The sequence below is a fragment of the Natrix helvetica genome, assembly GCF_964273705.1.
Source record: "Natrix helvetica genome assembly, chromosome: 2".
Taxonomy (NCBI): Eukaryota; Metazoa; Chordata; class Lepidosauria; order Squamata; family Natricidae; genus Natrix; species Natrix helvetica.
The window spans coordinates 278,546,463-278,834,820 of NC_138552.1; the positions used below are offsets into that span (position 1 = coordinate 278,546,463).

The 288,358-nt window shown below is 44.3% G+C and overlaps 2 protein-coding genes across 9 annotated transcripts; one reads left to right on the forward strand and one right to left on the reverse strand.

Moving 5' to 3' along the window:
- Window positions 1-39,617: 39,617 nt before the first annotated feature.
- COL26A1 (collagen type XXVI alpha 1 chain) lies at window positions 39,618-220,421 on the forward strand. Of its 8 annotated transcripts, none has more exons than XM_081942436.1 (15): window positions 39,618-39,640; window positions 67,644-67,766; window positions 79,728-79,831; window positions 167,947-168,008; window positions 175,535-175,688; window positions 179,543-179,632; window positions 180,696-180,848; window positions 189,447-189,539; window positions 200,590-200,651; window positions 203,800-203,862; window positions 207,686-207,730; window positions 211,956-212,000; window positions 214,092-214,176; window positions 215,085-215,249; window positions 219,191-220,421. In XM_081942436.1, the coding sequence occupies exons 1-14, from the start codon at window positions 39,633-39,635 to the stop codon at window positions 215,240-215,242; spliced, it is 1,245 nt and encodes a 414-aa protein (XP_081798562.1). In that variant the 5' UTR covers window positions 39,618-39,632; the 3' UTR covers window positions 215,243-215,249; window positions 219,191-220,421. The 8 variants fall into 8 exon arrangements, with proteins under 8 accessions (XP_081798562.1, XP_081798564.1, XP_081798563.1 ...); XM_081942438.1 differs by having other exon boundaries at window positions 215,109-215,249; XM_081942437.1 differs by having other exon boundaries at window positions 79,734-79,831.
- On the reverse strand, window positions 108,990-110,220 carry PFN4 (profilin family member 4; the record flags this gene model as incomplete). Its single annotated transcript, XM_081942444.1, has 1 exon — window positions 108,990-110,220. One exon carries the CDS (start codon window positions 110,218-110,220, stop codon window positions 109,834-109,836), a length of 387 nt encoding a protein of 128 aa, XP_081798570.1. The 3' UTR covers window positions 108,990-109,833.
- Window positions 220,422-288,358: the final 67,937 nt, after the last annotated feature.

A 288,358-nucleotide genomic window follows, 5' to 3' on the forward strand; every position in this document is an offset into this window, starting at 1 on the left:
AGTTGCCTCTTGAAAAAGCACCTTTGGGAGAGCTTCAGAATGTCACCAGCCAAGCTGTATTTTAGCTGAAAGATATAAAAGAGGGAGGAGAGATTCTGGCATCTGACTTCATTTGCTCAGAGAATTCTCTGGGGTTCAGTCATGATACCACTCAGACTGGTGAGGAGAATGAATCAAATTGATTTGGACAAAGCTTATGAAAACAAGACAAGACCCTCCGTTGAGAATAACAAGTATGAGAAAGAAACAGAAAAGCAAAGGGTGGTGAGGGTGGAAGGACTGATCTGGCAAAGCTGCTTCGATCTCCATGTGAAGGGAGTTACTGGAGGGGGACCCTGAGAATCTAGCCAAGCTGGATGCCTGAAATGAAGTGATGGCAGATGGGCAGGGAATGGAGTGGAAGAGGCCCGAGCTGGAATAGCAAGCGAGACAGCAGCAGCAGCAGCTGAAGAAAGCAATTTATAAGCCACCCATAGTTGCTTGACAATGAGGTGGACAACATACAAATTTAACAAATAAATAAATAATATAAAAACCTGGATTTATGGTTGCCCGTCTCTCAGATGTGACTCAACAATATTTTAAAACAACGCAAAAAAAAAAAAAAAGCTATCAAGCATAAAAAGATAACAATGGCCACCTGGAACAGGAGTGTCGGCCTGTGTGGTGCTTAGATCTGGCCTGCGGGGCTGCCCTGGAAACAGCGAAGGACCAATCCGTGGTGCCTCTGCCAGTGAAAATGGATCCCTCCCAAGCTCCGTTTTCAGCTGCAACGACCTCCTGCAGTCCTCTGCCAGCAAAAATGGAGCTTGGGAGGGCTATGTGTGGTTTTCCCAAGCTCTGTTTTCACTCACAGAGCGCTCGGGCCACCACAGGTGCTCCCAACATAAGTGATGTTAAGCTGGCCATGCCCCTCCTGGCCACTTCCCCCCAGTCCCCCCCCCAGGTCAAACACAATCCTGATGCGGCCCTCAATGAAATCGAGTTTGACACCCCTGACCTAGAACAAACCCAATAAGCACTCAGAAGAACAGTAGCATCTCAAGGGTCATCTAACCATCATCTAAAATATGCTAAATGAAATAGACTCCTTAGTCCTTGGAGCACATCCGGATCTTTAGTGCTCTGCAAACAGCTGGCAGAATCAACTACAATCTAATTTGGTGGGGTGTGGTCTTCTGGAAGGCAGACCTGCAAGAGAAAAAGAGCAGAAATTTCTTCTGTCTACATTTTTTTTTAAAAAAAATCTGCCTATAGGCAGAATTGTGTTATTCGTTGGAGTTTCAAATATTTTCTTTTTTTAACTTTTTAAAACTAATTTGCACAACATTTTACTCATTTAAAAAGTGCTTTTTAAAATGTAATTTAAAAAATATTTATTCATAGTACTAATTTAATTTAGCACCGATTTACTACTTTTTACTAATTTAAGCCTTTAACTTCCTTCCTTCCTACCTACCTTCTTTCCTTCCTTCCTTTGCTACTTATGGGCTTATAACTGTCAGCCACTCTAAGTCAGCCAGCTCTCAGCTCCCCAATGCACAGTTGAGATGAATACCAATACAAATCTAATTTAAAAATAAAACCATATATTATAATAACATAAAAATGAGAGACATACTCAGGAGAATAAAATCCATTCATCTGCAGAAAGGGTATAATACACTTACGCTCAAAACAGGAAGCACGGAGGGAAGGCTGCGAAGAGAGGATAGGCACCATATAGCTGCAGATCCAACTATCCCTGAAGTAAGCCATGTTTTAAGTGTTGCAAGCCATTAAACCAAAGACAAATGAATCACGTTTTGGCTCAGCATGGTACGTGAATCCAGACACAGAAAGCAGCGGGAGCTACTTTACCTTTCCCCCCCCCAAAAAATAATTTTTTATTTTTTATTATTCTCTTACATACCATTTTAAGTATACATTCACATAATTGTTATTCTTCTTTACATTTATCATTCTTATACATTTATTATTTCATTTAATAAGTTATAATGTACAGTTGGGGTTGCTTTATTTACCATCCCTTCAGTGGTGGGTTCCGGATCCCGTGGAAACTGAAACGGTGCAACGGGGCCCGGTGGCCACCACATGAACGCAGGCAGCCCTCGCGCATATGTGTCCTTACCTCCTGCAATGCTTCGTGACGCCTCCAGGGCACTCCAGCTGCTCAGCGGAACATTGCACAGGCTCCATACACTGTGCGCATGTGCACAGTTGGCCCGTTTCCTTCAAATACAGGTAAGGAACGAGGGCGGGCAGGTAGGTGGGCCCTCCGGAGCACTGTATCGGAACGGTGTGTACCACCTGCAACCCGCCACTGCATCCCTTCCTCCTTTTGTAACACCTCCTTGTTTTCCCTTTATTTTCATCCATGAAAAGGTTGTCTGATTGGCTGCTATGTAGCAAGTATTTAATCAGTACACTTAAACATATTTATTTATTATTTATTTACTCTTCGTCCAAGATGACTCTTCAAATTAGTAGTTAAAACTGTTCCTTTTGTTACCGTTACTTTATTAGCAGTGACGTGCGGTGAGGTTTATGACTGGTGAGGCACTGACACAGTGCTGAGTTTCAAATATTTTTAGACTTGTGGACTTCAACTCCCAGAATTCCACAGCCAGGCATGCTCAGTTCCAATTTAAAGCGACAGCATTTGTTTTTCTCCTTTGCTCCTTCTTTCTTTTTCTTTTTCTTCTCCTTCCCCTCCTTCCTCCCTCTCTCCCTTCCTCCCCCTCTCTCAAACACACACACACACACACACACACACACACACACACACGTTGGATTGGACTATCTCTCCTACCCCTTCCCTCTCTCACTCACTCTCAAACAAACCCCCACACACACAAAAGTTGGATTGGATATCTTTTCCAGTGGCTTGAAAGCAGCTCCTCTGCCATCCCCCCCCATTCCCCTGCTGCCTTTCCCAAACACCTCCACCATTGCAAATGCAGCTTGCTGTCTGGGTGGGAAATGTCTGGAACACAATAAAGCCCACCCACCACCTCCTGCTGGCAGGCTGGGGTGAGAGGAGAGGCAGAGAAGCCGGAGGGGAGCCGAGCTGAGCCTTCCAAAAGAAAGAGGCTGGGGGGAAGTGTGTGTACTACAGCATGGCTCTTTGCCTGGCTTCCTGCCTCCTCCTGTGGTCTCCTCAGTGCTCGCTTGTGCTCTCCCTCCCCAAGTGTAGTTTGATTGCAGGTGGAGCCACGTTGCCTTTTCAAACTTGTAATCAGTGAAGCTGGGCTAGATTTTTATATAGTTTTATCCAGCTGTGTGTGTGAGAGAGAGAAATGAATGGGGGCCTGGGGAGGAAGTCACTACACTTGGGGAGGGAGAGCACCAGTGAGGTTAAGCAGAGTCATCCACGGTGAGGCAGCAACTAGCTCAGCTTTTTCCTTTTACTTTTTTTTTCATGATGAGAGTGGTGAGGCTGTGCCTCACTTGCCTCACCTGACTGCACGTCACTGCTTATTAGTATACCGGGCTTTTTACGGATTGGCCTGTTCATATTTCTAGGTTGCTCTTCTTTAAACACAGAAAAGAAACCTCCCTGATAAATGGTATGACTGGGTATTATTGTTGGCTGCTTCTGCTTCCAAACTGTGCTGCTTCCAATTTATCAGCATCGTTTTGAGAAATGGTTCCGATAGACAGTTTTGAAAGACACCTTAGGGGGAAAGAGAGAATCCATTTATTACTCCTAATGTAAGTCATTATATGACATAATCTCTAAAAGACTAAAGAATGTGTGTCATCTTCAATTTGCCACTTCTGAAAGAATCATGCTGCTTTCTCTCTCTTTTCCAAAACTAACCCATGTTAACTTGAAAAACAGATAAGTTGCACTTAACTAGATTTTCTTCAAGAGAAGGTTTTTTTTTTAAAAAAAAAAATCTATTTACTGTCATCATTTTCTTAGCCCGTTATCTTACTTCTCATACTGGGCAGCATATCAGGATCTATATTCTATATCAGTGATGGCTAACCTTTTCTGGACCGAGTGCCCAAAGAGCGTGAACCCCCAAAATGCAACACCCCCCCATGCATATGCCCCCTGCCCCCCCCCCCCCCGTCGCATGTGCACACAACCTCCCCCATTTTAATTAAACTTGGCAAATGATGCAAGGGAATAGAGCTAAATATGCTCCTCATTGCTTTGCTCCTATCCCAGCCTTCTGCAAAAAGCCATTTCCCTGTCAGGTGCAAGCAACCAGAGCCACTCATGAATACTAAAAGTCAGTAACTTTATTATATACCACATATGTTACAAGAATCTCACCAGACTGCTTGTCTTCCCCTGGGAACAACCAGATAAGGCTTCATGGATCATGGGGGACATTAAGTTTATCCTGCTTGTATCTGTGTGAAGATTCCAAGCTTGACCCTCTTTCCACCTGGCTGACAGTTTCCCAATATCTCCAAACCTATTGAGCACAACTCTTATAATTCCCATTGCCCATCCTGCCTAGAAATTGCATTCGGAACATAAATGTGATCTTCAGTGCCATTCAATTGAGATGACCAAGGATAAGCAGTTAAAGAAAAAAAATGGGACTTTGTTTCTATATGCGATAATTGCAGCAAGATTTTGGTATGCTCAGAGATGGAAAGACTCCCACAATGGAAGAATGGATGGGGAAGACAATGCAACTGATTGAGATGGCAAAATTTACTACTTTTTTTTTTTAAACTGCTTTTTTACTTTTTGCTCAAAATGGAAATGCTACATTAATTTTAAGATTGACAAATAGAAGTGTTTATGATTATAGAAATACAGATATTACTGAATTTTAGATCAAAAGTTCAATGCATGATATATTTATAACGATCTTGAAAGTTGAATTCTTTATTTCTTTTTGTTTTATTTTATTTCTTTGCACCTTCCCTTACCCTATCTTTTTCCTTCTTAACATTTTGTTTGTTTGCATTTTATATTTTAGCTTTTGTGAAATTTTTAATAAAGTATATAAAAAAGAAAAAAAATGGGCTGACCAGTGGTAAACATAAGAAACCAGGATCTTTCAAGCTGATGAGGTTCCTTGAGACATCACGGGGAAATAAAGACTTCAGATGTGAACAGTCAAATTTCTATTACTAGAACTTTGCCAGCTGATCAAGATTTAAGAGATATTTTAAAATTAAAATTAAAACTCCTGTTATTGACCAACGTGTGGCATCTCAGCCTGGCTCAAATTTAATCTGTAAATCTCCAAAGACAATTTGTTGATTTCCCTTATCCCATTCACCATTATTTTCTGTGGTCTTCCCCTTTTTGTATTTCCCCAATTTGACAACGTATATTAAAGTCCATCATCCACCTACAACAATCACATAATTAGCTAGTTCTTCTAATCCCTGATACTTCAGTACATACTGTAACTAACTTTAAATCTATAATTCAGAAGCTTTTATTTTCTTTCTCTTGTACCTTTTCAATAGCCAGCTTTCATCCAGCTGCCTATCACCACTGGGAAAAAAACATTTTCTTTAACAATTCTATCTTTGTCACATAAATGTTCTTCATGATCTTGCCCAAGTTTGTAATTGGATTCTTCCTCTGGATTGACCTCTTTGCTTCTCCGTTATATAGTCCACCTTTATCTATTCTTGAGTCTAAGAAAACAAAAACTACGTATACCCTAATATTTTCCCCATTAACTGGGAATGAACTAAGTCTGCAGGTTTATACATTCCCTTTGTTATCTTCTTAATTTTTAACATTAACAAAGATTTGTTATTTTCATAATAAGCTTTTCTCTGTCTTTGCTATCATTCATTAAAGTGGTGTCATGTATGTTTCTCAAACTTACTTAATGATTTAGGTCAGTGATGGTGAACCCTTTCAGCACCAAGTGCCAAAAAGGGAGCGTGTGCGCGTGAATTGCAGCCCAGAAGCCGAGCTGTCCAGGGAGCATGTGCATACCGGAAAATGAACTTCCAGTTTCCCGCATGCCAGCTAGTCTTCCGGTTACTGGCACACATGTGTGCAAGATGATCAGCTGGCCAGCGCACTTGCTCATGCCAGAAAACTGAAAATCAACTCTTCCAGTTTCCAGCACAGCTGCATGCACAAAAGCCAACTGATTGTCACGTGTGCATGCATACCAGAAACCTGGAAGAGGAATGGGCAATGCCATGCATGCCAGGCGACATGGCCACTTCGGGCATGTGTGCCACAGGTTCGCCATCACGGATCTAGGTGAAACCAGAAACGTGCTTACTATCTTACTTCAGCTTTCCTGACACACTAAACAAGGACTATCTGTATTCTTTTAACTGGATAAATTAAACAGATGTAGGGGCATCATTTATTTTCCTTTCCTTGTTATTTTCCACTATTTGTTGACTTTCCTGAGATACTTTCCTTGCCTGTTTCTTTCTTTGATTGATGTTAAAAGTCTTGAGTCATTTTATGTTCTTTTTAGCCAGGACTTTCATCTTTCATTGTATGAATGAATTTTCTTGACATTTTCAGAACTTTCTCCTACTTTTTCACAGTGCTTAACTCTTCCCATTGTGTGCTTCAGATTCTTTTATGTATCAGTACTGAATCTCTCCCATTCCCTTCCCTTCCTATACCACTCAGCTCCCAAGAATCCAGGTATATCCTCCAGATGTAATCTTCCTGGCAAATCTACTCTTTAATTCTCTAATCTTATCCTTTACATATGAAACAATAATTCATGGTCTGTTCCAAACCTTGCACCTAGAAATGTTTTGGCTGACTAGAATGCAGTCTCTTCTGTTTTGTATTATGTACTTAAATTTACTCCAAAGTCTGCTGGTAATTTATGATGCTTGAAGCAACTATTGGTAATGAACAATGAACTCCTTTTACAATACTCTATGAACCCAGGCTATTTCCCCCCCTGAATTATAGCTCTTATATTTGAATCAGCTGAGTAGACAGAGCATACTAAATTCTAAGACAGGTTAAGAAAACAAGATTGGTGCCTACACCCTCCAAAAATAAAACACTACAGTATAAGTAATATTGCTGAAATAATGCTCTACCTTACACAAAATAGTAAGGTAGTAAATAGTTTACCTTACACATTTTAAAATAGTCGCTGGTTTCCTATATCTATCTAAAGTACCCATATACATATAACCCTATTTTAGCCTTTAGCATGTTATGTGACCTCAACCATCCTTTCACACATAAAATAAATGTATGATATTCTGTTTTGTTGCCTATCTCACTTTCCAAGCTGTCTGGCTATCAGTATTGTTAAATCACCTGTTATATACCCATAATGATATGGGTATATAACAGTGATGGGTTGCAGGCAGTTACGCCTCGGTACGGGCATACCGGAGCCTGCCTGGAGCACGGGGTACCGTTCCGCTACAGTGCTCCGGAGGGCCCACCCGCCCGCCCGAGCTTGTTACCTGTCCTTTAAAGCCTTCTGCGCTTCTGCGCATGGCGCATACAGTGCCTGCGCAATGCTCTGCTGAGCAGCTGGAGTGTTGCGGAGTGTTGCGGAGGCTTGCGGAAGCGTCGCTGGCAGCTACAACGCATGCGTGCGTCCTGCGTGCGTCCATGTGGGTGACACAGGGCCCGTTCCAACTGTACTGGTTGGAACGGGATCCGGAACCCACCACTGGTATATAAATAGATCCTTATTGAGTTTCCATGTATCCTTGGCAATCAAATTGGAATAAGGGACTCAAGTATATCAGATATACTGTATAATAATAATAATAATAATAATAATAATAATAATAATAATAATAATAATAATAATAATAATAAAAAATAAATATTTATTTCTTAGCCGCACCCTCTCCCGAAGGACTCGGGGCGGCGTACAATAAAACATATGAAATAAATATATAGACAAGACATACATATTACAAAAACATATACCAAGACATGTACAAGGAGGAGGTCGGCTAATGAATAAAAACAATAAAATACAATGTTTAGAAACCCCTAAGTAATTGAATGCAGTTAAAATACCCAAATAAAAACCCGTCAGGAGCGATATAGTTAGATCAAAGTTGAGCCAGGCCAGCTACTTGGAATAGGTGGGTCTTGAGCTTTATACGAAAGGAGCGGAGGTCAGAGGTATTCCTAATATCCGGAGGGAGGTCATTCCACAGGGCTGGGCCCGCCACAGAGAAGGCTCTACTCCTAGGCGCCGCCCCTCGACACTGTCTGGTGGACGGCACCTGGAGGAGGCCCTCTCTGTGCGAGCGGATTGGTCGCAGGGATGTATGGGGCAGAATACGATCCCGCAAGTAACTAGGTCCTGAGCCATGGAGCGCTTTAAAGATTGTTATCAAAACCTTGAAACGCACCCGATGGACCACAGGAAGCCAGTGCAGCTCGCGCAGGAACGGTGTAACATGGGAGTACCTAGTACTCCCCATAATTACCCGCGCGGCTGCGTTCTGGACCAACTGTAGTCTCCGGGTGCATTTCAAGGGAAGCCCCATGTAGAGAGCATTACAGTAGTCCAAGCGAGACGTCACCAGCGCATGAGTGACTGTGCGTAAGGCGTCCCGGTCCAGTAGGGGGCGCAATTGGCGCACCAGGCGAACCTGGTGGAACGCCCCCCTTGCCACGGCTGTCACATGGTCATCCATGGACAGCCGGGCATCCAGGAGGACGCCCAAATTGCGCGCCCGCTCCACGGGGGCAAGTTGAATGCCCCCGATGGCCAATGATGGAATTAATTGGCTGAACCGGGGAGCCGGTACCCACAGCCACTCCGTCTTGGAGGGGTTGAGTTTGAGTCGGTTGTCATCCATCCAGATCCGTACGGCTTCCACACACCGGGACATCACTTCGATGGCCTCGTTGGGGTGGTTCGGGGTGGAAAAGTACAGCTGAGTATCATCAGCGTACAGATGGTATCCCACCCCGAAACCACGGATGATCTCACCCAGCGGCTTCATATATGTGTTGAACAGGAGTGGCGAGAGGACTGACCCCTGTGGTACCCCACAAGTAAGGGGGCGTAGGGTCGACCTCTCCTCCCCTGCCAACACACGCTGCGTCCGGCCAGAAAGGTAGGAGCCGAACCACCGCAAAACGGTGCCCCGGACCCCCAACCCCTCCAGCCGGCGCAGCAGGATACCATGGTCGATGGTATCAAAAGCCGCCGAGAGGTCTAATAGGACCAGGATAGAGGAACAACCTCTATCTCTGGCCCTCCAGAGATCATCCACCAACGCGACCAAGGCCGTCTCCGTGCTGTGACCGGGGCGGAAGCCAGACTGGCGCGGGTCTAGATAATCATTTTCCTCCAGATGCCGTGGAAACTGGTGGGCCACCATACTCTCTACAACCTTCGCCAAAAAGGGAACGTTGGAGACAGGACGATAATTGGCCAGCTCCAAAGGATCCAGGGAATGCTTCTTGAGCAAGGGTCTCACCACCGCCTCTTTCAAGGCGGCCGGGAGAGACCCCTTGCTCAGCGAAGCGTTCACTAGGTCCAGGAGCCAGTCTCGTGTAACCTCCCAGGATGCCAGTACAAGCCAGGAGGGGCACGGGTCCAATAAACATGTGGTGGGTCGCAGTCGTCCACGCATTCTGTCCAAATCCTCTATGGCAACCAAGTCAAACTCCTCCCAGGTCGATTCCTCAAGACTCGCCACGGACGTCTCCATTGGACCATTAACAGGGACCCAATCCTTCCGGATTTGAGCGATTTTATCCTGCAGATATTTCCCAAATTCCTCTGCTCTGCCCTGTAGAGGGGCCTCCCGCGGCCTCTGAAACAAGAGGGAGCGGGACACCCGAAACAGGGCGGCAGGGCGGTTCTCTGCGGATGCAATGAGAGTGGCACAATATTGGCGTTTGGCCACTCTCAATGCCACAAGGTACGTCCTTAAATGGGCTCGTGCCTGTGTTCGATCAAGTTCGGAACGAGAGGATCTCCAATGACTCTCTAGACGTCTCTTGCGGCATTTCATCACCCTCAGCTCCTCGGTAAACCAAGGGGCCAGGGTGGATCGTTGCCGCCGGAGAGGCCGCAAAGGCGCCACCCGGTTCAAGGCCCCGGTAGTCGCATTATTCCACGCGACCACCAGGTCCTCTACCCGGGGGCGGGTCAAGGTTACAGGAGGTGGCCCAAGCTCCGTCTGGAACCTATCTGGTTCCATCAGGCGCCTGGGGCGGAACCATCTAGTGCTTTCCGGTTCCGCCTCCCCGCAGCGGGAGGTAGCACCAGGGAAGTCAAGACGAAGTGAGTGATCTGACCATGACAGGGGAGTGATGGTTAAGTCCCCTCCTCCCATATCACTCAACCACTGGCCAGAGACAAAAACGAGGTCCAGAGTGTGTCCTCCCTCGTGTGTCGGGCCCTGAATCATTTGAGTCAGGTCCATGGCTGTCATGGAAGCCATGAACTCCCGAACCCCCTCTGATGCTTCTCCCATCGATGGCAGGTTAAAATCCACCATCACTAAAAGTTTGGGGGTCTCGACCGCCACCGATGCGATCAGCTCGAGGAGTTCCGGCAGGGCCGCTGATGTATAGCGAGGAGCCAGGTATACTATCAGCAGGCCCAACTGTCTCCCAGGGCCCCATTTCACAACAAGGGATTCACATCCGGACGTCTGTGGCACAGTAGACTCCCTCGGCTCTAAGTCCTCCCGAATAATTGCTGCCACCCCACCGCCCCTTCCCTGGGCCCGGGGCTGGTGAAATGCTCGGTAGCCTGGTGGGCACATTTCCACGAGGGGAAGACCTCCCTCGTGGCCCAACCAGGTCTCCGTTATTCCCGCGAGGTCCGGCTCCCCCTCTAAAATTAGATCGTGAATGAGGGGGGCCTTGTTAACAACAGACCTCGCATTGCATAACAACAGCCTCAGGCCCTGGGTCTGTAACTCTTGACCACCTAGACCGCGGGGGTTGGTACAAGCGACCGGGTGTAACCAGCAACCACGGTCTCCCAACCGACTGTAAGTTCTTAATCTGTCCTCGTATCTGCCCCTCCCTGCGACCGTTGGAATTAAAGAGCCCTGTATAGGAATGATATCCTCCCCCTCCTCCTCCCTTCCGCTCCTTCTGCTCGCGACCACACCTGGAGGCCCGGCTCTCACATCGCTCCTGATCTGACCCACCCGCCCCCGCCCCCCCACCCTGGAGCCCCCTAAAAAGGATAAAAAACATTTCATTAAAAACCCCCTTAGTTTGCGCTTCCTCCACCTCTCTGGGTTCACAAACCCGTCATCAAGGTGGGCCCCGGAGGGGGCAAAGGGCCATGCCTGTGAGAGGGGGGACTCCCGCAGCTGGAGCAAGTCCGACCTCGAATACGTAATGGTAAAAAGCTATGACAAAGTCAGGGTGCTGTTGATGTTAAAATCAATAAGCCAGGATCTAATGGGAGGAAAGAAATGGATTGAGATGTATATGCAATGAGTTCCTCAAGCATTTCTGAATATCTCGATTTGTAAAACGGACTGTACTATATGAATCAAATTTATACTTCTCTTCACCACAGGTCCCCATCAAAATAAAAAATGAGCATTGGTGCGTCAGATCAAAATTGCACTTAGGACTTTTTCCCCTATAGCAGGTAAGAGACAGAAAGAACAGAGCTTCTCCAATGATGCTCTTTAACAGGGGTGTCAAATTCAAGGCCCGAGGGCCGGATCCCGCCCATGGGGTGCTTAGATCTGGCCCGTGGGGCCACCCTGGAAACAGCAAAGGACCGGCCTGCAGTGCCTCTGCCAGCAAAATTGGACCTTTGTGTTTGCTGAGGATTACAGGAGGCCGTTGCAGCTGAAAACACAGCTTGTGCAGGCTCCCGAGCTCTGCTTTTGCTGGTAGAGGTTTGCAGGAAGCCATCGCAGTCCAAAATGGAGCTCGGGAGCCCGTTTTTGCTGGAAGAAGGCTCAGGCCACCACAGGCATCCCCAACACAAGTGATGTCGAGCTGGCCATGCCCACCCAGACCACGGCCACCCCAGCTGCCTGAGGTCAAACACAACCCTCACGTGGCCCTCAATGAAATCGAGTTTGACACCCCTGCTCTATAGCAACTATTACTAAGGACACCTTTTACCTCTGAACACGAAGGTTCCATATTAATCAATTTTAGCAGAATCAATTAGTTCTATCAGAACTAATTACCTTTATTGTAAAGCATTTGGGAATATCCACTTGCATATTATTCTCAAAGCGAAAAGAATAAACTCACTGTCAAAAAGGATGTCATATTTCATATTTAACTTGTGGTCAACAAAGACAAGAGCCAATTTGGTATAGTAGTTAAGGTACCAGGCTACAAACAGGGGAAACCATGAGCTCTAGTCCCACTTTAAGCACAAAGGTGACCTCGGGCCAGTCATTCTCTCTAAGCCCTAGAAAGCAAACAGTGGCAACACACACACACACACACACACACACACACACACACACACACACACACACCACCTTTCATACATATTATTGCCAGTGCTGGTCTCTCTCATTCTATACTTGTGTCTTTAGTTTTTCTTTCTCGGATGAAGAACATTACGTTTTTCCCAGTTAAATTCCACCATCTTTATTTCAATCCAGTGTTCAAATTCTGTTTAGACGTTTTGAATCTTCCCTCTTTGATCTAAGGCATTAGCCACAGAGGACAGCTTTGTGTCATTTACAAAGTTGATAAGCATCCCCTCAGCACCTTTGTCCACGTTATGGATTAAAAATGTTCAACAACAGAGAGCCCAGGAAAGAGTTCTGTGACATTTCCCTCGAACCTTTCTGCAAGCTGGAGCCATTATGAAGCATTTTTGTGGTATGGTTATTCAGCCAGCTGTGAGTTCATCTAACACAGTATCATTTAGCCCATATTTATCATTTTATGAAAGGAGAATATCATGAAGCATTCCGTAAAAAATGTTAATACACTCTGTCTAGATGATTCCTTTGATCTACAGAACTACAAACTTTATTGAAGGAGTTGAGGTTATGACGGTGGGTTGTCCCATTCCATATGATGATCTGCACAATTCATTTGCGACAAATCTATGCTGGGCCTATTTATTGATCTATCCAAATCTTCAGAAACATCATCAGTAAAGCAACCAGCAGTCAAAAAAGATGCCACAAATTAGCTCTTGGTAGAATAGCAACTAAGACCTTTGAAAGATTTTTAGATGCTGTGATGTGTGACACCTACGAAGTTCAGAATTATGCAGGCAATGGCTTTCCTTAAGATCCTCTGTGGCAGGAAACTCCTGTGATCACCATTGATAGTCTGGAAAATGAATATATGGATCCTAGAACAAAACGAACTGGTTTTCCCAGTTGCAATGTATGGCTGTGAAAGTTGGACCATAAGAAAGGCTGAGCGCCAAAGAATTGAGGCCTTTGAACTATGGTGCTGGAGAAGACTCCTGCGAGTCCCTTGGACTGCAAGGCCATCAAACCGGTCAGTCCTAGAGGAGATCAACCCTGACTGCTCTTTAGAAGGCCAGATCCTGAAGATGAAACTCAAGTACTTTGGCCACCTAATGAGAAGGAAGGACTCACTGGAGAAGAGCCTGATGCTGGGAAAGATTGAAAGTAAAAGAAGAAGGGGACAACCGAGAATGAAGTGGCTGGGTGGAGTCACTGAAGCAGTTGGCATAAGCTTAAATGGACGCTGGGGGATGGTAGAGGACAGGAAGGCCTGGAGGAACATTGTCCATGGCGTCACAATGGGTCATACACGCTTAGCAACTAACAACAAGAAGAACAAATCAATATAGAGTGTTCACTTGAGGCACAAAACACCAGGTTAAAATTATCCTACTTTGGTACATTATGGAAAGATCCAGATCTCTGGAGAAAATTCAAAGGCTGGAAAAGATGGAAAGGAGGAGGAGGAGGAGGAGGAGGAGGAGGAGGAGGAGGAGGAGGAGGAGGAGGAGGAGGAGGAGGAGGAGGAGGAGGAGGAGGAGGAGGAGAGGCAAGATGGGTGGACCCAAATACAGTGTAACTGAGTGCACTATTAGAAGAACTGAAGGGCCAGTTTGGAGTCCACTTTTTGAACACCACAATTTGAGAAGAGAATTTCCATTGCTAGGCAAGGTATTTGTTAAGTGAATTGCACTCGATTTTAGAATCTTTTTTTGCAACGGTTGTTAAGTGAATCACTGCAATTAACTGAATTGTATGGTTATAATTGTCGTAAGTATGACAACTGGATGCAAGTACCTTTTCATTTTTTGCAACAGTTGTTAAGTGAATCACCGCAGGTAAGCAAATCATGTAGTCATAATGGTCGTAAAAATGACAACCGGTCCTAAGTGATCTTTTTCAGGGCCATTATAACTTCGAATGATTGCTAAACAAATGGTTGCCAGTTCAGAACCCCCTATACTTTGTCACTAAGTTACCAGTACCTATCCAAGGTAAACGTGTGATCAGAATTTAAATGTGTGTTCGAAATAGCTCTTTTTTATTTTTAATGTTGCCTGGCTCAACTGATGAGGAGGACAGCCTGTGGCTTAGTGGCTAAGACTCCTGCCTAAGATATAATACAGCCCAGGTTCAAATCCCAGTAAGGGTATGGCTAGCTGATGAGAGCTAATTAGCTCGAAATAGATCTATACTACTCTCCCTTTATTTATTTATCAGTACAAATACAACACAAATATAAAAAGGCAACATTAAAAATAAAAATATGGTTTTCTGCCTGCATGGTCTTCTGTGATGAGCCGAAGGACAGAAAGAGGGAGTAGTGAGCTTCCTCCCATATTTAGGCATACCAGGGGTTGTAACAAAATACATATATATATGTATGTATGTATGTATGTATGTATGTATGTATGATGTACGTACGTACATACATACATACATACATACATATTCGATTCCCAGTAAGGGTATGGCTAGCTGATGAGACCTAAATAGGTTGAAATAGATCTATACTAGTCTCTCTTTACTTATTTATCAGCACAAACGCAACACACACACACACACACACATACACACACACACACACACTTACCTGCTTGCCATCTTCCTTTTACTTTTCCCACTCCGGTTGTGCAGACTTCCTGCTTATTGTGCACTTCTAGACAGCTACATCTGTAGAGTCCTTGGTGCTCTGTAAGTTTGGTCGTTTCCTTGCAAGATGTTTCATTACTTTAAACGTTAACGTTAACAGATTAACAGAGTTGGAAGAGGCCTTGTAGGACATCTAGTCCAACCCCCCTGCCCAAGCAGGAGACCCTACATCATTTCTGACAAATGGCAGTCCAATCTCTTCTTGAAAGCATCCATGGGTTGATTGTTCTCGCTGTCAGCAAATTTCTCCTTATTTTCAGATTGAATCTCTCCTTGTTCAGTTTCCATCCCTTATTCTTCGTCTGGCCTTCAGGTGCTTTGAAGAATAGCTTCGTCCCCTCTTCTTTGTGGCAGCCCCTCAGGTATTGGAACACTGCTATCATGTCTCCCCTGGTCCTTCCCTTCACTAGAGTAGCCCATGCCCGTTACCTTTACCATGCCCGTTGGGTAATGAAATGTCTGCAGGCAATGGAAACTGATCAAGGAGTGATTCAACCTGGAAACATTTTTTGACAAGAGAACAATCAACCAATGGAACAGAAGTTGTGGGAGCTTCATCACTGGAAGCTCTCAAGAAGAGACTGGACTTTCATGTGTCAGAAATGGTGTAGGGCAGGGGTCAGCAACCTTAAACACTCCAAGAGCCACAAAGGTCCTAACCAGAAACTCCACATTCAATTCTGAAGCCGAGTGGAAGTCTGGTTCCGCCACCATAGAGTCTCCTCCTAGCGCGCGGCATCCCTTTTTCTCCACCTGTCCTAACTGAAAGCCCCATCCATTGTGGAGCCGACCGGCGAAAGGGAGCCGCAGCAGAGGGATGAAAGAGCCACATGTGGCTCCAAAGCCTCAGGTTGCTGACTCCTTGTGTAGGGTCTCCTGCTTGAGCAGGGGTGGGTGGGTGAGTTGGAGCAGATGACCTATAACCGTGATGGCGAACCTATGGCAGAGGTGGCATGCAGAGCCCTCTTTGTGGGCATGGTGCGGTCGCCAGCTGCTTTTCTGGTTTGCAGCGCTGGCCAGCTGGTTTTTGCAGGAGCACCGGAAAATGGCCTGAAAACAGCCAAAAACCAGGCCGTTTTTCAGGCCTTTTCTGAGCCATTTTTGGGCCAAAAATGGCTTGAAATCATCCCCCAAAAACCCAGCCTGAAAATGGCCCGGAAAACAACCTGAAAAACAGGCATGCCTGTGCCAGTCAGTTTTCCGGTGCTCCAGCGCACGCACACACATTCCACTTTGGGCACTCGGTTCGGAAAAGGTTCACCATCACTGACCTATAAGGTCCCTTCCAAGTCTGTGAATCTGTTCTGTTTAAACAAACCAATCCTGAGTTGAACTGAATCGAACGCTCTCCATCCTGAGAGTGACCCGCACTCTCTTCTATGGGAACAATGACATCTGCACCACCACCACCAGCAGCAGCAGCCTCGCTCCTGAAGGGTTAAACCGGCGCCCCCCACCCACCTCCCGCCCCCTTTTGCAGAATGCTGCTGAACCAACCTCGCTTGAAAAAGCCCCTCCAAGCACTTGTGCGCCCACAGCGCACGTACCTCTCCTTAAAGGCGGTGTGGCTTTAAACCCCAGCTTTTCTTCAGCTTCTTTAACAAAAATAACAATAATCCAGCATTAATTCCCCCCCGCTCCCTTCTCCCTGCATTTGGCCTTAGCCCCCGACGCCGGAGCCCTCCGGAGCCTGGGAGGATGAGCCTCTAAGTCTCTCCCGGGGGTCCTTCCCGCGTCTCCTCCGCGTCCTGTCCGTTGCACTCCGAAGCGCCAGCCCAGACTTTGCTCTCCCCCCCCAAGATGCATCTGCTTTTCTTTTGGTGCTCCTGCTGCCTTTGGGGATCTTCCTCCGGGACCGGATTTCTCTATCAGTTCCCGGCATCGACGCTGCAACACAATTACCCCGAGCAGAGCTCCGGCGGACCGGCGGGCAATGCCTTCGCCAATCGTCGGTGAGTAAGCCAGATGACCCCCTCCGTCGTTGGGAACGGCCCGGCGCCTCTGAAGAACGAACGGCTACCTACTTAGAGATAGCGGGACCAACAACCAAGTTGGGGCGGGAGGGGTGTGTGTGCTCCGTTTCGGGGGTGGGGGGGGGGGTGGGGAAATAGAAGCGGAGTTTTAATTCTTGCCTGCATGTTTCTTGGGTCGAGCGGCGAAAGTGGTTGCCCTCCACGCCTCCCTCCTCCTCCTCTTCCAGTCAGTAATGGGATTTTTGGGTTGTGGTTATCCTGGACTGATCCATCCAATATATAAATTGCATACATGGACTGTTGCTTCCCTCTCCCCCCCTTTTTGCTCCTTAATTTTTGTCTCCTTTTTATTGTGCCTAGTTTGTATTCATCTTCTTTCTTAAAAAGGAAAAGGTGTGAGGAACTATTGGGAGACATGATAGCAGTGCTCCAATATCTCAGGGGCTGCGACAAAGAAGAGGGAGTCAAACTATTCTCCAAGGCACCTGAGGGTAGAACAAGAAGCAATGGGTGGAAACTGATCAAGGAGAGAAGCAACTTAGAACTGAGGGGAAATTTCCTGACAGTTAGAACAATTAATCAGTGGAACAGCTTGCCTCCAGAAGTTTTAAATGCTCCAACACTGGAAGTTTTTAAGAAGAGTTTAGATAACCATTTGTCTGAAATAGTGTAGGGTTTGTGGTTATCCTGGACTGATCCATCCAATATATGTTGCATACATGGACTGTTGCAGATTTCCTTCCCCCCCCTTTTTTTTGCTCCTTAATTTTTGTCTCCTTTTTATTGTGTCTACTTTGTATTCATCTTCTTTCTTAAAAAGGAAAAGGTGTGAGGGACTATTGGGAGATAGCTACGGTAGTTAGACTTCACCGAAGGAGATGTGATGTGCCAGAGAGCGGAGCCAAATTGTTCTTTTTTCAAGTTTCTTTTGTACAGCTTTTCTCTCATTGAATGTGTGAATGCATCTACAATGGAGTTCTAAGGTTTTCATGTAGTGCGCTTCACTAACCCAGTTAAAGTCCCACTGGTTGTTGTATATGCATAAGCATAGAATGGAATAGAATAACAGAGTTGGAAGGGACCTTGGAGGTCTTCTAGTCCAACTCCCTGCTTAGGCAGCCCGGAAACCCTATACTACTTCAGACAAATGGTTATCTAATCTCTTCTTAAAAACTTCCAGTGTTGGAGCATTTAAAACTTCTGGAGGCAAATTGTTCCACTGATTAATTGTTCTAACTGTCAGGAAATTTCTCCTTAGTTCTAAGTTGCTTCTCTCCTTGATTAGTTTCCACCCATTGCTTCTTGTTCTGCCCTCAGGTGCCTTGGAGAATAGTTTTACTTCTTCTTCTTTGTGGCAACCCCTGAGATATTGGAACACTGCTATCATGTCTCCCCTAGTCCGTCTTTTCATTAAACTAGACATACTTAGTTCCTGCAACCGTTCTTCATATGTTTTATCCTTGAGTCCCCTAAGCTTGCACAAAGCTTGCATAATATGCAAGCTTTCTTAATTCATAGAGTTCATAGAATAATTTAAACCTTGTTTTTTGGCTTTCATTTTGTATTTTAATTTTAATAATGTTGCTTAGGGTGTTCTGTTTGATTTAGTTAGTGGTTCAGTGTGGACCAGAAAGAATTAGCCTAGTTAAACTAATTTAGTATTTCAAGCATCAATATTTGCCTGCCAGCTTCAGAGGTTTGGGTCATTTTTTTAGAACTCAAATGATCGGAGCTCATTGTGAACCTGCCCTGGAAATTTGCTTCAGGTGTTCTACATTTCATACATCACCAGCAGTGGAAGAGAAAGAGAGTTTATAAGGTGTTTGCCTATGGATCATAGGTTTTTGCTTTTCTACCATCATCCTATATAGTCCCAAAGGTGCTTTTTCAGGAGGTAACTGGACTTTCTTGTTTTTTTCTTTTCGCTTCTCATCCAAGAAGCTTCTTCAGCTCTGACAGGATAGTGGGGAAATGGAAGGATTTATATTCCTTGCAGACAGTTGGTCATTTGCATCCTTTTAGGGGGTCGTTGAGGCTACTTGGAAGTTGATCTGTGTCCTCAGGGACACCTGAGTAGTGCTCTTGGCTCCTGTACTCTGCAATTTTATCCCCTCTAGAAATCCATTCCTACTCCCACACCATTCAAAGGTTGTTCATCGCAAATTGTATAGTTAAAAAGCTGTACAATTGCAGACTACAGGAACCAATAGCACTACTCAGGTGATCCTGAGGACACAGATAAACCTCCAAGGGCTTCAAGGACCTTCTAAAAGGATGCAAATGACCAGCAGTCTGCAAGGAACATAAATCCTTCCATTCCATGCTGTCCTGTCAGAGCTGAAGAAGCTTCTTGGATGAGAAGCGAAATGTCTTCAAAAGAAAAACCAAGGAAGTCCAGTTGTTTCCTGAAAAAGCACCTTTGGGACAACCATGACCTGGATGACTGAGAATCTCTACAGACTATCATCCTATATACTTGGCTGCATACATGATCAGGTTAGTCCTCCTGTGAAGTTTAAAATCTAAAAGCAGACAACAAGGACCTTGAGGGAGAAGTAGAAGAACTACGTTCTGCAAAGGTTGGTTGCAACTGAGGTGCAGTCATTCCACGCTAGTGACTGATAATGTCTTCATAGCATCATCCAGCCATCTTTGAAGTCTGACCACTTTGCTATTCCTCTGGGAGAGTGGTGGTTGGATGACACCAGAAAAGATTGTGAATTGCTAGCCATATAAAAAAAGAAGCATTTTGAGAAGGGACTTGAAGTAGCCGAAATGGAGATAGATAGCCTATGCATGTCAAAGGGCAATCCCAGGGAATTTGCTGTAACCTGGGCCCCCACCATGGCACTCAGAGGTGGGTTCCTACAGGTTTGCCCGGATTCGGTCGAGTAGATAGTAACTCGGCCTGCCACGCCCCCGAACTGGTTCACTGGGTGGCGCCTACAGTGCCACCATCTTGTTTTTTGCTTCTGTGCATGCGCAGAGCAATTGTTTTAGTACTGGGCATGCATGATAATAATAATAATAATAATAATAATAATAATAATAATAATAATAATACTTAGATTTATAGACCGCACCCTTTCCTAAACAGGACTCGGGGCGGTGTACAGTCATATTAAAAACAATGTGGATACAAAAATATAGATATACATAGATACATAGATAGACGGAGGAGGTAGGATATGCACTGTACAATAATAAATTAAAATTCGAATAAAAATTAAAAATTACCCTTAAAAACTACCCAAAATAAGATGTTTGCCAGGAGGTTGAAAGTGGGACTATAAATCAGCTAAGCCAACTATTTGGAACAGGTGGGTCTTAAGTTTCTGTCGGAAGGAGCGGAGGTCGGTAGTAGTTCTAATATCGGGGGGGAGGTCATTCCAGAGGGCTGGGCCCATCACAGAGAAGGCTCTACTCCTGGGCACCGCCCGTTGACACTGCTTAGTGGACGGCACCCGGAGGAGTCCCTCCCTGTGGGAGCGGATTGGTCGCAGGGATGTATGAGGTGAGATGCGATCCCGCAGGTAACTAGGTCCCGTGCCATGGAGCGCTTTGAAGATAGTAACCAACACCTTGAAACGCATGAGTGCATAGTGCCCATCATGCGCACACAGCACGCCCCTGAGCAAACTGGCAGTAGCAGCAGCCAGAACCCACCCCTGAAGGCACTCATGGTTGCCCACCTTGGAAACCATTAGGCTACTACATGCTTCACATGCTTTCATTTCATTATTTTTAGATTATTGGAATTAAAAACAATATGGGATTTACCCAGTGAAACAGCAGAGGATTGGTTACAGGCCAGGGGTGGGTTCCTGCCAGTTCTAACCTCTTCTATAGCAGTGGTTCCACAAATCTACAATGCTGTTTAGAACCGGTTCCAGCTCCCTCCCCACACCCGTCCACCCATCATCAAGATGAAGAACGACAGGAGGAATTCTGGGAGTTGAAGTCCACAAGTCTTAAAGCTGTCAAGTTTGAACACCCCTGGGGTTTTTTTTGTTATAAAGGATTGGTGGTTCAAGGATCTTGTAACTTAACAGCTTTATGACTTGCACACTTCAATGCCAGAGTTCCTGAGCCAACATGACTGGAGGAGGAATTCTGGGAGTTGAAGTCCACAAGTCTTAAAGCTGTCAAATTTGAACACCCCTGGGTTTTTTCCCCCTAAAGGGGTGCAAGGGTCTTGTAACTTGACAGCTTTAAGACTTGTGTGCTTCAAATGCCAGAGTTTCTGAGCCAACATTTTGGTTGCTAAGCAAGAGTGTTGTTAAGTGAGTTTCACCACATTTTACAAGTTGGCTATGCCCACCCAGGCACATGACTGCCAAGCCACACCCACTCAGTCACATGGCCGGCAAGCCACTCCCACCCAGTCACATGGCTGACAAGCCACACCCACCCCGGTCACATGGCTGGCAAGCCACTCCCACAAAGCAGGCCACACCTACAGAAGAGGTTCTAAAAATTTTTGAAACCCACCACTGTTACAGGCATACCATTTTCTGGAATTCTTTGGAGTTTGCATATACTTCAGAGATATTCCTAGAGAACCAGACTTGTAAGAGGTTGCAGTCTAATGTTTTGTATGAATGTGTGCCCATTAACTAAAAAAAAAAAGATCCAGAGATGCACATATTAATTATTTATCTATGGAAATTGTCAACGGTGGCTCCCTGGGCCGAGAAACAGAGATGAGCACCGTGCCCTAGAGTCAGACATGACTGACAGGGGAAAAAAAAACCTTTTTTGTTTATTAAACACATGTATATACTCTCCCAATTCACATATGGTAACTTCAAGGTACATTGAAGTATCTTCCAGAAAAGCTACAGTAAGCAAGGAGGGACCAACCTCACCCATTTGCCTTCTGGAAAAATGACTGGATTGGCGATCTGGCAGTTGTTTTGTGAGAGACCCACAGCTTGCTTTTAAATTCTGAATGTATCTGCTAGCCTAAAAGGATAAGGAACTTTAACACTGTAAGCCACCCGGGGTCACCTTGTGGTTGAGGTGGGCGGCAGATAAATGAAATAAACAAACTGCTCTGTGCCATTCTTCTAGATTTGTCCCTGCTGAGATCAACTTGCCACTTGCAGCATTGTAGTGTTCAAGATGCAGAAACTTAATTTAACAGAATAACAGAGCTTGAAGGGACCTTAGAGATCTTCTAGTCCAACCCCCTGCTGAAGCATAAAACCCTATACCAGCGAGCCTTTTCCGCACCAAGTGTCCAAACCGGAACGTTTGTGCATGCATGCACTGGAGTGTCAGAAACCCGAAGACCAGCTGGCCAGCACGGGCATGCCTGTTTTGGGGGCTGTTTTCAGGCCCCTTTCCAACCATTTTCGGGCCAAAAATGGTTCAGAAAATGGCCTGTTTTATGGGCATTTTGGGGGCTCTTTTCAGGCCATTTTCTGGTGCTCCGTGCCCACGAAGACCAGCTGGCCATCGCACATGTTAGCACCAGAAACCAGAAGAGCAGCTGGTGATGGCACATGTACCCACAGAGAGGGCTCTGTGTGCCTCCTCTGGCACCCGTGCCATAGGTTCGCCATCACGGCCCTATACCATTTCAGAAAAGTAGCTGTCCAGTCTCTGTCCAGAGCTGTGGTGGTGCAGTGGTTAGAATGCAATACGGCAGGCTACTTCTGCTGACTGCTGGTTGCCTGCAATTTGGCAGTTCAAATCTCACCAGGCTCAAGGTTGACTCAGCCTTCCATCCTTCCGAGGTAGGTAAAATGAGGGGCCAGATTGTTGGGGGCAACAGGCTGACTCTGTAAACCCCTTTAGAGAGGGCTGTAAAGCACTATGAAACGGTACATAAGTCTAAGTGCCATTGCTAAGTATTTCAATCTGATATTGAGGATTTGGTTTTTGGAATAAACCAAATAGAAGAGGATCCATGGCTCTTACTAAGTGCAACATCTCTGTTTCTGAGTTCCTTTTCATTATTGAATTGAATGATGCTCTAGAGAAGATTTTTGTGTGGTCGTGGGGAGACGCAAAGATCCAGAACTTCCTGTCATCCATAGAAGCAACTGAAAATGAATAAATAATGTCCATAGCATCCACTTAGAGAATTATACCCCATTAAAGCAGAAAGCAAATGTAGATGTACCCAATTCTAATCAATTTCAGATGAAAGGTAATATAATGTTTATTATTTTAAAGCTGCTACAGCTTTTCTAACTTGATGTCCTCCAAAATTAGAGAACTTCAAGTAGTTTTGACAGTGTTGCCGGAGGTTATAGAACCACATGTGCCAGAGGCGGCACACAGAGCCCTCTCTGTGGGCACGCACGCCATTGCCAGCTACCCTTCTGGTTTCTGGCACGCACGTGTGTGCTGGCCAGCTAGTCTTCATGGGCCCCAGAGTGCTGGAAAATGGCGTGAAAAATGCCCCAAAACCAGTTTGTTTTTCGGGCCGTCTCCAGGCTGTTTTTCCAGCCGTTTTTGGCCTGAAAACAGCAGAAAAATGGCTTGAAAATGGCCAAAAAAACCCAGGCATACATGCAACGGCCGGCTGGTTTTTGGGTTTCCGCTGCTCTGCCATGCACACAAGCGTGCATGCAAGTCAGTGGTGGGTTTCAAAAAATTTTAGAACCTCTTCTGTAGGTGTGGCCTGCTTTGTGGGAGTGGCTTGCCAGCCATGTGACTGGGTGAGAGTGGCTTGTGGCCATGTGACCGAGTGGGAGTGGCTTGTCAACTATGTGACCAAGTGGGAGTGGCTTGGCAGTCATGTGACTGGGTGGGCATGGCCAACTTGTAAAATGTGGTGAAACTCACTTAACAACGCTCTTGCTTAGCAACCAAAATGTTGGCTCAGAAGCACGCAAGTCTTAATGCTGTCAAGTTACAAGACCCTTGCATCCCTAACCCTTTAGAAAAAAAACCCCATGGGTGTTCAAACTTGACAGCCTTAAGACTTGTGAACTTCAACTCCCAGAATTCCTCCTCTCGCTCTTCATCTTGATGATGTGCGGACGGGAGGGGGGAGGAGCTGGAACCGGTTCTAAATGGCCCTGTAGATTTGTGGAACCTCTTCTATAGAAGAGGTTAGAACTGGCAGGAACCCACCCCTTATGCAAGTGCACTCTGGTTTGGGCACTTGGTGCTGAAAAGTTTCACCATCACTGTTATAGAAGATGAGTTCCAATATATGTAAAAGACAAGCAATTGAGAAATGATCATTTCCAAGAGACAGGGCCTTTCAGAAAAAGTAGGCTTTCAACAAAGCTTGGAGTACCGTGTTTCCCCGAAAATAAGACACGGTCTTATTTTCTTTTGCCCCACGAAATATGGCCTTGGGCTTATTATAGGGGAGGGCTTATTATTTTCTGGGGCAGGTGAGAAGCAAGGTGCACCTTTTACCTTTTCAGCTCCGTTGCGTTCCTCGCCATTGTGCTCAGGGAAGCAGTTGGTAAAAAAAAAACCCTTCTCCCGAGTTCAATCAAACTTCTTGAAATCGCGAGAAGGTTTTTTTTTTTTACCAGGGCCTTCCCTGAACACAATGGCAAGGAACGCGACAGAGCTGGAAAGGTAAGAGGCACGCCTCACAGCCCAACATCGCCCACCTTGCCCCAATGGTAAAGGCAGCCTGCCTGGTTCCCTTCCGCGCCGTCCCTTTAGCGAGGGGTGGCAGGTGGAGGGGGGGGAGAAGTGAGGTGCGCCTCTTACCGAGAGAGGGGCGGTCTAGAAATTGAATAAAGTTAAGTTAAGTTACCTTTCCAGGTCCGTTGCATTCCTCGCCCTTTCATCATTGAATCCCCTTGTAAAAAAAACCCTAATGAGTTCAAGTCGCGAGTTTTTTTTTACAAGGGGGATTCAATGGGCAAAAAGGTGAGGAACACAGCGGAGCTGTCAATCTCTGGTAGTGGTAGGACGCGCATCTCGCTTCTCCCCCCCCCACCTGCCACCCCTCACTAAAGGGACGGCGGGGAAGGGAACCAGGCAGGCTGCCTTTACCATTGGGGTGGGTGGTGTTTTTTTTGCGCGAGAAGGAACAGGCGGGAGGGGGTGATCGCATTGCTGGCCTGCCACTGTTTTTGCATGGGCTCTTTTTGTGTGGGAGGGAAGGGCGGGAGGTAGAACCACTTTGCTTCGCCTGGCGCTGTTTTTGCGGCGAGCCCTCTTTTTGCCCCGCAAGCTGTACTGGTAGGTGGTACAGTGGTAATGGCGGGGACCGGTTGCGCATGTGCTTAAATAGTTGGGGTGGGCTTATTTTCAGGGGCGGGCTTATTATGGCACATGCTCTGAAAAACCCGATTGGGCTTATTAGCAGGGCATGTCTTATTTTCGGGGAAACCCGGTAGTTAAGAGGGGTAGACATGACAGCTGATAGTAGCAGAGATGGAAAAGCAAAGTCCCTGATGGAGATATAACAAATACATAATATTGTGTCATGGATATGACAATTATAAGTCTGTATTTCTATTGCACAGGGTCCAACTTACATGGCTTATTTGTTTACCACTTATATGCTACTCCACTCAACAATGATTCCAAATGGCTGAGATTCCCCATTAAAGTAATAAGGTCAAATTAAAGTTAAATCAATATTATTGCAACCAAATGGCAGAGGCAGCAACTCTCATTTCTACATAGCCATACCTGTCAAATCACAACAATCACTTAGGGTTATTTTCTGTAGGAGCCACTTAATATACCTCCCTTCCCAGGAAGTTCTTAATTGCATTAAAGAAACAAAAATATATCTTGGATGGGGTTGACTTCATCCTTGAGGATGGTTCAAGAGGAGAGCTCTTCCCAGTCCTTCAAGGTACTGTGGTCCAGACAGGAAGCACATGTTTTTCTTTGATATCAAACACATTAAACATTACATACGGATGCAATGGAAAAATGATGTCAAATCAAGTCTGGCTTCAGAAAAGGCAGAAGGACACACGATCAGAGAGAGACAGTATCATGCAAGGCCATGATGGCAAACCTATGGCACACCTTACTGTGGGCACGGGGGCTGTCGCCAGCTGCTCTTTCGGTTTCCAGTTTGTGCATGCGTGCCGGCAAGCTGATCTTTGCATGTGTCGGAGCCCCGGAAACCTGAAGACCAGCTGGCTGATGCACATGCACACACTGGCCACCTGGTCTTCAGGTTTCTGGCACTCCAGCATGCGTGACGACCAACTGGCCAGCATACATGTTCACACCGGAAACCAGGAGACCAGGTGGCTGGTGCGTGCATGCACACTGGCCAGCTGGTCTTTGAGTTTTCGGGGCTCCAGGGCACATACGTCCACTCCAGTGCTGGGTTTCAAAATTTTTTAGAATCTCTTCTGTAGGTGTGGCCTGCTTTGTGGGAGTGGCTTGCCAGCCATGTGACTGGGTGGGCGTGGCCAAGTTGTAAAATGTGGTGAAACTCACTTAACAACGCTCGTGCTTAGCAACCAAAATGTGGGCTCAGAAACTCTTGCATTTGAAGCACGCAAGTCTTAAAGCTGTCAAGTTACAAGACCCTTGCACCCCTAACCCTTTAGAAAACAAGACCCCAGGGGTGTTCAAACTTGGCAGCTTTAAGACTTGTGGACTTCAACTCCCAGAATTCCTCCTCTCGCTCTTCATCTTGATGATGTGCGGATGGGCGGGGGGAGGGAGCTGGAACCGGTTCTAAACGGCACTGTAGGTTTGTGGAATCTCTTCCATAGAAGAGGTTAGAACTGGCAGGAACCCACCCCTGGTTCACCCACACACACGTTTCAGTTTGGGCACTGGGTTCGCTATCACTGATGTAAGGAGTAATGGAGAAGAAAGAGAATGCGAGAAGGTTTACTTTTGCTTTTTTGCCTATCGCAGGTGTTTGTTTTGTTTTTTGATTCTGCCAGAACATGGAACACATTAAAGCTAAGGGGAATGCCAAAACTTGTGATAATTCATCTCAGGAACCATTACTATGAATAAGTAACTACTGCAAAAGGACTAAGTTTGGAGAAGCAGAGGGATTCGGAATAGAGAAGAAGTAAGATGAGGATGAAGTAGGATGAAGTAAGAGAATGAAGAAGTAAGATGAGGGATGCGGTGGCTAAGACGCCGAGCTCATTGATCAGAAAGGTTGGCAGTTTGGCGGTTTGAATCCCTAGCACTTGTAATGGAATGAGGTCCCGTTACTTGTCCCAGCTTCTGCCAACATAGCACGTAAAAATGCAAGTAGAAAAATAGGAACAACATTTGGTGGGAAGGGAACAGCGTTCCGTGCACCTTCAGCATTTAATCATGCCGGCCACATGACCACGGAGACGTCTTCGGACAGCACTGGCTCTTTGGCTTTGAAAAAGAGATGAGCACTGCCCCCTAGAGTCGGGAATGACTAGCACGTATGTGCGGGGGAAACCTTTACCTTTAAGACAAGGATGTGTATGGTTACAATTCTATTTAACTTAAGCAGAGAATTATGTTATAAGAATGGCAAGCTGTAAATAAAAAAGGGAGGTCAAAATGCTAATAATTTTGAGATGGTCCCATGGTTCCACTTGGATAGATGAAAGTAAAGAAGGCTTAGAAGGGCTCCTTGTGAAAGTAAAAATAGAAAGTGAAAAGTCTCGGTTAATGTTAAATGTTAAGAAGATAAAACATACCATCCACCAGCACATTTAGTTTACCCACTATTGATGCCAAAGACCTGATGGGATGGGTGGGATGGAAAGGGATAATAATTTTGTTTGCTGAAGTTCAAGAATAGATAAAGATGGATACTAGAGGCCTTTGTGCGATGAGAAAATGTTTCGTTTTCCAACTAGAGCAGCAATGGCGAACCTTTTTTGGCTCATGTGCCACAAGTGGGGGGAGCGCGGGTGGGTCGTGTGCAGGCGTGCCGCACCCATAATGCAACGCGCAATCCCCAGTGCGCATGCGCGCACAAAGCGCCCCCCATTTTTACATGCTTTTTTCGCCCTCCCCAGGCTCCAGAGGCTTTATAGGAGCCTGGGGAGGGCGAAAAGAGCCCCCCGCCTCCCCGAGGCCCTCCAGAGGCTTCAGGGACCGTCCGGAGGCTTCCCTGAAGCCTTCGGAACGCTTAAAACCACCCTCTGAGCAAACCTGAAGTGACTTCCAGGTTGCTCGGAGGGTCGTTTTAAGCGTTCCGAAGGCTTCAGGGACCGTCCGGAGGCTTCCCTGACGCGTTCGGAGCGCTTAAAACCACCCTCCGAGCAAACCGGAAGTGACTTACGGGTTCCTCAGAGGGTCATTTTAAGTGCTCCGAAGGCGTCAGAGAAGCCTCCGGACAGTCCCTGAAGCCTCCAGGGGGGGCAGGGGAGCCTATTTCCGCCCTCCTCAGGCTCCTATAAAGCCTCTGGAGCCTGGGGAAGGCAAAAAATAGCTTTTAAAAAGGTGAACTTAGCTGGCCAGCGCGCGCATGCGCGCTGGCCAGCTGACAGGGCAGCGCCTCGCGTGCCCTGACAAATGGCTCCATGTGCCACTTGTGGCACGCGTGCCATAGGTTCGCCATCACTGAACTAGAGCAAACCTTCAGGTTTCAAGTTCTGTACTGTATTTCAAGACAATAATTTCAAGAGACATTTTTGGCCAGGCATAGTTTGGCATCACTGAAACATTGATTGTTCCTGGTTTCAAACAAAATCTAGAAGAGTGAGTGGGCAAGACTGACGATGATCAGGTCTTCTCTTCCACCCCCTCAATATTTGTTTGTCTGTCAGTTTATAAGGTTTGCAGGGCTGCCCATCTTGGAGTTCAACTATGGGCACTCACCACAACAATAAAACCACAAAACAATAAAACCATAAAAACTACAAAAGCCAAGACTAAAAACCCTACATCTCCAACATCCTCCTGGGATGTCCCATCAACCACCTGGCACAAGTGATGTTGAGCTGGCCATGCCCACCCTGGCCACCCCCATCCCCGAGGTCAAACACAACCCTGATGTGGCCCTCAATGAAATTGAGTTTGACACCCTTGCAGTAGTCCAACCAAGAAGTAAATAGGGCACGAAAGTCCACTGCCCCTGATTTTCTCAACACCTTCCTTCCCTCCTCTTAATTGCTGCCAATGAAAAAAGCAACGTTGAGTCACAAGTGTTACCCTTTGAGTTGAGTGTGTAATGAAGGAGGAATATGGAAAAGAGTTGGGGGCTTGAATCACAATAATGCAGTGCTGCTTTCATCAGACTGATCAGTTTAACACACACACACACACACACACACACACACACACACACACCACCACCACCACCACCACCACCACACAGCTGGAGTTAAGGCTAGTTCACTGGGAATAGTTAACAAAATGATTGTGTTGGAAGAAATCTGGGTCCATCTGGGTTCAGTTCCTTTTTTTAAGGAAAAAAAAAACTTTATTAAGAATTTAAAACATTAGATACAAATACCTTTAAAAATTGTTTTATCTAAGTTACAATCCTTTTTGACAATACTAACATAACCATTTACTATTCAAATACATTTGTATACAATCCCAATTATTCCTATATCTATACATCTATGTTTCTAAGCTGTACATTTCATGTTCCTATTATTTATCCATTGATACCAGTTTTCCCAAACTATATAATATTCTGAGTCTTCCTTGTCCCTTAACTCCAAGGTGAGTTTATCCATTTCTGTGCAATCAAGAATCTTTTGGATTATCAAACTGTCTGTGGGCATGGTATCACTTTTCCAACATTGTGTGAGTGCTATTCTCGCTGCTGTAATTATGTGTTCAGTTCCAAGTGGGGAGAAAGACAATGGAAACATGGTGGCTGTTTGGAAAGATGGTTTTAATGGTGGACAGGATCATATGGCTTGATATGCTGGGTGAAGAAAAAAAAGGGGCAAGATGCTGAGAGTGCCTGTGTACCCTATCTGGGCTTTTGAATTTGAGCTTGTATTCTGATTGGTTGTCAGACTCCCATGGGGCCATTCAGGGGCAACTCTGTAGGCTGTCCTGAGTCCCAAGCCTGGTTGAGCCTTGCTGGGTGATGATATAATGAAAGGACTTTTGGATTCCTATTATGGCTCTGCCTGAAGGAGGTATATCTTTGTTATGTAGAATAGACTGGCTCAGGTCTTAATGGCCCATTGACAAAGGGGCGGGGGCTGAGTTTCTGTCTCCTTTTTATGGGAAATATCCTGGATTAGGATGCTCTGTGCACAGTCACTCATGCCCTCGTCCTTTCTCGCCTGGACTACTGCAACGCTCTCTACATGGGGCTGCCCTTGAAGAGCACCTGGAGGCTTCAGCTGGTCCAGAATGCGGCCGTGCGGGTTGTCATGGGGGTACCTAGGTGCTCCCATGTTACACCCCTTTTAGGCGGCCTGCACTGGTTACCGGTTGTCTTCCGGGTGCGATTCAAGGTACTAATTATGACCTTTAAAGCGCTCCATGGCTTAGGCCCAGGGTACCTGCGAGACCACCTACTGCCACCAGTAGCCTCCCACCGTCCAGTACAATCCCACAGAGTTGGCCTCATCAGGGTGCCGTCGGCCAGACAGTGTCGGCTGGTGACCCCCAGGGGGAGAGCCTTCTCTGTGGGAGCGCCTTCCCTCTGAAATGAGCTGCCCCCGGAGCTTCGCATAATCCCTGACCTTCGGTCCTTCCGACGCGCCCTAAAAAGTTGGCTTTTCCAGCAAGCCGGCCTGGCCTGTTAATTTTATTTAATTTTTAAAATGTGAGTGTTATATAAATTGGATTTGTTTTTTGGACTGTTTCTAATTTCTTTTTAACTTTTGTACTATGTGTTTTTTAATGCTGTACGCCGCCCTGAGTCCTTGGGAGAAGGGCGGCATATAAATCTAATAAATCCAATCCAATCCAATCCTTTTAATATTTCCTAAAATATTTCATTTTTCTAGGAGAGGGGTGGGTGCTAACTTCCTACAATCAGATTCACACATCACACTAAACCAGTGATTCCCAAACCTTTTCAGTCCACCGCCCCTTTGGTGCTACAAACTGATCCCCAGTGCCCCCCACCCAATTTAAAAATCTTTTAAGTTAATTCAACAAAATTGTTGAACATGATCCAGTGATACCAGGTTTTCAAAGTCTGATAGTCATTTATCAAGAACCTTAGTAACTAGTAACTTAGTAAACTCAGTAAAATTTAGTAACTACTTCACTGTTCTTAGTAGATGATAATTCCTGAGTAGATATTGAAAGAAGTAATCTCAGTAAGGTATTATCACAAAGCACAAAATGCAAAATATCACAAACTTACACAAAAAGATCTTCTTGCAAGAAACCCAAAATTGATAATAAACACTTTTGTCTTTTATCTAAAGTTTTTCATCTTTAGATCAATAACCTTAATTATTCTTTCTCTCCCTCACAAACACACACGTATACCAGTGGTGGGTTTCAAAATTTTTAGAACCTATTCTGTAGGTGTGGCCTATTTTGTGGGCATGGCTTGGCAGTCATGTGACCGGGTGGGAGTGGCCAACTTTTAAAATGTGGTGAAACTCGTTTAACAATGCTCTTGCTTAGCAACCAAAATGTCGGGCTCAATTGTGATCATAAGTTCTCTTTCTTTTTCTTTCTTTCTTTCTTTCTTTCTTTCTTTCTTTCTTTCTTTCTTTCTTTCTTTCTTTTTTATATCTCTCTTTCCCTCTTTCTTTCCTTTCTTTTCCTTCCTTCCTTCCATTCTTTCTTCCTTGTCTTTCTCTCTGTTTCTTTCTTTTCTTCCCTTGTCTTCCTTCCTTTGTTCCTTCTTTCTTTCTTGTCTCTCTTTCCCCCACTTACTTTCTCTTTCCTTCTTTCTCTTTCTCTTTCTCTTTCTCCCTTTCTCTCTCTCTCTTTTTCTCCCTCCCTCTTCCTTCCTTTTATTCTCTCTCTCTCTCTCTCTCTCTCTCTCTCTCTCTCTCTCTCTCTTTCTCTCTCACACACACACACCTTCCAGTTCGTGAAAATTTCTGTTTGGCCAGCTGGGAAGCTGGCAAAGAAGCCTCGTTTTCCCTGCCACCTGCAGCTCTTGAAGGAAGGAGAAAGGGAAGTGAGCCCTGGGCCTCATCTCTGCCTCCTTCCTCGAGAGCTGGCTTCGGGGACGGCCAGCCTCTCCCATCATTGCACCCTTCACTCGCCTTTCACCCAGAGGATATGCCAGTGGGGTGCCTGCTATTTCATCTCCCGAGAGAAGCTCAGGAGAGACACGCAAACGGCCGCAACTCGAGGCTCCTGAGCAGGATGCTGGACACCAGGGGTAGCAGTGGTGCCCGCTGCTGCTGCTGCTCCTGGTAATGCAGGTTTCTTGGAGAGCATTAAGTTGCAGGCGCACCGATTCCAGCAGCTGCGTTTTCCCTTGAAATTTGCTGTCCTGGCAATCCGAAGGGGACATTCTCCCAGTGGCATCTCAGGCGCTCCCACCCTTAGCTGCGAGGGAGTGAGGATGGCTGGGTGCAGTTTGGCACCTCCCGGATCCCCTCAGATCATCGAGGGGCCTCCAGCGCCTGCTCGCTCACATGGCCTGCATGCTTCCAGTGGAAATGGGAAGCGCGGGGATCTTAATGTAGTGGGTCGGGGGAGGATGAAGCGGGAGGTTAAATAAACAAATTTGGCTTTGCTTCCTTGCGCAGCAAGAGAGAAAGGTGCCTGAGACACCGCTGGGAGAATGTCCCCTTCCGGTTGTCCCCTTAGCGTCCCCCTGCCGCCCCCCTTGCCTCTTAGCAGTGGTGGGTTCCTGCCGGATCGCACCGGATCGCGCGCTCCCGTTCGGCGATGAACCCGGAAGTACGTTCTTGCCCCACCCCTGGCGAAGGGACGACGCTTGCCTGCGCTCCACCAGTTCGGCTGGGACCGGAGACGTTTCCTCAGCGGAGCGGAGCTCCTGAAAGGGATGCAGGCTCAGCCTGCCAGGCTGCCACCGCTCCACTGAAGACATTTCTGAGCAGAGAAACGTCTCCGGTCCCAGCCGAGCTGGTGGAGCGCAGGAAAGCGTCGTCCCATCGCCAGGGGCGGGGCAAGAACGTACTTCCAGGTTCATCGCCGAACGGGAGCGCACGATTCGGTGCGATCCGGCAGGAACCCACCACTGCCTCTTAGCGCCCCCTAAGTCATTCTACCGCCCCCCCCCCCAGAGGGTGGTACCGCTCACTTTGGGAACCACTGCACTAAACCAAACTGCAGTTTGTTTGCCATGAGCTTACCATGTTGCATGAACCCCAGGGTTTTGGTTTGCAAACTGTAGTCATATGGGAACTCAGCTAAATGTCGGTTGTTTATCAAAGCAAGATTAAAGAAATCGTGATGCAGCGTAATAGGTCGCTGTGTACTATTGTGTAATTTGCTTTTCTCCTAATTGCTATGCTGCCTCTTGTGCAGTCCTGTGCATGTATTTGGGAGTAAGTCTCATTGAATGCAGTGCGCCTTTCTCTTTTAGGTCCATTTTTGTTTCTCTTTTCTCCGCTTGACTTTATGGTGAGAATCCTGTCTTACAGAAAGCAACGCAAACTGCCGGCTAGTTCAGTTAAAGAAAAGGTAAAGAAATACAACTTGCCAAACGTAGAAAGAAATGGATTTTGGCAAGTCTTCAGAAGGTCATCAGGGTTAAATGTAAATTTCTTGCAAAGAGAATTCTCTGAATTAAATAATTCTGGGAACGGTTCATCCTGCCTAGTGGCATCATTAAAACTCAAAAAATAAAGGGATTTGGACAAAAGCAGCCGAGGAAGGAGAATTCCTTGGGATAAGAGAAATTGGAAGGATGCCATTCTTCCTTTGAAATGCAACAGGGTGTAATCTCATCTTGCAGACTATCAACTCTGTCTGGCAAACGCAAGGCAGAACTCTAGGCACCCAGATACTCCTGGAAGTTTGCAGGGAGTAGATGGAGTAGAATGGAAAAGAGGGAGTTTGTAATGGTTCAAATACTTCCATTTCTTTGACTGGTTTCTATGCGCAGGAGTCTGTTGCTGGCTTGCCTTCACCTTCCTTCCTTCTCTCGCTCCCTCCCTTCCTTCTGCCAGATATTTGGAAGGCTTCTCTGTGCGTTACTTGGATGGCCTTTCTTTCATTTGATGTCACTATTGCTCATGACCTTCCATTGTGCTTTGGAATCTTTCATTAGGGCTTTCATTCACCTCCTGCAGTGACTGCAGGGCAGAGTTCACATTGGCAAGCTGCTGACATTGGCAAGAGTCAACATTGGCAAGATGGCAAAGATGGACAGGGCATCGCTGTGCAAGACCCACTCCAATTGTGCACCTGCTGCATGGATGTTCAGGGCCTTCAGAGCAAAGCTTTGAGGCCAAGCTATTTGAAGGTTTGCTTCTCTCCCATTGCATCTACCCATCCGATTAGGATGGGAAGGCAGGGCACATTGCAGGCACGTTACATCCATTTATTGGAGATGGACATCTGATTGGACCACCTAACAGAGTTGGAAGGTACCTTGGAAGTCTTCTAGTCCAACCCCCTGCTTAGGCAGGAAACCCTACACCACTTCAGACGAATGATATCCAACATCTTCTTTAAAATGTCCAGTGTTGGAGCATTCACAACTTCTGGAGGAAAGTTGTTCCATTGATTAATTGTTCTAACTGGCAGGACATTTCTCCTCAGTTCTAAGTTGCTTTTCTCCTTGATTAGTTTTCATCCAATGCTTCTTGTTCTACCCTCAGGTGCTTTGGAGAATAGCTTGACTCCCTCTTCTTTGTGGCAGCCCCTGAGATATTGGAAGACTGCTATCATGTCTCCCCTTGTCCTTCTTTTCATTAAACTAGACATACCCAGTTCCTGCAACCGTTCTTCATATGTTTTAGCCTCCAGTCCCCTAATCTCTTTATTGATCTCCTCTGTACTCTTTCTAGAGTCTCAACATCTTTTTTACACTGTGACGACCAAAAATGAATGCAGTATTCCAAGTGTGGCCTTACCAAGGCATTATAAAGTGGTATTAACACTTCACGTGATCTTGATTCTATCCCTCTGTTGATGCAGCCTAGAACTGTGTTGGCTTCTTTGGCAGCTCCTGCACACTGCTGGCTCATATTTAAATGGTTGTCCACTAGGGCAAAAAGGGCCTTCTCAGTGGTGGCCCCTGTCCTATGGAATATCATTCTCAATGAGATACAATTGGCCCCCACCTTGTTGCTTTTCCAAAGGCCCCTGTAGATAATAATTTCATCAGTGGGCCTGGAGATCCCAAATGGAGACAGAGCTGATGAAGTGATTGGCCTGATTGTGTTACTTCTGTCAAGGGGGTGTGGGTGGAACATTATGGTTTTTAATGTTCTGAATAATAAATGTTGTAAGCTGCCAGGCATATCCTGAGTGTGAGTTTGGCGGCCATGTACATTTGTTTAATAAATAAAAGGTACACCTGCCATTTTGCCAATGTTGACCCCTTCCTGCAGACACCACTGTTCCCCCTCTGGTCTTTGGCCCCCATAGTCAAAAAGGAGGTTTATGAAATCTGAATCTTTTGCCCCAAGGAGCGTTCCTGATAATTCCAGTGTGTAAGATGTAAAGTTTAAAAGAAGGAACAAGGTGAGTGCGTTTCAGACAAGGAACTTGTTTTCAGTATCGGAAGTGAGATTATGGTGATTATTGTACTGGAGTGGTTACTTTTTATTTCATAAAGCAAAACAATCTCTAGGCTAAAAACTTGCTAGTGCATGAAATTTACTTGAGCATGGATTCTGCAGAATGCCAAAGCAACGGAAATGTGGGATCATATTTTAAAGGGGAAAAAAAGTTGTCTTTTTAAAACAGCTTTCCCTAACTTAGCATACTCCAGATGTGCTGAAATCCCACAATTCCCAAGCAAGATGACAGTCCTGGAAAGGAATTTTGGGAGTTACAGACTTGACATATCTGGAGGGCAGCAAGTTAAGAGAGACTGTTCTAGTTTATGTTAACATAAAGACCCCCTCCCATCTTTCTTTGAGATGACTGCTGTTCAGACTGTTGTAAAATGAATGAATGAAACGGAGCGGAACGGAATGGAATGAGGAGATAAGATAAAGCAAGATAAGATAAATAGAGCCATTAGAAATAGCTGGCTGATCAGAGATTTGGGATGCTTGCTCAAGAAAGGAATTCCACCATATGCCCTTTTTCATCTGTGAAATATTAATGGGTGGGTTTACATATAGTCACACAGAAAAGCCTCTGGAGATCCCATTACTCGGTGGTGGAAGAGGGCAGCTTTGCTTCTTTTAAATGAAATCCCTGCATCTCTTGCTAGCCTAGTAGGAGGTCTGGGAAAGAGCCCCAAAGAGCCACTGGGGTCTGTTTTAAAATAAACAGTAATGGACTCAGTGACCTGGAGGCTTCACTTCATATAAGGCAGTTTCCTACGGTGTTGAATAAATAAATGATGGCTTATCAGCAAAAAATAAAAATAAAAATTGCACATAACCACTTCAGTATAAGGAAGGAAGCTGGTTTGAGTGGAACAGCACCCTGGCTTTAGTTCAACATCCGGGGGGGGGGGGGGGGTTATGTTTTTTTTTTTGCCACCAAGGTCTGCCAGAGGCTTTTGGGATGCCCACAGGTAGTTAGAGTGGCTCAGGTGCACTCCCTGAAAGAGGGGAATGGCATAGTACAAAGGAGAAGCCAGAGATTTGTATAACGGCTGTACTTGTTCCTGTATTAGTTCAGGGGTGTCCAAACTTGGCAACTTTAAGACTTGTGGACTTCAACTCCCCAGAATTCCCCAGCCAGCAGAGCTGGGGAATTCTGGGAGTTGAAGTCCACAAGTCTTAAAGTTGCCAAGTTTGGACACCCCTGCATTAGTTTGATTCAGTCCTGTTGATTAATACACTGAGGCAGAGGTGGGGTTTCAAAAATTTCGGCAACGGGTTCTCTGGGATGGACATGGCCAAGGTGGGCATGGCCTCGTTGGCCTCCTGCACCACGACCCGGGTGGGTGGGTGTTGCTTTCCTCAAGCCTCTGGGAGAGCGAAAACTGCCTTCCCTGGGCTTCCGCAACTCCCGGGAGGCCTGTTTTCCCCCTCCCCAAGCCTCCACGCAGGCCCTGCACTTATCTTGCATCCAAAACGGGCCGCATGGAGACTCCTGGGAATGGGGGGGGGGGGGGCAGCCAGGGGTGAGATTTGGAGGCTCTCCAAACTGGCCATAACATTAGCTACGGGTTTCTCCTGAACCCGGGCCAACCCATAGCAACCCACCCCTGCATGGAAGGCAATTAAAAGTCATCATAAGAGAAACACAGCATATCGTGCTATAATGGGAAAAGGTACAGTCACCATACATTATGCAGTTGTTAATTCCATTTGATTAATGGAACGAGCGTCTTTCTCCCTTGTTTCCTAAATCTGATTGGGCAGAATTTCAGATAGAAATAAATGTTTCAAGAAGGACTCAACAGCCGCTCAGTTCAAGGACACATCCGTGTAATTTTCTTGGCAGCAATACAGAAGTGGTTTGCTGCTAACTGCCTTCTTCTAGAAATGTTTGCCCAACTTCCTAGTCTGGCTTATAAACTGGGATTCCCTGGAGTGCTAACTAGGCTTGACCTTGTTTAGCTTGTGAGCCTAGATAAGCTGGGCCAGGATTTCCCACCTGCTTCAAATATTGTAGAAAATCCCTTCAGACAGAGGTTAAAGGAAAGTAGAGCACATTGCTAATTGGGACTAGAACTCTCTCATAGCTGCTATTCGTTGCTGAATTTGGAGATTCTAGTTAGTTATCCCTCAGAATCATTAGCTTGGCTCTTAATTTATTATGATGAGATATGATATCTTCCTTTGCCCACACCTTTAATCCTTTCAAGACAGAACTCAGCCAAGAGTTGCAGTTGTAATCTCTGCAACTGACCATGGCTTTCTTGTTTAAGCCAAAAAGTTACAACCATCAACCTGGGAGCAAACCAAGATCTGAAACTACCTTCAAACCATAATTTGGTCCCCAGTAGCCAAATGGCCGGTAAAGTTCAAAAGGAGGAATAAGGTGAGTGCATTTCAGACTAGGAATTTGTTTTCAGTAGCAGAAGTTTCAGACCTAAGAAATGGAAATATGATAAGGTTTTCCCACACACCAACATTATTCAGTATCTGGGCCCAATAGCACTAGCTGTATTGAAAGAACTAGATGCTCTACACCAGGGATCCCCAACGCCCAGGTTGAGGACTGGTACTGGCCACCTAGTGAGAAGGAAGGACTCACTGGAGAAGAGTCTAATACTGGGAAAGATTGACGGAAAAAGAAGAGGACGACAGTGAATGAGGTGGCTGGATGGAGTCACCAAAGCAGTAGGTGCGAGCTTAAATGGACTGTGGGGGATGGTAGAGGACAGGAAGGTCTTGAGGGATGTTGACCATGGGGTCGCAATGGCTCGGACATGACTTTGCAACTAACAACAACTGGTATAAAGCCCACGAGGAACCGGCCATGCAAACAAGCGAAGCTTCATCTGTGCATGCATAGGATCTAGGTTGTGTATGAAACCATCCCCTGGTCCATTTTTGGGGGGAAATTGTTTTCCACCGAACCAGTCCCTGTTGCCCAAAAGTTAGGGGACCACTGCTCTACAGCAGTGGTGTCAAACTCGATTTCATTGAGGGCTGCATCAGGGTTGTGTTTGACCTCGAGGGGCTGGGCTGGGCATGGGCAGCGTGGCCATGGCCAGTTTGACATCACTTATGTCCGGGGCACCTGTGGTAGCCTGAGCGCCCGTCCAGTGAAAACGGGCACCCAATCTCCATTTTCGGCTGGGACGGCTTCCTGCAACCCTCTACCAGTTAACTCCGTTTTCATTGGCAGAGGGTTGCAGGAGTCTGTCCCAGCCGAAAATGGAGATTGGGAGCCCGTTTTCATGGCAGAGGCACCACGGGCCGGTCCTCTGCTGTTTCCAGAACAGCCACGCGTGCCAGATCTAAGCACCCCGCAGGCTGGACCTGGCCCATGGGTCTTGAGTTTGACACCCCTGCTCTACAGGGTGTGTTCTCCTGCTCATCGCTTGGCCGTTCCACCTTTTCTGAGCCTAGCTGCACAGAGCCATGGGAGCCTTCCAGCTTCAGGAATAACACTGTCTTACTACTAATGCCACAGGGAAAAAGCAGATTTTAGGCTTGCAACATGTTCAGGAACGTGCCTGAGATGCACCAGCTAGACCCCAATGCCGAAAAGTTGCTCAGAAAGACAAAGTGTGTAATTGTAGACCAGGCTATCTTCAAGCAGATGCACAGCTCAGCAGGGATTTATTTTCATTCCAGAACTAGAGCCTGTACACACACACACATATTTCCATCCATGAATCTGTTTCTGCTTTCTCCCACAATTTCTTAGGCATCCTAATTTAAAGAGAATGAAGCAAGGTTATTTACTGTTGCTACTAAACGACTGGGAGTGGAAAATGCATGCTAATCTTCCGCAAAGTATCTTGAGATTTACCCTCCTCTGCCGTACAGGACCGAAAAGACCTCCTTGGTCCTTGACTCAGAAAACTTAGGTGATTTTATTGCGTCTTGTTTTATTCCAGTGTGGAGTACAATTAACATGTGTAGTGCATTAACTCAGAGGGAACCAGATGTTTCAAAACCAGAGTTTCAAGTTTAGCTAAGAGATCACTCAACTTTGGATAGGGAAGGATTAAAGGCACACATGTGTAATTTTTTAAAGACTTGTTGGTTCTTCTAACGGTGAATGTGATTTTAATTATGCCCTTTTTCATTCTTTCAGCAGAGGCCACCATTTGCAAAGTGATAAATCACAATGAGCAGGTACTTCATTTATGCCCCAAATTACAAACACTCCTACGCTGATTTTCTAATATGTAGGAGCTCCAGTCCTACTTTGCTGTAAGCCAAAAAAGGGTTTGCTTCTATGTACTTTAGCTCGTTGCACAAACCCAGCCGTTGTTTGAAACCACAATTTTCAGCACAGTGCAATTCTGTGAGCTCCACTGTTTGAGGTCTATACTGTACATGATAAAGAACCACGACAAGGCAATGCATAAAGTCAACCATTATTTAAAATCAGAGTTCATAGCATTGTTGGAAGAAATATCCATCTGGTTCAGTTCCAAGCTGGGAGAAAGACAATGGAAACATGGAGGCTGATTGGAAAGATGGTTTAATGGTGAAGCAGAACCACTTGGGTGGTTCTGGTGCAGCTGACCACATGGAGTTGAGAATGGGTGGCTTTTATACCTTCTCGATACCTTGAACTTCCTATTCCTGTGCAAAAACATGTATTCGATTGGCTGTTGTAGGGGTCATAGGTGGCTCTGTAGGTTGTCTGAGCTAGGTTTGGTTGAAGTTTGGAGGGTGATGCAATATCCCTAGGAGATTGTGCAATGTGGTGAGCTCTGCTGCTAGATGCTAGATGGGTTAATCCTATTATGTCTTGTAGGAAGTTAAAACCCACCCTCTCCTAGAAAAATGAAATATCCTGGGAAATATTGAAAAGGATAATATGGATAAGAAACTGAGAAACATGTTTTTAGGCAGGAAACAGACTCCCTCTTAATAGCCCCCACCTTTGTCAATGGGCCATTAAAAGGCCTGAACCAGTCTATTCTACATAACAAAGATATCTCCCTTCAGCTCCAGGGTAATAGGATTAAGGCATGATAGTATTAGCCCTTTACCCATCTCATCACAGGGCACCTGGAAAGAAGCAATGCTCAACCAAACTTTGCCTCAAAGCACAGCCTAGAGAGTTGCCCCTGCGTGGTCCCATGGGAATCTGACAACCAATCAGAATGCAAGCTCAAGTTCAAAGCCCAGAGAGGGTATAAAACCAGGGACTTTCAGCATGTCTGCCTCTTTTCTTCTTCACCAAACATCTGGAAGCATGTGGTCCCTCTTTTCTGTTCAGGAGCTCGAGCCATGTGGTCCTGTCCACCATTAAAACCATCTTTCCAAGCAGCTTCCATGTTTCCAGTGTCTTTTTCCTCACTTGGAACTGAACCCAGAAGGACATTTCTTCCAACAGTCCTGGAGGGTCATGTCTTAATCCCATCCCCCTGGAGCTGAAGGTCTTTTGTTTTGTAGGAAGTCTGGCCCAATTTTTCTCAATGGGCACAAAATATCTGCATGGGGTATTAAGAAAGGTGGGGGTTGCTTTGGGGGTTGCTTTCCAAGAGCATGTTTCTCCCTTCCTCCTTTAGGGAAATATAATATTCTGCCTTTTTAATATTTCCTAAAACATTTCATTCTTTTAGGAGAGGAGTAGGTGCTAACTTTCTGCAGCATGTTGTATACATACAGCCACTTTTAATTTATTCAACAAATCACGATTGTTAGGGATGTAACCCTAGTCTTGGCTTGGCAATGTATATAAGCCATGATTGTAACAAATGTATCTGTTACTTTAAATGCTAGAGAGCTGTAATTGGTTGCTGTTACCACAAGCAGCCATAAGAGGGAGCCAGAATGACTGTTAGCTCTCTGTTTGTTAGATGCTGATCAGATACTGTATTGTGAGTTACTGAGTCTTGCTACTGTTAGCTGTTTTGTGTGTTAAACTGAGACGTTGATAACTGACTGACTGAACCGTGTATGACTTGGATTGTAAATTGGACTCTGAATACCTCTATATTTCCACATAGTAAACTACTATTGTATTGTATTGTATTGATACGGAAAGGATTCCTAGAAGCAGGAAAATTCAGACTCTTAAAACTGTATAACTGCATTAATACAATACAATAGTAGAGTTGGAAGGGACCTTGGAGGTCTTCTAGTCCAACCCCCTGCCTAGGCAGGAAACCCTACACCGTTCCAGACAAATGGCTATCCAACATCTTCTTAAAGACTTCCAGTGTTGGGGCATTCACAACTTCTGGAGGCAAGCTGTTCCACTGATTAATTGTTCTCACTGTCAGGAAGTTTCTCCTCAGTTCTAAGTTGCTTCTCTCCTTGAATAGTTTCCACCCATTGCTTCTTGTTCTGTCCTCAGGTGCCTTGGAGAATAGTTTGACTCCCTCTTCTTTGTGGCAACCCCTGAGATATTGGAAGACTGCTATCATGTCTCCCCTAGTCCTTCTGTCTATTAAACTAGACATACCCAGTTCCTGCAACCGTTCTTCATATGTTTTAGTCTCCAGTCCCCTAATCCTCTTTGTTGCTCTTCTCTGCACTCTTTCTAGAGTCTCCACATCTTTTTTACATCGTGGCGACCAGAACTGAATGCAGTATTCCAAGTGTGGCCTTAGAATTAAATTAAATTAATTTAAATCCTGTTCCTGCCAGTAGAGGGAGCATGTCTCTTCTTAGAAACAAATGTTCCCAAAATCGAGGAGGGAAAATTGAGTTCTCAGTTTTTAATTTCACCAATTTAACACTTTACCACCTAATTTGTTTCAAAGACATCAAGACTTAGCACTTTGGAAGTAAAATATATTGATCTGAATTAAACTAGCCTAAGCCCATGTAATTATGAAATGAAAAGGGAAGGAAACCAAACAAAAGAACAGTTAGTTACGCAAAAAATGATAAAGAAAATTATGGTGCTTACAAAAAGTGGAAGTATGAGAGGGCAGAAAACAAAGTGTGTTCAACTATAGTTAATAGGAGTTCGATCATTTCTAATACAAATATAGAGTCCTATCAACAATGTTCAAATAATAATCTCCAAGGGGAAGATGATCCAACAACACATGTAGCACAATGATGGGATTAAGCAGATAAAACACCTTTGGACTGCTATTGGAAGAGTTAGTTTTGGGTGTTCACCACTTAGAGCAGGGGTGTCAAACTCGATTTCATTGAGGGCACTGCATCCAAAACTGGCCGCGTGGGGACTCTTGGGAGGGGTGGGTGGGGACAGCCAGGAATGGGATTTGGGGGTTCTCCCAACTGCAAAGAATCTTAGCTAGAGGTTCTCCCGAACCCCTGCGAACCCCCAGCAGCCCACCCGTGCCTCTATGGCTTGGGTCTAGGACAGGGGTCAGCAAACTGTGGCTCTGGAGCCGCATGTGGCTCTTTCCTCCCTCTGCTGCGGCTCCGTCACCGGTTGGCGCCACAATTTTGAGAGGAGCTTCCAGTGTGTGAGGGGTGGGGGGAGGAGAGAAACACAGTGTGCCAGGAGAAGACTCTAGGGCAAGGGGAGGGTTTTCCAGTTGTCTCCACAATTGATAGGGCTTTCGATTATGATAGGTAGAGGAAAAAGTACGCCGCACTAGGAGGTGACTCTATGGTGGGGGAACTGAACTTCCGGTCAGCTCCAGAATTGAACAGGGGGCTTCCGGTTAGGACCTTTGTGGCTCCTGGTGTTTTCTTTTCTGTGGGAAACGGGTCCAAATGGCTCTTTGGGTGTTTAAGTTTGCCGACCCCTGGTCTAGGATATTTGTGGAACTGTCTTCCCCCAATGGGATTGGCCCGCCCCACTGGCAGAAGGGGCCTACTGCAGATCCCCTCAGCCAAGGAATTTTGACTGGTGGGATCCAGGATAAGAGACCTTTCTGTCAAGGCCACTGCCCTTTGGAACATCTTGCCACTGGATTGAGATCCGCCCCCTCTCTTTTAGACTTCAGGAAAAGCCTTAACACTTGGCTATGCCGGTTGTTTTGGAGTCTGGAAGAAGCTGTTGCTTAAAAGGTGGTTGGTGCAGCAGTAGAGAACACATCGGCACCTTTCCGCACTAACATTTATTTGATTATTTTGCAATTTTAACCCGTGGAAAAGCTTGCCTTCAGAAATTGTGGGTGCCTCATCACCGAAGACTTTCAAGAAGAAACTGGACAGCCACCTGTCAGAAATTGTATCAGGTCTCCTGTTTGATCAGCGGGTTGGACTAGATGACCCACAAGGTCCCTTTTTCTGTCATTCGAATTCTCCATTTGGGTAGCAATATGGCCAATTGCAAGACAACAATATCAATGAAGGAAAAGGATGCATTAAGTAAGCTGCTTTGAGGCAAAACGTTCCCATTTCAGTCACTGAAAATCCGGACTCTCCTGAAACCTTGTCTTTGCTAATTAGATTTAAAATAATCGTCCCTCTTTGGTTTAATAGCACATCCGTTGTGTAAACTTTGTCAGGAAAGGGGGTGTCCTTACTTTATGAAATACGTGTTATGTCGTCCTGAAGACACCCATCTATTTGGAACTTTTGTTGTTGTTCAGTCGCTAACTCTGACTCTTCACAACCTCATGGACAGAGCACACCAGGTCCCTTGTCCCCCCCTGTCTCCCTGAGTGTGCCCAAACTATGCCCACTACATCGATCTAACCATCTCACCCGCCTGCTTTTGCCTTCTGTCTTTCCCAACCATCAGGGCCCTTTCTAACAAGACTGGGACTATTTCTCCTTTTCCTTAGGACACCTTTTTAAAAATGACACAAGCTTAAAATTGTCCCTTGCCTTGAGGCAAGACTGTTTAAGGCAAAGAGAACTAGAAGCTTGTGTTTGTGTATGTATTTGTGTACATGTGCCTGTTTGCGAAAGTTAGAATATTTTGGACATGCGATGCGACACCCAGAAAAATATGGCATACTTCACTTAAATCATTTGCCTTCAATCTTTTCAGGGAAAGATTGAAGGCAAATGAGGTCCAGGCAGAAGAAGAACATCAGAATATAGCAGAAGAAGAATATTTCAGGGGCTGCCACAGAGAGGAAGGGGTCAAGCTATTTTCCAAAGCACCTGAAGCCCAGACAAGGAATAATGGAGGGAAACTGACTAAGGAGAGATTCAACCTGGAAATAAGGAGGAATTTTCTGACAGAGCAATCAACCAATGGAGCAGAAGTTGCCTTCAGAAGTTGTGGGAACTTCACCACTGGAAGTTTTCAAGAAGAGACTGGACTGCCATTTGTCAGAAATGGTGTAGGGTCTCCTGCTTGAGCTGGAAGTTGGACTAGATGACCTACAAGGTTCCTTCCAACTCTGTTAATCTGTTAACAATCATGGCTTCAAAACCTAAGGGACTGGTTTGGACGAAACTCAGCAGCACTTTTTCATACGTCTGTTGACAAAAATAGGATTGCCAACATGATTGTCAACATCCAATGACGGATATGGCAGAAGGAGGAGGAGGAGGAGGAGGAGGAGGAGAAGAAGATGAAGAAGAAGAAGTAGTGCCTGTTGAATTAATAAGTGTTTGCGTGGGTGGAAGACCCCTACCTAATTCAAAGCCTTTTGAGTATTTTACTGGCATATAAGATTGTGTTGGCTTACTCTCAAGTCTAGCTCCAGAATAAATAAATGTAAGGCCATCCTTATTTCCATCTGTGCAGATTTGAAGTCTGTCTCTCTCTCTCTCTCTGTGTGTGTGTGTGTGTGTGTGTGTGTGTGTAAAATGGAACCGGCTTCTTCTCTTTTTCTTTTCTTTCTTTTCCTTTTAATTCCTTGATGTGGTTTATCCTCCTGGGGGTTAGTCTGTCTATTTGACCTTTCCGCAGAAGGCTTAAGTTAGGAGGTCAGGTTGAGCCTGTCAGAAGAGGGAGAAGGAAGTTGGGGAGGGGGGGTAGAGTGGAGAAAGTCTGGAGCTTCTGCCTGGAGGTATAACAGCAAGCCACGTTCAAGCCAGGCGAGCTCCTTCTGGGACTCAATAGCTTTTTTGTCTGGACCTGGAATCTGCACTCGTTTCCTCTGTCCCTGAGGCTTTCTTTGGTCATGCTTGATAGTGAGTCTAAGTGGAAGTTGGACCCTTCATTTCCTCGTTAGCTATGAATAACAACAGCAACAAAGTCTCATTGGCAGGCCTGAAGGCCCAATGCAAAAGATGGCTTCCAGACATCTTAGCCAGTCTCTTCAGCGGCTTGACCTGGGACTCAGTTTCCACTTGATGGCTTTCTAGATGAGTGATGGCTAAGCTTTTTGTTGTTGGGTGCCAAAAATGCGAGCGTGCACAACCAATAGCGCACATGCCTGCCGACACCCTTAATGCAAGGCGCCCCCCCCACAAGCACATGCACACGTAACTCCCCCATGCTCCCTCCCATGCTGCCGCACTGCTCGCCTCCAAGCTGAACTTGGCATTTCCTCTAGGAGGCCAGGGGAGGCCGACTTTGCCCTCCCCAGGCTCCAGGAAAGCCTCCGGAGCCTGTGGAGGGCAAAAAATAGCCCCAACGGACCTACCGGAAGTTTGGAAACAAACTCCCCCAGCCCTCCAGAAGACCAAAAATCAGCTGGCCAGCATGCACATGCGCACTGAAGCTGTCAACTTGTGTTCCAGCAGATATGACTTCATGTGCCACCTGTGGCACGGATGCCACAGGTTCCCTGTCATGGTTCTAGATGATATTCAGCTAGCTTTCGCATTTTATAGACAAGTGAGGGCGCTTCTATGTAGAAGACAGTAGAGTAGCAACATTACTCAGAGGATGGATGTATTTCACACAGTCCAAGCTAAAGATGCTGATGAACAGGTACATAAGCAGACATGATGCCATCCCTCCCAATTGTTGTCATAAGTTGAGGACTACCTGTATAACATACTTGGTAAACCCAAACCAACTCTCTTTGGACATGGTGCGATGTTTGAATAGAGATGGTGCTGAATTACATTTTCTGATTGTTTTCTCCAATTAAACTTTCATGGACATAATGTTAGAGAGAAAGCAAAAGTAATTATGTACACTGAAAGCAGACAGAACGAAGCCAACATAGAATAATAGAGTTGGAAGGGACCTTGGAGGTCGTCTAGTCCAACCCCACTGCGTAGGCAGGAAACCCTACACCACTTCAGACAAATGGTTATCCAACCTCTTCTTAAAAACTTCCAGTGTTGGAGCATTCACAACTCCTGTATCTTGTTTAAACTAGTATTTGGACTTTCCAGTTTGAAGAAATGGAAGACTGATTTGCTTTCTCATCTACCTTTCGTAAGTGAGCCATTTCAATTGAGCATGGGTTTTTTGAAAGCAATTCCATGCATTTTTGTCTGCGTGTGTTAACACCCAGGCTGTTGGAGAAGGTGCAATATTTCTTCAAACAGTCACTCCATTTTTTCTCTCTTTTTGGCCACGTTTCTGCATCTATTGTCCAGCGCGCATTCAGCACTATCTAATAAATACATTTTTGTGAAAGAAATTTCTGTCCGCCCCTTTAAATTTAAGAGTACTTATATCTTAACAGCAGTCAAAACTAGCTTATCTGTGCAAATGGAAGTTAAAGGCGCTGGCTTGTGTATGCCAAGTTCAAATAAAGAATTTCCTCTTTCTCTCTTTAAAAAAAAAGGAGTTATGAGGTGTTTTGATTCACAAGCTCATAGCAACTTTGAGGTTAAGTGCTTTTGGAGTTCCTTTTTTAAAAGTTTTGTTTAAATTAACTTCAGTATTTAAAAGAATAAGTACCTTATGTTTAAAATAAGTCCAGTATTTACCAGAAGTACCTTAGAAGTGGCAAAGGACAATAGCAATACTTTGTACTAATGCAATAGTTTTGAGTGCTCGTTGCTGGCTTGAGTGGAAACATTTTGATTTGGAGAGTCTTCCTGCTTAGCTCAGAATTATTACTGCATATTTGGTGGCAAAGGCAGTTAGGTATACCATATCAGAGCTGAGAAACAGTCAGACTATAAGTAAATGGCAATAGTGGGTACAGTGGCCTAGCGATTAATCTGCTGGGCTTGTCAAACAGAAGGTTGGCAGTTTGAGACCCAAGCACTGCATGACGGGTTGAGCTCCTATTTTTGCTCCAGATCCTTCCAACCTAGTAGTTTGAAAGCAAACAAATACCATATTTTTCAGAGTATAAGACGCACCAAGATTTTGAAGAGGCAAATTAAAAAAAAAAAGTTTTTGCACTCTGCAGACCTCCCAAAAATGGCCTGTTTTTCGCAAAAATGGGCCCATATTTTGTCAAAAAAGGGCATGCATATCCTTTAGGAGGCTTGTAGAGTGCTCCTGAGGGTTGGAGGGGGAAAACGAGCAAAAAACAGGCCATTTTTTTTGCAAAAACAGGGCCATTTTTGTCACAAAAACAGGGCCATTTTTGTCACAAAAAAGGGCATGCATAGCCTTTAGGAGGCTTATAGAGTGCTCCTGGGGGCGGGGGGGGGGGACTCTGGAAGCCTCCTAAAGGCTGTGCACGGCCATTTTTGCAAAGTGGGCAGGGTTTCAGGGGCCCAAAAATGCTGCATTCAGTGTATAAGACGCACCCAGATTTTCAACCTCTTTTTTGAGGGAAAAAGGTGTGTCTTATACTCCGAAAAATATGGTAGATATCACTTCAATGGAAAGATAACAATGTTCCATGAACCTGGGTGTAAAGTCATGCTGGCCACATGACCACAGAAGCGTCTTTGGACAATGTTGGCTCCCTGGCTAGGAAAGAGAGAGAGCACCACTCCCTAGAATAGGATACAACTTGACAAGGGGAAATCCGTACCTTTATAAGTAAATGGAAGCCAAGCGTTAGACTTCTTTGGATCTCTTTGCTTGTAAGCTAGTGGCAATTTGGGTTCTTGCAGCCCAGATAAAAAACCCAATTAAAAAGTGCGATATGAACCAAGAATTTTGAAGCCTGAAGTCTGTCTCCATCAGGCCATTTTTGGATAGAGGATGGACATGATTGAAAGTGACAAATAATGGTCATTCTGGATTCTGGAAGATTGGAAGACTAGGCAAAGAGAAGATTTCGGGATAAGAAGCGAAACACCTTCCAAGAAAAACCAGAAGGTCCAGTAACCTCTTGGAAAAAGCACTTTGGGGACATTGTTCTAATTACTACACCACATTGGACATCAAAGAAAGTTGGACTGAGTCTGTCCAATACAGATAATCCTCAACTGATAACCACAACTGTGCCCAAATGTTCTGTTGTTAAGCGAGACCGTTGTTAAATGAGTTTTGCCCCATTTTATGACCTTTCTTGTCACCGTTGTTAAGCGAATACACTGCAGTTGCTAAGTTAATAACAGGGATGTTAAGGGAAACTGGCTTCCCCATTGACTTTGCCTGTCAGAAGGTTGCAAAATGACCTGCAACCATCATAAATATGAACCAGTTGCCGAGCGGGTGAATTTTGATCACATGACCAAGGGAATACTGTAAGTGTGAAAAGCAGTTATAAGTCACTTTTTCTCCCGGTGCCATTGTAACTTCAAATGGTCACTAAACAAACTGTTGTAAGTTGAGGACTACTTGTAATGAACCTAATAGTGCTCTCCCCCTTTTCAAACGAGGATGAGATTTGTCTTTTTTAAATTGCAGAATACATGTCTTTTGTTAATTCCTAAAGCATTTTTACACCTACCATTTATCCCTTTGCAAGGCTGTTTATTAACTGAGCATTGATTTTTTTAAAATCTAAAAAATTCCCAATCGCAAGGAAGGTATATGTATATGTATTTATTAGTTTGTCAAACATGTAGAAGGTAGCAGGTATAAATATGAACATGGACATGAACAAAGGAAATGAATACAAGTAAGTGGAGACAGCAGGATAGGGATGGTAGGTATGCTTGTGCGCTTATGCACGACCCCTTTAAGGACCTCTTAGGAATGGGGTGAGGTCTACAGTAGACATATTAAGATTGAAGCTGTGGGGGTTTGAGGATGTAGCTACGGAGTCAGGTAGAGCATTCCAGGTGTTGACCACTCTGTGGTTGAAGTAGTAATTTCTGCAATCGAGTTTGGAGTTGGGGTTTGGGCAGGGGTGGGTTCCTGCCAGTTCTAACCTCTTCTATAGAAGAGGTTCCACAAATCTACAATGCCGTTTAGAACCGATTCCAGCTCCCTCCCCCTGCCCATCCGGACATCATCAAGATGAAGAGCGAGAGGAGGAATTCTGGGAGTTGAAGTCCACAAGTCTTAAAGCTGTCAAGTTTGAACACCCCTGGGTTTTTCTTTTCTAGAGGGTTAGGGGTGCAAGGGTTTTGTAACTTGACAGTTTTAAGACTTGCGTTCTTCAAATGCCAGAGTTTCTGAGCCAACATTTTGGTTGCTAAGCAAGAGCGTTGTTAAGTGAGTCTCACCACATTTTACAAGTTGGCCACGCCCACCCAGTCACATGGCTGGCAAGCCACTCCCACCTGGTCATATGGCCGGCAAGCTACTCCCACAAAGCAGGCCACACCTACAGAAGAAGTTCTAAAAAATTTTGAAACCCACCACTGAGTGTGGGGTGTATGTGGCGTGCTGCTGTGGCTTGCTGATTTCCGGTACTTTTCGGATACGGAGGATCCTTTCTGAAAAGTGGCAGGTTTCTCTCTTTTTGCTTTCTAGCACCTGATATTTGAAATAAAACACTTGCTTTCCTTAGGATTGCTGCGTTCCCTGGTGCGTCTCAGATATTGCAAGGAATAATTGTGTTTCCCATTTTCTGCAGCACCTTCCACCCAGTCCCTCCTTGGCGAGCATTGCTGCACTTTGGCCAAATGCCTCGCTATTATATTTCTCTGCAGGGGAGGCCGGAGTTATGCAGCAGCAGAGGGAAGCCTTTCCATTCAATGCCATTCCCGCTTGGTACATTGTGCGGATGGCAGCCATCCCTTATAATGAGCATTTAGAAAAGGATTGACTCGCTTGGCCATCTCGGCCGGATTTGGAGGAGTGGAGCGGGGGGGGGGGGACACAACAGCTTGGATGCAAGGCTGGCTCTCGCTTGAGGCAGGATGAGTCTCTTACTTCAAACGGTGGGTCTGGGCTGGACCCCGGCCTATTGCAGCATCTGCTGCAGCTCTCCCACCTTGCACTGCCTCAGAGACAAATCTTGCTTCCAAACTTTCCACTTATTACTACCTGCCCGGCCCGACAACTCTTTTCTACTGAGATTTTTGCCATGATGGGAACGGAGGCACACGAAGCTGCCCAAAGGGTCCAGTTTACTCTATATAGCTGTGATGGGGAACCTATGGCACGTGTGCCACAGGTGGCATGCAGAGCCATATCGATGGGCACGTGAGCTCAGCTCCGGCCAGCCAGCTGATTTTGGGGCCTTCTGGCTATTTTCGGCCTCCAGTGGGCTTCCGGGGGGTTGGGGTGGGGAAGGATGTTTTCGCCTTCCCCAAGCTCTTACAAAACCTTTGGGGCCTGGGGAGAGCGAAAAACAGGCCTACCGGGCCCACCAGAAGACGGCAAACAGGTTGTTTCTGGCCTCCGGAGGGCTTCGGTGGGTGGGCGGGCGGGGAAGGCCATTTTCGCCCTTCCCAGGCTCCTAGAAAGGCTCTGGAGCCTGAGGAGAGTGAAAAACGGGCCTTCCGGTATGACCGGAAGTTGGCAAGCAGGCTGTTTTTGGCCTCCAGAGGAGCTCCAGGTGGGGGGAAGCCTTTTTCACCCTCCCCGGGCTCCTAGAAAGGATCTGGAACCTGGGGAGGGTGAAAAACAGGACCACCATGTCATTGTGTGCCAAACATAGGGGGGGGGGAGTGCGGGAGGATTGCATGCATGCACGGGGGGAGGGCTTATAGAATTATGGGTGTGGGCACATGCATGCACGACCCTTCCATGTTCCCCCCGCTTTTGGCATAAAATGGCAAAAAGGTTAGCCATCACTGCTATATAGAATAGAATAGAATAGAATAGAATAGAATAGAATAGAATAATAACTTTATTGTCATTTTGAATGTACACTAATCGGCATATATTAAAGTGAAATTTCATAGCATACAGCTCTCAAAGGGTCACTACCTCCAATATACACTATAGAATATAACAGAATAAATAAATAAATACAGACAAATACAGAATTCTGCATATACCCACATATATATCACAGAGAAACAACACAGTCTAGTTCAGATGTATATCTGTAGATGGCAAGAGAAACAAATCTTGCGAGTTTACCAGACGGATGTTACAGGGAACAAAGCTGTTACAGAGGCTGGTAGTCCTGATAGAAATATTTTGAAACCTCCTCCCAGAGGGGAGCAACAAAAACAGACCATGAATTGGGTTTGTGTGTGGGGGGGTGTCTCTAACGATGCTTTGAGCTCTAAGCACATAGCACTTATAAGTAGCATCCCATATACCAGAAAGTGAGTTTCCTATGATCTTCTCAGCTGTCCTTACCACTCTCTGTATGGACTTTCTATCTGACATGCTGCCACCACCAAACCAAACAGTGATGCAGTTTGTTAAAAAGCTCTCAATTGTGCCTCTGTAAAGAGTGGCTAGAACAGAAGGAGAAAGATGTACTCTCCTCATCCGACCCAGGAACGGCAGACGCTGGTTTGCATGCTTCACTAAGGATGACCTGTGGAGAGACCAATTCAGATTGTCTCTGTGTCTGAGAAAGGACTCATTTGGAGCAAACTGACACAAAGTCTATCCTTTGCTGCAGTTCACATGGCATGCCAAGTCAAAAGCAAACACATTGAACTATGCTTTAGCACAGCGTTTTTCTAAACTTGGCAACTTTAAGAGGTATGGAATTTAATTCCCAGAATTCCCCAACCAGCTTTAGCATAATGTGAAGTTCCTTCTAGCATTTCCTTTTTCCTTATTTAGAAATTCTTGATAGGGTGCATCTTGTAATCATAGCAATGCAATGGCAGTGCAAGAAATAGCTAGGGTCAATATTCACACTGGAGATGTTCTTCCTCCTAGTAAGTTATTGGTAGCTAACATTGCTGGCTTACTATTATCAATACAATGGCCATATCACCTTAAACAAAGAAAAGAGGGGAAAGCAGCTAGTCCTCATTTAGCAAACTGCCATATTTAATGACTGTTCATACTAACGTCTGTTATGAAAAAGTAACTTTGTGACCAATCCTTACGCTTCCACATTTCTACAAGTACCACCATCTTCACAATCCACTCCTCTTGTTGTGGGTATTTTAGTATTTTTTTCCATCTTTGTGCATAAAATAGTCTTGCTGCAGTTATTATATACAAAATCATTTTTCCTTCAGTCTTATCCAAAAAGTTCTGTATTCATCTGAATATTGATCTTCAAAACTTTGTCATTGTTTGTATTTGAATCTGATTTTCATTTGGCTTTTTGCAAGTCTACTATGCATAATAAAGTGCCTCTTCATATTTTTCACATTTCCAGCATTGATTAGAAGTAATTTTATACATGTTTGATCGTTTCTCTGGAGTCTTATACTGATGATGCATCATTTTATAAACGTTCTCTTTTAAGTTGGAACACAATGTGAATTTCTGTCCTTTTTTCTACATTCTCTCCAGTTGGTCCATCTGTATGTTATAACCAAAATTCTTTGCCTATTTTATCATGCACTCTTTAACATGTTCCTCTTCTGTTTCAAATCTCAATAAAAGTGTATATATTTTAGCAATAACATGTTCATCATTTGTACATAATCCAGTTTCAAACTTTTTTCCCTTCCCTTTGGCTCTCCCCCAAAGTCTTGCGTCTGTCTTTTTTTTCAAATGTGGGTTTTGATTATTGGGCAAAATCTAAAATGGTTGTGCCCAACATTTCTGTTGCTAAGCAAGACAGTTGTTAAGTGAATTTTGCCCCTTTATGACTTTTCTTGCCACATTTGTTAAGTGAATCACTGCAGTTGTTAAGTTAGTCACATGGTTGTTAAGTGAACCTGGCTTCTCCATTGCCAGAAGGTCGCAAAAGGGGATCATGTGACCAAAGACACTGCAACCATCATAAAGGTGAACCAGTTGCCAAGCATCCGAATTTTGATTATGTGATTGTGGGGAAGCTGCAATGCTCATAAGTGTGCCAAACAGTCATTATAAGTCACTTTTTTCAGTGACATCAAACGGTCGCTAAATGAACTGCTGTAAGTCGAGGACTATCTCTAATAGCAATCCTCACAAGTTAGTGAGCAGTTTGATAAGAGGTGGTATTCTCCCGGTTTGAACTGGTTCGCCCAAACTGGTAACTGAAATTGCAGGTGGCCCTGCCCCCGCGCTCCTCTATGGCATCCCATTTAGGCCAACTTTTTTCGCCAACAGCGTATGCGCGGACACGCTCATGCTCGGATTTGCGAACTGGTAGGGAAGGTAAGTGAATGCCACCCCTGAGTTTGATATATGAAACAAATGACCCCCCACACCCTTTTTTAATTTTAAAATTCTTAATGATTTTATTGATCATCCCCTTTCCCATTCTGAGTCCATGACCTTTGAGTTTTTATTGAAATTCCAGTCGTCCCTTAGAGAGAAACAAGATATTTCTGCAACAAAACACCAGGGAGTAACTCTGGAGGGAATAGAAGACAGACCCAGGCCTTAGCAAAATGCGCCTACCATTTTTTTCTGTTCTCAAATATTGCTCTCGGTTGGGTATTGTACAGAGAACTTTTATCTTTAGGTAAACAAGAAGATAATTTAATGCAGTAGTTTGTGCTGATAACATGCTTTTAAAACACCCTGCTATTAAATTTACAGAGCGAAGGATCCATCTATTCCTGGATTCCTAAATGCCAGGGTCATGATCATTTATTTATATAAAGTACTTTCATCTGCATCTAGATCTGAAAAAACTCCCTGGGCGGCATACTTAAAATCACTAGCAAATAAGACGTACAGACCTGATGGAACCTGGATCAGATTTTTGAATACAGTTAGTCCTTGACTTACAACTTTGGTGACAGTTCGAAGTTACAACAGCATTAAAAAAAAGTGACCTATGACCGTTTTTCACACTTATGAGCATTGCAGTATCCCCATTGTCACATGATCAGAATTTGGACACTTGGCCATTGACTCATATTTTTGATGGTTGCAGTGTTCCAGAGTCATACGATCCCCGTCTTGTGACTTCTTCTGACAAGCAAAGTCAATACAATACAATAGTAGAGTTGGAAGGGACCTTGGAGGTCTTCTAGTCCAACCCCCTGCCTAGGCAGGAAACCCTATACCGTTTCAGACAGTGGGGAAGCCAGATTCATTTAACAACTGTAGTAACTAACTTAGCAACTGCAGGGATTCCCTTAACAACTGTGGGGGCAGCTGCTGTGTCAAAGAAGGCACACTTCCTAAGTCCCATCAGATAATGTTATTTAATGGAGAGAACCTAGAGCTAGGGAGTAGAGTAGAGTAGAGTAGAGTAGAGTGCAGTGCAGTGCAGTGCAGTTGTAAAGGATCTTCTAGTCCGGGTGTCTCCAAACTTGGTAAGACTTGTGGACTCCAACTCACAAAATTCCCCATTTCACAAATCTTAATGTTACTAAGTTTGGGTACTCCTATTCTACTTCAACCCCCCTGCTCAAGCAGGAGGTTCTATACCATTCCAGATAAATGACTGTCCAATCTCTTCTTAAAAACCTCCAGTGGTGGAGTACCTGTAACTTCTGAAGGCAAGCAGAGGTATTGAAGGTTTTACATGATCCAGGTGAGATATGTTTATATCTGTAGAAGCCAGACCAAGGATGAGTATATTTGCAATTCTGAGAGCCCGCTATGGACACTCTTACAAATCGCTGCAACAGATTGTGAATACAGGTAGCCCTCGGTTTACAATTAGTCACAACTATTCAAAGTGCTGACAGAACTCCCTGGGGGTACTTACCCCCTGGTTCTGAAGTTACGACACCCCTCCATGGTCATGTGACCTCATTTCAGGCATTTGGCAACTGGCCTGCACTTATGGCTGTTTGCAGCATCCTGGGGTCACATGACTGCATTTTACATTGTTTTTGCTAAAAACCTGAATTTACTTTAGATTTTCAGTCAGACTGACCCCAAACAAACAATAGTTCACTTAACAAGCATTTTGTTTGCTTACTGACCACTGCAAAAAAAAAGTCATAAAATTAGATCAGTCATGTGATGGTCTTGCTTTACAATTGTCATGAGTGACAACAGAAATGGGCAGGCTCCCTTATGGTCATAAGTGAAGAACTACTTATATGTTTAGACAAAAATAATTCAACGTAGCAGATTTAACCGATTAACAGAGTTGGAAGGGACCTTATACAGTTCCTCTAGTCCAACTCTCCAGCTCAAGCAGGGGACCCTACACCATTTCTGACAAATGGCAGTCCAATCTCTTCTTGAAAGTGTCATGTGGTGAAGCCCCCACAACTTCTGAAGGCAACTTCTGTTCCATTGGTTGGTTGTTCTCACTGTCAGAAAGTTCCTCCTTATTACAGAAGACCGCTAATAAGATTGCTCCCCACCATCCCTTCCAGTTTTCCAGAATGTTCTCTGCTTCCGTAATGTAGCCCCTAATTTTAATTCTCTAAGGATGCCAGTAGGGATTATTGGAGGCTTGGAAGTAGGCTTGAAATAAATGATCTGGAGACTGGCCCTGTGTTTCATATCCTGTCAGATTCCCCAAGAAGGTGTTGGCAGGCAACATAGTAATCTTGGAGATGTGGACTTTTTTTTGTGGTGGTGCTAAATAATGGGAAAAGCCTTCTCAAGTTGCCCCAAATCCTCCTCACTCTTGTTTTAGATGTTTGGCAAAGAAAGCCTGAAGAAATTTAGAACTAATTATTTTTTTTTATTTGCTCTATCTGCTTTTAAAAAATCTGGATTTCATTTTCTGGCTGCGTTGTTTCATTTGCTCTTCTCATTTTATTGTTCTGATTTTAAAACCTTAGGGCAGGGGTGTCCAAACTTGGGAACTTTAAGACTTGTGGACTTCAACTCCCAAAATTCCCCAGCCTGCCTTAGGGTGACAATCCAAAAAAGGGCTTTTGTAAAATTCTGTGTACTCACTGAAGTATATCCATTGTATGATCACTTATCTCTTTTGCAACCGCTGGTTTTAGCTGGATGCACTTGACTGACTTTGCACTCAGAAATTAAGCAGGGCTGGCCTGATGAGTATGTGAATGTGAAATTGTTAGGAAATTCCAAGGGTATCGTCTAGACTGGGAAGTCAAAAAAGCATTATGAAAGAAGACAGTGGCCAACCATTTGCTTGCTTTCACTGAGAAATTGCATGGGCAAGTCAAGAGGCATCTAATTCAACATAAAGAAGACCTGAAATCAAGAGACTGTGAGTCTCCCCTGGAGGAGGCAGAAGTGGTTAATTGTGTTATGGTAACTTCTAATTTTAATTCTCTTTTCCAGAAACTGTTTCCCTTTTGAAGAGAGGCCGCCTGTCAGGCCTGCAGCGGTTCCTTTAAGAATCCTGCCTGCCACACTCTCTCTTCTAGCTTCATCTTTAGTGTGCATATTCATTAAGGGGGGGAATAGCAAGGGGTAGAATGTGTTGTTTTCAAAATAAAAGGCTAAGCCACCATTCACTGTTAGGATGTCCTTGTTGTTGTTGAACCACAGGTCTGTCCGGAGTGCCGCTTTCAGCTCGGTCGTCAGCTTATCTTGGCTTTGAGTGGTGACTTGAGCTGCCTTTTGGTGAGAGGGAGATATGATGGGGTGGATAACTTCTTCCATCTTCACTGAAATTTCGTACTGCCCAGGGTTGGGTCAGAACTGGGAGTCAGTACCCCTATAAAAGTAATTTTAAGGGAGAATTGGGATAATGTCAGCATTCCAAGTAGCAGCATTCTGCCGCGGGCATGAAAAACCTACTGGGTGACTTTGGGCCAACCAATGTCTTTCAGCCCAACTCACATCACAGGTTTGTTGCTGTGGAGAAAACAGGAGATAGAATTACTCGGTATGTTCACCACACTGAGTTATTAAAAAAAAACAATAAAAGGTGGGATATAAATAATAAATAAATAAAAATAAATAAATAAATGATACCTGGAATGTTGAAATACTTTTCTCCCACAATTTCTATGACAGGCAGGTTGCTTACTTCATTCTAGCTGCTATGTCGGAGTGCCAAACTCGATTTCAATTAGGGCCGCATCAGGGTTGTGTTTGACCTCGGGGCAGGGGTGGCCGTGGCCGGGGTGGGTGTGGCCAGGTTGATGTCACTTGTGTTGGGGCGCCTGTGGTGGCGCAAGCTTTCTGCCAGTGAAAACAGGCTCCCCAGCTCCGTTTTTGGCTGGTAGGGCCTCCTGCAACCCTCTTGCCAGCGAAAATGGAGCTGGGGGGGGGCCCCCGCATACAACTATTCCGAGCTTTGTTTTCACTGGAAGAAGCACCATAGGGTGGTCCTTCGCTGTTTCCAGGGCAGCCCCTTGAGCCAGATCTAAGCACCCCATGGACTGGTTTTGGCCCTAGGCCTTGTGCTATGTAAAAAATCATGACAGGTGATTCTTAACCTCTCACTGCTTGCTCTGAGTTACGATTGACCTCCTCAAGGCTACTTATGACCCAATTCAAATTATGACAATGTATGCCCCCCCCCAGTCACTTGATCACAATTTTTTTCACCCAGCCAGGATTTACATTTGCAGCATCCCACAGCCACGTGACCTTTATTTATTTATTTATTTATTTTGCTGGAGACCAGCATTTATTTCCAGCTTTTAGCAAAAAAAAAAAAAAACCCCACCCATTGTGGACAATGGATTATCTTAAGGACTGTGCCGCTTGTTTAATGATCACTGCACAAATGGCCATACGATTGGGCTCAGTCATATGATCTGCTTAAGACGGGCAGATTGCGACCATAATTCTGGGCTCAAATATGTTTGTAAGTTGAGGACAACTTACGGGAAGTCTTCCTGCAATAGCGCCAAAAGAACAATGTTTTTGAATATTTTTCTCAACAGTCAAAAACCTATTTTGACCAATTTTTTTTTGAAATTTCATATTTTGTGCAGTCGGCTTCACCAGCCCAGGTTGGGAACCCTCCAGATCTGTGAATTCCCAGAATTCTCACAAGTGACCATGCTGTTCATGGGAAATTGGGGAGCCCATATGTCCATATAGCAATAGCACTCAGACTTATATACCACTTTACAGTCCTCTCTAAGTGGTTTACAGAATTAGCATATTGACCCCAACAATTTGGGTCCTCATTTTACTCAGAAGGAAGGATGGAAGGATGGAAGGCTGAGTCAACCTTGAGCCTGGTGAGTTTTGAACTGCCAAATTGCAGGCAGCCGGCAGTCAGCAGAAGTAGCCTGCAGTACTGCACTCTAACCACTGTGCCACTGTGGCTCATATCTACTATAGAAGGTGCCAAGATTAGGCAAAACTATTCTACAGCCATTCATGAGGTGCCAACGTATTGCAGTAGTTATTACGACATTTATGATATCTCTCCAATATACCAAACCATTGCTATGCAGAAAGCGGTGTGTTCCTAGGGCTGGGGGAAGAAAAGCTGGGCATTTCAATGACTATAAGATAAGAAAGAATCACTCTACTGAGTTAACCTATGGTGTAAGAGGTCATTGAGAAATTAAACTTGATCTGCTCAGCACAGGTGGAACTCTATATTTTTAAGACAGTTGCTGAACCTTTTTCAGGCTCACATGGTTTCGAAAAGACAAGCAGCTATGACTGGTGGGTTTCAAAAAATTTCGCTATCAGTTTGGTAGGTGTGGCTAAGGGGGTCATGTGACTGAGTGGGCATGGCCAACGTGATGTCACTCACACCCATGCCCACTCAGTCACATGACTCACAACTAAGCCACGCCCACAGGAAAAGGTAGGAAATTTTTTAGGATTTCTCCATATCTATCCCTGCACTCCCTTTGCCAGTCACACCTGTTTCCCCTCCTTTAGCGGCCCTGGCTTCCAGAACATGGCTGTTGCTGCTGCAGATTTTTCGCTGACCGGAGGACTTTTCTGCGGCCAGCCTCCTCCTTTTTGAGAGCCGGTATGCAAAGCATCGGGGCGAGCAACCGGGCGGGCAGGGTGAGCAACCTGCAACAGGGGGATCGGTTCAGGGGCATGGCCAGCTGGCCATCGCTACTGGTTCACCGAACTGGGCAAAATTTCTACTACCGGTTCGGGCAAACCGGTGAGAACCAGCTGAATACCACCTCTGAGCTATGAGCACTAGAGAGTTAAAGCATGAATCAGTACATTTTTCTCCACATGGAGAAACATTGCTATATCTATTGGTATATTCTGGGTTTGTGCCAACTGCATTTTTAACGATGTCTTGCACTGGGCCATCTATATGTAATGCTGGTGGTCGGACATTTGTAAAGTCTGGAATTTAAGACGGTGGTATTTTATTGCCTTTTGGTGAAAAGCTTTGGAATCTCATAAGAACAGTTAAGATATTCGTTTACAGAAAGGATAACAAATACTTTTGTTGCTTTTAATGCATATGGATAGGCTAGCTTGTATGTAGGGTGTACGCTTGCATTTTGTCAAATAAGATAATACATTGGTATGCGAATGCTGTGCAGATCTGCTCTCTTTGAATCCTTTTCGCTTAGCGTGCAGAATCCTATAGTACTTGTTATACTCCCCAAAATATATGTGTGGAAATAACATCTGCCAAAATAAAGAACCTTAATATATTTAGTACTATTGGGGAAGTCCATCTCCAGTAGTTAAAGCGAAGAAAAAGCCTGGAAGAAATATTGGGTGGGTATTCCTATATTAGAGACGTGGTGGCTCAGTGGCTGAGCTTGACGATCAGAAAGGTCGGCAATTCAGCGACTCAAATCCCTAGCGCTGTGTAACTGAGTGAGCTCCCGTTACTTGTCCCAGCTTCTGCCAAACTAGCAGTTCGAAAGCATGTAAAAATGCAAGTAGAAAAATAGGGACCACCTTTGGTGGGAAGTGTTCTGTGCGCCTTTGGCATTTAGTCATGCCAGCCACATGATCACGGAGACATCTTCAGACAGCGCTGGCTCTTCGGCTTTGAAACGGAAATGAGAACCACCCCTTAGAGTTGGGAATGAGTAGCACATATGTGCGAGGAGAACCTTTACCATTACCTATTCCTACACTCCTTGTTTTCAGAATAATTGAAATTACAGGTAGTTCTTGACTTACAACAGTTCATTTAGTAACCATTCAAAGTTACAACAGCACTGAAAAAAGTGACATGACCATTTTTCATACTTATGACTGGTGCAGCATCCCCACTGTCACGTGATCAAAATTGACTCATGGTTGTAGTGTACTGGGATCATGTGATCATCTTTTGCGACCTTCTAACAAGCAAAGTTAATGGGTAAACCAGATCCACTTAACAACCATGTTACTAACTTAACAACCGCAGTGATTCACTTAGCAACTGTGGCAAGAATGGTTTTAAAATGGGGCAAAAGTCAGTTAACAAATGTCTTGCTTAGCAACAGAAATTTTGGGCTTAATTATGGCCGTAGGTTGAGAACTACCAATACTTGTTACACTTCCAAATACAGACTTGGAAATAATAGCTTCCAAAATGAAGAATCCTAATATGTTTAGTAAGGGACACGGTGGCTCAGTGGCTAAGATGCTGAGCTTGTCGATCAGAAAGGTCAGCAGTTTGGCGGTGCGAATCCCTAGCGCCGTGTAACGGAGTGAGCTCCTGTTACTTGTCCCAGCTTCTGCCAACCTAGCAGTTTGAAAGCATGTAAAAATGAAAGTAGAAAAATAGGAACCACCTTTGGTGGGAAGGTAACAGCGTTCCATGCGCCTTCGACCAGCCACATGATCACGGAGACGTCTTTGGACAGCGCTGGCTCTTCAGCTTTGAAATGGAGATGAGCACTGTCCCCTAGAGTCAGGAATTACTAGCACATATGTACGAGGGGAACCTTTACCTTAATATATTTAGTACTATTGGGGAAATTCATGTCCAGTAGCTGGAATGTTAAGAGTACAGGAAAATTGGGTGGGTATTTTTATACTCCTTTTTTGCTTTCATAATGATTGATACCGTATTACCTCCTTATATTTTTGTTTTAAAATGGCATGTTAAAATGTTTAAGAAGTGTGCTAATATTTTATTAGTGTTTAATTCCCAATTTTATTTCCAAAAACTGTGGAATAGGAGGTTTATATAAGAATAATCACGCAGTCAAATCTTTACAAGTCCCGCATGCAGAGGACAAGTTAAATAATACAGTTCTCAGGGGCAACAAAATACAACTCTTTCTCCAAAGAAACATAGCATTCATTTTCACAAGAGGAGGGTTTGGTTTCTTAGCTCATGGCCTTGCTTGCTTTTGTTAACTTTTGATATAGAACAGTCTTTCCCAACCACAGTAACTTCCAGATGTGTGGCTTTTAGCCCCCAGAATTCTCCGCAACGCCCAAACTGGCTAGGGAATTCTGGGAGTTGAAGTTACACATCTGGAAGTTCTCCTGGTTGGGAAACACATATGTAGTGGTAGGTCAAGATGTTCCTGTCTTACACTGAATCTCAAGGCACTGAGAAATGGGATAGGCCTTGGCAGTAGCATCCATTTATTTAGAACTGTAAAGCAGTGTTTCTCAACCTTAGCAACTCGAGGACGCATGGAATTCTGGGAATTATAGTCCATTTATCTTCAAGTTACTACGGTTGAGAAGCCGTGCCTGCTGGCTGGGGGATTCTGGAAGCTGAAATCCACGCATCTTAAAGCTGCTAGGATTGAGAATTATTGCTATAAGGGTACTTTAAAAAATAAGGACAGTATTGCATAGATTTTATTTAGTCCCGTTGTTTTCAAGAAAAATACAGTGATACCTTGGTACTCATCCTTAATTGGTTCCCGGAGGTGCGATGGGTACCAAAAACAATGAGTACCAAACAATTTTTTTCCTGTAATGAACAATGTAATGAATCACAAGGCAGCTGATACCGATATGTTCTAGTGTGCAGGGGTGGGATTCAGGTGGTTCAGACCTGTTCGGGCGAACTGGTTGTTATGATTTTGAGCACTTTGGAGAACCGGTTAGGATGACAACTGGATAGCCCCGCCCACCCTACCCTATATATTATCTTCCCTTCACCACACAGTCCAGACCAACCTTAATCTCCGTGCCTCAGCTGCTCTGCTCACCAAAGGCAAGAAGGCCACCCGCTTGGCTTTTGCCTCAAATCAGGGGTCAGAGACATGCCATTCCCTGGCTCTGGCCTTGCCCTGGAGCCACCGACCACTTGCCACCCACCTTGGCCGGGTCGGGGAATGTGCCATTACCCAGCTCCAACCTTGCCCCGGGCCTCCACCCACATGCCGCTGCCCCCCTCTGGCCTCAAACTACTGGACGGTTCTTCTTACCTAAAGCACTGCAGTGGAGATCTTGCAGACGTCCCTTGCCGAGGCTCGGTTACTCGCGGAGACGCTCCATGTGGTCTCCAGGTCAGCAGCTGCTTCTCTCCACTGCTGGGAGGGAGAGCATCTCTTGTGCAATTTAGCACCTGTGAGCCGCCGCTTTCCTCTAAGTCCCATCTGGAAAATGCATTGCCAGGTAACCAGCATTCAACATGGCTGCTGCTTCTCTGGGCTGCATGCTTTCCGGATGGGACTTAGAGGAAAGCGACAGCTCACAGCTGCTAATTGCACCAGAGACGCTGTTTCTTCCAGCAAGAGCAGCTGCTGCTCCGGAATGCAGAGATTGAGTGGAGCAGGCCCCGAAAGGCTGCTCGGTCGACCCTCACTGCGTGGCCGAAGGCACGCATGCGTGGAAGTCATGTGCTAGTGGTGGGTTCCGGGTGGTATGGCCCGGTATGGGCATATCGGTGGTAGCTGGGAGCAGCGGCCATCATACCGGAATGGTGGCTTGTTTGGCCCATCCGCCCGCCCACGTCCTTTACCGCTTTTTGATGCAAATGGGCCAATGGTGCATGCGCACGCAGCGCACATGCCCAATGAGGACGCCGGGCCCTGTCGCAGCGTACCGGTTGCGACGGGATCCTGAACCCACTAGTGCCGTGCGCGCACACCTGCATAGAAGCCGTGCACGCCAGAGGTGGGTTCCTACCTGTTTGAACTGGTTCGGCCAAGTAAGTAGTAACCTCTGAACTGGTTCTGTCGCCATCTTGCTTTTTGCTTCTGCGCATGCGCAAAAGCAATTTTTCACTACTGTGCATGCGCGTGTAGCATGTGCCCAAGCGCATCCCGGAGCGAACCGGCAGTAACAGAAGCCGGAATCCACCCCTGGTGTACACAAACATGCACGAGCACTCACATTTTTAGGCGAACTGGTTATTAAGTGGGTTGAATCTCACCACTGAGCTGGTACATTGAATTCCAAAACAAACAATGAGTACTGGGACAAAACGTCAAAATATGTTAAATATTAAAATTGATGAATTTCAAAACAGTTGTGTACCAAGGGACCAATGTAAGAGGATTTTCCCCTTACTCCTGCAATTTTACATTTTTATTTAGTAACGTGTGAGTCTATCCGAATGTTTTCTAGAGACTATAATTTCTAATGGTTTAAAAAGGAAAATATTGGCATCCTTTTTTATGTTTTGTTAATGGTTTTTCTCTCTTTAGACATCATTTAAACAGTTACCTTAGGTGTAACTTTTGAGGAAACTTTTCGTGTCCCATCATAAATTTTCCTCATTCACTTTATATAAAGCAGAAGAAACACCCTACCTGTCCCCACGAGAAAAAGAACTGGGCCTATCATTTTTTAGCATTTAACTATGATACAACCTTTTTCTACATTTAGCTGTGTTTGGAATGGTGAAATTATTGCTTCCGTTCTTCATTTTTGCTTGTTCTTTTTTAAGGTGATATTTAATAGATTAATAATTTTCTTTCACCATTATCTATTCTTAGATGTCTCTGTGAAGCATGGAATAATACATTTTTAAATTTCCTTTCGTATTTTAAAAAAAACTTTAATGTCACGGCAGTCAGTCCATTTAGGGTAAATTTAGAATCTAACTATTAGTGCTATATATATATTTTTAAAAAGGTGTTTCCAACTAGAGAAGGTTGAAGTGAACTGGGCATTTTTGCCTTGGATGTTGCAGATTGTTTTTTTTCCTGCAAAAGTCCTCATTCACGTGAAATATTTTTTTTTTAAAAAAAATCTCTTCCTTTGTCATAAAATTACAGCCCCATGAGGTCAAAGCCATGAGTCATTCCCATAAAGATGAGAGGATACATCCAAGGGACCGAGAAAGAAGCTTTTAATTATCTTGCTTGTTTTATTGCTAGGAAATCCTTAATCCCGGGATGCACAATTTTAACTGCATTGGGTAATGTAAACACAGCTAGGTTCTCCCTCCTCAGAGTCAAATCTTTGTAAAGTTTAATCCTCCTTTAGTACATTTTCTACTTCATCTTCCTATCTCGGCGTTTCCTGGCAAGGAAAACATGGCCAGCTTGTCAGCCTCACATCTGAGCCAGCGATATTGAAGGCTTCCGGTAATGCCATGCATTTACTAAATGTAGCTCAGGGATGGCCGACATTACATTTATCTGGATATATGTTTTAAGTTGACAAGAGCATAAGAAAGGTTAGCAGAGAAAGGTTAGCAGATCAACCACCAGCTACAGGTAACCCTCAATTTCTGTTGCTGGGTAAGGCAGATGTTAAATGAGTTAAGCCCAATTTTACAACATTGTTGCCATAGTTGTTAAGCAAATCATGGCAGCTTTTTCAGGGAATCAATACAATACAATAGCAGAGTTGGAAGGGACCTTGGAGGTCTTCTAGTCCAACCCCCTGCCTAGGCAGGAAACCCTATACCGTCCCAGACAAATGGCTATCCAACATCTTCTTAAAGACTTCTAGTGTTGGGGCATTCACAACTTCTGGAGGCAAGTTGTTTCACTGATTAATTGTTCTAGCTGTCAGGAAATTTCTCCTCAGTTCTAAGTTGCTTCTCTCCTTGATTAGTTTCCACCCATTGTTCTTGTTCTACCCTCAGGTGCCTTGGATAATAGTTTGACTCCCTTTTCTTTGTGGCAGCCCCTGAGATATTGGAACACTGCTATCATGTGTCCCCTAGTCCGTCTTTTCATTAAACTAGAAATACCCAGTTCCTGCAACCGTTCTTCATATGTTTTAGTCTCCAGTCCCCTAATCATCTTTGTTGCTCTTCTCTGCACTCTTTCTAGAGTCTCCACATCTTTTCTACTTCGTGGTGACCAAAACTGAATGCAGTATTCCAAGTGTGGCCTTACCAAGGCATTATAAAGTGGTATTAACACTTCACGTGATCTTGATTCTATCCCTCTGTTGATACAGCCTAGAACTGTGTTGGCTTTTTTGGCAGCTGCTGCACACTGCTGGCTCATATTTAAATGGTTGTCCACTAGGACTCCAAGATCCCTTTCACAGTTACTACTACTGAGCAAGGAATCACCTATACTGTACCTGTGCATTTCTTTTTTGTTGCCTAAATGTAGAACCTTACTCTTTTCAGCATTGAATTTCATTTTATTAGATAGTGCCCAATGTTCAAGTTTGTCAAGATCCTTCTGTATCTTTAATCATGCAGTCATTAAGTGAATTCAGCTTCCTGTGTTGACCTTACTTGTTGGAGCCAGCTGGAAAGGCTGCAGATGACGATTACATCATCCTGGGGATGCTACAACAGTTGTAAATGTGAGGGCTGGTCATGACCCACGTTTTTCAGTGCTATTGTAGCTTTGAATGGTTGCTAAATGAACAGTTATAAGTTGAGGTCCCAAAGGTGCTTTTCCTAAAGGTAACCGGACTCTTTTGGTCCCATCCCCCCCCCCCCGAAAACGTTTTACAAGTTCTGCAGAAGTTTCTTGGATGAGAAGCAAAACATTTTCAAGGGGGAAAAAAATCAAGAAAGTCTAGTTGCCTTTTGGAAAAGCACCCTTGGGATAACCATGACCTGTATGATTGAGAATCTCCCCTATTGAATATCTGCATGAAGCTGCTGGCTGAGGTCATTCAAACTTTGGGGTTATATCTCTATCCCAGACTGCCTGAGTAGTACTATTGAAGTTCAGAGCGTGGAGCCTGTGGGGGCCAGGTAGAATATAACCAGCTCATCCCGAGCAAGACTTAATGGCTCTGGGTTTTTGGACCTTCTGGTTTCAGGCACCTTTCGTCTTTGGTTGGGCTGCCACTGTCCCAGGCTTACGTGATGCTCAATCTGGGAGTCCAGGAGGTTCTTTACAGAGCGCAGGGATTTGGGCCAGTTCACTCATTCCTGAACCAGAGAGCCCTGTTTACAATCATTCATGTGCTTGCGTCCTCCCGCTAGGACTGCTACAAGATGCTTCACATGGAACTGTCCTTGAGGAATATTCTAAAGTTTGAACTGATGCAAAATGCGGTGACTTGGGCATACTGGTGCCGAAGTGCGTTTCTGTGTGCAACCTTTAAAAGTCTTTTGTAGTTTAGGATTCAGTCATTTATGGGGCCGTTTCTCTCTATCCTATCCAATCTGGCAGGAAGGGCATGCTCTGGGAAACATCCAATAGGGCAGGGGTATCAAACTTGATTTCATTGAGGGCCAGATCAACATTGTGGTTGTCCTCCCGGGGCTTGGGTGGGTGTGGCCAGGTTGGGTGTTGCCAGCTTGATGTCACTTGCGTTGGGGCCCAAGCTCTCTGCCAGCGAAAACAGGCTCCTGAGCTCCATTTTCAGCTGGGATGGCCTCCTGCAATCCTCTGCCAGCGAAAACGGAGCTTGGGAGGTCAGCTGACTGGGCATGGCCAGCTTGACATTGCTTGTGTGAGAGGCTCCTGTGGGGACTGGGTGAGGTTGGGGAGGGAATTAGGGGTCTCCGGTAGGTGAGACGGCATCTAAGGCTGGCTGCGGTCCAGCCCAGATGGACACCATCAGGTTGCAGATCAATGCCTGGTCGGCCTGGGCCAGTCCTTTGCTGTTTCTTGGGCAGTCCTGCGGGCCAGATCTAGCCACCTTGTGGGCCACATCTGGCCCGCGGGCCTTGAGTTTGACATCCCTGCAATAGGGAATGTTGGCTGGCACGGCCCCGAAGTCAGCCTTTTCTGACTTCAATAGCCCCTTGGACTGTTATCACTATCACCTCCCCAAGATTATATTGTCCCCACTCCTGATGGTCTTTAGTAAGGACTCGTAAACCTGACTTTGTGCTCAAGCTTGGGACCCTGGGCATGCATTCAGTCTTAGTCTGGTAATTTGTACTTGTTGGCTTGTCTTTGGAATTTGGAGTGAACTACAGCTAAAACAAGTAATTAAACGTGAATAACAGAATTTGCCTTGTGTTCTATTCCACAGTCATTGGTGCCACTACACGGTCACCCGGACGGTTTCCTGTCAAGTGCAGAATGGCTCGGAGACAGTAATCCAAAGGGTTTATCAGAGCTGCCGGTGGCCGGGACCTTGTGCCAACTTAGTGAGGTAATGGACTATGTTTTAGACCTTTTTTTGATCCAGGCCACAGAGAAATAGCGGTGGATAAATACTCTACACTGTTGACGGAAGCCAAAGGTTGGCAAGAAGGCTTCAATCCATTTGAAGGATCTGCTGAAATCTGTACAATTGTTTGGAAACTGTATCGTTCTTTGACATCTTCTACACTTCCGTTTACAGAGACATCTGTAAACATGTGAATTGAGTTCTACCTGAAAAAGAGAGCAATTCTTGGGTTATTACCTGGTCAGTTTGAATTGCAGTAGTCCCCACCTTTTTGGGTTTGGCCAGTGCGGGGGGGGTCCTGTGTGAGCGGAGGCAGGTGCACAGGTCCATTTGCATGAGCGCCTACCCCTTACAGAGCTAGAGCTGTGGGTGAGCCTGAGTGCCTGCCACTCGTGCAAATGAAGCTGCCCGTTCGCCTGTGTTCACTCACTGCTTGGGGACCCCTGGTATATGTTATAACAGTGTTTCTCAACCTTGGCGACTTTTAGTCCTGTGGACTTCAACTCCCAGAATTCCCCAGCCAGCTGGCTGGGGGATTCTGGGAGTTGAAGTCCACAGGACTTAAAGTCGCCAAGGTTGAGAAACACTGTGTTATAATGTTGCTAGTTTTTTCTAATTCATTCCTAAAGGTATACTATAGTGAAAGTGATTACCTTCTGAAGGTGATCCAGGAGATCTGAAATGGGTGTTGTGTTGGTTCTTAAAAACCACAAAGTTCAGAAGTCTTTCATACTCCACAACTCTCAAAATATTATCTTTCTTTTTTACATTAAACATCAGTGCAGATGCTGCAGATGTAAAAGAGTCAATACATATATTTCAGAGCCACAGCAAAAGTATACATTGAGATCCTCCTTTGTTTGAGGAGAGAAGAGCAACAAGGATGATTAGGGGACTGGAGGCTAAAACATATAAAGAACTGTTGCTGGAATTGGGTATGTCTAGTTTAATGAAAAGAAGGACCAGGGGAGACATGATAGCAGCGTTCCAATATCTCAGGGGTTGCCACAAAGAAGAGGGTGTCCAACTATTCTCCAAGGCACCTGAGGGTAGAACAAGAAGCAATGGGTGGAAACTAATCAAGGAGAGAAGCAATCTAGAACAAAGGAGAGTGACAGTTGGAATAATTAATCAGTGGAACAACTTGCCTCCAGAAGTTGTGAATGCTCCAATACTAGAAGTTTTTAAGAAGAGATTGGATAACCATTTGTCTGAAGTGGTGTAGGTTTTCCTGCCTAGGCAGGTGGTTGGACTAGAAGAACTCCAAGGTCCCTTCCAAATCTGTTATTCTGTTATCTTATTTGACTGCCCCTTATTTTAGCAGGCTAGGAAGAGAGGCCACCTTGGACCAATCTGTAGGCAATTCCACTGGTTGGCCTGTCAGAAACAATTCCCACTGCATAATGATATTCAGGAATTGATCGTGAGCTCGATTGAGTGGCTGTACAACTTCTTGTGTGGTTGCTCCAGTCTTTGGAGTACCCTATAGCCGTATTTCAGTAGATGAAGGTAAGAAACCAGAATGGCAGAGTTTCTAGGAATGGTCTTTATAGTTGTAGGGCAGAATAACACAATTTGCCTATCAATAAACAGAGGGCTAGGCAGGGGTTGGACTAGAAGACCTCCAAGGTCCCTTCCAACTCTGTTATTCTATTCTATTCTATTCTATTCTATTCTATTCTATTCTATTCTACTCTACTCTACTCTACTCTATTCTATTCTATTCTATTCTATTCTATGCAATATTCCTCTCTTCCACTTCTTATTCCAAACATATTCAGGGCAGGGTTATTTTGAGGTTCTTTCACCACATTTGCCTCTTTTACTGGAATTATTTTTTGAATGTCTCCCTTCAATGGCTTGCTTCTCTCTTCTATGAAAGAAAGTCCACTTGAGTTCTGTTTTGTAGTTTGAGGTGGTACAACTAATGTGTTAGGCCACATCAAAAGGAAAAAAAAATAAAAGGTGTTGAGTTCTGACAAAACGTCCTTATTCTGACGAGTGGCCTTGCAAGTTTCATGGATTGGGACATGAAAATATCCAGGGCCAGAAAAAGTTGCTGTTCTTTTCCGATAAGTGAAAAAAACATTCATACTGACAGCTATATACCCTCCTGAGTATAAATAAAAAAATAGCGAAAAAGGAGATTAGGTTGCAAAGTTAATGCAGTTATACGGCTAAAGATTAAATACACACACACTGTGCTTTTATTTATTTTTAACTGTTTCCGGAGAGTTAGTTGTTTCATTCTCTTGCAGCAAAAAGAAAGAGACAAATCTACATGTTTAAAAAAATTGGCTAATGTTTTTTATTCTATGAAAAATTATAGAACATTATGCCACAAGTTTGTTGCATAATGAATGTACTGTATTTTTTGGAGTATAAGATGCACCCAAGTATAAGACGCACCTTAGTTTTTGGTTGAGGAAAATAGGGGGGGGGGGAATCTGCCTACCAGGTATTCAGCCGGCTAGTGCCCTTAGTCTGGTCAGCTTCAGCACATAGGTTTGCTGGTTTGAGCAGGTGCACACATGCTTTTTATCCCCTGATTGGGGATAAAAAAATAGCTGATCGTTGGAGAGAGAAGCAATGAGAAAAGCAGGGAAAGCCGAAGATCGCTTCACTCATTAGCGCCTCATTAGGGCTGAAAAAAAGCTTTGAAAAAGCTACATTCGGAGTATGAGACACACCCAAATTTTCAGCCTCTTTTGTGTGTGTGTGGGGAGTGCATCTTACACTCTGAAAAATATGGTAATTGTGACATTTTGTGGCCATGTACCATTGATAATGCAAGCTAGGCTTCTCACCTAGTGATGCACGGGCCTTTTGGTAATTTATCCTGAGCAGTGGAGCTCAAAAACAGCCCTGTGTGTGACTGTATATCATTTAATAGATTTCTAAAAAAAGGTAAAGTGCAGGGAAAATCCATTTGAGAGCATCAGCATAAGAAAACCATGAGGATGACCAGAAATACCCAGGAGGCTTCATTTAGACATTGAACTTGAAACAAGTACTGTAGTGCTTGACTTAACATCCATTCATTCAGTGAGTGTTTGAAATTACTATGGTGCTGAATGAAGGGATGTATAACCAGGGATGGGCTTCAAAAATTTCAGCAATGGGTTCTTTGCCTGGTTGCTAGGTGGGTGTGGCCATGGTGGGTGTGGCCTAGTCAGCCTCCTGCACCATGGGGGTGGGGGGCGTTTTCACCTTCCCCAGGCTCCAGAGATTTTCCTTGAGCTCTGGGAGGGCGAAAACTGCTTCTCCTGGGCTCCGGAGACCAGAAACGGGCCTCTTTTCCCCCCTCCCCAAGCCTCCGGCAGGCCCTGCACTTTGTTCGCATAGCGCTATCTACAGGCAATTGTTGGTATGCCTGCTCCATGTTCAATTTAGCGAAAAATTTTCCGGGGCCTAATGAATGAAGGAGGTGCTGTACAATGGGTACAGGGTAGGCGCTTTGTTGTAGCACTTTATTTATTGTGCACTTGTAGTCTGCGCAGATGCGGACACACCCATCAGATTTGACAGGTGTCACTATAGGGATCTCCCAGTGTGTGTGATCGACTGGCTCTAGGATTCCCTGGCTTATGAGCTTGTCAATTTCCCTGTCAATTTTGGGGCGGAGAGCAAAAGGTACTCTCCTGGGTTTTAGCCTTATTGTGGCTACGTTGGGGTCAAAACTAAAGGAAATTGGAGTCCCCACATACCCAGACCGGTGCCGAAGACATCCTCGAACTCCTTAAAGATGGCTTCAGTGCCGTCATCTTTCAAGGCATTGATATCGGTCACCTCTAGGCCCAGGGCTTGGAACCAATCTAGCCCTAGGAGGCTCTGCAGGTTGCCACTGACCACTGTCACTGGGAGGTTCCTGCTGAACTGCTTGAACTTCACCTGGAAGGTGCCTTGGCCCACGATGGGGACCCAGTTTCCCAGGTAATGGCGTAGGCGGATGTCAGAGGTGCGAAGATGCTGCTTCTTTAGGCTAGGGATAGCCTGCTTTAGGATAGACCACGCTATGATGGTCAGTGATGACCCGGTGTCGATCTCCATCTCACATGGAGAGTCCTCGATGAGGACTGTGACCTTCAGCCTGGTGCGGACTTGGCCGATTGACGTGTGGTAGGTGACTTTATTGTCGCCCTCTGAGCGCCGTGGTGGCTTCTGCCAGGCCACTTGGTTGGGCCTCTGTTGGCGGTTTGGTGCACTTCTAGGCTGCCAGGCAGTGGCAGGGAATTTGCTCCGGCACACCTTGGCGATGTGCCCCTTTCGCTCGCAGCGCTGGCAGGTTGCATTACGGAAACGGCAAGCCGATCTGGCATGGTCTCCTCCGCAGCTAGCGCAAGGCGGGAGACGTGGTTTGAATTTGCGCGCCGGCTGGGCACGGCTACTGCGCATGCGGCAGCTGTCATTTTCTTCACCTTCTGAGCTCTCGGGCTCTGCAGTCTCACGATGTACGGGTTTACTCTTTCGCGCGTCTTGTGGAGTGCTTTGGCGCTGCAGAGTCTCAGTAGATTTGACGGCTGATTTGGACGCCCTGGCTTCGTCCAAGGCGATCTGCAGAGTGAGGTTAATGTCCCGTACGCCGCAAATTATGCAGTCCAGAATCAGTTCGTCTAGGTCTCGGAATTCGCAGTACATTGCGGCCTTGCGGAGCGCCGCAACATACTTGTTAATTGACTCACCCTCCTTCTGGTTTCTGATGTTAAATTCATGCTGGCAAACGTGCTTGGACGGCTTGGGCACATAGTGGGTCCTCAGTGTCTGCTGAATCACGGATCAGGCAACTGATTGTAGCGGTGTCAGCTCAGAGAGGTCTTTCGTCATCTCAAACACTTCCCGGCTGCAGTACCCGAGGAACATGTTCTTCTTGTGGCCTTCAGAAGGGCCCATGAGGTCATTTGTCTCGAGGAAGCAGTCAAACCATAGCATGTATGAGTCCCAGTGCTCAGTGACTGGGTCATACGGAGTTGGTGGGGCGTGCATGGCCATTTTGTGTTCAGAGGGCGTTTTGAGTTTGCCGCTCAAAAATGGCTGCTCGAAGCCACGTGATGTACTTGCTGGATTGCTACGCTCTTCGGTTTGCCTAGTTGCCTTCCATCCTACCCTCATCGCCAGTGTTAGATTGGGTAATGGATAGGCACACACAGGCTTAACGGTAACAACATCTGTTTATTAAGTATAACAAGTGAGAACAATCCAGTGAAAGTTGAGTCTGACAGCAACCCTTTTATAGGGAGCTGTCAGACCCTTCGACCAATAGGATTAAACCTCTGTTACCACCGGAACAGAGGACCTTGGTGGAAACTACTGTAGTTAGAGCAAGTATCTAACACCAATGAATTGTCACTGGTCCCAAAATGGGGTCCGCCTCCAGGCTGGTGCCATGCAGCTTCCATGTAGGAAAGCCATGTGGTGGATTATCAGCTGCTTCTAGAAAGAGACCTATGGAAAAGGTCAGTAGTAGACCAAGCTGTGACAGGTGGGGAGGAGGCTGTGGGATGAAGCGGGGCTGGAAGCAGGCCCAAATCCTGGGAGACTCATGTGGCAGGAAGTGGAGCATGGGTTGCCTCAGGGAGTCATGGGGGAGGGCACTGGGAGGCCCAGGACAGACATATACAGTGTGGGCCTGGGCCTGTGCTAAGCTTCCCAGGATATCTCCCACCCAAAGCACCCTATGCTCTGCTTAATGACCTTTGAGGTCACTTAATAACTGCAATGGGGAGAGCAGGATTTTTGGTTATTAAATGAGGTAATCACATTGGCACCTCACTTAATGACTGCTATGACTTATGACCGTAATGGAGCCTGCCCTCTCATAAGCTGTGAACTACTTGTTGTTAGTATCCTTATATGTATTTTCCATCATGCCTAACTCCAAATGCTTATATGCAACTCTCACCATCTCTGATTCTCACCAGTCAAGTTGATACTGACTCTTAGTAGCTATATAGACAGACCTTATCCAGAGCGACTGCTCAGGAAGATGAGCAGTTGATGCTGGAGGAAACATCACAGGTGCTACTAGATAAGAAATCTGATTTGATGTATTGTCTCAACAGCCCTTTTCTTTCCTTTTTTTACATTTCCTCTCTAATGGCCCATTTGGGTTATCTAATAAGCCCCTTATGTACTATATTGAGATGTGATTTTTACACATGCTTAAAAAGTATATTTTGAGAAGCTTAAGGAGAATATAGTGTTGCTCTCAAGTCCTTAGGACAGGGGTGTCCAAACTTGGCAACTTTAAGACTTGTGGACTTCAACTCCCAGAATTCCCCAGCCAGCAGAGGGTTGGGGAATTTTGGGAGTTGAAGTCCACAAGTCTTAAAGTTGCCAAGTTTGGACACCCCTGCCTTAGGAAATACTGTGTGAGCTGTACCAGACACATTTGTTATGGTTACCTAGTGTAACACTCACTCTAGCCTTCCCAGTTTGATATCCTCCATATGTGTCAGCCTGAAATTTCCAAATTTCCCAGCTAGCATATGTAGGCCAGACATATTTGGATCCACGTTTTCCTTGGCAACATTTTTCTAGCACAATAGTCAACGTGCAAAATTGCCACAATTTGAAATTGTAGGCGTGGGATTTCATCTCTCTGCTGAGGATGGGGCTCACTGCAAACATAAAACAGAAGCCCTGATTCCTTCAAATAGCAAGGAAAATAAGAAAGTTCCTGGTATATACTTAAATTTCAATTAGTCCCTAAACTTATCATTTGGGTAAAGCTTGAGAAACCTCCCACGTGCAATAGAAACTTTATGTGTGTCAGAGTGATGGTGTGAATATGTATGCTGAGAGCGATATTTGCTTGAGGAATTTGTCAATAGTGAATGAAGCCAGAGTTAACAATGGAAGAACTATTTTGTTTCTAGGATCTTCTTCGTCTGTCTCTCTTTCCCTTCTTTCCACATACATGAATGCGCACATACATACATATCAGGGGTGGGTTGCTGCCAGTTTTACTATCAATTCACAACCTGCGCTGCACGCATGTGTGCTTTTCAATGTAAATTGTTCTTCATGCTTGTACAGAACAATTTACAGTGAACTGCACACGTACAGTCACTAAAACCCAAAATGGTGGCGGCCTGGCGGCACTGAGGAAACCAGTTTGGGGGCGTGGCAGGCCTGGGTCGCTGCCGTTCTGCGACCTTGGCCTGAATTCCACTACTGGTTCAGCCGAACCAGGCCAAACCGGGAGCAACCCACCTCTGATACATATGTAATCAGATTTAGAAAGCATCAATCTCCCTAACAGAGTAATAAGTCTCCTTTCCTTTTCCTTTTCCTTTCCTTTCCTTTTTCCTTTCTTTTTCCTTTCCTTTTCCTTTCCTTTTTGCTTTCCTTTTGCTTTTTCCTTTTTCCTTTCCTTTCCTTTTTCCTTTCTTTTTCCTTTCCTTTTCCTTTCCTTTTTGCTTTCCTTTTGCTTTTTCCTTTTTCCTTTCCTTTCCTTTTCCTTTTCTTTTTCCTTTCCTTTCCTTTCCTTTTCCTTTCCTTTCTTTTTTCCTTTTCCTTTTCCTTTCCTTTTTGCTTTCTTTTTGCTTTTTCCTTTTTCCTTTCCTTTCCTTTTCCTTTTCTTTTTCCTTTCCTTTCCTTTTGCTTTTCCTTTCCTTTCCTTTCCTTTCCTTTTCCTTTCCTTTCTTTTTTCCTTTTCCTTTTCCTTTCCTTTCCTTTTTCCTTTCCTTTCCTTTTCCTTTCCTTTTTCCTTTCCTTTTGCTTTTCCTTTCCTTTCCTTTCCTTTTCCTTTCCTTTCTTTTTTCCTTTTCCCTTTCCTTTCCTTTCCTTTTTCCTTTCCTTTCCTTTTCCTTTTCTTTTTCCTTTTCCTTTTCCCTTTGTTTACTTTTATTTATTTTATTTATTTATTTATTTAAACTTATTAGTCGCCCCCTCTCCCCACAGGGACTCGGGGTGACGTACACAAGCAACAGTTAGCACAGTGTCAGAGGAGGTAAAAAATAAATAAATAATTACAATAAATAACATTAATAGTTTAAAAACTAAAATTGACAATTAAAAATGACCTAGGGGTGGAAAAGTTGTCGAGTTATGCCAGGCCGGCTAGCCGAAACAGGTGGGTCTTCAGTTTACTGCGGAAGGAGCGGAGATCGGTTGTTGTCCTAATGTCTGGGGGGAGGTCGTTCCAAAGGGTAGGGCCCGCCACAGAGAAAGACCTACTCCTGGGCACCGCCCTCTGACAATCTCTAGAGGACGGCACCCGGAGGAGAGCCTCTCTGTGTGAGCGAATGGGTCGCAGGGATGTATGGGGCAGGACACGATCCCGCAGGTAACTAGGCCCTATGCCATGGAGCGCTTTGAAGATGGTAACTAACACCTTGAAGCGCACCCGGTAGGCCACAGGAAGCCAGTGCAGCTCGCGCAGGAGCGGTGTTATATGGGAGAACCTCGATCTCCCCATAATTACCCGCGCGGCTGCATTCTGGACCAACTGCAGTCTCCGGGTGCACCTCAAGGGGAGCCCCATGTAGAGAGCATTACAGTAGTCCAGGCGAGACATCACCAGCGCGTGAGTGACTGTGTGCAGGGCCTCCCGGTCCAAAAGGGGTCGCAATTGGCGCACCAGGCGAACCTGGTGGAACGCCCCCCTCGCCACGGCTGCCACATGATCTTCCATAGCCAGCCGGGCACCAAGGAGGACGCCCAAATTGCGTGCCCGTTCCACCGGGGCTAATTGTTCATCCCCGATGGCCAGCGATGGAATGTGCTGGTTGTACCGGGGTGCCGGAAGCCACAGCCACTCTGTCTTGGAGGGGTTGAGCTTGAGCCTGTTGTCACCCATCCAGACCCGCACGGCTTCCAGACAACGGGACATCACTTCAACAGCCTCGTTGGGGTGGTTTGGGGTGGAAAAATACAGCTGAGTATCATCAGCGTACAGATGATATCTCACCCCAAAACCACGGATGATCTCGCCCAGCGGTTTCATATATGTGTTGAACAGGAGAGGCGAGAGGATCGACCCCTGTGGGACCCCACAAGTGAGGGGCCTCGGGGTCGACCTCTGCTCCCCTGTCAACACACATTGCGTCCGGCCAGAGAGGTAGGAGCGGAACCACCGCAATACGGTGCCCCTGATCCCCAACCCCTCCAGACGGCGCAATAGGATACCATGGTCGATGGTATCGAAAGCCGCCGAGAGGTCTAATAGGACAAGGATGGAGGAACAACCCCCATCCTTTGCCCTCCAGAGATCATCCACCAACGCGACCAAGGCCGTCTCCGTGCTGTGACCGGGTCGGAAGCCGGACTGGCGCGGGTCTAGATAACCATCTTCCTCCAGGTGACGCGGGAACTGCTGAGCCACCACACTCTCAACAACCTTCGCTAAAAAAGGAAGGTTGGAGACAGGACGATAATTTGCTAGCTCCATTGGGTCCAGAGAAGGCTTCTTGAGCAGGGGTCTCACCACCGCCTCTTTCAAGGCGGTTGGTAAAAGGCCCTCACCCAACGAAGCGTTCACCAGTCCCAGTAGCCAGCCACGTGAACCCTCCCAGGAAGCCAGTACCAACCAGGAGGGGCACGGGTCCAATAAACATGTGGTGGCTCGCAGTCGCCCGCGCAACCTGTCCAAATCTTCGGTGACAACAGGGTCAAACTCCTCCCAGCGTGGAATCTCAAGACTAGCCTCGGACGTCCCCCCTGGAGCACTGGAGTGGGTCCACCCCCTCCGGATCTGATCAATTTTATCCTGCAGGTATTCCCCAAACTCCTCTGCCCTGCCCTGCAAAGGGGGGTCCCGTTGTCCCTGCGACAGCAGGGAGCGGGTCACCCGAAACAGGGCTGCAGGGCGGTTCTCTGCGGACGCTATAAGGGTGGCACAATATTGACGTTTGGCCACCCTTATTGCCACAAGGTAGGTCCTTAAGTAGGCTCTTACCTGTGTTCGATCGGATTCGGAGCGGGAGGATCTCCACTTGTTCTCTAGGCGTCTCCTGTGGCGTTTCATCGCCCTTAGCTCCCCGTTAAACCAGGGAGCCCGAGTCGATCGTTGCCATCGGAGAGGCCGCAAAGGCGCAACCCGGTCCAAGGCCCCGGCGGCCGCACTGTTCCACGCGGCCACCAGGTCCTCTGCCCGGGAGCGGGACAGGTCTGCAGGAGGTGGCCCAAGCTCCGCCTGGAACCTATCTGGTTCCATCAGACGCCTGGGGCGGAACCATTTTCTTTTCCTTTCCTTTCCATTTCCTTTTCCTTTTCGTTTCCCTTTTCCTTTTCCTTTCCTTTCCCTTTCCCTTCCTTTTTCCTTTTCCCTTTTTCCCTTTTCCCTTTTCCTTTCCTTTTTCCTTTCCTATGGCTTTTCCTTTCCTTTTTCCTTTTTCCTTTTTCCTTTTTCCTTTTTCCTTTCCTTTTTCCTTTCCTTTCCTTTCCTTTCCGCAAACTGCATACAAAACCTTACCAAAAAAGATAACATCTTGACCAGACGTGGGTTTCTGCCGATTTGCCCCGGATTGGGCAAACTGGTACTGGTGGTGGCAGGAGGCTCTGCCCACCCATCCGGACACTTCTGTGCATGTGCAAAAGCATCATGTGAGCATGCGCACGGGCATGTGCACAAACACACTTGTAGTAATATAAATTGAAACCCACCTATAGATTCTGTGATTGGAAAAATCCCACAAATGCATAGAATTCCTTTGTTGGTATAATATCTTTATGGAATTAAGAAAAACAAACAAGAGGAGCTGGGATATGGCTTACTTGTACTTAGAACTAGAGTGTGAGTCCATAGATTAGCTGCTCAAATTCCTTTGCTTTAAATGAAATATTTAGCATTTTTTGAATTACAGCAATTATTTCTAAGTTTTTATATCAAAACGTTTTGTTCATTTCCTTGTCCATTTTTGGTGACATTGCTGCTCTTCATAACATTTTAACACACTTCAAATAGAACTAGTCCAGTCTTTTCAATATATATAACGTAGAGTGCAATTTTTTTGCCACTTACCTGGGAATAATCCCATTGAACTCTATCTGCACAGACGTATATTGAACTGGGCTGCTTAAAACTGTACAGGTAGTCCTTGATTTACAACTATTCATTTAGTGGACATTCAGAGTTGCAACTTACCGTATATTTCGGTGTATAAGACACAATTCTCCCCCCAAAGTGGGTGGAAATATCTGTGTGTCTTATAGAGCAAATGTTGCTGAAATCCCACCCACCCACCAGCCCCCACCCACCGGCCTCTGCCTCCAGGCAATTTACCTCCTTGCAGCAAACAGCAAATGGCCCGTTCCAGGTGGCGGGGTTAGGCGGCGGTGGCGGCGATCCCCACTGCCTGGAACAGGCTGAAAATGGAGCACATGAAGGCCGAAAATGGGATGTGCGGGGCCCGAAAACGCAGTGCGCAGAAGCAGCAATAGGTGGCAGCCATGATGGGCGATCCCTGCAGCCTGGAATAGCTGATAGGCAGTATTCTGGGAGGCAGATCCAACCGCCAATCAGCTACTCGTGCTAAATCAGGCTATGCTGCAGCTGATCAGGCTGTTTGCTGTTTGCTGCGAGGAGGCAAATTGCTGGAAGGCAGAGGCAGATTTTTTCCCTCCCCTTTTTTATTTTCACGCAATGGTTGCAGCCTCTCCATGATCATGTGATCAGAATTTGGAAGCTTGGCAACTGGCATGTATTTGTGATCACTTTTTGCTACTTTCTGACAAGCAAAGTCTATGGGGAAGGCAGATTCACTTCACAAAAGTGTCACTAATTTAACAACCACAGTGATTCACTTAATGACCATGGGAGGGGGAAAGGTCATAAAATGGGGCAAAGCTCACTTAGCAACTGTCTTGATGAGCAATGGAAATGTTGGGCTCAATTGTGATCGTAAATCAAGGACCACCTGTATTGAACCTTGTTGCTATGAGCAGCTACTGATGTTGGCAGGTTTGGGCTGAACATTGTGGATGACGTGTTGCTTGTGTTAGTTACAGGACCCTCATCCGACCCACGTACAAGATAGCTTACCGAACAGTGACTGCTCTTGAATGGCGATGCTGCCCTGGTTTCACTGGAAGCAACTGTGAGGAAGGTAAGACTCCTGCATGCTTGACTGCCCATCAAGAGGGTGTGTCTATGAAGCTGTGAGTATATCATCCAGCCTTCTCCCATTTGGTGTCCTCTAGTTGTATTGGATTCTTACAATTCTAGTCAGCATGAATCTCAGCATGAAGACCATGGATGTAGGTCGGTGGTGCGTTCCGGATCCCAACGCAACTGGTACATTGCGATGGGGCCGGGTGCCCACCGTGGGCACGCACGCTGTGCGCGCATACGCACCCATTGCTCTGCGATGCTCCAGCTGCTCGGCGGAGGTTGCGCAGGTGCCATACGCTGCACGTGCATGCACAAATGGCCTGGTTGGCTTAAATACGGGTAAGGAGCGAGGGCGGGCAGGCCCTCCAAAGCACCATTCTGGTACGGTGGCCGCTGCTCCCAGCAGCCACCGATACTCACCACTGATGTAGGTCCACTTTCTATGGAGCATGGGAGGCCGGAATATGTTAGTTAGAAATGGGAGGATTTACTGGTTTAGATTAGAAATACTGGACTGTGATCCTATCAAAGTTTCATCTGTGTTTACCCTTAAGCAAGAGTTAAATTTCTGAGGATTTCATAAAGATGTGCTTTTATGGCTTGCAAGCCACACTGATTTTAAGTGATTTATCATTATGTGCTATTTAGACAGATAACAGATTTCTTTTCTCCCACGTTGCATTGTTTTTAGTCTACAACTTATTACTAAATTTTAGTACATGGCATTAAAATTGGACTACCCTTATTTTAATTCCCATGGCAATAGGCAGGAGCACTATGTATCTCATGTTCTATTATTTCACAATTCGCTTTTATCCATCTGCAGTGTATCAGCCAGCAATTCTACCATGAGTTTAGATAAATCTTCTTCCTTTGTCTCTATTATATTTTGAAACCTCAGGTAGAATGCGGATCTTTCCATGTATCTCATGTTCTATACACATTTCCACCATGTTAGTCTCTGTTATACTGTATGATCAAACATGTTACAAGATGGCTCCTAGCAACTCACATGTGGTCAATCGGATAGTAGATGCTTGCCACAAAACACCCCGACCAACCAATGACATATAATAATTACTGAATATGTATTTTACATTTCTGTATTCTATAAATCTACATGCCTGTTTTCTTAACATGTACATCCATTGTTTCAAATGTTTATGAAGATTCTCAGTTATCCAGATCATAGTTGTGTCAAAAGTGGTTTTTATATTGAAAAGGCAACTGGACTGATTTTTTGAGGAAAAAACAAGATTTTTTTGCTTCCTATTCTGGAAGCTTCATCAGTTGTATTGGATGCTGTGGGAGATGGAAAGACAATTATTGAGAATTATTGAGATTAGTTGGTGGGAGAGGAAATGATAGGTTCTGACAGGATGGTGGTGGTGGTGGGGAAGTGGAAATGGAAAGATTGTGTTTTCTTTGCAACTAGTCTTAACTGTCAATAACTATCCTTCCATCTCCCACAACATCCAATTCAACTAATGAGGCTTCCACGATAGGAAGCGAAACATCTTGTTTTTTCCCTCAAAAAATCAGGCCAGTTGCCTGTTCAAAATAAAAACCACTTTTGATAGCATCTATTATTACAATTATAATTGCATAATTATTAAAATACACAAGAGGAAAGCCCACTGTTTTTCAGTAAAGGTTGCTTTGCTAGGAATTTTAAGGGCGAGACTTGCAATAAAACTCATTGATTTGCTATTTCTCAATCCCCTTCTCTCTTCTGTTGCTGTTTCCCCCCGCCCCCCTGTCAACCCTCTTCTTGGTTCTTGGTTTTTCCATTGTTAGTTCATTTGTTTATTAGTTTCTAAATGGCTGCAATCATGCCACTTTTGGCAGGGTATGAAAATAATTACAAAATGTCTAATCATAAAAATAGTACAATACAAAAATTAAAAACAGCAACTTAGAGCAATATAAACACACATGTTGTGTTCCCTCATTACATCAAATTTAAAAAAGGCTTTCAGAAGAGGTTTTGTTTTATCTTGTTTCCAGAAAGGCAATAATGTCAAGGCTTGTCTAGTTTCTTGAGTGAAGCTGTTTCATAGTGTAAGACCATTATATTACAATAGCTGCCCAGAGTTAGTGATTGAGATGGAGAGCCATAGAAATTGAACAAACAAATAAAAATGCATTATTGTACTGAGAAACAGCTTCTCCTGGCCTCGGACCAACCACCCATTTCATAGACATGGGGAAACACAACTAATTTTTTCTGAGTTGTCTTTAGGTTGATGGGTTCTAGTTGAAAAAAATAGTCCTGAAGGTGCCTCAGCATCAAACCATAGAAGACTTTATAAATTAAATTCGATACTTTAAATTGAATCGAAAAACCTATTGACAACCAGTGAAAGGCCCCTAACACAGAGGGATGTGATCATGTGTCCAGAACCCAGAAGTGATATTCAGCCTGTTCTCTCTGATTTGGGCGAACCGATAGCAGCGGCTGCGGGAGATTCCGCCCACCTGCCCCAACATCATGTGCTCACATTTGCATACCGGTAGGGAAGGGAAGGGAATCCCACCGCTGCCAGAACCCATTAATATGTGAGCTGTTCTGTTTCGGATGAAATGCAATTTGTGAGTGGTAGAGTCTAGTTATGCAATATCAGTTACTGTTGCAAAATCCTCTTGCTCCAAGTAGGGCCACAGCTGATGAATCAGTCAAAGCTAGATAAGGGCCCTCCTAGCTTTAGGGGACTGGAGACTAAAACATATGAAGAACGGTTGCAGGAACTGGGTATGTCTAGTTTAATAGAAAGAAGGACTAGGGGAGACATGATAGCAGTGTTCCAATATCTCAGGGGTTGCCACAAAGAAGAGGGAGTCAAACTATTCTCCAGGGCACCTGAGGGTAGAACAAGAAGCAATGGGTGGAAACTAATCAAGGAGAGAAGCAACTTAGAACTGAGGAGAAACTTCCTGACAGTTAAAACAATTAATCAGTGGAACAACTTGCCTCCAGAAGTTGTGAATGCCCCAACACTGGAAGTCTTTAAGAAGATGTTGGATAGCCATTTGTCTGAAACGGTATAGGGTTTCCTGCCTAGGCAGGGGGTTGGACTAGAAGACCTCCAAGGACCAACTCTGCTATTGTATTGTATAGCTAGATTTTCACCCAACCATCTGACAATTGCTTTTAGTTCAGAAGGACCTACAATTCATGCAACTACTCCAGTGGTGGTTTCCAGATCCCGTTCCAACCGTACCAGTTGGAACGGGCCCAGCGGCATCCACATGGACGTGCACAGCGTGCGCATGCATCTTAGTGCCTCTGCGAGACTCCGGGATGCTCCAGCTGCTCAGCGGAGCATCGCACAGGTGCTGTACGCACCATGCACATTTGCAGAAGCCCCAAAGATTTAAAAGACCAGTAAGGAGCTCGGGCGGGTGGGTGTGCCCTCTGGAGCACTGTACTGGAACGGTGTCTGGTGCTACGGGCAGGCTCCAGTACGCCGGTACTGGGGTGTACCGCCTGCAACCCACCACTGAACTGCTCCCTCAAGATCAATATTTGAAGGATAATACTGGAGTTGACAGAGAACCTTGCTGAATAAACTCACCTTACTTAGCCTCCTGTCAACAAGGCAGTGGTGGATTCCTACCGGTTCGGGTGAACCGATAGTGGTTTGGTGGCTGAAATTGGCAGCGACCCAGGCCTGCCACGCCCTTGTACCGGTTCCCCGGTTGGTGCTGTTGGCCCAGCTATCTTGTTTTTCAGTTCTCGCCATGCGCAGAACAATTTTAATTGCACTGTGCATGCGTGTGCAGCATGCACACGAGTGAACCAGCAGTAGTGCTGGCCGGAACCCACCCCTGCAGCAAGGGCAAGGTCAAAGGCAACTCAGTGTGGCCAACTTGCTGTGGGACAACTCACGATGGCCAACATGCCATGGCCAACACACCACTGTACAACTTGCTGCAGGACAAGAGTTCCATCACTATTGAAGAAATAGTGGAATAGAATCATTAAAGCAAGTATGCCAAAGAAGGGACAAAATGAAACACGAATGACAAAAAATAAAATAATTTTTAAAATAATTAAAAATACTTAAACTGAATTATTCAGTTCTTCCACAGTGAGTTGGCTGTGGTGAGTTGGCCTCACCAAGTTGTCCCATTCTGACAAGGGCATGCCTCTAGTTCCTTCCCTCTTTTGGCTTCTGTTAAGTCCCATGCAGCACATCAAAACATAATGAGATTTCGGTAAAGTATATTAGGTGAATACATAATATTGGAAACTATAAGAAGAATTTCTCATCTTCTTTTATAGTGAGTTAATTGAAGTACTGTAGAGACTTTTTGAGTACAGTAATTTAAATGTTCCTTCCAAAGTACCTTAGCATCTAGGCTAGCTTGTCGTTTATGAGATAAGCTGCCTGGGGATTTTCATTCTCTCTCTTGAATGTTTATGTCTGCTCTCCCTTCCATCCTTTTCCCAGCCTCTTCACAATCTTTCCCAATTTCCCCACAAGGCAGAGATGTTGTTCTCTCCCATGTTCGGTTCCCCTGGCACCACCACCATCACTATTCATTTCTTGACCTAACAGGCTTCCTATAGGAGGGGTCCCCAACCTTGGCAACTTTAAGACTTGTGGGCTTCAACTCCCAGAATTGGTCGGAGACCCCTGCCCTATAGGACATCACATTGAATGGATTCTCAAAGTTCTGTATTATGAAGCGGTTATGGCTGCTCATGCAGATGCCAAATGCAGATATCTCACATTATGTCACACAAAGAGCAACTTCACAAAAAGGTAAGTTGTACTAGAGAGTTGCAGGTTTCAAGTGCAATGAAGTAGTTGCACATATTTGTTCGAATAGAAGGCTGCTGCTATTTCACAAGGATTGGTAAAAGCATATTGACTAATGTAGGCTGAGCATAATCAGAAAAGTTTTAAAGTCACGCTGTGGAGATTAAAAATGAAACCCCTAATATAAGGTTTTCTGATAAAAATACATGAATGTTGTTAACATGGGACAAAGAAAGCGATTTAAAAAAAGAGGAGTCTGAACTTTTAATACTGGAAGGCAGATATGATTTGATATTCATGTCTTTGGAATGATTCCCATGATTGAAATATAGCAAGCAAGGAATAGAATTTGTTTAGAAGGAATAGAAACAATTGAAAGGGAGAAAGAATTGCATTATATAGCACAGCACAGAATTATTAATTGGCCAAGTGTGATTGGAGACACAAGGAATTTGTCTTCAGTGCATAAGCTCTCATTACTATATATGTGCTCACAGGCTATAAGTGATAAATCACATATGTCAAAAGTATTAGCAAAGGTTTACTGTGTGCAACTCTAGGGCATGGTACTCATCTCCGTTTTTTGGCTGAGCCAGCATTGTCCAAAGATAATTTTCATGGTTATATGGCTATACAGCAACGGCACATGGAATGTTGTTACCCTCCCACCGAAGTGATACCTATTGATCTACTTGCATTCTTCATGCTTTTGAGCAGGAATGAACTCTTGGCACTATTGAGGTGATCTTTGTGAATATAAAGGAATAAGAAGGAGCAAATAAAAACAATACACTGATTGATTGCTAATATTACCATCCCAATCTGGAGGAGATACAATACAATACAATAGCAGAGTTGGAAGGGACCTTGGAGGTCTTCTAGTCCAACCCCCTGCCTAGGCAGGGAACCGTATACCATTTCAGACAAATGGCTATCCAACATCTTCTTAAAGACTTTCAGTGTTGGGGCATTCACAACTTCTGGAGGCAAGCTGTTCCACTGATTAATTGTTCTAACTGTCAGGAAATTTCTCCTCAGTTCTAAGTTGCTTCTCTCCTTGATTAGTTTCCACCCATTGCTTCTTGTTCTACCTTCAGGTGCCTTGGAGAATAGTTTGATTCCCTCTTCTTTGTGGCAACCCCTGAGATATTGGAACACTGCTATCATGTCTCCCCTAGACGACCAAGCTGAGCCTGAGGGAGGGGTGTGTGTGTCAAGCACGTCATCAGTCTTGAGTCCCTTCATGCCCACAAGAGACCTAAGTCTAACCCACCTTGGATTCCAATGGCTCTTAATCTACCACCACTTTGCTTTGACTGTTAGTAATTCAGATTTTATTCAGCAATAAACCTGTATTCATTTGAATCGTCTTGCCTCCTGATTTCCTGCACTTGACACAAATAAGGAAAACACGCAAGTGATGCTTTCCAAAAGTAAACTCTGGATATTTAAAAAAAACACATTGCATTGAGGGACTCAAATTAATGGAATTTCTGTTGGAATATAAAATCTGCCAAGCACAATCTTTCCAGTGATTTCATGAAAAACAAAATGCTCCATAGAATAGCAGATGAAATCTAAATACAAGATTCCATTGCATGAATGTTAATTGGAAAATAATTTGGTGGAAGATCCTCAAAATGGAAATACTGAAAACACAATTGCAAACACCTAGTGAGACCCAGAAGATGGGCCTTCTCCTCTCTCCTCTCTGGAACATCATTCTCCCAGAGATTAGAATGGCCCCCACTCATAACACTCTTCCGAAAGGCCCTGAAACCTGGTCCTGCCAGTGGGCCTGGGGAACCCAGAGCGGGATGGAGCCCATTAAATGGCTCGTGTGATCTGCTGTCGCCGGGGCAGGAGGTGGGGGTGGATTTTATTATATTATATTTATTTATTTGATTCTTTTTATTTGTTTCATTGTTTTAAATGAGGTTTTATACTCTGTAAGCCGCCTTGAGTCACGATGGGCGAATAGGCAGCAATATAAATTAATTAATTAAATAAGTAAATAAATAAATAAAATAAAATAAAACAATTCTACAGATGATAAAAAAGAATAACAGAAAAAGCCAATATGGCTTCACAAAATATTAGTGGCGATTTGAAAGCCAAAAAGATACATAAAGATTTGTCTGAAGTGGTGTAGGGTTTCCTGCCTAGGCAGGGGGTTGGACTAGAAGACCTCCAAGACTTCTATTCTATTCTATTCTATTCTATTCTATTCTATTCTATTCTAAGATGGTAGAAAGAGGGATAGATCACTTAATATAAGAGATTATAGCAGTGGGTCTCAACCTTCCTAATGCCGTGACCCTTTAATACTGTGAAAGAGTCATTCGACCCCCCAAAGGGGTCCCGACCCACAGGTTGAGAATCACTGGATTATAGGGAAGCTGAGAAAGAAATGGAAGGGAAAGCAGATCTAATGAAAAGATAAAAGGTGAAGCCATTGGCAGTTTATCTTACAAATGGCAACTCAGCCCAGATGCCAGAAAATTCAAACTCTCTTTAGAGTCAGACATTTCAGACTCTAAAACTAGCATAATTAATTTTTCACATTTGGTAACTTCAAGCTGTGTGGACGTAAAACTCCTAGAATTCCCCAGCCAACCTAAAGGAGGGTTGGAAATCCCTCTTGTGGTTTCAAGATTGTGTTTATCCCAAGGCTACCATTAAAGATACTTTACTGAAATTGATGTAGATTTCTTGAACTTGCCCAGGTGTGTGAGAATTGACTAAGCATACTGCAAGCATATGGGTGGATGAAAACTAGAAATGGTATAAGGAATGTGAGAATGAGCAAAACTTGACAAAGGATGCTAAAAAGAATTAAAAGGCTTTTATAGAGGTTTTTAATATTAGAGTTGCTTAAACCATTGTAAGTGTGAAAGCTTTTGAGCTTGACAGTTGTTTCAAGTTTAAAATGGGCTGTTTCATCTTGACAACCTTCCTGGAAATGTTCTGAGCTTGAAATGGCTCCGATAAATATTTTGAGTTCGGAATAACCAATCCCGATCTTGAAACAGCTGTTTTGAATTCAAGAAGTTTGCACTCAGCTATCTAAAATAAAAAAGAGAAAAGAATCAATAAGTCAACAACTTAGTGAAGACATAAAAGTGTTAACAGGGAAAGCCAGAACTCTTGTTTTGATTCTGTTCTCTCCAATATAAGAGGCTACGTGTTTCACGAGGTAATTTTGAAGAGCGAGATGAAAGAGCAGAAGTATTTTGGGACTACTGGAAATATGATTGGGGAATACCTAAATCTCCAGCGGAACTGAAATGAAGGAACCAGCTAATGGTTTACCTTTTTGTTTTCATTCATTCATTCATTCGATTTGTATCTCACTTGCATTACCCTGTTTCAGAGGTGAGTTGCTGCCGAACCGGTAGTGGAATTCAGGCCTGAGTCGCAGAACCAGCAGCGACCCAGGCCTGCCACGCCCCTGAACTGGTTCCCTTGCCGCTGCTGGGCTGCCGCCATTTTGTTTTTTAGTGACTGCGCATGCGCAGTTCACTGTAAATTGTTCTGCGCATGCGTGGAGAACAATTTACATTGAACAGCTCGCACGTTGTGCATACGTTGCAAACCGATAGTAAAACCTGCAGCAACCCGCCTCTGCCCTGTTTCCTGCAGCAACCTGCCTCTGCCCTGTTTCCCTGAAAATAAGATCTCCCTAATTGGGCTTTTGAGCGCATGCACTAAAATAAGCCCTTCCCCTAAAATAAGCCCTCCCCTAAAATATTTAAACACGTGCGCAGTTGGTCTGTGCCATTTCCTGGGGGGACGGAGGGACATGCCCCATGTGCCCCACCTGGACCTGCCATCCACGTGGAATGGCCATGTGGAGGCTGCTCCGGCAAACCCCTAGCTACTGCACCCCTTCTCTTAGTGGCGGCCACAAAAAGAACGGCAGGCCCAGCGACGCCAGGGCTGGCAAGAGTGTGCCGGAAACAGAGACAGAACTTCCGTCCCTCTCTGGATCAGCTGATCCGCCGTGGTTAAGGGGCCTCCTGCACTCCAAAATAATAAGACCTCCCTGAAAATAAGGCCAAGTGTTGGGGTCAAAACCCTGTTCTTATTTTCAGGGAAACACGATGTCAGGCCTGCAATCATATTCTGCATGATATTTGGAACACTGACACACAGTAGCTTTGAGAAATTATTGAGAACTGATGAAGGGTCAGGCAACTGGAGGAATATTGTCTCTTCCTCTCAGAAAGGAGGAGAAAAGGGGTGGGGGAAGAAAAAGACAATCATTGGAACTAGATCAGCCAGCTTCCATCCTTCTGAGGTGGGTAAAATGAGGACCCAGATTGTTGGGGGCAACAGGCTGACTCTGTAAACCACTTAGAGAGGGCTGTAAACCACTGAGAAATGGTATCTAAGTCTTAAGTGCTGTTGCTATTTAGATGAGGATTTTACTTCAATATATACTTTTATAGCTATCTTTATATTGAATTATGTACTTTTAAAAAAAATTGCTATATATTTGTAGTCAAAGTGCTTCACAGAAGTCGGAGAAAGACCACTATGTTCCACATATAAGATGTGTAACAAGTCAGTGTGAATTAAAGTTTGTTTAATTGATTTCTCAATTTACTTTCTTAAGCTTCCCTAGTTTGATTTATTTTCTGAAGCTCCTTATCATAGTTTGCATGGGTATACATAATTTTTTAGGCTACCTTTAAAATGGGGTCGGATTGTTTTCAGTTTGGTATGTTGTGAAAACCTAGCTATTTTCTTAGTCTATTGTGTGAACTAAAGTATTATGTAACTCCAGGCTTATGTTTGGTGTAATGTATTGTATGAGTGCAGCAATTGAATTTTTTTAAGCTTAAGTTTAGTGTGAGCACCAAATAAGTCCAATGTCATGTCCCTTTCTTTACCTTTTCAAGACTTATTATTGTCAATCAAACAGCAGGTTCAGCAGGTTCTGACCAGTTCTGGAGAACCAGTAGCAGAAATTTTGAGTAGTTCGGAGAACCGGTAAATACCACCTCTGACTGGCCCCGCTCCCATCTCTTCTCTGCCGCCCGAGTCCCAGCTAATCGGGATGAAATGGAGATTTTGCAGTAATCTTCCCCTGAAGTGGGGAGGGAATGGAGATTTCACAGTATCCTCCCCTGCCATGCCCACCAAGCCATGCCCACCAAGCCATGTCACGCCCTCCAAGCCATGCCCACAGAACTGGTAGTAAAGAAAATTGAATCCTACCACTGCAATCAACCAATGGAAGAGTTTGCCTTTGGAATTTGTGGGAACTTCATCACTGGAGGCTTTCAAGAAGATATTGGACTGCCATTTGTCAGAAATGGTGCAGGGTCTCCTGCTTGGGCGGGGGGGGGGTTGGACTAGATGACCTACAAGGTCCCTTCCAACTCTGTTAATCTGTTAATCTGTCATTGGATGAATCCTAACAATAAGGAACTCAAAATAAGAATTGGGAATCAGCTACATAATTTTAGTTTATAGCCTATCCCGTTCTAGTGAGTTGTAATAGAATGTGGGAATAACTTTGGGGGAAGAGAGGAAGAGATATTGCTTAGGAACCAATCAGATAAAAGATGCAGGAGCTCCCAGTGGCTTAAAAATCAGAAAAAGAAACTTAGAAAGGACCCTCCCTAATGGATCAAGCAGTTAAAAGTGGTAACAGGAAGTTTTGTATTTTCAGATTTGCAAATTTCTGTCTATGTATCTTACATTGAAGTAAAATTACCTCATCTAATTGTGTTTCCTGTCTGGTTTAACCAGGAAGCCTGTGATAAGCAGGAAGAGATAAACTGCCCAAACTCACTTAGGTGAGATGAATGGTGTAGAAATATGATAGACAACCCACGTGCTTTAAAGTAGGGTATTACAGAATTAATGGACATTTGCTCCCCTGTTTAGGGCCCAGTTCTGGTGCAATTCAGCTAAGAACAAAAGCAAAAGAAGGATCAGCCCATAGTTTAGAAGAAAAAGTAATAATGACTCCTAGAGTGGGATTTCAGAAAATAGCGCTGGGAAATTGCCCTGTGTCAACACAGACATGACATATTCCATAGGAAGGAGAACATCTCATGAATATAGAGGGACTCTTTCCCTAAAGAGGAAAAAGTGATGATTTAAAGCTCACATATGACATAGAGTTGAGTGAACTGCCAGAAAGATTTCTTCACAGGCTGGAGTTCTTTTCTTTCTTTCTTTCTTTCTTTCTTTCTTTCTTTCTTTCTTTCTTTCTTTCTTTCTTTCTTTCTGTCTGTCTGTCTGTCTGTCTGTCTGTCTGTCTGTCTGTCTGTCTGTCTGTCTGTCTGTCTGTCTGTCTTTCTTTCTTTCTTTCTTTCTTTCTTTCTTTCTTTCTTTCTTTCTTTCTTTTTTGTCAGCTGCCTGGTTAAGAATTAAATTCCTGAGATAATTATAATCTAAACAATCTGTAGCCTTTAGCATTAAGGAGGTGCCCACCAGCTGGTGATGGTTAAGTGGTTACTTTTCTCAAAACCTGAATCTATTAACAAAGGGTCAAGACTTTCGTTTTTAACTCTAAAATGAGATTCAACAATGTTCAACTCTGCAAAGCAAAAAAAAAAAAGTTGCTGGAATGGGGAGAAACGGATTTTTTTTTCAACAACAAAAAATAGGATAAAGAAAAGGAGTGCCAGAGAATTCAGTCCATGGGAACGCGATCCATATGAAGTAGACAAATAAATACATTCAGGCAATAGGCGTGGGGTCTGGTTATTTGAGGAACTGCCTATCTTTCATCATTTTTGCCCAACTGATAAGATTCAGTCCCAGTTGGGTGAATGTTGTGCCAAGTGTGCATTACAAACTTGTACCTGCAATCATCTGCAAGAAATTACCTGTGAGGCTTGTGTTGGAGGGGCGATAGCTATGCACAATTAAACTAATTTTAGATAACAGAAGGATAGATTCTTTTTCATCTTTCCAGGTTTCAGACACATCCTACGCACACAAATTACAGATTGGCTGTAGTTTGTCTCTTGGCCTTAACTCCTGAAAAGGTTTTAGGGCATAGTGGCAGAAAAAGTCATTAGCATAGCAGCTACAAGACTGATTTGCAAATAAAATAAGATTGATGCATATTCTCCATTTTGCATTAGGTAGCTTCATACAAGCGAATCAGAAGAGGTATTTAGCCGGTTCAGACTGGTTCATCCGAACCGGTAGTAGAAATCGCGGGTGGGCCCGTCCACCCGCTCCAGCTTTATGCCATCCTATTTAGGCATGTTTTTGAGGCCGGGTGTATGCGTGGAAGGCGCATACGATATCAAAGCGCATGCACAGAAGGCCAAGCACATCCATGGACACTAGTGGTGGGTTACGACCGGTACTCCCTGGTACAGGCATACCGGTGCTTGCCGGGAGCATCGGATACCATTCCAGTACCGTGCTCCGGAGGGCCCGCTCGCCCACCATCCTTACCTGTATTTGAGCTCTTTGTGGCTTCTGCGCCACAGCTCTTTGTGGCTTCTGCATACAGCACCAGCGCAACGCTCCGCCGAGCAGCTGTAGCGTTGCAGAGGCGTCACGGAGCATCGCAGGATGTAAGGACACATGCGCGTGTTGCGCGCGTTCATGTGGAGGACGCCGGGCCCCGTTGCAACGTACCGGTTGCACCGGGATCCGGAACCCACCACTGGTGGACACACATGCTCACGTTTGCGAACCGGTAGGGAAAGTAAGTGAATACCATACCTGAAGCGAATCCTTCTCAGCATGCAAATCTAACTAATTTAAGTTTAATTTTCTTTGCAGGGTTATGGCTAGATAGTCAAATACCATCCAAATATGAAGCAGAAACTTTATAAATGGAAGAGGTTTTGAAGAAAGAAGAGATGTTGTTTGTTTTGACATAGCTTCCTGTCCCTAGTGAAATTTTATTTTGAGTTCATTTGGAACTTAAAAGGATATATACTTTAAACATTCAATTGATTTGATTTTTCATTCACTTATGTTTGTTTCGGTTCCCTTTATTTTTCTTTTCTTTTTGACATCAATTTTAACAGAAAACTAAGCCAGAATTTTGGAACTTTTTAACTTTGATGTTTTTCACTTATAGTATGCAAATGATTTTGGGGTTACTAATGTAATATCTTCCAGCATAATAAAAGGAAGGGGCCAATCTTTCTCATTTTGGTGCCTTCCAGCTATCCTAGACGATGTCTCCCAGTATCCTGCTCCAATAAGAGCATTCGTATACACATTGTCGGGGAAGGCTGCCATAGGCATGAAGAAAGATACGCAAAATGTAAAATTTATCTGCTTCCCTCCCCCCCCAAAAAACCTTGAAAGTAGTATTTTTTTTCCTTATGCTCAGCAAAGCTCTTGAGATAGTAGAAAGACCTTGGGATCAAAAGAAGAGAGAGCTTTACTGATTTTGTCTCGTGTCAGAAATGCAGGAACTAGAAAGGGGGAAAATATTAATTACATTAAAAAACATTAACAGCTTTAATAAAAGCATAATTTATACAGTTCTAGCCCAGTGCTGGCTACATTGATGGCAAGAATATTTGCGACCAGCAAATATATGTATGTTGATCCCAGGGGGCACTGTAAAAGATGGATAGTTGTTTGAATCTGTGACATTTACTGCAGTGGTGGGATCCTACTGGTTGAACAACCGGTTCGGTGATTGCTTGTGTGCACGGTTTTGAGAAGAAGTACCTTCCGCATTAGCACTGGGGAGTAAAACAGCTGAGGCATGGCTGCCGGTTGTTTCCCAGGTTACCCGCAGCAGTTGGAGGGGCGTGATTTCTACAACCCGGGAAAGTGCTCCATTGGAGAATGTGATTTATGACACATCCTGGAGGGAAGAGGGAAACAGGATCGTAATTGGGTCATACATTACGTGGGGTCAGAGTTGGCTTCAATTGGACAACATGCTGACAAGTTGCTCCAAATAAATAACTGGATTTCTTTTGAAGCTTGGCTTGAGACTCATGGTTTAATTAAGGCATCCATCGGAACCCTGACATGAGCCATCTCTGCCATGGCATTTGCCTTAGGTGGAACAATCTCTTGTTTGAAGTGGGAACAGTTCCACCCTTTCTTATTTTTGAGAAGTCCCTCAAGACCTGGCTTTGTCATCAGCCCTAAGGGTTTCGGGACCAGTCAGATCTTGAGGTGGCTCCATTGCTGATCAAATCTCTTGTTAGCGTGTGTTTAATATAACAGCAGTTGACATGTTCATCCTTTTTTTTTTTGCTATTTTGTTGCCCGCTGTCACTTCTTGTGAGATGGGTGGCCATATAAATTTGCTAAGTAAAGAAGTAAATAAAGCTATTAAGCAGTGAAACAGCCTCCTTGTTGGATTTACAGTAACTCTGTCAATAGTTTTAAACAAAGGCTAGAGAGCCAATTCCCTGGGATGAGGATTCCTAACTTGGGCAAAGAGTTGGACTAGATCAGGGGTGTCATACTCAAGGCCCGTGGGCTGGATTCAGCCTGCAGAGTGCTCAGTGGCGTAGCGTGGGTTGTCAGCACCCGGGGCAAGTAATTTGCGCCCCCTAACCCGAGGGCGGCCCGACTGCAGCTGCCCCTTGGTCGGCATCAGTCAAGTGAGGCTCTCCATGCTGGCCTCCTGCCTTCCTCCCGAGGAGGAGCTCGACAGGGCAGCGGGAAAAGGCTCGACTGAAGGGAAGCAGGTGCCGCGGGGGTGGGAGGCGCACCAGGGGCTTCGGGAAGGCGCCGGCTCCCCGGGGCGCTCCAGGCGGAGCGGGAGGACGCGGTGGCGTTGCAGTCGCGGGCAGACGGAGCGCAGCGCTGCTCTCCTTCGGCTCCCGCGGGGGCGGTGCGGCGGGTCTTGCCGGCTCCGCTGGGAGGTAGGCGGTGCGCAGGAGGGGCCTGGGAGCTTAGTTCGCGGGCCAAGCCGGGCGCGGAAAGAGGCGGCCACAGTCCGGCAAAGGGCGGCGCGGGGCGAGTCAGGGCGCCCCCCCAGATGTTGCGCCCGGTGCGGCCGGCACCCCCTGCACCCCCCACGCTACGCCACTGAGAGTGCTTAAATCTGATCCGCGGGGCCAATCTGGAAATATCAAAGGGCAAGCCTACGGTGCCTCTGGCAGCTAAAACGGGCCTTGTGTCCCCACCGTACACCTTGTTTTCAACTGGAGGTTGGGGAGGGCAAAAACAAGGTTCAGGGGAGCTGCGCATGGACCCTCTGCACCCCATTTTGGCCAGCAGGGTGCTGCAGGAGGGATCCATCCCATTTCCGTGCCTCCCCCCCCTTCCCGGCCTGTGGAAAACTACAATGCTGATCCGGCCCACAAAGAAATCCAGTTTGATAGCCCTGAATTAGATGATCTCTATGATCCCTTCCAGTTCTGATTCTATGATATTCAGTATTTCTGACCAGAAATCTTATAAATAATCTGTTAAAAATAGTTTGTTCATGAGGACTAAGGACTGAAGGCCAAATTTGAATAAATCAATCTTTACTTAGCAAACTCTTTGCTATTGTATAAATTTCAGCCATACTAATTACCAACTTTTTAAATTACTACTGATCCAAGAAGAATTGCTCTTTCTAACAATTATTATAATAAAACAGGCAGCTAGGAGCAACAAATAAAAGTTTGCGTGGGCAATTTATTGTTGGAAGAAATGTCCTTCTGGGTTCGCCCCCAAGTGGGGAAAAATACACTGGAGGCATGGAGGCTGCTTACAAAGATGGGTTAATGTTTTAATGGAGGACAGGACCGAATGGCTGGAGGTCCTGGGGAAAAAGGTGATCACATGCTTCCAGGTGTTGGGTGATGAAGAAGAAAAGGGAAGAAGGGCCGAAGAAGGGCTTGCAGGGCTTTTTATAACCTGTTCGGTCTCACTTCTCTGTTTCCTGTTCCTGTGTAAGAAATGTATTCTGATTGGTTTCAGACTCACATGGGCCCATGCAAGGGCAACTCTCTAGGCTGAGTTTTGAATCCAGGTTTGGTTGAGTTCAGATGCCATGTGGTCAGTTGAGTAAAGGCTTATATTATCATGCCTTCATTCCCATCCCCTGGAGCTGAAGGGGAGAACTCTTTTATTATGTAAAGGGACTGGCTCAGGCTTCAATGGCTCATGGGGGCAGAAAGCTGCAGGGAGAGTTACCTTGTCTTTTTGAAACATGTTTCTTTTCACATCCAGAGAAATATTCTGCCTTTTCAATATTTCAATATTTCATTTTTCTGGGAGAGGGCTGGGTGATACAGTATAATGGGACAATTCACCCTGGCCAGCTAGCCCCAGTCAACCCACTCCAATTGTCTCCTTGCAGCCAATTCACTGTGGGACATCTCTCTGCGCACAGTTCATTTGTCTCTGTCTTGAGTTATCCTGCTGGCCGGTTGATTTTTGGGTCTCTGCCTCGCACGTGCGGGGGGAGGGATGGGGTGCATGTGGGAGACGTGCGTGCATGCGGGATGGGGGTACGGGGCGGCGCAGCCTGATTTTGCTCCCGGGAGGCTACAGGGAAGCCTACTAGGCCCAAAACGGCTTGCGGGGGCACGCATGTGCAGGGGGCAGGGGTGACGTGCTCATGCGCAGGGGGTCAGGAATGTGGGAGTGGGGGTGTCAGGCGCACATTGCATTATGGATGCAGGCGCACGCGGGTGCAGTCACGCACACGTACTTTCGGCACATGACAACTAAAAGGCTTGCCATCAGTGTCCTAGACCCTGAGTAATGAGGAGGCAGTGGGTGATATGAGAGTAAGGTGCAGTTCTTAATTAGTCTGTCAAGTGCCTTTTTTAAGTTGACCGCGGATGGGATAGAAAACTTTGTACTTTCTTCAATTAGATTACCAATCTAACCAATTTCTTTATGTGGAAGGAGACTACTATTTATCTTTCACTTCCGACAGCAAAATACCTGGAGAGTTTCTTTGCTACTTAAAGGAATTATTTGATTCCAGCTGTCTCAATCCTAGATTCAATATTTCTATCATCCTTCTATTTTTTTGATCATGGAAGATGCTGCAAATTAATCTGGGTGATGAAACATGTGAGGCACACTAGCCTTGGGGACTCATCAGTATTTATTTGTTTATTCCTTTTGCTTGTATCCAGTTAGGCTGGTAAGATAATGAAGAACTTAGCGGGAATTGTTTTTTTGGCTTTGAAGGCCTTTATTCAAACAATTCTGCTGTATAATAAGCTTGACTTTATTTCTCTCTCTCTTTCTCTCTCTCTCTCTCTCTCGCTCTGTTTGGAGCAAAAGGAGTTTTTAGCTAGAACAGGAAATGAGCCTATTCAGCCACCCAGACTGTTAAATCCTGATATAAAGACCATATGGAAGGGGGCAGCCCAGAGGTGATGTGCACTAATTATTGCAACATGCATCAACTTGATTGATTTGAATCCAAGATAATGCTGACACCTCAACCTAGTCTGTTTCCCTTCACCCATGTGCTTAGAAGTTCAAAGACGAGGCTCTTCTCTGGGGAGGCTAAATGTCCCCCATCAACTTGGAATCTTGGCACCAATATGATGCAGCCAGCTAATGACAACTGTTTTACGTTTGCTCATATAAATGTCAACCCTGTCTTCTGTCCTTTTTAGATACAGATTTTTTAAATGTTTTAAAGGAATAGCAGCAATTCACCAAGGGCGACAATTGCTGTACCTGGTTATTCTGGGAAGAGTAGTTTGCAGGCTGTGACTTTGTGGTAGTTCAGGATATATATGGGGTCAAACGTACTTCCGTTAGCATATTTTTTTTTCTAGAATGAAGCATCTAGCTTTTATGAAGGTATTGCTGTGGTCTACCAGTGGCCTGTGGAGAAGAGATCACAGCAGAGTTGGACAGCGAGGAGGTTGGGGAGGAACATGGGCCAGTCCTGGAGTCTGGGAAAGGCTCTGACGAGGGCTCTGCGTTGGAGGCAAAGAGGAGGGCAGGCCCATCTGGGAGTTATATGCTGCCTCTGGGGCCTCCAGAGTCGGACAGCAACGAGGCAGAGGAACAGGCTCCCCCTGTTCCCTGTGCGCAGAGCTGCCAGAAGGCAAGAACAGTTAAAAAGAAGGGACGACTTGGGAGTAAGATTTGGAGGTGATTGGCCCTTCCCATAGGACAGTGACGGCGAACCTTTTTTGGCTCGTGTGCCACAAGTGGGGGGAGCGCAGGGGGGTCGTGTGCGGGTGTGCCGCACCCATAATGCAATGTGCGACCCCCCAGTGTGCATGTGCGCACAACGCGTGACCCCCCCAGTTTTACATGCTTTTTTCGCCCTCCCCAGGCTCCAGAGGCTTTATCGGAGCCTGGGGAGGGTCTTTTTGCCCTCCCCTGCCCCCCTGGAGGCCCTTTGAAGGCTTCAGGGACCGTCTGGAGGCTTCCCTGAAGCTTCGGAGCGCTCAAAAGGATCCTCCGAGCAAACCGGAAGTGACTTCCGGGTCGCTCGGAGGGTCATTTTAAGCGCTTCGAAGACCTCAGGAAAGCCTCCGGATGGTCCCTGAAGCCTTCGGAACGCTTAAAACCACCCTCCGAGCAAACTGGAAGTCACTTTCGGTTTGCTCGGAGGGTCGTTTAAAACACTCCGAAGGCTTCAGGGAAGCCTCCGGACGGTCCCTGAAGCCTCTGGAGGCCCTCTGGGAGGGCGAGGGAGGCTCTTTTCGCCCTCCCCAGGCGAAAAATGGCTTTTAAAAAGGTGAACTCAGCTGGCCAGCATGCGCATGCGCGCTGCCCAGCTGACAGGGCAGCGCCTCGCGTGCCCTGACAAATGGCTCCGCGTGCCACCTGTAGCATGCGTGCCATAGGTTCGCCATCACTGCCATAGGACATAAAGGAGGAGCAAAGGCACATGAGCCTTTGTAGGAAGCCACTTGGCTCATGCTGGTCAGTTTACCTTCTGAAAATCCGTTTGGACTCTTTGCTCCATGTGGCCTTGCCAAGCTAATTGCCAATTAAGGCTTTGGCAGCGTTTTCAAAGAAAATAAAGGTGGGTGCTTATCAGCCTTAACCCGAAGGACTTTGACAACCTGCTGTAGAACTCTTTACTACTATTTGGAACTCATTACGGGCTGTGAATGAATATAATTCATAGCCTTTGAAATAAAAAGAGGATTTTTGGACTTAATTGTGTGCATTTTACTGTATCAGGAAGCCTAGATCAGAACATGTATGCTTAAAGGTACGCCCATACTACCTGCAGTTTAATGTAATGTGAAAAACTTCTAGAGAACTGATTTAAACAGTTCTGCTAAGGATGTTCCTGTTTCCACTATTTGCATTTTTTCATAGAAACTGATCTTCATAGCTACTCTTCATTTGACCATAGCAGGGTCTCTAACAATGTACAAAAGGTTTAGGGACATCTGGTCAAACTGTCTTTTTCATTGACTACCTAAGCCAGGGGTGTCAGACTAAAGGCCCATAGGCTGGAGCCGGCCCATGGGGTGCTTAGATCTGGCCCATGGGGCTGCGTTGGAAACAGCGAAGGACTGGCCCACGTTGTCTCTGCCAGTGAAAACAGAGTTTGAGAGGGCCGCGTCCTCCCGAGCTCCGTTTTTACTGGCAGAGCACTCAGGCCACCCCAGGTGCCCCCAACACGAGTGACGTTGAGCTGGCCACGCCCACCCTGATCAAACCCGCCCCTGCCCCCCCCCCCCCGATAAAACACAACCCTGATGTGGCCCTCAATGAAATCGAGTTTAACACCTCTGACCTAAGCAAACAAAACTTGCACAACTTCAGTGTGGTTGAAAGTTAAGCCTTTGCCTGCAAAGTTGAGTGCACATTTGTATGCAGTTAATTACAGATTCAAATTAAACACGAATATAGCATAATTTTGGATGCCCTTCCCTTTCTTTGGCACACTTTCTTTGGAAACAATAACACTTGTAGATATGTCTTGTAGTCCGCTAGGCTAAATTCTTGCTTTTGGAGTTTTTCCTCACTCTTTCTTGCCCAATTTTTCTTGCCCAGAATTATTGTCAAGTTTCTTTGCATGCAGTGCATTTTTGAGATACATTATGGAGATTTCCCATTATGCTCGATTCTGGGTAGTGTAAATGCCATTCCAAAAACCTTTACCTTTCTCCTCTCTAATTAAAGAATTTCAGACATTTCAGACATATTTATATTTAGCAGAATGCATTCTGTCTTCTATCTGTAGAATGTTTCTTCTGCCACTGGTTACTACAACATAATCTCAAAGGATAATAAAACCACCTCTATTCTTAATGCTTAAGTGCAAGGAGAAGTGAAAAAATTCCGAAAGCAAGCATATAAGGCAGTGATGGCGAACCTATGGCACGTGTGACACAAGTGGCACACGGAGCCATTTGTCAGTGCACGCGAGGCGCTGCCCTGTCAGCTAGCCAGCGCGCATGCGCGCGCTGGTCAACTGAGTTCACCTTTTTAAAAGCTATTTTTCGCCTTCCCCAGGCTCCAGAGGCTTTATAGGAGCCTGGGGAGGGTGAAAAGAGCCTCCCCCGCCCCCCCGGAGGCTTCAGGGACCGTCCCTGAAGCCTTCGGAACGCTTAAAACCACCCTCCGAACAAACCGGAAGTGACTTCCGGGTTGCTCGGAGGGTCGTTTTAAGTGTTCTGAAGGCTTCAGGGACCGTCCGGAGGCTTCCCTGATGCCTTCGGAGCGCTTAAAACCACCCTCCGAGCAAACCGGAAGTGACTTCCGGTTTGCTCGGAGGGTCGTTTTAAGCGTTCCGAAGGTTCAGGGACTGTCCGAGGCTTCCCTGATGCCTTCGAAGTGCTTAAAATGACCCTCCGAGCAACCCGGAAGTGCTCGGAGGGTGGTTTTAAGCGGTCCGAAGGCTTCAGGGACCGTCCGAGGCTTCCCTGATGCCTTCGGAGCGCTTAAAACCACCCTCTGAGCAACCTGGAAGTCACTTCCGGTTTGCTCAGAGGGTGGTTTTAAGCGCTCGGAAGGCTTCAGGGACGGTCCCTGAAGCTTCCGGGGGGTCGGGGGAGGCTCTTTTCGCCCTCCTCAGGCTCCTATAAAGTCCCTGGAGCCTGGGGAGGGCGAAAAAAGCATGTAAAATGGGGGGGGGGGGTCGCGCGTTGTGTGCGCATGCGCACTGGGGGGTCGCGCCTTATGGGTGCGGCACACCCGCACTCAACCCCCCTGTGCTCCCCCCACTTGTGGCACGCGAGCCAAAAAAGGTTCGCCATCACTGATATAAGGGGTTCATTAACATATACTTTGATCAGCATTTATAAGCCTGTTTCCACAACTGTAGCTTTTATAGCTATTTTTTTCTAGATCAAACCTGTGTGAATATATCTTAGTTCCTTCTAAGAAACCAGAAATGTTGAAAATATATATTTTTGAATATATTAATAGTATACATATTTGAAATTGGATGGAATTTTAGTGTCACTGTTGCCATCTTTGTCCTGCTTGTGATTATATATGCATTTATTTACTGCACTTTATGCTGTTCATTCATATATTTATGGAATGTATGTATCTCACTTTCAAGAACTTTAGGCAGTATAGAAGCACAAGGTAACATAGTCAATAAAATAACACAATAATACAATAAACCCAAAAGATAACCATATGTAATTACAGTAATGCTTGTATTTCTTGCCAGCAAATATACAACAGCAAATTCCAAAGATCTTTCAGAACAGCTAAATTTATATAGACTCCCAGAATGCTATGGGTGTGTGTGACTTAAGCCTTTGGGGGTGAGTCATTTCAGGAAAAGTGGGGGGGGGGGGCTGCCACACAGGATGTCTGTTTTTAGGCCCCCTCCTTCTGTACCTATCAGCAAGTGTTCTCTGGCTGAGAGTCTTGGTACACTCAGTTTTCTATTTTGGACAATATTGTAGAGCAGGGAGATAAAAACTGCCTGGAATACCAGGATGCATCAGTCCCTGGATGCATCCAATTTAGTAACTTATATTTTGCAGAGCTCAGCTATATCATCTGTTCTGGCACAGCATGTTAACTATCAGTGGGTTAAACTGACCTTGCTTAGTTGATATTTTGATTTAGGTATTTCCTCCATTATGTTTGTAAAAAGAAACAAAGATTTTTTAAAAAACATTATTTATTTTGGAATCTTCAGTGGTGGGATTCAACATTTTTTTACTACCGTTTCTGTGGGTGTGGCTTGATGGGAGTGGCAGGGGAAGGATACTGTAAAATCTCCATTCCCTCTCCACTCCAGGGGAAGGTTACTACAAAATCCCCATTCCCTCCTGATCAGCTGGGACTCCGGAGGCAGAGAATAGATGGGGGCAGGACCAGTCAGAGGTGGTATTTACTGGTTCTCCAAACTACTCAAAATTTCCGCTACCGGTTCTCCAGAACTGGTCAGAACCTGCTGCATACCACCTCTGGGAATCTTACTGTATGGGCTTTTACCTATGTCTCCATTTTGGTCAACATTTGATTGTGTTCCTTGCCTACTAGATATTCCCAGTTTTCTTATCATGCAAATTTTCATTTAGCATTTTCCTATTTTCAACCGCCAATGTGGAAAGAAGAGCTTTCGTATGGCTGGGTGTCCAAATTGTAGTTCCTTTGCTTTTTCAGCTTCACTACTTCGCCTGCATTACAAATTACAATAGCTATCAGGCTCTCAAAAAAGGATTTTACAAGAAAGAGGAAAGAGATCTGGAATTCATTTCCAAGTGCTTGACACAAAGTTGGAGCATTTGGCACGACAGATGTTTGATTCAACTAGCATGGGCAGTGGTCTTGAATGCTCTGGCTTGTAGTTCTATAAATATTTAAAGGCCGTATCCTCTTCAGCCTTGGCTTACAAAAGTGGCCATGATACCTTGCCATTCTCAGGAGCAATATTTCAACTTTGGATTCGGTTAACTGTACATCATGCTTTGTTCATTTTATGGAGAGGCGTCACGAATGTCAATTATACTTTATGACCATTCCCAGCACAGTACGTGTAATGAAACTTCCTCCCATCTATTATACACAATCTAAGGTTTATTTATTGATTCATTATATGTATATGAAGAACAGTGTGCACATGCTCTTGGCAGAGATAATTGTTGGAAAGTCAGCTACACATAATTCTCATAGTGACATATAATGGGTAACTTCATAGGAACAAGCTTATTTAGTGGGGGTCCCCAACCTTGGAATGCCCTCCTGTAGAGAGATAGCCTTAGACCTTATTTTATTATCTTTTCAGCATTGGAGAAAGGCATTTTTATTCTTCCATGACTTCTAACTCTAATGCTTTAATATTCATGCAGCAGTGGAGTTTTTAGATTTTTCTTTCTGCTGTTGAGAGCCAATATCATGTAATAGTTAAGGTGCTGGATTAGGAATGGGTCGAACTTCAGCCATGGGTGCCAGCTGGATGATTTTGAGCCAATCAACTCTACTCTGGGGAGTAAAAATCATCTATCTACCCCAGTGGTGAAATTCATTTTTTTTTACTACCAGTTCTGTGGGCGGGGCTTGGTGGGCGTGGCAGAGGAAGGATACTGCAAAATCCCCATTCCCTCCCCACTCCTGGGTGAAGGATATTGCAAAATCTCCATTCTCACCCCACTCTGGGGCCAGCCAGTGGTGGTATTTGCCGATTCTCCAAACTACTCAAAATTTCCGCTACCAGTTCTCCAGAACCTGTCAGAACCTGCTGAATTTCACCCCTGAATTTCACCCCTATTTCCCTGAAAATAAGACTTCCCTGAAAATATTGCAACACAGCAGCAGCCATGAGGTGACTACGCTCAGCACCTCCTGCACCTCAAAAATAATAAGACCTCCCTGAAAATAAGGCCAAGTGCTTATTTCAGAGGTCAAAAGAAAATAAGACTCTGTCTTATTTTCAGGGAAAAATGGAACTAACTTGTCCTGGATCAATATGATAGCTTACTCTTCAAAACCATTAATGAAGTATATAGGGTTAGGGTCAGAGTCTTTATAAGCCACTTTAAGAAAGCTATATTATGAAGTACAGTGTGTACATTTTTCAAATCAATAATGCAGAATGCTAGAAAATTACAGTGGAAGAAAAAAAAAAGGAAAACCAAGGAAGGGGGATAGGTTTGAGACTCTTGAAAGAGAATATGACTGGCTGACAGAAATCTTGCATAATGTACAGTGGGGCAAAAAAGTATTTAGTCAGCCACCAATTGTGCAAGTTCTCGCACTTAAAAAGATGAGAGAGGCCTGTAATTGGCATCATAGGTAGACCTCAACTATGAGAGACAAAATGAGAAAACAAATCCAGACAATCACATTGGCTGATTTGGAAAGAATTTATTTGCAAATTATGGTGGAAAATAAGTATTTGGTCAATATCAAAAGTTAATCTCAATACTTTGTTATATATCCTTTGTTGGCAATGACAGGGGTCAAACGTTTCCTGTAAGTCTTCACAAGGTTGGCACACACTGTTGCTGGTATGTTGGCCCATTCCTCCATGCAGATCTCCTCTAGAGCAGTGATGTTTTGGGGCTGTCGCTGGGCAACATGGACTTTCAACTTCCTCCAAAGGTTTTCTATGGGGTTGAGATCTGGAGACTGGCTAGGCCACTCCACGACCTTGAAATGCTTCTTACGAAGCCACTCCTTTGTTGCCCGGGCGGTATGTTTAGGATCATTGTCATGTTGAAAGACCCAGCCACGTTTCATCTTCAATGCCCTTGTTAATGGAAGGAGGTTTGCACTCAAAATCTCATGATACATGGCCCCATTCATTCTGCCCTGTACACGGATCAGTTGTCCTGGTCCCTTTGCAGAGAAACAGCCACAAAGCACGATGTTGCCACCCCCATGCTTCACAGTAGGTATGGTGTTCTTTGGATGCAACTCAGCATTCTCTCTCCTCCAAACACGACGAGTTGTGTTTCTACCAAATAGTTCTATTTTGGTTTCATCTGACCATATGACATTCTGCCAATCCTCTTCTGGATCATCCAAATGCTCTTTAGCAAACTTCAGACTGGCCCAGACATGTACTGGCTTAAGCAGGGGGACACATCTGGCACTGCAGGATCTGAGTCCCTGGCGGCGTAGTGTGTTACTGATGGTAGCCTTTGTTACGTTGGTCCCAGCTCTCTGCAGGTCATTCACTAGATCCTCCCGTGTGGTCCTGGGAGTTTTGCTCACCATTCTTGTGATCATTTTGACCCCACGGGGTGAGATCTTGCATTGAGCCCCAGATCGAGGGAGATTATCAGTGCTCTTGTATGTCTTCCATTTTCTAATTATTGCTCCCACAATTGATTTGCTCACACCAAGCTGCTTGCCTATTGCAGATTCAGTCTTCCCAGCCTGGTGCAGGTCTACAATTTTGTTTCTGGTGTCCTTCGACAGCTCTTTGGTCTTCACCATAGTGGAGTTTGGAGTGTGACTGTTTGAGGTTGTGGACAGGTGTCTTTTATACTGATAACAAGTTCAAACAGGTGCCATTGATACAGGTAATGAGTGCAGGACAGAGGAGCCTCTTAAAGAAGAAGGTACAGGTCTGTGAGAGCCAGAAATCTTGCTTGTTTGTAGGTGACCAAATACTTATTTTCCACCATAATTTGCAAATAAATTCTTTCCAAATCAGCCAATGTGATTGTCTGGATTTGTTTCCTTATTTTGTCTCTCATAGTTGAGGTCTACCTATGATGCCAATTACAGGCTTCTCTCATCTTTTTAAGTGGGAGAACTTGCACAATTGGTGGCTGACTAAATACTTTTTTGCCCCACTGTATTAGATTAAAAGTCCCATTTTTTAACTGCATTACCTAGGTTTTTCTCCTTCCCCTACCCTGAATTAAGGGATTACAGAGTCATTAAAGCTTGATCACAGAATATCAGAGGTAAATGAATCTCTCTCTCTCTCTGTGTATGTCTGTGTGATATGTAGGGAAGAAGCAGGACTGAAGATCAATTAAGTATTTTTATGGAATTTGCCACAAATTCTAACCGTTTCAAACAGTCACTAAACAAATGGTTATAAATTGAGGACTGCTTGTATCTTCATCGCACAATCCTTGGCATACTAGGAAATACTGTAGCAGGGATACCTGATGGAATCAGAATGCTCATAGAAGCTTCTGTGTCAGCCTCTGTTTCGCTATTTGCTTTCGGCTGCCATTGAAATGGGGAGGGGGGGGGCTGGTATTTGTGAGGGGAAGTTTAAGTACAGGAGAGATTGTAAAAAGGGAGTTTTGGTCTCACCGTCTACTGCGCATGCTGGAGATTAGTGCTTGGTGTCAGTCAAGGCCAACCGTCCTGCATACCAACCTGATGATGCTCCTTGAAGATGGAACTCACATGACACCTAAGGGATTTGCAGATTGGACACTGGGATGAGGGTTACCAGGGGGAGGGGGTTTGGTCACATATTGATATGTATGATTTCGCGCGCTTTTGCCTCAGATCTTGCTTTGCTTAGCTGCTATCTTTTCATAACCAGTAAAAGTAGTCTTAATTCTGCAAAATGGAGTTAAGTGGTTTCTTTCTTGGTTGCTGATTTGCAATTTGAACCATGCTAAAGCAGAAATCTGCTTCCAACTTTCCCTCTTAGAGAATACAGGTTGACCTCAGATTACAACCATATATTCAGCGGCTGTCCAAAGTTACAACAGAGTGCTGAATGAAGGAGATTTACGACCAATCTATTAAGTTGCGACTGTTAACAACATCCCTGCGGTCATGTGATTGCAATTTTAGCACTTGACTTCCAGCTTACAATTTCTATAGTTGCAGCATCTTGCAGTGATACCAATGCCATTTACTACCTTTCGTTCTGTCTTTGCCTAAGCAACTGGGAAACTGGCAGAAGATGGATCTTGCTGCTTTTTTTGCCTGCCTATCAATGCTCTATAGTGCCTGCCTGCAGCACCTGCCCACCCACCCACTTCATAGCACCTATGGCACTTGCCCCTCTGCCCACCCATGCCTCTGTTTGTCTGTGTTTATAGCACCCATTCACAGCCCTCACTCCACTGCCTGGTGGTTTGTTTGCCTGGGAATTCCACTTCTTCCCACATTGTTATGTTGAGGTCCTTGTTTAACAACCTACATATTTCTGAGGCTTTGACAGCAATTGAGATTGTTGTTGCTAAGCAATTCAGTCACATGACATCAAGCTTTACAACCACTTCCCAATTGCCTTTGTAACTTGCAGACTGCTTGTAAGGATGGACACTGAAACTAAGTGGATGGAGAGTATTTTTATGTGGGCATCCTCTCCTCTTCCTCATGATTATTGTTGATGTTATTTGTGAATTTATATGACCATCTATTTGAAATGACTTTTAGCCTATTGGAATCTGCGGTATCTAAGTTGTACCTCTTTGATAAGTATTTTGGAACGAAGGCCTGAAATACTTGAGCTTTGAACAAGAAACTCAGCCTGGTGATCTGGGATGGTTTTTTCTCTCTCTTCCTCCCTGTTTGTAAGCTGTCTGTCTGTCTTTTTTACAGCTGTTGTATGAATGAAGGAACGTGGTGGCTTAGTGGCTAAGACGCTGAACTTGTCGATCAGAAAGGTTGACAGTTCGGTGGTACTAATCCCTAGTGCGGCGTAATGGAGTGAGCTCCCATGACTTGTCCCAGCTTCTGCCAACCTAGCATTTCGAAAGCACAAAAAAAATGCAAGTAGAAAAATAGGGACCACCTTTGGTGGGAAGGTAACAATGTTCTGTGCGCTTTCGGCGTTTAGTCATGCTGGCCACATGACCGCGGAGATGTCTTTGGACAGCGCTGGCTCTTCGGCTTTGAAACGGAGATTAGCACTGCCCCCTAGAGTCAGGAACGACCAGCATATATGTGCGAAGGGAACCTTTACCTATGAATAAAGTGGAAATTAGGGGGTGGGGAATCCATGTGTTTCCCGAAGTCCTTGGAGAAACAGTCAAATCAAAATTTCTTTAGTAAAATTATTAAATAATGTAGGATTGGATTAAAGCTCCTACATTGCAGCTCCTGGGGGGTTTTCTTAGATGAGATCTGGATTTCTTAACTATGCTAGTGAGAATTAAAAACAGAATTATTTTTAATTGTAACATAGTCAAGAGATCCAGATCTCATCCAGACAATTAAAAATAGAATTATTTTTAATTGTCTGGAATGAAACTATGTACAGAAACTTATATAGCAGATGGAAGAAAACATATTGACAACCATTCTAAATGCTGTATTGCTTGCTTTTCTCCTCTTGTGTTATTTTGCGTTCCGGTATGGGTAAAGAAGATTCTGCCAGGTGAGAAACCCAGCTTTGGAAACTCGGATGTTAAAATGGTCTAATTGGATTAGGTATGTCTAGCTTAAGAGAAAGAAGGACTAGGGGAGACATGATAGCAGTGTTCCAATATCTCAGGGGTTGCCACAAAGAAGAGGGAGTCAAACTATTCTCCAAGGCACCTGTGGACAGAACAAGAAGCAATGGGTGGAAACTAATCAAGGAGAGAAGCAACTTAGAACTGAGGAGAAACTTCCTGACAGTGAGAACAATTAATCAGTGGAACAGCTTGCCTCCAGAGGTTGTGAATGCCCCAACACTGGAAGTCTTTAAGAAGGTGTTGGATAGCCATTTGTCTGAAATGGTATAGGGTTTCCTGCCTAGGCAGGGGGTTGGACTAGAAGACCTCCAAGGTCCCTTCCAACTCTGCTATTGTATTGTATTGTAATTCTATTGACATTGTATTGTTCTAAGTTGCATCCCAGGCTTTCCCTCCCAAGTCTCCATACCTGAGGTAATAAACCTGCAGTCCTTGGCCTAACTTTGTCATCCTTGGGGGCGGGGGGGAGTTAAGATTTATAACAAAAGAAATTTGTCTCTTTTCCAGCAAACTGTAGGGATGAAAGGGAAAAAAAAGTATTGGTAAAACAAAAGTGGTGAATGGATGAGGATGAGAAAGAGAAAAAAGTGGAAAATGAGAATAAAAAATGTTATTTATTCCTCTGTATATAAGAGATGACCACTTTTATGCCCCAGGGCCACATATGGACTTAGAAAGCCTTGTGTGTGGCCCCCTGTACAAGCATACCTCATTTTATTGCATTATGCTTTATTGTGCTTTGCAGATACTCTCTCTCTCTCTCTCTGTGTGTGTGTGTGTGTGTATGTGTGTGTGTGTGTGTGTGTGTGTGTTTTACGAGACCCTCCACCAACAAAATAATTATGGCTTGTTTTGAAGGCCCAGATGATGATTAGCGCTTTTTAGCAATAAAGTCTTTTTTTAATTAAGGTGTCTACATTGTTTTTTTTTAAAAAAAAGACATAATGCTATTGTGCGCTTAATAGTCTGCAGTTTATTGTAAACATAATTTTTATATGCCCTTGGAAACCCAAAAAATTTCTGTGACTCACTTTATTGCGATGTTTGCTTTATTGCAGTGGTCTGGAATCAAACCCACAATATCCCCAAAGGTATGCTTGTACTTCTTCAAAAGTCACCCTCCCCAACGATAATGCTTAAAGGAAGAGAAGAGGAAAATAATTCAGACAGGGAGTACCATTAACCATGTTTATTGAACATTTACAAATGAACATTAACTCTAATTTAAAACCATTCCTTGCTCACCCATTCCTTTGTGTTGGACCTGTCTGCTTTCAAAGTGGCACAACCCTGGCGTGCCAGTCTGTGGCCGGTTACAAGCTTCAGCTTGAAAAAAGGCTGCCCTGTTTATTACTGGGCATGGCAAAGGCGATGTGCACCCCAGATTTGATGGAAAGCATTATGTCTGGCAGGAAATGCAGCTCTTTCTAGCATCCAAGTTCAGGTGCAGGGGACCAGAGGCAATCCAAGTTGTAACTGAGGCAAAAGCAAAAATCCCAGAATGGCCTCTTCTTGAGAATAAAACCAAGAAAACAATGGTTTGCTGCCTTTTCAACCTGTTGCCTTACTCTGTCCAACGGTAGAGCTGGCTCTGACAGGAAATTCCCCATGGAGGCCCAGTGGTCCATTGCCTTGGCAACCTGGTGGTCCTTTCCCTCAACAAGGGAAGCTGAGCCTTATCACCTGTGGTTGCCGTGGTAACAGCTCTGCCAACCTCAGACGATTTCCTTTCATTGCAGGTTAATAGCAAGGAGATGGTCCCCATCTTCGCCCATGCTTACCTGCTATATCCTTCTCTGGAAATAGGCTTATAGTAATTCAAGTCTACATCAAGATGCTTGTCTACACAAGTGTTTAATGATGATGCTGGGTATCCTCCTGTGTGCGTCCAAAGGGCATATCCATTGAGACTGACCTGCAGGGAACTCAATGTGTTGTTCAAAAAGGGACATTTCTTTTCCTGGTTGTGCCAAGCAAGAATTTTGGGTAGAAAGTTCTCTTGCTCTTTTCCTTCTTCCTTCCTTTCTTCAGTTCCCCTTCGCTCTCATGTAGTCTGCTAGTTTCTCCACTGCCTCGACGCAGACACTGGGGTACATGCCTTGGCAATATGTTCCAACCAGGATAAAGCTTCCTGTTTTAACGATGATCACTCCCTCTTCTTTTACTTTAAGGTAGATGGAGTTGCCGTCTGCTCGGTAGCATTTATAAAACCGCTCATTAAAGTACTGCCCTTCCTTCCGTATTTGGGTCTGGTTGTTGAGGAAGGCTTGGACAAAGATTGAGGCCCAGTTTTGAATATTGAAGCCTGGAGTTGCTGCCATCACATTCATGTCGGATATTCTGATGAGGGCAGCTTTGTCTACATGCTTTGTCTTGATGAGACCATCAAGCAGCAGAGTTTGTGCCTGGTTCATCTTCCTCTGCGTTAGGTAACTAAGGCTTTGGCTTCTCCCTTGAGAATGTAAACAGTTTAGTTGCCCTGGTTTCTCCCAAGGGATTCTGGGAATTGTAGTTTATGAAGAATGCTGAGCTCACACGCACAGCCATAGACTAGGTAAGGAACAGAGTTCAGCCCAGCCTCTTCTATGAAATTGCAAACTTTGTTTTGTTTTTACATCTCTTTTCCTTTTTAAAGATAGAGACCCAGAGCAGTGTGGAAGGAGAATTTTTTCTAACAGATTTGAAAGGAGAGCGGAAAATCGCCCTATGTTCTAATCTCTGTCTCTTAACCTCGTATGGACTGCACTGATACTTGAATATAACTCCTACACTCCTTCTGATCCTGACTTAAATATCAATTTGCACCTCAAAGAAAAATGACATTGAAGATGTCAAACAAAAAAAGTAGACCACAGGAATTTGTTACTTTCCTCATTTGGATTTTTAGCAAAAGTAAAATGACTTATAAATTTAATTTTGGGGAGGGCATAGTTTTCCTTTCACAAAGATATGAAGTTAGAAATAAAGAATTAAGAATGATACCTCTATTAATCTTGGATCTTTTATACTGCTTCAAAAATCTGCAGAATTTATTTGATTAAAGATAAAAATGAAATACAATAAAATTGTTCTGATTTTCTTAAATACTTACATTATTGGTCCTTAGAAGCGCCATCCACCAAATAGACATTTCACAGTGTTTGTTCTTAGATAAAGCCACTGAAATTCCTAAGCAATTTTTCTGAAACCTGCAAATAGACCAGTTGAGAAGTGTTTATTAAACAACATCAGATTGGTTTCCACGCAGGTTCTGAAATCATTAAGTAGACAAAGGTGCTTTTTCAAGAGGCAACTGGACTTTCTGGCTTTTCTTTAAAATAAGTTTCTTCAGTTCTGGAGAGCTCTGGAGAGCTGTAGAAGCTTCTTGGATGAGAAGTGAAATAACTTCAAAGAAAAACCAGAAAGTCCAGTTGCCTCTTGAAAGAGCACCTTTGGGACAACCATGACATGGATGACTGAGGATCTCCATAGACATTAGGTAGACAGATTCCGCAGATGAGTCTGCTTCTGCCTGTGCAACTTTCCAAAATAGTTTTTCCTTTTATATTTGAGAAAGATCTAGTTTCTTGCACTCAATATATTGCTTTGTCCAAAATATGTAATTGCTGCCTCTTTGGGAGGGTAGTAGTTTTCTGTCTTGGAATATAAAATGTTCAACAAGGAAAAGGGAGAAAATAAAAATCAGAAATGAAAAATATAAAATAAAAATTTAAATAGTAATATCTTATAACATCTCAGTAGTTGATGACAGTGACTATTTCATGCTAAATTTATTTAATGAATTAATGGCAATAAAATTTAAAAAGCTGTAGTATATCTTTCTTTTAAAAAAGGAGATATACTGTATGAGGGAAAGTTTGTAGTCTAACATTTTCCTTGACACACAGCTTTTCTGCCTAGTACAAAGTTCATTCAAAGGAAGGAATTGTTTTACTTGATTCTGCTTTCGTTAGGCTCCTTCATGTGCTCCTTTCTGGGTATCATGCTTTAGTAAGACTTTTAAAAATAGAAGATTCAGATAAGACCAGAAAGGATTATCAGTAGATTTGAGTCCAGAGGTGTCTGCAGTAGATGGGAGGGGCAAGATGGCAGGTGCTATCACATACATGCTATGATGCACTGGTATTTATTTATTTATTTATTTATTTATTTATTTATTATTTATTCATTTATTTATTTATTTATTTATTTATTTGTTTATTTATTTATTTATTTATTTATTTATTTATTTATTTATTTATTAATTAGATGTATATGCTGGCTATCTCGCTATCCAAAGTGATTTTAACCACCAGCTCTGTTAGTTCCATGACTGCCATCATGCCATGCTGCTGACTGCCACTCAGCTGATTGGCACATTAGGCATTGCAGCTCAGCTATGCTCTCAAATAGCTTGCAGAATTCCAGAATACTTCACAATCCGTTCTCATAAGTAGGTACAACCTGCTCCAGACACTATTGTATCATCATCTTCTTCTTCTTCTTCTTCTTCTTCTTCTTCTTCTTCTTCTTCTTCTTCTTCTTCTTCTTCTTCTTCTTCTTCTTCTTCTTCTTCTTCTTCTTCTTCTTCTTCTTCTTCTTCTTCCTCCTCCTCCTCCTCCTCCTCCTCCTCCTCCTCCTCCTCCTCCTTATCCCACTTTTTTTTAAATACTTGGTCAACTCAAGGCAGTGAACGTACCTTATTGAATAAACATAATACAATACAAATACCTTGACCAGCTCTAGCTTTTTGCCGTTTATGTATAACTTGGATTTGTTCGCTTTCTCCCCCTCAAATACAGCCACCTTCATCTTCACTATATTAATATTCAGATCTGCGCTCCTTCCTGCAACATATGACATGACTGACATTTGCTGCAAATCATTTGAGCTGTCAGCCAAAATGAGGACTTCTTCTGGGTACAAAAATGCACACCCATTCCTGTCACCAGCGACTGCACCTCTAACGTCACAGCAAATATTTCTTATATGTTTGTCCATCAACACCTTAAACACCTAGAAGGGGGTGAGGGCTTTATACAACCTTGCCTTACTCCCTGATCAAAGGCAAATACTCCAAAAGATCATATTTTATAAATACGTTCAGGATCTTTTCCTTGCAGTGTCAGTCTGTCGACACCCATAAACATGGATATTCTACATTAACCACAACTGGCTCTCTTTCGTGACTTTAATGTAAACCATCCACAAGAAACTACTTATGAATTGGAGATTATCTGTGGTATTTGTCGTCCCTTCTTACTGCAAGGAATACTGATTCAACGGGGATTCTTAACATTTGTGGCCTGCCTCCTTGAGAGGGAACAACAGTCTTTAAAAGCCATTCCCTAAAACAGCTGTTATGCGGTTTTTTATTTTTCTCCTCCACTCCTTAACCCACTAATCACCCCTTTTACTGACCTGAATGAATGCAATTATACATCCTGGTTATTGTAAATAGACCACAAAGCATCAGGCATATCTTACAATGATGTCATGTCTAGACACACCATTCAGGTATAAATTATTGAAAAAGTAGCTTGTTTAGCGGTTGAGACTATAAAAAATTAACAAGATAGTTTTGCATCTGTCTTGTAAGAAGACTTTCATATGCAGGCTTGTGCTTGAAAGAATTTTCACTGACCTCCTGATTTGGGAGGAAGAGTTGGTTTTGGGATCTGGAATTCTCATCTCCCTTCTTTCCACAGCTGTTTCATTTCATATTTAGTGCAGTATTTCTCAAATGGAGATAAGGGAAGTATGAAAAACTCATACAGGTAGTCCTTGAATTACAGTCATCCATTTAGTGACTGTTCAGAGTTACAGTGGCACTGAAAATGTGACTTACAGCCAGTCCTCGCACTTAAGACTACAGCATCCCCAGGTGACATGATCAAAATTCGATTGCTTGACATATTGTATGTATTTACAATGGTTGCAGCATCCTGGGGTCATGCGATCATCATTTATGATCTGAGCTGGCTTCTGACAGGCTAAGTCAGGGGTGTCCAAACTTGGCAACTTTAAGACTTGTGGACTTCAACTCCCAGAATTCCCCAGCCTGGGAGTTGAAGTCCACAAGTCTTAAAGTTGCCAAGTTTGGACACCCCTGGGCTAAGTCAATGGAAGAGCTGGATTTGCTTGATGATTTTATTATCTATTTAACATCTACAATTATTCCCTTAACAACCATTGCAAAAAAGGTTGTAAAAATGGGTGTGACTCACTTAACAACTGCTTTGCTTAACAACATAAATTCTAGTCTCAATTGTGGTCGTAAGTTGAGAACTATGTATAGAGTTTGTATTGCTGTCGATCAGGGATGGGTTGCTGCTGGCATTATTGCCGGTTTGATGCGCATGCAATTTTGCTCCGTGTGTGTGTGTGCACACTTGCCCATAAATGGAACATTAAAAACGGGGGGGAAAACATGCTGTGCCAACCGGGGAACTGGTTCGGAGGCGTGGCAGGCCTGGGTTGCTGCCGGTTCCGGCAATGCAGGCTGGCAAATAGCTACCGGTTCGGCCGAACCAGTCCAAACCAGTAGGAACCCACCTCTGCCGTGGATGAAAAAGCATGAAAAACAAAAATATTGATTTTCCAAATGGGAATCCGTGTCAAGGGAGGATAGGAATGTGATTCCCAGCTACTGACTTATTTTCCTCTGGTAGGACAGAGAAGTAGGGGCCATGCGTTCTCCAACTGAAGCTGCAGGAGACTCTTGTCCTACTGGAGAATATTTTTGAAACAGTAAGCTATGAGTCAGTCTGGATTCTTGGCCATTGCCTGAATTACAGTAATCTCTATAATTTACTTGGCAACATTTTCAGAAGTGGCTTCCCAGAATGACAGAGTTGGAAGGAACCTTGGAGGTCTTCTAGTCCAACCCCCTGCTCAAGCAGGAAACTCTAGTCTATACCATTTCAGACAAATGGTTGTCCAATCTCTTAAAACCTGGAGCACTCACAACTTCTGGAAGGAAGCCATTCCATTGGTTAATTATTAACTATAATAATAGAATCGTGCAAGTCTGATTGTGTTGTATTTCCTCACCCTTCACATGTTCCATGGAACTAGAGAGGTGTCTGCCTGTGTCATTTCTAGGGTTTAAAAACGCTTTTATTTAAGTTAGGGTTCTTGTATATTTCTATATGGAGAGTTAGTTTGGGGTAGTGATGAAGGCACCAGACTAGAAATCAGGAGTTCTATGAGTTCTAGTCCTGCCTTTGACACAAAGCCAACTAGGAGATCTTGGCCTAGTCACTTTCTCTCCAGCCCTAGGAAGGAGGCCATGACAAACCACTTCTGAAAAACCTTGCTAAGAAAACTATTAAGCCTTCTCCACGCAGTCCCAGATTGAATGGAAAAAAAATATTCTATCAAGGTTATCTTCCTAAATTGTTGCAGAAAATGACAGGCTTAGACTTCTCAGGATACAGGAAAAGTTTATTTGGCAGCCAGGTTCAGAAAGCAAGCACATAGCTAGCATTGGAAATTCTGAACAATCTTTATTATCGAAGCACGCATTCTTATACATTCTCAAAGACAGTGTAACACGGAAACACTTAACTCATTTCTTATTGGTTACCTTGAGGAAAAAACCTTATAAGGAGATGGGGGTCTTACTTCTCCTTTTGTTACAGGTAAGGGCTACGTGCCATTAACGAACTTTATTTGAACCTTGTGGTTTTGGACTTTTGACATAGGGACTTTTACTGGAACATATTGTGGTTGAGGGCTGATGACATTTCCCTGTCCCTTTAAGCAAGTTTCCAACTGTCCCTTTTATGCCACGTCTTCATTCTTATATTTTTAATCCATATTTTATTCCACTTTAAAATCTCTATACCAAAAGTCTGGATAATCTTAAGATTTGCTCATGTAACACTTCTGCTCCAAGAGTTGCACTCTGTCAATCAGTTTCTGTATACAATTTAAAGTACTAGTGATCACTTTGTAAAATCTGGACGGTTCGGGGCATGTCGGGACTTCAAGGTAGTCCAGAACAGGAATCCAAAACCAAGAATACTACTGTATCTTTATTGTTAGGTTGAAGTAATAGAATCTTGCAAGTCTGAAAGCATTTCCCATCTCCTGTTTCTTTACATACCAGAAAACTAGAGAGGGTCTCTTACTCCATCCCCTTTCCTGTTTTGGAATCAGATCATTGTCTAGGCCAGGGGTGTCAAACTCAAGGCCTGTGGGTTCCTACTGATTTGGCCGAACTGGTAGTAGTTTGGCGGCCTGGGTCACTGGAACCGGCAGAGACCCAGGCCTGCCATGCCCCCAAACCGGTTCTCCGGGAGGTACTATAGGTGTCGCCATCTTGTTTTTTGCTTCTGCACATGAGCTGAACATTTTTTATTGTACTGTGCGTGCACGCGCACGGCATGGCCCTGAGCAAACTGGCAGTAGTGACTGCCGGAGCCCACCCCTGGCCTGCAGGGCTGGAACCGGCCTGTGGGGTGCTTACATCTGGCCCACAGGGTCACCCTGGAAATAACGAAGGATCAGCCTGTAGTGCCTCTGCCAGCAAAAATGGGCTCCCGAGCTCCATTTCTGGCTATGACAGCCTCCTGCAACCCTCTGCCAGTGAAAACGGAGCTCGGGAGCCTTGGCAGAGGGTTGCAGGAGGCCGTTGCAGCCAAAAATGGAGTTTGAGAGCCCGCTGTTTGCTGGCAGAGTGCTCCGGCCACCACAGGCACCCCTGACACGAGTGATGTTGAGCTGGCTATGCCCCCCCCCCCAAGGTCAAACACAACCCTGATGCGGCCCTCTATGAAATCAAGTTTGACATCTCTGGTCGAGGCTGTGGCTCTCCCACCTTTCACTCAAGGTTGTTCTTGCAGCCTATTGTAAGTCCTGGCTATTTTCATATCACATGTTTCAAAGTGAATCTGCAAGCCCTGTGTGTTCTTGGAAACCTACTCGGCTGAGGCTCCCATTTGAAGAAATTCTCTCTATAGGGGGCTAAGAGCAGGGTCTTTTCAATGGTAGCACCCATCTGGTAGAATAACCTGCGACCACATGTAAGAATTGCCTCCTCTCTTCCTGAGTTTCCAATATGAGATAAAAACCTTATTTTTAAGGTGACCAACTTTTTTACAATGAAAAGGAGGACAAATAAATTGGAAAAAATATATCGTAAATAAAAGAAATATTTTATTCATTGCAACAATAATACACTAAAATATGATATATGCATAATAAAAACATTTGCAACATTTTATATTGTAATTATGCTTACATGCCTGTTAATTATTATTTAAATGAGTACTTTTCCATTGAATTAATATTTTTTGTCAATGTATCATCTTCTAACAATATATTGGAAATATTTAAACAAGAAATATCCCTCATATTGAATTTTACGGCAAGTGCTGCAGCTAGAGTATCAACATTCAATCTCGATTTCTCATTTGTCGAAAAATCATTGGCAATTGAAAAAAACTCTTTCAACTGCTGCATTAGTTCCAGGGCAGCACAACGTAAATTGAACAAGTATAAATAAATGTTCACATGGAATATGTTCATTTTTGAAATGGCTGAAAATATCCACCCATCTTTTATCAATTTCAACATGTTGATTTTCCCATTGTATTAATTTTTCAGAATTTAAATATACATTCAGTCTTCTAATTTCTTCAAAGAGACAATTGTCGTCTATTTTAATGTCTAGCATTTCTTTAGATAAAAATTCAACACAAGATTCAATATCTGTTCAATATACTTGCCATGAAGTAAAAAAAACACCCATTAAAAACTGTTTAATAAAATACGTCACATAACGCGCAACAGATTAGCCTTCAAATATCAAAAAGGAGGACATGTAGGAGGACACTTTTCGAGGGAGGACAGAACTTACAAAAGAAGGACTGTCCTCCCTAAAGGAGGACGGTTGGTCACCTTATTACTTTGGAAGAGAGCGTTTGGGGAATGTTAAATTTCCTTTTATGATATGAAATATCTCCATTACTTAGTGCTATGATAACACATAGCTTGTCGCTGTTTGATGTCTTTATCCTTTCTTTTCTGTGGTACGCTGTTCAGAGTCATTTTGAAATATAGCCTCACAGAAATCCTAGTAATAAATATGTAAATAGATAAATAGAGTTGTTCTCTCTGTACCTCTTCATCCTTCTTTCCCTCTCCCAAGTTCTTTTTTTATTGTCTGTCTGCAAGTAATTCTGTGGGACAGCTGTGAGGAAAAAGCAGGAAATGGGAGAAAAAGGAATTGTATTGCAACATGGACCAATAGCCCCTAAGATGAAATGTGATACTTCCTGCAATATGTTTTCAAAAATAACTATTGGACTCTAGGGACAAGTACCTTGGTTCCTAGATAGGCATAGTTTTGTTTTAATTGGTTTTATCTGAAATTGATTACCTGCCCTGGAAAACGGAAAGCACAATAATAATTTGCGTAGTGTATACATATATAACTTTTCTTGGAATACAGTGTACAGTCAGGAATCCGTGATTTGCTCTGAATGCCCCATCTCTGAAAAGTTTTACTTGGTTTTATCTAAAAGGATAAACTGTACACAGTATTCCATTCAGGTGTATAGGTATACCTGAATGGAGTTATAGAAATCAATGAAGGAAAAACCTTTCAAGAGTAGAAAAGTAATTATTTTTCTTTAGAAATATCAGAGGAATTCTTGCTCATCTTAAACTTAGGTTTGAAACAGGAGGCACCTTTATCTTCCTTGGATTTTCAGGGAGGCTTTTAACTACAGTATAAAATTTAACAAACTTTACTTATCATCCTAACTTCTACCTTATCACTTATTATAAAGCCTATGTATTATATTATCCTGTACAGATAGTCCTCGTTTAACAACCCTAATTGGGACACCAATAAGTGGTTTAAATGGGAAATCACATGGCCATGACTGTACTTTCTGACTGGAAAGAGACAAAACTAATCAGTTTCACACCTTCAGCTTTTCTTTGCCTCCAGTGCCTGCTTACTTGTCTTGTACACATCAAAAGCAATGTGATCGTGCTGGAGCTGAGAGTAATTGGCACGCCATATAAACAGCTTACTCTCTTGCAATCTCTCTGTTTCCAATCTCTCTGTTTTATGAGGAAGACAGGGGGAAAAACCCAAGTGATTTCTGTGGACAATCTTCCTTTGCCTGAACTTTCCCTCTGCTGAGGAGCAGAGAGATTGGAGAGAAAGGATGTGCAAGAGGAGGGTATGTTATTTTTTCTTCTACCAATCAAAAGCAATGTGATCATGCTGGCAGCCTGGGGTTGGGACCACGAGGGTGTTATGTCAGTAGCTTACTCTCTTGCAAGCCCTTCCTCTCTATTCTCCAAAGATGAGAGAGAAAGCAATATATTTATATGGGCAATCTCTGTCTGACCTTTTTTTGTTTCTGGTGCAATTGCATTTTTTTTCAATGTATAGAAGAGCAAATAACTTACTCTCTTGAAATTGCTTCCTCTCCAATCTCTCTGCTCTATAAAGGGAGGGAGGGGCCAGGGAAAGCAGAGCTTTCCTACAGAAATCTCTTCCTAAGTTCTCTCCAGACCTGCACAAAGCCTCCCCCATCCCTCCTAAGACACCCCCCCCCATTCCCCATGCACCTCTGTGGTGCCCCCATGTTTCTTACCTCGGATTACAACCTCTTTCTGCTTAATGACCTGCAAATCTTGGGGTTACAATAGCAACTGCAAGGATTGGATTCCTAACTGATGTGGTCACGAGGCCACATTTTATGATCACATCAATAGCAATGGTATCCCAGTCCTAACTGCTGTCACAACTGAAAGACTACCTATATGTAGAATCACAATCACATCCCCTGACAATTAGATCAATGCCACTGGAGGGTGTTGGCTGTGGGAGACAGAGTCTAACACTTTTAACTGTAATCATTGACCATCCTGTATAGGTTGTATCCATTGAGCATCTTACACTGAACACCTACAGAATCAAGTGAATACATGTGCACAATCAAGTTTAGTTGAATAATCTTGTACTTGGTTGTGTTTGTTTGGTTTTAGTGATTTAGTATGTTGACTCAATCCAGGCTATTTGGTTGGTTTATAATTCAGCAAACTGGGTAAATTCCAAGTTAAGTGAGTTAGATCAGGGGTGTCAAACTGGCGGCCTGAGGGTCGGATGTGTCACGCGCAGGCCACGCCCACCCCAGCTCCGTGAAGGGAAAAATTGTCACAATACGTCATACGATGGCAACGTGATGCCGCGGGTTTGACACCCAGGAGTTAGATGAATAAAGTTAGTGACCTTCTAAGAAGGCCCCAGCTGTTAATTACAAATGTCTTCTTGGCTTTACTATTAACTGGGTTGATATTATAGTTAGTTGGGCTGGACATCTTAATGTAACCTCTTGTAGGGGAATTCTGGCTGCAGTAGTCCTAATGTATCTGGAAGGCACCAGGCTCTGATAGTCTAAACTGGGAGAATTATCTATGAAATGTCATCCTGCTCATAATACTTTAGGGTCCAAGAATGATTTTAGAAGTAAGATTTATATGGACTGGACACCTAGTTAATCTACTTTATTGCCATTATTCATATTCCAAGATAAAAAGATTAAATAGTATCACTGTAAAAAAAACAAGGATCAGGATGTTATGTAAATCTTAATGTAAATAAAACAGGGTGGGAGGAAGTTTGGATACTTTGGCTCTAAACTACCTACGGCTGTTTTCACTTACATCTTGTTTATTGATTTTTCATTGGGACATCGGATTGGCCACTATGAAAAGAAGATGCTTCAAAAGATGGACTTACGGTTTGACCCAGCATTTATTGTTATATGTTCTCAAACCATTACAGTAAATATGAAGTAGCATTTCTGTTTATTCTTTCATATAAAAACCAAACAAAGACCAAAAAAATAAAATAAAATGATATGCATTGCAATTTTGAACTAAATCACTTAGAATTGTTCCAATTTTCCCAATGTGAGTGTGTGTGTGTGTGTGTGTGTGTGTGTGTGTATGGAATCCATTATATCTTGCTCTGTTTGATGGGAGGAAACATGGTCTATACAGCGAAACAAAAGACATCCTGGAATCTATTATGCTCTCTGAGAAAAAGACAAAAGGAACATGAGGAAGGACATTATAGCATCAACGGATCTAATAAATGATGTGTTGGCATTTCTCTTCCACCAAGTTATGAATTAACAACATATGTTTTACACTTAGGGCTGAAGGATACATTAAGTTAAAACAGCCTTCTTCAATTTGGCAATTTTCTGATGTTCTGGGACTGCAAATCCCAGAATTCCCAACCAGAGTGGTCTTGAGCCATGCTGGCTGGCAATTCTAGTAGCTGCTTTCCAACACATCTGGAAAACACCAAATTGAGGGAGACTGATTTAAAACATTCTTGCTGTTAAAGACAGGAATTCTATAGGTGCAAATACCCACCTCTTGAATCTATGTCTAGAATATGCTGCTAAACTCAAGAAATACAGCACAAGATTTTTCTCTTAAGCAAAAAAGCAACAAAAAACTTGTTCATGAGAGAAGTATGGTTTCCCTGTGAGGCTTCTTACCTTGTGTAACAAGAAGTTACATTTCCCTGACTATGGCATAACCATATGGCATGGTTATGTGCACATTGCATTATGGGTGTGAGTATGCACATGTGTTCTTTCGGCACGTGAGGACAAAAAGGTTAGCCATCATTGAGCTAGTCGTATTTATATGATGCCTTCCTGTTGGTTGATTGGTGTGTTGATGGTAGTGATTGGCTATTGTTTCCTTGTACTGCCAACTAGCCCTTGGCTCCTAAGTACCTGATAAACTGATGGTAAATCAACATTTCTGTTGATAGACAAGGGGCCCGTTTTCCCAGGCTTCCGTCATTTCCCAGGCTGTCTTAATACCTCCACAGCCAACAAACTTAGTAGCTGCAAATTCAGCAAGCTCAGAGATCACCAAGGACCCCTCATTTCAACCCTGAGCTGCCTATATTCTCTTCTATTGGTATCCAAACAAGAGTTTTGGAAAAATACAATACTCATTGAAACATTTTAAAGATACTATACCTACATTTAAAGCATGTAAAATGTAAACACAACTCTCTTGCTTCAATTCCTCTTTACTCCCTCCCACCCTCCCTGTCTGGGAGCTGTTTCACTTTTATCTTAAAAAGAGTTGCAGCTGGGAATGTAACTTAATTTATCTCATAGTTTCCTTTCCATCTTCACCTGAATTGTGAGATATCAAGGAAACAAGGCCAGATGGGAAAATAGTGCTGAAAAAGCACGCCCCCCCCTTCTATTTTCTTTTGGGTTCTACTTATTGCTTCATCAATGTTTGAAATTTCAAACACAGACTCCATTAACTCCTCTTCTTTGAAGCTGCAACTTCAGCTAAGAACCCCAAAACTTCAACATTTGATCTCTTGATGGAGTTCATGAACTGGTTGCTAATGGTTACTAGGATGTTAGACATCTGGGAATAACTCTAATCAAATAAACTGCTGACTCAGCCTGGATAAACCCAGACTAGTGAATTATTAGGTTTGACATAATGTTATATTTATTTTTTCCTTGTGTTTGGCTGTCTCCAACGAAATGGCTATGTCTGACAGAGGAGTATGTGTTTCTTAATGCAGGCAGATAACAGACCCATATTGCTGACATAGAAGACTTTCGCTCAAGGAACTGCCTAGAGATGCACTGGGACTTTGTGCCCATGTAGTTGTTGCAACATGTATAGGTGCAGCAGTGACCACACACATACTAACAAGGTGCTTGCTGCTGTATATACATGCCAAACCCTTAATAACATGAGATATGACCTCAGATGTCCCCATGCTCAAGACAAGATAAATGCCCACTACTGATATATTTGTGCTTGTTTATGGTGATGCCATCATTCTGTGGAGATGTTTCTCCTCCAGAATGTGTCTCATTGGTGATGACCCTCTTCCATAAGGATTTGGCGCATGAATTTTCATGGTAACTCAGATTTCCCATGAATTCTGTGATGTGCAATTCCTTCTGCATGCCCTATCTAGGTTACTAAAAGAGCCTCAAGAAGCAGATTAGAGAGCGGTGTGACTCATTATCTTGGCATGACCTAGTTGCTTTGCTTAATAGGTTGGAAGTGATTTAATCTTGGAGCCTAATTGAATCGAAAGTGTCATTTCAAAAAGATAACAGTCAGAGTGCACTGCATTAGCTTGATTAAAGACTTGGCACTGTTGTGTAGAAGCAGAAATATTTATTTGAGGGACGGTGCAAGTGTTTGAATAAGAAATCAAGTAGTAGCATAATTAGATCACCAGGTTAGTTTAATTTTCTAAACATATGTTGTGAAATCAGTTGTGCCTGCTAATTGCATTTCTGAGGAATCAAAGGGATGGAAGGGGCAACTTTGCATTTCAGATTCACCCCTTTCTCAGTATAGGAATCCAAACGAAAGTGTCTGAAACAGATGGTCATCCAACCTGCAAAGGGGAGTTCACTGCTCCACTATCAAACTGCTGCCTCCTATAACTTAAACCAGGGTTGTCAAACTCAAGGCCGCGGGCCCAGGGTGCTTAAATCTGGCCTGCAGGCCCATCCTGGAAACAGTGAAGGACCGGCACACGGTGCCTCTGCCACTGAAAACAGAACTCAGGAGGGCTGCGCGCGGCTCTCCCAGACTCCGTTTTCGGCCACGATGGCCTCCTGCAGCCCTCTGCCAGTGAAAATGGAGCCCGGGTGGGCCACACCCAGCCTCCCTGAGCTCTGTTTTCACTGGCAGAGAGTTGCAGGAGATTGTTGTGGCTAAATACGGAGCTTTGATGAGTGACATTGAGCCCGCCATGCCCACCCTGGCTATGTCCCACCCTGGCCACGCCCTTCCGGGCCCAATGAGAAATCAAGTTTGACACCCTTGACTTAAACTATCGTTTTGATTCCTGTGCTTTGGGACAGTTCAGAAGAGATCTAGATCTTCTTCTAGGTGACACTCCTTTAGGTCCTGGAAGAATGCTATCATATTCTTCTACCTCCCCCCCCCCCCCGCATTACTGTTGTTTTTTCAAGGCTAAACATACTCAGCTTGCACTATTTCCTGATTTCCCTTTTTTGAATTTATCCAAGATCAATACAGTTCACATGCAGAAGAATCCTATTTCAATCCCTGAAGCATACGGACTAATGGTTTATGTCATTTGTTGGAAAAGCACTGCTGAAACTTCATGCCCACTTGCTATCTCGGATGCATTTTAAGCTCAGTGGGGATTATTTTTTTTTTTTTGCATTCCTTCGTCAGTAGTTACATCTGGCTGCACTTCACTGCTCTTTACCTTGGTTTGCCAGTTGCCTGTGCAGACTTGCAGAGGATGTAGTACTACAATCGGAATTGCCTGAATGCCAGCAATTCCTCACCTGCTCTGACCAAAGTTGCTCCTCAGTGGTGTGGAGAAGGACAGCCAATTCCTTCTCTTTGGACATCTTTTGTCTGGTCTTCTTGGAGTTGCTGTTCTTTGGTTTCTGTCCTTTCTCCTTCTCTTTGGATTAGCTTTGGAAACCGGTGCCAGTTCAAAACACAGGGAATTCATCCCTATTCTTCATTTATCTCCATTTAGTAGGCAAACCGTATCTTTCCAGCATCTCTGCAGCAAACACAAGCAGTCATTGCAATTCCTCTTGTGAAGATAATGTTGGCCTGGGAAGCAGGGGTCTTGTTGGATCCTTCTCCCTTGTATCTTTTTTGCAGGGGTATGAGGTGTTCAGGGAGGGGTCGCACCTCTGGTGTAGGGGCATATCATGTAGGGCATGCCATGTCCTTTTAGGGCAGCTCATCTTAGGACAGCTTTTGGGGCAGCTCATCCACCTTTGGTCCCCACCTGTCACTCAGCTCTCACCTGTGGCTCCTAGTAGCTGTAGCATGTGCAACGGCCACACCCCAGGGAAGAGCTTCGACAGGCTGGCCAAAGCAGGTTGAGAGTTGGGTCATTGACCTTCGGTGAGATAGGGACTTGTCTATCCCAAGCATGTGAAGACAGATTCTGGTGGATTGAGCAGACAAAACCTACTAGAATACGACAACGGTCATGAAGGCGGTCTGTGCAAGCAATGTGGTGCGCTAAGAGCATGGCAAGACACAAAAGACGCCCTGGTCAACCACTGCGCCCAGACCATCTCCAATTATCTTGACTCTTGTCCTGCCATTGGCACAAGATGGAATCTGGGAAGAGAGAGTGAGGCTGACACTGCCCACCTCTCCCTCATTTTAATCCAATTCACGCACAAGTCTTGACACAATTAGATGTCAAGGTCCTATTCAAATACGATGGATGAACATCATCATCATATTTATTGCAGGGGTGGGAAAATTGTGTCATCATGGTGGCGTCATGTGACAGATCGCAACTTTCTCCCCTCCTTCGCTAAACGCCTCTGTGCCACGAGTTTGACAGCCCTGCTACAATGGAAGTGGGATGGAAGGGCAAGCAATCACAGATGTCATCAATATTTATTACATTTGTTTGCTGCCATCTCACCACAAGGGGACTCTGGGTAGCTTACAGCATTAAAAACAATAAAACCATACACATTTTCTGATATTAAAAATATGAGCTATAATTACATGATAATTAAAAGATGGGGATGGATAGAGGAGGATGTGCAGTTGACCACTTCTAGCGTAATACTCTCCCTTTGGGGCCTCAAGCCCACTGGAGGAGCCAGGTCTTCAGGCTCTGATGTGTTGGAAGAAATATCCATCGGGTTCAGTTCCAAGCTGGGAGAAAGACATTGGAAACATGGAGGCTGATTGGAAAGACGGTCCATCTACTGATGAAGCAGAACCCCCAAGCACATGGTTCTGGGTAGCTGACCACATGGAGTTGTGAGCGAGGGCTATTTATATCTTCTCTTGGGCTTTGAACTTAAGCTTCCTGCCCCTGGGGAAGAACATTATTCTATTGGCTGCTGTCAGACTCCTATGGATCATAGCTGAGGTTGTCTGAGCTCCCAGGTTTGGTTGAAGCTTGCTGGGTGATGCAATGTCCTTAGGAGGTTTTGCTATGTGGTGCTTGACGGGTTAATCCTATTTTGTCATGGAGGGTCATGTCTTAATCCCATCACCCTGGAGCTGAAGGTATTTTGTCTTGTAGATAGGCTGGCCCAGTCCTGCTTGAGGCTATTAAGAAAGCTGGGGGCTGCTTTCCAACAGCATGTTTCTCCTTTAGGGAAATATTCTGCCTTTTTAATATTTCTCAAAATATTTCATTCTTCTAGGAGAGGGGTGGGTGCAGTGGTGGGATACGACCGGTACGCCCCGGTGCCTGCTGAGAGCACCAGGTACTGTTCTGGTACAGTGCTCCAGAGAGCCCGCCTGCCTGCCTGTGCTCCTTACCGGTATTTGAGCCGAACGGGGCTTTCGCGCATGGAGCGTACAGCACCTGCGCGATGTTCCGCCGAGCAGCTGGAGTGTTGAGCCATCGCGGAGCTGCGTGCGTGCATGTGGTAGACATGCGGCCCCATTGCACCATACCAGTTGCAACAGGATCAGGAACCCACCACTGGGTGGGTGCTAACCTTGCACATATGGATGGTCAGGAGGGTGGGACCAACATGTCCCAAAAGGCAGGAGCCACAGCAGAAAAGGCTCTTCTCCTCTACCTTGCCAGCTGGAATTCCTTGGCTGACGGGATCTGCAGCATGCCTCCCCTGCCAGAAAAGCGGGGTGGCCCGTACTGCTACCCATCTGAAGAAAGTGGCAGCAGCAGTTGGACAGCCCCTTACAATCAAGAAGGGGGAAAGAAAGGCTATTGCTGCCTCCCTTTTCCAAGGCAGAGACTGCGTGAAAGAAAAAAATGATAACCCGTCTGGCCAGCGGTGGGTTTCACATTTCGTTACCGCCAGTCCGCTCTGTGCCCACGCTCGCTTTGCATGCACACACCTGCTTCACAGGCACACACGCTCCTTCCGCGCATGCGCACGGCCTCAAAATGTGCCTAAATAGGACAGCATAGAGCCAGGGCAGGTAGGCAAGCCTGCCTGCAATTTCTGCTACCAGTTCGGGTGAGCCGGTCCGAACCGGTTGAATACCAGAGGTGGGTTCATATTGGTTTGGACCGGTTCAGCCGAGTAGGTAGTAATGCGGCCTGCCAATCCCCCAAACCGGTTCTCTTGGCGGCACCATTTTGTTTTGGCTTCTGCGCATATGCAGAAGCATTTTTTAGTAATGCACATGTGTGCATAGCGCACATCAAGCATGCATGTACAAGCGCATCCCTGAGTGAACTGGCAGTAGCAGCAGCCGGAACCCACCCCTGCTGCATACCGCCACTCCATCTGGCCAATTTCAGAACGAAAGGATGGACAGCAAATAAAGACCCAGTATATGCACCAACAAGACAGTGTTATAGGCACACATGTTCTAACCATCCTGTAGACCCTTCATACATTTCCAATGATGTCATTTATCTTTCTTCAACTGCACCTAGAGAAGCCACCTCTTCCACAAAGCCTTTGGCACGTTCCCCAGTCTTAAAGTGGCGGCTGTGGATTTACAGTAATCAGCGTTCTTATATTTCTTCACTGCCCTTACAAAGTCTGTTTGATTCAGACTGTAGCCACATGAATTTCATCACTGTTTATTCTGGCACATCTCTCTGTTCTATAGAAAGGGAGTGAACTTTCTAGTAGTCTTTTAAGTGGGGATACCGTAGCTTGGCCTGGAGAGCTCAGGCATGCCAAACACCTCTTCACCAGCTGCTATGACTTTAGCTTAAAAGAGGTAGACCAGAAGTTATGTTTGAACTTGTAGTTCTGATGTTTCTCAAATAAGCCAATTATATGGAAATGTATTAAATCTTGATTTATAGAATCTGGGTTTATAGTTTTGTGTTTTTTTTTAAAGAGAGCAATAAATAAGGATCCCAGGCGGAGATGACACGCTAAATAAATAATGTTTTGGCAGACTATACAGTCAGGAAGAACCACAAAGGAGCCAACATGTCCTGGATTGTTCCATGGGAATGTATTCCAATGTAAGCCTTGCAATGTATACATTAGGGTACCTTATGAGGGGTCCTTGGTGCTTTCTGAGCTTGGTTGTTATCTTGCAGACATTTCATTACTCAAACTAGGCAACAACATCGGAGTACTGATGATGTTCCCCCTTTGGGTAATGAAACATCTGGAAGAAAACCATCATGCTCACAGAGCACCAAGGACTTCTCATATGGCACTCTGAGCTACAAACATTTTTCTTTAAGGGTACCCTATGTTGATTGCAACAGGGATGCATTGGCTCAGTGGCTAAGACGCTGAGCTTGTCAATCAGAAAGGTTGGCAGTTCGGTGGTTCGAATCCCTAGCGCTGCGTAATGGAGTGAGCTCCCAGTACTTGTCCCAGCTTCTGCCAAACTAGCAGTTCGAAAGCATGTAAAAATGCAGGTAGAAAAATAGGAACCACCTTTGGTGGGAAGGTAACAGCGTTCCGTGTGTCTTTGGCGTTTAGTCATGCCGGCCACATGACCACAGTGACGTCTTTCCTAGAGTCGGGAATGACTAGCACATATGTGTGAGGAGAACCTTTACCTTTACCTTATGTTGATTGCAACTGTCCAAATATCACTAGACAGAAGTATAGATTCTTCTGCATCTGTGTTCATCCATCTATAGATTCATCTGGATTTTTGCAGCCCAGATCTAGTAGTCTTGGTGCAAATAGGATTGCTAACAGCCAACAGCACAGCAGTACAGCTAGATAAATGAATTTAAAATATTTTTGACGATTAAAAGAATTATTGGACTAATGACTCAGGAATGAGTTTAAAAAACAATTATGTTGAAATACATATCAAAATGCTGTGTTTCAAGTTAAAACAGGTTGTCCTTGCCGTTCTGGACATGTTGCTCTAACCATTCTGAGTTCTAAAAGTTTTAGTTTTGATAGTACTAAGCTGGAGGCAATGACTAACATAAAGGAGATAATCCCTGCTGTTTTGTTTAGAAAGGCTGCTTTTTTCATGTTTTGTTTATTTTGCTGTCTTTCATACAGCTCCTTTAGATTGGAGTTCAAAATGATTTAACTTGGGATATGTTCCCAAAGTGTAAACCGGGCATTAGCAACTCTCTACTCTTCCCTTTTTCAATTTTCAGATATTATACCAACACTTCTTCAGGATGCTTTGTGGCGGACTTTATTTCTTTTAGTTATTTATTTATTATCTTTATTGCATCTATTTATTGATTGGCACTGATCTTTCAATTCAGAGGCAGCCAGGAATATATTACTATCACATTTATCCTTGTTTTAAACATTCAGTGTTTATCCAGTTACAGTAACAGGGGGAAAGTAAGAATGTAAATGGAATTTAATAAAATCAGCAGCAAACCTACAGTGCTCCAATACTGGAATTGTATTTATGTCTTTATTTGATTTTTATCATGCCTTTATAGGTAGTCCTCAATTTACAACAGTTCATTTAGTGACTGTTCAAAGTTAGAATGGCACTGAAAAAATGACTTACACTATCACCGTTTTTCACACTTACGACCATTACAGCATCCCCATGGTCACGAGATCAAAATTGGGATGCTTGGCAACTGGTTCATATTTATGATGCTTGCAGTGTCCTGTGGTCCATATGATCCCCTTTTGCGACCTTCTGACAAGCAAAGTCTCCAAACAGTATCTCAGGGGGTTGCCACAAAGAAGAGAGAGTCAAGCTATTCTCCAAAGCACCTGACGGCAGGACAAGAAGCAATGGGTGGAAACTAATCAAGGAGAGAAGCAACGTAGAACTAAGGAGAAATTTCCTGACAGTTAGAACAATTAATCAGTGGAACAATTTGGGAAGCGGGGCTAGAAAATGGCCATTTTCAGCGAAGTAGTAAACTGTCAGCTGTCAAATGTTGCTGTTTGCCGGGTCGAGGTTTGCCTTACATTTTGTCATGTTATACTGTTAATAAACGTTGTGTTAGCTTCCACCTGCCTTGCCTCAGTTCCTGTCTGCCTCGGTCTCCCTACAGAACAGAAGGATTCGGCTGCTGAGGCTGAACTTGCCAGCCCGACACTGGCCACGATGCAAGTGGTAATTTTCGGGGCTTACAAATGGCGGCTTCCACGTGCGTGCCTCCAAAATGGCTGCCCCCACGTGCGCGCAGCCAAAATGGCCATTGGAAGGCTCTGCCCACTGCAAATGGCTTTTTTTCTTCAGCCATGGCTTGAAAAGGCTTGCCGCGGCTCGTTGCGACCAGGCGCGGCTTGCAGAACTGAATTAATAGCCCGCAGCCTGATCGTAGCCTCTGGCCAGCAGCCCTTCCCGCGGAGCTGCGCAAAGGAGAGCCTGACACCCCCACAGTCCCAGGGATCGGTCAGAGCTCCCGAAGACCACAGGAGGAAAGCAGAGCCAATTTGCTCTCCCCCCGGCTTGCTGCGAGACGGAGGACCCTGTCCCTGCAAGTGGCAGCTCAGACAATTTGGAATTTAGAATAGCCAATATATGTATCTAATCAATTAAATTTTTTACTCACTCTGGGAACTCAATGCTTGGACCAAAGACTGAGAGGAATTGGGAACTACAGGGAAAGAAGGAGGTTAAAAGAGATTTCCCTCAGTCTTCTGGACCAATCAGGCTGTGAGAATATCCCAGGAGTCACCCCTCCCTCGAGTCTACTGGAAAACATCAGGGAATATTTCCGTAGGCGATGAAAATGGGAAATGCAATTAATCTGTTTACTACTTTGCTGAAAATGGCCATTTTCTAGCCCCGCTTCCCAAAGGAGAATTTCAAAAGAACATGTGCTTTCATCCTTATTCTCGGCATATAATCAACTTTTACTGGCCTAATCACAATTTCCTGGATTAGTTTGGTTTGCAGACATGCACTGTAAGATAAAAATGATGGTGATGATACATGCCCACACAGAATAGCAAATTGCTTTTTCTGAAAAAAGAAAGAAAGCCAGACTTCCAAGAATGTTTGGCTCGGTTCTAAAGCTTGACTCAAAAGAGTATCTTCTCCCAAGTCAACAGGTGGCTTCTTCCCTATCCATCTATGAAGACAGAGAAAATCTCTTGTGTAATCTGTGATATGAATCATGGATCTCTTTGGAAATAAAAGTATAATCCAATGTCAATATAATGCTCAATGAGCCAAAACCATTCGGGGGTAGAGTTTAAGGTTACAGTATTTATTTCCTTGATGTATTTGCATACTGCCATTATTATGAATTTGCAAAGCTTAATATGAACAATTAAAATAAGACAATAGAGCATTCCAGAATAATAGTGCCAAAACCAAGAAGGCTTACTGATGAATCATTGCAAGATGATATTCTGTAGTTTTTAGTACACATAGGAGGACCTTCCTTTCCAGACTATTTTAGCAGTTGATCTCAGATGGTAATCATAGCGATAGTCTGCCAAGAATCTTAGTCCCAAATTATTTAGAGCTGTCTCAGAAGCTAATTGGCAGCTGGTCTAGTTACTTCAGTAATAATGTAATGCGCACAGCCATATTGGCTGATTCATAGGGTATTCCCCTTTCACCAGCAGCTTGTGCATTGCCTCAAACAAAATGTAAGAAGTACGGTATCTACCTATGACTTTGCTGATTCAGGAGATGTGTGTTCGGACCGAGGCTTCTCAAGAGCATTAAGCAACTCCTTGTCCTGACAAAAAACCCCTTTATTAATTTACTGTGACTTCTGCTCATTCACATCCAGCAAAGTCTTTCAAGGAAGGATTTAAAGTCACAGACCTTATCTGGCTTGGAGAGCTGCCAGGCCGATATCTGCAAAACTTGGCAAGGAGTCTCGGAGAGTCACGAACCAATTAAGTAAACTAATTGTCTCCTGCAAACTCCACTCCCCCTTTGCTCCTCTTTTATTCCCTATGGGAGGGGCCATTCACCGTCCACCTGTGGCCTTACTCCCAAGTTGACCCATTTTCTTTAGTTGTTCCCTTCATCTGGCAACTCTGTGCATGTGCACACTGGGAACAGGCTCCAGCTGTTCATCTGCCTCACTGATGTCTGACTCTGAAGGCAGCTGATAACTGGCATACAGCTCTGACCCACTCTCTGCCTCTGACACAAAGCCCACATCAGAGCCTTCCCCAGACTCTAGGACTGGCCCATGTTCCTCCCCAACCTCCTCACTGTCCGAATCTGCTGCCAGCCCTGCTGGCTGCTGACGGGCCACAATAATGTGAGATAAAAGGATGTTTTAGTTTAGTTTTTCAAAACTTTTCTAACTTATATCACCTCATCAGTTTCAAATTCTTTGCACCCGGTCTACTTTATTCTTTATAAATTTCCATAATGTCTTTACCATTTACTATTCTGAGCATGGTATTTGCAGTCCAGCACATCTAGAGGACAGCAATGTGGAGAACATGGGGAAGGCCAGTCTACAAATCTGTTGGAGTAATTCATATAAAAATTAGGTCAACTAAAGCTGTTTCCTTGTTTTTATGTTCAGATTACAAAATGCTGGGCCAAGCTTACATTCCTCTTCATTTTCCTTGTCCTCTTCCTTTTGGATATCTGTTATCATTAGAAGACTAAATTACTATATTATATACTTACAGTAAAATTCCTATATATATCGTTCTTGCTCAATTGGACTTAATTCCTTCATGCTTCGTGGACCAAGTACCCAGGCTGACCCTGTAAATAGATCTCCTTTTTTGCTCTCGCGTTTTTGAGTGAAATGGGTGCAATGTACCTTTGGAATCTGGAAGTATGCAGATATATTGCAAACATGGTCTTGGCATGGGGAAATGTTGAAAAAAAAATCTCAACCATGCATAACAATAAACCTAATACTAAAAACCACATTAAAATGAAGGGGTGAAATAGATTTGCCTGCCCCGTGAGCACCGTACCGGTAGTGATGGGGAGAGGAATCCACTACTGCATAAGCATCATCATTGTGACCAACCTGAGTAGGTGACAAGTATGAGGCCTGAACGCTAAAAGAAGATCCCATAGTGGTTCATAAATGTTGTAAGCTCAGATCACACAACCCCACACACTCAGCCTTCCAGGGGTTCTGCTTGTTGCTTTTCTCCATTAGTGGTAGGTGGTATTAGGTCCCTCCTGTGTTGCTGTGAAAGGACTCATGGATGGAAAGGGGCTCTGATGAAGCTTTCCTCTGGAAGATCTTCAGAACCTCTGAAAGAATCATCGATCCTAGAATTCAGCTCTGGTTTCTGCTGCAGTTTCAGGTTTGATGTTAAATATACTTGGACTTCTTCCAGAAATCTCTTCCTGCTGTTCCTCATGCAGTGTTGGTTTAATTGAGGGCTTTCTTTCAATTCCCTCAATCTCTGCTCTTATTTTATGAAGCTGCTTTCTTCCTCCTCTGGAGTGCTCTTGAACAGGCCTCCAGATTGTGGAGTGCTGGATCCAGGTGTCTGGAATGAATGCAGACTTTGTATAAGTCAAATGTGTGTGTGTGTGTGTTACACTTCTACTGTTTTTTTTCTTCTTTTAATGCTTTCAAGACAAGAAGTTCCCAAAGAGATGTCTGGACAATATATCATTCCAGGTTCACATCTCACGTTGACTCAGCATGTTTTTTGATGAATCCATGGCTTTTGTCTGCTTTCAGAAGGGAGAAATAATACCTTTCAATCACAGGTGTTTGGGGGAAGGGGTGTCCTGTGAATGGGCATCCCAGCTGTATGTGACAATGTGTTGGTGCCAACATGTCTCCTTTACAAACTGCCCATTCCTCTTTTCTCCAATTCTCTGTAATTGGATTTAACTATTTCATTTCTTCTGATCAATGCACATGTTCCAGCTGTCCACAGTTACCAGCAAAGCTGCAAATATTCAAAGCTCTTAAAACTCTGCTTAGTTAAATGTCTATGGAGATTCTCAGTCATCCAAGTCATGGTTGTCCCAAAGATGGCTTTTTCCCCCCAAAGGGCAACTGGACTTTCTGGTTTTTCTTTGAAGATATCTCCCTTCTCATTCAAAAAGCTTTTTTAGCTCATGATGATGAGAAGCGAAACGTCTTCTCATTCTTGGATGACGTCTTCTCATTCTTGGATGAGAAGCGAAACGTCTTCAAAGAAAAACCAGAAAGTCCAGTGGCTTCTTGAAAAAGCACCTTTGCGACTCTGCTTAGTTTTCTTAAGTACCTCAAAACAGAGTTAACGCAAGCTTTTTGGAATGCATTAGCCCAATCTCAATCATGTACATTTATATACCGATAGTCCTCAACTTATTATCATAATTGGGGCCAGAACTTCCATTGCTAAACAACATGGTTACGTGAGTTAAGTGTTAAGTGAGTTGCACCAGGGGTGAAATCAACTTACCTTCGCTACTGGTTCACAAATTTGAGTGCTCATGTACCACCTCCACCCATGTGCAGAACCTTCTGCGCATGCACAGAGCATAAAAAACAGATGTGATGACATCCGGGCGAGTGGGCAGAGCCTGCTACCGAGTGCTCCTGCAAAGGTAAGTAGAACAGCGGGGGGTGGGGTGGGAATCTGCTGTGCCACACGATTTAGATTAGCTAGAAAGCAGGAAATATAAATCATGTGTCACAGTTGGAAATACTGGTTTGCCCAAACCGGTAGCATTTTTTACTACCGGTTTGGGCAAACTGGTCTGAACTGGTAGCATTTCACCCCTGAGTTGCACCCAATTTTACAACATTTTCAGTCATGGTTGTTTAGTAAATCACTGCAGTTGTTAAGTGCTAGTTGTCTTCTTTCCCCCTTTCAATGACATCACAGAGAAGGAAGAGTTGTATGGTTAGTAGCTTAGGCAGAGATCAGACTTCATTTCAAGGACAGGAAGGATTTTACCTCATGGCATGTTTTTATTATATTCTTGATTGAACAAGAGATCTGGTTAACATTGCTCAAGATGTCTGCCATTTCCACTACCACCATTTTCATGTACATTGAATTTGGAACATGACTGGGATAAAAGATGAGGGGGCAAGCATAGTCACTGAAAGAAAACAGATACCACCAGATAGTTCACAAGGTCTAATTTATTATGTTCCATGACATAAACATCTGCTTAAAATAACGTTCTACCATGGAGAGAATTAAAACAAGGGGGATTAAAATTTGACTTTGTCTGCAATAGCTATATGTTTGTCAGCTGGAAATTTGATACACCAGGCAAATATTATCCCTTGTAATTGCTGGCTGGGATATGATTTTGAGGGTCCAGTGGGAAGAAAAGCAATTGCTATAGTTTTTGTTTCCAGATTTTGAAGCATGGTTAGCATTTTGAAAGTTTACACTCCATTGATTTCAATGGGATATGTTGGTGTAAAGTTACTCAATGGGAATATTGTTGGCTTCACTCAGAACCTGAAAACAGTGGTTTAGTTTTCCATATGCTTATAAAACTCTTGGTGAGATGAAATGGAGGAATTTAAGCTATAGTTTTTATATATATATTTAAAAATGCAAAATTTTGTCTGTGACTTACAACTATCCACTTAGTGGACCATTCGAAATTACAATGGCACTGGAAAATGTGACTTATGACCATATTTCACTCTTTTTTAAAAAACAACAACAAAGTTTTATTGGTTTTTTGATATTTTACAAAGGGAAAAGGTAAGGGAAAGATTACAAATTTTGGCAGCTGCGAAATGCGGTAGGTGCACCCCCCCTCCAAACTCATAGTGTACATTTGCATAAAATTCAATATTAAGTAGTAACATATGGTCGATGTGGTAAATTCAATTGGTAATTTCGATCAGTTTATATCAGGTGACTTTTCTTACTCATTTTTGTGATCTGAGCTTTCTTAATGTCGCCCCCTCTCCCCCCACTGGCAGAGCTCCGGCCCCTCCCGTGTCTTGTATGTCTGTTAAAGAGTCTTCTGGTTTTTCTAGGAGTACTTTGTTTTTCTCCATAAAGGCCTGCGCCTCTATGGGTGTATTAATTCTAACTCTTGTCTCCTCCCAGAATATTAACATACCTTCAGGCATCAACCATCTAAACCACACCCCCTTCTGGTATAATTTATTCGCCAATTGTGAATAATTTTTTCTTTTTTCCCTCACTTTCTTGGGGATCTGTTTCAGAATGGTTATCTCCTTATCTTTGTATGTCAAGGCTTGCCCCCTTTGTGCACTCAAAATTTCATCTCTTGTGCACAAGCATATTTCACTCTTAACGCCTCTTGCTCCATTGAGAAGCCAAGTCAATGGGGAAGCCAGATTCACTTAGCAACCGTGTTACTAGCTTAACAACTGCAGTGATTCACTTAGCTGTTGTGGCAAGCAACATTGTAGAAGGGAGCAAAACGAACGTAATAGCTGTCTTGCTTAGCAACTGAATTGTGATAATTGTGGATTACCTTGACTGTTGCCACCCCAGGAAGCTTTTTCATTTACAGCTATACAACAAATATCCAGGAGGAACATTAAATTTCTTACATTGCCCTAGAACTATGTCAACAGCAGGAGAAGCTATTAACACTCTCATTTATATTCCCATGAAGGAAATAAACTTAACTCCAAATAATGCTACTTCCTCTCTCCTTGCCATTGGCTTGGTTATGGTGTTTGCACAACACATGAGCATCCTTATCCCTTGACCCAGTGAAGGTTGTCATGTGAACAGGATACGTATATTAGTTCAGACTGATCTGGATGTCTATAAAGTTCTCAATACTGTGATCCAAATTTAACTCTTCGTTTCTTGTATCACTAAACACCCTTTTTAAATCCCTATATCCCTTAATTTAGAGTAGAGTCAAGACAAGTGGATGGAGCTCAGCGTTTATTGTCCGGATGCCTTCCTGATGCCATACAGAGATTGCAGCAGATATTTTTTTTCTTTGCGCCCTAGGAGAGAAACATCTGCCATTACCTAGGATTGAACTTTCAACCTTCCAAGTGGGAGGCGAGAGTCTTCACCACTAGTCCACCACGCGGCTCATTTGTTGCATCACTAAAACTTTGATAAATGACAACGCTGATAGATTTAGCTGTAGTAGCTAATGCATCCGCTAACGGGACAAAATAAACTCTCCAAAGAATTTTCAAACTGGGCAAATGACGTTATTAAAAAATAAATATACATTTTTATTATACATCCTGCATATGGAGGAGGGATCCTGAACTAGAGATGAGTGGCCAAGAAAAGTGATGAAATGGTGTTACGTGGTTCATTAAAATGGCCAAAGTTGAGAAACAATGGTCTAAAAGGGTTAAATAATAATAGTCTTTGGAAAGGTAGAGCCTTTGTGCTCTGAATTATTTTATTCTTGAAATGAGTATTTGGTCCCACAAAGCAGAGGTTCCTTTATATGTTTGTATGAAAATGCCCAATTCCCTTTTCAAGCTATCTAAATTAATGACCAACTATTGGCAATTGTGGCACTGGGTTTTTGTGTTTGTAAAGGTTGAGACATTTTCCCTAAATTGCCAGGGATTATTTTTGTTATGGGAAAAGAGGGCTAATGTATCTATCTATATAAAAATGGCTGTGTGTGTGTTTGTGTGTATGTTCCAGCATAACTCTGGAATGACTCGAGCAATTTCAACCAAAATTGGTACAAAGATGATTTACTCTCTGGAAAAAAAATACTGTGGGGGTAAGATACCCCTAACACCCCTTGGTGTGTATGTGTTCTGTTGCGATATAGCCTGTTGTGCCTTAAAATGGCTTCTACTGTACTGCCATAAAATGGCTTCCACTGTACAGCACAGTGGAGTTGCCATGATAATGGCTTCACAGTACTCCACAAGGGGGTTCCCTCTGGTAAGGGGGAAAATCCAACATTAGAAATTACGTTTGGTCCGGACATTTTCCCCCTATAAATAAATACCTGGACAACGCCAGGTTATCAGCTAGTTACAAATAAAAATAAATCTCTTGGCCACACACTAATCTACAGGTGTGCACAACTTTCCCTGAGTTGAAGAATGCCTTTGTTTTGCTAATAAGCTTACCATATTTAGGTTTGCAATATCCAGACTAGAAATATGAGCTACTAGAGATACAGAGATATTGGCCCTCTGTACTTTTCCATTAAACATGACACTCAAAAACATAATGGCTTTGGTCAGTCAAAAGCAAAAAAATGACTTTTATTTCATTTATGTTGAAATGTAATCAAAGTTAAATACATTTAATGTGACTGTTTGCAAGCCATGTCTTCAATAATTTCCCCTTTCTGTAATGATTGCTTTTATGATTTGGTGACCACATTGGGAGGTCTCTAAAGATGACAGCTATAGCTTTTGAGCTGCATGTATCCCGGGGATCTCAAAATTGTAAACCGAGAATATTCCAGCGCATTGTAACATTGGGAAAAGTAGACTATTTTTCTGATTATGATGCCATTGAAATAGGCAGCAGCAGCAGCATGTGGGATATCTGCTCCTTCCCTTGTCTGATTCTGGAAAGGACATCGTAATAAAACCGTGGCATTTCTCTACATTGTTCAAAATGCATTGCTTATTTGTTTGTTAATCTACTTCAATGAGAAGAGACATTTGCAGATGTAATCTTCCCTGGATGACCTGATATTTTTTTAAAAGCAGAAAACAATCTCTTTTGGAAGGTGATGAAGGAGAGAGTTCTACTTCAGCAGCTGTTTGAAAGTTTGGTCCAAAGAAAAACCATTACAATTTGCTCCAGTTTAAGAGATTATCAAACTTCCAGGGATGGCCTCTGGGAATCCTCAAGGATTCTTCTTTCAGATGCAACAGAAGGTCAAAGGGACAAGGGAGATTAATTTAAACTTTGCATGTATTTTGTCTTTGGAAGATTGGGTTACTTTAGCTACTCCTATGCGCCTGCTCATTTTCCTCTCCAAAGTTTAGTTAATCTTCAGCTATCATTCGATGCAACACTGTTCCCATCAGGGCTCAGTCAAAGTTACTGATTGACTGTGTTCATGTATTTTATCTTAAATTAATTAATACATTATCTGGTCTATATAACAGAGTGAATAATCAATGAACAAAAACAGTCCAACTTTACTCCATGCAACAAGCCATAAAAATCTAATATAGGTAACCCCAAACTCAGACGAACATTTTGTTAACATTTATATTTTTATCTTTTTTTTAATGTACGTACTCTCTTCTGAGGACTTTTCCTGCTATGTGACTTCTCAGATTTTTGGTACATAGCGTAAGTTTTCATACTGCCCATTCTCAAATGATTCAAGAGTCAATTGTTGAGATGGGCTGCCATACAAATTGAATGAATGGATGGTCGGACGGACGGACGGACGGACTGACTGACTGTGATGGGTTAACAATATGTCAAAGCCTGATTCAGTTAACTGTGCATCATTCACTGTGCAATCACAAGACAGCTAGGTTAATTCCTCGTGACTCAGATTGGATTGGTTTTTTAGTTGACTTAAAATGCCTTTGACAATTTCATTGTGTCATCAGATTTACACACACATTCCATAGTAGAATTATATGGTATATTATAGACTCCTGGTTTTGTTGAATCATTGTAACTTTTTTTTTGCAGCAAAACAAGACGGGGTCTTTTAATGCCCTGAACAACTAAGACATTTATTATTAATGTTGTTTCATGGCTTCTATTCTAGGTCAGGGGTGTCAAATTCAAGGCCTGAAGGCCAGATCTGACCCGCAAGGTGCTTAGAGCTGCCCTGGAAACAGTAAAGGCCCATTGCTTCTGCCAGCAAAAACAGGCTCACGAGTTCTGTTTTTGGCTGGGACAGCCTCCCGCAACCCTCTGTCAGTGAAAACGGAGATTGGGAGGACTGCCCTTTTCACTGGCAGAGGGTTGCAGGAGGCCGTCACAGCCAAAAATGAAGCTTGGGAGCCTGTTTTCGCTGGCAAAGCACTTGGGTCACCATAGGTGCCAACACAAGTGAGATTGAACTGGCCACACACTTAGCCATGCCCCCCCCCCCCCCCCCAAGATCAAACACAACTCTGGCTTCATAGAATCCTAGAGATCCAATTTTAAGTGTCCTGGGCAAATTTTCAAGCCTCCATTGAACATAATGAAGAGGAGCCAATCATCTCAACTGGGCACACTGTCAAAAAGCTCTTGTTGTTATAAATGTTATTAAAGTTAATATTATAAATCATTGTCAGACCAGAGTGCTTCAATACTAGTTTTAATCGTGTTTTAGTGGTGGTGGGAAACTCATGTGACGAATCCACCTGTTACCAGAAATGATGCAAAATCTGCTGTGTTGAGAACACGAAGGACCAACAGCAAAGCAGAACTTTAAACTGTGAACAGTCATTCCAAATGTCTGGATGAGTGTTTATTTCGGTCACCACGATATAAAAAGTATGTTAAGACTCTAGAAAGAATGCAGAGAAGAGCAATAAAGATGATTAGGAGACTGAAGGCTAAAACATATGAAGAACGGTTGCAGGAATTGGGTATGTCTAGTTTAATGAAAAGAAGAACTAAGAGTGGCATGATAGCAGTGTTCCAATATCTAAGGGGCTACCACAAGAAAGAGGGTGTCAACCTATTTTCCAAAGCACCTGAAGGCAGGACGAGAAGCAATGAATGTAAACTAATCAAGGAGAGAAGCAACCTAGGAGAAATTTCCTGACAGTCAGGACAATAAACCAGTGGAATGACTTGCTTTTAGAAGTTCTCCATCACTGGAGGTTTTCAAGAAGAAATTGAACAGTTATTTGTCCATAATAATATGATTTCCTGCCTGAGCAGGAAATTGGACTAGGAGAGGTCCCTTCCAACTCTGTTAGTCTGTTTCTTACACATATACTTGCTTTCTCACATAGGGACTGAAAAGTGAAATGGGCAATATTTTGGAAGCTCAATTCCTTTCTATTTTCAAAAGAAAACAGGCATATTCTATGTATGAGGACTAAGAATGACCCTTCCTTTGCTTTTTGATGGCTAAAATAAAATGCACTGAAAAAATTAGTAAGGATTTGTATTCCAGAAAGCAATTTGCACATCAAATATCTGAAAAAATATATATACTTCTGATATGTAATATTTAGACAGCTATGTAAACACAACTCTATCTGTTTATTTCTGCCTAATTTCTTTTAACATTACATTAGTTGTGATTGGGACAGGGGATCTATCAGGATTGATGTAATGCTGGCTTCAACTTTGTACCTTATACTAAGCCACACCACTGATCCATCTAGGGCAGGGGTGTCAAACTCAAGGACTGTGGGTCAGATCTGACCCACAGGGTGATTAGATCTGGCCCACGGGGCCACCCTGGAAACAGCAATGGACCGACCTGTGGTGCCTCTGCCAGCGAAAATGGAGCTCAGGAGGGCTGCTCACAGCTCCATTTTAACTGGCAGAGAGCTGCAGGAGGATTCCCCCAAGCTCCCCCCCCCAGGCCACCACAGGTGCCCCCTGACATGATGATGTCAAGCTGGCCATGCCCATCCTGGTCACGGCCATCAGGTCCCCCAAGGTCAAACACAACCCTGATGCGGCCCTCAATGAAATAGAGTATGACACCCTTGATCTAGGGGTTACAGTGTATGAACTAATCTATCTTGTGTGGTTGGCTAGAATTATCAGGTTGAGCAAGGCAAAGATGAGTAGCATCTTTAGCACCTTTGGTAGATTTTTCCGCTCTTTAGCAGGAACCATGAGATTGAACTTGAGCTTTCTGTACACAAAAAGTCTGGGTTTTCTTGATATACTAGGCTTGGTTAAAATGAGGTTGCATAGTTTGTAGTTAATGTAGTGGAAATCCATCAATTATCATAGCATGTTGTGTGAACTAGGACTATCGTATTTAGCCATGATGCTGTTTATTTGTTTCAGGGTATAATATATTAAGGAAACAGAGTAGTTATAATTTATTAATTTGGGTTTAGGATGTATTGTGTTTAGCAACCCAGCTAATAGTTCCTCTGTCATTGAATGTGTAGCTCCTCCTTTATTAATACTACCATGTTTTCCCGAAAATAAAAGCCAGTCTTATTTATGTTTGGGGCCCGAAATAAGCGCTGGGGCTTATTTTCAAAGACGTCCTAATTTCAGGGTGGTTGTGGAGCTGCCTGATGCACACACCTCATGGCTCCACGCCCCAACAACTGCCTAGTGGCGGCAGCGCCAACAACCATGTGCAATAGGACCCCATGTGGCTGCTGGCTCACTTCTTCCCGCACTAATGCGGCACTGGAGCAGGAGGCCAAGCGATACAGTCAGGCAAAACACTCCGTTCCCAAGTGACTCATTGGTGCCCAAATACTTTTCACCTGGATGGAAAAATGAGGGAGATCCAAAGCTTTATCTGCTTGTATTTGGGATGCTTTGAAACTGAGTATCCCATTTGCAAGCAGATGAAGCTTCATCTCCCTCTGAGCGAAAAGTGCATGACGGAGTCCACCTCTGTCTCTGCACTTGGACTTACAAGTATCTGCATTGCGCCAAGGGCCCAGCAGGCCACACCCATTTCCCTGGGCTTATTTTTGGGGTAGGGTTTATATTAGGCCCACCCCCCCAAAACATCAGGCTAGGGCTTGTTTTCAGGGCGGGTCTTATTTTTGGGAAAACATTGCAATATTTTCAATATTAACTGGTTGTAGTTAATCTCCAACAAGATTCTGGAAGGGAGTTTTTCCTGGCTCTACCTGAAAGTATGCGAGCAAGGTTAAAGCTGAAGGTCTGTTGCATGTATACCAGGTCATACACTGCTGTACTTCATCATATATTGCAAGCAGTTTCTTTCACTTTGGTGGGAGAGGGAAGAAGGGAGTGTTTCATTAGAGAAAATGGTGGAAATACAAACACTGGAATATTTGTAGTGAAAGGGAAGAGATAGAATCCAGAGCAAATTATAACGTGTGTCTTATAAGAGTTGTTCTTTCACTGGGTTCACTGATTTCAGAGTTTCCTGTTTGAAAGTTGAGCAATAACACCAGGATTGTAATTTATCTTAGTCACTCGGTTCCGCGCCCCTGCTCCCACCTCAACCCCCATTTGCCAAAATCTGCTCTACAACTGTTTTCCACTTGGATATACTTCTCCCCTTCTTGAGAAGGGTGCGTTCTGTCTGTACTTTGAAGTAATTGTTAATCATTGCAAGACGTTCTCCTTCACATAGATAAGCACGAAGCACTGAAGTAAGACTCATTCAACCATTAAAAAGGCAAAAAAATAAATAAAAAAAAATGACCCCACAGAAAAGGAAAATTGCTGGCTGAGAAATCAGCAGAACTTTAAATCAAGCCACAGATGGTTTGTCCTGTGCACTGCTTTCTTTCTATCCCTCTAAAATGGACTCTGCTCCTACTTTTTTGGGGGGTGGGGGAACGAATTGACCATTCTGTTTTTAACTTGCTGTCTGCTTCATAGGTATTAAGTAGCTTAAGCTGCCTGCTTTTCTTTATTTGTACATCACTTTAAGCCCCCCCCATGTGCTCTAACAAAGAATATTTATTTATTTGTTTGTTTGTTTTATTCATCCATTCATCCATTCATCCATTCTGTCATAGTTATATAGTGTGTATTGGAGGTGATGACCCTTTGATAGGTGTATGCAGTGAAATTCATTTTAATGTATGCCGATTAGTGTACATTCAAAGTGGCAATAAAGTTTATTCTGTTCTGTTCTATTCCTATTCCTATTCCTATTCTATTCTATTCTATTCTATTCTATTCTATTCTATTCTATTCTATTCTATTCTATTCTATTCTATTCTATTCTATTCCATTCTATTCCATTCTGAATAAACTGAGCACTGTGTTAGAAGATAAACTACAGTAACCCGAAAGAGAGTCTAGATTCAGGAATATGGCCAGACAGGTTTTGTAAGGTAATAATTGATTTTGAATAAATCTTTGTTACTATAAAACTTAAAGGTAATCTTTACATACAGTATCATTATCACCAAAGTTAGTTAGAAACTAGTGGAGTGGATGCAGTCACTCACATGTTCAATGTGATTAATGTCTTCCTTTTTTTCCCTAGGTGTTTAGTACAAGCCACAATAATGTCACATGTGTTATGACATCATTGTGCAAATGACACAATTCCCATCAGTTGTGTATTGGCGTCATTATATAAATGTTGTTCTTGCCTTCTCATCTCCTTCTCCATGAATTCCTATAGTTGGTTTGTTTTCCTGTTTAATATGATGTACCCTTGTTTGATTAGTTATGATTCAGTATATTGTGCTGACTGAAAATGAGTAAAAGAAATAAACAGGTTAAATATAGTATGCTAACACAGCCAAACACTGCCAAGTATTATAAGAGCCAAAGTGGCACAGTGGTTAGAATGCAATACTGCAGGATACTTCAACTGACTGCTAGCTGCAGTTCGGCAGTTCAAATCTCACCAGCTCAAGGTTGACTCAGCCTTCCATCCTTCCGAGGTGGGTAAAATGAGGACCCAGATTGTTGGGGGGCAAGAGGCTGACTCTGTAAACTGCTTACAGAGGGCATATAAGTACTATGAAGCGGCATATAAATCTACGTGCTATTGCTATTTGTTTAAGTACTTACAACAGTTAAGGATGAGAGAAAAGTCAATCATGAACTCCTTTTACATGGAAATCCAATTATTTTACAAATTTTTAAAAACACATAAAAAGGGACAACAGGATTTTTTTTAAAATGGCTATTCCATCCTTGAGTCAGCTTCTACGTTGTCAAAGCCCTTTGATAAGTTGACAGGCAGCCATGGCAAAATGAGGCCATCAAAGACTTAGAAGGCAGAGATTGTTGGGGGCAATAGGCGGACTCTGTAAAACCGCTTAGAGAGGCTGTAAAAGCACTATGAAGCAGTATATAAGTCTTAAGTGCTATTTCTATCTCCCTTGGGTACAGTTTTAAAAATACAAAACCCCAACCCTCTACTTTTCAGGAGGAAGAATGAGTTAGGTTCACACATTGCTCTAAGCCAGTGATGGCGAACCTTTTTGTAAAGGTGTGCGTGCGATAGCTCGTGCATATGTGCCCACACCCACAATGCAATGTGCTCTGCTCACCTGCGCATGCATGTGTGACACCCCCCCATGTGGGGGGGGGAGTTTTCACCCTCCCCAGGCTTCGGAGGCTTTCCCGAAGTCTGAGCAGGGCGAAAACAGCCTCCCCCAGCCCCCCGGAGGTCCTCCAGAAACGGATCATTTCTGAACTTCCGGTTGGCCCGTTGTGCCTGTTTTTCGCCCTCCCCAGGCTCCGTAGGCTTTCCAGAAGCCAGGGGAGGGCGAAAACAGCTTCTGCCGGCTCTCCGGAAGGCCAAAAATCAATTGGCCAGCACACACATGCATGCTGGAGCTGACGGTTTACATGCCAACAAATATGGCTCTGGGTGCCACCTGTGGCACGCATGCCATAGGTTTGCCATCATGGCTCTAAGCTAATAAGGTGATCTATATAGTTTTGGCTTAGTAAGTATGTAGTTTGTAAATCATGGTTTATTGCTTACTTTATTGTGCAAATCAGCCTAAAACTATAGAAGTTTGGCAGCCCTCCCTCCTTCTCTCCCTTCCTTGCATTCTAATCTACAGAAACATTGAAAGTACAGTTTTTCCTATGCATCTTCTATGAAAACCTGCAGGAGGAACTCATTCTATGTGATCTCTGTTCTACATGGTTTTTTTTTAGAATAGTGGAGGATGTGGGCTTGGCAATAGGCTATGTTTCTCTTGTAACACGAACATGGGGAAAGGTTCTATTTTGATCCCCGGGAAACACTCTGTGGGAGTGAGCAAGTACCCTCATCCATATTCAGTCAACCACGAGAGGGCAGCCAACGTTAGGCTTTTCAGGATCTCCTTCTTGCTCCCTAGTGGTCCTTCAGGTTTTTGCAGCCGAGTTTGCATACTTCTCACCTGTACCAATTTTCCTGTTCTTTCTTATACAATATACAGGTAGCCCTTGATTTACAATCCTAGTAGCTACTATTATTGTCATAAGTTAGAACGGTTGTAAATTGAGTCATCTACATGACTGATGCAATTTTACAACTGTTTTTGCGGCGGTCCTTAAGCAAATGCCTTGATCATTATGTCATGATCATTAAATGAACCAATAATTCACTATAATCGGGTTCGAAGTAGATGCCAGGTTTTTGGCAAAACTGTTGCAAAATGTGGTCAGATGTCCGCGGGTCACTAAGAATGGCCATAAATGCAGACCAGTTTCTGAGTGCCCAAAGTGCAGTCATGTGACCCCAGTGAGGGGCAGCCTTTACTACCTGTAATGCTTTTGACTCATTTGTTTAATTGGCTTGTCTATATCTAGTTTTAAGACTTGTGCAGAAAACTGATCATGGTTTAAGTTATATTTATGCAGAAATATTGAAAATCCAAAATGGTTCACAAACCTTTAAGCATCACTGTATGTGTTTTAATGCAGATTGATTGGAGTACCCAATCTAAAGTTTTATATGAAACTCAGACTGGTAATATTAATTTGCTCAAATAACCTCTTGTTAGACTTCCCCAGAGTGGTGCTTTCGAAGTATGTTATGGCTACAACTCCCTATCTTTCCAATCATGAATGACCAGGCAGGTTGAAAATTTGTCTCCCTAGCATACTTGGAAAAATACTGACCTACATCAACCTTTTTTCTTACCCGCCCAAAGGTGACTTTTTCTCCTCCAACCATTCACATTTTACACTTTTGTAATTTTCTGCTTATATGTTTTGGCTTTAGACCAGAACTTGAAACTGGGTATTCATATGGTTTCGATAAAATTCCCCGAACACAGACAATACATCTTCTTAAGTACGTCTTCCTGTAAGATTGGAGGGTGATATCAAATAACTAATATTTTATTGGTGGTAGATACTGTAGGTATCTGGAAAAGATATGGCTGTGAATCTCCATAAGGTAGAAAGGAATTGTAGGCACAACAATTTACAGAACAAGCCTGCAAATGCTTCAAATCAGGGAAATAAAATAGAAACAAAGGAAAAACAAAGAAAATCCATTCGCCTTTTGAAAAAGCTCCTTTGAGACAAACATGACCTGGATAACTGAGCATCTCCAGAGACATTTGAAATTTTAGGTTGAGAAGGTCCAGGTTTTTTACTAATTAAGAGAACACCTAACATATTTAGATTCAAGATACAAGAAAGAGATCAAGCAATGAAAGACGGAACCTTTTAACATCCACGGGGAACAGGTGTGTGGATATTTTCCCCTTATTTGAAACTCTTATTGAAAAACCAACAAGTTCCAGACAGCATTTGGCTGAAACCTGTATGTCTTAAGTTTGCAGAAATATTAGCCTGGTGGGAGAGGTCCAGGGATCTGAACTGACAGCAGTGTGAAAGCAAGACAGGAAATAAATCAGTTGCCGGAGAGATGGAAGGCCTCTCTAGGTTATTAAACAAAGAAAAATAAGAATGAGAAAAATGAAGGATTCTTCTTTGTTCAAACTTATGCTAGTGTTGATACAGGAGTAGTAGCATGATTTTTTTTTTGTACTTTAATATAATTGGTCATGGGAAAGGAACAGGATAAAATAAGGATTGTTTTGCCGGATTGATTCATATTGCTTTTTTCATCTAAATTTCCAGTTGAGCCTCGTATTCTGTTTCTACAAGTGGGCGAGATAATCTTTCAGTTTGAAAAAATTCATCTTGTTTGTTTAATAAAACCTTCCTGACCTCTGCCCTCCAGATGTCTGGGACTCCAGTCATTAGGTTTCTCAGCCAATAAGACAGACTTTTTTTTTAAACATCTTTCTTTTTCTTAAAAATAACACAACACAAAGCACAGTACACTGACAAGCTGTAGCACAATGAAAACAACAATACTAACCTCAGATTAGTTTTAATACTCGCAGTCCAACGCCAAAGAACTTGGTGATTAGAGGAATGTCAAAGGTTAAGCTGTAGTAGTTCTGTGTAGCTAAGTACAACATGGAGCCAAGGCAAAGTTGCTGCTTTCTCAAAAGTTGCAGTTTGATCAGGAATAGCAAAGAATAAAAAGATAGAGACAAACAAGTCTTCTCTGGGAAGGACAGTCTATAGCACTGATGGCGAACCTTTTTTTGCCTCGGGTGCAAAAAGCATACATGCGCACACTATCGCACGCACTCGCATGCCCACCCCCATAATTTAATACCCCCTGTGCCGTGCCTCCTGTGCATGCATGCATGCATGACACCCCTCCCTGGATGCCTGACACATGTATGCAGGGCTTTCTTGGAGCCTGGGAAGGGCAAAAACGGCCTCCCTCACCCCGCTGGAGGCCCTCCGGAGGCCAGAAACAGCCCATTTTCTGACTTCTGGTGGGCCTGGTAGGTCCATTTTTGGCACTCCCCAGGCTCAAGAAGCTTTCTAGGAGCCTGGGGAGAGTGAAAAATGACCCAACATGCAAACCGGAAGTTCGGGAACTGACTTCCGGGTTGCCCATTGGGCCATTTTTCTCCCTCCGGAAGTTTTAGGAGGCTTTTCTGCAGCCTCCGGAGGACGAAAAACAATCCAACGGGCAAACTGGAAGTCCGTCCCTGAACTTCCAGTTTGTGTGTTGGGCGGTTTTTCGCCCTCCGGAGGCTTCAGGGAAGCCTCTGGAGGGCGAAAAAAGGGAAAAAATCATCTGGCCAGCATGTGTATGCGCACTGCAGCTGACAGGGCAATGCCTCGCGTGTCCTCAGAAATGGTTATGCATGCCACCTGTGGCACGCGTGCCATAGGTTTTCTATCACGGGTCTATGGTGTCAACTGAAGTGGTGTCTAGTCTAGAGAAAAGAAGGACTTGGGTTGACATGATAGCAGGGGGGCTGCCACAAAGAAGAGGGAGTCAACTTATTTTCCAAAGCACCAGAAGGCAAGACAAGAAACAATGGATGGAAACTAATCAAGGTGAGAAGCAACCTGGAATAGTGGATACACTTCCTAACAGTGACGACATCTAACCATTGGAACAGCTTGCCTTCAGAAGTGGTGGGTGCTCTTATCACTGGAGGTTTTTAAGAAGAGACTGGACAGCCAGTTGTCTGAAATGGTATAGAGCAGGGGTGTCCAAACTTGAGAACTTTAAGACTTGTGGACTTCAATTCCCAGAATTCCCCAGCCAGCATGGCTGGCTGGGGAATTCTGGGAGTTGAAGTCCACAAGTCTTAAAGTTCCCAAGTTTGGACACCCCTGGTATAGAGTCTCCTGCTTGAGCAGAGCGTTGGAGTAGAAGACCTTCAATGTCCCTTCCAGCTCTTATCACATTGAAGTTTAGTGGGTCAATGGGATTTAATCAGTTTGAAGATTAAAAGTCTGTTCATTGGATTTTTAGAAATCTGAGATGCTTACTGATCCTGTAAGAAGCAGGACGCTGTACTCAGTGGTGGGATTCAAAAATATTTTTTTTACCAGTTCTGAGGGCATGACTTGGTGGGCATGGCGGGAATGGCAGCTGAAGGATACCGCAAAATCCCCATTCCCTCCCCACCTCACTTAATTACTTTCTAGCTCCATTCTCCTGTGCAGGGCAACAGAAGAAGATACAGCCGATCAGCGGGGACTCTGATCAGCTGGGACTTGGAAGCAAAGAATAGATGAGGGCGGGGCCAACCAGAGGTGGTATTTGCTGATTCCGGTACTGGTTCTCCAGAACCTGCTGAATGCCATCTCTGAAGGGTGGGGATAGAAATATAGGAAATGTATACAATAATAATACAATACAATAGTAGAGTTGGAAGGGACCTTGGAGGTCTTCTAGTCCAACCCCCTGCCTAGGCAGGAAACCCTATACCGTTTCAGACAAATAGCTATCCAACATCTTCTTAAAGACTTCCAGTGTTGGGGCATTCACAACTTCTGGAGGCAAGCTGTTCCACTGATTAATTGTTCTCACTGTCAGGAAATTCCTCCTCAGTTCTAAATTGCTTCTCTCCTTGATTAGTTTCCACCCATTGCTTCTTGTTCTACCCTCAGGTGCTTTGGAGAATAGTTTGACTCCCTCTTCTTTGTGGCAACCCCTGAGATATTGGAACACTGCTATCATGTCTCCCCTAGTCCTTCTTTCTCTTAAGCTAAACATACCCAGTTCCTGCAACCGTTCTTCATATGTTTTAGTCTCCAGTCCCCTAATCATCTTTGTTGCTCTTCTCTGCACTCTTTCTAGAGTCTCCACATCTTTTTTACATCGTGGCGACCAAAACTGGATGCAGTATCCCAAGTGTGGCCTTACCAAGGCATTATAAAGTGGTATTAACACTTCACGTGATCTTGATTCATCTTTTAGCCTTCTTCACTCTTTTTTCCTTACCCTGAAACATGCTTGATTCAATCCTTCACAAGTCACTCATTTTCACTTAAAGGAAGTTGCATTCCTTGCCGTTAATGTATGTCAAGGATTAAAATAGTAGTTGTCCTGAGCAGGTGGAATTCAGTTCTCAAGTCAAACCTTACTACTTTGGCATTTGTTCCACAGCATTCTTTCATAATCCAGGATTCCTATTTCTTTTAAGGAAATATTACTGAAACATAATACTCTCTTTCTAGCCAGTTTATATATTTTGCCAAGTGTGTATTGTATAGGATGTACTTTTTTTTTTTTTTTGCTATCACTGTCCAGGATACAGTTCTTTCCTGATCTATACAATCCAGTGCGGGAAAATGTTTTAGCTATAAAAATATATTTATAAACTCCTTTGTAGCCAATTAAGAGTTTTCAAGGGGATATTTAAAATAAAAAATAGAACACATTAAGCTGGAAACCACGTTGAAGTCTTCAGATTAATTGAAGTCTCTATTAATAGAGAATTGGAAACCTGTCATCTTAAATTGAAAACTAAGCAGAATCAAAACTGTTTATTTGTCTGCTTGATGCTAAAGAAAGTAGATGCTTGTAAAGCCAGCATTAGAAAGGAATTCCAGACAAAGAATGCTATACCAGAAACTTAACCACTCTTGTTTTGTGGGAACAATCTACCAGTATTTTATTTATCCTTTTATCTTTGTAAGCTGCCTGGAGTGATTGTGAGTTGGGCAGCCATAGAAATGTTCGTTTATTCATTCATTCATTCATTCATTCATTCATTCATTCATTCATTCATTCATTCATAAATATATGCATCTATACATAGGTAAAGGTTCCCCTCACACATATGTGCTAGTCATTCCTGACTCTAGGGGGCGGTGCTCATCTCCGTTTCAAAGCCGAAGAGCCAGCGCTGTCCGAAGACGTCTCCGTGGTCATGTGGCTAGCATGACTAAACGCCAAAGGTGCAGGGAACACAGTTACCTTCCCACCAAAGGTGGTTCCTATTTTTCTACTTGGGTTTTTACATGCTTTCGAACTGCTAGGTTGGCAGAAGCTGGGGCAAGTAACGGGAGCTCACTCCGTTATGCTGCACTAGGGATTCGAACCGCTGGCAAGCTATGTGTCTTAGCCACTGAGTAATAACAATTTTAAAAACCCCAAACCCAGAGTTCTGTAATGTCTACTTCAAATCCAACTTGTAAAAACTGGTGATTTTTCAAAGTCTCTGAACCATCAAAAAGCATATCCTGCAAATGCTATTATTCACAACCAGGAGAGTACTTAAGAAATGCCGGTTTTTCTTGTTATTCACACTTGTTAGGTATGATACAGAAGTGTTTTATAACAACCCTGCAGAAAAGTTCAGCATTATCAGCCAGTCAGGGGTGGGTTCCTGTCAGCATTACTGCCAATTCGGTGCTCAAAAAAAAATTGTACATGTGCTTTGCATGCATGCGCACTTGCAACTAAAAAGGTCTGGGCATGCGCATGGCACAGGGCCTAGTTACCTGCGGGATCGCGTCCTGCCCCATACATCCCTGCGACCCGTCCACTCACACAGAGAGGGACTACTCCGGGTGCCGTCCTCCAGAGAGTGCCAGAGGGCAGCGCCCAGAAGTAGGGCCTTCTCTGTAGTGGGCCCCACCCTTTGGAATGACCTCCCCCCAGACATCAGAACTACAACCGACCTTCGCTCCTTCCGTATGAAGCTGAAAACCTACCTGTTTCGACTAGCTGACCTGGCATAACTCTACAACCTCCCCAGCCCAGGGCATTTTTAATTGTAATTTTAGTTTTTAAGGGTTAATTTCACTGGGGTTTTAACTTTTTAAGTATTGTAACTTATTTATTTATTCTTACCTCCTCTATACGCTATATAATACCTTTGTACGTCGCCCCGAGTCCCTGTGGGGAGAGGGGGCGACTAATAAGTTCAAATAATAAATAAATAAATAAATAAATAAATGTTAGAAAAGGCAAAAAAAATTGCAATGAAGATTGTTCTGCGCATGTGCAGAACTGAAATCAAGATGGTGCTGCTGCCGATAGAACCAGTTCGGGTGTGCGGCAGGCCAAGTTATTACCTACTCAGCCGAACCAGTCCGAATTGTTAGGAACCCACCTCTGCAGCCAGTACATTTCTTAAAAAAAAAGGTAAGTTAGATTTATTACAGTCAAAAAGACCACCATGATACTTCTGTCATTCAATCTCTGACTTCTAAGTCTTTGATGGCCTCATTTTGCCATGGCTTCCTGTCAACTTATCAAAGGGCTTTGAGAAGTAGAAGCTGACTCAAGGATGGAATAGCCATTTAAAAAAAACCCTGTTGTCCCTTTTTATCTGTTTTTAAAAACTTGTAAAATAATTGGATTTCCATGTAAAAGGAGTTCATGATTGACTTTTCTCACATCCTTAACTGTTGTAAGTACTTAAACAAATAGCAATAGCACTTAGATTTATATGCCGCTTCTTAGTACTTATATGCCCTCTGTAAGCAGTTTACAGAGTCAGCATATAGCCTCCAACAATCTAGGTCCTCATTTTACCCACCTCGGAAGGATGGAAGGCTGAGTCAACCTTGAGCTGGTCAGAATCGAAGTCCTGGCAGTGAGCAGTGAGTTAACTGCAATGCTGCATTCTAACCACTGCGCCAACATGGCTCCTGTGGATGGACACCCATCCCTGTCTAAGCTTTCAATTCTTTTTTCTCATTTTGTTTGTCCCTCTCATCTCTTCTTTTTTTTATTAGGGTTGGGAGTGAGCATTACCCTGTCTTCCCAGCACAAAGGTTGAACACTACTAACCCCAACAGAAACCAACCATTCTTTTGTGAAGCTGTGCAGTTGTTAAGTGTAAGGTCCCATGACCCAGCTGACTTACTCCATCAGTTCTCTTGGTTGTGGCTATGGTTGTTAAACATGACTGTGACTTGAGTCTTCCTGGCATCTTCTTTAATCAACTTTGCTTGTCATAAGCCAGCTGTGAAGGTTACAACTGGCAATCAAGTGACCAAATGGATGTTGTGATGGCTGCAAATTTGAGATCCTGTCATGCGTCTTGTTGTCAATATCTCTGAAACTTTGAATGGTTGCTGAATGTGTGGACAGTAAGCAAGGACTAAGCTGGAAACTTGGGCTTCCAGGGGCTCGTTTGGCAGATTCTCTGTAAATTTTGCAAAAGACTCCCTTAGAGAGTCTTTAAATTATTTATTTCATTTTTAACTGTGATCCACAGGTAGAAAATTGACCAGTCCGGAGAATATATCTGGCTATGAAGTTAGCTGCATTGCCATCTTTTAAACATTTGAGAAGAACTAGGGTGATGTAATAGTAGCCTTCCAATGTTTGAGGGGCTGCCACAGAGAAGAGGAGGTTGAACCATTCTCCAAGCACCCGAAGGCAGGACAAGAAGTAATGGATGAAAAATTATCAAAGAGAGATCCAACTAGAATTAAGGAAAAATATCCTGACAGTGAAAACAATTAATCAGTGGAATGGCTTATCTTCAGAAGTTGTGGGAGTTCCATCATTGAAGGTTTTGTCCAGAATGGCATAGGGCCGTGATGGCGAACCTATGGCACATGTTGCACGTGGAACCATCTCTCCAGGCATGTGAGCTGTCACCTGTTGCTCTTCTGGGTTCCAGTGTGCCGGCCAGCTGGTCTTCATGCGCATGGGAGTGCCGGAAATGGAAAAAGTGGCTCCCCAGTGCTCATGTGCATGCCAGAAAGATGATCATCTGGTTTCTGGTGCATGCATGTACTCTGGCCAGCTGGTCTTCATGTGTGCATGCACACCAGAAACCGGAAGATAATCTTCCCAGCGTGCATGCACACCCAGCGACTGTTCTTCCGGTTTCCAGCACATGCGTGCGTGCCCCAGTGGTGGGTTCCGGATCCCGGTGCAACTGGTACGGCGTACCTACTGCCTGAGACGCTCTGCGACACCTCCGTGATGCTCCAGCTGCTTGGCGGAGCATCGTGCAGGCGCCATACGCTCCGTGCATGTGGGCAGAAACCCTGGAAACCTCAAATACTGGTAAGGAGCGTGGGCGGGCGAGTAGACCCTCCTGAGCACCGTACTGGAACGGTACCTGGTGCTCCTGGCAGGCATCGGTACGCCTGTACTGGGGCATACCGGTTGTAATCCACTACTGCCCCCCCCCCCCGCCCCATTTTGGCACTTGGCGCCAAACACTGGCATAGGGTTCCCTGCTCGAGCAGGGGGTTGGACTAGAAGACCCTCAAGATCCCTTCTCTGTATTCTATTCCAAATCTAGATTCTTGGCCTATCCTTGAATATGCTATGCTGCCACTAAGCAGACGACAGCTGTCTGTGGGCAGGGGGCGTCCTTTTGTAAGATCTGAAAGTTGTGGACTTTCAATCTCTCCCTGGATAGGCTGTTCTAAAGTATCAAAGAGAGATATTGCATTACTTGCAGACTGAACTTTCTTGTTGTAATATATTGATCAACTTTCAGCTGTTTCGGGGGGTCTGGATGTAGCCTGCCTTCCCCCACCCCCCCATTTCTTCAACCCCGTGTTGACAGCATTCCTTTTCTCCAATCTGATCACTCAGTGTGCCAGAAGGTTCAGGCAAGCAGTGTGGAGTTTTAAAAATTAAGATTTTAGCATAGTAAAAAAAAATAAGTAAAATAGAAGAGTATAAAATGAAATGAAATAAGATGTAAGAAGATAAATAGAAGCAACCTCTCTGAGAGGCGTTTCCTTGTCACCACCTGTCAAGTTCCCAAAACCAAGAAAGGCATCACCGAAACAGTTTCTTTTCTGTTCCTCACCTAGACAGAAATCTCCAAATTAAAGCAACTACCGTATTTTTCGGAGTATAAGACACCCCTTTTTCCTTCAAAAAAGAGGCTGAATATCCGGGTGCGTCTTATACACTGAATACAGCCATATTTTTTTTGCCTCCCGAAACCCCGCCCCCTTCACCCAAATGGCCGTGCATAGCCTTTAGGAGGCTTATAGAGTGTTCCTGGGGACTGGGGAGAGTGAAAAATGGGTTGTGCTGCTTATAGGCATTGGTTCCTTCTTTTAAAAAGCCAGGTTGTGCCACAGTTAGCCAGCTGGGGTTGTTGTTACACCAGTCAAATAGCTGGGATACCGGTGTGGATGGGCGAATGAGTGTGTGGTGATCAGTCTCTCTCTCTCAACAAGCTGGGAGGGAATTGAGCACTTCCTCTCTCAGGTTTCCAAGCTTGTAAATGTTTATGTCCCTGTGGGAAAGGAGATGAGCTGAGTGTTGCCTTGAGAAAAGACGGGGAGGAGGGCACTTCAGTCAGCTTTTCCAGAGCAGTTTTTTTCTTAGCACAGAGAGCAATTTTAACCCCTTTTCCTCACACTGACATATACAGTACACATCCTAAAGAAATCAATTTCTGGTTAATTTTATTTTCTTAGATCCTCTCAGGCAAGGGATTACTGTTTCTTGAAGGGAAGAAACCCAGTTTAACTATACCTGTGAGAGGGTAGGTAAGGTAAAGGTTTCCCTCGCACATATGTGCTTCTCTAGAGGGTAGTGCTCATCTCCGTTTCAAAGCCGAAGAGCCAGTGCTGTCCGAAGATATCTCCATGCACCTTCGCCGTTTAGTCATACCAGCCACATGACAGTAATGTGGGAATTAGTATGGTATGAGGGGGAAAACTGTCTTTGTGTTCAGTTGTTTTGGCATGAAATGCCCTGTAGCAGCATCTTGAGGGGAGGGATTGAAACAGTTTCTGTCCAGTGAGGGATCTGCAGCAGAGTTGGGTACCTACCAGTTCAGACCGATTCGGCCGAGTAGGTAGTAACTCGGCCGGCCACGCCCCCGAAATGGTTCTATCAGCGGCACCATAGGCACCGCCATCTTGTTTTTTACTTCTGTGCAAAAGCATTTTTTACCTACTGCACATGTGCCCATAGCGCACATCAAGTGAGTGCAAAGAGCATGCGTGCTCAAAGCACATTCCTGAGCGAACCGGCAGTAGAAGAAGCAAGAATCTCAGCCCTCCTTCTGACCTGTGCAATATACAGGTCCTCAATAGAAGGCAGGCTGGTTGCAACTGCTGACTGCAGCCCTAACTATCCATTGTTGGGTTAAATTAGAATAAAAATCATTCATATTTTTATGAAGCAAAGGTAAAGCAGGAAGCAATGCCTGGATAAGTTACAAGGTAACAAGACGGCTGACAGTCAACTGCCAAGACCTCAAGCCATAGTAAGCAGCCCATCTTGGTTTGATCCCTGCATAGAGCTTGGAAATTCTCACCCAAGATACTTTTTGGTATTCAAGAGAAGAGCATGGAACATGGCTTGGAGCTTTTGCATCCCCAACGAATGCAAAAACTTGTGGAAGGAGGCAAGGACCATATGTCACTTTAAAACCTTTAAAACTTTTAATTATTTTAAAACTTACTTATGTGGCTAAGCCAACTTGTAAGTGCTACAAGAGTAGAGTTAACCTATACCTTTCCCCATATATGTGTAAAAACTAATACATTTTTTTGAAAAAAATAAAAAAATTTAAAAAAAGAGTAGAGTTAACCTTGTTCTAGCCAAGGCATTAACCTATTGCTGGGTATGTATGTGCTAAATAAAGCACAAGTAATCTTTGGCATATGACTATAAAGGAGACAGCCTGATTTTATTACCTTTTTTTGCAGCAGTTGTAAAGTCTCTGTGGTGGTCATTAAGCAAACTGCAGTTGTTAAGTGAACCAGTGATTAGCTATGGGTGCAGTTTTGACTGAAACATTTTTTCCGAACACTGGAAGTGTGGGTTTTTGGCAAAACGATTGTGAAATGTGATCATGTGACTGTGGGATGCTACAAACAGCCATAGCCGAAGAGCCAGCCCTGTCTGAAGACATATCCGTGGTCATGTGGCCGGCATGACTAAATGCCGAAGATGCACGGAACGCTGTTACCTTCCCACCAAAGGTGTTTCTTATTTTTTCCACTTGCATTTTTACGTGCTTTCGAACTGCTAGGTTGGCAGAAGCTGGGACAAGGAACGGGACCTCACTCAGTTACGCGGTGCTAAGGATTCGAACCGCTGAACTGCCAACCTTCTGATTGACAAGCTCAGCGTCTTAGCCACTGAGCCACCGTATCTCTCTTACAAAAGTCGATAATTGTAATTACTTGATTTGTCCTGTAACTCATTGTCTGGAAGTGCTAGAAGTTGTGGAAGAGATCAGGGATCTTCTGGTTGAGGTGACTGATTCTACTTCCCTTGGAAGGAGCTTTTACCCAGATGCAGAAAGGAGAGGAAGCCAATGTCAGATTTTAAGGAGGGATCACCAGAATGACAATGATGAATAAAAATCAGACCCTGATTAAAATCAGGTAAATCTGCCAAAGGACCAGATATGCTTGTTTTTGCGGTCATCTCCCCTTTTCTATCTGAAGCCAGATGGGCCATTTCTACTCCAGGGAGCCAGCTGGTCAAATTCTTTTTCTGAAAATAATTCTTTTTCTCTTTGAGAGAAAGGTTACGTTCTTCTCTAAGCAAAAATCCAACTACTTTCTTTCCATCTATATGCAGAAGCCCAATGTTATATTTAGCTGTACATAGACAAAGGAATAGAAGAATATTGAAATGTTAAAAAGGGAAGGTTGGAACTGACATTTTGCAGTATATGTGTGGTGGTTGGTCTCTTTTAAAATCTAAAGAAAGTCATGCACTAATTTAATATTCTGGCAAATTAAAGTTGGTCACACCCCCACCCCCCACCCTCAGTGTATCACGCCACACTGTGGGCAATTTATATTACCATTCACAGTCAACCTGAAAAGAACAGTGCAGTGCCCAATAGTATACAGAAGAAAATTAGGACTCTGCATGTTTCAAAAACAATTTGAAAGATGTGTTTCAGATCTCCTAACTGTAACACCTTTCTGCTTTTCATTAAAAAGCTTCTTTCTGCCCCACTCCCCTCCCTCAAAGGTCTTCCAAGGGATCCTGGAAAAAGATGCTGCTGTTTTTAGAAGTCATGTAAATGAGTCGGCTGATTAAAACGGTTGCATCTTTTTCGGAGAAGACAGAGGCATTGTGCTTCAATGTATGCAGGGTGCACAGTATTTCTTGTTAATCACCTTTGAACTGCATACAGGTAATGCTCGCTTAATGCCTGCCTTGTTTAACGGCTGATGATGAAAAAGTAACTTCGCGACCAATCATTGCATCCACCACAACCTTCCAAAATTCCACATATAAAATCACAGTCTAAAATAGTTTCAAATAGAACTGAATTCTACATCAGATTTATTTTCTAAGTACAAAGTTATACCAGACATTGAAGCATATTCCCATGGCTTGCTTAGCCATTCTTCTTCCATGGAGGGAATCAAAGTTGTTTTCCAATAAAAAGCATATAAAATCCATGTAGTCATTAATATATGCAATGCCAATTCAGTATATTTTAAAGGAGTATATGATTTCCTGAAATGTAATAAAAATATCTCAGGATGGAATGGGAGTAGATCTTTCTGAATTGTTCCATTCTACAGGATGGAATGGGAGTAGATCTTTCTGAATTGTTCCATTCTATGGTGGACTGTTTTCTAGTGTTGTTGAGCTTTATAACATTGCCATCACATATGGAAAAAGGATCCAATCTGTTAAGTATATTTCCAGCATTTCACTGTTGGATAATTTCATGATGCCATGAAATGATAACAAAAAGTAGAATATTTATAGTAACTCCCCCCTGCCCACTCATCCAAATCTGAAAAGCATTCCAGATTTTCTTTGTGCAGGGAAGTAGCAATATTGGTAAAAACATTTTGGTTTAATATTTTAAATCAGTTTGTTGCCTCTTTAGGTCAGACCATCACAGAGCCAATCAATGCACAATGATGATATTTCTATTTTCATGATATTGTAAGCTGCTATATGAGGCAATGCTAGGCCCTAGCATTGCCTCGGACAGCGAGATGGGTGGTAAATTTAAGCTTCCTGTTTGGAGTTTTCTTAAATAAACTTCTAGTTTAGCTGTAATAAGGACATCCTACTTTCAAGGACTGCTTGCCAGAAAGTCACAGAATAGGTTGAAAATGCATATTTCTTAATATAACAATATAAAAAACCTATAATATTGAGCTTAGTTTGGTTGAATCCAAGCAGTTTCCATGGCAGTGATGGAGAACTGGTTTGCCTTTGGCTGCTCCAGAATGTTTTACTGACTTCTCTGTGTATAATAGTCCTCCACTTACGATTACAATCGGAACCAGAATTTCTGTTGCTAATCAAGGTGGTTGTTAAGTGAGTTGCGCCTGACTTTACAATTTGTTTGGCCACAGTTGTTAAGCAAATGACTGCAGGAGCTAAGTCAGGGGTGTCCAAACTTGGGAACTTTAAGACTTGTGGACTTCAACTCCCAGAATTCTGGGAGTTGAAGTCCACAAGTCTTAAAGTTCCCAAGTTTGGACACCCCTGAGCTAAGTAAATCACATGTGTGGAAAGTTAGTCCCCACCCCACCCCTAGAAGAATAAAATATTTTGAGAAATATTTAAAAAGGCAGGATAAAATATTTCCCCTAAAAGAGAAATAAAAATCTTAAGAGAGACAGAAACTCGGCTCCCTGCCCCCAAGCAGATACTAAACTGAGGCCAGTTTTTAGAAATGCAGATTTGGTAATCCATTACTCCGTGCAGCAAGGTCTGAACAAAGCTAGGGTTAGCCCACAGCCACAATAGGACTTGCCCAACAAGCCTTTTTCATTGCAGCACCCTCCAAACTCCAACCAAACTTAGCTCAGACAACCTATAGAGCCAGCTAGGACCCCTACAACAGCCAATAGAATACACGTTCTTGCACAGGAACAGGTAGTTCAAGTGCAAAGCCCAAGAGAAGGTATAAATACCCCCCTTTCTCAACTCCATGTGGTCAGTTGCACCAGAACCACCCATGTGGTTCTGCTTCATCATTAAACCATCTTTCCAATCGGCCTCCATGTTTCCAGTGTCTTTCTCCCAGATGGATATTTCTTCCAACACATGGTGGTTTAAACAAATCTGCCCCCCCCCCCATTGACTTTGCTTTTCCAAAAGCCAGTTGGAAAGGTCACAAATAATTATCTCATGGCCCTGGGGTGCTTCAACTATCATAAATTCATGCCAAGTGTCTGCATTTTGAATATGTGATCATGGGGATGCGACAATGATCGTAAGAGGGAGGACCGGTCATAAGTCACTTTTTAAAGCGCCTGTTGCAATTCTGAATGGTTGCTAAATGTATCATTATAAGTCAGTGATGGCGAACCTATGGCACGCGTGCCACAAGTGGCACGCGGAGCCATTTGTCAGGGCATGCAAGGCCAGCTGAGTTCACCTTTTTAAAAGCTATTTTTCGCCTTCCCCAAGATCCAGAGGCTTTATAGGAGCCTGGGGAGGGCGAAAATAGCCTCCCCCGCCCCCCCTGGAGGCTTCAGGGACCGTCCGGAGGCTTCCCTGAAGCCTTCGGAACGCTTAAAACCACCCTCCGAGCAAACCGGAAGTGACTTCCGGGTTGCTCGGAGGGTCGTTTTGAGCGCTCCGAAGGCTTCAGGGACCGTCCGGAGGCTTCCCTGATCCCTTCGGAGTGCTTAAAACGACCCTCCAAGCAACCGGTTTGCTCGGAGGGTGGTTTAAAGCGCTCCGAACGCGTCAGGGAAGCCTCCGGACGGTCCCTGAAGCCTTCGGAGTGCTTAAAACGACCCTCCGAGCAACTTTGCTCGGAGGGTGGTTTTAAGCGCTCCGAAGGCTTCAAGGAAGCTCCGGACAGTCCCTGAAGCCTCCGGAGGGCCTCGTGGGGGGGGGAGGCTCTTTTTGTCCTCCCCAGGCTCCTATAAAGCCTCTGGAGCCTGGGGAGGGCAAAAAAAGCATGTAAAAATGGGGGGGGGGTTGTGCGCGCATGCGCACTGGGGGATTGCGCGTTGCATTATGGGTGCGGCACGCTTGTACACGACACCCCCGCGCTCCCCCCACTTGTGGCACACGAGCCAAAAAAGGTTCACCATCGCTGTTATAAGTCTATCTGTACAGTGCAGCTCAGTGGGCTTCAACAAGCCTCTTTGTGCATAAAAGAAATCTGAGTCTGTAAACTGGCTCCTTGCGGCATACATTCTGTCTTTCCTAAGCTAACAATTCCTAAGTTCAACAACTTTTATAACTTGTTCTGTGATCGCCTGCTTTGAGCGCGTGCACAGTTTTAACAAAGGCTTACCTTCCATGTTGCTTCTGAAGAGTAACACAGCTGAGGTGTGACAATCTGCCCTGCTGCGCGAATCAGCTGAGAGGATATAGATAAGTAAAGCGCAGGCGGGCCCACCTGATCATTGGAGTGAACCGGTTCACTTCCTAGCTGATCGTCGGAGCTACTGGTTCGCCTGAACCGGTCTGATCCGGCTGAATCCCAACCCTAACCTTAGGTTGAAAGCACTCATCATCGTCATGTTGTTGTGTCCCTAACTTAGAACTGAAAATAGATTTCAGGATCCCAGCAGGAGCTGATCAGAGAGCCTAGTACAGTGATGGCGAACATTTTTTGGCTTACATGCCAAAAGGGGAGCGCAGGGGGATCGTGCCACACCCATAATGCAATGCGCAACCCCAGTGCGCATGTGCGCATGACCAGCACTCCCCCCCATTTTTGCATGCATTTTTTGCCCTCCCCAGGCTCCAGAGGCTTTATAGGAGTCTGGGGAGGGCAAAAACAGCCTCCCCCGCCCCAAGGCCCTCCGGAGGCTTCAGGAGCTTCTTTGAAGCCTCTGGAGTGCAAAAAACCAGCAAACCAGCCCTACGGGCAAACCGGAAGTTTAGGAATGGACCTTCCGGGACCTTCAGGAGGCTTTCCAAAGCCTCTGGAGGGCTTAAACCGACCCTATGAGAAAACCAGAAGTGATTTCTGGTTTGCTCGTAGGGTCGTTTTTTTGCCCTCCGGAGCCTTCATTGAAGCCTCCAGAAGGCCCCTGAAGGCTCCAGAGGGCTAAAACCGCCCTCTGAGCAAACTGGAAGTCTGTCCCCGAACTTCCGGTTTGCCCATAGGGCCGGTTCTTTTTGCGCTCTGGATGCTTCAGGGAAGCTCCTGATGCCCCAAGAGAGCCTTCCGGGGGGGACGGACTGTTTTCACCCTCCCCAGGCTCCTATAAAGCCTCTGGAGCCTGGTGAGGGCGAAAAATGGCCTCAAAAAAAGGGCTGGTCTGCTGGCCAGCGTGCGCATGCGCACTGGCCAGCTGACAGGGCAACGCCTCGTGTGCCCTGACAAATGGCTGTGTGTGCCACCTGTGGCCCACGTGCCATAGGTTCGCCATCCCGGGCCTAGTAAAATGTTGTTTAGGAAGGGTGTGTACCTCAGTGAACATCTGTAGATTTGTTCTAGGGGAAGATCTTAGGAGTCATAGAAGCGGCACATCTGCTAAGCAGATGAGCTGCCCAAAACCACAGAGGGGTTTTGTGAAGGAAGCAATGGCACATCTGGGGATAAAAGGGCTCAGGCCTAGATGTCTATCTTTTGCCACCCTGGCAAAAACCAGCAGGCTCAGCGGAAACCCAATGCCGGCTGCAGCAGAAACCTGAGTCATTTGCTCCAGAGTAGAACCTCTGACAAGGACAGGACGTTGTTTTAGCAAAACGGAGGTGCAAAAAAGCCAGGTCTCTGGAGATGAATTTGGGGGCTGCTGAGAAGAGATTGATCTTCCTGTCTCTTCGAGGGGTACCCTTTCAACTGCTTTCCTGAAAATTGGGGGGTGGGGTGGGGTACTTGCAGAAATGGCAATGGTTGTCATCATTGATAATGGATGCCTGGGCAGAAAGGAATCAGAAGTTGCAGATTCTATAATTTATGGATGCACTTCCTTAGTTCCTGGTGTCTGAGGCTTTCTATTAAGATGACAAAGGGAAATCGGAACTTTCTCTGGGACTCCGCTGGGCAGTTTTCCATTCTAAAAGATGTTTAGACCAAGGACAAAGCAGCTGAGAAGGCCAGATTGCTGTCTGGGGAAACCTCATTTGAATACAGGCCAACATTTTAAAAAAGAACTCCCAAGTAGAAAACCAGCTGAGTAGGCAAAGGGTGGATTAAATCTTTTCTTGAATTCCTTGTTTTTCTACTAGTGAGAGGCCATGTTTTCATATCATTCAGTCAGGGAGCTTATTACATAGGCTTCAAATGAGATAGTAATGGTTAATGCAGCCCTATCCCTAATCTGATTTATTTTTAAATTCTTTTTTAATTAAATTAATTGGGATACTGACTTTTCCTTGATTTATCTCAGTTATATCCAGCATTTCCCTTTTTTGGGGAACAGTCTTACTATAGCAGGGGTGTCCAAACTTGGGAACTTTAAGACTTGTGGACTTCAACTCCCAGAATTCCCCAGCCAAGTCTTAAAAGTTCCCACGTTTGGACACCCCTGCACTATAGGATTGTAAAGTTATTTTATGTATAGTTGCCATCAGTTCTCCGCCTTCCCTTTCTTTTCTGTATGGAAGATCTCTCATTCATACATGATACTTTGAAGGATCATTTTCACAATATTTATCCAAATCTATGAAAAGACCTAGGAGCTGCTCCACTCTAAAATTAACCCTAAGGTAGATTAATGCTAACTTTAGTTGGGGTAGGAGTATTTGATTGTTTCTATTTTTCAGCCTTACTGTAAATTATGAACTGAGAAAATGGATTAATTCAGGAACTGGATTGAGTGCACAATGTGAACAGACTCAACATTTAATAGAGGGGGTGGGATTGCTGGCCCCTTCAGGTGGAGAGGCCAGCCCATAACACTCTAGCTCTTCGCCATCTGTTTTCTTTCAAACATGAGCCATTTTCTGAGTTTCTAATAAATTGCCATTTCCTGAATTCAGCGGTATGTCATTCATTCGTATCAACGGGAACGGCAATATTTTTTCGTAAAACATTTTATAAGCTTGTCGTGTGCAAAAGGAAAAAAAAAAAGAATATCCTACCTTCTTCTTAAAAGTTTTATTTACTTGAAAACCTCCAGCAATGGAGCATCCACAAGTCCAGGGGGCAAATTATTCCACTGCTTAGTAGTTCTTATTGTCAAACAAGTGAGCAATTTTGCAGTGGGCATTTACTTATTGGGATCTTGTATTGTGAGTTAACACTAAACACATTAGGGGCATTTTTTCCATAGTAAAATTCATTTGTACTATCAACCCTGAAGCGAACCTGGCTGAGGCCATCTTTGAGGCTTCAGGGTTGCCACAAGGAGGAAGAGGGGACAGGGAGGGGGGAAATAGATAGCTGGGGTTTTGTAATCCAAGCAAAAAGTTTTCCTGTGGGAACCAAGGACTTTCCAACAGGTGGCCGAGGAGAGGAGGAGTGGAGTAACTAAGCAACCAGCCAGCACCTCTATTAGACAATATGACTGATGACTTGGTGGGAAAGAGGAAATGTTTACTTTTATTTAGGTGAAAACCGCAGGAACGTTCAGAGTTGGTTTTCACCAGTTGTGCCAATATGATTCATCCAATAAATTGATCTTTGAGGAATCTACCTGCCTCGGAGTTCTGCTTTCTATGGGTGATTGCTTGGAACACTGACACATTCATTCATTCATTCATTCATTCATTCATTCATTCATTCACTCACTCACTCACTCACTCACTCACTCACTCATTCATTCATTCATTCATTCATTCATTCATTCATCTTTCAACAAGTAGATCTGTTGGTTGGTGTGTATGACAAGTCCTTTCCATTGCAAGCTATTTTACTCTAATGAGACAAGATCCGTCTGTCCCTCACCATTCCTTTTTTTTCTTTTCTCCTCCTTTTCCTAGTTTCCTTCCAAGATGTTGCTTTGTCGGTACTGCCACCTAGTGTCTTCTTTTAGTTTATAGATTTTAAAATTGATTGTACATATTGATTATTTACTCTGGGACAAAAGCTGTTTAAGATGCATTGAAAAATTATGTATCAGGTTCAGCAACGTTTTTCCAACAGCAGGCAGATCAGACTACAAACAGGGCATCATTCCTATGACTTTTTATTGGTTTTCATGTCTGTAGCAACTGGTCCATATTAAAAACAACAACAACACTGTCTACGTAGCTGGAAGGACTGTACCTAATAGGAAAGTTGATGGCTTCCTACCAGCAATCTTGGAATCTAAATGGATCCACTGCAAATGCAAGATGAGTCAGATCATGCTTAGAAATGCTTGCAAAAGGGTGAAAAAGATAATGTATATAGTACGGAGACTACCCCAGTAGAGATTTTGCAAGCTCTTTCTTTAATTTCTTCCAGTCTGAAAGGTTCGGGTACTGTAGGTCGCTCAGTAGTTTCATAGACCAGTGGTCACCAACTGGTGGTCCATGAGAAAGTTTTGGTGGTCCGCAGAAAAATTATTTGCATTTTTTATATTGCACTAAATCAGGGGTCCTCAAACTATGGTTCCTGGGCCGGATATATGCCATGAACGCTTGTGTTGCTGCAGAGAGTCTCCCCTTTTGGGGTCTTTATATACGGGTCAGAAGTGGGCAGAAATTCTGACTTAGGGTCTTCTTCAGCCTGCAGGTACAGGGCTTTGGGCGAAGGCTGGAAGGAAGCACCGCTGGTAGCAAAGAGCTGGAGGACCTTGTTCCATTGGGACTGTATCATGGTCTGGAGCTGGCTTATCATCTCAGCCTGCTGAGCCTTCAGGGGCCAGAACCTGGCCTTGCACTCCAGCAGGTCTTCCCTCTGCTTGGAAACCCTATGTTTGCAGTCCTCAGTGAGGTGTTTCTGCTGAGCCTCCTTCTCGGTCAGATCCAATTTGAACTGAGTCAGCTGTTTTGCCAACTCTTTCTTGTGGTGGCTGCTTAGTTCCAACAACTGCTTCTTGTTGGGGCCCTAAGGAGCCCAGGCGGAGAGGCGAAGAATGGCTGGGAGTGGAGGGGTGAGGAGAGGGCGGAGAGGTGCCCCTTGATGTGAGTGACATCAAGTTGGCCACGCCCACCCAGTCACATGACCACTTTGGCATGCCCACCCACCCAGTCGTTAGGCAGATCATATTAGTGGTCCACGGGATTTAAAATTATGAATTTAGTGGTCCCTGAGGTTGGGGACCCCTGAAATAGAAAGATTAAAGGAAGGCAGGATTTGACTCCAGTGGGATTTGATGGTCCCAGACGGTGAGATATAAAAACACAAGAGCGAATTGATTTAGCTGTTACGGTGCTGAATTAGAAAGTGAGACATTGTGAGTTTTAGTCTTCCCCTAGGCATGAGTGACTCGGGGCCAATCACACTATGCCAACCCAAGCCACCTCACAGAATGGTTGTTATGAGAAAAATGGAGCATTAGGCGCCATGGTGGCGCAGTGGTTAGAATGCAGTGTTGCAGGCTAACTCTGCTCCCTGTCAGGAGTTCGATTTTGACAGGCTCAAGGTTGACTCACCCTTCCATCCTTCCGAGGTCAGTAATTTAGGACCCAGATTGTTGGTGGCAACATGCTGACATTTGTAAACCTCTCAGAGAGTGCTGTCAGGCACTATGAAGCAGTATATAAGTCTAAGTGCTATTGCTATTGTTTCACAAAAGAAAATGCACCTCCTATAGCCAGTGCTAGTTAATGGGTTGGATAGAGTTCCAGAAACTATGTTCTGAATGCTTTCTTATGTTGCTGACATCTCTCTGGCATCTCTCTTTGGAGCATCCAATGACTGGGTTCTAGGTGATGGGGTTTCCATCCAACTACTACAGGTAGTCCTTGATATATATCTCTAAGTGCTATTGCTATTGCTATTATATTTGCAGCCTTGAATTGTACAAAATAAAGTCAGGATATAAATCTAATAAACAAATATGCATTTCACAACAATTGTGTAAAAATGTTATGGGCCTTTCAAATTCAGAAAAGACTTAACATCTAAAACAGGGCACGATGGATGTCATAGTAGCTGAAGCTTTACATATAGATGTGGCACTAGCAAGCAAAGAGTAGCTCAAAAGCAAGCGGAAAGGATTGTAAATATTGGCACTGAATACTGAGATGACAGAGTAAACTGGAAAGGTTCTTCTCCATAGATTTTGGCACATTAGGAGCTTTGACAGTAGAATCCTCAAAAGAGCTCAAAAATCATATTTATCCTCAAAACGTTCAGCTTGAATAAAATATAGTGTTGTTTGGAATTGCTTCTTAAAGCACCCAAGCAACTAAACACAACATGATAAGAGAACAGAGACACATCTCAGAGATGGGACACATTACTTTGTTTCTCCTTAAGGAGCCATGGTGGCACAGTGGTTAGAATGCGTATTGCAGGCTGACTCTGCCCACTGCCAGAGGTTCGATCCTGATGGGCTCAAGGTTGACTCAGCCTTCCATCCTTCCGAGGTCAGTAAGATGAGGACCCAGATTGTTGGGGGCAATATGCTGTAAACTTTTTAGAGAGGGTTATATAAGCAATATGAAGTGGTGTATAAATCTAAGTGCTAAATCTAAGGGCGAACTGGGTGCGAACCGGCTGAATACCACCTCTGGAGTGGCCATCAGAACTTCAAAACCAAGTTGTGAGAGCTTTGTTGTAACTTGACAATTGCTAAATCGCTGGTTGAGGACTATCTGTAGTTCCATCCAAAAATCTTCGCCGAGGATCCTTGTTCATTGGCCTCTTATGTTTGGTGCTAATGGGAACCGTAGTCCAAATCATCTACCACCCTGTTGCCTAATCCTTGTTCTCCAGCAAGTTAAATTGGGTTGAAACATTTCTGATTGATTTCTCATTATTGTTTCCAGGCCAGCTTGATTTATAGACTCCTCTTTAAATGTTATAAGGCTCATCCATCTGCTTCTTTTATGAAACCAATCATCTACGTATTTATTTGCATTCAACATAGGAATGTGTACTGTTTTTGAAATGTTATTGTGTTAATAAATCATTACAATTCCCTCCCCCGCCCAGGGATTTAAAAAAAAAATTGAAAAGCTAAGCACAAACAGTACATTGCAGTAATTAAAATAAAATTAAAACATGATCAATATGAGTTGCTCAATTTATTTTAACCATATGTTGTAACAGACTCAAATGTTTTTCTTTCTTCTAGAATGTATGAATTGCACAAAGCTCACAGATATGACTGAAAGGCTGAATATCTTGGAAGCCAAAGTAAGTAAATTATTTGGGAAACCATTTGGATGGCTGAGAATTCTCCTTGCCTTGGGCCTTCATCTACCTGACTTCAGCTGTTCTAAAATATCCCATCCCATATTTCTGGAGCATCTCCCCAGAGCCTCAATTGAAAGACTTCAACCATTCCCCTTTAATGTATGAGTAGAAAAATGCTCAGAATCATAGAACTGGTCAAGATTTCAGAAGGCATCTAGTTCAGTCCACTGCTTAATGTAGGATCTGAGAAAACATTTTAATCAAATCCAGTGTCTATCTCAGGGGTGTCAAACTCAATTTCATTGAGAGCCACATCAGAGTTGTGTTTGACCTTGGGGAGGCCAGGGGGGAGCATGCCCAGACTGGGCATGGCCAGCTCAATGTCACTCATGTCAAGGGCCCTTGTGGCGGCCTGTGCGCTTGCGGCCCTCCCGAGGTACATTTTCACTGGCAGAGGTATTGCGGGCCAGTCCTTCGCTGTTTCTAGGGTAGTCTTGCAGGCCAGATCTAAGCACCACGTGGGCCAGCTCCGGCTCCCCCTCCCAGATCCTGAGTTTGACACCCCTGGTCTATCTGAAGATGATCACTGAGCGAAAGGAATAGGGCACTTTATCATTGAAGATGTGAATTGAATGGCATTGAGTCTTTAGTGCCTCTTGGCCTACTGATCTCAAATTGGCAGTGGGGTATAGATAGCATTAAGGATTGATTGTCCATCCTCTTTTTATCTGTCAGGTCCCCAATTTGTGGACACCTCCTTTTGCTTTGCTTCCAAAATACAGATGCACAGTACATGTGTTCATTGTTTCTCCTCCTGGTAAAATATCGTTAGCTAGGTGCTAGCTGTCAACTCATAAAGTTGCCATGGTGAGGAAAGGGTGGGAGCACATTCCACACATACCTTCAGCTAGAGTCGGATCTCAGATTACTACAGCAGGCTTGGAAGGGGTGCACCTCATTGGAGAATGTGATTTATGACACAGACTGAGGGGAGGAAAGGAACAGGGGTAAAGCTCAGCTATAATTCAAATGAGGCTTAGATCTGACTGCAATAGGGTATTGCCAAAATGGTGCTCCTAATAAATGACTGGTTTTCTTTCGAAACTTGGCTTGAGGTTCATGAATCAATTAGGACCTCTTTCGGAAACCTGACATTAATTTTGTCTATTCCCATAACCTGCCTCCTATTATATCCTGCTTCACTAATAATAGTTCAGGTTAGAGTTCTCTCAAGAATGTTCACACATGAGCATAGAATGTTTTAATTTCCAACAATCATGAATAAATCTCTTACCAGCAAGAAATTTCCTCCTAATATCTCATCTGAATCATCTACTATGAAGGGGACTGGAGACTAAAACATATGAAGAACAGTTGCAGGAACTGGGTATGTTTAGCTTAAGAGAAAGAAGGACTAGGGGAGACATGATAGCAGTGTTCCAATATCTCAGGGGTTGCCACAAAGAAGAGGGAGTCAAGGCACCTGAGGGTAGAACAAGAAGCAATGGGTGGAAACTAATCAAGGAGAGAAGCAACTTAGAACTGAGGAGAAATTTCCTGACAGTTAGAACAATTAATCAGTGGAACAGCTTGCCTCCAGAAGTTGTGAATGCCCCAACACTGGAAGTCTTTAAGAAGATGTTGGATAGCCATTTGCCTGAAATGGTATAGGGTTTCCTGCCTAGGCAGGGGGTTGGACCAGAAGACCTCCAAGGTCCCTTCCAACTCTACTATTGTATTATTGTAAGTTTCAACCCATCAGTACTGGTCTTGTATGATGCTGGCTTCCTTTCTTAAAATCATAACACTGCATGTTATCAAGATTACTGTGGGCTGGGCAGAAGGAAACCAGGATTTATTTGTACCACAAGCTACAGACCTTTTTCACAAAGGGGGAGATGAATGTATATATTAGCCCTAGATTTTGGCAGAGGTGGGAAAAACAACATTTTTAAGGAAACAGATGGAATCTGAAAAGTTGAGAAGCAACATTTTCTTCACATCTGTCACTAACTAAAATCCATTCAACGAAGACCTGAGAAATAGGCCTTATCTTCAAGTTGACAAGGAATTCCTGAAATCTCAGTCACAGGTTTGTGGGTAGGTATTCATAGGAGGCATCTGGGTTCACCGTCCATTCCCATGAACTTGTTCGCAACCAATTTGCTCTGAGAAATTAAGCTGCTTCCTTTATTTCTCCCCCATTATCATAGTGTCCAGATGCTGCTAGATTGATTATCCCCACCCAAATATGGAAGGATTTAAAAAAAATGTTAGGTTGGTTAATGCAACTTTCAGGTTATTCTCTTCCTCATGGACAACTCTTGTCTTCACCTTTTTAGGAGTTGTCCTCAACAGTTCCTGCCTAGTATTATCCCTTTGATTCTTTATGGCACAGTAAGCAGTGTTAATAGCTTGGCTTTCCCAGCTACACTACATTTCCCATTAAACCTACGGTAGATGCTAGAGGCAGTGGCTAACTGGCTGAGGATAGGTTGATTGAGAATTTTCTTTTATACGAGATTTCCTAAACCCGTGATGGCGAACCTATGGCACGCGTGGGCACACGTGCCATCGCCCGCTGCTCTTCTGGTTTTCGGCGCTCATGTCTGCTGGTCTTTGCCAGAGTGCTAGGAAATGGCCCCAAAACTAGCCAAAAACCACTTTTCTGGGCCTTTTTCTGTGCCGTTTTTAGGCTGTTTTTTGGGGCGTTTTTGGCCTGGAAAATGGCCTGTAAATGGCATGAAAAACAGCCTTGAAAACAGGCACGTGTGTACCGGCTAGCAGCTGGTCTTTGGGTTTCTAGTGCTCCAGTGCATGCACACATGTTCCAGTTTGGGCACTCAGTTCACCATCACTGTCCTGGACCAATTCAGTTGAGCTGATCCCACCACATAACGTGGGCACTGTCCCAAGTGAGATGTCACCCAAAGAGATAAGGCTGTTACTGCCTTAGGCCAGGAGATTCGGTCTTTCCCAGTTTCAACTTCAGAGAAGTGGAAGAAGTAGGAAGAATATATTATGTGCATAGATTTTTAAGGTTTTCTTTTTTCCTCCCATTAAGCTAGACATATCCAATTCCTGCAACCATTCTTCACATGTCTTAGCCTCAGTCCAGCATGGTGATGGCGAACTTTCTTGGCACTGAGTGCCTAAACTGGAATGCGCATGCATGCAGATGCATGGGCGTGCACCAGAGTGCCAGACACCCAAAAACCAGCTGGCCAGTGTGCATGTGTGCACTGGCCAGCTGGTTTTTGGGTTTCCGCTATGTGCATGTGTGCTGGCCAGTTGGTCTTTGCACACACCAGAGGACTGGAAACCTGAAGACCAGCTGGCTGGTGGGTGCATGCCTGTTTTTTGCCCTGTTTTTTTGCCTATTTTCCAGGCCATTTCCCGGGTTGTTTTCAGGCTGTTTTCCAGGCTGTTTTCTGGCCATTTTGGGGGTCAAAACCAGCCCAAAAATGTCCTGAAAATGGTCTCCAAAAGGCCAAAAGCAGCCTGGAAAATGGCCCCTGTGAAGATCAGATGCATGGCGGGTCTAGCCCCTTAATCATCTTTGTTGTTCTTCTCTTCTTTTTGGTTATTGTGGATCTTTGTTTCCAAGGCCACCAACACTTGACCAGCCACCAAGCCTTGCATGTACGTGGCTGCCTATAGTGCATACATTATAAAACTATAAGTATTAGATTTCACAATATATAATCTGTCCAGGACCGTATGTATGTATGTATGTATGTATGTATGTATGTATGTATGTATGTATGTATGTATGTTGTATTTGTGCTGATAAATAAATAAAGGGAGACTAGTATGGATCCATTTCAAGCTATTTAGCTCTCATCAGCTAGCCATACCCTTACTGGGATTTGAACCTGGGATGTGTTACATATTAGGCAGACTTGCTAGCCACTACACCACCGGTTCTCCTCCTTTATCAGCTAAGCCAGGGAAATAGGTATGTATTTGTGTTACAACCCCTGGTATGCCCAAATATGGGAGGGAGCTCTCAGGAATGGGTCACTCTCAGGAGCTCAGTGCATTCCAGCCTGGAACTGTGATAGGATGCCACCTGTGCAATAAATCCAGTCGTGACATTTCCTCGCTCCTAAATATTCCACAGTCAACTGTCAGCTGTATTATAAGAACGTGGAAGTGTTTGGGAACGACAGCAACTCAGCCACGAAGTGGTAGGCCAGGTAAACTCGTCCAACATCAGTGTGTGACCTCACAAATGCGCTCGAAAATTCCCATAAACACACTCCTAAACCTTGTGGACAGCCTTCCCAGAAGAGTTGAAGCTGTTATAGCTGCAAAGGGTGGACCGACATCATATTGAACCCTATGGATTAGGAATGGGATGTCACTTACAGTCAGTTCATATGCAAGTAAAGGCAGGTGAGCAAATACTTTTAGCAATATAGTGTATATTTGCCAGGTTCTCTGGAGCCTAGATTTTTTGTTTTTTGCTTTGTCCTATCTGCCAACGTCTTTTAGCAAAATCCATGGTGGATTATATGAATAGCCTGTTGGAAATCTAACATTTGGATCGCTCCTTGAAAACTTGCAGTCATCTGATCTGATCTGATATCCTGCATCCCAGTGGAGGGCATAAGCTATGGTGTCTTGGATGGGAAGACATAAGATTACACAAATGCTAGTTATGATTGATTCCGTGTGTGATAGCTGAAGTACCACATAGTTTTTGCATGATCACTATTTTTCGTAATATAATTATCTTTCTCTGCCAGGCTCCAAATTAGAACTTTTTCCCCATATCATTAAAAGGCTTGTGCTTATTTGTTTAAAGGAAAATAGAGTTTTTGTTCCACACATTTAATTTAAACACATTTTTCTTAATAACTGTTAACAGCTATATGAGATGAAATGCAGTCTTATCCACCTCTAATCTGAAATAAGTCCCAGTGAATTAAATCATGCTTTCTCATAGATAAATGTGCCTACAAATTCAGACTTAATTTAATAAGGAGTCTGGAGGCTAAACCCCATGATGAATGGTTGAGGGAGCCAGATATGTCTAGTCTATAGAAGAGAAGGACTGGGGGGGACATGATAACTGTCATCCAGTACTTGAGAGGCTGTCACAAAGAAGAGGACATTGACTTATTCTCTAAGGCACTAGAGGGCAGGACAAGAAGTTATGGGTGAAAGCTTGTTAAAGAATCCTAGAAGTAAGGATACATTTTCTAACAGTGAGAACAATTAATCAATGGAGTAACTTGTCTCTAAGAGTTGTGGTTGCTCCATCACTGGAAGTTCTCAAAAATAGACTGGACAGCCATTTGACTGGAATGGTATAACATCTCCTGCCTTGATCAGGGAGTTGGATTAGAAGACCTCTATGGTCCCTATGATTCTATGCTCTGTGTTCTAGAAACTACCAAACAAAGATAGCAAGTTGCATATAAAAAATTTGCAGCTGCCTAAGCTGTGGTTAGGTGTGGTGGATCAGTGGCTAAGACGCTGAGCTTGTGGATCAGAAAGGTCGGCAGTTCGACGGTTCAAATCCCTAGCGCCACATAACGGAGCGAGCTCCCGTTAGTTGTCCCAGCTTCTGCCATCCTAGCAGTTCGAAAGCATGTAAAAATGCAATAAAAATAGGAGCCACCTTTGGTAAGAAGGTAACAGTGTTCCAGTGTTAAATGCCTTTGGCGTTTAGTCATGCTGACCGCATGACCATGGAGATGTCTTCGGGCAGCGCTGGCTCTTCGGCTTCGAAACGGAGATGAGCACCGCTCCCTAGTGTCGGGAACGACTGGCACATATGTGCGAGGGGAACCTTTACGTTTACCTTTAAGCTCTGGTAAATTCTAGGAGTACATGGGCACTCCCAAAGTTCCTGCCACTTCCATTTCCTTGATCACTTACTCCTTGTTATTACCATAGACATTAAGTCCAGTATAACTGATTCTCTAGTTCCTTCCTCCATTGCAGTCATCTGCAAGGTATGCCAAGAACCTACTGCAGGATATGATTTCCAATGATGTCAGGGTAGTTGAAATCCTCCATTTTCACAATAGTGTTTCCTGGATATCTTGGTCATCCAGTTTGCAAAAATCTCACCTATATTTTCTGCTTCGTTGAGTTGCCTGTAGTACATGCCCACAACAATGTCGTGTGTGTGTGTGTGTGTGTGTGTGTGTGTGTCTGTCTGTCTGTCTGTCTGTCTGTCTGTCTGTCTGTCTGTCTTAATATTTACTCAGGCACTTTCAGCAGGATTTTTCTCCCTGTTGCGTTGTTGTTGTTATTAAATTTATTTGCTGCAAACTCCCAGTGACTTATGAATTTCTGTATAGATGTGTCTTGATATATATAATGAGACTTCTCTCCTTTTGTCGAATTTGTCAGATCTGTTTCCTCTGAACAAATTACATCTTTCTTGCACAGTATTCCAATCATGATATCCATCCCAGCAAGTGTCTGTCATACTTTCAATGTCATATCAACTCTCCTCTACTAGGACTTTTAAGTTTGCTTGTTTGCTCCCCATACTGGTATTTGAGCACTTTAATAATGCCCTTTTTAAAATTTCCCTGCTGTATCTCCTAGTGTAAGTAAGATACAATATACTGATTTCAGATTTGTGTTTTAAATGTGGTTCTAGGAAATACTCCCTTGCCCTCCAGATGACTTCAACAATACGTTTTCCAAAAACTATTCTTGTTAGTTTTTGCAAGGCGCAGCCCATCTGTCCAGAAGCTCTTCCTATAGGTCAGTGGTGGGTTGTAAATATTTTTACTGCACACTCTCTCTCGCGCGCAATATTTCTCTGTGTGCCGCCGCTACTACCAGTTCGGCTGACCCGGGCCAACCCGGGAGCAGCCCACCACTGCTATAGGTGCTAAAGAGTGTGTTCCAAGAATCCAAAGTTTTCTCAAGGACACCATCCCTTGAGCCAATGGTTCAGAATCCTATTCCAGAGAAATTCCAGCTGCTCCAGTCCTCAAGAACTGATTAGGAGCTGTTCGTGGTCCTGATTTTCATTTAAACACCATGTCCTATTGAAAAAGACTTAGTATGATTGTCTCCATATCACTTTCATGTATACAATGTCAGAGTTCCAAATAACATCCAAAATTAAATCAGAGTCCAAGGCAAAGCATTGCTCAAAGTTCCAATTTATTAAGAGAGTCATGTTGGCACATCTGGGAAAACCCGAATCTGAGCTTCCTGGGTTTTCCCCACACAGTTGAGAGTTCATGATCTTGCCCCCACACCCACAAGTCCATCACATGACCCAATCTTCCACTGCCATGCTAGCAGTTCCACCCATCCAGTTCCGGTCAGGTGCAGAGGTGTAGAGACAAAGGATGACCCTGGATTCTGAAAAGGAATTTTATTTTGACAACATCACATTCTACGCCTTACTATTCCCCCTCCCAATTCCCCACTAATGAAACAACATAGTAGAATAGAATATTAGTGTGGCAGGCCAAAGATCCCAAAAGGAACTGGCTTCAGGCCTGACAATACAATTTGCTTTGACTATTATGCTTTCCATCCAGATCCTTTTGCTTGAGGCTGCAGAACGAGTTTCACCTTCAGACAATGATCTTCCGATGACAAGAACTACGGCCACTTGGTATGATGACGTGGTGCCTGATGCTATTCCACTAGCTAATCCAGGAACAGCCCTGAGGAAACCAATGGGACCTGTTGGTGAGCAGATTGCCTCGTGTTCTCATCCTGGGCATTTGATTTTCATAAAAATGGGAAACGCCATGTATTTCTTTTACAGGCCAATTCTGTCTTTTTTTCTGCATTGAACTTGTGGTTCATTATTTCAGGTAAATAACATTAAGCATGAGCTCAGGCGAAGAAATGTAATCATGAGTTAAAGCATCATTTGCTATAGAAGCATCTTATTTATTTAAGAAGTAAGTAAGTAAGTAAGTAAGTAAGTAAGTAAGTAAGTAAGTAAGTAACCAGCCATTTGTAAAAAAAAAAGGTATATCTAGACATTATCCAAGAAAAGTGGAAATCCTGTTGAACCTCCATAAAGAGGGACATTTCTGCGCTATGCAGTTAGCGCTGCAAATAAACTGTTTCCAATATTTGCTAATCCACAATGTCTAGAGACATGTCTTTCCACAACTGCAGCCACTTTTATCAGAAAGCAGCATCAGACGGATTTTGGATTTCTGCGTAACATCATGAGCATGACATCATTACGATGTCATCATAAAAGACATGAGGCTTGTGTCATGGGAGTGTGATGTTGCTTTTATCCAAACGGCAAATGATACGCCCCTTCTTTTACCGACTTCCCTTGGTCGAAATAGTAATGCATAGGTTGCAAGGGTGTGGCCATCACTTCTCTCTCCCTCCCTCCCTCCCTCTTTCTCTCCCCCCCCCTCTCTCTCTCACACACACACAAACACACACACACCACAGATAAACTTAGAAAAAGAGTGATAAAAGACTGAGGAAGTCTTTCTTTAAAGCTTTCCTTCCACCAGTAATAATAATGTTAGTGGTAATTTCTCATGATTTATATGCAATAGCTGTCTCTTTCCATCCTCTGGTAGAATAAGAATTGCCTGAGTGACAGGGAAGGAGTGGAAAAGGGGAAAGAAGGGGGTAAAATTATTTGAGTGAAAAAGGGTTCTTGGGGAGAAATGCTCCAGGGGAGGCAGTACAGAAATAAAAGGGTAAAAGAGCAGGTGTCTTCTGTGAGAAAGTTATCAAGGCTGGGCTGCTATGGGTTCGCCCGGGTTTGGGAGAATCTGTAGCTAACGTTATGGCCGGTTCGGAGAACCTCCAAACCCCCCCCCCCCTGGCTGGCCCTGCCCATCCTACTCTGCCCTGCCCCTTCCACCCCACTCATCCCCTCCCAGGAGTCTCCATGCAGCCCGTTTTGAATACAAGGTAAGTGCAGGGCCCACATGGAGACTCAGGGAGGGCGGAAAACGGGCCTCCCAGAAGTTCCGGAATGCTGGCAACAGGCCCGTTCCTGGCCTCTGGAGGACCTCCGGAGCCCAGGGGAGGCAGTTTTCGTCCTCCCAGAGGCTCGAGGGAAGCCTCCAGAGCCTGGGAAAGGCAAAACGCACACACACACACCGTGGTGCAGAAGGCCGAGTAGGCCACACTCACCAGGGCCACACCCACCCAGCAACTGGGCAGAGAACCCCTTGCTGAAGTTTTTGAAGCCCACCCCTGGAAAGGATTCAAGGAAGGTGGCTACATGTGGAAAGAAGGCAAGAGAAATGGGATTTCAGGATGGAGGTAACAAGGGGAAAAGTGAACAAGGAAGGAAAGTTTAATTTTCTCACTGCAAAATATTTCTGGTTCAACGTATTATAATTGTTCAATCTTGCAAATCTTATTTTTAAATGCAACTTTAAAAAAATAATAATACAGCAAAGCATTAATTAATGGCATACAGGCATTCCTTTAGTTTTGCTATGCCTGAGATCATCGGCTATTATTGTATATAATGAATATCTATGATATCCGTGGAGAAACAGACTGTGTGGGATTTTTTTTTGGCCTCCCTTCTTCTTCACAGAACGAATGTAATTCGGAACAGGCATCCGTTAATTCATCTCATATCTTAACTTCCTAACAATGATCATATTATCTATGCTTTTTCAATGCATTTGAAAGACACTGGGTTGGAGAAATAATTACATACAGTTGCTCAATGTAATTAACCCTAGTAACGGAATTTATCCATTTTATGGGTTCTCACCACACATTGAACTATAAACTGGTTGGGTTCACACAATGTGCTTAACTCGCCATCCACTAAACCAGTATTTCTCAACCTTGGCGACTTTAAGTCCTGTGGACTTCAACTCCCAGAATCCCCCAGCCAGCTGGGGGATTCTGGGAGTTGAAGTCCACAGGACTTAAAGTCGCCAAGGTTGAGAAACACAGCACTAAACCAAACTCTTAAATAAAAATCACCTCAGTAAAAGTTAGTTGCTGTGCAAATGGAGCCACAAAAGTGTTGAGTAACTTGGTTAAGCATGTTTTTTGTACACACAGCTACGAGCAAGGTCTGATTTACTTTTTGCTCTGGAAATCACAGAATTTGAAGTGGCTTTAAGGATCATTTAACCCAGCCCTGTCCAATCCAATCCAGGAATCCATTTACTATAGCACCCCCGACTGAGTCATTCAGGTTCAGTTTAAGCACCTCCAGTGAAGGAAGAGGAATCCCAATGGTTGGTCTTGTCAGGGTTCCAAGTAACACCCCCAATGGAAGAAGACTCAGAGTCTTGAGGTTCCTCAAAGGCCCATTTTATTACAGATGTCATATTGGCACATCTGGGAAAACCCGAATCTGAAAACTTCCAGGGTTTCCCCACCCAAGTGAAAGTCCAAGTCCCTGGCCAGCACCCACATGTCCGTCACATGGCCCAATCAGGCACCGTCCCAACTGGAGATGCCTCCCAGTCACACCACTCCAGGTGCAGGGCAGGATGACCTTGACTCTCTGAGAAAAGAATGTTATTTTGACTATATCTACCCCACTCCATGTAAACCCCTCCCTTCCAGTTTCCCACAGCAGTCCTGAAGGTCCAATGCAAAAGATGGCTTCCACGCCTTACGGGCCCATTTTTTAAAATATCCCTTACCTTTAGGATTTCCCCCACCCCCACTCAATGTCCAACCAACGTGTATTTTTTAAATATAATTTAAATCTTTTATGTCCTGTCTTCTGGAAGGACTCTGAAAAAGTCTGTCTCATCTTCTACCTGTCAGCCATTCAAATCCTTGAAGACAGCCATCTTGTCTTTCTCCACTCTTTTCTTCTCTGTGCCAAAGATACCAATTTGTTTTCAAGCTTTTCCTCTTTTCTCACATTATCTCTCAGACTCAAATACGTTTTGGACCTGCTGTAATTATCTGAGGGTGGTGGGAGAAAGAGACTTGTCTTAGACTTTATCTGGGTCATGTTAAAAATAGTTGCAGGCAGGTCTCGTGCTGAATAAGTAAAATGTTTGTTTTGTGACAGAAATTTCAAGGAGACCCCTGCTGCAGCTGAATTTTTGGCAGTGCTCATCAATTAAGAACACACCTTGTGAATCAATTAGGAAGGTGTCAATTATTACTCTTGCTACGTTATGAGCGGTTTCCCATTAATGAATATTTTATGGCTAGACTGCTTAATTAGGCAAGTCGTATTTACAATTTGCTTCACATTCAACTTTTTTGACTGTAATAAAGATACACGCAGACACATAACTAGAGTATTTGTAAACATAGCAATAGCACATTGACTTATACACTGCTTCACAATGCTTTACAGCCCTCTCTAAGCGGTTTACAGAGTCAGCATATTGCCCCCAACAATCTGGGTCTTCATTTTACGGACCTCGGAAGGATAGAAGGTTTGAGTCAACCTTGAGCCAGTGAGGATCGAACTGCTGGCAGTCAGCAGAATTATCCTGCAGTACTACATTCTAACCAGTGCGACCAAGGGGAAAAAAAACACGCTACTGACTCCTGTTGTTTGATACTGCAGCTTACCCTTTGAGCCAAAATGTTTATGCTTGTATTTTTAGGGCTTCCAGGACCAACTGGGAGACCGGGACTGCAAGGACCAAAGGGGGAAAAGGGAGAGCTTGGTGAAAAAGGACCGGCTGGACCACCAGGTGAATGGAGTGAGGAGAGAAGCAACTATACATATTGTGAGGACATACATCCCTGCGACCCATCCGCTCGCACAGAGAGGGCCTCCTCCAGGTGCCGTCCACCAGACAGTGCCGAGGGGCGGCGCCTAGGAGCAGAGCCTTCTCTGTGGCGGGCCCAGCCCTGTGGAATGACCTCCCCTCGGATATTAGGACTACCTCTGACCTCCGCTCCTTCCGTGTAAAGCTTAAGACCCACCTTTTCCAAGTAGCTGGCCTGGCTCAACCATAGTTTGATCATATCGCTCCTGACGGGTTTTTTATTTTTGTAATTTATTTAGGGGACTTTTTAATATTGCGATTTTAATTGTTTTTATCCATCTGCCCACCTCCTCCTTGTATATGTCTATATTATATGTATGTTTTGTCCATATTTGTATTTTTATGTGTTTTATTGTACGCCGCCCCGAGTCCTTCGGGAGAGGGTGCGGCTAAGAAATAATAATAATAATAATAATAATAATAATAATAATAATAATAATAATAATAATAATAATAATAATAATAATAATAATAATAATTATCCAGGCCACCCATTCAGTCTTTCTGCAGAGGACTCTTCAAATTGAAGCTCACTTGAGCCACCCATTCTCCTCAATTTGGAATATGTTGCTGCACCATCTGAACTCTTTTTTTTACAAGCTGGCTTATTTCTTGGTTCTTGGTTGCTTTGTAGCTCAACTGGATGCACTAACACTCTTTTACTCTGATCTCCTGCTCACAGCCAGGACTTTCTCCACCAATTGTCTAGAATTGGCATGCAAACTATTGATGCTTGATAATCCAATGTTGGGAGGAAGTGTTTGGATAGACTGGGGGTGGGGAGATGAATCATGCTTGGCCATGTCTTAACTGTGATGGAACGTTGTCCTTCCTGTATCAATATTTCACATATCTCAAGCAAGATTTTTTGCATTAAGGAATAGGCCCTGTGACAGATGCCTTAAGGGTCAGCTTAATCCTCAGCAAAACCAACAAGCTCTGAATGTTCTGAGGATCCTGACTCTTTCTTTGCTCTGAATTCTAGGACAACTTGGACCTCCAGGACCTAGAGGATATCCTGGTGAGACAGGAATTCCTGGGCCCCCAGGGCCACCTGGACCTCCCGCATCTCCAAATCTCCCATTAACATTTCAACAAGGAGTTCTTTACTCTCTGCAGCCCAGCGGTGAAAAAGAAAGTAGGTCTACACATGGCTTGAAAATGAAATGCATACCCAGTAAACTCTATATGGACATAAAGAACTTTTGAGATATACTGGTGAACATCCTGAACGGGGAGGGGGGGGGGAGAGACCAGAGGTGGTATTCTGCCAGTTCACCCCAGTTTGGGCCAACTGGTAGCGGCAGTGACAGGGGGGCTCCGCTCACCCATCCAGACATCATCACAGATGCTCTGCGCATGCACAGAAGCCCTGTGCGCTCACGTGCTTCCAGTTCCGAACCGGTAGCAAAAGGTAAGAGAAAACCATTACTGGGGGAGACTCAGGTTTGAGCCCTTCTTCAGCCATGGAAATTCCTTAGTACCAGTTCCTCATTGTCAACCCAACCTGCCTCGCAGGGCTGCTGTAGGGAAGAAGAAATGTCTTGAGCTCCTGAATTAAAAAAACCAGGAACTATATAAATAGCAATAGCACTTAGACTTATATACTGCTTTACAACCCTATCTAAATGGTTTACAGAGTCAGCATATTGCCCCCAACAATTTTGGGTCCTCATTTTACCAACCTCGGAAGGATGGAAGGCTGAGTCAACCTTGAGCTTGGTGAGATTTGAACTGCCAAATTGCAGGCTATCAGCAGAAGTAGCCTGCAGTACTGCACTCTGACCACTGTGGCTCATGAATAATAACAAAGAAACAAATAGAGGCACTGCCCTGTCAGCTGGCCAGCGCGCATGCACGCGCTGGCCAGCTGAGTTCACCTTTTTAAAAGCTATTTTTCGCCTTCCCCAGGCTCCAGAGGCTTTATAGGAGCCTGGGGAGGGCGAAAAGAGCCCCCCCCGGAGGCTTCAGGGACCGTCCCTGAAGCCTTCGGAACGCTTAAAACCACCCTCTGAGCAAACCAGAAGTGACTTCCGGGTTGCTCGGAGGGTCGTTTTAAGCATTCCAAAGGCTTCAGGGACGGTCCCTGAAGCCTCCGGGGGGGGCTCTTTTCGCCCTCCCCAGGCTCCTATAAAGCCTCTGGAGCCTGGGGAAGGCGAAAAATAGCTTTTAAAAAGGTGAACTCAGCTGGCCAGCGCTTCCCTGACGCCTTCGGAGCGCTTAAAATCACCCTCCGAGCAACCCGGAAGTCACTTCCGGGTTGCTCGGAGGGTGGTTTTAAGCGCTCCGAAGGCTTCAGGGACGGTCCCTGAAGCCTCCGGGGGGGCGGGGGAGGCTCTTTTCGCCCTCCCCAGGCTCCTATAAAGCCCCTGGAGCCTGGGGAGGGCGAAAAAAGCATGTAAAAATGGGGGGGAGTCGCGCGTTGTGCGCGCATGCGCACTGGGGATCACGCGTTGCATTATGGGTGCGGCACGCCCGCACTCGACCCCCCTGCACTCCCCCCACTTGTGGCACGCAAGCCAAAAAAGGTTCACCATCACTGAAATAGATGGAACCTGCTATTGCAAAAATAAAATAGTTGAACCATGGATGGCCAACTAGGTAGTTACTGATGGGCATATGTTGATGTTCTTGTTATTATTGCCCATTCTGGCATTTTCCTGCCATCTTGCTTTATGCCACCCTCTTACTTCCAACAATCCTGTCTTCTTTGAGTTTCTGCAAGCACAAGAAGAGTGAAGGGATGGAAGAATATCCTTAATTTCTTTTGGTTCCTCCCCCCCCTCTTCCTCAATGTGTGACCTGAACCTAGAGAAAGGGCAAGCAAGTGAGCTCTGTGCAGAGAGTAAGGAAGATGACCTGGATGGAGATACGCAAGATGTGTTGCCAGGGTCAAGATCATCATCCTTAGTCTCTCTACATCAGTGTTTTTCAACCTTGGCAACTTTAAGATGTGTGGACAGCTGGGGGATTCTGGGAGTTGAAGTCCACACATCTTAAAAGTTGCCGAGGTTGAAAAATATTGCTCTGCATTATGGTACCTTGAGCATTCTCTTTCCCCCCAAAAAATATTCTCCGAGTGGTTTCTGAAGTGAAAAAAAGTGTTGGATAGGGAAGCTAAAATGATCAAGAGACTGGGTAAAAGGTGATCCCCATTGGAAAAGCAATAAATGTTTAGGACTATTTAGAAGGGCAAGGAAAGAAAACCATACATTTGCATTTTATTTTTTTATTATTGCTTGCTGCTCAGAGTTCCTTTGGCAAACGGGAGGATACACACACACACACACATTTGATTAATACATTAATTAATAAACAACCTGGATTTCAAGGTTGCTGTCTTGAGGGCAACATGTTCTCAACTCCTGTGACCGAAGGGTGGTGAAGATATGATACAGAGAAAGAAAAAGAGAGAGCAATTGAGATAGAGATTATGTAACATATTTATTTTAATATTGGGCATTCGGGGACAAATACAAAAAATATTCCTTAAAGGTTACTGGAGAGAACACAAAGGGTGGGAGGAGGACCTGCCATGATTCTCCTTTTTCCTCTCATTTGCCCCTTCCCTCAACAGGAAGATCACTTTTATCCTCTAGATTTAACAGTTTAGCAGATGAAGGGAGTTGGGAGGGACCTTGTAGGTCTTTAGTCCAATCCCCGTCCAAGCAGACCCTACTCCATTTTTGACAGATAACCGTCCAGTCTCTTCTTGAAAGCTTCCAGTGATGAAGCTCCCACAACTTTTGAAGGCAACTTCTGTTCCATCGACTGATCGTTCTCACTGATAGAAAATTCCTCCTTATTTCTAGGTTGAATCTCTCCTTGTTCAGTTTCCATTTATTATTCCTTGTCTGGCCTTCAGGTGCTTTGGAAAATAGCTGGACCCCTTCCTCTCTGTGGCAGCCCCTCAAATATTGGAACACTGCTATCATGTCTCCCCCTGGTCCTTCTCTTCACTAGACTACCCATGCCCAGTTCCTGCAACCGTTCTTCATATGTTTTAACCTCCAGTCCCCTAATCATCCTGGTTGCTCTTCCCTGCATTCTTTCTAGAGTCTGAACATCTTTTTTATAGCATGGTGACCAAAACTGGATGCAGTCAGGGTTCCTGTACTGGTTGGCACTGGTTTGCTGTGCGCATGCTCCTTGAAAATATAAAATAAGACAAATCCTCAAATATAACTTACCATCTCTCTGGGCAACTGGTTTTGGTTTCAAGCTGCCCTTAGTGTAAGGAAGTTTTATATTTAACTGGAATCTGTCTTCCTGCAAATTAAATTCATTATTCTGTGAACTGTATTTTGGAACAGTTTGGAGAAAAGATTTTCATCTCCTATGTTAGTTCCCTTCAAGTATTCAGATGTATTTCATTTATAGGTTTTGGTCCTGCTGCTTGTGGATTTCTCACCAGATCTGCTTGGCCACTTCAGCTTTATGGCCTTTTGTCTGCAAAGTTAGTCCTTAGTTGTCACCTTCATCAATTTCCAGATTAACTCTTCTCAGAGGGGTGAAGTCAACTTTTGGGAAGCAGAATGCTTTACAGAACCCGTTGCAAAACTTTAAGCGATTACTAACAGCAGAGGGAAGCAGAATCTAGGTAATAGTGAAAAGGCTACTGCTAGTGGCAAACTGCTGGTGACTATGATTATGTCACCGTGAAAGACCGAAATTGGTGAATGTCGACATTCACCGGTGAATGTTGGTGAATGTCGACATTCACCGGTGAATGTCGACATATACCAATTTCGGTCTTTCACGGTGACATATATAACGAGTCAGCGTAACGCTTTACTTTTGCTTTTCAATTCGCGGTCCTGGAAACTACTCGTTCTAACCGCGCAGGATCGCAGGTTTTTTTTTAAAAAAGTCCGCGAATAGAAGACGCTTAAAAGGAAGCGAGGAGCCGAGGTATTAGGGTAAGGGTATTAGGGTAAGGGTGTCGAGAGGATAAGGACATACACCAAGCGACTATGTGAATGTCGACATTCACTGGTGAATGTCGACATTCACCAGATTTCGGACTTTCATTCACCGGTGAATGTCGACATTCACCAGATTTCGGACTTTCACAGTAACAATTATATGCTTTGATGATTATTATCAAGTTACTTTTGGTTTTTATCAACCACACTGGATAGATTTTTTTTCTCCCCATGATGTTCCTATCCTAGGCTTCTAGATTTTCCAATAGGGCACCCATTGCCACTATAACTGAACTTTAATATTTTGCTGTTGGTCGTCCTGTTCTCCTCTTCCTTCCACTTTTCCCACTGTTGTGGACTTCTCAATGGAATAGATATATTGGAAGTGAAAACCCAATCTATTCTACACAACAAAGATAGGATTAACCTTCTATGATCTCACCAAAGGGCACCTGGGAAGATGCAGTGCTCAACCAAATTTGGACTCAAAACACAGCCTACAAAGTTGGCTCTGCATGGCCTCATGGGAGTCTGACAACCAATCAGAATAGAAGCTCAATTTCAAAGCCCAGAGAGGGCATAAAACCAGGGACTTTCAGCATCTCTGCCCTTTTTTCACTGTGCCCTTTTTTCATGTGATCACTTTTTCCCCCAGGACCTCAAACCATCTGGTCCTGTCCACCATCAAAACCATCTTTCAAAGTGGCCTCCATGTTTTCAGTGTCTTTTTTCCCACTTGGAACTGAACTCAGAAGGATATTTTTTCCAACAGATATTTGCATAAGGTATGATGATTTGAGCCTTTGATTTGTATCTCAAATTAGCACTCTGGATTCATTTGATTTTTTTTTCTTGGCTGTCCATGGTATTACCAAGAAACTGCTCCAGATGTCAAAAAACATCAATAGTTTTTCTATCTTCCTAACCCAGGATCAATCTGCTTTTTAGGGGTTTTCTGCATGAAGCTGGTTTTTGCTTTCTCTTTTCACCTGGAGAGCTCCAGGTGTATTGAGACCCAGCTCCCATCATTCTGAGCCATTGCTGTGAAAAGTTTCCACCGTAAGGGAATTCAAGGGCATCCAGTCTAGCGAAAAGGACTTTTAAGCTATCTTGGGCAGCTTTTTGATGACAGCTGTAACTGGAAGGGTGCCAACCTCAAGTCAGTTCAAACCACATCACTTTACAGGATTTTATAGTTCTTCGGCTTAAATCACTGCTTCTTTGCACTGTTGGGAGAAAAAAGGGGAAATGTTATTTTTAATAACTGAAATAGTTTAGCTTGCTCTTTGGTTGGCTTCAATACTTTGCAGTATTCTTCTTTTTATTTGCGATTGTTGACCTGTTCTATTCTACTTCATAATACTCAGTAAATAAAACATTGAAATTGGTATGTTCCAGGGATGAAATCAACTTACCTTCACTACTGGTTTGGGCGATGTAAGCGTGCACCTCCACGCATGCGCAGGACCTTTAATTTCTGTGAAGATGTGATGCGCAATTTAAATCAGCTAGAAACCAGGAAATCTGACATTCTAGCTCCGGGATGGCGAACCTATGGCACGCGTGGCACAGGTGGCACACAGAGCCATTTGTCAGGGCACGCGAGGCGTTGCCCTGTCAGCTGGCCAGCGCGCATTCAGCTTTTTTAAAGCCATTTTTCGCCGTCCCCAGGCTCCAGAGGCTTTATAGGAGCCTGGGAAGGGCAAAAAGAGCCTCCCCCGCCCCCTCAGAGGCCCTCCGGAAGCTTCATCAGCTTCCCTGGAGCCCCCCGAGCACAAAAAACTGGCCCTATGGGCAAACAGGAAGTTTGGGAATGGACTTCCGGTTTGCTGGTAGGGTTGGTTTAAGCCCTCCAGAGGCTTCAGGGAAGACTCCTGAAGGTCCCCTCCCTCCAGGGGGGCGGGCGGGGGGGGCTGTTTTCGCCCTCCCCAGGCTCCTATAAAGCCTCTGGAGCCTGGGGAGGGTGAAAAAAGCATGCAAAAAATGGGGGGTCGTGCCTCTCATGCACGCATGTGCACTGGGGAGGGGGTGTGTCGCGCGTTGCATTATGGGTGCGGCACGCCCACACACGACCCTCCTGCGCTCCCCCCACTTATGGCACGCGAGCCAAAAAAGGTTCGCCATTGCTGTTCTAGCTAATATAAATTAGGCCTCACAGCTGATGTTCAGAAATACCGGTTCGCCCGAATCGGTGGTATTTTTTATACTACCTGTTCAGGCAAACCAGTAGCATTTTTACTACCAGTTTAGGGGAACCGGTCCAATCTGGTAGCCTTTCACCCCTGGTATGTTCCCATCAGTATTGGTACATTCCTCTTTTATTACCGTATTTAGGAGCAGGAAGAAGAAGTTGGTTTTGCAGCAGCCACTAGGTGGCAGTCAAGGACCATGATGTAATGATCTTGGTGATGACAATAATAATGCTATAGAATCCACTTTTCACCTGATAAACCAAATCTTGAAAAGTCTCTGTTCAGACATGACACCTTGTAAGAGTTTGGCCTTTTCAATTTTTAAAATTAGGAGAAGCACAAGGCCATGTGCTTTTTGAAGATGCTGTTGACTCCTGGTTAAAATCAGTGTGCCCAAAGACTGGCAGAATTGTGGGAGTTCTTGTTCAAATGCATCTGAAGGGACTCCAAGTTGGGAAAGTTGAATTTAGGAATTGCTGGACTGTCTGTGGCAGAGGTGTCAAACTCAAGGTCCGGGGGCTGGATCCGGCCCGCGGGGTGCTTAGATCCGGCCCACAGGGCTGCCCTGGAAACAGCGAAGGACTGGCTCGCTGTGCCTCTGCCAGAGGAAATGGAGCTTGGGATGGCTGCATGTGGCACACCTGAGCTACGTTTTCACTGGCACGGGGTTGCAGGAGGCCATCACAGTTGAAAATGGAGATCGCAAGAGCTGCGGGCAGCATTCCCAAGCTCCATTTTCACTGCCAGTGGGTTGTAGCAGGTCATCGTGGCCGAAATGGAGCTTGGGAGCCTGTTTTCGCTGGCAGAGCGCTCGGGTCACCACAAGAGTGATATCGAGTTCCCCCCCCCCAGGTCAAACACTACCCTGATGTGGCCCTCAATGAAATCGAGTTTGAAACCCCTGGTATATGGCCTGACCATCTCAGTATGCATCTCACGGCCCTCACCTTTGTTTTATTTTGCACTTCTGGCCCTATCAATTCTTCTCTTTGATCCTCAATCTATATTCCTGCTTCTCTTCACATTCCCGTTTCATTATTTTATTTTCTGCAGTTGACTTTAGCTTATCTCTCTCCTTATGCTCTTTTTCCAACACTATTGAAGATTTCATTCTGGAAAGGGAAGAGGTGGAAAAGACCAACATTTTCTCTGAATGTCCATGGTTGATTTTAAAAGGGAGCAATAAATAAGGGAAAACACCAAGATAATACTCCTGTTTCCAGCATGTTTGCTTTTTGATATGACTTCCCTCTTCCAGTCATTCTTAGTTTCCTTACCAATATATTATAAATAAACCAGAAGGTCCAAGACAAGAGGAAGATATTCAGAAGAACAAGGGAGAATAGCAAGATTGGGTGCTCTTTCAGAATTTATTGGCACATAGACACCTACACTTTACAGATAGTCCTCGACTTACAGCTGTAATTGAACCCAGAATTATGGTTGTACGTTATGGTTGTAAGATCACTGCATGCATCCAATTTTACAATTTTTTTTTTCCTGGCAAGCCCATTTTCCTCAAGTGGCTGCTTTTTGCTGGAAATAGGAAATCAGCAAAATCTGCTAAAAATTGCCGTCATGTGACCATGAAATACTTCAAATGGCTGTAAATGCAAGCCAGTTGCCAACCGCCCAAAATGCAACCATGTGACTGCCGGTGTGTGTGCAGCTATCACAACTTTGATTAATAAATAGCTCTGGGGAGGAGTCTATCTTAACTTCAAACAGTTTCTAACACATTAAGCAATGACTGCCTGTATTAAAATGAAAATTGGAACACCCTCCAACAGTAAGGTTCTTTTTGTCTATTTTTTTTAAAAAAAACAATTGGCCCCTTTTTACACTTTCCTACTGTAGAAACCAGCAGTCTTAAACATGATAGTACAAAAGTGTAAGTCAGTTCAATATTATGGTAAAACATGGGAGTTGTGGAGTATATTACTTGGATACTGCATTAAAACAAAACTTTGGTACCATCACATAGGATTGCAGGAAACCCACTGTTGTGAAATCTTTTATTAACGGATACCAGCAGAACCATAACAAAAGGATGGAGAAAAGCTGCAGATGGGTCAAAGGGACAATTGCCTACCTGGACTAATTTTGGAAAGGAACGTTGGGTGTTCTTTTTTAAGCCAGAATTCAGAAGGAGCAGAATGAAGGTGGGGTGAATTTGCAGGACAGTGAACGAATGGAAAAATGAAAAAGAAGCATGCTAGTAATTATTCCGGTATTGTTCAGACTTGTTTTTTTTGTTTCACCAGAGGGTAGGGCTAGAAGCAATTAAAGGCAAATTACAGGGAACAGATTTTGGCTCAACGTTAGGAGAAATTCTTACTCTAATGGTAAGAGACGATCAACAATGCAAATAACTGTCTGAAGATGAACAGGGCTTCCTCTCCTTGGAGGCTAGACAGCAAACAGTCGGGATGCTGTGGCTGCATCTTGTACTGTACTATAAAATGTGGACCGAAAGGGAATGGAACTGAAGGACTGTCCAACTCTGCTTTTCTATTTGTCTGCAAAGGGAAATCACCAGATGGCACAAAATACAGTAACAGGCATTTCGTAATTTAACAAGTGCAATGACGTCTTGCCTCTTTTTTCTTGCTAATGCAGATGGAGAGCCACAGTTAGCATCTACCGTCATTGACACTATATTGGCTGGTTTGCCAGGACCTCGTGGGGCACCAGGACCTGTAGGGCTGCCAGGTAAGACAGATGGATTGATAGAAACAGAAGAACAAAGCAATAACTGTGTTTGAAACGCTCCAAGACAATCATTTCTAGAACCTGTTCGCTTGACACACTTAACATTTTTTTGTTTAAAACATTCAACCCTTGATCTTTCCATCTGTATTCCATTTGGAAAAATAAATGGGAAGCAAGCGAAGTGGCAGCTTGAACAATCCTCTTTGTTTTCAAGAGTGTTTCTGGGACTCAATGAGACTGCGAAAGTGTTGTTGGGTGATTAGAATATGGCAGCTGCACCTTGGAGCTTTGTTTCACAAAGAGGCAAAGTTAAGAAGAGAAAGGAAACATCCAACCCAGTAGAGAAGTGGGAGCTAGAGGGACTCTCAAATCTCCTTCTGGTAAATTGGTGAACTGTAACTAATTTTCTATCCAATGGCAACTATAAAGCCTCCCCATTTCAGAAGCCATATGAGTTCCACACGTGTTCTCAAAAATTCAGATACAACCAATATAGGGGCTCTGTTGGATTGGATTGGATTTATTAGATTTATATGCTGTTATAGGTGGAGTAGACACATTTGTTTAGAGCAGGAGTCTCCAACCTTGGCAACTTTAAGACTTGTGGACTTCAACTCCCAGAATTCCTCAGCCAGCTTGCTGGCTGAGGAATTCTGGGAGTTGAAGTCCACAAGTCTTAAAGTTGCCAAGGTTGGAGATACCCCTGTTTTAGAGCAATGTGTATCAACCTCAGCAACTTTATGTCAGAATATTCATGAACTGGAATAGGATGTAGCAACAGGTCAGCCATTGGGGACTGATTAGAATAGGGCATGGCAACAAGGTCATCCAATGAATAGGCATAACAACTAAGTCAGCCAATGAGGGCTGTTTAGAAACTGAAACAGTATTTGCTGGAGACAACTAGGTGCCTGGGTGTGGCTTAGGCTTAGCTTAACTGCCCTGTATAGAGGAGGTTGTCTTTGTCTGTATTAAGCTCTGAACAGAAACCAATCTCTAGCCTTCCTGTGTTTGAACCTGCTTACAATCTCTCTCTCTTACACGTTGGAAGAATCTGCTGTTGGTATTGTACATTTATTCATGTGTTATTATGTGTATAAAGAAGTCAATGAACCCTGCTGCATACGTTATCTGTGTGTGCTTTCTGGATTTGATTTTTGCCACAACCTCTGACATTTTAAGGTGCATGGACTTCAATTCTCACCTCAGCAACTTTAAGAGGTGTGGCTGGGGAGGATTCTGGGAGTCGGAGTCCACACCTCAAAAATGCAGAGATCGACAAATTCTGGTTTAAAGAATCAATGTGAATCGAAACTTGCGCTAAGAACTGTTCATACCATAAGCGGCGCTGTGCTCACCACTGGGGAGAGCCACAGAGATGATCTTGAAGAAACCATGCAGCAGCAGTTAAAAATAAAGTACATTTTAAGCCCAGGAAATGAAGAAAGGGTTAGAAAAAAATTCAAACTAAACTCTACCTTAGCTATAAGAAGAAAGGAAGGGAAAACACAGCTTTGTAAGATACCATTTCTATAGCCCAGGGGTGTCAAACTGAAGGCCCGGGAGCTGGATCCAGCCCATGGGGTGCATAGATCTGGCCTGCGGCGCCACCCTGGAAACAGCAAAGGACTTGCCTGCAGTGCCTCTGCCAGCGGAAACGGAGCTCAAGAGGGCTGTATGTGGCCAAGGGCTTGCAGCAGGCCATTGCAGCTGAAAACGGAGCTCAGGAACCCATTTTCACTGGCAGAGCATTTGGGCCTCCACAGGCACCCACAACGTAAGTGATGTCAACCTAGCCACACCCACCCTGGCCCCCAACGGTCAAACACAACCCTGATGCGCCCCTCAATGAAATCGAGTTTGACACCCCTGCTATAGCCTGTCTTGAGTTCCAGTCAAACTTGTTGGTTTCCTGACCAGGCCTACCTTAAAAGGTTGACAACTGTCACCATCGCCAAGAGTAGCAAAACTGAGACTATCAAGCGTTTTTAACAACTTTTCAGATTTATTAATCTGCCAGCTTTCCACATACTTGGAAGTAGTTTTCAAACATTTCAGTCTTGGGATCCTTTAATATTCCTAACAGTTATTGAGGGCCCTCCGAAGAGCTTTGCTTTTTGTGGGTTGTATCTAACATTGTTTACTGCATTAGAAATTAAAATATTCTGAGGTGAGAATCCTATGAAAACCTAAAATCAGATTCATTCAAGGAATAAATAATATGGCATCCATGTTCACCAGTATGAACTCTGTTGAAGTCTCGAATGAGGAGACGGAGGCGAATATAAATGCAACTGTGGTTTATTGAACAAAACTGACAGGAACACAAACTAGTCGTCTGACAGCTATTTATACCAGGAGCTGTCAGACGACGAACCAATTGGAACAAAGTATTTCTCCCGCCGGCTGGCCGGTGCGCCTGGACCAATCAGAGGAGTCCAACTCTTCACTGCCCTCTGCTGGCCAGGCTCACCGGTACACAACACCCCTTTCCCCTGGATTGCGCAGGCGTAATCGTCTAGGTACGACGGACGCCTGCGCACGCGCTGCGAGCGTCTCAAGGAAGATGGCGCCTCGCCCAGGGGAGGTGGAGTGTCGGCTCCGCTCTTGTGGCGAACAGGCCTGGCAGCGTCCAGGATGGGTCTTCCTCCCGGCAATGCACCGACAGCCAATGGTAAGTGAGCCAGCGCACCGGGAGGGGTGGTTGCGAGGTCGGAGCTAGTGGTGTGTGGACGGTCGAGCCGGCAGGCGGCGTCGTTAGGGCCTGGTTGCTTTTCTGCAGGTGTGTTGTGTTCAGGTCCCTCCGGTCGCCGACGCAACTGGCTTATGTGCCGCCGCCAATGTCTGCCATCATCGAGGAGGACCCTGTAAGAACAGGGCCCCGTGATGTCAGTCACTCTGCCAGGTAGCCACTTTGGCTCGCCGGTGTAATTGCGAGCAAATATCCCCTCACCCACCAGAAAAGACCTGGGAGGGGGAGGAACGGCAGGGGAGGAAGGATGGTAGAGAGGGTGGAAACGGTCGAGGAGTGAACGAAGACGGCGGCCAAGCAACAGCTCTGCAGGGCTTTTGCCCGTGGTGGGGCAAGGGGTGGAGTGCTGGGAACGGAGGTAGGTGGAGATGCGGGATGGCCAGGGAAGGGCGGCCATGCGGGCCAGGGCTTCTTTAGCGGAGCGAACCGCACGTTCGGCAAGGCCGTTGCCCGCAGGGTGGTAGGGGGCCACCGGGGCATGGCGGATGCCCAGGGAGGCAAGGTAGGACTGGAATTCGGTGGAGGAAAATTGGGGCCCGTTATCGGAAACGATAACGTCAGGAAGGCCATGGGTGTTAAATAGGGAATCCAAGATGCGGATAGTGGCCGAAGAGGTTGAGCTGGGCATAGGAAACAGCTCAACCCACTTCGACCAGGCATCCACCAGGAGGAAGAAGAGGCGGCCCTCAATGGGCCCCATGAAGTCGACGTGGAGTCGGCTCCATGGGCCCATAGGGAGTTCCCACTCCCTAGGTGGGGAAGAAGGTGGCGCAGAGCGCACCTGCTGGCAAGGGGTGCAACGCTGGACGTAGGCGGCGATGTCCGCATCCATGGACGGCCACCAGACATAGCCGCGGCCGAGGCTTTTCATCCGGACTATGCCAGGGTGACCGTCATGGAGGCGAGACAGGACAGCCGGCCGCAGGGAAGAGGGAACAACCACGCGGTTGCCCCACAGGAGGCAATCCTGCATGATGGAGAGTTCGAGGCGGCGGCGGAAAAAGGGGGAGAGTTGGGGATCATTGGAGGCTGCAGACCAGCCCCGAGTGACAGCGGTCATGGCTCGGTGCAGGATGGGGTCAGCTCGGGAGGCCTGAGCGATGTCCAAAACGGACATCGGTAGGGAGAGGTCAGCCAGGAGATTAATAGAGTGGACAGGGGCTGGATCAGTGACAGGAAGAGGCAGAGGGCAGCGGCTCAACGCGTCAGCGTGAGCGATGTGGCCGCCAGGCTTGTAGGACAAGGTGTAGGAGTAGGAGGATAGGAATTCAGCCCAACGAGACATGCGGGGGGAAAGAATGGGGGGCGTGGGACGGTCCCCTGCAATAATGCCTAGGAGGGGCTTGTGATCGGTAATCAGTGAGAAGGGGCGGCCATACAAGTAGTAATGAAAACGTTTTACTCCCGCAACGGCAGCAAGAGCCTCCTTATCCAGCTGGCTGTAATTTCGCTCAGTCCTGGATAAGGTGCGGGAGTAAAAGGCTATGGGCGCTTCAGAGCCATCCGGGTAAGAATGGCTAAGAACAGCCCCGACCCCAAAGGGAGAAGCATCGCAGGCCAGGGTTAGAGGTAAGCGCTCGTCATACTGGGCGAGGACTGGCGGGGCAGTGAGCGAGCGCTTGACAGCCGCGAGCGCATGCGCCTCGCGGCTGGTCCAGACCCATGGAGAGGAAGAGTCCAGCAAACGGTGAAGGGGTTCGGCCAGGGAAGCTTTGTGAGGAATAAAGGAGGAATAAAAATTTAGGAGACCAAGGAAGGCTTGGAGCTCCACCTTGTTTGAAGGAGTGGGGGCGGAGAGAATGGCCTCGACTTTGGATGGGTCGGGGTGGATGCCGTTGGCATCGATCATGAAGCCGAGGAAAGTGACAGAGGGGACGCCGAGCTGGCACTTGGAGGGTTTGAGGTGCAGGCCGGCGGCCCGAAACTGTTGCAGGACCAGGCGCAGGGTTTTGATGAGTTCTAATTGGTTGGGGGCGGCAATTAGAACATCATCAAAATAGGGCGTGACCCCGGGGATGCCATGGAGCAAGCGCTCCATGAGCCCCTGGAAAATGCCGGGGGCCACGCTCACGCCAAACTGAAGGCGGCGGCATTTGAATGCGCCGCGGTGAGTTACGATGGTCTGCGCAAGCGCGGTGGATTCGTCGACAGGCAGCTGCTGGTACGCCTGCGCGAGGTCCAGCTTCGCGAAGATGCGACCCTGGCCCAGAGTGTGCAGGACGTGCTGCACAACTGGCACAGGGTATGGGTGTGATTGGAGGGCCTTGTTAAGAGTGGATTTGAAGTCCGCGCAGATCCTAATAGATCCGTCGGACTTCAAAGGCACGACTATGGGGGTCTCCCAGGGGGAGAAATCAACGGGTTCTAAAATACCCTGGCTAATTAATTTGTCTAGTTCGGCGTCGACTTTTGCTTTTAAAGCAAATGGAAGCCGGCGGGCCTTCAGGCGGATTGGAGGAACTGAAGGGTCGAGGTTGAGGGAGATAGGAGAGCCAGTGTAGCAGCCTAAAGAAGGGGAAAAAACATCGGAAAATTCGGAAAGGAGTGAGGAGATAGAGGGCGGGGAAACAGGAGGGAGGGGTGAAAGAGAGTTAACCCCAGCAATAGAAAGGCCGAGGGCCTTAAACCAGTCCAGTCCTAGAAGGGAGGCGAGGGGGTTTTTTACAATTAGTAAGGGAAGCTTTGCCTTGCGAGAGCCGAAAGATACGTGAAAGGATCGGCAGCCCAAGAGGTCTATGACATTTCCCTGATAGTCGCGCAAGCGGCAGTCAGGGGGTTGTAAATGATGAGGTTTGACCCAGGGCAGTAAGGAGCTAAGGGTGGCCCATGACATTACGGATCGGGCCGACCCTGTGTCCACCTCCATAGGGCAGGGAACCCCCTCAATGGCGATTTGGAGGTGCAGCTTACCTCGGCCCTCCAAAGTTGAGGAGGCCGAGTCTACAAGCCATTCAGGGTAAGCTTCAGCTGGGTCCCCCACGGAGAGGGAATGCTGACGGCGGGAAGCCATTGAAGGTGGTTGACGGGGCGGCGGTAGAGGGCTGCGGCGGTCCTGTTGGCCGGAACGGCAAACAGCAGCGAGGTGGCCCTTCCTGCCGCATTGGTGGCAGAGGGCTTGCCGGAACCTGCATTGGGAGCGTTGGTGGCGGCCGCCACAACTGAGGCATTGGCGTCCATCTCGGGTGGAGAGGGTTTGAAGGCGGTCAGCGGTTTGGTCTACCTCAGCGCGGAACGTCGAAGCGGTCGAGGAAGCGTAGGCAGAAGAAGGTGCCGCGTAGGGAGCGGGCGGCAAGTAAGCGGCATGCGGGTGCTGGCTGAGGTGGCTGAAATCCGGTGTGGATTGATCAGCCATCTCATAAGCCCTGGCATCATCAACCGCTATCTTTAACGTTAACTCAGGTCGAGCTAGGATGCGGCGGTGGAGTTTAATGTCTCTGAGCCCATAGATAAATTGCTCTAGCAGCGCGTCTTCCAAGTCACTGAATTCACAGAGACTTGCCTCAGCGCGGAGAGCGGCCACGTACTGGGCGATGGTTTGGCCCTCTTTTTGAATACACCGGCGGAAATATTGCCGCCGGGCGAAACGAGACGGGGCGGGCTCGTAGTGTTGCTTCAGGCGAGCCAGGAGTTCGTCCCAGGGCAGCGAGTTAGCCGGATCGGGAGCAGCGAGAGCCCTCGCGGTGGCGAACATCTCCCTTCCACAGTAATTTAGGAAGATGCCGCGCTTTCGTTCCTGTGAGAGGCTGACGAGATCGTGGGCTATGAGGAAGCAGTCGAACCTCTCGAGAAAAGCTTCCCAAGCCTCAGCCTCTGGCCGGAACGGCGAAAAGGCAGCGTTAGAAGCCATTGTAGGCACGGTGTAGGGGTCCACGTCGCCCGTCCTCGTCGCCAGTGTTGAAGTCTCGAATGAGGAGACGGAGGCGAATATAAATGCAACTGTGGTTTATTGAACAAAACTGACAGGAACACAAACTAGTCGTCTGACAGCTATTTATACCAGGAGCTGTCAGACGACGAACCAATTGGAACAAAGTATTTCTCCCGCCGGCTGGCCGGTGCGCCTGGACCAATCAGAGGAGTCCAACTCTTCACTGCCCTCTGCTGGCCAGGCTCACCGGTACACAACAAACTCAGATGCTGACCGGGTTTTCTGTCCCTCCAGATTTTTTTTAAAATGTTTTTTTAAACTAGTAGTATAAAATAGGAAGCTAGCTTGCAGCAATGTTTCATCCACTGGCCTCTTAACACAATTGTGTTCTTCGGTATACAGCTAGTCTTTGACTTACAACTATTTGTTGAGTGACTGTTTGAAGTTACAACAGCACTGAAAAAGTGATTTACGCCTGGTCCTTGCACTTACGACTTTCACAGCCTTTCCATGGTCACATGATCAAAATTCGGATGCTTAGCACTTACCGGGTATTTACAATGGTTACAACATCCCAGGGTCACCATTTGTGACCTTCCCAGGAAGTTTTCAACAACCAAAATCAATGGGAGAAGCCAGATTCACCTTTATATCTTGATTCACTTAACAATAGAGGGGAAGGAAATCATAAAATCAGAATGATTCATTTAACAACTTCCTTGCTTAGCAACATAAATTCTGATCCCAATTGTGGTTGTGAACTAAGGACTACCTGTGACATTATTGCCCCATAGGGGTGTAAGAGAAAGCCTACAGAACAGAGATGAAGGTTCATGATTTGCTGTGATTGCTTGGAGAGCACAGCCATTCGCACTCCTATGATAGCAATTTTACTAAGTGTGCCCATGCACTGTGAATGTACTGCACAGAACAGCCCCTCTCCCGGTTTTACAATAAGGGTGAATAAATTTTGTCTGCAATTTCCTTTGAGAGGTTGATAGGGGGGGGGGGAGAAAAGAGGGCTTTCTTTTATCAGTTTGGAGGGATTCTTGTACAAAGCCTATGCTTTAAGCCTGCCAAAAGCTTAAAACAACCTATTTGAGGTCTTTGTTTAGTTTTTTTTTTAAAGAAAAAGAAGCACAAAACAATAAAATGCCAAAGTAATGTGCATTTCACTGCAAAATTTCAGTAGCATAATCTTTGAGGGGCAGATGCCTACAAAAATGGGTCTGCTACGGATTGCCCAGGATTGCTTTACATAATAGAAAAGAAAAAAACCCCAATTTCCTAAAGACTGCAATTCCAATCACACCCTTTGCCCTGTCTCAAAGAATGCTCAATCACCCAGCCCAAAAGTATTTTTTTAAAAGACAGTTAAATCAGGGCAACTTTATATACTTTGGTCCAGTTGTCCTGATTTAACTATTTTTAAAAAAACGGCCTTTGCCCTCTTACCCAAATACTGAAACTATTACTCCCAATAAACCAGCGGTGGGATTCATTTTTTTTTTACTACCAGTTCTGTGGGCATGGCTTGGTGGGTGTGGCAGGGGAAGGTTACTGCAAAATCCCCATTCCCTCCCGATCAGCTGGGACTCGGGAGGCAGAGAATAGATGGGGGCGGGGGCAGTCAGAGGTGGTATTTACCAGTTCTCCAAACTACTCAAAATTTCCACTACCGGTTCTCCAGAACTGGACAGAACCTGCTGAATACCACCTCTGCACTAAACGCTAACAATTGTGAACTGTGTCCGGCTACCCAAAAGATGCCCAGCCCTCAATTAAAAAAAAAAAAAGGGGGGGGGAACTCATAGAGCCACAGATGAACAGCAATCTTTTCAGTCCACCCAACAATCAGGAATGAAATCACGGTAGTTAAAAAGCTCTTCCTTCCATTAGACTAGACTGGACTTCTAACTGTAATGTTCCTTTCTTTCTTTCTTTCTTTCTTTCTTTCTTTCTTTCTTTCTTTCTTTCTTTCTTTCTTTCTTTCTGTTTTTTTTTAAGAAAATAAATTGTCTTAAGTGATTTGTCTATGGCAGAGGCACTCAAAAGTGACCTCCCATCAGGATGACAAGACGTCCTTTCTCTTATTACCGCATTCCTGCATTGAGCCTTCAGCTCATTTCATCCCAGACTTTGATATATGAGGGTTGCATTAATTATGGAGGCAGATTCAATTGCCCTGGTGAACGTCTGGAGCTCTTGGGGGTTTCAACTGAAACAATTAAGGCTAAGTTTGGAAGGAGCCCACGCCGGTCCCTCCCTCTCCCCATAGATCGGCAAATGTAATTAATAGTCGGCGTCTGGAAGAAATTATATCACTCCTCTCCCCCCCCCTACACACACTTTTTTTTTCCAGGTAGGGTGAAGCCATTTGAAGGCAATCCTTTAACGATGCAGCATTAACAAGCAGATCAGTCCAAATGAGTCTTCTCCTTCTGCCAAGCAGTGAGCTGCCTGCATGCCAGGAAGAACTCAACGCTTGTTAGGAAAGAGACGGCGGGAAGTTCTAGCCTGTCTGGAGTCACAAGAATTCTCTAGGGCAGAGATTTGGAAGCTGGATCCAAAATTATGCCTGGCAAGTTATGTAGGTGTGGAGTCTACATCTGTCACCAGTTCAAGGAAAGAGCACCTGCTTTGCTTGCAGAAAACTTAGGTTTCAGTTCTTGGCATGGCTTGCTAAAAGCAAGGAAGGTGTGCAGGCAACCTAAACCACTTGAATTTCAGTAGAAAATTGCAAAGAAATTGCAAGCAGTTTCCTGCTGCTTTCCAGGCATAAATCAAAACAAATTGGAGGCGTAAACTTTTGTTCAGGTTTAATGCTATCCCTAGCCCCTGTAATCCCTTTAGATTTCCCAGTAAATCTCCTTTTGTTGTTGCAGTTAGTCGCAAAGTCGTGTCCGTCCCATCGCGACCCCATGGACAACGTTCCTCCAGGCCCTCCTGTCCTCTGCCATCCCCATTTAAGTCCATTTAAGCTCACACTGACTGCTTCGGTGACTCCGTCCAGCCACCTCATTCTCTGTCTTCCCCTTCTTCTTTTGCCCTCAATCCTTCCCAACATTAGGCTCTTCTCCATTGAGTCCTTCCTTCTCATTAGGTGGCCAAAGTACTTGAGTTTCCTCTTCAGGATCTGGCCTTCTAAAGAGCAGTCAGGGTTGATCTCCTCTAGGACTGACCGGTTTGATTGCCTTGCACTCCAAGGGACTCGCAGGAGTCTTCTCCAGCACCATAGTTCAAAGGCCTCCATTCTTTGGCGCTCAGCCTTCTTTATGGACATGAAAACCCCATGGACGACAATACCAAAAGACAACCTCCCCCCCTCCTTAACCCTATCTAAATCAGAGGACCTTACTTGCTTACCACTTGTTTTTACTTAAAAAAAAATAAAGTAAAATGAATCTGGCTGCTCTATTACATCTTGCCAAAACGTGTTGCGGAATGGCAGAAATAAATTGACTTTTCAAGTTGGTTTTTTCTTCTTCAAATGAGTGAAATTAAAAGTTGGAGAGTTGGTTATCCATCATTTACATTTCTCCAGTCCCCCACATCAGCCATAAATGGGTTTTTTAGAGTGAAATTGCCAAACCCCACTATATGAGAGCAGGATCTGGTCTTTAAATGTGAAATACCATTGTATGGCATCTCTGAATTGTTAAAAGCTTCCAAACCTGCCTTGTCAGGCTCTAAATCCTATTTGTTGTCAACTGCTCAGACGATATGGAATGCCAAAAGTTATTAAATGTAAATATCAAGTGAGAAATAGGATTGGAATATTAACCTGAAATTCTGACCCTGAAAGAAGAATCCAGTTCCTTGATGGGTAGGAACAGCCTATCAAAGTAAGCCTTTTTCTATCTTTGTCCTAGTTGCAAACAAGCAACAACTGTCTTTGGTTATCCAGCATTTGGATTTCTCCAGACCTGCATCTCAGCCATAAATGGATATTCCAGAAGTGTTGGGTGAAATTTAAAGCTTATGATGACTCTGTGGTAGAAGCTGAAAGAAAGCACCAACAATGGCAAAACACATCCTTATAATAGAAAGATAGTACACCAAGATCATTGTCTGTCCTTCTCCCTATGCTGTTTTTAGTGAGACCCAAAGACCATTTTGGGGGGATCTTCTGCATTTCTCCTCCAACAAAAAGGAACAGATAGATGAACCCTAGATGATGCTCCATAGCTTTCTTCAGAGTGATGCCTCCAGATATATTAGACAAAAGAGGTTAATTAAATCATTTAAGACACTCAGGGCAGTTGGGAATGAGAGAATGTGTAATCCAACCATATCAGGATATCATTGGCTTGAAGAAAGCCTGGAATTTTTCAACTTTTAATTCAGCATTGGTATTTGCCTCAGAATACAGATGCGCTTTAAGTAATATGCAAATCCTTAAAATACATTAATACATTTTTTTTCACCAGGACCACCTGGATCTTCAGGCCCCAAGGGAGCACCAGGGCCAATGGGAGTACCTGGAGTACAGGTAGGCAAACCATTTTCACCCACCTGTTGAGCCTTTTCAGGTCAAACTAAAGTGATTTTTTTTACTAAGCTTTAAAAAAAATTACTATTCATATTTGTTTGCTTTTCTTTTTTAAAGAGGCAAGGTCATAATAGCTTGATTTATCTGATTCTGCCTTTCTGTACCAGACCCATGATAGTTTAACGTTTTAACTTATGTACAACTTAGGAGTCATTAATCTCTGGTACAACCCACATAGTTACAGGTAGTACTCAACCTATGACCATAACTGATTCTGTTGCGGCCAATCTTTCCGAAAGAGTACCCAGCCAATGTGCAACGTGTGGCCTTCCTACAGAGGCCACCTTGTGCCATTCTGAAAGTGGGCATCATTAGGGCAATCTCAGAAGAGCGTAATTTTCCAAATGGAGTGATTTGAAAAATCAAGTCTTTCTTTTTCTCCCAAGTTTTTTTATTTTTTTATAAATGTATCAAATCATTGCGTGAACAGTGTGGCACCTGGGTGTCATACAGACTAATACAAATAAAACTAATAAAGTTAATCATAATTATTACATTCAATCAACTTATGTATTTCTAATAATAATATGTGTTTATATTAGGTTGCAATCTATCATTGTTCGGTTGTTCCACATTTTCTCTTATTACTTTCATTTTATTATATAAAAGTGTATACACTAATATTCCCCCTTCTCTTATTTCTATCACTTATTCTAGCTTTTAATCATGTCACCCCTTGTTAAAAGACTTTTCTTTTCTTTCCTATCTAACTTCTAATCATGTCACCTACCTAAAAAATAGCGATAAGCAAAGAGAGAGAGAGAGAAAAGGAGAAGCAAATCAGAACAACAACAAAAAAGAGAAATCATCCATCCATCGTCTCTTGCCTGCTCCAATACTTTTAATTGCAATGCTTTAAGAGAAAGAGAGGGAAGTGGAAAAGCAAATAAAAACAGCGATAAAAAAAATCTATCCATCTTCTCTTGCCCGCTTCAATACTTTAGTTGCTATGCTTTTTTTTTTAACTTGCCTTCCAGATTCTTCTCTTAAATCTTTATCTATGCCTGCTTCTTGGGCGTTCAATCCAGAAATCATGTCTTTCTGGGAGATTGCGAGAATTACAGCTGCTTCTGGAATGGCATGAGGTGGCCTCTGTAGCAAGGTCAATACATGGCATTGACTTTCTCTTTTGGAAAGGCAACCTTTAAAGGAGGTCAGCGGAGCAAGGTGTGCTGAGAGAGGGAGGAGACCCAAGGCCTCTGGGATTCTTCAAGGGAGGATGGAGGTGGAAAGATTGCTGGGGGGGGGTGCAGTTCCAATGCCCCTATGGTCAGTCGTAAGGGCAGGTGGATTGCTAAGTGCATGCATTTTCTTCACGTGATTGTAGGAGTGCTGCAATGACTGTAACTTAAGAGTACAGGTCATTTGTCCTTTGTACAGGTAGTCCTCGACTTACGACCACAATTGAGCCCAAAATTTCTGTTGCTAAGTGAGAAACTTGTTACGTGAGTTTTTCCCTATTTTACAACCTTTCTTGCCTCAGTTGTTAAGTGAATCACTGCAGTTAGTAACCCGGTTGTTAAGTGAATCCTGATAACCCATTGACTTTGCTTCGTTAGAAAGTCGTAAAAGGTGATCACATGATCCCGGGAAACGGCAACAGTCATAAATAAGAACCAGTTGTCAAACATCTGAATTTTGATCCATGATCATGTGGAAGCTACGAAGATCATAACTGTTTTTCATTGCTGTTGTAACTTTGAACAGTCACCAAATGAACTGTTGTAAATCAAGGACTACCTGTAATTTCACTCACTGAACAAATGGTTTTAAGGTGAGAACTACCCGAACTTTTTCAGCTGAAATATTGCTAGTTATTTGGCCTAAAGATAGGCTAGAGAAAAGCATCACATATTGTGTAAAACCAGCATTTGTAACATGGATGTCATAGGTAGGTGCAATAATGTTTGCAGGGCATGGTAAAACCAAGGCAAGATAAGTGTGTGATCTATCTGTTTTGCAAAAGGCAATATTTTCTACCTATGAAAAGATCCAGCACTATGTATTATGCTATGCATATTATGTATTAATATGACAGGGATTCTGTGACATTACAATAACATCTTGTATTGTTTAGTTTCAGTGACGTGCAGTCAGGGTGAGGCAAGTGAGGCACAGCCTCACCACTCTCATCATGAAAAAAAAAAGTAAAAGGAAAAAGCTGAGCTAGTTGCTGCCTCACCGTGGATGACTCTGCTTAACTTCACTGGTGCTCTCCCTCCCCAAGTGTAGTGACTTCCTCCCCAGGCCCCCATTCATTTCTCTCTCTCACACACACAGCTGGATAAAACTATATAAAAATCTAGCCCAGCTTCACTGATTACAAGTTTGAAAAGGCAACGTGGCTCCACCTGCAATCAAACTACACTTGGGGAGGGAGAGCACAAGCGAGCACTGAGGAGACCACAGGAGGAGGCAGGAAGCCAGGCAAAGACTCTTCAAGCCACTGGAAAAGATATCCAATCCAACTTTTGTGTGTGTGTGTGGGGGGTTTGTTTGAGAGTGAGTGAGAGAGGGAAGGGGTAGGAGAGATAGTCCAATCCAACTTCTGTGTGTGTGTGTGTGTGTGTGTGTGTGTGTGTGTGTGTGTGTGTTTGAGAGAGGGGGAGGAAGGGAGAGAGGGAGGAAGGAGGGGAAGGAGAAGAAAAAGAAAAAGAAAGAAGGAGCAAAGGAGAAAAACAAATGCTGTCGCTTTAAGTTGGAACTGAGCATGCCTGGCTGTGGAATTCTGGGAGTTGAAGTCCACAAGTCTAAAAATATTTGAAACTCAGCACTGTGTCAGTGCCTCACCAGTCATAAACCTCACCGCACGTCACTGTTTAGTTTATAGTAGTGAATTCAGCCAGTGACTATTGATCAGTATAAAACATAAGACATAATTATTGCTGAAGGAGCCATCAGAGATTACAGTTTTTCATAAGTCACCGTAACTTTTAATGCAGCATTTCTCAGTCTGGGCTGTTTTAAGATGTGTGGACTTCAGCTCCCAGAATTCATTCAGGCTGGGGAATCCTGGGAGTTGAAGTCCACACATCTTAAAACAGCCCAGGTTGACAAACACAGTTCTAATGTCATTGCTTTCCATCAGGGCACTCCTGGTTCTCCTGGACAGCCTGGGCTGAAGGGCCCAAAAGGTGATCGGGGCGAAAGGGTAAGTCAATTTTTAGATTTCTGCCAGATCACCGGTGTGGTTCAGCAGATCCCTTTTACGCATTAAAAATATGCATGATGAACTTGGTGATAGGCATGTTGAGTCAATGGACATAATTGGAACTTTGGAAGCATGTTTTAGGCATCCTCATTTAGTGATTGTTTGGCTTGCTTGCTCACTTAAGAGTTCCTTCATCTACCCCATTGTTTCTCCATGTTGGCAACTTTAAGATGTGTGGATTTTTCAACTCTTAGGATTCCCCAGCAGACACACCAGTGTGAGGAATTCTGGGAGTTGAAGTCCACATGTCTGAAAGTTACTAAAGTTGAGAAACCTTGTTCTACCCTTTCTTCAAAATTCTATCCTGTTAAAATTCTATCCTGTTAAAAGATACGGGCAACTAGATTTACCCCTGAATGAACCAGAAGGATGTAATTCGTCTTTGTTTCCATTTCCTAAAAATTCAAGTGGGACTCATAAGAAGAAATAAGGATTAAACAGGAGGCTATTGTTGATCTTGCAAAGAGCCAGCTTTCCATCTTTTAATTAAAAGAGTGAGGAGGAAGTTCTTGCTGGGATCAAAGATATTTCCTGAAGGAACCTTCGTGTTACATGATGCAATTGTGATACCAGGCTGACTAATTCCACACAGTGCTGGCGTACATCATAAGCTTGCATATTGCTTGCTGTTTGGTAACTATACAATGTCAACACCTCAACTCACATCTCAACATTCTCATCGTTGTTATCTGTAATGCAAGGGGAACTGTCCTTCGTGACACCAGGGGCTCTTAATTCCCCTGCCTGCGGGTAGTCCTCGAGTTATAACCGTAATGGATCCTGCCCATCACTGTCGTAAGTTGCAACAGACATAAATCGGGTCAGCAGTATGACTGACCCGATTTTACGACCTTTTTTGCAATGGTTCTTAAGTGAACTCATAGCAATAGCAATAAAATTTTAGGCTTATATACCACCCCATAACTCTTTACAGGAGTCTCTGAGCGGTTTAGACTTAGAATAACTTTATCGTCACTTTGAATGCACACTAATCGGCATACATTAAAATGAAATTTTGTTGTATGCAACTCTCAAAGGGTCTCCCACCTCCTATATGCATTACATAAACATGACTAAATAAATAAATACAAAAGTATGCATGTATCACGTATATTAGATGACACGGAGAAACAACACAGCCTAGTTCGGATGTATACATGTACATGGTGAGAGAAATGAATCTTGCGAGATTACCAGGCAGATGGCATAGGGGAAAAAGCTGTTACAGAATCTGTAGTCCTGCTAGAAATGCTTCGAAATCTCCTCCCAGAGGGGAGCAACAGAAACGGGCCATGAAGTACAATGCAAAAGCATTATTTGCATACTGCCCCCAACGACCTGACTCCTCATTTTACTGACCTTGAAAGGATGGAAGGCTGAGTCAACCTTGAGCTCCGTCAGGATTGAACTTCATGCTGTGGGCAGAGTTTGCCTGCAATATTGCATTTAACCACTACACCACCAGGGCAAACTCGTGGTTTTCTATAAGCTAAAAACCGAAAGTAAATACTGGCTTTTGGTTAAACCATCATAAAATGTGGTCACGTGAACTTGGGATCAGTGGTGGGTTTCAATTTATTTTACTACCAGTTTGCTTGCACGAAGGGCAGAGGGGCAGAGCCTCCCACCACTGCCACTACCGGTTTGTCTGATCTGGGGCGAACCAGCAAAGACCCACCTCTACATGGGATGCTGCAAATGGCAGTAAATGTAACCCAGTTGCCAAGCTCCTAAAGTGCGGTCATGTGACTACGTGGGGGTTGACCGTTGGAACTTTGAAACCAAGTGTATGTACCCCCATGTATATCCATCAGAACTTTGAATGGTTGCTAAGCAGCTGGCCATAAGTCAAGAACTATCTGTATCCAACAGCTAAAACGAAACTTTTAAAAGAGTGTTAAATACTGAGGGAAAGCATCAATCCAGATTCAGAAGGGAAGAAGCAATCAGGCATAAATTGTCCATCCATACACTGAAGTGTGCCCTGTACTTATTGACACCACAATAAATCAAATGCTGGTGTAGCTGGTGTAGCAAAAGCCCAGAAAAAGGTACACTTCTGTAAGGACTTACCAATTGGTATGAGGCAAATACTTCCATGCATACCAAATCACCATGCATCCTCTTGGAATCTGCATTATAGCACAATCTTAAGAAAACATGGTGGTATGTGTACTGTCAAATATAATTTGATCCTATAATACACTTAATGACAGATATAATTTGGCATATCTGAGATGATTATGATATCAGGAGAAGGGCCTTAGATGAAAAACGGCGCTTCAGGCAAATTCATGAGGAAAAAAGCTGTCCTTAAACGATTCTCTCTTTCTCTTTCACTGTTCCGTTCTTCAATCCAGTAGATCTCTACTGATTGACCAAACAGGGAGTAGCTCAGGGGTGAAATGTTACCGGTTCAGAGTGGTTCGCCTGAACCGCTAGTAAAGATGCCAGCGGTTCAGCTGAACCGGTAGTAAAAAAAATTGCTACCGGGTTGGGCGAACTGGTTTTTTCAACGATCAGCTGTGACGCTTGATTTATATTAGCTAGAAAGCAGGATTTCCTGCTTTCTAGCTAATCTAAATTGTGTGGCACAGCGGATTCAGCCCCCTCACTGTTTGCTTACCTTTGCTGGTGCGCTCAGTAGAAGGCTCCGCCCACCCACCCGGATGTCATTTTGATGCTCTGTGCATGCGCAGAAGGTCCTGCGCATACGTGGAGGTGCGCACTCACATTGCTACAGAACCGATAGCAAAGATAAATGGATTTCACCTCTGGAGTAGCTTCAGAACTTTCATAAGCTCTTATGAAAGGAAACTAAGAAAATTAGTTTAACAACCAGGGGCTGCTCAAAAGAAGATTTCGAATAGAAGAAATTCTGTTCTTCCATAGGTCAATGTGGAAAACAGCCAATGCTGAAAAATAGCCAATGCCATTGAAATATATGAATCCCCATACATTTCAGAACAAAATACAATGTGTATTAAAACCAATGTACATTAGGCCCAAGGACCAAGTACTATACATTCTACTACATCAATTTTAGTGATTAGGGTGCTGATTTGGAAACCAGAAAACCATAATTCTTCCTTAGGCATGAAAGCAAACTGGGGGACTTTGGGCCAGTCACTCTCTCTCAGCCCAATCCACTTCACAATGTTCTTATAGAGAAAATAGAAGGCAGGAATATTTGATTTGCCATCTTGAATTTTATGTAAAATATGTTAAAGTGCTGAGATAAAAAACTAATAAAAATAACATTTCCCAAGGATCACCAGCTATAGTTCCCTTAGTGTCTGAACTGCATTGCCTCTTCAGATCTTGAAATCAACATTGCTGGCATTTCAAAAGGCCTTATAAACACATGTTTTGAGCAGACTTTTAATTTTCGTTGGATTTTAATGCTCAATTGTAAATTTAGGAGTTTTACTAACTGTTTGAAGTTTTTATTGAAAACTGCCCTGAGGTATGGTAACTCATAGTTTAAAAAAACCATAACAATAATACAAAGAAGCAAAAGGATCACAGAATTTGTTCCCCAAACTTTAGTTATTTCTTCTTCTAAAAGGTATTTTGGCTATCTCGTATCAAAACACTACATTTAATCAGTTTCATTTAATGTTGTTGTCGATTCTACATTCTGATGCTCATCTATTCCTTCTCTGATCTATCCCCTTCTCATGTAAACAAACAAAGAAACAAATTGCTTTAGCTACTAACCTAGCAGCTGGACTTTCCCATTAATTGATTTTACTTCTGACAGGGGCCAGCGGGGCAGACTGGTGAAAGAGGCATTAAGGGTTTTCCTGTAAGTGATTTATTTGTGTGTGTTCGTGTATGTTTTCGGCTTAATTTCACCCAAGGCATAAAAGTTGAGGTTCTACAGCATCCCCTCTTCCCCCGGCTGAGACTACACCATAGCCAATTAACCAGGGATCTCCAAACATGGCAACTTTAAGACTTGAGGACTTCCAACTCCCAAAATGCAGGCTGAGGAACTCTGAGAAATGGATTCCACAAGCCTTAAATTTGCCAAATTTGCAGACCCCTGTAATAAGCTCCAGGGGATCAAATAAGGACTGGATCGTAACAACAAGATGAACATAGATAGGGTCCTTCATTTGTCCCACTGCACAAGATCAGAAACAGGCTAGCACCCTCTTATAGCAGGGGTGTCAAACTTGATTTCATTGAGGGTCACATCAGAGTTGTGTTTCACCTCGGGGAGCCAGGGTGGGCATGGCCAGCTCAATGTCAATCATCGAGGATCCGTTTTTGGCTGTGATGGCCTCCTGCAGCCCTCTGCCAGCAAAAACGGAGCTCAGGGAGGCTGCATGTGGTTCACTTATAGCTGCTCTATGTACGGGGTGCGCTTGATGCACGCTGCACACACATGCACAGTGCAATAAAAATTGTTCTGCGCATGTGCAGAAGCAAAAAACAAGATGGTGCTACTATGGCGCCGCCCAGAGAACTGGTTCGGGGGCATGGCAGGCCTGGGTCACTGCTGGTTCCAGTGACCCAGGCTGCCAAACCACTACCAATTCAGCTGAACCGGTCCAAACCGGTAGGAACCCACCACTGCTGGGAGGGCCGTGCACAGCCCTCCCGAGCTCCATTTTTGCTGGCAAAGGTACCACAGGCCAGTCTTTCACTGTTTCCAGCACGGCCCTGCAGGCAAGATCTAAGCACCTCTCGGACCTTGAATTTGACGCCCCTGCTCTACAGCATGACCCTTGTTCCCAACCAATTTGTCCTAGGCAGTCTTTGCTTCCTCACTTCACAAAAACTCAGTGGGTAGGTTTCAAGGAGGAGTACATTGCCTCTTCTCCCAGTCAAGTCTTGGTAATACATGTCATGTCATAAACATGACCATTATTCTTCTACATAGGACTGGCAACATCTTGAGGCTGAGGCAAGCCACAATCCGCCCACTTAGGGCTGAGGTTGCTGAGCTGGGAGAGAGATGAGTATCAAACTGCCTGTTACTCGTCTAATAGCCTGCCCAGCTCTTATCTCCAGCCCATTATTACTTCAACGTTCGCCCTCCACACTACCTCCTCTTAGTTCTTCCTTGTTTCCCCTATTAGCTGCAGGAGTCCCAAAGGCCATCCTCCCTTCCCAGCTCACATTCATCGCTCTTCCATTCACACATCTTTTCATTCCCTCTCTATCCATCTGGTGTGTATCTGCTCTAACCACTCTGACAACCCCTTGGTGTCGGCACTCTTCTGGTCCCAGAAGCAGAAGGGTCTCATCCAGAGATGGGTTCCTACCTATTTGATCTGGTTCAGCCGAATAGGTAGTAATTCCAGCGGATACGTGACCGTACCCGTTCTATGATTGGTGGCGCTATTGTGATTTTCTGTTCTGCACATGCGCATAACAATCTTTATTAACAAATGTAAATTTTTATTTGTTTTTTTAATGTGCGCATGCACAGATCATTTTAAACAAAAATGCCCATGCGCGCGGGGCAATTTTTTTTACTACCGAACTGGTAGTAATGGTGGCTGGAACCCACCCCTGGTCTCATCTCTTCGCTCTCATTCCACCCATTATTTTATCTTTGACTTTATTCACTCGCTACTCATATTAACTGGGGCACCAGGAGTCCCAGCCATCCCTTAGGTTCTCCCAGGTCAGGTGTGCTAACCTCTTTCCTATCTCATCCAGGCCAGCATCTTTTTGAGGCGAATTTATTATACACTGATTGTGTAACTTCTGTTCCTCTGTGGCTTCATTCAATCCCGTCCCCATCATCAAGACCCTCTTGAAGGACCAATAACAATTGCTTAAAGTCTTCTATTTAGACTCTGTGGCTTGCATTTAATGACTGGTTGCAGCCTGAGGCCAATGGTGTAGTCTTGGCCTCCAAAATGGCCTCCTCCCTGGGACACTAATCTAAATCCCCCTCATCCCCTCACTGTCCATTAACCGCTTGTCAGGGTCCTCTACTGACCCATTCTTCACTTTCTGGATCACCTGATAGTCTTCATTGTTTCTCGTAGCACTAGATTTCATTCTCTAATCCCGTTTTACTTTCTGTCACATTATTTTGTTTGCCACTTCTCTTACCCACTTTTCTTCCGCCCACTCCCCTCTGTTCTTTCCTTTGCCTTTCCTGCTGACGTCTTCACTCCATGTCAGTCATCATCTCAGTCTCCTGTATGATTTGTTCTCAGTCCTCTCTTTTGCTTTCCAGTTCTATCCCACTCCCCAATTCCTCTATACTGGCTGGGTCTCTTATATTGCCTTCTTCTCCCAGGATGGGGGGGGGGGCACTCTCACTGATCAGCAACCCCTCACAGCCTCTTGCACTGCCCATTCCTGGGCATGATCTTCCTGACTGCTATGAACCTGCCAGCCATCCTTGCCCAGTCCAGTTGGGCAAATCTGTTCCTTTGTCCAGCTCCTCTGCATAGTAGTTATGCCACCACTATTGAATCAGGGGTCATAAGTATCTCTTGAGGGGGGCTGTTGTAACTTCAAATGGTTACTAAGCCACCAGACTGAAGTCAAGGACTGCTTGTAATCAACGCTGATTTGAAGGCCCCAAAAAGAAAAGAAAAATCTATACCTATTTTTTTTCCTTTACTTAGATTTCACTTTACTCAGATTTGTGGTGCCTGGAATTTTGGGATTTCTAGCTTAAATGCATCCCCAAAGGCCTTAGATTAGAGAAACAACATAGAAAGACCATGTAAAATTGGATTCTTCCATTTTTTAAAAAAGTAACCTCTCCCCGTATATTAACTTTCTGCCTCTTTCTTTTGTCACTGGCAAAATCTCTTTCCGTCCTTCGCATTCGGAGTTTTTCAAGGACAGTCAAGCCAGCCCTCTGTTTTCAATCCAATGCTTTTGTTTGTGGAGAGCTGCTTCTTGGGTGGGCCAGGAGATAATTTTAAAGCACGCCACTAATGGATAGCGTATTTCAGGAAGAGATCAAAGCCGATGCGTGTTGTTAATGGATTTCAGACCCCACACTTGTCCCTGGAGTGGTGTTTCAATAAGCCAGGTGTACCTGTGCTGAAGCAACTGACTGCAACCACTGAAGGCTCTAGAGGGAGCCTCCTAATTGTTATTGGCAAGACCTATGATGGTTTGCTTGGTTTCATGACACTACCCATTAAGTTTGTAACCCCTATCTGATTCAACAACCAATAAGCATTGACTAAGCTACTGTTGGAAGCAATGTCCTTCTGGGTTCAATTGCAAGTGGGGAAAAAGACCCTGGAAACACGGAGGCTGTTTGGAAAGATGGTTTAATAGTGGACAGGATCACATGGCTTGAGTTCCTGAACAGGACCACATGGCTTGAGTTCCTGAACAGGATCACATGGCTTGAGCTCCTGAGCAGAAAAAGGGCAGAGATGCTGAGAGAGACTGAGTTTTATACCCTCTATTGGGCCCCACCTCTCTGTTTCCTGTTCCTGTGTAAGAAATGTATCCCATTGGCTGTCAGATTCCCAGGGGGCGGAAGTCTTACCTAACTCTTAGGCTTTGTGTCCCGGGCTTGCTTGAGCCTTTGCTGGGTAATGTAATCTTTCCAGGTGCCATGTAGTGAGATGGGTAGAGGGCTAATCCTACCGCTGTTATGTAGAATAGACTGGCTCGGGCCTTAATGGTCCATTGACAAAGGTGGGGGTGGGGGGCAGAAAGCTGCAGGGAGCTGCTTTGTCTTTAAAAACATGTTTCTCCTTTTCTCATTCAGGGAAATATAATATTCTGCCTTTTTAATATTTCCTAAAATACTGCATTTCTCTGGGAGAGAGGTGGCTGCTAACTTCCTACACTACTTAAGGGTTTCCTTGGAGAACATAGAGTAGCTTTCTCCAGCCAATGTTGGAGGAAGAGCTGATGAGAATTGAGAGTTGAAGTCCAGCACATCAGGACGAGACAACATTGGGGAATGTGGAAGGAGACTAAGATCTTGAATCATAGCTCATAGCACGGTTCTATCCCTCCTTTACTACTGGAAAGACACTGTTGTCAGTCTGCTATCAATTTCTGTCTGCTTTTTCTTTTTTTAGGGTGAACCTGGTAAGAAAGGTGAAGAAGGAGACAGAGGTGCCGATGTAAGGATGCAGTCAACTTTTCTCAATCGTGTCAGCAGTCTCTCCTTGTATCGCTGTGTAGCGATAATCTAGCATTGAGTTGAAAAGGCCATCCCAGGTTCAGAAGCCTATTCTTGGAGTTCATAAAAAGGCCAGCATTTTAAGCCAAACGTCTCGGAAAGTAGGAGAGATTCTTTAATATTCCATGTCCTGGAGGGCTTTCCTTGACAAGTGGTAAAGCAGTGCGTGCTTCTCTGTAAGAAACTAAATCTGACAGCGCTTGTGGTAAATGAGGTGACAAAGAGAGAGACCTCCTCGGACTTGATGGCATTTGATGTAGCAGGTTCACTTCCTAAAAACTCTTCTTTTCAATCATTGAAAACTCAAACTTCCCAATTAATTCAGATTCAGTAAATTCCCTGATTGTGGAGTTGGCCACTCGGGGAAGGGTGAACGTCATAGAACCAGCGGTGGGTTTCACATTTTATTACCACCGGTTAGCCGCTTGCACGCCCCTTCCACGCATGTGCCTGGCCTTTCGCGCATGCACTTTGCTTGTGTGCGCGCCTTCCATGCATTCGCCCGGCCTCAAAGACGTGCCTAAATAGAATGGCATAGAGCCATGGGCAAATCGCCCATCCACGATTTCCGCTACCGGTTCGGGGGAACCAGTCTGAGCCTGCTGAATACCACTTCTGCTTAGAACTAAATATAAATCTGAGCAGGTGATAACTCTGTGTACACCATCTTCTCTGGATTAGGTTTTGGTTCAGTTTCAAGTCACCTCCAGATACTAATTCAGAGGTTCCTGTCTCTGTGGGAGAAATAATTGGAAATGGGATGAGGGAGAGAGAGAATGGGTGCCCTCTGAATATTAATTGCAGTTCATTTTGAGCCTCCAGTTGACCTTCTGTGCTTTAATTCAGGTAGAGGTTCAAAAACTGTACCTCCAGATACTAATCCCAGACAGAATGGAAATTTGCAGGAGTTTGGAAGGTGTGGAGTATAAGAAAAATCTCCAAACACCACTGTATGAGATCAAGGTCTGATTTTAAATGTGAAATACCATTGTATGATACACTATATTGCCAAGTATTCGCTCACAACTGCTTCTGATTATGTGGATGGGTGAGCGAATACTTTTGGCAATATAGTGTATTTCCATGGTGTTATCAGAGCTTCCGGTCATTGTATGTCAGGCTTTAAATCCTATTTGCTCCCAATTGCTCTGATCTGAATAAGAGGAGGTGAAATGCCAAATGTTAAATATGAACTGCTTCTAGCAAACCCATAGCAAACCATTGGGTTGCTTAATGACCACAGTGCTTGCTTAATGACTGCTGCAAGAAAGATAATAGAATTGAGTCAGTCACCTGATTGGCCCTGTTTTATGACCCTTCCAACATATGACTATAACGGGCAGGCTCCATTACAGCTGTAGGCCAAGGACTACCAGTGTCAACCATTTTGAAACAATGCAGACAGTCCTTAAGAGGTTGAATGAGTCACTGAAATACTTCCCATTTGGTTTAAGAAAAGCAAAGAGGACATAGGAGTTTAACACTGTTGAAAGAAATGTCCTTCTGGGTTCTGTTCCAAGTAGGAAGAAAGATGCTGAAAACGCGGAGACTGCTTGGAAAGATGGTTTTTAATGGTGGACAGGACCACATGGTTCGAGGTCCTGGGCAAAAGGGATGCTGAGAGTGCCTCGATTTTATGCCCTCTCTGGGCTTTTGAATTTAAGCTTGTACCCTGATTGGTTATCAGAGTCCCATGGGGCCATGTAGGAGTAACTTTGTAGAGGGTTTTTTGAGTCCCAAGTTTGGTTGACTCTTGTTGGGTGATGATGTAATGAAAGGGCTTTGGGATTCCTATAATGGCTCTGCCTAAAGGAGGTAGATCTTTGTTATGTAGAATAGACTGGCCCAGTCTTAATGGCTCACTGACAAAGGTGGGAGGGGGATGAGTTTCTGTCTCCCTTTGGGTGAAATATTCTGCCCTTTTAATATTTCCTAAAATATTTCATTTTTCCAGGAGAAGGGTGGGTGCTAACTTCCTACAACACCATGCACAAATGTCTTGTCCCTCCCTCACTTTTTCTCTCCTCTGTAGGGCGAAGGGGTCCAACAACTGCGAGAGGCCTTGAAGATTTTGGCAGAGAGGGTGCTAATTTTAGAACATATGATAGGGATTCATGGTGAGTGCCGGAAAACCTGGCTTTACTTCAAGGGACCTGCTTGCCTTATCCTGGAGGGGCAATGTGAAAGGTAGTTGGCCAGAAGTCCAGTTTAAAGGCTTGAAGAAGGGACAGTTTATTGTTGTCTATTCAAAGGTGCCAACTCCTGAACATTTGATCATATATGCCAGGGATGCCAAACTCACGTCATCACGTCGGTATCATGTGACGTATCAGGTCCCCCACTCTGTGTGGGTGGGCCCAGGACACGACGCATCCGGCCCGCAGGCTGTGCGTTTGACCCCCCTGATATATGCAGTTCAGCAACTCCGTTTCTCCTTTTATGAGGGGACGTGTTGCATTTTCGTCTAAATTTTAAAATGCATTTCTACATTTGTACCTGGATATTGAAATGAGCAGGCACAAATTTTAAATCAAAACCATGGCATGTTTCCCTTTCGGATGATGAAATCTCATTTTTGGAGGGGCAAAAGGGCATTTTTGGAGTGGGCCCCTTACAGTTTGGCTAAGTATGGCAATACAGCAAGAGCAGCCACAGGTCCAGAACGTCATTCATTTATAAAAAATTTTAGGTTTCTGTTCTGCCTATTTTCCCCACAACAAAGACACCCCAGTGGCGCAAGGTGGGTTGAGAGAGAATGTCTATCACTGACTAGAACTCACGTCTCCCAGTTTCTAGTGCAGCACTTTGACTGCTACACGAAACCAGTTCTTGGTTATTTGGATAGCAGTTGATTGCAGAATTTATAATTTACTGCCATTGATCTGTCTGTCTCTCTGGCAGCCAAAGCTTTCAGACTTTCTCTCTTTCCAGAGAGGTGAGGGGTTCCTCCATGGCCAGGGCATTTCCCGCTGTCCCCTCCCTGTTTTTTAAACAACACCCCCGTCCCGGTTTCCTTTGTTTTCAGATTCTTTGTCTTCCGTTGAACCAGGCTCAGGACAAGACGTGATCCTGGGCGCCCCGCTCCGAGCAAACACGAAAAACAAGCGACACCATTCGAACCAGATCCTTTCTTCACTTCTGGATGACAGCAGACCAAGGGCGAAAAGTGACCGGAGACAATAAAACTTTAGTAAGATTCCTATGCTCCCTCTCCCTTTCCGTTGTGCAAGGCAGTGCAAAGGTGTGCAGATGTGTCACCAGAAGTTCCTCTCTCTTATTGGTCTTCCCACTCAATAATTGCCTTGGCTGTGAACAGTGTTTTTCAAAGAGTAATTATTTGTTGGGAATTTGAGAAAGTTCTAATGCACTCACTTTCCAGGGGCAAAAATATCAGAAGGAATTTGATGGCGCCTTCTCTCACTGACCAAATTTACCAAAAGGCATAAGGTTTTTATAATTATATATATATTGCATTTTTGCTGATAAATAAATGAAGGGAGACTAGTATAGATCTATTTCAAGCTATTTAGCTCTTATCAGCTAGCCATACCCTTACTGGGATTTGAACTTAGGCTGTTTTCCCATGTTAGGCAGTTATATTAACCTCTAAGCCACAAGCTCTCCTCCCTCATAAGCTGAGCCAGAGGAATGATTAAGTGTTTTGTCAAAGCACCTGGTATGCTCCCTCCCATATTTGGGCATACCAGGTGCTTTGACAAAACACTTTATATATACCAAATTGCTTCTGATATTTTTGCCACTGGAAAATGAGTGAGATATATATAAGTGTGAGAGAGATATATACATACATGTTCTGCCCCCTCCCCCCTCTCCACACCTGTGAATAAACCAGAACACAGGCTTGGCTGTTTGCCACTGTTTAATTACTGAGATAACAAATCCTTTGGTTGAGGGCCAAGACAACTCACGTTCAATAGAGCAACCCAAATAATTTGAATGAAGCAACGTAGATAGTCCAAACGAGCAGACACGGCTAGAATACATAGATGTTCTTAACTACTAATTCAAACGGTTGTTTCCGGCAAATGTCCCCTCCCAACGCCCCACCTATAATCTCTTTTGGGAGGGGCCAATCCACAACCACCTGTGCTTAATCATCTTCTGTGAGTCTGCCTACAGAGTTGCTGCTTCCGTTTCTCAGCCCTTCTCAATCTAGCATCAGGGACAAACTGCCTTTGATCCTCCCCACTACTCCATGCCTCAGGCGCCTCCTGGTGGCCAACCAGCCTCTCTGGTCCCTGCTCTGAGTTTGAACTCTGCACAGGGTCCTCCACATTGTCCAGGGCAGACTCATATGGTTCCTCGCTATCCGAGTCCATCAGCAGCTCAACTGGATCCTGCTAGGCCACAACACATACATATACCAGAGGTGGGTTGCTGCCGGTTCGGCCCAGTTCAGCTGAACTGGTAGTGGAATTCATGCCTGGGTCGCAGAACCGGCAGCGACCCAGGCATGCCACGCCCCCAAATTGGTTCCCTTGCTGCCGCTTTGCCGCCGTCATTTTGGATTTTAGTGACTGTGCAACAGTCAATTAACACTGAACAGTGCACACATGCATAGCAAGAGTCTGGCGTGCACACACACATTGCACACGAGTTGCGAACTGGCAGTAATGCCGGCAGCAACACACTCCTGACATATACATATACATTTTATTTATTTATTTGTTTGTTTGACTCATGGCTTTTCTGCTACATTTCCATTTTTCACTCTGGGTGTTAGCACGAGAAAAATACTTACACTGGAAAGTGGATTTGATTGGGAAATCCAATTTGTTTCAATGTCTAAAGTAGATTAACGCTCAGTGGGTAGGTGCTGCTTTTATTTATGATATATCTAAATGATATATGGCTCACCCCTCAGCTTGAAAATTTCCAGACAATCCTACACAGTAACTGAATCCAAGCAGTTGTTGCATTTGGTGTTTCAAATGAAAAAAAAAAGATGGCATAGAAGGAGAAACACAAGGAGAGGGAAAAGGAAAACAAAGTAATGCAAGCATGAATTAATGTGCCTTACTTTTTAATATTAAAAACGATCGACCAAAAAACCCATTATTTTTCCCTCTTTTGTGCATCACACATAGAAGCAGCCTGGCAGGCTGAGCCTGCATCCCAGTATGCTCCCCAAACAAGAATAGGCGTAGTTGGAATTGTAATTCTAGCCAGTTAAGATGCACCAGGTTAGGAAATGCTATCCTACAGCAAATCTCAAATAGCTGAGTAGTACAGAACAGAGGAGAACCAAACAGAACAGAATAACAGAGTTGGAAGGGACCTTGGAGGTCTTCTAATCCAACCCGCTGCTCAAGCAGGAGATCCTATACCACAGGGGTCAAACTCACGACATCACATTACCATCATGTGACATTTTGCAGTGTTTCCCCCCTTCGCGGACCTGGGGTGGGTGCAGTGGTGGGTTCCTGCGGGATCGCACCGGATCGCCCGCTCCCTTTCGGCGCTAAACCCGGAAGTACGGTGTTGCCCTGCCCCTGGCGACGGGACGACGCTTGCCTGTGCTCCACCAGCTCGGCTGCGAACGGAGACGTTTCCTCAGCGGAGCGGAGCACCTGAAAGGGATGCAGGCTCAGCCTGACAGGCTGCCACCACTCCACTGAAGACATTGCTGAGCAGAGAAACGTCTCCGTTCCCAGCCGAGCTGGTGGAGCGCAGGCAAGCGTCGTCCCGTCGCCAGGGGCGGGGCAACACCGTACTTCCGGGTTTAGCGCCGAAAGGGAGAGCGCGAAAGGGAGCACGCGATCTGGTACGATCCGGCAGGAACCCACCACTGGGTGGGTGTGACCTAAATGTGATGCATCTGGCCCATGGACCCCCAGTTTGACACCCCTGTCCTACACCACTTCAGACAAATGGATGTCCAATCTCTTTGTAAAATCCTCCAGTGACCCACAACTTCTGAAGTACCCAGAAACATTTAACTTTGGAAAAGCTGCCATTTTGTTATGCTTACTCTGGAATATTACTGTATATCAGTATTGTCTTCAGTAGTGAATTAAAATCAACAAAATTTTGGATGGAATATGATTCAAGGGAGGGAGGGGATTACACACGATATTTCGTCTGCCATCTTGCTGATTTTGACACACCTCCATACCCGACAGATGCCCCTTCTCTGTATTGATGAAGCATAATTTCTGAGACGGTGAGACAAGGCTGGCACCACTATGAGCCTCAGGGAATCTACTTATAATAGAAAATCCACCTGGCCTCCATTAAACAATTTGTTAATTGAAATCCCTTCATCATTCAAACCTTTCCAGGATTCCCTTTGGGGTAGATTTCTGCCTAGTGGTTTGTTTTTTTGCTTGTTTTAAATCTGCAAAGCAGGGGTGTAGATCTTTTTGTAAGTCCAGAACTGTCTTTGGCTTCTGTGTAAGACCGTATTTTTTGAAGTATAAGACACACCGGAGTATAAGACACACCAAGATTTTGAAGAGGTAAATTTAAAAAAAAAACATTTTTGTACTCTGCAGGACTCCTAAACCATCTGCAGGCCTCATTTTTTGTGAAAAACGGGGGATGCAGAGAGTTTGAGAGGCCTGCAAAGTGCTCCTTAAGACTGGGAGGGGAGCAAAAACGAGCAAAAAACGGCCCATTTTTCGTAAAAACAGGCCCATTTTCTGCAAAAAACAGGGAGGCTTGTAGAGTGCTCCCAGGGGGGCACTCCTGGGGGGGGGGGGAAACTAACAAAAATGGCCCTTTTTTTGCTCGTTTTTGCCCTCCCCAGCCCCCAGGATTACATTGCAAGACTCCCAAACCCTCTGCTTGTCCATTTTTGCGAAGGGGGCATGGTTTCTGGAGGCCAAAAATATTGTATTCAGCATATAAGACGCACCCAGATTTTCACCCACTTTTTAGGTGCGTCTTATACTCCAAAAATATGGTAACTTTCCTTAAAAAACGGTGTTATTGGAGGAAACGTCAAGCTTGGTTGGGTTTATATTAAGTAAAAATTAAATAGAGTTAAAAAGATTAAATATTTCATGACAAGAAAGTAAAGACATGAAATTGAATTGGTTCCTCCCATGACTGTCACAACGGGAGCCCAAAAGTTAAAGAAAATGTTAATGGATTCCTTTTCATTGGTAGGTCCAACAGCGAAGGCTTGAAGAGACCTCTGTTTACTCCTGTTGGGAAGTCCTGCAGGTCAGGAGGATGGAGCCATGTCCAACTGGAATACCTTCCTTGAACTTTCCATGATCTTTTAAAAAATATTCTTCACATTTTACATACATGCTATTTCTGTTCTTGTTTCGGGGGGCCCGTCTCAGGTGATTACAATAAAGTTCCAATCCCAAGAAGTCTCATGTCATAAAGACAGCAACATTTGTAGAGATGTCTGTAACGTCACTGATGTGACCTGTCTGCCATGGAGCCAGTGCTGCAGTCTAGAACATTCTGGGAATAACATTCTAGAGCACACACCCCTATCCATGAAGAGTGCGGAATGTGTTTATTGGCCCTACCATGGCTTTGAATGAATGGACTATGCACTGCAGGAAACAACCCAAGCTCATATTGCAAGGGAGGGGGGGGGGGAACAATTAATAGAAGTAAGCTGTAGTTAATGATCACTCCAAGACTGTTATTGATCTTCTAATTGTAGAACTCACACCAAGCATCCAAGAAACCTCACAATTGAGCTCGGTCTGAAAACCATCATTCTATATAAATCTTTGTGTTATCCAGATTTATAGTGCCTAGCCAAACTTGACTGACCTTGAGAAACTAAACAGAATTGGTGAACATGTAGACTGGAGATCACCAGGAAATCTGTAGGTTAGGTTGAGAAGCCAATCAAGCAACTTGAGAAGAATGTAATGCCGCCTCCTTAAATACTGTTGCCACAAATATTGTATGGATATGGCTCCTATAGCCACAGAGCCAAGCACTAGGGAATATACATACTTTCCTTTAATTCTCCCCCAAATCCAACTAGATTTTTGAGCAGTAACTTTGATGTTATAATCCAAAATTAAGGTTTATAAAGCCAATAACTTTCTCGTTTTGCAAGAGTTTACCATCTGTGGTTCTGTTGTGGCTAATTTCTTACCTGTAAGATGTTTTTTTTTAAGATTCCTTCCTTATTTCACTTCTTACTAAAGTTCATTTGCACCTGTTATTGATATATATTTTGATAATGCTCCTAAACGAATGAAATTTCACAGGCAAAGTGTGGATAATGGCCTCACCCCTTGCATTTTAGTTCAACCATGAGATGTCAATGGCAGAGAAGAGAATAGTGTGGCATTCCTAGCATGTAAGGGAAAAAAATGAAGTGTCTTATGGCATCTTAAATATTAATAAATTTATTATCACATATGGTTCTGTATATCTCAGTCGGCTTCATTAGATGTGTTCAGATTGTGATGAACAAAAGATTATGTAATCGATTTTTTAAAAGACATTTTTGGCTTGTTTGTTATAAAAGGCTAACATCACACCCATCCTTCTAGAATTGAAATATGTAGATTTTTGTCCCTGTATCTACTAGGAGGGACAGCTAAGGTGGTTTTAAGGCTTTCCAGAACTTAAGTAGAATTCACATAAAGTCCTCCAGCCATACAAATGGTTTGCTAACTGCAGGGGTCGGCAAACTTAAACACTCAAAGAGCCATTTGGACCCATTTCCCACAGAAAAGAAAACACTGGGAGCCACAAAGATCCTAACCGGAAGCCCCCTGTTCAATTCTGGAGCTGACCGGAAGTTCAGTTCCCCCACCATAGAGTCACCTCCTAGCACGGCGTACTTTTTCCTCTACCTGTCATAACCAAAAGCCCTATCAATTGTGGAGACAACTGGAAAACCCTCCCCTTGCCATAGAGTCTTCCCCTGGCGCACTGTGCTTCTCCCCTCCCACCGGAAGCTCCTCTCAAAATTGTGGCGCCGACTGGTGACGGAGCTGCAGCAGAAGGAGGAAAGAGCCACATGCAGCCCCAGAGCCGCAGTTTGCTGACCCCTGGTATAGAGGATATATCTTAGTTCACTGATGGCAAACCTTTTAGACACTGAGCGCCCAAACCGCGTGTGCATACATGCCCAAACTGAAAGGTGCACATCCGCTGATATGTGCATGCCAACATGCACATACATGTACAGACATGCGTGCATGCACAGCAGAGACCCAAAACCAGCTGGCCAGCGGGAGGGGGAGCATCCCAACACTGGCAGTGCAGCAAGAGGTAGGATCTTTTTCTTTTGTGAGCTTCTGTTTCATCATTTGCAGGTAAACAAAAGCTCATGAAAGAAACGCCACAGAGATCTGACCTGGGGCGACAGCACGCTTGCCAGCAGAGAGAGCTCTGCATGCCACTTCTGGCACACGTGCCATCGGTTCGCCATCACGGCCTTAGTTCATTTACCGTAATTGAAATTCTTGCAACACAAGTCAGTGCAGCTTATTAGATTTTTAAAAATGTGTTTATCAACCTGCAACTTGTTATAAGTTTGTCTTAGAGCAGTGTTTCTCAATCTTGGCAACTTGAAGATGTCCGGACTTCAACTCCCAGAATTCCCCAGCCAGCTGGCTGGGGAATTCTGGGAGTTGAAGTCCGGACATCTTTAAGTTGCCAAGATTGAGAAACACTGTCTTAGAGCAATAGAAGGGCCTCTTTTAATTAACAAGGGTAAAAATTACAGCTTACTTGATCTTTTTTCTAATGCTACTTTGTTTAAGGTATATTATCATGGAAAATGAGAAAGAAAATAATCTTTATAAATGTAGCTGAAGGCTGTTTCAAGGTACCTTTCCTATATTCTCTTTACTGAAACTTGTTTAATATTTGAAAGCTATTAAAAATTACATTTCTTTCACTTTCTCACAAGCGCCCCTATCTTGAAGGTTTGGAAAGCGTAATCTGAAGGCTTCTGCCGAATCTTTTATTCCTCTGTTATTTAGCTGTAAACCAAAAGAGGTTAAACAGCTAGAAATGATTTAGGTTTTATAATTTGATTGCAGGTCGTCCATTAAGACATGTACAATTTGTACATCTATAGTTTCTGATAATCAGCGGTCTTCTTGTATGTTACGAGGTAAAATCATTTCGATAGGATCTACATTGCTCAACCGTACCATTTTGATGCTCTTTGATTGCAAAATGAGATTATGGATACCTAAAAGGTACATATTGCAAGTTCCTGGATGATTATGGCTAGGAGTAATTTGCAGAAACAAGGCAGACAGAAGCCAAGTGCTTAAGTCTTTTTCACGATGGTTTTCCTTAGCTCCCTTCCCCAACATTATCACCAAGATTTTTCTTCCCTACTGGGTTTCATAAGGGATGCGGTGGCTCAGTGGCTAAGACTCTGAGCTTGTCAATCAGAAAGGTTGGCAGTTCGGCGGTTCAAATCCCTAGTGCTGTGTAACAGAGTGAGCTCTCATTACTTGTTCCAGCTTCTGCAAACCTAGCAGTTGGAAAGCATGTAAAAATGCAAGTAGAAGAATAGGGACCACCTTCGGTGAGAAGGTAACAGTGTTCCATGCGCCTTTGCCATTTAATCATGCCAGCCACATGACCACGGAGACGTCTTCGGACAGTGCTGGCTCTTCGGCTTTGAAACTGAGATGAGCACCACCCCCTAGAGTCGGGAATGACTAACACATATGTGCGAGGGAAACCTTTACCTTTACCTTACTGGGTTCCATATGTTTGAGTCTACCATAAAGAGGATGACAGGAAGTAGTGATCGGATGATAAAGTAAAAAATCTGACAAGCAAGAAAACAGCTACCTGCCTGCCTGCCTTTGTGCTGCATTGCAAATGTTTATCTCTTTCCTTCATTGCTACTGTCAGAAATGTAAAATGGAAGCAGTTGCAGGAATTTTCCAAGTTGTGACTGGGAACTAATGCAGAGGTTACTCCTAAGCAGAATGGGACAACTTCCCATGGCCAAATCATCCTGGAACAACTCACTGCGAAACAATGAAACAATTCTATTTAATTATTTAAAATAAATAAAAATGTTTTAATTTCTGCCATTCACATTTCATTCTGTCCCTCCTTTTGCATCCTTTTGTTAATGATTCTATTCTACTAGTCCTTTAATATTAGTGTAGCTCTTGTGCTGTGGTGAGTTGCCCTGCAGTGAGTTCGCCGTGGCAAGTTCACCACGGCAAGTTAGCTGTATATCAGTTGGCCATGGCGGATTGTCATAGAGCCACTCCTAAGAGATTCCTCAGACAGCAGCATTGAAGTGCTGTCATACAGACTTGGAGGAGGTAGAAAAATACGCTGGCATACTTGACACTGCCCTCACTGTCGATATATACTTTGCCTTGATAAGGCCGTAAGGCTGTCCTTACTGGTTTAATTCAGGACAAGTTAAAGAAATTGATCGGTGAGTTCCATAAGCTTAATTTGCTGTTCTACCAAATCTCACCAGCCAAAAAGGATAAACATTCACCATCATTTTCTTTAGCATAGGCTGAGGCTGGAAGAGTAGGCGGATTTTGATAGATGACCAGAATGGTGGATTTAGCTGTGTGTCAGAATATGTTTTCTTTTACACAAGTATGTATGTTCAAATGAAGCCCATATCAGCTGGATGTGGCTTTAAATCTTGAATAACAGAGCTGGATGGGACCTTGAAGGTCTTCTACTCCAACCCTCTGCTGATGCAGGAAATCCTATACCATTCCCAACCAGTGGCTACCCAATTTCTTCTTAAAAGCTTCCAGTCACAGCTTCTGAAGGCAAGCCATTCCATTGGTTGATTGTCCTCTCACCATTAGGAAATTTCTCCTTAGTTCTAGGTAGCTTCCCTCCTTGATTAGTTTCCATCTGTTGTTTCTTGCCTTACCTTCTGGTGTTCTCGAGGACACTATTCCAAAAATAACGCTAAAATACTGTTTCTGGGATGGCTACTCCAGAATTGCATTATTTTGTTATGGCACTATATCTGTGCAAAGTATGCTCTTTGTTTGACAGCCTGTTTGCATCAGGCAAAGAAGGAACTTTCTCCCCACCCCAATTCCTGCCGCCCAAGCCTGAGATCCAAATAAACACTTCAAAGTGTGAGCTCCTTTGAATTTCCGGAATGATGGTTTCAGCAACAGAAAAACATCCCAAGGGTGTAGAATTGCAAAATGAGCACGAAACATGCATATGCACCCCGCGCTCTCTGACTCTCTCTGTCTCTGTCTCTGTCTCTCTCTCTCTCTCTCTCTCTCTCTCTGTCTTGCTCTCATATAAACAGATCGTCTATTCTTTCAGAAAAGTGGTATACATGTGTTTATAAAGATCCCACATAACACTCTGTCTGTCTGTCTGTCTGTCTGTCTGTCTGTCTGTCTGTCTGTCTGTCTCTGTCTCTGTCTCTCTCTCTTTGTGTCAGAGAACTCTAGTCAAGCACTAAGCAAGGACATCCCTTTGCAGACCCCAGGTGTGTTTAGCAGCCAAGCCACAATGGCCACAGAAGGCAATACTCAGTGACCAGAGAGGAGAAGCTGTGTCTGCAGGATTCTTAAAGTAGTCAGAGGAAGCTGGTCAGATCTCAACCCTTGATGGCATCATCCCCAGCACTGTGAAGGAGGCATTGCAGGCTGCTTTGTATGGCAAGGCTTGCTTTGGGAGAAGAGGAAAAACAAAGCACCTGAGGGCAGGGTAAAAAGCAATGGATAGAAACTAATCAAAGAGAGAAGCAACCTAGAACTAAGGAGAAATTTCCTGACAGAACAATTAATCAGTGGAACAGCTTGCCTCCAGAGGTTGTGAATGCTCCAACACTGGAAATCTTTAAGAAGATGTTGGATAAACATTTGTCTGAAGTGTTGTAGGGTTTCCTGCCTAGGGAGGGGGTTGGACTAGAAGACCTCCAAGGTCCCTTCCAACTTTGCTATTCTATTCTATTCTATTCTATTCTATTCTATTCTATTCTATTCTATTCTATTCTATTCTATTCTATTCTATTCTATTCTATTCTATTCTATTCTATTCTATTACAGTATTTAGAACTGGAACAGTTAAAGATGAATTTAATTTGCTGGGGATGAAACCAAGGTAACATTGTGAAGATACGTCCTTCAGCAAAGCATGTTTGTTCCATGGTTAGTGGGACCTGAGGATAAGTCCTCGGAAGCATCCCACAACCTCACCTCATTTCCTCTTTACAGAAAGATCAAATGATCCCCAGCCTGTGATGGCTGTGAATAGAAAAATGCAAAAGTTGCTATCACAGTCCGTAAAGCACATTTTAAGCAGGCATTTGAATTCGGTATGTTTAGTTAAGATGGTATATGCTTTGGAAATATATACGTGAAATATTAAAGATATCTATTTAATTTATATCCACGCATTATGAACATTTGAAAATGTCCCAACTTCTTTTAATACAATACAATACAATAGTAGAGTTGGAAGGGACCTTGGAGGTCTTCTAGTCCAACCCCCTGCCTAGGCAGGAAACCCTATCTTGCTCTTTTATCTGCTCTCCTCTCTTCCTAATGGAGGATGCCAATATGAATCAAATTTTGGTCAGATCAGTGGTGGGTTTCGGCTCCTGTTGCAACCGGTACGCTGCAACGGGAGCCAGGCGTGCACCCCGGGCATGCACGCTGTGCATGCATACGCACCCACTGCCTGTGACGCTCCAGCTGCTTGGCAGAGCGCTGCGCAGGCACTGTATGCTGCACACACGTGCGCAGATGGCCCGTTTCCTTCAAATACAGGTAAGGAACGAGGGCGGGCGGGCCCTCCAAAGCACCGTGCCAGTATGGTGGCTGCTGCTTCCAGCAGGCACCTGTACGTGCTTACCGGGGTGTACCACCTGCAACCCACCACTGGGTCAGATCTTCTGGACTTCATGGATATATGAAGCGTTATAAAGCGGCGTATCCAAACCAGCAACTGGATTTGAGGCAAGCTACTTTAAAGATGAGTGGAAGGCTAATTTCAGAATCTTGCTACTTCCTTCTGTGTGCTGTCTCAGAAATGGTTTCACCAGTGTTACTTGCTGCACAATGTGCTTTAATCTGCTTTTATCTTTGATGTGATAACTACTTAAGTGAATGGAAATAGGATTTGGAACCTTTCCTTGGCCCAAATATTTCTAGATGCAGATCCTAAATGGAGTACCTGGGGGACATCTACCTACCCCTTCTCTGCAGCTTTGTATTATTACTGTTCAGATTCATAAAATTTTATTGAATTGCAACTATTTCTCTTCTTGTTTACTATAGGTTTCATTACTGTATATGGAATGTTTGTATTCTCCTTTTTGGGTGTTTGGGGTGTTTTCCCCTCTGCAGAACAGTGGGGGCAATATTAAAGAGCACACAGATACCAAAGACATACTTATTTAATGCACCGGCCAATAAAACATTCTGTATGTGAAAACAATATCTTGTCTTTAAAATTGACTTTCTGCCTACATTTGGCAACCCGGAATAGAATTGGACAAGTGTGTGGGGACATTACTTCTGCTTTTGGGGATTATTTTACTTCAAGTATTTGACTCTTTCCAGAAAAAATAAAATAAAAAGAAGCAGCAGCAGCAGCAAAGTGGATTTGAATGCTTCAGAATAAGGCCAGAATGGGGATTTCTCTCTCATTCATACATATTGTTTGCTGTCTTTAGCAGGGATCCCTCAACCAATTCAGCAAGTAAAGGGACACATTTGGTCCCTCTCCAAAAAACGAGTCTTTGAGGAAATTAATTGCTATACAACTGGTGTTCTCAGCTTCCGCATGATGTTATGCTGTGCTCCAAAATAAGGACAAAACATGGGACACCCCCCCCAAAAAAAAGTGAAATTGAATTTGAATCAAATTTGAGTTTGAATCAATTATGGCGTTAGCATTATTATTCCCTATATATTTTATATGAGCGGACAGTGGAGCAGGACTTGTGAGATCTGAGGAATCCTAGCATCTAAGAATGTAGTCCTGAAATAAAAAATTGTGTTTGGACATTAAAACTGGTTGACTAAAATCTGATTGATTAAATCCAATACTTGGGAGGATGATAAAGCAATCATTTGGAAGGAGATGCCAATGCTTTTTACCCGAGGTACAAAGCATGCTCCCCATGTCGCAGTTCAGGTTTTATGATTGACAGGAGCACAATCTGGGGTCAAAGTCCAGAGATCCCTTCAGGAAGAGATCCTCCAAAAAGAGCAGAAAACCTTACTGCACTGCAGTTTGATGTAAATCAATAAATACACATCCACACAAGGAAGAGCCAGAAACCCATTATATCTAGAACCATGATGGCAAACCTAATCCTTTCTGCGGGCACGCGAGCCGTCACCCACCCAGCTCAGCTCACACCACCTGCTGGCCAGCTGATTTTCAGGTCTCTGCTGCACATGCGGGAGACGTGTGCGCATGCACTAGCGGGCAGGGGGTTGCGCACGCATGAGGGCTGGGTGGGAAAGTGCGTGTGTGCAGCACCTCCGTGCCCCATTTTTGGTCCCAGGAGGCTTCTTGAAGGCCTGCTAGGCCCATAACGGGGCGGGGGGGTCACATGCATGCGTGCAGATCATGGGAGGTTGCATGCATGCACGGGAGGACCATGGGGGGTTGTGTGCATACACAGGGGGGCAGGACGCATTGCATTGTCGGTGTGGGCACACCCTCGCACCGTCGCAATTTTGTCACGCGAGGACAAAAAGTTTAGCCATAACTGATCTAGAACCTTAGATTACATAACTGCACCGCTGCGTCTTCTGTCTCTTCTATTTGTATTTAACGGATGTTAGTATCCTTTCAAAACATGGGGGTCTGAGCCAGGAAGTCCTCATATCTGATCAGGGTGATGGCCATGGAAACAATACAAATATCTCCCTGACTTGATGATTGTACAAAACTGTCAACCTGGATCCCTCAAAGATCACCTTTGCTTAGATGCCTTCTGACAACACCACTCTGGTTTCATTAGCCATCAGCAGCCAATAATTATTTTGGAAAGCAAATCACATTGAGCTCCATTCTGTACTAACATTATGTTTTAAAGAGTCAACCATGAACAAAGGAAGAACCGGTGTGGTCCCAAAATAACAGAGTTCGTTCACCTTTCTCTTAGTAGTTTTCACATGACCTCCATCGTGTACAAAAAAAAAAAAAATCCTCATCCAAATCTGTTGATTAGCAGAATTATTCTATTATCTTTAGCTGTTTATAGGAATATATAGTTCAGTAGTAGTAACTGTGAAAGGGATCTTGGAGTCCTAGTGGACAACCATTTAAATATGAGCCAGCAGTGTGCAGCAGCTGCCAAAAAAGCCAAAAAGTTCTAGGCTGCATAAATAGAGGGATAGAATCAAGATCAAGTGTTAATACCGCTTTATAATGACTTGGTAAGGCCACACTTGGAAGACTGCGTTCAGTTTTGGTCACCACGATGTAGAAAAGATGTGGAGACTCTAGAAAGAGTGCAGAGAACAGCAACAAAGATGATTAGGGGACTGGAGACTAAAACATATGAAGAACGGTTGCAGGAACTGGGTATGTCTAGTTTAATAGAAAGAAGGACTAGGGGAGACATGATAGCATTGTTCCAATATCTCAGATGTTGCCACAATGAAGAGGGAGTCAAACTATTCTCCAAGGCACCTGAGGGTAGAACAAGAAGCAATGGGTGGAAACTAATCAAGGAGAGAAGCAACTTAGAACTGAGGAGAAATTTCCTGACAGTTAGAACAATTAATCAGTGGAACAGAAGTTGCCTCCAGAAGTTGTGAATGCCCCAACACTGGAAGTCTTTAAGAAGATGTTGGATCGCTATTTGTCTGAAACGGTATAGGGTTTCCTGCCTAGGCAGGGGGTTGGACTAGAAGACCTCCAAGGTCCCTTCCAACTCTACTATTGTATTGTATTGTATATAGTTGAAAATATAATTGAAAATCAACAGGTTAAAAGAGCTTGTTGACGCAGTGGTTAGATTGCAGTCCTGCAGGCTACTTCTGCTGACTACTGGCTAATAAATAATAAATAAATAAATATTTATTTCTTAGCCGCACCCTCTCCCGAAGGACTCGGGGCGGCGTACAATGAAACATATGAAATAAATATGTGGACAAAACAAACATATAACAGAGACATATACCGAGACATACACAAGGAGGAGGTCAGCTGATGAATAAAAAACAATTAGAATACAGTGATTAAAAAACCCCTAAATAATTAAATATAATTAAAATACCCAATTAAAAACCCGTCAGGAGCGATATGGTTAGATCAAAGTTGAGCCAGGCCAGCTACTTGGAATAGGTGGGTCTTAAGCTTAATACGAAAGGAGCGGAGGTCAGAGGTATTCCTAATATCCGGAGGGAGGTCATTCCACAGGGCTGGGCCCGCCACAGAGAAGGCTCTACTCCTAGGCGCCGCCCCCCGACACTGTCTAGTGGACGGCACCTGTATTCAGGGGTGGGTTACGGCAGTCACTACTGCTGGTTTGCTCATGGCTGTGCCAGGCGTGTGTGCGCGCATGTGCAATGCAATAAAATGCAATTTGGCAGTTCAAATCTCACCAGGCTCAAGGTTGACTCAGCCTTCCATCCTTCTGAGGTGGGTAAAATGAGGACCCAGATTGTTGGGGTGGGGAAATACGCTGACTCTGTAAACTGCTTAGAGAGGGCCGGGAAGCACCTAAAGTGATATATAAGTCTAAGTGCTATTGCTATTAAAATACAATTGGATAAAGTCTCAGTGCATAACGCAGCAGATTTAACTGTAGATGAAAGGAAGAAAGCCTGGACAACTGATGTGGCAATTGACAAAATTTCCATTTGTTAATTACAAAGGACCACAACGCTTGTATCTGCACACATACGACGTGGTTCTTGCCAAGAACTCCGTCTGAATGAAGGCAAACACCAGCTAAAGAATTGGCAGCTGTGATTTCAAATTGTGTCTATAATAACATTATAAGAGAGATGCAATAAAATGAGCAACATGAATTGGCGTGGAGGCATAGGAATTAGTTATACAGGGGGGAATTAGTCTGCTGACTACTTCATCTATTCCTCGTTTATTAAAATGTTTGCCACAGTGGCAATCTGTGTGTTTACTTACAAGTAAGATTCATTAAGCTCCATTAAGTTTCCAGTTATCTGAGTCCTCTGAGTACAGCCTAAATCTCTTAGCTCACACGTGTCCAGCATTCTGGCTTGCTTGGGCTGCATTGAATGAAGAGGAATTGTCTTAAGCCACATATACTGTAAATACAGGTAGTCCTTGACTTACAACAGTTCATTTAGTGACCATTCAAAGTTACAACAGCAGTTTAAAAAAAAGGGACTTAGAACCGGGCCTACCATACCCCCGAACTGGTTCTCCCAGTGGCGCCTATCATTTTTGCTTCTGCGCATGTGCAGAGCAATTTTTATTGCATTGCACATGCGCGCACACACGCCTGGCACAGCCATGAGCAAACCAGCAGTAGTGACTGCCGTAACCCACCCCTGAATACACCCATGGAAAATAAAACTCTGAGGCAGGCAAATTCCTCCAAGAACAATTTATTGGATAGATCATATTGGCACAACTGGTGAAAGCTGGCTCTGAAAATTCCCGTGGCTTTCACCTAATTAGAAAATCAAAGCCCTTTCCCACAAGTCACCGGTCACGCTGTTCAATCCAGTTGCTGGCCAGTTGCTTGGCTAGCTCCTCCTCTGGCCAGCCACCTGTGAGAATGTCCTTGGGTTCCCACAGGAAAGATTCGTTGTTTTGGCTACAAAACCTCATCTAACTATTTCCCCCCTCCCTCTGTTGTGTGGCAACCAAACTGGACTCAGCTATGTTCACTTCAGGGTTGACAGCCAGGTTGTCTTAACAACAATGTCATTAGCTTAACAACTGAAATGATTCACTTAACAACTGTAGCAAGAAAAGTCGTAAAATGGGACAACACTCACTTAACAAATGTTTCACTTGCAGTATAAATTTTGGGCCCAGTTGTATTTGGAGACTATGTGTATATATAATATAGTTAATGTGTGTGTATAAGTAATGTTCAAACTTGGCGATCTTGAAAAACAGTTAAAAATTTTAAAAAGTGATTAAGAGATTAAGAGACTCGGCTTAACTTTGTGTCCATATAAGCTACATTATGATTGTAAACTTAGTTGGAATCCCTCGACTCCCAGCCACTTGACTCACAAGTCAACCACAAAACCCTTAGCTCCTATACTCATGAGTCAGTGGTGCGATTCAAATTTTTTTACTACTGGTTCTGTGGGTGTGGCTTGGTGGGTGTGGCAGGGGAAGGATACTGTAAAATCTCTATTCCCTCCCCACTCCAGGGGAAGGATATTGCAAAATCCCCATTCCCTCCCGATCAGCTGGGACTCGGGAGGCAGAGAATAGATGGGGGCGGCGCCAGCCAGAGGTAGTATTTACCGGTTCTCCGAACTACTCAAAATTTCCACTACCGGTTCTCCAGAACTGATCAGAACCTGCTGAATACTACCTCTGTCATGAGTACATGTGGGTAATCACATCATCTCTCCTTTCTCCAGAGAGATTTTGCTGGCCAGGATTCACCATCAGCTGCCAATCTCTGCCATAATGCTGTCTTCAGGGATGTCTAGTTCTCTATGTTCTCACTGGAAGTCATTTGGAAAAAAAGATTGCTTGTGAATTTGTCCTGAAGGATATTTTATTTGTCAAGTGAATGCCATTTTTACTCTTGGCAGACTTTTAATTCCCATGCTACATGGGGTTATGCTATTCCCTGCGACCAATCCGCTCGCACAGAGAGGGCCTCCTCCAGGTGCCGTCCACAAGACAGTGTCGGGGGGCGGCGCCTAGGAGTAGAGCCTTCTCTGTGGCGGGCCCAGCCCTGTGGAATGACCTCCGGATATTAGGAATACCTCTGACCTCCGCTCCTTTCGTATTAAGCTTAAGACCCACCTATTCCAAGTAGCTGGCCTGGCTCAACTTTGATCTAACCATATCGCTCCTGACGGGCTTTTACTGGGTATTTTAATTATATTTAATTATCTAGGGGTTTTTAAATACTGTATTTTAATTGTTTTATTTATCAGCCGACCTCCTCCTTGTGTATGTCTCGGTATATGTCTCTGTTATATGTTTGTTTTGTCCATATTTATTTCATATGTTTCATTGTACGCCGCCCCGAGTCCTTCGGGAGAGGGTGCGGCTAAGAAATAAATATTATTATTATTATTATTATTATTATTATTATTATTATTATTATTATTATTATTATTATTATTCTTCATCCAAACTCCCAATCTAATCTGTAACATGTAAAAAATATCTGCTTTTGAAGAACGACAGAACAAGAGCAAGAAAAGATCCTTTGTATGCAATTACTAATCAAAAAGATTCAGCAGGTATTACAGCTTTTTCCCAAGGCCTTCACTCTACAATTGAATTTCATCCATACAAATTAAATCCAATCTCTACCCCTTAGTTAAGCCAATGTAGTAAGTATTTAACGCTAATATCTCTGACAACAACAAAAGGTAAGAAATACAAAGCCGGTTCATTTGGGAAATGTTCATTCCATATTTAGTTAACGTAAATAAATTGAATTGTGAGTTTAAAACAAGATAATAGTCTTCTTGCACATTGGATCTCTTTACTGTACTGGGTCTCTGCCTTTGCCCATATTGCCAAATTTATGAATTTGTTTATTTTAAAAACATTTGGCCAATTCTATTTAATGGCCATCTTGGTTGGAGAGAATGGGTTAAGTACTTCAATCAAGCCAAGAAATTAAAAGACGCATCACACATCACCCTGCCAAGAAAAGTGCATATAGTCAAGGCTATGGTTTTCCCAGTTCCAATGTATTGCTGTGAAGGTTGGACCATAAGAAAGGCTGAGCGCCAAAGAATTGGGGCCTTTGAACTATGGTGCTGGAGAAGATTCCTGAGAGTCCCTTGGACTGCAAAGCGATCAAACTGGTCAGTCCTGGAGGAGATCAACCCTGACTGCTCTTTAGAAGGCCAGATCCTAAAGATGAAACTCAAGTACTTTGGCCACCTAATGAGAAGGAAGGACTCACTGGAGAAGAGCCTAATGCTGGGAAAGATTGAGGATAAAAGAAGAAGGGGACGACAGAGAATGAGGTGGCTGGATGGAGTTACAGAAGCAGTAGGCATGATCTTAAATGGACTCCAGAGGATGGTAGAGGACAGGAAGGCCTGGAGGAATGTTGTCCATGGGGTTGCAATGGGTCGGACACAACTTCACAATTAACAACAACACTTCAATCATATGTAAAGACCTTCAGCTGGGAATGTCCAGTTTTAGGCGAATGGGCACTTAGCTGTCATTGGCACATGCATCATGATGAAGTCAGAGGGTAATTTGATCCAAGTGGTGGTGGTGGTTGAGAATCACTGAATCACAGAACTAGAAAGTATATTAAAGATCACTTAGCAAGCTAGCAACAAACGCAGATGTGGAACAGAGGTGTTAAATGTACCATTTATGGGGCACATGTAAATTATCTGCACTGCTTTGTTTTGCACCAGTTGGAGCTTCTGAATACTTCAAGGGCAGCCCCATGTAGAATGCATTACAGTAGCCTATTTGGGAGGTGACCAGGTCATGAGTAACTGTGAACAGAGCTTTCTGATCCAGGAACGAGCACAACTGACACACAGCTTGAAGTTGTACAAAGGCTTTCTCCTAGCCATGAGAATTTTTCATAAGTCTAGAACAGTGGTGGGTTTCAAATTTTTTTAGAACCTCTTCTGTAGGTGTGGCCTGCTTTGGGGGAGTGGCTTGCCGGCCATGTGCCTGGGTTGGCATAGCCAACTTGTAAAATGTGGCGAAACTTACTTAGCAACGCTCTTGCTTAGTAACAAAAATGTTGGCTCAGAAATTCTGGCATTTGAAGCACACAAGTCTTAAAGCTGTCAAGTTACAAGACCCTTGCATCCCTAACTCTTTAGGAAAAAAAACCAGGGGTGTTCAAACTTGACAGCTTTAAGACTTGTGGACTTCAACTCCCAGAATTCCTTCTCTCGCTCTTCATCTTGATGATGTGCAGACGGGCGGGAGCTGGAACCGGTTCTAAATGGCATGGTAGATTTGTGGAACCTTTTTTATAGAAGAGGTTAGAACTGGCAGGAATCCACCTCTGGTCTAGAAGGACTGCTTGGGGGGAGTGCCATCCCATCAAGTACCCAAGATGGTAAAGACCCAGATCTGTGTTCTGACCCGGCTCCCAAACATGACAAATCCTCTGTAATTAAACAAATGTTCCAGCAGCCCCAGCAAAAAATCTCTTTCACACACAGCAGGCTAACAAGTCTGTCCAACAGGAAGATGAATGGTTGTTTGCCACATCTATTCATCTCTGCCCTCTGCCTTTTATCGCCAGAGCTAGGGTGGGGCTTCGCTAGCAGAGGTGGCTCTTCCATCCCAAGAATCAGCCCATAGATTTCCACTGCTCTCCTCTCCTCTGCCTTCTGTGCATCCACTCGTCAGGCACTGGACCCAGCTGCTCCTCCTCTTCCTCATCAGCCACCGCCAGACCTGGGGTCTGTGACTCTCCATCTGAAAGCTGATGGATGGCCCAGGCTCAGCCTCTGTCTCTCTCTCTTCCAGCTCCATTCCCTCTTCCCCCGTGGAGCTCTCAGGTTGCCTTGATGCTGGCACTGACTCCCATGTCGCCTCCTCATCTGATTCGGCTGCTGGAGGGACCAGCGGCCAACTCTGTCTGCTCCTAAAACTCAAAGCCACTCAGTCTTAACATAATGCGTCTTGATCCCCAACGTCAGTTTTTATGCCAAATGTAACAGGCATACAGTCCTCAGTTAGCAACAGTTCATTCAACAACCATTTGAAGTTCTGATGGTGCTGAACAAGGAGACTTATGCTGGTCCTCAGGGTGAGTATCACACCATTTGTGACCTTCTGCTGGTTTCCAACAGACAAAGCCAGAGGGAAAGCTGGCAAGAGGTTGCAAATAGTGATTGTGTGATGTACTTAATGACGGTGCCGGATTCGCTTCACAGCCACACCTGGAACTGCTAGAACTGCTGTTGTAAGTCAGCATGAACTCATGATATCACACTTTATGACCAAGTTGTTTAGTGATGAACTTCCTGGTCCCAATTATTGTTATTAAGTGAGGACTACCAGTAATTGATTTCGTTTGTTTGCTGAAGTATGGCAGTATGTTATCATCATGACAACATGAGTCATTTTTGTGACAATATGATGCAGAAAACATCTGGTAGATTCCCAAGCAACCAATCTTTGTTATAGAATATTTTCATATAGTTCAAGCTGACATCATAGGAGTAAACACTTTATTTGGAAAGCAGGAATTTAAGGTTAATCACTACCCCTTATTGGATTTATGGATAATTTGTACATGTACAAACATAATGCATTAAACAGCAAACTAGAACAAATATGCTTTGGGTATATGGGACAAGCCAATCTAATATTCAACACATTATCTGCTCTATCATGTACGTGGCTTTCAGCTACAACTTAACTGCTGAAGTTAAATATTTGATATTTTAATACCCTCATAAGGTAGTTAAAGATCAATTCCCTGCAGTTTTCACATTAAATTCCATTATCAATTTACCAGAAAATGCTTCACTAATAATTTACCAGGTTTTTTTATGGGACATCGACATAAAACTGCACATATATTGCTATGTGATTTTTCAGTTAATTGAATTCTAAAGAGATTTATCTCTAGGGTGATTAATAAATCTTACTATGGCCTATAATGTTCAATTGGTATTTAATTAACCTGAGGAAACTGCCATCTAAAAGGGACAATTATATATTTCTACCCAATCAAGCATATCACAGTTGGGCAAAATAAATAAATAAATAAATAAAGTAACATTACAGTCGAGGAAGAGAAGCAACACATAAAGTGAAGACATACAAGGTTTAAGAGCATGAACTGTTGTCATTGGCAATATTTTGGAATTCAAAAACTGAACTTTAAATTAAAGAAGGATTGGAGTGACATAATAACTGTCTTCCAGTACTTAAGAGGCTGTCACAGAGAAGAGAAGTCTAACTATTCGCCACAGCACCCGAGGACAGGACAAGAACTAACAGATGGAAAAATCAGTGATCCATCTTAATATAACCAAACTATATAGGGCAAAGTTAAAGCTATGGTTTTCCCAGTCACAATATATGGCTGTGAAACAGGGGTGGGTTCCTGGCAGTTCTAACTTCTTCTATAGAAGAGGTTCCACAAATCTACAGTGCCGTTTAGAACCGGTTCCAGCTCCCTCCCCCTGCCTGTCCGCACATCATCAAGATGAAGAGCAAGAGGAGGAATTCTGAGAGTTGAAGTCCACAAGTCTTAAAGCTGTCAAGTTTGAACACCCCTGGGGGGTTTTTTCTAAAGGGTTAGGGGTGCAAGGGTCTTGTAACTTGACAGCTTTAAGACGTGCACACATCACTGCCAGAGTTCCTGAACCTAGATGACTGGAGGAGGAATTCTGGGAGTTGAAGTCCACAAGTCTTAAAGCTATCAAGTTTGAACACCCCTGGGGTTTTTTTCTAAAGGGTTATGGGTGCGAGGGTCTTGTAACTTGTCAGCTTTAAGACTTGTGTGCTTCACATGCCAGAGTTTCTGAGCCAACATTTTTGTTGCTAAGCAAGAGCGTTGTTAAGTGAGTTTCACCACATTTTACAAGTTGGCCATGCCCACCCAGTCACATGGCTGGCAAGCCATTCCCACCCAGTCACATGGCCTGCAAGCTACTCCCACCCGGTCACATGGCCTGCAAGCCACTCCCACAAAGCAGGCCACACCTACAGAAGAGGTTCTAAAAATTTTGAAACCCACCACTGCTGTGAGTTGGACCATAAGAATGACTGAGTACCAAAGAATTGAGGCCTTTGAACTATGGTGCTGGAGAAGACTCCTGTGAGTCCCTTGGATTGCAAGGCGATCAAACTGGTAAGTCCTAGAGGAGATCAACCCTGACTGCTCTTTAGAAGGCCAGATCCTGAAGATGAAACTCACTGGAGAAGAGCCTAATGCTGGGAAAGATTGAGGGCAAAAGAAGAAGGGGGCGACAGAGAATGAGGTGGCTGGATGGAGTCATTGAAGCAGTAGGCGTGAGCTTAAATGGACTCCAGAAGATGGTAGAGTATAAGTATAAGTATAAGTTTGAATTTATTAGCCGCTCCCTTTCCAAGTAGGACTCGGGGCGGCGTACAATGGGGCATATAAAACACAGAAAATATATAAAACACATAGGCGTACATACAGAACATACATACAGATACACAAACACGGACTCGGAGGAGGTAAACAATTTACATCATATAGACAGTTAAAAGACCCGCATTAAAATACCCCAATTGTAAAAACCCGATATAAAATTAAGATTTAACGTTTAAAATACAATTTAAAAACAGTTAGGAGGAATAAGAATAATTACGATTGAGCCAGGCCAGATAATTGAAAGAGGTGGGTCTTCAGCTGTACACGGAAGGAGCGGAGATCGGAAGTAATCCTGATGTCACGGGGGAGGTCATTCCACAGGGCTGGGCCCACCACAGAGAAGGCTCTGCTCCTGGGTGTCGCCCCCCGGCACTGTTTGGCGGACGGCACCCGGAGAAGTCCCTCTCTGTGTGAGCGAATTGGTCGTAGGGATGTGTGGGGCAGGATGCGATCCTGCATATAACTAGGCCCTGTGCCATGAAGCGCTTTAAAGATCATAATCAAAACCTTGAAACGCACTCGGTAGACCACAGGAAGCCAGTGCAGCTCGCGCAGGAGAGGTGTTACAGGGGAGTACCTAGTCCTCCCCATAATCACCCGCGCGGCCGCGTTCTGGACCAACTGTAGTCTCCGAGTGCATCTCAAGGGAAGCCCCATGTAGAGAGCATTGCAGTAATCCAGGCGAGACGTCACTAGCGCATGGGTGACTGTGCGTAGGGCATCCCGGTCCAATAAGGGGCGCAATTGGCGCATCAGGCGGACCTGATGGAACGCCCCCCTTGCCACGGCTGTTACATGGTTATCCATGGACAGCCGGGCATCCAGGAGGACGCCCAAATTGCGCACCTGTTCCATGGGGGCTAGTTGGACGCCCCCGATGGCCAGAGATGGAAACACCTGGTTGAACCGGGAGGCCGGAAGCCACAGCCACTCCGTCTTGGAAGGGTTGAGTTTTAGTCGGTTGCCATCCATCCAGACCCGTACGGCCTCCAGACACCGGGACATCATTTCGACGGCCTCATTGGGGTGGTTCGGGGTGGAAATGTATAGCTGAGTATCATCAGCATACAGATGATATCCCACCCCAAAACCACGGATGATCTCGCCCAGCGGTTTCATATATGTGTTGAACAGGAGAGGCGAGAGTACCGATCCCTGTGGCACTCCACATGTGAGTGGCCTCCGGGTCGAACTCTGCTCCCCTGTCAACACACGTTGCGTCCGATCAGAGAGGTAGGAGCCAAACCACCGTAAGACGGTGCCCCTGACTCCCAGCCCCTCTAGCCGGTGCAACAGGATACCATGGTCGATGGTATCGAACGCCGCCGAGAGATCTAATAGGACCAGGATAGAGGAACAACCCCTATCTCTGGCCCTCCAGAGATCATCAACCAATGCGACCAAGGCCGTCTCTGTGCTGTGCCCGGGTCGGAAGCCGGACTGGCGCGGGTCTAGATAATCATTTTCCTCCAGGTGACGTGGGAACTGCTGTGCTACCACACTCTCTACAACCTTCGCTAAAAAAGGAAGGTTGGAGACTGGACGATAATTGACTAGGTCCGTTGGGTCCAGGGAAGGCTTCTTGAGCAGGGGCCTCACCACCGCCTCTTTCAAGGCGGCCGGTAGAGAACCCTCACCCAGCGAGGCGTTCACCAGGCCCAGGAGCCAGTCGCGCGTAACCTCCCAGGATGCCAGTACAAGCCAGGAGGGACACGGGTCCAATAAACATGTGGTAGGTCGCAGACGTCCACGCAACCTGTCCAAATCCTCGATGGTAACCGAGTCGAACTCCTCCCAAAGCGGTCCCTCAAGACTCGCAACGGGCGTCTCCAGGGAGGCCTGGAGGAATGTTGTCCATGGGGTCTCGATGGGTCAGACACAACTTCGCAACTAACAACAACAATAAATATTGGGCAATGGTGTCCATAGATTGATTGATCAATTGATTGGTTGGTTGTTTAATTGATTATATGCCATAAAGTGGTTTTTGGTTCCTAGCAACCTTATAGATGAAGTTTCTCCATGATGAGAGAAAACTCTCTCTCATCTGGGGATTCAGGTCTCCCAATGGTCATCACCTGAGTCCATCTGTCTTGTTGCTGGAAAACTACTAGGAAATTATGTGTGTGTAACTAAGAGAAGGAAATTGGGGAAAAAAATCCATCCCCCACAAAGAGAAAAAAAGCTACTAGGCTGTGTCATACTTGACTCAAGCAAGTCTTTTTCTAAACAGAATTGTTTTTGTTCTTAAATATAAAGCAAATGAGAGAAAATTGTTATCTTTGGGGTTGTTTTTAAAATATTGATTCAATGTGCTGTACATTTGCAATTACAATGTCAGTCTTCCAAGAATCTGGTCTTCAAAGAATACCACGATCTGCGATTTGTTCAGATGAAATATTCATTACCGAATTCTTCGGACTATAAGATGCACCGGTGTATAAGACACACCAAGATTTTGAAGAGGTAAGTAAGAAAAAAAGTTTTTTCCTCCCTGGCCCCCAGAAGCACTCTGCAGGCTTCATCAGGGCTGGGGGAAGGCAAAAATGCCCCTGTTTTTGCAAAAAAACGCCCCTGTTTTTTGCAAAAAAACGCCCCTGTTTTTGCAAAAAAACATGTGGAAAATGGGTCCTTTTTCACAAACACAGGGTCATTTTTGCCTTCCCTCAGCCCTGCTGAAGCCTGCAGACTGCTCCTGGGGGTGGGGGAAGGCAAAAACGTCTCTGTTTTTGCAAAAAAAATTGGCCCATTTTCCACCTGTTTTTCACAAAAATGGGATGTGAGGGCAGGGCTTTGGGACTCCAAAAATGACTGTATTTGGTGTGTAAGACGCACCAACATTTCCACACTCTTTTGGGGGGGCATCTTATACTCCGAAAAATACAGTAATTCCAGTTTAGAATGAATTAGATCTGCTCTCCCCACCCACAAGGCTTAAGAGAGGTCAGTTCTGTTATCTAAGAACTGCTAAGCATAGGGAGAATAAAAACCACGGCCCCGGGTTCTCATTCCTAACTTCATAGAAGTAAAACCAAATAGACATTTGCATCTAGATTAAGTTAATTGAACTTAGGTCTCACTGCAGCCAGAGGTACTTAAATCATAATTAAATTGCCACATTAATTCCAATCTGATTTAAGCACAATTAATTGGCTACAGATTTTGTAGCAGTTCTCCGTTCCTTAATTCATTTGGGAACTTTTCATTTTGCCAGTCAGCCAAATTCACAGTATATTTCATCTATACAGTTTGCTGTGATATTCTACCACTCTTCTGTGCACAGGTCAATCCTGATAGAATGAAGATTCCCACAAAACTTTATTGACTGATTGATCGATCAATACGTACATCTGCCCACCTCACCCATCTCACTACTGCTTTGGGGGCTAAGCTGCAGGATGCAAAACGCAGACAACGAAACTCCAAGAAATAAAGAAATGATATTTGTTCAATTCAGAGGAACAGTTTTGGATGTTAGATACAACAATAGGTGCAACATATTAAATAAATTACAGCTTGTAGTTAAGCACTGTAGAAAGTTAACACCCATCCCTCTCCTAGAAGAATGAAATATTTTGAGAGATATTTAAAAAGGCAGAATATTATATTTCTGTGGATGAAAAATTCAGAGACATGTTTTTTAGAGGGAGAAAGCAACACCCACCTTTCTTAATAGCCCTCAGCAGATGTCAGCACTTAAGAGATAACGAGCTTATTGAAAGAAGCCAAGTATCTAGATAGTTCTATTCATAGGCAACAAGGTCTGAACAAAGGTAGGATGAGCTCTCAGCCATAATAGGAATTACCCAACACCCTTTCAGAACACAAGCACCTTCATTGCATCATCTCAGTTGCGCTACTCCCAGAAAACTTCAACCAAACTTAGCTCAAACAAACATAATCCCTACATGGCCCCATGGGAGTCTGACAACAGTCAATAGAGTACATGTTGTTGCCCAGGAACAGGAAGCTCAAGTGCAAAGCCTAAAAGAAGGTACAAAAACCCCTCACTCTCAACTCCATGTGGTCAGCTGCACCAACATGACCCACGTGGTTCTGCCTCATCATTAAACCATCTTTCCAATCAGCTTCTATGTTCTCAGTGTCTTTCTCCCAGCTTGGAACTGAACCAGATGGCTATTTCTTCCAACACTACAAAGAGGTTTTCTGGTGCTTTATAATGTGACATCAAAATAGAGACAATCAGAACTAATCAAGGAGAGAAGCAACTTAGAACTGAGGAGAAATTTCCTGACAGAACAATTAATCAGTGGAACAGCTTGCCTCCAGAAGTTGTGAATGCCCCAACACTGGAAGTCTTTAAGAAGATGTTGGATAAAAAAAACCCTCCCTTTTTATGACCCTGTAATCCTCAACGTGATGGAGGTAAGCATTTACTAGCCGGATACCCTTCCTGATGCCATGTGCAGTTCACAGTCAGATATTTTTTTCTTTTCGCCTTAGGAAAGAAACATCTGCCACTACCTAGGATTGAACTCTCAACCTTCCAAGTGGGAGGTGAGTGTCTTCATCACTATGCCACCAAACCTATTTTTTGTTTATAGCAATAAACAATACCCCCCCCCCCCAATGCAAAATAAAAGAAATACAAAATGGGCGATCAAGCATAGTGATCCTCTACCATAGGGGTGTCAAACTTGATTTCATTAAGGGTTGTGTTTGACCTTGGGGGGCTGGGATGGGGGATGCCAGGGATGGCATGGCCAGCTCAATGTCACTTGTGTTGGGGGTGCCTGTGGTGGCCCAAGCTCTCTGCCAACAAAAACAGGCTCCCGAGCTCTATTTTCGCTGCCAGAGGCACCCCGGGCTGACCCTTCACTTTTCAGGTTGGCCCGTGGGCCAGATCTAAACACCCAATGGGCTGGATTCGACCCATGGGCCTTGAGTTTGATACCCCTGCTCTCTCAGCATCTCTGCCTCCTTCTGAATTGGACCTCTGAACATATTTCTTCTCCTTCGTTAATTATCAGTCCTTGTCTCTCCCTTCAAAGGCGAAAGGCTGGGCTTTCGAAACATTTTTTATTCCGCAAGTTCAAATCAAATCAAATTTTATTTGATTAGCCGCAACCCTCTCCCGAAGGACTCGGGGCGGCGTACAATCAAAAGGATAAAATACACATAGGACACACATACATACGAAAAAACAAGGACAATTACATTTGTGCATGGAGGAGAGTAGACTTGTAAGTGAAAGACAATAAACACAGCTAAAAACACAGTTAAAACACAGTTTAAAATCCCCTAAATAAAATTGCTAAATTAAAAACCCCTCAGGAGCGTAACGAAGTTATGGTTGGGCCAGGCCAGATATTTGAAAAAGGTGGGTCTTGAGCTTAACACGGAAGGAGCGGAGGTCTGTAGTGGTCCTAATATCCGGGGGGAGGTCATTCCACAGGGCTGGGCCCACCACAGAGAAGGCTCTGCTCCTAGGCGCCGCCCCATGGCATTGTCTAGTGGACGGCACCTGGAGAAGTCCCTCTCTGTGCGAGCGAATAGGTCGTAGGGATGTATGGGGCAGAATACGGTCCCGCAGGTAACTAGGTCCTGAGCCATGGAGCGCTTTAAAGATCGTAATCAAAACCTTGAAACGCACTCGATAGACCACAGGAAGCCAGTGCAGCTCGCGCAGGTGTGGTGTCACATGGGAGTACCTGGTGCTCCCCATAATCACCCGCGCGGCCGCATTCTGGACCAACTGTAGTCTCCGAGTGCATTTCAAGGGAAGCCCCATGTAGAGAGCGTTACAGTAGTCCAGGCGAGACGTCACCAGCGCATGGGTGACTGTGCGTAGAGCGTCCCGGTCCAATAGGGGGCGCAATTGGCGCACCAGGCGAACCTGATGGAATGCCCCCCTGGCCACGGCTGTCACATGTTCATCCATGGACAGCTTGGCATCCAGGAGGACGCCCAAATTGCGCGCCCGCTCCACGGGGGCGAGTTGAATGCCCCCAATGGCCAGAGATGGAATTATCTGGTTGAACCGGGGAGCCGGAACCCACAGCCACTCCGTCTTGGAAGGGTTGAGCCTGAGTCGGTTGTCATCCATCCAGACCCGTACGGCTTCCACACACCGGGACATCACTTCGACGGCCTCGTTGGGGTGGTTCGGGGTGGAAATGTACAGCTGAGTATCATCAGCGTACAGGTGGTATCCCACCCCAAAACTACGGATGATCTCACCCAGCGGCTTCATGTATGTGTTGAACAGGAGTGGCGAGAGGACCGACCCCTGTGGCACCCCACAGATGAGGGGGCTCAGAGTCGACCTCTGCTCCCCTGTCAACACACGTTGCGTCCAGCCGGAAAGGTAGGAGTCGAACCACCGTAAAACGGTGCCCCCGACCCCCAACCCCTCCAGTCGGCGCAACAGGATACCATGGTCGATGGTATCAAAAGCCGCCGAGAGGTCTAATAGGACCAGGATAGAGGAACAACCCCTATCTCTAGCCCTCCAGAGATCATCCACCAACGCGACCAAGGCCATCTCCGTGCTGTGCCCAGGGCAGAAGCCGGACTGGCGCGGGTCTAGACAATCATTTTCCTCCAGATGTCGTGGAAACTGATACGCCACCACACTCTCTACAACCTTCGCCAGAAAGGGAAGGTTAGAGACAGGACGATAATTGGCCAGCTCCGTAGGGTCCAGGGAAGGCTTCTTGAGCAAGGGTCTCACCACCGCCTCTTTCAAGGCGGCTGGAAGGGACCCCTCACCCAGCGAAGTGTTCACTAGGCCCAGGAGCCAGTCGCGTGTAACCTCCCAGGATGCCAGTACAAGCCAGGAGGGACACGGGTCCAACAAACATGTGGTAGGTCGCAGTCGCCCACGCAATCTGTCCAAATCCTCGATGACAACCAAGTCAAACTCCTCCCAAAAAGGTTTCTCAAGACTCGCCACTGGCGTCTCGACTGGGCCACTGAAGGGGACCCAATCCTTCCGGATTTGAGCGACTTTATCCTGCAGGTATTTCCCAAACTCCTCTGCCCTGCCCTGTAAAGGGGCCTCCCGTGGCCTCTGAAACAGAAGAGAGCGGGACACCCGAAACAGGGCGGCAGGGCGGTTCTCTGCGGATGCAATGAGAGCGGCACAATATTGACGTTTGGCCGTTCTCAATGCCACTAGGTACGTCCTTAAATGGGCTCGTACCTGTGCTCGGTCAAGTTCGGTTCGGGAGGATCTCCAACGACTCTCTAGGCATCTCTTGCGGCGCTTCATCACCCTTAGCTCCTCGGTAAACCAAGGGGCCTGGGTGGATCGTTGCCGCCGGTGAGGCCGCAAAGGCGCCACCCGTTTCAAGGCCCCGGTAGTCGCATTATTCCACGCGGCCACCAGGTCCTCTACCCGAGGGCGGGTCAGGGCTGCAGGGGGTGGCCCAAGCTCCGTCTGGAACCTGTCTGGTTCCATCAAGCACCTGGGGCGGAACCATCTAGTGTTCTCCGGTTCCGCCTCCCCGCAGCGAGGAGTAGCACCAGGGAAGTCAAGACGGAGGAGTGAGTGATCTGACCATGACAGAGGAGTGATGGTTAAATTCACTCCTCCCAGATCACTCAACCACTGGCGAGAGACAAAAACAAGGTCCAAGGTGTGACCTCCCTCGTGTGTCGGGCCCTGAATCATTTGAGTCAGGTCCATGGCTATCATGGAAGCCATGAACTCCTGAGCCCCCTCTGATGCTTCTCCCACTGACGGCAGGTTAAAATCCCCCATCACTAAAAGTTTGGGGGTCTCAACCGCCACCGATGAGATCAGCTCGAGGAGCTCAGGCAGGGTCGCTGATGTATGGCGGGGAGCCAGGTATACTATCAGCAAGCCCATCTGCCTCCTAGGGCCCCATTTCACAACCAGGGATTCACATCCGGACGTCTGTAGCACAGTGGACTCCCTCGGCTCTAAATCCTCCCGGATAATCACTGCTACCCCACCGCCCCTTCCCCGGGCCCGGGGCTGGTGAAATGCTTGGTAACCTGGTGGGCACATTTCCACGAGGGGTAACCCTCCCTCGTGGCCCAACCAGGTTTCCGTTATTCCCGCGAGGTCCGGCTCCCCCTCCAAAATCAGATCGTGAATGAGGGGGGCCTTATTGACAACGGACCTCGCTGTTCAGTATTTAAAACCAGTCGTTTCTTGAATTGGAGGTAATGAAGCAATTTGGGACTGGATTGCCGCTGAAATGCTCTGTGTCGGTTGTTTTTGCGGAGGTAATGACATTATTCCAGGGCTGGAAAAGAGTCGAAGGGTCAAAACTATTTAAGAAGCACTGCTTTAAAGGGTGAAATGGCAGAGATTTCTTTTAACAAATTAACGTTCTGTCAGTTTTACCCTTTTGGTCAACTTGACCAGAAGAAGGATATAACAGTGGTCTTGTCTTCCTTCTTTTTTTCTGGTCCAGTGCTGGCTGGGGAACTTTGGGAAATAAAATCTACACATCTCAAAGTTTCTTCAGTACCACCGTGATGGCATATTTATTTGTCAGAGGGAGGAGGAGGGAGGGAGGGAGAGAGGGGGGGGGGAGACTGGCTCAAGGTCACCCGGCCAGCTTTATTTATATATGAATAAATAAATGAATAAATGGAGTTTTATAGTATCTCAAAAAACCCAACCTTATCAGACCCTGAGTGCTCACTTGTGTTTACTTTAAATGCAAGCAGTCAATTGAACCACTGAAGTTAATCAAGCATATATGCGCTGCTATATGCTTTAAAAATGAACTGCAATTGATCACATGCCATGCCGGGGAGAAAGATGGAGATGGAAGAAAGATTTGGCGATGGAAGAATTCCATTCTGCTTGAAAGGGAAAAGACACGTGGAATATCTATATTCTACTAAAACTCTTGTGTCTGTTTGTTTGTTTGTAACCTTCGATTGGAAGAAACCATGCTACATAGGGCAACATTTTTTCAACTGATGAACCTCAAATGGACTAACTTACAGAATGTGTTCAAAATCTTCTTTGGGAATTTTGAAATGAAATTTGGCAAAACTCTGGTCAAGAAGGTGCTGTCAGTCACATGATCATCATTTCCAGTGCTCCTTGCCAGCCTCCTACAAGGAAACTCAATGGTGAAGTTAGCAGGAAGTCGGAAGTCACTCCTTCTCCCCCTGTTTTTTTACCCATCCTTGGTCATTCTGTTTCTCTATTTAGGTAAGAAATATCTCGGAAACGATAACCCAACAGTGAATGAGTTGTCTAGTTTGCAACTAGATTTAGAGTACAAGATAGACTATGGGCTTATGAATAATTCAACTTGTGTCATTATTATTTGCAAATAGTATCCCCTTCCATTAAAAAAAATCAAGTCGTTACAAAGCCAGTTCAGAGTGAGGGTTGTTCTCAGCAAGAAGTACTTTATTCTTGTGATCGTATAACAATTATGACGTGTTTATTTCTAACAAAAAAAGACATGTTAGCACAATAAAACCCAACGAGAATCAGGAAACGCGGAGTAAAATTTGCCATTTCTACCTGATATTTCTTTTTAAAGAAAGCATGTTATTTAGGGATAACATGTTTTTTAGGGATAACAATAACCTTTCAGTCCTCAAATTCCAATTTTTAAAACAATGCTTCAGAACTCATGGCATGCTGTAATGAAGGGATGTTGCCTTCACATGTAATTTCACCCACATTATTCATCTTTTCTGAGACTACAATACTCAGAAAGGAAATGATTCTTGCGAAATCGAATCAACAGCGACTCTTCCACACAATACTTTGAAAAAGAATTAACCAAATGGTCTCAATTCCCCTAACCCTATTCCCCCAACCCTAAACAAAGTGAACACAAAGCAAGCTTTGTGTCAGGGTTCCAAGTAACAAGTAACACCCCCAATGAAAGAAGACTCCAAGCCTTGAAGTTCCTCAACATTCCATTTTATTAGAGATGTCATATTGGAACATCTGGGAAAGCCTCAATATGAAAGCTTCAAGGTTTTCCCCACCCAAATGAAAGTTCAAGTCCCTGGCCAGCACCCACATGTCCATCACGTGGCCCAATTAGGCACCGTCCAAAACTGGAGATGCCTCCCAGTCACACCATCGCAGCCACAGGGCAAAGTGTCCTTGACTCTCTGAGAAAGGAATGTTATTTAGACTATATTATCTTGCATACTCCATATAATCCCCCCTCCCAATTTCCCACAGCATTAAATGTGGCAGGCATGAAGGCCCAATGCAAAAGATGGCTTCCAGGCCTGACAGGCAGCCCCCCTTCATCAGAAGATCATGTCCTGTAACGGGACTAACACAGGGGATTAAAATCAAAATCCTAACCACCTCTTGTGTCCTGTGAATGCAGCTCAGAGTCATCAACTGACCTGGTAAAATTTAACCTATGAATTGACCTGGTTAAGCCTAGTGTGAGAAACATTTTTGACCATGGAACTCTAGTGGTGAAGAAAATGCCCCTTTCAACACTGGAGATTTTAAAGAAGTGATTGGAGAACTGTTTGTCTGAAACGGTATAAGGTTTCCTGTTTGAGCAGGGCATTGGACTAGAAGACCTCCAAGGTCCCTTCTAACCTGGTCATTCTGTTATTTTTGTCAGTATTGACTTTTAGCAATTGCCTGGAATATCCCTGTAGCTTTCTTAATAAGTTTTTTTTGGGGGGGGGAGGGAGATAGTTTGCTATTCTTCCTAGGACTCAGAGAGAGTGTTCAAGGTTACCCAGCTCACTTCATGTCTAAGGTGGGACTAGAACTCATGGTATCCCAGTTTCTAGACTGATGGCGCCTTAACCACTATACCATGCTGGCTCTCTCACCCTTCACATGAACAGTTGCAAATGAATCTCTCGGAAAGTTTTAAGAAAATCACTGGAAGTCCAGTGCAGCCGTTCATTTCACATCAGCCCTTAATGTGCCCACCTGTTAACTTTTCAAGATGGGTGGTACAGGAAACATCAGCTCTAATTGCTGGAAGAATGGCTGCACCTGGATTTAATGTCTTTGCAGGCCAAGCCCTCCCTCTGCTGTTACCCATCCCACATCCTGACTTGCTCCAACTCAGTCCAAATACCTCTCGCTAATTATACCAACTTTCCTCCTTTAACTGCAATTACTCAGAGGACTAATGGGTGGAGGGGAGGGGAGTGGGGAGCAGAGAAAGAGAATTTGGATTACTTTATATACTGTAGATATCCAGCAGAATCTAAATTGAGTCAGAAACAAACACAGAGGCTTTCAGGGCAAAAACCCTTCCTTCCTTCCTTCCTTCCTTCCTTCCTTCCTTCCTTCCTTCCTTCCTTCCTTCCTTCCTTCCTTCCTTCCGTTGGAAGAAATATCCTTCTGGGTTCAGTTCCAAGTGGGGAAAAAGACATTTGATTCATTGAAGTTGCTTTGAAAGAAGATTTATTGATGGACAGGATCACATAGCAATGGCACTTATACTTTATAGCACTACAGCCTTCTCTAAGAGGTTTACAGAATCAGCCTATTGCCCCCAACAATCTGGGTCCTCATTTTACCAACTTCGGAAGGATGGAAGGCTGAGTCAACCTTAAGTAGGGCCTTCTCTGTGATGGGCCCTACCCTTTGGAATGACCTCCCCCCAGACATTAGGACAACAACTGACCTCCGCTCCTTCCGTATGAAACTTAAGACCCACCTGTTCTGACTAGCCGGCCTGGCTTAATTTAGAGCTTCTCCACCTCTTGGGCATTTTAATTGTTAATTTTAATTTTTAAATTTTAACTATTATTGGGGTTTTAATTGTCTTAAAGTATTGTAATTTATTTATTTATTGTTCCACCTCCTCCATATTGTATTGTTGTGACCGTTGCTAATGTACGTCGCCCCGAGTCCCTTGGGGGAGAGGGGGCGACTAAGAAGTCAAATAAATAAATAAATAAATAAGATGCTGGGCAAAAAAGGGAAGAGATGCTGAGAGTGCCCTTTTTATACCCACTCTGGGCTTTTGAATTTGAGCTTGTATTCTAAATGGATTGTCGGACACCCATGGGGCCATGCAGGGGCAACTCTAGGCTGTCCTGAGTCCCAAACTTGGTTGAGCTGTTGCTGGGTGATGATGTAATGAAAGGGCTTTGCGATTCCTATTATGGCTCTGCCTGAAAGAGGTAGATCTTTGTTATATAGAATAGACTGGCTCAGGCCTTAATGGCCCATTGACAAAGGTGGTGGGGGCTGAGTTTCTGCCTCCCTTTTAGGGGAAATATTCTGCCCTTTTAATATTTCCTAAAATATTTCATTTTCCTAGGAGAGGGGTTGGTGCCAACTTCCTACCCTTCCTCCCTCCCTTCCACCTTCCTTCCTTCCCTACTTACTTGACATGTTTAGATATCTCCAACTCATGGGTGGGTTGCTGCTGGTTTTACTACTGGTTTGCAACCTACACGCTGCATGCGCGCTGTTCAATGTAAATTGTTCTTCGTGCATGAGCAGAACAATTTACAGTGAACTGTGCATGCGCAGTCACTAAAAACCAAAATGGTAGCAGCCCAGCTGCGGCAAGAGAACCGGTTCGGGGGTAGCAGCCCAGCTGCTGGTTCTGCGACCCAGGCCTGAGTTCCACTACCGGTTTGGCTGAATGGGGCTGAACCGGGAGCAACCCAGCTCTGCTCCAACTGTGAAACACAATAAGCCTCACTCAAAAGTCAATCATTTCTGTTGAGGTGGAGATTTTACAAGAAAGCCCTAATGGATTAGAGGAGCACTCCTTTGAATGCAACAAATCCTGAGATTAGATCCTGAAAGATCCAGGTGGCAGCAAAAGGCCTTCTCTTGACTAGAGAACAGTTGCCATGCCGGGTGGACAAATTTGGTATCTGATGTAGGACAAAGCAGCTGTTCCCCAAACCCCCTGCAGTCAGAAAGTTTGTTTATCAGAAAGATGGTATGTAATTCAGTCTTGGCCACTGCTCTGCAGGAGTTCTGCTTGCTCAGAAGGCTTTCCATGTAGGAAAAGGTGTGTTTGAAACTTTACAGTTTGAAGTAGTACCATCTGTTCTGATTTTCTTCTTCTCTAATATTATTATAAACGATTTGGGACAAAGTAATGAAAGTCCACATCTGGAGATATGGACCATTTAATAAGAGTGGGTGGAAGGCCACTACAAGAAAGGAACGTGGCCTTTTTTATTATTATGGGTTATGTTTTAAATTACAGTTCACGCTGAGAGACCCAGAAAGCTGGAGTCAGTGCTTATTTAGCCCAGTGGGTCCTCTTTCTATTTTATCCACCTATGTAATTGCTGAGAGTGGATGCCAACTTACTGCCACTTAATCAGTCAATCAAAAGTTCATTTCATGGAGTTATTTCCCCAAGTACTGAAATCATTCTCCCATATTTAGGACAGCTTCCCCTGAAAATTTTGCCCTCTATGGGCTTTCTATAGGCATTTAATTGACTGTGGGGTCCTTGGTGCTCTCAGTCCTTAGTTGTTTTCTTGAGGACATTTCATTACCAAACTAGGTAATATCATCAGTGCTAGTCCTGGCACTGATGATGTTACTTAGTTTGGTAATGAAACATCTGCAAGAAAACAACTAAGCTCAGAGGTCCCCATGTCCCCACATTTCAGCCCTGAGGTTATGCTCTGATGCCTGTGGGTCTAGATCAGCAGAGAAAAAGAGAGAGAGAGATATATGAATATATACAGAATATACATATATTAGATCCAGAATCAATTACCAGTGGGCAGCAATTGTAAGAGGAAAATCATGTTAGTCTCTATGCCAAAATATCAAAAGCAGTATAGTAGTATCATTTCTGACTAATAAATGTTATTAAAAGGCAAAAGTGGTTGTGAGTAGCAGCTCATTTTTTCAACTCTGTTGCTAGAATTTACTTTAAACTTGCTTTGGCCTATCCAGTCCTGTACAGGTAGTCTCGGCTTACAACAGTTTGTTTAGTGACCATTCAAAGTTACAACAGCACTGAAAAAAGTGACCTATGACCCTTTTTCACACTTATGACCATTGCAGGCTCCCCATGGTGATGTGAACAAAATTCAGATGCTTGGCAACTGACTCATATTTATGACGGTTGCAATGTCCCCTGTTGCGACCTTCTGACAAGCAAAGTCAAGGGGGAAGCCGGATTGACTTAACAACCGTGTTACTAACCTGACAGTGATGTAGTGATTCACTTAACGATGGTTTAAGATTAGGTAATTTAACTGTATTACTAATGCTAACAGTGTGTTAAAATATATTGTGAATTTAAAATACTAAGGATTAGAAAGGGTGGGGACTTTGAGATGCACTCCTGTGATGGATTGAATATTGTTAATAATTGGTGTTATTAGTAATCCCACAGATTTGGAATAGTGAAGCTATGGTGGAATAATGAGTGATTTTTAAAATATTGAATGATAATAGGGAGTCAAACTATTCTCCAAAGCACCTGAGGGTAGAACAAGAAGCAATGGGTGGAAACTAATCAAGGAGAGAAGCAACTTAGAACTGAGGAGAAATTTCCTGACAGTGAGAACAATTAATCAGTGGAACAGATTGCCTCCAGAAGTTGTGAATGCCCCAACACTGGAAGTCTTTAAGAAGATGTTGGATAGCTATTTGTCTGAAACGGTATAGGGTTTCCTGCCTAGGCAGGGGGTTGGACTAGAAGACCTCCAAGGTCCCTTTCAACTCTACTATTGTATTATTGTATAACATTTAGTAAGGGATAACAAACACAGAGTGCAAAGAAGTGTTATTTATGTTTAAATGAATTAATGGGAAAATGTAAAAGGAACATGAAATGAGACCAGTATTGTTGAAGTTGGAAGATCAGAACTCCACATACTACTTGTATTATTACCCTGTTTCCCTGAAAATAAGACCTCCCCGGATAATAAGCCCAATTGGGCTTTTGAGCACATGCGCTAAAATAAGCCCTACCCCCAAAATATTGCAACATTGCAGCAGCCATGAGGTGACCACGATCGCCGCCTCCTGCACCTCAAAAATAATAAGACCTCCCCCAAAATAAGACCAAACGCTTATTTTTTTGGGGGGGGGGGTCAAAAGAAAATAATATATATATGCTGGTCTTGTTGAATTCGGGTCTTTTCCCATGTAAGATTGAGATTGTCTTGGCAACGTTTCGGCGAGGTCTCACTCACCATCCTCAGGCTGGTGTTTTTGGCTGAGCCAAAGCTCACGAGTAAGTTGCTAGGGTCTTGGAGTAGGTTGGATAGTTTGGCTTGGTAGTCAGACGTGTCCAACCTACTCCAAGATCCCGCTTACAAACCTCTAAACACAGACCCCACCACATACCTGGAAAAAACCACCAAATCCAAAATAAAAGCCTCTCCCATCAGTGAAGAGATCCAGCAAAGAATCATCCCCAGAGATAAATCTTCCAGATGCCCCAAACTCTATGGACCTCCCAAAGATACACAAAGAAGGAGCACCACTCAGACCCATAGACAGCTCCATAGGCTCACCTCTACAGAATCTTGCCAAATTCCACGCCAAACAATTCCAACCCTATGCAGAATCCATCACCTCATGCGTACAAAACTCACTCCACTTCATAGAAACAATAAAGAAACAACACCTACAACCCAATGACCTAACTCATGAGCTTCGATGTCATGTCCCTCTTCACCCAAGTGCCTATAAAAGAAGTCTTGACAGCTATCCAAAACAAATACAACCCCCCATAGCACATCCTGGATCTGACCAACCACTGCCTAACCAACACATACTTCATCCATAATGGACAAAGATACAAACAGTTAGAAGGAGCACCCATGGGATCACCCCTCTCAACCGTCATCGCAAACCTATACATGGAACATTTTGAAACCAACGCCTCAGATAAATCTGAACCCAAACACAAACTCTGGCTTAGATATGTTGATGACACTTTCGTGATTTGGCCACACGGGAAAGAAAAACTGGGCAACTTCCTCACACATCTCAACAGCCTACACCCCAAAATACAATTCACCATGGAAATAGAAGCAAACAACCAACCTCCCTTTCTGGATGCCCTAATCTACAAAAAACCCAATGGCTCCCTAGGACACACCATCTACCGGAAAAAAACACACACCAACCGCTACTTAAACGCACAATCCCATCACCACCCTGCACAGATCAACTCTGTAGCCAAGAACCTCATCTCCAGGACCAAACACCTAGCCAACAAAGACCACCTAAAAACTGAATTACACACTCTCACAAATGTATTAATCTCCAACGGATTCCAAAGAAAAACAATTGCCAACCTAATCCAAAGGGAGATTCCCCCAAAAAACTGAGACACAGAACAGGACAACGGCATCGCCCTCCTCACTTACATCAAAGGCACCACAGATAAAATCAGCAAAATTCTCCACAAGCACAATATCAAGACAGCCTTCAACACTGACCCAAAAATAGCCAACATCTTAAGAAACCCCAAAGACAAAATCCACCTAGAAAACCAAGGAGTCTACGAAATACCATGCAAAATCTGCCCTGCAACATACATAGGACAAACGAACAGGAGAATAAATGCATGCATCGCAGAACACAAGAATGCAGTAAGAAGAAAAGAAAAAACTTCCTCCCTTTTCCAGCACCTTAAACCTACAGGACATGAAATTAATTTTGAAGGAACCAGGTTGATCTCCAAAACTGAACACTTCAATAAGAGAATAATTATGGAAGCTATCGAAATAGAGAAACACCGCCACAACATGAATAAATGTGACGATACCTCCCGCCTACCAGACATCTGGAAACCAGCCCTAATCAACAAACGAGCCCCACCCACCACCCAGGCCATTACAGCACAAAACAACAAACACACAGCCAGCACCAATCAGCATCAATCTACCAATCATGATACAACCACACAACCAATCATTCCACTTACTGAAACAAAGCCAGCACTCCACACACCCCCACCAAGATTTATAGAAAGACGGCAGCTCCGACCACGCTTTAAGCCCAAAACCCAGCCTGAAGATGGCGAGTGAGACCTCGCCGAAACGTTGCCAAGACAATCTCAATCTTACATGGGAAAAGACCTGAATACAACAAAACCAGCATATATATACATATACATATACATATACATATACATATACATATACATATACATATACATATACATATACATATACATATACATATACATACACACACACACACACACACACACACACACACACTCATACAAACAACAGTGGCAAGAAAGGTCGTAAAATGGGTCAAAATTCACTTAACAAATGTCTTGCTTAGCAATAGGAATCTTGGGCTCAATTGTGATCATAAGTTGAGGATTACCAGAATTGCTTCCAGACACCAAGTAAGAACCTCCACATTTTCCCTTCTCAATTAGATGAACTCAGTATATGTGCTTTAAAAGAAATCAATACAAACATTAATCAACAAGGAAGGAAATAAACTCCAAGACGACTGCGCCAATTTGTCCTCATTTCCTTTTTGTTCTATTTATTCTAGTGATGCTGGGAATGTCTTTAAAATCTATGGCGGATATAACTTTCTAAAATATTCATTTACAGCTCAGCTATTTAGCATAATACATACTGGAGCCAGTCTCAGCAGAAATACTTTGAATCATCGTGGGACAGCAGGAATAAATATGAAGATATATTTTGATTCACAAGAGATTTTCTAATTCTCCGAGTCTCAAGATCAAGGTCTTGCATTCAATACAGGTATCCTTACAGGCAGACGTCGCTTGCTCCCAGTTCAGCCTGGATCGGGTGAACTGGCAATAGCAGTGGCAGGAGGCTCCGCCCAACTGCCTGGACACTTCGGCACATGCGCAGAAGTGTCATGCATGCACACGTGCACGCACGAGCAAATCGGTAGTAAAAAAATGGAAACTCACCACTGCCTACAGGTAGTTATGATCAGAGGTGGTATTCTACCTGTTTGGACCAGTTCATCTGAATTGGTAGCGGAAATTGCTGGTGGCCCCGCCCAGCTTCCTCGGCTCTATGGCATCCCATTTAGGACCCTTTTTTAGCCAAAAGCGCATGCGTGGAAGGCTGAGTGCGCGCTCCCATTTGTGAAACGGTAGGGAAGGTAAGTAAATACCACCCCTGGTTATGATCACGATTGAGCCTAAAATTTATGTTGCAAAGTGAGATATTTGTTAAGTGAATTTTGCCCTGTTTTGCAACCTTTCTTGCCAGAGTTGTTAAGTGAATCACTGCGGTTGTTAAGTTAGTGATACGGTTGTTAAGAGAAACCCATTTGACTTTACTTGTCAGAAAGTCGCCAAAGGGGATCACATGAGCCAAGGACACTGCCACCGTTGTAAGTATGAGTCAGTTGCCAAGCATCTGAATTTTGAGCACATGACCATGGGGGATGCTGCAATAGTCGTTAAGTGTGAAAATGGTTGTAACTTTTTTCAGTGCCATTGTAGCTTTGAACCCTCCAAGGTCCTTCCAATTCTTTTGTTCTATCATTCTTTTTTTCTGGAGGACTAAGTGAGAGATACTGAGCAATTGTTATAGTATTTTACTTAGTTTACTGTCGGTGTTTTTATAACATGGCTGATTACGGGAGGGCACCTTAACCCAAAACAGCCCCGGTGCTATTTTATGTTTGGTATTTGAATTCAGATATTTGCACAATGCATGGATCTGCAGTAACCCAGTTCAGCTTGTTTACTGAACAGCCGCACCATCCAGCAGAAATAGTGATTCAGCCTTGTTGTATGAAACGGACATTGTTCAAAAAGTGATTGTTTCATGAAATGTTGTCGTTTCCCACCACGCAAATGTAATTTAATTGATTATGTATGTATGTATGTATGTATGTATGTATGTATGTATGTATGTGTGTTACAACCCCTGGTATGCCCAAATATGAGAGGGAGCTCACTACTCCCCCTTTCTGTCCTTCGGCTCATTAAATAAGACCATCCAGGCAGAAAACCATATTTTTATTTTTAATGTTGCCTTTGCTATGTTTGTGTTGTATTTGTGCTGATAAATAAATAAAGGGAGACTAGTATAGATCTATTTCAAGCTATTTAGCTCTCATCAGCTAGCCATACCCTTACTGGGCTTCGAATCTGGGCTGTATTACATATTGGGCAGATGTATTAGCCACTAAGCCACAGGCTCTCCTCCTTATCAGCTGAGCGAGGGAAATAGGTATGTATTTGTGTTACAACCCCTGGTATGCCCAAATATGGGAGGGAGCTCACTACTCTGGTTCCCTGGCTCAGCTGATAAGGAGGCGAACCTGTGGCTTAGTGGCTAATACATCTGCCTAATATGTAATACAGCCCAGGTTCGAATCCCAGTAAGGGTATGGCTAGCTGATGAGAGCTAAATAGCTTGAAATAGATCTATACTAGTCTTCCTTTATTTATTTATCAGCACAAATACAACACACACACACACACACACACACACACAAATATATATATATTTAGTATGTTTACTTGGGACTTCGTATTGTCCAGTTATGTGACCCTTTCGCAAACGACTTCAAAGGAAGGCAGCATTTGCATAATGTGTTTAATCCACTTACTGCATTAACCCATTTTATGAGTTTGAATGATACACTGAACTCAAAGCATAGCCCACTGGACTGCGTTTGCAGAAAAGAAAAGAAAAAGCCCCAGAAAGCTAACCAAGGTCAACACTAATCAAAGTTAACATTTTATGCAAACATAGCTGCTGGGGCTTTCTGTGACCCAGTTAAGCACACCGCAACCCGATAGTAGCAACTGCAAATAGCACAGATATTTGGAAAGTTTCAAAAGTAAGTCTGAACACTCTCCCCCCACTCCACCCGCGAAAAAGGGAACAGCATGAGAAGAACTTCTCGAATGGCAGTTTTTAACTGTTCCATGCAAATGTACACATACGGCTAGTTCTTCAAGTTACGACCACAAGGAAGCCCAACATTTCTGTTGTTAAGTGAAACCTTTGTTAAGTGAGTTTTGCCCCATGTTGCGACCTTCCTTGCCTCAGTGATTAAGTGAAAACCTGCGGCTGCTAAGTTAGTAACCCGATTGTTAAGTGAATCTGGCTCCCCCCTTTTGCTCGGCAGAAGGTTGCAAAAGGTGTTAAGGTGACTCTGGGGTGTTGCGACCGTCATAAATATGAGTTAGTTGACAAGCGTCTGGATTTTGATCATGTGAGCATGGAGATGCTGCAACGATCTTAAGTGGGAAAATGGTCATGAGTCACTTTTTTCAGTTCCGTTGTAACTTTGAACGGTCACTAAATGAACTGTTGTAAGTCGAGGACTAGCTGCATACATGGCCTTCTTGAGGGTGAGTTATAAGGGTATGGGTTGCCCTTTTTGAGAGATTCTGGGCAGCCCGGAAAAGAATGGAAGAGAGTACAATGCAAAGAGTTGGACAACAGGGGGCAAGTTGGCTGATATCTTATCATCTAAATCAGGGGTGTCAAACTCAGGGCCCAGGGGCCAGATCCGGCCCATGGGGTGCTTAGATCTAGCCCGTGAGGCTGCCCTAGAAACAGCAATGGCTTTCGTTGCCTCTTTCAGCGAAAACGGAGCTCAGGAGGGCTGCGTGCAGTACCCTCATGCTCTGTTTTCACAGGCAGAGGGCGGCAGGAGGCCATCACAGCTGAAAACGGAGCTCTGGAGCCCATTTTTGCTGGCAGAGCGCTCGGGCCACCCCCGACACGAGTGACATCAAGCTGTCTGCGGCAACCCTGGTTATGCCCATCCCAGCCCCCAAGGTAAAACACAACCCTGGTGCAGCCCTCAGTGAAATCAAGTCTGACATTCCTAACCTAAGTGAAAACTTAGCCTAAGGGTCGGCAATCCGCAGCTCTGGAGCCGCATGTGGCTCTTTCGTACCTCTGCTGCAGCTCCCTGTTGCTGGTTGGCTCTACAATTGATGGGGCTTTCAGTTAGGACAGGTAGAGGAAAAAGGACGCTGCACTACGAGAAGACTCTATGGTAGGAGAACTGGACTTCTGGTCAGCTCCAGAATTGAAGGGGGGGGGGCTTTTGGTTAGGACCTTTGTGGCTCTTTGAGTGTTTAAGGTTGCCGACCCCTGACTTAGCCCAAGTGGAGAAAGATTTTCATATCATTCAAAAAGACTCCACTATAATAAGCTGAGAATAAACCGGGTTAGCCTGTTACCTCTCGTAGTTTCCAAGATTCTCCACAGTATTTACCCCCAGACCAGCTTTAAAAAATAGCTCAGGGAAACCTGGGGACTTCAAGCTTTTTTGATCTTGCCTAAATGAATTGAGTTTGACACCTTCATCCTCCATGGGCTTCGCCCCCAAAGAAAAATCTTGTTCCAAAGCAAACAACTTTTCTCCTGCCTTGAAGTTTCTCTCCCAAACTGAAGATCGTGATATGTTCCTGCATTCTTGGTACTAATCTTTTTTAATTGAACGACATCCCAGTCTTAAATGATTTTAACACCACTGATTTAAGCATGCTCAGATTTAAGGGTGTTGCAGTGATGCACTAGAGCACCCCTTGTGAAGCGGTAGCCCATCTCCTGAACCTCTATGGCCACTCTCATATTGGCCAGCTATGTGCCTGACTTTTTCAATATGTTGTACTTTCCAGGCTTTTAATCATCTTAGTTGCTCTTCTCTGCACTTTTTCCAAAGTCTCAACATCTTTTCTGTAATGTGGTGACCAAACTGGATGCCTTATTCCAGATGTGGCCTTACTAAGGTATTATAAAGCGGTATTAATGTTACCATAACCGACTACTAGATAAAGTAGAAGAATGTGGGTTAGACAACATCACCACCAGATGGATTCGTAACTGGCTGACCAACCGCACTCAACGTGTAGTTCTCAATGGAACTGCATCTACATGGAGGGAAGTATGCAGTGGAGTACCCCAAGGCTCTCTTTTAGGCCCAGTACTCTTCAACATCTTCATCAATGATTTTGATGAGGGAATAAATGGGGAACTCATCAAATTTGCAGATGATATCAAGCTGGCAGGAATAGCCAACACTCCAGAAGATAGGCTTAAGATACAGAAGGATCTTGACAAACTTGAACATTGGGCACTATCTAATAAAATGAAATTCAATGGTGAAAAGAGTAAGGTTCTACATTTAGGCAACAAAAATGGAATGCACAAGTACAGTATAGGTGATACCTTGCTCAGTAGTAGTAACTGTGAAAGGGATCTTGGAGTCCTAGTGGACAACCATTTAAATATGAGCCAGCAGTGTGCAGCAGCTGCCAAAAAAGCCAACACAGTTCTAGGCTGCATCAACAGAGGGATAGAATCAAGATCACGTGAAGTGTTAATACCACTTTATAATGCCTTGGTAAGGCCACACTTGGAAGACTGCATTCAGTTCTGGTCGCCACGATGTAAAAAAGATGTGAAGACTCTAGAAAGAGTGCAGAGAAGAGCAACAAAGATGATTAGGGGACTGGAGACTAAAACATATGAAGAACGGTTGCAGGAACTGGGTATGTTTAGCTTAAGAGAAAGAAGGACTAGGGGAGACATGATAGCAGTCTTCCAATATCTCAGGGGTTGCCACAAAGAAGAGGGAGTCAAACTATTCTCCAAAGCACCTGAGGGTAGAACAAGAAGCAATGGGTGGAAACTAATCAAGGAGAGAAGCAACTTAGAACTGAGGAGAAATTTCCTGACAATTAGAACAATTAATCAGTGGAACAGCTTGCCTCCAGAAGTTGTGAATGCCCCAACACTGGAAGTCTTTAAGAGGATGTTGGATAGCCATCTGTCTGAAATGGTATAGGGTTTCCTGCCTAGGCAGGGGGTTGGACTAGAAGACCTCCAAGGTCCCTTCCAACTCTACTATTGTATTGTATTACTGTGAAAGACAGAAATCTGGTGAATGTCGACATTCACCGGTGAATGTCAACACATACCAAATACGTAGGGTTAGGGTTAGGGTTAGGGTTAGGGTTAGGGTTAGGGTTAGGGTTAGGGTTAGGGTTAGGGTTAGGCTTAGGGTTAGGGTTAGGGTTTCAACATTCACATAGTCGCTTGGTGTATGTCCGAAATATTTGCTAAATACCCTTATTTATGACTTACACTAAATACCTAACCCTAACCCTAACCCTAACCCTAACCGTAACCCTAACCCTACATATTTGGTATGTGTTGACATTCACCGGTGAAAGTCGACATTCACCAATTTCTGTCTTTCACAGTAACATTAATACGTCATCCAATGTGGTGGCTCAGTGGGTAAGATGCTGAGCTTGTCGATCAGAAAGGTTGGCAGTTCAGCGATTCGAATCCCTAGTGCTGCTTATCAGAGTGAGCTCCCATTACTTGTCCCAGCTTTGAAAGCACATAAAAAATGCAAGTAGAAAAATAGGAGCCACCTTGGTGGGAAGGTAACAGTGTTCTGTGCACCTTCGGCATTTAATCATGCTGGCCACATGACCATGGAGACGTCTTCGGACAGCACTGGCTCTTCGGCTTTGAAACGGAGATGAGCACCGCCTCCTAGAGTCAGGAACGACTAGCACATATGTGCGAGGGGAACCTTTACCTTATTAATACTTCACATGCTTTTGATTCTGTGACTCTGTTTATAACTTGATAGCCCATGGCAAAAATGGTAGGCTTCATGAAGCCAATATGGTAACCTTCCTCAATTGGCCACGACACTTTGTATGCTATGTTAGGTTGGACTATAACTCCCATTTTCCACACCTAGCTTTTTATGGGAGATGAGAGTTGTGCAAAAAAACTCCAGATTAGGCTGCTCTAAGCATTTACAACTGTTTGCCATCTCCATAAAATCACGGCTCTTAGGCTTCCATCCATGTATAAAACTTCTTCTTCTTCTTCTTCTTCTTCTTCTTCTTCTTCTTCTTCTTCTTCTTCTTCTTCTTCTTCTTCTTCTTCTTCTTCTTCTTCTTCTTCTTCTTCTTTTTTTTTTTTTTTTTTTTGCATAATTTATACCTAATAATCCTAAACATATAAAGCAATCATTGTGGTTGGTTTTATTTTATAGTGCCAATTCATGCAGATGGCTTTAGCAGCTTAGTCATCAACACACCTCCTGTTCCCACAAGGTTTGTTTGCTTCAAGCTGTGATTTTGCACTGGTATAACATCAACAATTCTGGGGTGCTATTATTTTGCTATGTTGCTTACCTTGTTATCCCGTTAACTGCAACATAATAATCATTAGCATTTTCAGCTCTGCAATGATATCTGGGCTCCAAACAGCCGGTCAACTGCTTAATAGCAGCAAAGAAGGTTTTTTTGAATTGCTCTGCTGCCATATAAGGATTCCTTGAGTTTTGCAGCCCAGATATGACAGCCTTATCATGCAGCTGCAGCAGGTTAAGCTGGAATCAAAGGAACAAGGTTATAGCTTGGTCTATCTTGCAAATCAATGCTTAGCAAATATTATGATTCATGCATCAACGATAGAGGGACAGAGCCTGAGAAAACTTTTGGTTGTGCAAAGTCTCCCATAGCTGAGCCAAGAGTTGTGAGCATAGCCTTTTCCAAATAAATCCAGAGCATTTTATGCATGGATTGTGAGGCTGATTGCTTTTATCAAGAGCTGCTGATGATGTTTAGAAGCTCAGTCTTTCCAAGCCAAAACAATTCCACGAGATTTCCATGGCCTAGAAGGCTGGGAAAAGCTCTCCTTGGGGATTTCCTTTTATGAAGCCACGGGGTAGAATGTGTCATACTCATCTCCTCGCAAACTATAAGCATGCCAAAGTAGCAACATGCGTGCGGTGATGCAATAGCGCCAAGTCACAATTGCAAACGTGTGTCAAGACATTCGGCTTAAACAAGTGAGTCATAGCATTTGTATGATCGCATTGTCAATATACATTGTCACTTTCCCTTCTGGAGACACCCGTGATTTTTCCTCATATCTACCCCCAGGAGAGAATCAAGCAGCCAAGATGTATGCTCCTTTTTTAGGTGGTTGATGCGATCTCAGTAAGAAAGGAGCCAGGCTTTGTTGATGGGATCAAAGCAGCTATTTTTTAATACTTCCATTGCTGCCCCCCCCAACTGTGGGCTCCTCTGAACTTGAGGAAAACTAGTGTCAAAATGAGGGGGGGGGATATCCAGCTGCTGATCCTGATTTTCACAATTGTCTTGGGTTGTTCATGTTAACTTTCGATCCACATAAGCTGGTGCAATGGTTAGAATGCAGCATTGCAGCCTAACTCTGCCCACAGCCTGGAGTTCAGTCTTGACGGAACTCAAGGTTGACTCAGCCTTCCATCCTTCCTAGATTAAGAGCTGTGGTGGCACAGTGGTTAGAATGCAGTACTGCAGGCTACTTCTGCTGACTTCCTGCAGTTTGGCAGTTCAAATCTCATCAGGTTCAAAGTTGGTTCAGCTTTCCACCCTTTTGAGGTCAGTAAAATGAGGACCCAGATTGTTGGGGGCAATATGCTGACCCTGTAAACTGCTCAGAGAGGGCTGCAAAGCACTGTGAAGCAGAATATAAGTCTAAATGCTATTGCTATTAGTAAAATGAGGACTCAGATTGCTGGGGAGGGGGGAATATGCTGACACTGTAAACCGCTCAGAGATTGCAGTAAAGCCCTATGGGGTCATATATATGTCTAAGTGCTATTGCTACTGCTGTTCACCAACACGGAATGACAATTGCAGTTTCATCCAATTCATTGGTTGTCTGAAAGACGAAGTAGTAAATCCTTGAAAGTATCAAACCTTGGAGGGGTTCATAAGATGACTCAATTCATCTTTGGTGCATCTATTACAGCTTAGAATCAGCCTTTCGCCAATGTTATACTCATGCCAATGCTTACTGCTCAATAAATCAATATTCTGTCATGGAATTTTTAGATGGCCTGACCTCTGGTCCAGGACCTCTCCACCTCTTGCAGATCACTTTCTGCAACCTTTACTAGCATGGAAGGTAATAAAGAATGCTGGGTGTTGTAATAGTTCAACTGCACCAAGAGACAGGCAGAATCCTATCTTCTGTTTTTGGAAATCTAAATCCGACTCATATCCTAGGTATCACCCAGATGTGGTATTCAGCAGGTTCTGACCAGTTCTGGAGAACCAGTAGCGGAAAATTTGAATAGTTCAGAGAACCGGTAAATACCACTTCTGACTGGCCCTGCCCCCATTTATTCTCTGCCTCCCAAGTCCCAGCTGATTGGGAGGAGATGGGGATCCCCTGGAGTGGGGAGGGAATGCAGATTTTTTTCCCCAAAAAATTTTATTGGTTTTTTTAACATTTATAGGGAAAAGGGTAAATGGAAGGGTATACAAATTTTGGCAGTTGCAAGTGTGGTAGGCGCCCCCTCCCTCCAAACTCATAAAATACATCTGAATATAAAACATTAGTACATAATCATATAAAATCAGCATATTAATTCTAAAAATATTTTCAATCAGTTTATATATTGTAATATATAATCTACATATAATTTCATTACTACTTTCGGTCTGTTTATAACCATGTGGTTTTCTTATTCATTTTTGTGATCTGAGCTTTCTTGGTATTGCCCCTTCTCCCCCCGCTGGCAGAGCTCCGGCCCCTCCCGTGTCCTGCATAACCGTTGTAGAGTCTTCTGTTTTTTCTAGGTTTGCTTTGTTTTTTTTCCATAAAGGCCTGTGCCTCTACGGGTGTATTGATTCTAATTCTTGTCTCCTCCCAGAATATCAGCATACCTTCAGGCATCAACCATCTAAACCACACCCCCTTCTGGTATAATTTATTCGCCAATTGCGAATAATTTTTCCTTTTTTCCCTAATTTTTTGGGGGATCTGCTTCAGGATGGTTATTTCCCTGTCGTGATATGTCAATGCTTGCCCCCTTTGTACACCCAGAATTTTGTCTCTTGTGCTTTTTCTGAGGAATTTAATATGGACCTCCCTGGGTACATTGTGTGTTCTGGCATAAGCTGAATTCACTCTGTAGACCAGATCTATCTCCCATTCCATCTGTTGTTTTTCTTTATGTATGTATTCAGCTAGGATGTTAGTCAAAATGTCCCTTATATTTTCCCCATCTGCTTCTATAACATTTTGAAATCTAAGATAAAAGGACATTCTCTCAAATTCTGTTTTCATTTGCTGGATATCAAGTTCTTTGTTTCCCTTCTGCACTGCTTCTACCCCCCCCACCTCCGCCACCCCACCCTCCACAAGGTCCAGTCTCTGTGAGTTCTTATAGATTTGGACTTGATTCTCTTTAATTTCTTCCTTCATTTCCTTTAGTTGTTTCTTAATTTCTTCCTGGCCCTGTATAAGTTGCTGAAGCATTTGTTGCAAATCCATCTCAGTGCTCTTAGGTTGCATCAGTTCTGTGATATTTGACTGTGTGGCAGGACTGGATGTTGCAGATGTCGGGGCAGAAGTAGCAAAGCCAGGTTTTCCAGGGGGTGGTCTTTTTGGAGACATAGTTTATAAAGTAGAGAGATCAGTCAGTATGGAGAATGGACAGCTGGAGAAGTAGGGCAGACAGATGAGTCCAGGAGGCAGAAGATCCAGGCAGAGGGGAGTTTCTTTAGTCAGTCTGGCAATAGAGAGGAATTTTTCCCCCAGAGAGTTCAAGAAAATAAGAATCCACAAGAGATTCTTCTGGGTGACACGGAGACAAAGACCGGAAGCCTGAATTTTAAAGGTGGAGTCAGGTTTCACAGTTCATGAAGACAATGGAAGTGTGCCATCTTGCCCTGCCAGCTTTGGGCTCACAGGCATAGTAAAGTTTTAAAAGTTCACAAAGTTCTCAGGTCATCAGTAAATTATGGAGCTAAATCCAGTGAAAATCACTTTTACAGGGGTGAGGCATCATTGGTTGGCTCTCCCCCCTCCTCCTTCCCCTGAGGGCGAAAGCAAAATTTTTCCAAGCCGCTTGTCCAAGGGGGGGAAATCCCCCTCCCTCCAGCCGCACCTCCAAAGAAATCCGAGAGTTTAACGTTTTAAATTGCTGAAAGGTCCATCAAATCAAGAAAAAGGGAATGAAGAGAGGATGCACCTCACCACACCACCGCTGCTTCCTTCAATTTTACATCGTCCGATCAGCCTGAAGCGAGACGCACGCGCGCCCTCCGAGACTGCTCCTCGATGCCTGGAGCAAAGCGGAGAAGCCCCCACCAGCCGCCGCCGATGCTAGGGTCCTCCGCGAAGCCGCTCCTTCGGCAGGACGCCTCTCCGGGGCGTCCTGTGCCCCCCAAAAGCGGGGAAGCCCACCGGGGAGCGGGAGCGGGCAAGGGACTTGCCCGTCGCCGTCAGCCGCCGAAACCAGAAGCCACCGGGGGATGCAGATTTTACAGTATCTTTCCCCTGCCACTCCCACCAAGCCATGCCACCAAGCCACACCCACAGAACTAGTAGTAAAAAAATTTAAATCCCACCACTGGTATCCCCAGATAGGTAGATAGAATATAGAATAATATAGAATAACGGAATTGGAAGAGACCTTGGAGGTCTTCTAGTCTTCTAAACCCTAGTCTTCTAGGGTTTCCTGCTTAGGCAGGAAACCCTACACCACGTCAGACAAATGGTTATCCAATCTTATACCACTAGACTTAAAATTTTAGGCCTGGATAATCTTGAACTACTCCGTCTATGTCCCGACCTGAGTTTAGTGTACAAGATAATCTGCCATAACGTCCTACTTGTTAATGACTACTTTTATTTCAACTGCAATAACACAAGGACTATCAATGGATACAAACTAAATGTAATCCATTCTAATCTTGATGGCAGGAAAAATGATTTCAGCAATAGAGTAGTAAATGTGTGGAACACCCTACCTGATCCTGTTGTTAGTTCCTCTAACCCCCATACCTTTTACCTTAAACTGTTTACCATGGACCTTACGCATTTCTTAAGATGTCCCTAAAGGGGCATGCATAAGCGCACCAGTGTGCCTACCACCCCTGTCCTACTGTCCCCATTTATATGTACTCTTTTTATGTGTTTATGGCTATGTTTTTCTTATTTATATCCATTTATTTGTGCCATTTTTTTCATGTGTTTTCATACTTGTTTCCTTGTACCTGTTGACAAATAAATAAATAATACATCTCCTCTTAGCGTCAAAGACTTTGTAGATTACAAGATAGGTAGTCCTTGACTTACAACCATTTCTTTAGAGACCATTCCAAATTGCAAAAGCACTGAAAAAAGGGACTCATGAGCATGTTTCACATGACGGTTGCAGCACCCCCATGGGCATATGATCCAAATTTGGATACTTGGCAACTGGCATGTATTTATGATGGTTGCAGTATCCTGGAATCCTTTGATCACCTTTTGCCATCTTCTGACGAGTGAATGGAAAAGCCAGATTCCCTTAATCATTGTGTTGCTAACTTAAGAACTGCAGTGATTCCCTTAGCAACTCTAATAATAATAATCATAATCATAATCATAATAATAATAATAATAATAATAATAATAATAATAATTTTTATTTGATTAGCCGCAACCCTCTCCCGAAGGACTCGGGGCGGCGTACAATCAAAACAAATAAAAATACACATAAGACAAACATATATACAAAAAGAACAGAGACATATACATATGTGCATGGAGGAGAGTTGACTTATAAGTGAAAGACAATTAAAAACACAATTTAAAATCCCCTTAAATAAAATTACTAAATTAAAAAACCCATCAGGAGCGATACGAAGTTATGGTTGAGCCAGGCCAGCTATTTGGAAAAGGTGGGTCTTGAGCTTGACACGGAAGGAGCGGAGGTCAGTAGTGGTCCTAATATCTGGGGGGAGGTCATTCCACAGGGCTGGGCCCGCCACAGAGAAGGCTCTGCTCCTAGGCACCGCCCCATGGCACTGTCTGGTGGACGGCACCTGGAGAAGTCCCTCTCTGTGCGAGCGGATGGGTCGTAGGGATGTATGGGGCAGAATACGATCCTCTAGCAAGAAAGGTCGTAAAATGGGGCAAAGCTCACTTAACAACTCTTTTTGGTTAGCAATGGAAATGTTGGGGTCAATGATGGTTGTAAGATGAGAACTAGCTGTAATACATTCTGGTCATTTTAAGATAGTCCTTCCATGTGAATACTTTATGAAAGGTTGCATTCTGCAGTAGAATGGCCAGCCATTGGTCTGAAACGGTATAGGGGTCTCCTGCTTGAGCAGAGGGTTGGACTAGAAGACCTCCAAGATCCTTTCCAACTCTGTTATTCTGCTAGACAGACCCAATTTAACTCTAACCATTCCACTTTAGATGGGTAAAGGAAACAGGTCACTCGCTTTTTGCTTCTGGTAGCAGGTAGTAGCCACATCTGCAGTGGGTTGCAGGAAGGAAGAAGGACGTCCAGAAGGAGCCGTGGTGGTGCATTGGTTAGACTCAGGAGTGGGCTTCAAAAATTTAAGCAAAGGGTTTTCTGCTCAGTTGCTGGGTGGGCATGGCCATCCTCCTGCACCATGTTGGCCTCGTGCAGGCTCCGGAGGCCCTCTGGAGGCTGGAAACGGGCCCATGTCTGGCCTTCTTGAACTTCTGGTAGGCCTGTTTTTTTGCCTTCCCTGAGCCTCCGCATGCTCCCTGAACTTACCTGCATCCAAAACGGGCTACATGGGGACTCCTGGGAGGGACAGGGTGGATTGGTTGGGTCCAGCCAGGAGTGAAATTTGGGAGTTCTCCGAACTGCACAGAATCTTAGCTAGAGGTTCTCCCGTACCCCTGTGAAACCCCAGCAGCCCACCCTGGACTATGCAGCATTGCAAGCTAACTCTGCCCACTGCCAGGAGTTCAAACTTGACTGGCTCAAGGTTGACTCAGCTTTCCATCCTTCTGAGATTGGTAAAATGAGGACCCAGATTGTTGGGGGCAATAGGCTGACTCCGTAAACCGCTTAGAAAGGGCTGTAAAAGCCCTAGGGAGCAATATATGTCTAAGTGCTATTGCTATTTGTATATCTTCTTTTGTTTCCTTCTGTTGACTGTACCCACTCTGTCTCGTTTGTTTCTTATAATACTGTGAAGAGGAAACCTCGCTGCTTCTTACTTGGCAACAGCTCACTCAAGATGGTTGGAAGGAAGGAACAATGCAGTGGTGAAATCTAACAACCCCCCCCACCGGTTCTGTGGGCGTGGCTTTGGGGGTTGTCATGTGACTGGATGGGCATGGCCGTGGCCAACTTTTTTTCTTTTCTTTTTTTTGAAATATATTTAAATTGTTTTTACATTTAAAACAGTGCAGTACCAGGAAGTCAAAGTGACCATACAATCACATATGTCAGGGGTGTCCAAACTTGGCAACTTTAAGACTTGTGGACTTCAACTCCCAGAATTCCCCAGCCAGCTGGCTGGGGAATTCTGGGAGTTGAAGTCCACAAGTCTTAAAGTGCTGGCTGGGGAATTCTGGGAGTTGAAGTCCACAAGTCTTAAAGTTGCCAAGTTTGGACACCCCTGACATATACGAATAATCTCATCCATTAACTATTAGCCTACTTAATACATTATCTATCCTTCTATCCAATCACATTATTTACAGTTCGTTCCAGTCTTGTCACCTTGTCTTATACCAATAATGAAATCTGTGCCAGGCTTCAAAGTATTCCAATTCCCTTTTTATTTATAACCACGATTGAATCATTTTCCAGTATCTTTTTGCCTCATTGCATGTCTACCACATATGATAAAAAGTACCTGGTGTTTTTTTTTTTTTTGCACTTCCAACAATTTGGGGCCAAACTTTTACACATTTTGGAGAGAGCCGTGCTGGGGGGAGATGCCATCCGTAGAGCATCTTATACAGATTTTCTTTATATGCCATGACCATTGTTAGCTTCTGATTAAGTATCCAAAGGGCCAACTTTTTTTTTTACTTTCAGTTATATATTTTTTAGCTTTTTAAAGCATTTTCCCCTGCCCGTTCAGGCAAACTGGCAGGAAAAAAATTGCTTTAAGAAGCGGGGGGGAAAGCTTCTGATGATCGCGTGGCTCACAGCTGAGCTGCATGATCCTCGGAAGCTTTTTTTTTTTTTTTGCAGAACCAAGGACAATCGTCTCAACCGGTTCAGGCGAACCGGGCCGAACCAGGAGGATTTCACCCCTGGAACAACGTCTCCACCTGAGCGTAAAGGAAAGAAAGAAATGGGGTCCATGATAATGTTACATCTGTGTGGATGGGGATCACACATATATCTGCATTATGATGTTAAAAAGAGTGGAGATAATAAGGTAAATTTAATAGCAAAATGTTAAAAAGCTGTCCACCTATGATTCAGTGAAGAAAATGGACCCATGTTTACAATAACCTCAGATAAACCAGCCTTCCCACTCAGAATATTGGGTATTTGGGCTGGAAAGTCTACAAGTTGCCGAATTCTGCAGAGGAAACCATTCTGCAAAGCCAATATTCTTGACACCAATGACCCAATAGCAAGAGATTGTTCTTTTAACCATCATCTTAAAATTCATATTTGAACTCAGGGTCAGCACGCACGTGTTCACCACCTCCACGCATGCGCAGGACCTTCCACGCATGTGCAGAGCATCAAAAATGGGATGGGATGACGTCAGGGCGGGTGGGCAGAGCCTCCCAGCACCACTGCTACTGGTTCGCCCGAACCGGATAGAATCGGCTGCATTGCACCACTGTTTGAACTGCAAAAATCTAGATGTCCACTAGAGGGTTAGTTTTAAGAAACCAAACTCTCTGCTGCCCCCTAGACTCTATTCTTTCCCCAGCCCAGATCTGATAGGTTTATTTCAGTGGGTTTTGTAGAGAGGAGCCCAGGGGAGAGTATAATTTGACTTTCTCTTTAACTGAAAACACTTGTGTTTTTTCCCTTGCCGCTTTTTTTGGTAATATTGGCTACTGTTGGGAGGCAGCTTTGAGCTAATCCCCCTTGATTCCCTGCCATTCCTGGCAATTGCACCGAAGACCTGAGGCGCTGAGTGAAACATCAAAAGGGAAATTAACATCTCCTATCAGCAATTAGAGGAAATTATGTAGATATACATCTTGTTTTATACCTTCTCATGTGTGTTTTTTCAATCTTTGCTCTTTGATTTCTCCCTTCACTTCCAACTCCACTTTCTGAAAAAGAAAGCATTTAGAATCCCTCTTGTAAAATCCAGAGACATAATTAGCTGGATGTTATACTTGGCATTTTATTCATCTGCAGAAGAACAATTTCTTTAGCTTTCTTCTTCGTTGTATACCCCAGAGGAATTCCCCCAGCACTCTGAAATGAAACTCTATCTGTATATTACTTCTCTGTTCTTTCACCACTGAAGGGATAGGGGAAACAAATCAATCCTGTGCACAGGTTTACAAGGGTTGTTATGTGTTTTAAACAACGCACTTTGATTTCCATCCCCGGGGAATATTACAGTCTTCAACACTTGACAGATGAAAATAGATAGCCTTGGAATACTCTTGCTTTTCTTTATGAAGATTACTATACTTTATAATACCTTTGTAAAGCCACCCTTGGAATATTGCATCCAGTTTTGGTCGCCACGATGTAAAAAAGATGTGGAGACTCTAGAAAGAGTGCGGAGAAGAGCAACAAAGATGATTAAGGGGCTGCAGGCTAAAACATATGAAGAACGGTTGCTGGAATTGGGTATGTCCAGTTTAGTGAAAAGAAGGACTAGAGGAGACATGATAGCAGTGTTCCGATATCTAGGGGGCAGCCACAAAGAAGAGGGAGTCAAGCTATTCTCCAAAGCACCTGAAGGCAGGACAAGAAGCAATGGATGGAAACTAGTTTGAGGAAAGAGCCAACCTACAACTAAGGAGAAATTGCCTGACAGTGAGAACACTTATCAGTGGAACTACTTGCCTGCAGAAGTTGTGAATGCTCCAAAATTGGAGATTTTTAAGAATAGATTGGACATTTGCCTGAAATGGTATAGGGCAGGGGTGGTGAACAAGTTCGACAAAAAGAGCCAAAATTTTAAACTGTGAGAGTCAGAGAGCCACACCACGCAGTGACCTGCCAAAACAGACCCGGAAGCAATGTTCCCTCTAATTTTTTTTCGATGTGAGCAGAAAAGTATAGTGTTTGAGCGGCACATTTTCATGCCTGAGCACCTGAATTTTTTTCACAGATGTCACCTAAGACAACAACGAAATCAGTATTATTTGAAACTCAAAGTTATGTTTCTTCAAGGTACCCGCTTAATTCAAAGTGTTATATAATATCAGTATCACTTAACAACGCTCCTGCTTAGCAACCAAAAAGTTGGCTCAGAAACTCTGGCATTTGAAGCACGCAACTCTTAAAGCTGTCAAGTTACAAGACCCTTGCACCCCTAACCCTTTAGGGAAAAAAAAACCCCAGGGGTCTTCAAACCTGACAGCTTTAACACTTGTGAACTTCAACTCCCAGAATTCCTCCTCCAGTCATGTTGCAGTGACGTCATCTGCGTGGATCTGCTCCATCTTTGCTTTCTTCATTGTGGGCAGGGCTTCTGCTGAAGATGCCGACGAGTACGAGTTGCCACCAGAATAACTGCTGCTACCTCCTCCTTCTCCTCCTCCAACAGAATCACCAGATTTGCTCCTGAGCTCAGCGCTGGGTTACCTCTGCCCCCTCCCCCTCCTCCGTGCTTTTGAGGAGCCATGAGGCTTTTTTTCCCCTGCTCCCCCCCCCCGCCTTCCTACTGGCTCCTGCAGCCTCATGGCTCCTCAAAAGCACGGCGGAGGAGGAGGGCAGGGGTAACCCAGCGCTGACTGAGCTCAGCTGCTCTGAGCGGAGGGGAGGCGCCGCTGCCACGCGTGGAGATGCCGGCTGGAGCTTTGGCGGCTTCATCTCAGCCGCAGCGCCGGGCGGCAAATCCGGCAGTGCTGCCTGTTAGAGGAGGATGAGGAGGAGGTGGCAGCAGTTCTTCCGGTGGCGGTGGGGGCTTTGGGGCTTCACAACTAGCCTCAGTCACCCCGTGCTCCTCAAGGCAAGTCTGGGGAAGTCCTTTGCAGGCGGCCCGTTCTAGCTGCCTGCAAAGGACCTCCCCAGCTTCCGAAAGGGAGCGCGCGAGCCGAGCCACAGTATACTAAATAATGATAAGAGGCAAAGAGCCTCATTTATTTTGGCCGGGAGCCGCATGCGGCTCGCGAGCCGCGTGTTCGCCACCCCTGGTATAGGGTTTCTTGCTTGAACGGGAGGTTGGATTAGAAAACTTCCAACCCTCTTATTCTGTTATTCTCTTTTATTCAATTACTAGTTGATAACTCAGTGTTGCCCGGGTATTTATTTATAGGTATTTATTTATTTATAAATGTCTGGACCAGTGGTGGGTTTCTGCTGGATTGCACCGGATCGCGCGATCCGGTTGGCCAATGAACCCAGAAGTAAGTTTCCTGCCCCGCCCCTTTCACGGGACGGCACTTGCCTGCGCTCCACCAGCTCGGGCGTGACCGGAGAAGTTTCTCTTCTCAGAAATGTCTTCAGTGGAGCGGTGGCAGCGTGCGTCCCTTTCAGGAGCTCCACTGAAGAAGCTTCTCCGGTCGCACCCAAGCTGGTTCACGCTGCAGAGACGAAATGCCAGCCTTCGGGTTGCAAACCCCACCTGCCTCCCCTTCGCGCCTCTTGCAGCTGCCAGCTGCTCAGGAAAGGCGGGAGGCTTCAGCTGGCCAACTTGTGTAAGACAAGACAGGCAAGCTGGTGGGCACATGACTCTGCCCAGGACAACGTAGAAGGTGCAGAATCAGCTCTGTCTGAAGGTGAGAAGGCTCAGAGCTACCACCACCCCTGCTTGCCCACCAGCCGAAGCCTCTCGGGAGGTTTTGGCTGACGGGTGCGCGGGGGGAGGTCCAAGCTTTTTGCCTTCAGGCAGAGCTGATTCAGTGCCTTCTACGTTTTCTTCGGCAGAGTCACGCGCCCACCCGCCTGCCTGTCTTATCTTACACAAGTTGGCCGAAGCGGCTTCTCTCTCCTCCTCCTACCAGCCCTGCAGAGCAGCGTGCGGAGTCCGTCTCTCTCCTCCTCCTCCCAGCCCTGCAGAGCAGCGTGCGGAATCCGTCTCTCTTCTCCTCCTACCAGCCCTGCAGAGCAGCGCGCGGAGTCCGTCTCCTCCTCCTACCAGCCGAAGGAAAAGCCCTGGGGAGGCGGGCTCTGCACGCTGCTCTGCCGGGCTGCAGCGCGCGGAGCCCGTCTCCCCGGGGCTTTTCCTTCGGCTGCAGGAGGAGGAGAGAGAAGCCACTTTGGCCTTCGGCTGCAGCACAGCGGAGGATCGGCTGTGACAGCCTTGCAGAGCAGCGCATGGAGTCCGTCTCTCTCCTCCTCCTACCAGCCGAAGGAAAAGCCCCGGGGAGACGGGCTCTGCGCGCTGCTCTGCCGGGCTGCAGCGCGCAGAGCCCGTCTCCCCGGGGCTTTTCCTTCGGCTGCAGGAGGAGGAGAGAGAAGCCACTTCGGCCACTCTCTTCCAGACGCCCAGCTGGGACCGAAAAGGTGCCCTTTTGACCAAGAAGGGATCAGCTGTGAATGTGGAACTGCGGGGTCTTTTCAAGTGCGTAAGCTGAGCAGAAGGAACATCCGTTCCTCAAACCCAGCGCTACTCCCACCTCCCCATTGTCCGAGTTGCAGCAAGTGAAGTGCCACGGGCGGCAGGCAAAACGAGGCTTCTTTGCCAGCCTCCCAGCTGGCAAAACAGAAATTTTCGCCAACTGGAAGGTATGTGTGTGTGAGAGGGGGGGGAGAGTGAGAAAGAAAGAGTAAGAGAGAAAGGAAGGAAGGGAGAGAGAGAGAAAGAGAGAGAGAGACAAAGATAGAAAGAGAAAGAGAGAAAGAAAGAGAAAGAAGGAAAGAGAAAGAAAGAACGTTGGAGAGAGAGACACAAGAAGGATGGAGGGAAGGGAGGGAGGAGGGAGGAAATAAGTGGGGGAGAGAGACAAGAAAGAAAGAAAGAAAGAAGGAAGGAAGACAGAGGAAGAGAAAGGAAAGAAAGAAAGAAAGAAAGAGGGAAAGAGAAGCACAAGAAGGAATGAAGAAAGAAAGTAAGTGGGGGAGAGACACAAGAAAGAAAGAAGAAGGAAGAAAGAAAGGAAGAGGGAGAGAGACACACAAGAAAGGACGGAAGGAAAGAAAGGAAGGAAGGAAGGAAAGAAAGAGGGAGAGAGAGACACAAGAAAGAAAGGAAGAAGGAAGGAAGAAAGAAAAAGAAAGAAAGAAAAAGGAAGAGAACTTATGATCACAATTGAGCCCAAAATTTTGGTTCCTAAGCAAGAGCATTGTTAATTGAGTTTCACCACATTTACAAGTTGGTCACTCCCACCCGGTCACATGACTGCTAAGCCACGCCACAAAATAGGCCACACCTACGGAATAGGTTCCAAAAAAATTTGAAACCCACCACTGGTCTGGACCAAATGTAATTTCTAATGTTGGATTTTCCTCCTTACCAGAGGGAGCCCCCTTGTGGAGTACTGTGAAGCTGTTACCGTGGCAACTCCACTGCGCTATACAGTAGAAGCCATTTTACAATACAATACAATACAATAGTAGAGTTGGAAGGTACCTTGGAGGTCTTCTAGTCCAACCTCCTGCCTAGGCAGGAAACCCTATACCATTTCAGACAGATGGCTATCTAACATCTTCTTAAAGACTTCCAGTGTTGGGGCATTCACAACTTCTGGAGGCAAACTGTTCCACTGATTAATTGTTCTAATTGTCAGGAAATTTCTCCTCAGTTCTAAGTTGCTTCTCTCCTTGATTAGTTTCCACCCATTGCTTCTTGTTCTACCCTCAGGTGCCTTGGAGAATAGTTTGACTCCCTCTTCTTTGTGGCAACCCCTGAGATATTGGAACACTGCTATCATGTCTCCCCTAGTCCTTCTTTCTCTTAAGCTAAACATACCCAGTTCCTGCAACCGTTCTTCATATGTTTTAGTCTCCAGTCCCCTAATCATCTTTGTTGCTCTTCTCTGCACTCTTTCTAGAGTCTTCACATCTTTTTTACATTGTGGCGACCAGAACTGAATGCAGTATTCCAAGTGTGGCCTTACCAAGGCATTATAAAGTGGTATTAACACTTCACGTGATCTTGATTCTATCCCTCTGTTGATGCAGCCTAGAACTGTGTTGGCTTTTTTGGCAGCTGCTGCACACTGCTGGCTCATGTTTAAATGGTTGTCCACTAGGACTCGAAGATCCCTTTCACAGTTACTACTACTGAGCAAGGTACCATCTATACTGTACCTGTGCATTCTGTTTTTATTGCCTAAATGTAGAACCTTACTCTTTTCACCATTGAATTTCATTTTATTAGATAGTGCCCAATGTTCAAGTTTGTCAAGATCCTTCTGTATGTTAAGCCTATCTTCTGGAGTCTTAGCTATTCCTGCCAGCTTGGTGTCATCTGCAAATTTGATGAGTTCCCCATTTATTCTCTCATCCAAATCATTGATGAAGATGTTGAAGACTACTGGGCCTAAAACAGAGCCTTGGGGTACTCCACTGCACGTTGAGTGCGGTTGGTCAGCCAGTTACGAATCCATCTGGTGGTGATGCTGTCTAACCCACATTCTTCTACTTTATCTAGTAGTAGGTTATGGTCTACCTTATCAAATGCCTTACTGAAGTCCAAGTAAACTATATCGACAGCATTCCTCTGGTCCACTAATTTTGTCACATTATCAAAGAATGCAATAAGATTAGTCTGGCATGATCTGTTTTTGACAAACCCATGTTGGTTTTTGGCTATTACTTTGTTTGCTTCTAGGTGTTCGCAAATTCATTGCTTGATTATTTTTTCCAGAATCTTTCCTGGTATTGAGGTCAGGCTGATAGGTCTGTAGTTTCCTGGATCCATTTTTTCCCTTTTTTGAAGATGGGAACCACATCAGCTCTTTTCCAGTCCTCTGGTAGTTCCCCGGTGTTCCAGGATCTCTGAAAGATATAATTCAGTGGTTCTGAGATCTTGTCTGCTAGTTCCTTCAGAACCCTGGGGTGTAATCCATCAGGTCCTGGTGATTTGAACTCGTCTAAGGTAGACAGGTGCTCACTTACCATTTTCTTCCCTATTTCAACTTGTGTTCCTAATCTGATTTTTGTGGTGCTGTTTTTGATAGGTTGGACTGTTTTATCCCTTTGTGTAAAGACAGATGCAAAACATGAGTTAAATAGTTCTGCTTTCTCACTGTTGCTTGTCACCTTCTTGCCACTTTCTCCCAGCAATGGACCAATTGTTTCCTTAACTCTTTTCTTGTTTTTAACATGTTGGAAGAAGCTTTTTTGTTATTTTTTACTTTTGTGGCAAGCCTTTCTTCATTGTGAGCCTTAGCTTTCCGCACTTCATCTTTACATGCTTGGGCTATTTGCTGATATTCTGCCTTAGTTATGTCCCCCCCCCCTTTCCACTTTTTGTACTTATCTTTTTTGTCTTTCAATTTGTCAGAGAGTTCTTTATGCAGCCATGCTAGTTTCTTTTGGGAGCTGTTATTTTTCTTCTTCATTGGTATTGTGCTAGACTGGGCTTTTGTAATCTCATTTTTCAAAATTTCCCAAGCTTCTTGAGTTGTTTTCACCTTGAGGATTCTCATCCATGGAATTTTTCCCAAGCTCTCTTTTTTAAGTCACAACAGGCTGAATCTTAACAGAACACACACCTCAAGTGGCATTAGGGGTGTCTTACTCCCACAGTATTTTTTTCCAGACAGTATGTCATTTGTGTACCAAGTTTGGTTGAAATTGCTCGAGGCATTCCAGAGTTATGCTGGAACACACACACACACACACACACACACATCTCTGTCTGTCTCTGTCTATCTATCTATCTATCTATCTATCTATCTATCTATCTATCTATCTATCTATCTATCTATCTACCTACCTACCTACCTACCTACCTACCTACCTACCTACCTACCTACCTATATTTCTGTCTGATATCCTCAAGATTAAGAGGAGCCCTATCATATATGACTTTTCATAGAACCTATCCTCAATTTGAAAGACACCAGCTTAAACTAAATTTCACAAAAATGGCACTCTGCAGATGATTTGGGATACCTTGAATTCCTAGCCAGCATCGACCACATTGGCTGGGAAGTTTAGAGGTTGCTTGCTCAGCATGTCTGCCGGGTAGAAGGTTAAAAAGAACTGAGTAGATGATCCCAAATAATAGATCCTAGATCTTTTCCTCAATATGGCATCTTCCAAGTAGATTTGGAACCCCAATTCTCAACATACCCTAGGTGCTGATAATCCCATGAGTTTGCCCATGAAGGCTCTTCTGCTAGCATCTATGGCAGGGGTGGTATTCACTTACTTTCCCTACTGGTTTGCAAATGTGAGCATGCGTCAGGGGTGGGTTCCTGCCAGTTCAAACCTCTTCTATAAAAGAGGTTCCACAAATCTACAGTGCCGTTTAGAACCAGTTCCAGCTCCCTCCCCCCGCCCGTCCGGACATCATCAAGATGAAGAGTGAGAGGAGGAATTCTGGGAGTTGAAGTCCACAAGTCTTAAAGCTGTCAAGTTTGAACATCCTTGGGTTTTTTTTCTAAAGGGTTAGGGGTGTGAGGGTCTTGTAACTTGACAGCTTTAAGACTTGCGTGTTTCAAATGCCAGAGTTTCTGAGCCAACATTTTGGTTGCTAAGGAAGAGCGTTGTTAAGTGAGTTTCACCACATTTTACAAGTTGACCACGCCCACCCAGTCACATGGCTGGCAAGCCACTCCCACTCGGTCACATGGCTGGCAAGCCACTCCCACAAAGCAGGCCACACATACAGAAGAGGTTCTGAAAAAAATTGAAACCCACCACTGGCGTGCATGTATGCACTTGGCCTTCCACGCATGTGCTTTGATCACATGTGAAACTTGCACACATGTTCACTAAAACAGAGAAAGTGCATCTCAATTGGGGACATGACGTTCTTTTGGTGTCAGGAAAACCAGCAGCAAAACATTCCTTTTCCTCCTTTCTCTGGGCAAGAGAAGCAGGAGAAAATAAAAATTTTGTGGCCAGTTTTGTGATCCTAGGGAGTGATTACTCTACAGCAGGGGCCCCCAACTGCTGAGCCATGGCCCACTACTGGGCCTTGAGCTGTTCTGTACTGGGTGGGTGATTTGGGCAGTGGGTGGGCACACGTGCCCACGTGCAAATGGAGCTGTGTGTATGTGTTTCCTCGCCATTCATGCAGAACCATCCCCACCCCACCCCCACCCCCAGCTAGTCCCGAAGGCCGGAAAGGTTGGGGAACTGTGCTTTATAGCAGGGGTCTCCAACCTTGGCAATTTTAAGACTTGTGGACTTCAACTCCCAGAGTTCCTCAGCCAGCAAAGCTCTGGGAGTTGAAGTCCACAAGGCTTGAAGTTGCCAAGGTTGGAGACCCATGCTTTATAGGATCAGAGAGATGACATTGGAAAATTTGTGGATTTTCTGCTACAGTAAAAAGTGACACCAAAGGAGGAATTTGTTTTGTTTTGGATTTATATGCCACCCTTCTCCCAAAGGACTCACTTAGCTTTTCTGCTTCCCCATTCTGCTTTTCAAACAGATTAACAGAGTTGGAAGGGACCTTATATGCCATCTAGTCCAACCCCCACCCTCTGCCCGAGCAGGAGATCCTACACCATTTCCAACAGATGGCAGTCCAATCTCTTCCTGAAAGCCTCCAGTGATGAAGCTCCCGCAACTTCTGAAGACAAGCTGTTCCCTTGGTTGATTGTTCTCACTGTCAGAAAATTTCTCCAGGTTGAATCTCTCCTTGATCAGTTTCCATCCACTATTCCTTGTCTTGCCTTCAGGTGCTTTGGAAAATAGCTTGACCCCCTCCTCTCTGTGGCAGCCCCTCAAATGTTGGAAGACTGCTATCATGTCTCACCTGGTCCTTCTCTTCACTAGACTAGCCATGCCCTTCCTGCATTTTATCCTCCTCCTGCTTCTGATGTTAAACAGACCCCGCTTTGCTAGGACAGTTGCAAGTTGGAAATTAAATCAGTCTTTCTTTAAGCCAGATCAGTTTTCTGTCAGCTGCCACATTGGAAATCAGATGAGAAGGAGGTTTATGAATAAGGACTGCCCTCTAGAAAGCTCCTCTCCTAAGTCTATGAGAAGCTTTAATTTCTGGAAACTTTGGGAAATAAGTTGAGATTTTGAGAACTGCATCGTATAGATGCAGATTCTAACAGGGCATTCTTCCAAACCAAATTATAGATAGGGATCAAAACAGTCAAGAACAAAGTTTCCCTGTTCAACTGGAGATACATCACTCTGACCAAAGCTTTATGCTGTGCTCAAAAAGGCTTTTGTTTATAAGAATCTTCTCTAGGTTACATCACAAAGGAAAGCCTCTCATCTTATTGTCCTGTGAAAACATCCCTCTCATCTTGAATTCAGGAACCTGGCAGGCAGCCATCCTTGTCTAGGAAAAGATCTGACAGCTCTAATAGCTGATCAGATCATTAGCTAGTAACATAGGTGTGTTACGCGGAGCCTGCCAAAATGCTTGAAGTAACTCGTGTTTCCTTGGCAAAAGCTTGGAATGAGGCCAAGAAGGAGGCAGACACTTGAGAAGGAGGAGGTCTAACTAACTTGCTGACTTGGAAGAGTTAAGTCTAGTATTTACTCATGTCTAAGCAAGATTCCTTTCCAGACTCACTGCTTCTGTTAAATCGCAGAATTACTCTTTGGCATAGAGTATGAGGGCGATGTGATGGCCAACCTTTTCGGCACACTGAGTGCCGAAAAGGGACCGCATGTGTGCTTTGCGCATGTGTGCTTTGCGCGTGCATGCTTGCGTGCTCATCTGAGCCACAACTTAGAAGGGGAGCTACCCAGGGGGCATGCGCACACCAGAAAGTGAACTTCCACTTTCTGCCATGCACATACGTGCTGGATAGCAAGTCTTGCGGTTACTGGCGCGCATGCATGTGCGATGATCAGCTGGCTGGCATGCATGCTAAGAGAAAGGGCCGACGCCGCGCATGCCAGATGACATGGCTCCATGTGCCACTTTGAGTATGCATGCCATGGGTTCGCCATCTCGGCTATAGATTCTTTCACATAGAACCAAAATCCGAAGGAGGAGGAGGAGGAGGAGGAGGAAGTATTCAGTACTTTTAGAACTTTTGTGTTACTTTTACTTAGAGTACTTTTACTCTTTTGTTATTTGTTTTCTTTTTAAATGACTCTACTTTAAAAAGTTTTTAAAGCAGCGGCCTCTGGGTCACTAGTTATTTAGAAAGTTTAGCAAATAAAAGCCAACCATGTGTTAACGAGAGGAAAAGGAGTAGACCTCTTTGGGGGGGGGGGCTTTTTCTGGTCATACTATCAGCAGAGAGAAGCTGCGGTCGAAGAATCTCCTCTGAAGACAATCTGACTCTAAGGATATTCTCTCTCTGGGCCCAGTGCCAGCAGCTGGCAAGGTTGTGGACTTGATGTAGCCTTGCATAACCAGTTAGGGATTATTCAGCTAAGATCCAAAACACGGAGTCGATGTCTATCAAAACTCTTTGCATGGCTGGTTTAGTGTGCCTAATCCATACAAAATTGTTGGATCATCATTAAAAGCAACTGAATAACTTTTTTGGGGTGTGTGTGTGTCACAGGCTATATTCAATAATTGCTCATGAACTATAAGATGTACCTTCAGGCTTGAGAATGGCAAAACAGGCATCGCTGGGATACCAAAGCGGGTTGATCTGAGTTGGGAAAACCAAATGCCCCCCCACTCTCCTGCACCAATTAAACTCAACCCCCCCCCCCCAATTAATATGATGAGATGATTTTATACTTTCAAGTGGCTCTCGTTCATTACTGTAGAACAAAATTTCTCAGTCTTGGTAACTTTAAGACATGTCAACTTCAACTCCCAGAATTCCTTAGCTAGCATCCTGGGAATTCTGGGAGTTGAAGTCCATACAACCTAAAGTTACCTAAGGTTGAAAAAATGTTGGTGTACTGTAGAAGAATCCTGGGAAGATCAGTCTTGAAATGGACCTTATGGCTGAGATTCTGCCTGTTTAACAGTAATTGCCTGAACTTAGCTTCTAGACTGACATGGGTTAGGGATGTTAGCCTCTGTGTGTGTGTGTGCACACGTGTGTGCGTGTGCATCACAAGCGGTATTCAGCCAGTTCTGACCGGTTCTGGTGAACCGGTAGTGGAAATTTTGAGTAGTTCGGAGAGCCAGTAAATACCACCTCTGGCTGGCCCCGCCCCCGTCTATTCACTGCCTCCCGAGTCCCGGCTGACTGGTTGTCCCAGCTGATCAGCTAGGTCTTCTTCTCTTGCCCTGTGCAGGAGAACAGAGCTGGAAAGCAGGTTAGTGGGGAGTAAATAGAGATTTTACAGTATCCTTCCCCCAGGAGCGGGGAGGGAATGGGGATTTTGTAGTATCCTTCCCCTGCCATGCCTACCAAGCCATGCCACGCTCACCAAGTCATGCCATGCCCACCAAGACTTGCCCACAGAACCGGTAGTAAATTTTTTTGAATCCCACCACTGTCCGTCTGTTCAAAAAAGTAAAGACGGCCGTGGCAATTGCAGGATTGATGCTCCCTCCCTTTGAATGTGCATTGCACATAATGCTTACGTTAAAAGAAGCTGGGGCTCTTTGTACAGTCTTGGCTGGCATCTGAACTGTTAAGTAGAATATAGAGCTAATCTAACCACAAAACAAGATTTGGTAAGGTTTTCTCATTCTGGTTTGTTGGCTAATTGTAATTTCAACAAACCGTAATCCTGAAGAGAGCAGGAAGACAAGATTTGTTTGAGATCTGAAGCATTTGGGTTCTTGATCTCCTCCTTTGATGTTTAAAAGATGGTGAGCCTTCCATTCCCTGCAACTCGGCCACAGAAACAGGCATGTCTCAGATTAGCCTGGCAATCCTATTCTAAGCATATAATGATTTATTCTGGCAATGATTTAATGAGTCAATAGTATGCACGATTAAGCAATGATTAACAGCCCCTTGCATAGCCTCCTTCCTATGAGATCCTTTGCTAGATTGGACCCTGGGTCCACTTTTTAGTCCCTATTGTCAATATATGATACAATGATATGATATAGACAGAGGAATTTCAAAGAAGAACATATTGGTCATTGCCTGTCCATTACACATTTCAAGAAGTTGGGTTTATGAACCAGGCATGACATTCACACAAAAAGTTCCCAAAATTCCAGCTAGAAAATAATACACTGCCAGTAGGTCACATACACACAATCCTATCTGACTTTGCCTGAACCTGGCAGATGGGAGACCACTAGGAAATCCCAGGTTTATCCCAGAGATTAGGAGGTTAAGAACAATTTCAGAAAAAAGACAACGGTGAGCCACACAATGTATCTGTGTAGTTCTTAGCAATGAAGTGTGACTCAAGAGAAACTTAATGAAAAAGCTGCAAGTCTTTTATGGTTGCCACCTTGTTCTTCGAAAGAATACTAGATATCTAATGCACTCTTTTCTCTGCATTTCTTCTAAAGCTCTCGTTCTCCCGACCTTTAGCTGGGCAAAACAGTGCATCTTGGGGCAACAATTCTGAACCAATGTGCCTCACTGGGTTAATTTACAGAATGTATCCCAAATCCAGGACCCATGACTCCTGAGGAATTGAAATTTGGGAGAGTTTGCTTCAGTGCTATTGGCTGCTGCTATGCCACTGCTACAGTCTCGTGATCTTCGTTTTGTGACAGTTTCCCAGCCAGTCTCACAATCCCCTGCTCCCTTCCCCATCCAGCAGCCGCCACTTGCCTTGTATTTATTTATTGGATTTGGAGACTGCTTTTATACAGATCACCCATTTTTCTCACAACAACTCCATACAATTCATTTTGGAGAACTAAGGATCTACAGCCAATTGAATCTCCGCACTCATCAAATCCCATTCATCATGCTATTCCAAATTCACATTTTATTTTGGGACTGACTCTGCAGATCACCGTTCTGCTTACCCACAGATTTACACTAGTAGTGGAGGTCTGTTCAGAATAGTCAATTTTCTGAATGTTTGATTTGATCATATCACTTATCAGTGAATTGGTTGTCTGCCACTGATTCTTCCTGCAAAGAGTTGATAATCTAGGGTGGGATCTTTGAACGTCAGTGGTCTTAAAAGAAGCAGGACTAAGACCGCAAGCAGAAGGTGGTTGAGGTGCTGGCTATGAATGTGAGGAGGCTGAAGCAGACATCAGTTATCCATGGAGCAGCACATCTAGAGAATGTTGCAGAGTTGCATTTAGTGTCCCAATTCCCCCTTTTTTCATTGCAATCTCTTGACTCCCACTCCTGTGCTGCCATATGTCAGGGTTCTTCATTTTGAAGTGGGAAGCACACGAAACCTGCAGCATAAATCTAAAATAGTTTACACTGCTATAAAATCAAAGGCAAGATCAAGGCTAAGTTTCTTTCAAGTTGAGTCTAATGCTTGGTGATATCATAGACACCATGTCTCCATGTCATTTTCTTGGAGAATGTAAAAGTGCCTTTCTTCCAGGTTGGGATTATTATTAATTTTTCAACTTTTCTGTTTAGGCCACAGCCCTCAGATGCCCTGGAGGTCCCCCACCCAAGTATTAACAAGTCCAACTCTGGTTAGCTTCTGAACCTAGGCAGGTTTTGCCTTGTCTCCCCAAAATATTTTTTTTTAAAAAGCCACAGCGTTTCTCAACTGTGGCAACTTTAAGGCATGTGGACTTCAATTCCTAGCTGGAATTGGGATGCTGGCTGGGGAATTCTTGGAGTTGAAGTTCACATGTTTTAAAGTGGCCAAGATCGAGAAACATTCGTCTAATTCAGTGGTGCAATTCAGCCAGTTCTATCTGGTTTGCGTGAACTGAGAGGTAGTGGCGGTGGGAGGCTCCGCCCACCTGCCCGGATGTCATCACATCCCGTTTTTGACGGTCTGTGCATGCATTTGAGAACCGGTAGTGAAGGTAAATTGATTTCACCCCTGGTATAATCTATGATATAGCCCTACCAACTGGGCCTCAGTTTTCCCATTCCACGTGGCTTTCACCACCACCCTCAAATTATCAGCAGAATCCATTTTCCTACTGCCTGCCATAACAAGAATTCCAGAGAGTTGGGCAGGATGGTGGTGAATTCCTAGATACAGTTCCATCGCCTGCCAGCAGGAGGAGAAAGTGATTCATTCTTCAGCGCAGGCAAAGTAGGTTAGGGCCATTCAAAATAGTTCAAAATCCTTTAATTCACCAAGTTGAAGGCAGGGGATGAGTAAAGGGGAACAAACATAAATGGGTATGTAAATTCTACCTGGAATGTGGAACTGTTGTCTTTAATGTTCCTTTCCCTTCTAAATGTTCCCTAGGCAACAGTTCGTATGCCATTGTAGAAATATGAAAACTCTACTTCCTCCTGTTGGTCTCTTTTTCTTTGTGGAAAGAACCTGTGGTCAGATAACTCACCATGCCCTGTCCCAAAGCTGTTTTATTCCCTGCAACAGAGGCAGAAAAAAAAACCCCATTCTTTGTTCCCAAAAGGATGGAACTGCATGAAATCTGGGGACAGGATTCAACTCATCTTTAACAATCCATCACTTACGCAACTGCTTGTATCTAACAGGTTGGGCTCACCAGTTCCTTTCTTCTGATTAATGTCTGCAGCTCAGAATAAGGTATTCATTGAAACAGTGCACTCCTGGTGAACTAATGGGTTTTTTCAGTGAGGCTTAAGATGAATGTGAGCTTTTTCCGGGCGTCCTGATACTGGTCATCGGAGAGAAGTAGAGCATGGAATGTCTTCGCTTAGCTCTGCTCTGCTAATCTGGAATTCAACTACTGTCATGCAATTTGCCTGAAGATGACTTTGGAGACCATTCAGAAAAGATTCCTACAGCAGGTGGGAAGCAAAGGACAAACGGGAGATCTGGTGATAGGATTACGCGGCTTCTACAACACTTGTACTGGCTTCCTGTCTCTACCCTGTTCGAATTTGTCATCTATATAAGTGTTGCTCAGCTTCAACAACATGCTGGCTGGGGCATTCTGGGAGTTGAAGTATTTCTCAACTTCAGCAACTTTAGGAGTTGAAGTCATCTTAAAGCAGGGACGTGCGGTCAGGTGAGGCAAGGGAGGCAGAGCCTCACCTCTCTTCATGAAATAATAGTATATAATATTATTATATTATTATAATATTATAATATTATATACATCCGTCCGGCTGTGCCCGGGAGCTGCGGAGGCAGAAATGTTGTAGGCGCTCCCGGAGTCACTTTCGTGCCTTCGTCATCCGGGAGCGCTGACAACATTTCTGCCTCCACCCTCCGCAGCTCCCGGGCGCGGCCGGACGGATGTAGCCACAGCGACGCCGAGGCGGTCCGGGCGGACGAAAGAGCAAGCGAGGCAGCCTGATCCTCGGTCACTCGCCCGCCGGACTGCCTCCGCGCCATTCTGGCTACCTCCGTCCGGGCGCGCCCGGGAGCTGCAGAGGGCGGAGGCAGAAATGTTGTCGGCGCTCCCGGATGACGAAGGCACAAAAGCGACTGGGCAACGACGAGAACCTTCCTGCCTCTGCTGGATTTCGCGCGCTCCTCGCGACTGCAATATGCAGTCGTGAGGAGCGCGCAAAGTCCAGCAGAGGCAGGAAGGTTCTCGTCATTCCCCAGTCGCTTTCGAGGACTGCGGAGCGCGAGCCGGCCGAGCACGCTCAAGAAGACGGGGAATGGGATCACGTGTGCTGGAGGCTGAGGCAGCCTGAGCCTCCAGCACACGTGGTCCCATTCCCCGCCTTCCTGATGACGTCACCAGCCTCACCAGCCATAAACCTCACCGCACGTCACTGTCTTAAAGTTGCTGAGGTTGAGAAATACTGACCTCCGGTATAAAACCTTTCATGACATAAAAGGTAAAGGTTCCTCTTGCACATATGTGCTAGTTGTTCCTGACTCTAGGGGGTGGTGCTCATCTCCATTTCAAAGCTGAAGAGCCAGCACATGACGTCTCCATGATCATGTGGCCAGCATGACTAAATGTTGAAGGTGCGTGGGAACGCTGTTACCTTCCCACCAAAGGTGGTTCCTATTTTTCTACTTTCTTTACATTTTTACATGCTTTCGAACTGCTAAGCTGGCAGAATCTGGGAAAACTAACAGGAGCACACTCCATTACGCGGCACTAGGGATTCAAACCGCTGAACTGCTGACCTTTTTGATCAACAAGCTCAGCGTCTTAGCCACTGAGCCACCGCGTCCCATGGCATAGGACTAGATTATTCTCTTGATTGCCTGCCTCCTATAATTTTGCCTGTTCCATCAGATTTGACAAAACAGCTAGGCTTCTGGTTCTTTTCCTCAATAATTCCATCAGATGGGTCTTTGTTGGCATGAATGGAACTAAAATCCAGATAGCTCCAAATCTGGCCAACCCCAACCCTTCCCAACCTGACATGCTGGCTGGGGGATTCTGGAAGTCGACGTTCACACATTTTATAGTTTGTGAAGTTGAGAAGCACTGTTCTAGATTGTTTGCTGCTTGGGGAATTATGGAAGTTACAATCCCCGTACATCTGAGGTGTCCCAAATTGTTGGGAGAGACATTACCTCAGAAATAATATGTTCTCCTGCTTGAGCAGGGGGGCTGGAATAGAAGACCTCCAAGTTCCCTTCCAGCTCATTCATTCTATTCTATTCTAAACCCAGAATTTGGCACACATCGCTCTATTGATATACACTCCTCAAATAATTCCTCTTCTATCAGTATATCATCGGTTAAACAAATATTGCAGGAGTCTTCAAATACCTAAAGTGCTGCTCAGCTAAAAAAAAGTGAGCTAACTTGTGCTCTGTTGTTCCAGGATAAAACTAATCCAAACTGATTTCCTGACTAAGATGAAAGGCTAGGTGATTCCTCCCCCATTTCATGTGCAGGAGAAGCTGACTGAAATGGCAGTTGACTCTTAATTCTTGCAGGCTTCCTTAAATTGCGTCTGGGGAGTGTGGATTCTCTGGGATGCTGCGTGTAAACTACTGTGTGGCCTACTTCTTGATGTCTAGCCTTTTTGGTCACTGAAATCATCTGCTTTCAGATGCAGCCAAGATCAATTGAGGCTCTTTGGATGTTTGCAAACATCTGTACATTATGCCTACGGGTTTGCTGCTACGTCTGTGAGGATATAGACAGACAATATATAAGGTAAAGGTTCCCCTCGCACCCTGGGCCTAAGCCATGGAGTGCTTTAAAGGTCATAATTAATACCTTGAATCACACCCGGAAAACAACCAGCAACCAGTGCAGGCCGCCTAAAAGGGGTGTAACATGGGAGCACCTAGGTACCCCCATGATAACCCGTGCGGCCGCATTCTGGACCAGCTGAAGCCTCCGGGTGCTCTTCAAGGGCAGCCCCATGTAGAGAGCATTGCAGTAGTCCAGGCGAGAAAGGATGAGGGCATGAGTGACAGTGCATAGAGCATCCCGATCCAGGAAGGGACGTAACTGACGTACCAGGCGAACCTGGTAAAAGGCCCCCCTGGTCACGGCCATCAGGTGTTCTTCTAAACTAAGCCGTGTATCCAGGAGGACTCTCAGATTGCGAGCCTTCTCTGAGGGGGCTAAAATTTCTCCCCCTATCGTCAAAGATGGGACAAGATGTACAAATCGGGATGACGGAAACCACAGCCACTCAGTCTTGAAGGGATTGAGCTTGAGCCTGTTCCTCCCCATCCAGATCCGCACAGCCTCCAGGCATCGGGACATCACGTCGAGGGCATCGTTTGGGACTGCAGTATGCCAAAATGTTGCCACTTTTGCTGCAACGTTTAACAATAAACCACAATTTGCCTTCGAAAACTGTGGGTGCCCCAACACTGGAGGTTTTTTTTAGAAAAGACTGTACAGCTATGTATCAGAAATAGAATAGGACTCCTGAGAGAGCAGGAGGTTGGGCTAGATGACCTCCATATCTCTGAAATGATGACCCAACAAATCACACATTGCCTAATAGACATATATCATTCATCAGTTTTCATTTTTAATACAAAACATGAATTAATACAACACACAAAGCAGAGCTTTATTAGTTCTTTATTTTTAAGAATGTAAAGAGACCCTCAGACCAAAATGTTTGAGAACCACTGCAGCAACAATAATGATAATTTAGGTAGCCTTCCAAGTTTCTTTCCAATTCTACCATTCTCTGATTCTAGTTCAAAGGCCACAATAGCAGATATTTTTGCTACCGAAAGCTAAAATACTTTCCTATCTCTATGTAGTCACACTCTGGCAACTAAACCTTCTCAAGAAGCTTCCAATACAGTTGGTTTTACAGTTGTACATATTTTATGATGATGCCTTCACTTTCAACCACCA

Bases quoted from the DNA above. Each gene is read 5' to 3' on its own strand.
- COL26A1 (XM_081942436.1), top strand. The intron at 67,767-79,727 runs GTAATGGACTAT...TGCTTGTGTTAG, and splicing joins CCTTGTGCCAACTTAGTGAG to TTACAGGACCCTCATCCGAC. The intron at 175,689-179,542 runs GTGAGCAGATTG...TTGTATTTTTAG, and splicing joins GAAACCAATGGGACCTGTTG to GGCTTCCAGGACCAACTGGG.